General features: G+C 44.5%; 4 protein-coding genes, 4 long non-coding RNA genes and 1 other non-coding gene across 23 annotated transcripts in view; 4 read left to right on the forward strand and 5 right to left on the reverse strand.

Moving 5' to 3' along the window:
• Positions 1 to 2218: 2218 nt before the first annotated feature.
• Ccng2 (cyclin G2) lies at positions 2219 to 10715 on the reverse strand. The gene is given in 8 exon segments (NM_001105725.2): positions 2219 to 3596; positions 4943 to 5148; positions 6783 to 6881; positions 6971 to 7049; positions 7230 to 7480; positions 8969 to 9106; positions 9594 to 9731; positions 10533 to 10715. Coding segments are annotated over 7 exon segments (1035 nt in total). The 5' UTR covers positions 10533 to 10715; the 3' UTR covers positions 2219 to 3472.
• A 22569-nt stretch (positions 10716 to 33284) lies between these two features.
• On the reverse strand, positions 33285 to 188747 carry Septin11 (septin 11). 13 transcript variants are annotated; one of them, XR_005492931.2, is made up of 12 exons: positions 188566 to 188747; positions 141388 to 141502; positions 132145 to 132340; positions 125503 to 125689; positions 122491 to 122652; positions 119082 to 119178; positions 118054 to 118222; positions 114641 to 114773; positions 113664 to 113851; positions 108062 to 108129; positions 105898 to 106309; positions 105273 to 105665 (listed from the first exon to the last, which is right to left on the reverse strand). XR_005492931.2 is itself a non-coding variant. In NM_001107208.3 (11 exons), exons 1-10 carry the CDS (start codon positions 188590 to 188592, stop codon positions 108105 to 108107), a joined length of 1299 nt encoding a protein of 432 aa, NP_001100678.1. In that variant the 5' UTR covers positions 188593 to 188725; the 3' UTR covers positions 105250 to 106309; positions 108062 to 108104. The 13 variants fall into 13 exon arrangements, 10 of the variants coding, with proteins under 10 accessions (XP_038947777.1, NP_001100678.1, XP_038947774.1 ...); NM_001107208.3 differs by having other exon boundaries at positions 105250 to 106309; positions 188566 to 188725; XR_005492933.2 differs by lacking the exon at positions 105898 to 106309 and having other exon boundaries at positions 108062 to 110249.
• On the forward strand, positions 77572 to 100410 carry Ccni (cyclin I). 3 transcript variants are annotated; one of them, NM_001105998.1, is made up of 8 exons: positions 77620 to 77735; positions 77809 to 78131; positions 81479 to 81636; positions 92541 to 92669; positions 93014 to 93088; positions 94044 to 94184; positions 94426 to 94656; positions 98913 to 100410. In NM_001105998.1, the coding sequence occupies exons 3-8, from the start codon at positions 81523 to 81525 to the stop codon at positions 99354 to 99356; spliced, it is 1134 nt and encodes a 377-aa protein (NP_001099468.1). In that variant the 5' UTR covers positions 77620 to 77735; positions 77809 to 78131; positions 81479 to 81522; the 3' UTR covers positions 99357 to 100410. The 3 variants fall into 3 exon arrangements, with proteins under 3 accessions (XP_006250777.1, XP_063128970.1, NP_001099468.1); XM_006250715.5 differs by having other exon boundaries at positions 77572 to 78131; positions 98913 to 100409; XM_063272900.1 differs by lacking the exon at positions 81479 to 81636 and having other exon boundaries at positions 77572 to 78131; positions 98913 to 100409.
• Positions 122649 to 124638, forward strand: LOC134481828 (uncharacterized). Its single transcript, XR_010057674.1, has 2 exons — positions 122649 to 123319; positions 123653 to 124638. It is a non-coding gene; the product is annotated as an uncharacterized LOC134481828 (long non-coding RNA).
• Positions 188748 to 205330: 16583 nt separating the features above from the next.
• LOC134481721 (uncharacterized) lies at positions 205331 to 226390 on the reverse strand. Its single transcript, XR_010057471.1, has 3 exons — positions 225625 to 226390; positions 222852 to 224857; positions 205331 to 207013 (listed from the first exon to the last, which is right to left on the reverse strand). It is a non-coding gene; the product is annotated as an uncharacterized LOC134481721 (long non-coding RNA).
• LOC120096779 (small nucleolar RNA SNORA70) lies at positions 207462 to 207596 on the reverse strand. The gene has a single exon (XR_005493618.1). It is a non-coding gene; the product is annotated as a small nucleolar RNA SNORA70 (small nucleolar RNA).
• Positions 226391 to 227085: 695 nt separating the features above from the next.
• Positions 227086 to 230921, forward strand: Sowahb (sosondowah ankyrin repeat domain family member B). Its single transcript, NM_001398870.1, has one exon. The coding sequence runs from the start codon at positions 227278 to 227280 to the stop codon at positions 229579 to 229581; it is 2304 nt and encodes a 767-aa protein (NP_001385799.1). The 5' UTR covers positions 227086 to 227277; the 3' UTR covers positions 229582 to 230921.
• A 32783-nt stretch (positions 230922 to 263704) lies between these two features.
• LOC134481898 (uncharacterized) lies at positions 263705 to 265965 on the forward strand. The gene is made up of 2 exons (XR_010057777.1): positions 263705 to 263903; positions 264909 to 265965. It is a non-coding gene; the product is annotated as an uncharacterized LOC134481898 (long non-coding RNA).
• Positions 265966 to 287625: 21660 nt separating this feature from the next.
• The window catches only part of LOC134481829 (uncharacterized), a 4066-nt gene continuing 3333 nt past the window's right edge, over positions 287626 to 288358 (reverse strand). Inside the window, exon 2 of the long non-coding RNA XR_010057675.1 lies at positions 287626 to 288171. This is a non-coding gene — a long non-coding RNA (uncharacterized LOC134481829). The remainder of the gene's footprint in view (positions 288172 to 288358) is intronic.

The raw sequence follows: 288358 nt of genomic DNA on the forward strand, positions 1-288358 counted from the left end.
TGAATGTCTTAATCTATATATATATATAAGTGAAGTGGAATGCCTGCATCAAATGATAACTTGCCTGTGTGGTGGGAGATAGGATGTAGGGGAAGCATCATGCTGCAATCTGGCATTTAATGACAGGAGTTGAAGGAAAAAAGAACCAAGAAAATGGTTTAAGCTGCCATGAGAATTATGCAACCAACATCTGTGTAATGAACAATGCAAACTCTGTTAAGTCTAAGCGGGTTTATTAAAACATAATACATAATCTCACATCCTAGGGCAAGAGGTGGAAGTAGGGTCAGATGGGTGGAGACCCAGGACCAATCCAGCAGGACACCTCACAACAGCAAAACACACCCAGCCTACCCCGGAAACCACAACATCCAAACCGAAAGAGGCAAAATTTTTTGTCAACTCAAAGGGGTCGATCAAGAATGAGGTCAAAATGGAAGCCTCTCCTCACACCCTGGTCACACACCTGGTCACACCTGTGCAGATGCCTGGGTGTCAGTCTGACACCTCAATGCCTTTGAGAAAGGTGCCTGGCTGTGAATACTGAATAACAGTAAGCTTGTAAGTACCCTCATAATAACACACACACACACACACACACACCCTCACACATGTGCTCACTGACACTGGCACACACACATGCACATTCCAGCCCATCTTCCACATCTTGCCTGCTAGCTTAACATTTTTTTAGCCCCAGGAGATGACAAGTGAAAACAAGCCAGCAATAGGTTCAGAGTAGGAGACTTGGTTTCCCTCTTATTGCATGGGTCCTTTTGAACAAATTTTCAAGACCATTTAAAAAATGTCTTACTGGCATGTCTTTAAAGGTTGAATAGGCAGCAAGTAGAGACCAGATCCAAGCAAACCTGGAATAAGATATCAAGAATAACATAGTAGCCACTATTATAGAAGGGAGGGTGTGGGTGTGTGTGTGTTTTCCCCCGAGCGTGCACACACTCGTGCACGCAGATCATGCACACTTGCTTATGTGTAAACCAAACAAGTAGAAGAAAACAATTATCAGTAAAGTTATAAACAGTATAAGTGACATCCTCCAAGTGAAGCTAGTTACTCTCCAGGAAACAGCAGGAGGAGAAAATACTAGCCAGATTTTTAACCTTGAATGGGCAGAATTCTGATTCGGTGAGACGGATGGAGAAAACAGGTTTAGAAACCTCTCAATGGAGAGGTCTAAACTAAATACATCAAAAACTAGGAGTAGAAGGAGGCATGCACAGCAAGATCTACTGAGAAAAGCAGCACAATCCAAGGGACCGAAGAGGCCACAAATACTTCACAGTAAACCAAAATGAGAAGCAGAACATATTGTGGCTTGCCAAAGATATTTACTAAGGGTCACCATAAAACAGATGCCTGACTGAGAAAGTAGGAAGCTGTAGTGAACTGAGTAAGAATGGTCCCTGTAGACTCATAGACTCAAATGCTTGGACACCAGTGAGTGGCCACTCTGGGGTGTGGCTGTGTCGGAGGAACTGTCACTGTGGGTAGGATTTGAGGTTTCAGATGCACAAGCCAGGCCCAGTGTCACTCTCTTCCTGCCAATGAGTGTCAAACTCTCAGCTCCCTCTCCAGCATCAAGTCTGCCTGTGTGCTGCCATGCTTCCCTCATGACAGTAAAGGACTGAACCTCTGAAACTGTAAGCCAGCCCCAATTAAATGTTGTCCTTTGTAAGAGTTGCTGTAGTTATAAAACGATGACTAAGAGAAGTCATGCTGTATCTCCAGGGCAGAGAGAACAAATAAATTATACTCAGTATGCTGGATTTGCTACAAAACAAGTTTACAAAATCTCATAGAATGGGAAACCTATAGGAAAAAAAATTTTTAAAAAAATTTAACTTGAAGGAGAGGCCAGGTGTGGTGGTACATGTCTTTAATTCCAGCGATTGGGAGAGGCACGCAGATCTCTGAGTTCGAGGCCAGCCTGGTCCACACAGTGAGGACAGCCAAGGCTGTATAGAGACCTTACCTCAATCAATCAATCAATCAATCAATCAATCAATCAATCAACCTAAAAAACCTGAGATACGGAAAGCAAGGTGCTAGGAAACTAAGGGCCAAACTGAAGAGGAACTACAGCCAGCAGTTAGAAGGCTGTGTGGGGGCCTCCGGCCTCACTTCAACCCCTCACATTAAAATGTACCAAGTACTTTTAACAAAAAAAATCAATCAAACACTGAAATATGAATACATGTAGGGAGAATTCATTAAAATTTTTATTTTGAATTATGACCTATTCTGAATTCAAAAAAATCTACTTTGGAAAACACCTCATTGGGTGTTGACTTACTAATAAAAAGTAAGTCATCACTGTTTGAACATAATATAGAATACACAATAAATTATATTTACATGCACTGACCAGATTATCACACACAAGGTAAAAAAATACAGTATTTTATGTACATTCTTAAAGATTTACATTTTCACATAGGTTTATAAAGTTAAAAATTCTCTGTACAAAATCTTCCGTGTACAGAGTGTACACATCTTCGTCCTTATGGCTGTATCGCCACACAGAACTGCTTTAAACTAGCACTACAACACTGGAGGGCTCACTTCATATTCACATCTTGGCACCCATGTACAACACATCATGAAATGTGAATTATAAAACAATTAGAAAGTAATCATGCAGCTATCTTAATACAAGAAAGTGAGATGAGCTGATCAGCACTTATCACCTCCATTTCTGTTCGTATCTGTGCCACTTCCTGCTCTGTGTATGCCTATTCCACTTCCTGTTCCGCTTTCACACAGGTGCATGCAAAACTAGCAGATTATGAACTTTTTAGGCAACAATAAAGTAATACTACATCCTGACAATGCTTAGGTATGAAGAATGCAGCTAACAGTCCTAGCTTGGTGGCAATTTCTGCTTCAGCAGAATCTCAAGACATTTACAAACTAAAATTTGCAGACGTGTCAGTATCATTCTTAATGTATAGGATCTGTGTCAGACAATACATCGCCAATAGAAAAACAGAATCAGTGTTAGACACTCAAGAGTACTGCAGTCTCTGTTCTGAGAACTGGGGAGAAGGAAACAGGAAAGGACTGCCCTCTGCCCCTGCTAAGGAAGCCCTTGCAGTCTGTTAAATACAGACACCTGAAGGCTGTACAGTTTCAGATGGGCTACACTAGTCATCTCTAAAAGTCCTGAAAAGGAATGAAGGTGTCAGCACCTTCCCTCCTCCCCACGGACAAGTGTCAACAAGAAAATAAAGTGCCAATGTTTAAAGTACTATTAAGAGGCACTAACCCATTTGATGGCTTAGGATTAAATATGAAAATAGGCCAGATCTGATCTGAATAATAAACAGAAGGTAGGTATTCCAGTCTGTGAAATTCCTGTCTAGACGGGGGCCGGACTAGAAAACTACCCACTCCCCCAAGTATTGCTTTGAAACAGGTACACACACTTTAAACCCTGACAGACTTGTGAACTCTAAGGTGGAAAGCACAGTGTCTGAGCCACCTGGAAGTCAAAGAAGAAGGTGCATTCCTGATCACTCGGAGGGGAGCTGCTCAGACTCTCCTCTCCACAGCTCATGTCTTCACCAGAGTCCTCACTGAAAGGAAAAAGACAAGAGGGTGTCATTGCTTAAAACGCACATGACTATAGGCAAAACGAAACTGAGCCTGCTGCAGTTTACGTAAATATTATATTCTAATGTTAATCACCGTTTACACAGCTGAGTTGAGCTTAAAGTCAACTCTGTTCTCATTACAAGGTATTTTTCCTTAACAATAGTTTTCTTTCATTCACAGACAAAGTTTCTCTATGTAGCCCCGGCTGTCCAGGAACTCATGTAGATTAGGCTGGCCTTGAATTTACAGAAATCTGCTTGCTTCTGCTTCCCATGTGCTGGGATTAATGGCATGTACTACCATGTCCGGTTAACAACAGTTTTCTTAAGAGAGCGGCACAAACTGCCATCTACGCCGGTACCATTAGCTGTAGCAGAAGTAACCACAGAATTCTACATATCTGCACCCAGTGGTTAAGTGTGGTCTGTTTAAAGGTCTTCTTTGTATCAGTTTCTCCTTCTACTGGTTCCCTCCAATACCAAAGCAAGAACACACTATAAAACGGGAGTTTCTAGTCCTTATCTGATAGCACAGAACAATCAAATTTGGCAAAATTCACTTTACAGAAATAAGTGGTGGCACTGACAAAATGTGACGTCTGTCCAGAGTTGGCCCGACTACCCACGGCTCCTGTGCTCCACTGTCCTCCCACAGCTCTCTGACCATGAAAAGCCTGGACACTGTTTCCACTGTTTTTGTTGTAATAACTGTACTGTGTCCCCAAAGTAAGTAAAATGAAAAGATAAAAGTATCCTTTCAGGTGAGGTTTACAAAATGTCTATTTTTTAAAACTACTAGTAATGTTCTAGCTTGAAAACCCACTGCCCTTATGAGGGATTTTCTCTTACAACTCTCCACAGGGGATTTCATTCACTCTTTCTGAGACAGTGTCTCACAGGGAACGGTGGTCTGCTGCACAGCTAAGGATGACCTCCAATTCCTGGCCCTCCTGCCTTCAGCTCCCAGTGCTGGGGCTACAAGAATGTGTCCACACCAGACTTAACAGTGTTGGGGATCAAAATCAACACTTCACGCATTGAGCTACATCTCCACCCCGGTTCCTCTTCTAACTTTTAAGTTACATGTAGTTACTTATCTAGGATGGCAGGGAGGGGACAGAGAGGAAGAGGGAGGGGGACATGTGTAGAGTTGAGAAAAATGACTTGTGAGGTTGGTTCCCCTTCTACAGTGTGGGTTCTGGGACTCAAACTCCAGCTTGTCAGCAAGTGGCCTTACCTGCCGAGACACCCTGCTGGGCCTTACGGTTGTTCCTTTCTTTCAAACAAAACCCATCATTACATCTAGTGTGTGGAAGATGCCTGCTTACCTCTCACTCCCATCAAAGCAGCCCCCCTCCGGGATGGTGGGCAGCTCGGGAACACTGTAGTAGCTGTTGTGGAGGCTCTGCGCAGTGCGCCGAGAAACAATCCAAACCAGCTTCTTCAGGTCAGGCTTGCAGCAGTGGGGAGAAGAGTATTCAGCGAGGCATTTAGAAACCAGTTCCCTCCAGTAAAAGAATTCAGTGTCGCTGATCTGGGTATAAAGAGGAAGAGGTTACAACAATGCAGCCCACACTTCTGCTTCTCCCCCCCCCCCCCCACCGAAGTCACACGGTAACTGGTGCCGGGTATTCTGATTGGAACAGATGTGAATATGACTTGGGTGCGAAATGTCTCAAAAGTCCTACGGACCACTGAAATGTGCGGCCAAAACATGGAATCCACTGGTTGAAATAACGCTTCGGGTATGACTTACACAGAAATCAATCACAGAAAAAGTCTGCCTATTGCCTATTCTAAGAAAACACAGACCTAAAGCTCAGTACACTGTTTAGTAGTGCTGAACAAAAGAAATTTAACACCTGTTATAAGCATTATTCTCTTTCTATGGTAAATGTTTCTTAAACGAATCAGTTTCAATTGCTTATAATATACATTTTTATTATGAGAGAAAATACAAACTAAAATTAGCACTATCAAAGAAGAAATTCTCCAGAAGATCCTCCCCACATGGAGAACGCTGTTCCGACTGATTCCATCGAACATGAAGATGACTTTGTGTATCACTGCCATGCTCAAGTTTGGAGAGAGAGAAAGCTGTGACGGACAGAAGCTAATATCTCCTGCTAACACAAGGCTTTTGTTTTGTTTTGACAGGCTCACCTAGCCCAAGAAGTCATTGCACTCAATGTAGACCACACTGACTTCCAAGCTCACAATCCTCCCACCTCAGTCTTCTGGGTGCTAGGACTACAAGTGTATGCCATCATATGGGACTTAAGAGCTACCTTTTGACTTGGATAAACTTACCCTACTTGGGACTGCAGCCCAGATATTCAATCTACATGTCCGCCCTAAAATGACTTCCCCAACTTACTTAGCCTAAACATTTCCTAGCATAAGCCTTTGCAGTCCAAACTTTTGTTCTCACAGATGATGGCCCAGGCTCCCGGTCAGCACACTTATTCTGCATTGCCAACTCCTTTGATAATAGCCCCAAGTACTTCTCACACTCCCCATTATCTAACACTAAGTCACAATGTAAGAAGCATACCATTTCATGTTAAGTTTTGCACTTCCTTAACCAGACTATCAGTTTAAGTAAGGAAAAGCACTGTGCTTTTGTTTTGGTTTTCATGACTGCAGAAACTTACGGAAGTGGCCCACCTAAGGAGCTTTTTAAGAAACTGCTAGTGACCTTTGGTAGTACTACTGAGATGACTCAGTTCTCCAGACATAGATATGAGGGGATGCCCTCGATCACCTTAGTGTAGTTAGTGTATTTTCTAGTCCATGGCTGAGAACAGTCATTGGGAGTATGCACCGCTCTCCTGCCTTCGGGCATGCCTATCCCAGGAGTGTACTTATATGTTGCAGTGCATAGGTGAGGACAAGGACAGCTCTCCTGCACAGAACGAGCACCTGCATTCAGAAAGAAGCTGACTAAGTCAGGGTTTCTTATGGCTTAACACTGCCTAGGCCAAAAATGGTAACACCTGACATACAAGAGAAAAATGCACAAAGACACTGAGAATTTCACAAAGGATTGTATAAAGTAATTAAGATACCGCAAGAAGAAAAAAGGAAACACCAGAAAAAAAAAAAAAAACAACAAAAACAAAAACAAAAAAAAGCTTGCTTTAATAAGCAAGGCCTAAAGGTATTTACCTTCAAATGTTTTTTAACAAGCAGGAGAATTTCCAGCAGTTCAACGGATTTTATTGTTTCTATTTCCAAATTGAGAAGGCACAGAGCTAATACAGATGGCTACAAAAAAAAAAAAAAAAGTAAACAAACATTAGGGAGAAAATCAAACTAGGATCGATAAGACATAGTTAAACAAGAAACAGACTCACTTTTGCTTTTGAAAAGACAAGCCGGCAGTTGCAAGCTTTCAGCTGAGCTTCCAGTTTATCGAGGCTCAGAACTTCCTTCCTGTACAACGAGAGAGAGAAGATGTATTAGCCCTTCAGAAGGCTACCTCATCCCTAGGGGCTCACGTCCAAGTTGAAAGTTTGGACAGAGTGAACACAGCACTTTGTCTCGGCAATCTAATTTCCTTCCTCGGTGGCAGCCACACCGAAGGCCAGGGATGCCCCGCTGAGCCCCGCTCACCTCTCTGGACTATGACAAAATACAATTGCGTGGTACAAGTGCAAAAAGTTTAAGGCAGTGGTGGCTTCCAGCTCATAGTGCAGTTTCTCTGAGATGATTTTCTCCATTCGTTTGATGTCAGACGCTGTGCATTTACACTGACTGATCCGGATCACGTCGTGCGTCGGGGGGATGTCGCATTCTTCCTCCGCCAGTCTGGCTGCCAGCAAAAAGCAGCAGACTCCAATGCAGGACAGGTGTTTGGGCTTCACCTGGGAAGCAGAACACAAGGGTCAGTCAGCACTTGGACGCTCAGAAATCACGTCGTCACGTTGCTTCTCTTAGATGCACTCGCCTTTACCCACAGTTATTTTTACATTTTAGACCCCTGTAACCTCTCTTTAACTAGAAAAATGGCTATGGAAGCATTTGTTAAATTTAAATGCAGGTTAAACAAAATCCCAAAGCTGGTTCAAAAGCTTGCTTTCTGGCACCGAATTACAGTTTGTATTTCAGACTTAGGAAAACTGAGAACAGTACATCTACCCTCAAAATAACCCTCTGAACACACACACACTCATGAACACACTCATACACACTCTCCTGCTTGGATGAAGGAAAACTATGCTGCATCTTGTCTTTTTGTACAAAACTCTACCACTACATGATGTAATCTTGCCCAGCAGAAGCACCCCATTGACTGCTCAGGGCAGAGGACATATGGAGGTCTGCTGTGGACAGATGGCTGCCCTTTTCTTTTCAGGGCCCTAAAAAGTGACCCAGCAGCTAACAGTGATCCTATTGGCCAGAGAATTTCTTTTTTTTTTTTTTTTAACAGTTGCTGCTGACTATTAATAAGACCTCGGCTGCCTGCTGTGAAGGCCTTACAGAGAAGGGAGCAGGCCACCTTTAGCATAATTTTATACTTCATTTGTCTTGATTCAGTGTTAAAACCATGCAGGCTCCAAGGGGAACATGATAAAAAATGAAAACGTAACACATACACACACACGCCACATACACAGAGTAAAAAATGAAAATGTAACACACACACACACACCCTACAGTTTTATTGCTATAAAAGGTCTAGCTTCTTTTATGCCAGTTTGGGCACTTTTATAAATGAGCCTATAAAAGATATTATGGTATTTTTCACAAAGTGAATTTTAATTAATTCTTCTCACCTCCCTCCTCCCCGAGCCCCTGTAAACACCTATGCTGAGGGCTTAAGGTGTAGCGGTCTCCCTTTGTAACGTCTTCCAAGAGAACGTATTTAAGAGGTATGGAAAAACCTTATTTAAAATCCAGAAATACAATTTTTCAGTCTCCCTAGTATGAATGATCACAATTCTGATTACTTTCAGTTTATGAATAAGAGGGTTTTTTTTTTGTTTTGTTTTTTTTTTTTTTGGTTCTTTTTTCCGGGAGCTGGGGACCGAACCCAGGGCCTTGCGCTTCCTAGGTAAGCGCTCTACCACTGAGCTAAATCCCCAGCCCCGAATAAGAGGTTTTATTACATTCATTTGACAAATATTACTGAGCCCTGTATGTGTTAGAGACCGTGTTGGGCACTGGACATTGGAAACGTGTGGATCTGTCAGAAGTGGAAGCGCACACTGTTGACCTAGCACTTGGGGTAAGGGGGATGAGGTTTAAGATCAGAGCTACACAGAGAAAACATGTCTCAGGGAAAAAAAAAAAAACAAAATAAAATAAAGATATAAAATACAATGTAGATTTTATAAAAACCGATTAAATACCTTCATCAGGGCCAAGAATCTATCCAAAATATTGACAGCCAGAACAAAAGTTTCAGTGCCAGATCCAAAAAAGTTAGTTAAACTTCTTAAATCTTCAACTTTGGCATTTCTCAGTCTTGAACACAAAGTGTTATCATTCTGAAATTAAAAACCAAGAATCAAAGCTTATTTTCTTAGAATGGAATAGAGAAGTTTCAAAAACTACTCTCCCTTCAGTTTTCACCACTGCCGTGTATGCTGTGACCTCCTAAAGCTAAAGCTATCAGTATACGTTCAGATATAAAAGATACATCACTGCTTCTAAAATGTATCCACTACAGAAGAACTTTGGCAGTTCATTCCAGGCAGTTACAGTAGTTCTTTGATGAGGTTTCTGTTTTCTAAAATAATTTAAGATCCTATTATAAATATTCCCTAGGAACTTCCCACCACCAGAAGAAACGCCTCTAACAGTACATTTGGTATAACTTCCACATTCACTGAAAACAAAAGCATAACCCTGCCCAGTTTCAGGTTTTTCTTAGTCCGGGGAGGCCAATTTTGGATTTAACTTTGTGGCCTTTGGTACTGCTTTCAACCGAGGAAAAACAAAATATTCCCAAGTCCTATCACTTCTCAAATTTACCTCTGGGGTAGCCTCCATCAAGGTCAGCCCTTTTTCTCGAGGTTGGTATCTCTGTTCTTGTTCCAGGTAGAAGTTCAACAATCCGAAAAGCTGAACCCCTTCGCCACCTGCCAAGTGCTCGGCCCCCAAATCCTTCATCTGCAGCAAATACACCGCGGCCGGTTAAGAATATATTCAGGATATGAAGGGGGTGTGAGAAAAAAGACTTGGCCGCGATCCCTCAGCTAGGGGCGCCCCAGCTCACACAAGCCAGAACCGGGTGAGGGGATCCGTCACGTCGACCAGCCTCTGGGGAATCCTCCCCTAAAGACAAGGAGGCGTGGCATGGGGGAAGGATCTCGGTCACCTCCGCTGGCCAGGGCTAGTTCTGACCAGCCCTCTGGCCGATGGCGTTTGACAAACAGGAAAACTGTCCAAGGAGCGTAATGTCTCCTACTGTCCGTATCACCTGGATAGCACAGCAGGGACTTCTGCCTGCACTCTAGGCCCTAGAGAAAAGCGGGGGGACCGGAAGATTGAAGCCACCGAAGCGGGTTCTGGGGCGGGGCGTTGCACAATAGGAGAGAAGGGAGGGGGAGTCTCGAGACTGAACAAAGAACTGGAAGGAGGAGGCTTCGGAGCCCCGCCCCGGGACCCGTCCCGGAGCCCACCTCCAAGCTGTCCCCTACGCTTCTGCAGCTTAAAGGAGCCCCGCAAGTGGAGACAGAGCGGCCCACCAGCTTGGGAGGTGCTGGGAGGACAAGGGGAGTCCAGTCTGCCCGCGCCGAGCAGGAACCTAATACTTCGGTTCAGTAACGGTGCTGAGTCCCCGGGCTGTCAACCCCCGTGTGGCCTCACAACATCCCGGAGCCCCTGTCAGTCCCTCGGATGCGACTGGGGGACTCTACCGTCCTAGCAGACTGCAATCCAAACCCGGAGCCACCCGGGAGGCCCACTCACCGTGTCGGCCCCGGCGTCGCGGACCGGCGCGGCGGGGGCGTCCGGACCCTCCTCCGAGGTAGGGGACAGCCTGCTCAGCGGCGCCCCGACACCCGCATCCGACTTCCCCGCCGCCGCCGGGTCTCACAGCCCGGGCTTCATGCTGCTCCTCAGCCGGGCGCTGCGCCCGCCCTGCACCTCCACCTCCTCCCCGCTCCGCCGCAGACTCCCGAGCCGAGCAAACCCCTTGTTTTTGTTTTGAGTCTGCGACGCCCCCAAGGGGCGGGGCGCGTGACTCCGCGCGGAGGGATCCTCTCTCCCTCATTCAGTGGATCTGAAAAAAAAGAATCCCTGCTCCAAGCCTCATTACCCAGACTCTCCTAGTCCTTTCTCTTCCTCTTGGCTTTGCCGAGCCAGGATCTAGGGTGAGGAATGGAATCTAGATTTCAGCCTCATTTCAGGATGAAGCCGGAAGGGAGCAAAGATGAGAGAGCTGGTCGGAGAGCGGAAGGAGACCTTCTCTAGACGCCTCACACCGTTTAAAGGTCCCCGATTTGTTTTGTTTTCGCTGTTTTAAAAAGTCCGCCCAAAGTAGCCTGCTCCCTGATTGGATAGGGGTGGGGCAAGCCGACTGCTGAGGACTTGATTTAATCTCGAATCTGGATTGGCTGGCCGATTGGCTGTTGCGTCCTCTGATTGGCTCTCATTATATCCTGAGTCTCTTATCTTCTTCGGGGGCCTTAGCAACTCCGGGGTCTAGATTGCGCATGCTTGGGTGGGTGGCATTTGTGGAGCTTGGTTACGTGCCGGGGTCCACAGTTGCCTATCGGCTCTAGCTAAGTGTAGGCGAGGCCCAAGACTGTCGCTTCTGGTCACACCCCCGAAAATCTGGGGTCACATAACTCTGTAACAGCGTTTCCACGAGTGCAGAAGGGCGTCCTCAGCTTCTTAGTTGTACCACCGATGCAATAAGCAGTCAATCTACAACATTTCTTGAAATGCCTACCGAGATATTTGTTTTAAAAAAACAAAAAACTCTTGACTCAGGAAAGAAAAAAAAGAAGCTAGGCTCAACTACTTGGTTACACAGCTGAATTGTTGAAGTTAAGCCGTGGGTGGTAGAGACTGAGTTACAGAATTGTTAATGCATTTGTGGACCTTGACATTTTTTTCCATAAAAAAAGTTCAAAGGAGGGACTTTTCTATAAAAACTGCAGATTGACGAGGGTATATAAATATCTAGTAGGTATAATAGCGTGCTTCTAGAGATTATGGTTGTACTGTTTGCTTTCGGTTTTAATGAAGGCTCCCACAGCCGCTTGGTTCTTGATCGCCCATAAATTATCATTTATTGTCTATTATAATTAACGTTGTTATTAAGCTGACACCTCTCCTAAGGCAGAGCAAAAACCAAACCAACTAGATGCCTTAGGCAGAACTAACTTTCACACGGAGTGGAGTATCAGTAAGGAGGTAGGAAAAGTCCCTAGGTGGTTTTGGTTTTGGTTTGTTTGTTCGTTCGTTTGTTTGTTTTACTTTCTGTTTTCTCAGATCTCTACCTCCTACCAAACATGCAAATTGGTAACTTTGCACCTTCATGAATTCTAAACAGCTAGCCTCTTGGAAGTGAGTTTTCTACTCTTATGTGTGTTTTCCGTGAGGCACTTTGGAGCTTCTAAACTACTTAGAGGGCACATAGTACAACTTTAACAAGCTGAAGAATTAGTCAAATAGATGGCTTTGTGTATTATCTGGAATGAGACTCAGACATCTGTTTGGAGCACAGAGCAACAGGGGACAAGAATGCCAAAGGGCCTAGCTAGCACTCCTGTTTCAGAAGGGTGTGGCCTTCTTGGTTTTAGAACATAAAATAAAATTAGCATACCACTTATAAATGATTTACAGGTTACACAATTTTATTCAAGGTGTGGTTGATCTTTTAAGCATTATTTAAATTATTACTTTAGTGACGTACATCTGGGCCAAAGTCCATGCTAATAAACGCACACAGCAGCCGGCGACTCCTTTAGAGAATGGAGCTATGATTAAAGTTCAGACGTACATCTGCTTGCAACAGGGAACGAACTCAGCTAACAGGGTTCAGAGAGAGAAAGAAGCGACCACCAAATCAAATGAAAAGACACACAGAGAAGTTTAGGAGCTGAATGAACATGGAGACTGGGGAGAGCTTTGTTTTCCGATGGGCAAAGGTATAAAAGGAGCCTGGGCTAGAAAATATGTGATTCGAAAGAGGAAGTGTAAAAGATGTGGCGGGACGTTTTTATAAATAACATACAAAAGGGAAGAAAGCCAGCCAAGTGCAACGGCTTACATCTGCAAACCCAGCACTTGGAAGACTGAGGCAAGCAGGGGGATTGCGGTGAGTTCAAGCTTAGCCCAGGCTACAGAGTGAGACCTCGTCAGAAGGGGGAAAAGATCTAGAAATTATCCTTTTCTTAGCCCACTAGAAGTTATACAAAACATACGCTGATTTTTACATGATGTGAACAGTCCTGTAGAGTGAGCTGTTTTGTACTAGTGAATTCACTGCTCAGCACAAGGGAGACTAACTTTCCACCACTGTCCATTGAACTCTTTAATATTAAAAGACAGCAGTCCTTTTAACATACTGGCCCCAAATTACATTGTCTCCCCATGGGAACCTCTTCTTTTATACTTTTCCAGGAAGTGAGAAGAATTGCTTTTTGCTGAATATCTCTCTCTCTCTCTCTCTCTCTCTCTCTCTCTCTCCCCCCCAACCCCATGTGTGTCTCCCTCCCCCTCCCTCTCTGTCCCTTCCCTCTCTCCCTCCACCTCCCCCTTTCCCTTCCCTCTCCCTTAAATGAGCCTTTCTGCAGACTGGCCTTGGACCTTATCTCCTCCGCTAGCTGCACCAGATCTGTAGGCACTGTTTATTAAAAGAAGACATTCTTCCAGTGCTGATCAGACTACCCATTAGGTTCATCTTGGGCTTTCCTGAGCAATTCTTGAAGACCGCATTCCTAGACAATCACCCGTAATAAAAATAAGGAAATGAAAACTCTTTCAGCACCCAAAAAAGATAGAGGGAATTCCCTTTATTATGTGATACTGGGTCTTCTTCAGTGCAGTGACAGGGGTTGCGGTAGTGAGTAGGAGGAACTGGACGTAGGAAAACTGACACTATGAGGGATTTACTAATAAACTTGCTTGGGACCTATCAAGTTATAGAATGTAGAATCTATCAAATTCTATGGTGCTGCCTCCAATATGATGGAGAGATAGTAATGTAGAACCAGGCTCCTCAGAAATTGAAAGGAAGCTTTGTTCTGTAATTGAAGCTGAGGGTTGCTGCGAAAGTCTCTGCTAATGTTTGTTCACCAAGACTGGCCTCGAATGCAGCCGGCTCCATTTCCACAACTAAAGGAGCCAGTCCTGACTTTCAACTGTCTATTAGGATATCCCCACATCAAAGACCATGCCTCTAAGGGGCAGCTTGAGGGGGCAGAACAGGGTCACAACCACCACAAGTTCCCTGTGCTCTTATCAGAAGAAAGCATAGTTCTGACAGATGGGCAAGATGAACCTGAGTCACAGCTGCTTGAAAATAGCAACACTGGTGTGTTTAAATAATTCCGCCAATGTCTTTGCAGTGTAAATCTCCCGTCTGAACAAGTGGCCAGACTTGCAGTCTCCTGTCTCTGTTCAAATTTTTCAACGTATGACCTGGGACCTGGAAGAAATTTAAGGATGACAGCTTATGTGGAGTGCATATGTCTAAGGTATATATAGACTAGTTAAAATCTTTTATTATTGGCTGACTCCTCTTTGAGCAATAGCCAGAGACAGTCACTCACTACAGTAGAGGGCTTTTTATGATAGTTCTATAACACTAGGATTAGGTGGCACATTATCAGCAGTGGCCCTTCTGAAGGCATGACATAGAACGGAGAGACTGAAATCGGAAGATGGGAACTAGACAGGAAACGGCAGCAGCAGCAGCCACTCAACAACAAAGCCCACTCTTGATTCGGAGGGGTGTCCTCTAAACTGCTTGCAGCCAGCTTCCAACCAGAAGAAAACTGGGTGTCCCCGAAGGGCTGCTTCAAGGTCATCTAAGTGAGTCATAGCCTAGCATCTCTAGACTGAATAAGGGCATCTGAATCCTTATTGCTTTCCAAACAGCGTCTTTCTCCTTAGAAATAATGACTCGTGCCACTCGTGGTAGCACATGCCTGTAATCTGGGGCGGAGGCAGGAAGAGCAACGGTCCATGATCATCTATACTTATATAATGGCTCTGATGCCAGTCTACAGTTCACGAGACCTGCCAGCAAATCTCAGCCTTTCCTTCAGCGGACACACTGAAGGACTTTGCCAATGCTGCCAATCTAATCTAGGGAACACTTGCGTGTTTTGGACTAGGGTTCCAACATCAAGGCCCCGTCTCCAAACCCTGTACGACAAAGATTTAATGAATATACACTAAGAGTTCAGAAATACAAAAATAAGTAAAAGAAGGTCACAGGTTCTGTCCTAATGCAGCTACACTCAGGCAGAAATGCTACCCCAGGTACCACAATGGCTTTGGGTTCTAGCTTTCCTACACACTAGAGATACTCCTTCAATAGCTCACTTTGTTCTGAACGTCAGCTTTCTAATGTAAAAGGGGGGAAGGGGTGTTGGTTATGACTACTTTGTTCATGGAAACAATTTGCCCACACAATGAGCTATTAAGATTTTTCATGATGTTTACCGAAGGAATTGTGTTTAACCACAAAGAAATCTGATGGGAAGCAGCCCTGCAAGAGAACCTTAGGACCCAGGTTACCTGCTGAAGGTTCTATGCGTCTCCTCTCCATGTCCCTGTTCTTCCAGCTCCAGGACCAGCTCCTTTCTGCATTGAAAATGGTTGCAGCCCAAACTTCCTGTTTAGATTAGCTCTGGCTAGCAGAAGCCACAAAGGAGACAGGAATGTCTGACCCAGAAAGAGAGACAAACAGGGAACTTATAGCCCAAGCCAGGATGCCATCTTGAAGTGATTCTGCTTTTTTTTTTTTCAACCAAGAGCTCATGTTTTGATCTTAATCTGGAAAGACTGCGATAATCTGCATAATAGATCATCACCCGTGCCTCTCCTCTAACGATCGATCGGCAGAGTAAATCAAGGAGGCGCCTCATACCGTCTCCTTTCTGACTTCTTTACAGGCAAGAGTCTCAGATAGGCCATCAACTTATCATGTTGACATTCTGTTGTTTCTGTTAGTCATCATGCATGCTATCTCTTTTTCTGGGGAAGTCTTCACAGACCGATGGGAGGACTGGTGATAACCACAGCACAGCAGATTCCCAGATGTGGATGTACCCAGCCCCTAAATTATGGAAGTCATCCATACCTTGGGGACCAGCAGCAATAGGGCCAGTGATTGTAGACACCATTGACAGTTCCACTGGCTCACTCATTTGTTGAGGGTCAACAGGACCCTTTCTGTTAGGCTATAAGCCAACTGATATAAGCGAAGTAGCTTTGACATGACATGGGAAGCTGGCAAAGAAGAGTACAACAGGCAACAGATAATCCTGCTGGTTATCTCAGGATAGTGAATCTCCCCCCAAAGCAGATATTCTTTCCAAGAGACTATGCCTCAGAATGGTGCCAAGCCTTTCGATGACCTCCTGTCTTAGCCTACCATCAAGCTGGGACTAGACTCAAGACATCTGCTCCCAAAGTCACTCTTAAGGAGATGCAGTCTCTATTAAGGAATGCTGTGTATTATAGGATATATCTTTTTCCTTTGATCCTTCTTTTTCCTTTTAATTTGTTCCAGGAGCCATAGCATAAGTCAAATATCTCCGGTCTTATCTTGACATCACCACCCTATGTAAAGTAGCCACTTTCAAGAAAGAGCTATTTAGGAACCATCTGTTGAATCTATCTTCTTATTCCAAAAAGAAGTTTCACTGTCTATAAAAACAAGCTCCTCTCGTTTAGATCTCAAGTAGAAAGGCAGTTGACATTTAGAGTGATATGAATAAAGGATGCAAGCTTGAAATTTGCTTTTGTTAACATTTTAAAGTGTTTTCCAAATGAAGGGTTTCTTTTTTTCAAATTCCAACAAGAGAGATTGCCTTAAGGATTCACCAATCTGTTAAATCGCATATAGCAAGTTTTCAACCTTAATTACGAAGAAGAAATTGTGGCTACAGGTGGGAACAGAACCAGAGGAGGGGGAATTGGATAATTTGGAGAGGTTTTCCTTACAGAGAAAAAATAATTTACAAATATAAAAGTATATATGAAAGTCAGCACCTATTTAACAGGAGATGGATCTAGGTAAATTTATAGATTTTATAAATCTATAAAAGTTGTCGTATACTTACTGTTCCCACTATCTGTTGCTGAAGTGCATCGAATCCCAAACAAATGTTGTAAGTTAAAACACTCATAACTATCATAACTCTAGGGATTAGGTGAGTTCAGCTGGGCGGCCCTAATTCCTAATTCTTAGGAACTTGCAGTCAGCTGGTGACTGGGGCTGTGTAATGGTTGGGCAGAGAGACTCAACTAAGTGAGACCTGTGGCCAAAATACTTCCACATGTGGACCTGGCATGCTGTCTTTCCAGTTTCATGTGGCCTGGCGATGGCTCTAGCGGAATGCCAGATGAGTACTGAATGCAGCACTTCATTCTGTGATTGATTAGCTTCCCCTTCTGCCGTAACTAGTTACCATACACCACCATTACAAAAACCACACAGCCAAGAAATCCCTTGAAGCCAGATGGCTTCTCATCTTCATTAATTCCCACAGAATCCAGGACTTACCAGTAATTCCACTATGAATTTCCTCCTCCTCCAACTCCTCCTCCTCCAACTATTCCTCCTCCTTCTCTCTCTCTCTCTCTCTCTCTCTCTCTCTCTCTCTCTCTCTCTCCACCCCCTGTGTGTGTCTGTGTGTGTCTGTGTGTGTCCGTGTGTGTATTTCAGTGCCCTACTTACATCCAGCTTGCTTCTTTCCCTCTTAAAGGGAATAATACTGCTTTAAATGCTTTTAAAATTACCCTACATACCCCAGCATTGTGGCACATGCCTTTGATCCTACCACATGGGGGGCAGAGGCAGACAGATCTCTGAATTTGAGGCCAGCCTGGACTATAAACTGAGCTGCAGGATATCCAGGGCTACACAGAGAAGCCCTGTCTTGAAAACACCCTCCCTCCAAAATTTCTTCCACCTTTCCCAAATTAAAAAAAAAAAATCTGGCTCTTGATATCTGCGCACATACATTTTCATCACTTTTCTTTCATATTCCATTGCTGTGTGTTTGGTCTTTTAGTTCTTTAATTAAAGCACTCATAGATAATGGACAAGGATAGCTTAGGGTTGGGGTCATGATCACTCATAGAGTGCTTGTCTAGCATGTGTCCAATCAAACAGGAGTCCATAATGTTTCAAGTACGTTGTGGGGTAGTGTGGGGATGTACACATGCTCACCCATGCGTGCAATGTAGGGGGTATACACATGCTCACCCATGCAGTGTAGGGATGTACACATGCTCACCCATGCGTGCAGTATATGAGGTATATACATGCTCAACCATGCAGTGTAGGGGTGTACACATGCTCACCCATGCGTGCAGTATATGAGGTATATACATGCTCACCCATGCATTCAGTGTAGGAGGTATATACATGCTCACCCATGCATACAATGTAGGGGGTGTACACATGCTCACCCATACAGTGTAGGGGTGTACACATGCTCACCCATGCGTGCAATATATGAGGTATACCCGTGCTCATCAATGCATGCAGTGTGGAGGATGTACAAATGCTCACCCAGGCAAGCAGTGTGGGGGATGTACAAATGCTCACCCAGGCAAGCAGTGTAGGGGGTGTACACATGCTCACCCATGCATGCAGTGTGGAGGATGTACACATGCTTACCCATGCATGCAGTATAGGAGGTGCATACATGCTCAGCCATGCATGCAATGTGGGGGGGTGTACACATGCTCACCCATGCATGCAATGTGGGGGGTGTACACATGCTCACCCATGCATGCAATGCGGGGGGTCTACACATGCTTACCCATGCATGCAGTATATGGGGTGTACACATGCTCACCCATGCATGCATGAGGCCTGAGGTTGAGGCTGAGCGCCTTCCTCTATCACTCCACCTTATTACTCCAGTCTCTTGACCCTGAAGCTTACTGTTTCAGCTACACTGAGCTTTAAGAGCTATGTCCTCAACTCAACCTCTTCCTAGCTAGATTCAAGAAATGGTGAGGAATGCTCGACCTTCAAACAACCAAGTAAAATAAAAACTGATATGAGGTGAGACAGCAGCCTCAACCGAAGCCATTGAAACCTCTTCCCTTTATGTAACCCAGAGAAACAGAACCAACGTGCCATGTCTGAAGACAGACATTTGGAAGATTGATGAGGGAGACAGCGACGGAGTCTGTTTCCAAATCCAGACAGTCTAAGCACCCATGCTTTTTATTTATTTTACTAAGTTATTCTGATGTTCAAGGGCAAAAAAAAAAAAAAGGATGAAATCTGATTTGAATATAACCCTGATCCATTTGTCTATATTTTATATTAAATTCACTTAAAATGGGTACAACAGTCTAGATTACCCGGTCCCAGGATGTCACGTATCTAAATTAACTGTCCCTGCCCTAGAATGGCAGCTTAAGCCTGTGGACATTCCCCCTACTCAAAGCTCAATGAAGCTAGTAGGGAGAGGCCCTCTCATCTCTCTCTAAACTCTAAGGACTCGAAACATCTTGAGACTTGTAAGAGCATCGTATCAGTATTGTACAAAAGTTAGGAGACGTCGACCATCCTCCAAGTTGTCCTGTAAGGACTATCCTCCAGACATTTTGGATGCTTGATCTCTTACGACAAGGAAACGTTTGCCAGTTCTTCATCACAGAGGGTTTGGTTGTACTCAGCAAATCTCTGATCGCCCTACAGTGGCTTGTAAGCTTAGCTTTCCAAAACTTATTTTAATAAGGGTTCTAATCACTTTAACCTCCTTTCTAGCCCACCACCCACCAGAGGTAGTAGAAAGAAAAGATTAATAGGGCAAGGGGGGATGTGGACCTGCTTAGAAACAGTTCCTTGGGGTGGGGTGGGGGGATTTCAATCTTTGTTGTCAGGATATCAGCAGTGCAGCTCACAGAAATCAGCAACAGTAACTCCATCTACTTGCAAACACCATTCACAAGTCAGCCATGGCAGTTTGACCCAGAAGAAACTGCAAGGCTCCGCCGAATTGGCCTGGGGTCACAGAAGCTGCTGGACTATCACGAGAAAAATCTTTGGTGTGTTTTTCTCTGCAAAGTCACAACAAATGATGATTGGTGAAGAAGGCAGCCAAAACACTGACACACTGTCCTCACAACGACCAGTGTCAGCAAAGCCCAACGAAGACCACCAGGGAGTGGCAAGTCGAACCCATGCCACACCGTCGTCCACCGTCTGTTGGGTTATAATTAACCCAACATCATGTGTTCTCTCAAGCATCCGCTCTAGCAAAGCACCACACGCCTTTTTTTCCAGGCAGCTTCCAGGAAAACATCACATGACATAACTGAGTCTCCAAAGAAACCAGAAATTTCCACCGTCTTGGAGCCTGCATACTTGGCTCCACTGAGTCCAAGACTCTCTGGTAATTCATTGCTAAAAGTAGCAAGCTTGAGTTCTACGTCATGGATGAAGCACTGGGAGAGCAGAGAGGACTAAAATGGTGTGCACTGAGTAGGTAGAAGCCAGAGGTCACCAGGTCACAGCACTTGTTGTGTTGCTTATTATTTGTGAGTTGTTTTAATTTTGTAAAATTGTGTGTGTGTGTGTGTGTGTGTGTGTGTGTGTGTGTGTACACATGTGTGTGTAATCAGAATGTATGTGGAGGTCAAAGAAGATTGTGGAAGAGTTGGTTCTCTCCTTCAACCATGCCACGTACGTCCTGGGGATCAAATTCCATGCACCCTTACCCACTGAGCCATCTCACTGGCCCCTGCTTTTAAGTTTTAGGAGGACATAGGAATATATTCTCTTAATATTTTACATTAAATATGCTAGAAATGCATGGATTCATCATCCATGAAAATCACGCTTTTAAGGTATTCAGTTGTCCCCAGCAGTGTGCTTTACTGCATTTTAAAATCATTTTCTGTGTCTTTTGTTCCACTTAATATAAAAACATGTGAGTCTGTTCTAGGCACAGTGTGTCTCTGGTAGAAACAAAGATGCAAAATGACTTTCTCAGGGAGCTTAGAAGCCAGTGGCAGAGATATGAACCAATGAGCAACATTACTGTGGGATTTGTACAAAAAATACAATGTATACAAGGTTTGCTAGAAAGACCGAAAGAGAGGAAGATAAAAGTACAGAAACTGTTTCTTGGCTACTTCTGAAAAGCTGCTTCTGTTGTGTGACTTTGTCTTCTCTCCTCAACTGAGGAGAGAAATGTACATTCGATTTAGGAGTGAGCCACTTCCTCCCCAAGAACAAACTTGCACAGTCCAAGCCTCCCAAGAGTCCATGCTGACAGAATGTCCTCCTTCAGAATGTTCTTTTCTAGAGCTTACGCTTCCCACAGATTTATGTAATGCATGATTCTGGATGTAGGTAGGCTAAGTCAAAATACTGTTATTTCCTATAAATGAATTATGTATTTAAATTATTAAAGTACTAAAATTACATTACAAAACTATATGGAAAAAATCACCTAGAAACAATCTACACGGTTAATGTTGTTGTGCTAAATTTTTCTGGTATTTTTCTTGTGCGTGGATAATGTCTTTTATTATATTTTTGAGAATATCATACATGTTTTGATACACAATATTTTGATCAGATTTTCTTTCACTTGCCCCCATATCTAACACTCCCATCAAGTCTCCCTTCTAATTTCATGTCCTTTTCTTTTTAAAAAAGATTTATTTTTAAGAGAGAGAGAGAGAGTGTGTGTGTGTGTGTGTGTGTGTGTGTGTGTGCGCGCATGGGCCCCTGTTGAGGTGATAAAAGGATCTAGTGGAGTTACAGGTAGTTGGGGGTTACAGCCACTGGGTGTTGGGAACTGAACTTGGGTCATCTGGAAAAGCAGTACTCACTCTTAACCACTGGATCATCTCGCTAGCCACCCTCCCCCTCACATTGGGGGATGGGTAACCTATCTGAAAACCTAGTCAAAGGTCCCCAAAGAAAAATTAATCTTCCCCAGCAGCCATCAACTGCCATCAGCTCCTCAGCCTGGGGTAGGGTCTCATGAGCCCCTCTCATGAAGGGGCCCGCAGCTGCCGTGAGCTCAGGAGTGCAACAGTAAGTCATGTCCAGGAGACAGCGTGTCACAGCACTCCTTCCTGTCCTCTAGCTCAGTCTTTCTGGTCCTCTTCTGTCATGGGTCCCTGAGCTCAGAGAGAGGGGTGGTGATATTGATACCCCACCCAGGGCTGAGAACTCACAGGCCTTTGTTCAATCTGTTAGCATTCTCTGCATCAACTGCTGCCCCTGCAGAGAAAGCTCCTCTGACCAAGACTGAGAGCAGCATTGATCTATGGGTATAAACATAAATAAAAGGCAGTTTGACAACGCATCCATCTACTAAAACAACAATAGCAGGTTCCCCCCTAGAGCCTATGACCTCTCCAGCCATGGGCCTTTGACTAGGTTTTCAGTACCAGACGTCTCGAATCCAGTCAGGAAGCAATTGGTTGCTCCTAAAACAACTGAGCCACTATTGTGCCAGTGGGTACATCCTGTTGCAAGGTCCAGCTCAGTCTCATTTCTCCTGCAGCAGTCTTCATAGACCCATCCAGCACTATGAAAGCTAGCCAGTGGGGACGACATTAATAATACTTGGAAACAATGGTTAGAATGACAGATTCCTCTCTGTCCTGCTCATTATACACCTGCAGCTGGATGCAGAACAGATTTTCAAGAAACACGTTCCAGCTGCTTGCTGGATTTAAAGAAAAATATTGCATAAATTCGAAGACAACTATTTCTCCTTTTTCTTTTTTAAAAGACAAACTTTTGTATAGCCCAGGCTGGCCTAAATCTCACTGCATAGTCAGGTTGACCTTGAATTCCTGAACCTCTTACCTCCATCTCTGAAGTGCCGAGATTACAAGGCATGTGCTGTCACACACAGCTAATACAACTGTCCTTAAACATACATATTGTTATTTATGTAACAGGCCTGTCTTACTCAGGATTTCTATTCCCGTACAAACATCAGGACCAAGAAGCAAGTTGTGGGGGGTGGGGGGTGAAGGGTTTATTCAGCTTACACTTCCACATTGCTGTTCATGCCTTTGATGAAAGGAAGTCAGATCTGGAGCTCAAGCAGGTCAGGAAGCAGGAGCTGATGCAGTGGCCATGGAGGGATGTTACTTACCGGCTTGCTCCCACTGGCTTGCTCAACTTGCTCTCTTATAGAACCCAGGACTGACTACCAACGCAGGGATGGCACCACCCACAATGGGCTGGGCCCTCCCCCCTTGATCACTAGTTGAGAAAATTCCTTACAGCTGGGTCTCGCAGAGGCATTTCCTCAAGGGAGGCTCCTTTCTCTGTGATAACTCCAGCTGTGTCAAGTTGACACACAAAACCAATCAGTACAAAGCCCAAAGTTTGCTTCACTTTTAAGTTAAATTTTATAAATTAAAAAGAATATTTTATACATAACCATTTATAGGGAAACATCCTGAGGCATATTACTTATTAACAAAAAGTGGGAGCAAATAAATAGCACTTGCGGGTGCATGCATGTGTGTGTGTTTCTGTGTGTGGAATGTGTGTAAAATGCTTATGAGTGTGCAGATTCATCCACCCCTGTGTGTACACAAAAATGCTAGAACTCAGGAGTTCTCTTCTATTGCGCTCTACCTTATGGCCTATCACGGAACGAAGCTCTTAGGCTCCTCCTGTGTCTGTCTCCTAGTTCTGGAGCTGCAGGCCTGTGCAGGCAGGCACAGCTCCAATAGCACTTCTTCAGCCAAAAAGGCATTCTGAAACTTTATTACCTCATACACATGTCCATTGTGTGTGTGCACATGTGCACACATGTGCATCATGAATGTAGCACTCCTTACATCTTTCATGCGAATAGATAGACTATTACCATGTGAACGTAGGATTCCATTTTACACGGTTATCATTTGGGACCACTGACTAAAGGTTCTGAATTCTAAATTTCTACACAAGTCAATTTAAACACACTTAATTTAAAGTAAGCTTTAGATCTGCACCCAGCTGAGGCAAAATCATGCTTCGCTGAATCACTTAAAAGCCTAAATATATATTTTTCTTTATCTACCACAGATTGACATCCTCCTACTCTCCTGACCAATTTCAAACCAGCTTTGTTTTAAAATATAAAATGTCTATTTGTCTGCCAAGGCAACTTGAAACAGAACCAAAAGTTGGTTCTTTGAGAAAATCAACAAGATAGATAAACCCTTAGCCAGACTAACGAGAGGACACAGAGAGTGTGTCCAAATTAACAAAATCAGAAATGAAAAGGGAGACATAACTACAGATTCGGAGGAAATTCAAAAAATCATCAGATCTTACTATAAAAACCTATATTCAACAAAATTTGAAAATCTTCAGGAAATGGACAATTTCCTAGACAGATACCAGGTATCGAAGTTAAATCAGGAACAGATAAACCAGTTAAACAACCCCATAACTCCTAAGGAAATAGAAGCAGTCATTAAAGGTCTCCCAACCAAAAAGAGCCCAGGTCCAGACGGGTTTAGTGCAGAATTCTATCAAACCTTCATAGAAGACCTCATACCAATATTATCCAAACTATTCCACAAAATTGAAACAGATGGAGCCCTACCGAATTCCTTCTATGAAGCCACAATTACTCTTATACCTAAACCACACAAAGACACAACAAAGAAAGAGAACTTCAGACCAATTTCCCTTATGAATATCGACGCAAAAATACTCAATAAAATTCTGGCAAACCGAATTCAAGAGCACATCAAAACAATCATCCACCATGATCAAGTAGGCTTCATCCCAGGCATGCAGGGATGGTTTAATATACGGAAAACCATCAACGTGATCCATTATATAAACAAACTGAAAGAACAGAACCACATGATCATTTCATTAGATGCTGAGAAAGCATTTGACAAAATTCAACACCCCTTCATGATAAAAGTCCTGGAAAGAATAGGAATTCAAGGCCCATACCTAAACATAGTAAAAGCCATATACAGCAAACCAGTTGCTAACATTAAACTAAATGGAGAGAAACTTGAAGCAATCCCACTAAAATCAGGGACTAGACAAGGCTGCCCACTCTCTCCCTACTTATTCAATATAGTTCTTGAAGTTCTAGCCAGAGCAATCAGACAACAAAAGGAGATCAAAGGGATACAGATCGGAAAAGAAGAGGTCAAAATATCACTATTTGCAGATGACATGATAGTATATTTAAGTGATCCCAAAAGTTCCACCAGAGAACTACTAAAGCTGATAAACAACTTCAGCAAAGTGGCTGGGTATAAAATTAACTCAAATAAATCAGTTGCCTTCCTCTATACAAAAGAGAAACAAGCCGAGAAAGAAATTAGGGAAACGACACCCTTCATAATAGACCCAAATAATATAAAGTACCTCGGTGTGACTTTAACCAAGCAAGTAAAAGATCTGTACAATAAGAACTTCAAGACACTGAGGAAAGAAATTGAAGAAGACCTCAGAAGATGGAAAGATCTCCCATGCTCATGGATTGGCAGGATTAATATGGTAAAAATGGCCATTTTACCAAAAGCAATCTACAGATTCAATGCAATCCCCATCAAAATACCAATCCAATTCTTCAAAGAGTTAGACAGAACAATTTGCAAATTCATCTGGAATAACAAAAAACCCAGGATAGCTAAAGCTATCCTCAACAATAAAAGGACTTCAGGGGGAATCACTATCCCTGAACTCAAGCAGTATTACAGAGCAATAGTGATAAAAACTGCATGGTATTGGTACAGAGACAGACAGATAGACCAATGGAATAGAATTGAAGACCCAGAAATGAACCCACACACCTATGGTCACTTGATTTTTGACAAAGGAGCCAAAACCATCCAATGGAAAAAAGATAGCATTTTCAGCAAATGGTGCTGGTTCAACTGGAGGGCAACATGTAGAAGAATGCAGATCGATCCATCCTTATCACCCTGTACAAAGCTTAAGTCCAAGTGGATCAAGGACCTCCACATCAAACCAGACACACTCAAACTAATAGAAGAAAAACTAGGGAAGCATCTGGAACACATGGGCACTGGAAAAAATTTCCTGAACAAAACACCAATGGCTTATGCTCTAAGATCAAGAATCGACAAATGGGATCTCATAAAACTGCAAAGCTTCTGTAAGGCAAAGGACACTGTGGTTAGGACAAAACGGCAACCAACAGATTGGGAAAAGATCTTTACCAATCCTACAACAGATAGAGGCCTTATTTCCAAAATATACAAAGAACTCAAGAAGTTAGACCGCAGGGAAACAAATAACCCTATTAAAAAATGGGGTTCAGAGCTAAACAAAGAATTCACAGCTGAGGAATGCCGAATGGCTGAGAAACACCTAAAGAAATGTTCAACATCTTTAGTCATAAGGGAAATGCAAATCAAAACAACCCTGAGATTTCACCTCACACCAGTGCGATTGGCTAAGATCAAAAACTCAGGTGACAGCAGATGCTGGCGAGGATGTGGAGAAAGAGGAACACTCCTCCATTGTTGGTGGGATTGCAGACTGGTAAAACCATTCTGGAAATCAGTCTGGAGGTTCCTCAGAAAATTGGACATTGAACTGCCTGATGATCCAGCTATACCTCTCTTGGGCATATACCCAAAAGATGCCTCAACATATAAAAGAGACACGTGCTCCACTATGTTCATCGCAGCCTTATTTATAATAGCCAGAAGCTGGAAAGAACCCAGATGCCCTTCAACAGAGGAATGGATACAGAAAATGTGGTACATCTACACAATGGAATATTACTCAGCTATCAAAAACAACGAGTTTATGAAATTCGTAGGCAAATGGTTGGAACTGGAAAATATCATCCTGAGTGAGCTAACCCAATCACAGAAAGACATACATGGTATGCACTCATTGATAAGTGGCTATTAGCCCAAATGCTTGAATTACCCTAGATCCCTAGAACAAACGAAACTCAAGACGGATGATCAAAATGTGAATGCTTCACTCCTTCTTTAAATGAGGAAAAAGAATACCCTTGGCAGGGAAGGGAGAGGCAAAGATTAAAACAGAGACTGAAGGAACACCCATTCAGAGCCTGCCCCACATGTGGCCCATACATATACAGCCACCCAATTAGACAAGATGGATGAAGCAAAGAAGTGCAGACCGACAGGAGCCGGATGTAGATCGCTCCTGAGAGACACAGCCAGAATACAGCAAATATAGAGGCGAATGCCAGCAGCAAACCACTGAACTGAGAATAGGTCCCCTATTGAAGGAATCAGAGAAAGAACTGGAAGAGCTTGAAGGGGCTCGAGACCCCAAAAGTACAACAATGCCAAGCAACCAGAGCTTCCAGGGACTAAGCCACTACCTAAAGACTATACATGGACTGACCCTGGACTCTGACCCCATAGGTAGCAATGAATATCCTAGTAAGAGCACCAGTGGAAGGGGAAGCCCTGGGTCCTGCTAAGACTGAACCCACAGTGAACTAGTCTATGGGGGGAGGGCGGCAATGGGGGGAGGGTTGGGAGGGGAACACCCATAAGGAAGGGGAGGGGGGAGGGGGATGTTTGCCCGGAAACCGGGAAAGGGAATAACACTCGAAATGTATATAAGAAATACTCAAGTTAATAAAAAAAAAAAATATTTGTGCAATTTCAACAATCAGCGGAAGATAAATTTAATTTATAGCTTTATAAAAGGAGGGCACTTTCTTTCTAGTCAAATATGTAATTGTTTTCTTAAAGCTAAAATTGTTACTTCTATAATATGGTAAACAGAATATGACAAGTACATTTGTTTTCTCCTAATTTGGGGGTAGAAAAAAATACTTTTCAGTTGGTTTAGTTGCAGAGTTTTGCCTCACCCATTAGAAAATATGGAGGGCAGTCTACACGGCTCAGTGGGATGGCCACCAAGTCAATCCTCAGAATCCATATAATAGAAGGAGAGAACCAGCTTCTGCAAGTTGTCCTCTACATGTGTGCCGTAGCACACACACACACACAGAGTAGTGATTTGAATGATAGTTCCCCCCTCCACACACCGCCTCAGGCATTCCAAGCTATACACTGATCCCAGCGGTCTGCCCGTCCTTCACACTTGCTTTAAAATATGACCTCTCACACTTCTGCTTCCATGCCTTGACGGACTCACCCCTCTGGAACCACAAGTCAAATCAAACCTTCCTTCTGTAAGTGGCCTGCGTCTTGGTGTTTTATCTCAGCAGTTTAAATGCAGCCAGTATACACACCAAACAAATGGTTTAAAAATCACGGAATGATTGGCAGAGAGAGTCCTCTCTTTCTAAGATGAGCTTCCTGGAATCAGCCTTGCGATTTTTCCATCTACATCTAAGACTTAAGATGCTACGTTTGCACTGTTGAGAACATTTCATCTGTGGTCTTTTATTAAGCAAAAAGGAGGTGGCTAAGCTCTGTGGGGCCTGAATAGAGAGAGCTCTTATGGAACTACCATTTTATTTGTGCTCTACCGGCTTTGGGTTTACAAGAAATACACATACTCCTGACATTGGCTGCCTAATTCCTGAAACATCTTGAAACACGGCCTTTAGGGCTGGCCCTGACCCCTGCTGGCCTAGCGACCCCCAACCTCCCACTTTTGTAAACCCAGGATAACTCTGGTCTTGAAGGCAATCTGGGAGATGAAGGGCAAGTGTGTATGCAAGAGACCATAAAATGCTAAATATATTTGTATTCAAATTTCAGCTTTACTTCTAATATCTGTGTGACTTACAATGGTAAATTCCTTAACTCTTGTTCTCCTTTTAGACAGGGTCTCAAGTGTTCCCTATGTGTCCATGTAGATAAAGATGGCTTTGAACTTCTGGTCCTCTTGTGTCCCCTTGTTAAATGCTGGGATTGTAGATATGCACCACCACATCCAGTTTATGCACTACTGGGATGGAAACCAGGGTTCAAGGTTACATGCATGCTAGGCAAGCACTCGCCCAAGCAAGCTACATCCGTATCCCCTTAACTCACCTGAGAAAGTCTCACTCTGTGGGTCAGGCTAAATTCAAACTCATGATCCTCCAGCCTCAGCCTCCTAAGTACTAGGTTAAGGAAACATACCATCACATTTAGCACATTTTCTTATCTAAAAACATCAGATTCACGAGGATGAAGTAAGTCAAGTCACAGAAATTGCCAAGGCACAGTGAGTGCGGTTAGAAGGGTTTGGTAACTGTAACTCTAGCATTAGTCACGTGGTCAGTGGCCTATGCTTGGGAGAGGCTCACCCAGGATACCGGATAGCTTGGGATGGAGCTTTTCTCTGCCTAGAGCTCAGCAGCCAAGACGGAAACTGAACCTTGCCCTTCTTAGGTAACTGGATGAACCAACCCAGATGCAAACCATACATACGCATTTCACACGCTAACAGTATGGCTGCAAAACCCAAGGCTCAGCACCAGTGCGATCACGGGAGTAACACACTCGCCACGTGTTTGTTTGAGGAAGAATCGGCATTGCTTAGATAAGACGGCTGAAGCAAAGAAGTGCAGGCCGACAGGAACCGGATGTAGATCTCTCCTGAGAGACACAGTCAGAATACAGCAAATACAGAGGCGAATGCCAGCAGCAAACCACTGAACTGAGAACGGGACCCCCGTTGAAGGAATCAGAGAAAGGACTGGAAGAGCTTGAAGGGGCTCCAGATCCCATATGAACAACAATGCCAACCAACCAGAGCTTCCAGGGACTAAGCCACTACCCAAGGACTATACATGGACTGACCCTGGACTCTAACCTCATAGGTAGCAATGAATATCCTAGTAAGAGCACCAGTGGAAGGGGAGGCCCTTGGTCCTGCCAAGACTGAACCCCCAGTGAATGTGATTGTTTGGGGGGAGGGCGGCAATGGGGGAGGATGGGGAGGGAAACACCTATATAGGAGGGGTTAAGGGGGATGTTGGCCCAGAAACCGGGAAAGGGAATAACAATCGAAATGTAAATAAGAAATACCCAATTTAATAAAGTTGGAGAAAAAAAAAAAAGAATCGGCATTGCTCATTTCCCATAGGATGACCTGTTTCTTTCTTTTTGCTTTGCATATCTAACCGCCTTGTCCCTCCAAATTGGTGCCCTGTGTTTCCTCATCCACCATTTCTACGACCAAGTAATCTTAGCTATCACCATCCATCTGGTTTTTTTCCCCCGTTGTACTGAGAAGTAGTCAAAGAGGGTCACGAGGGAGAAGGCCAAATGTTACCTCACACACACACCAGATTCATTTGGCCTTACAGCCCTTGAGGTCAGACAACTCCGAGCTGTTTATGACCCAAATTCAGATCCACCATGTGCCAGGGAAACCAGACAGCTCTATTGAACAAGTCTGCCTCTGAATGAAATCACTCCTTTGTGTGAGCTCATTTTGAAAAAAAAAAAAAAAAATAGAGGTGACAATCAATTGAAACATACAGATTTTTTTTTTATGTTTTGAAATAGGCGGCACACAGAACCATAATAATGTACACCAAGTAGCTATTGCTTTATTTCTCTGCAAGTTCTCAGAAGCCACTGAATCATAAGTTCTGATCTTATCCCAACCAGTTACACAAGTACGTGTTTGTTAACACAACTGAGGGAATGCGATCCTTAACTCTTAATGGCTGCAAAATGCACAGCTTTGATATCTCAGGCCAAACAATTTGTTTCCTCCCATGCATAAGTTTGATGTTATAATCAATTTCATATTTGAAAATATATGCAATTCATATGTTTTGTGTCACTGTTAATAAATTATTGTTTATAAATACTCTGAATATTATCGGTCAATTTTTAAGCTTTGGGAGATGTACATGGTGTCAATAAGTTGCTTAGCACTCCATTGGGATGCAAGACAAACAATTAAATGCATTTATATCACATAGTATCTTAATATAAAATTATAGTATTAGCATATGCTTTATAAATTAATTATAGACTCTAACCCCTGCAATTTTCCCTCGGGAGAGTGGTTTTCCCACTGCCAAAGACAGCTTTATTGAGATTTATGAGGTGCAAGGACAGTGTCCAAATTGCAGTTAATATTCTCTTAGTCATATAGTAGATGCCACTGAGCCCTTTCTGGGAGATTTTTCTGCATGAGGACATTGGCGAACAGAAAAACATTCATTGCAACTTGATGAACTCCTGATGAATAACTGTAACAGGACACTGAAACAAAATGTAGCAAGTGCTATAACAGAGCTATGACAGAGCCAAAAGAGTGTAGAGATGGAACCCGAAGTGTCTATCCTGGGTTTTACACTCACTGATCCAACACCACTTTGAATAGCATTAACTTTTCAACATATTCAAAACCGAATTTAAACACTATCTCTTCCATGTAGCTATAGTCAATTATTTTCATGGTCCCCAGCCTCTGGAGTCTGTTCTGTGTCAGGCTGGGTGGAGACATAACCCAGCCCTACCCTCACTCAGGGGCCATAGCTCACAGGTGGGATAATTGACTTGTTCTCTGGCTGTTGTAATGAGTCTCCACCCACTCTAAGGACCGTGAAAGGGAGGCAAGCAGAAGTCTCTGGAAATGGCTGCATTACCAAGATTTTATAGACGAGCAGTGCCAGGTCCTGGATAGAAGCTCAGAGATTAGTTCTACTGATAAAGGTTGGACAGAAGGGATACTAACGATTGTCGCTATCAGTTTGACTCTTTGGCCTCTACAGAAGTCAGATGGACCTTGGAGAATATCACTGTGAAACTCAACAGCTGACTCCAGTTGCAGCCATTGTCTAGGTATTGTCTTACTTCCTGGACACACCAAAGGCTGCTGATAACTCTCTGTGATGCTCTTGGTGGACAGAAGTTTCCTTTTTCACGCCAGTTTGCAAGAACCACCAGTAACAGGCTGTTATGACCTGATGTCATTCAAGACTGTGACAATACTCCTGCTTTCTCCCAGAGTGTGTCTATAGATGAGATCTTGGCAGTCCTCATCAAACCACACTGGTCCACCCCAAAGGCCCTTGCTAGCATTGGATGTCTCTGCTCTGATCCAGCACGTAATTTCAGGCAAGTAACTAAGACATGTGAGAATCACAGAAGAAGATAAACCTGAAGAAAGCCCCTGGAGCCCATTGCCAGGGTGAAATTTCTGAGAGTCACATGATATGGACATCTCGAGATATCTCTTCCCAAGTAAGAGATAACTTGTGTGCCTTTGTTTACTACCACTTAAAGAAACTAAAGAAGAGGAGGCCCCAGGTGAGCCTTTGAGGTTTGGGGGTGGGGAATATTGGAGATGACGGAACATAGGGTTTCTCACATGCTGGTCAGTTACTCTGCCACTGGGCTATACCCCGATCCCCTTTTGGGGTTCTAGAGGCAATGTATGCTACATTTGTTTATGCTACTTAGATCCGATTTACAAGTAATTCGTAAGGTTGCCAGTTCTAGGGGAACTAGAGAAGGATAGCCAGAGTCTGAGCTGCTCTTCTTTGGCACGCAGCAGACCCAATGATACTCGGAGCATCTCTAGCCAATACAATGTTTAATGAAGTCTCTGGCATTCACCAAGTAGCAACAAGAATCGCAGCACTGCGTTCAGGGTTTTGGAGCAAATGTTTCTCCATTCTGCAGCCACTGTTCTTTCCCAAATTGGCTCTGCCTTGATTTTAATACCGAACATCCTACATATAACCTCAGATTGCCATTAATATTTCAAATGCATTGTGTGCCCCACAGACTCATGCATAGAAGTCTAGGTCCCCAGTTGGTGGTGCTATTTGGGGAATTACTAGACACTTTAAGGTGATTGCCTTGTTGGAGGAAGTAGATTGCTAGGAATGGGTCTTTGTGAGTGCCTGTCCCTGGCTCCTTCCCATGCCATTCTTTTCTTCCTGTCTGTGGTGAGATAGTGTCTTCCTTGTGCACACACCCCTCAATACCGTTCTGTGTCACCCCATTCTGTGCCAGAACCAGTGGAGAATGTTTAAGAATCTCTGAAGCAATAAGCCAAAATAAACTCTCTCTCAAGTTATTCTGTCAGGTATTTTGAAATAAAGCAACCTGTGACCAAGCAGAGATGGGGCTGGCGTAGGGCCTAGAAGGATGGCTCATTGGTAGAGTGCTTGTTGTCAAACATGAAGAACTGAGCTTGGACTCCTCGCACCCACCTTTACAAATCCAGTTGTAGTGGCATGCCCCTGTAATCTCAGAACTGGAGAGACAGAGACAGAAGGCTTCCTGGGGTTCACTGGCAAGCCAGTCTAGCCTATTCAACGAGCTCTCAGCTCTGTGAGAGACTCTGTCTCGAAAATAAGGTGGGAGTATTTGAGGAAGATACTGAGTATCAAACTCTGGCCTCCATATGCACAAATCATGCATGTGTACCTTCACACATGAGCAAATCCACAAAGGCACAAACACCTGCATACAGAGAGTAGTATGTGAGAATTTGATATCCAGTAGACCCAAAAGGCACAACTGAATTCCCTAAGTGCTCAACTTATGTTTCATTAATGCCAGTCTGGTTCTTCTACCCAGACCTATAACCTCTAAGTGAAGTTCTTCTTTTCCTTTTTACATGTTGTTTTAAGTTGAAGACAGAGTCTTGCAGTGTATCTGAGGACGGCCTTGAATTTTTATTCTACTCGTTACTATCGTGAATGTGACTGCACATGCCGTAGTGCACACATGGAGGACAAAACACAACTCTGGGGAGTGAGTTTTCACATTCCACCTTGATGTAAGTCCCAGGGATTGACTCAGACAGCCAGGCTTACATCACTGCAAGGACCGTCAGCCAGGGAGCCACTTTGCGCCCAGTCTTGACCTTCTAATCCTTACACTTCTGTCTGCTGAGTTCAGGGATTACAGATGTCGTGATGTGTGGGGTCTGTGATGATAGGGATCGAGCCCAGGGCTTCGTGCATACCATATGAGTGTTCTTTCACCTGAGCTACATCATGGTCATGAATTTCTTTTATCGCCAGTTGATGAAGATGTGGAAGAAGGTCCTGATTTATAGGTAGAAGGGTGGGTTCAATGAGAAACATCTCTCATAGGCTCTGGTATTTGAATATTGGGTCCCTAGTTGACCATGCTGTTTGGGGAGGTTTGAGAGGTGTAGCCTTGCTGGTGGAATTATGTGTTTAAATAAGAATGGTCCCACAGGCTCAATATTTGAATGCTTGGCCACCAAGGCGTGGCACTAGGAGGGGAGTATTTTTGGAGTAGATGTGGCTTTGTTGGAGGAAATATGACACGGGGGGGGGGGGCGCCTCGGGTTTTAAATGCTCAAGCCAGGTTGTGTCCTTCTCTTCTGGCTGCTTGATGATTCAGATGTAGAACTCCTAGCTACCTCTCAACACTGTGCCTTCCTGTATACTGCCATGTTACCCCACCCCACCCCCGCCACCGCCATGAGAATAGACCAAACCTCTGAAACTGCGAGCCAGCCCCAATTAAATGTTTTCCTTTATAGGAGTTGTCATGGTCATGGTGTCTGTTCACAGCAATAGAACATTGGCTAAGGCAAAAGTTGGTTCCGGGAACTGGGGTTATTACTGTGACAGATCTGACCAGGCTTTCGTTTCGAGGAATATGAAACACTTTGAGACTTTGTGAGACTTAATGACTCACACTTTAAGACTTAAGTGAGGCTTAATGGGGCCATCCTAGTAGAAGCATCTAAGACAATAGTGCTGGGGGTGATTTGAATTGTGGGGGACCTCGCTCAAGAAGTATCAGAGGGAAAGAATATTAGTATGTGGCCTAGAGACCATTCTTGTGATGTTTTGGTGAAGAATGTGGCTCCTTTTGGCCCCTGTCCAAAAAGTCTGCATGAGACTCAGCTGAAGAGTTTTGGATTAAAGGCATTGGCAGAGGGGATTTAAATGCTTTTCTTTTTAAGAGTTGCCATGGCCATGGTGTGTCTCTTCAGCAAAGGAACATTGACTGAGACAGAATGCCATTGGGAGTGGGCTTAGAGACCTTAAAGCCTCACCCGACTTCCATTTTGTTCTGCTGTCTGTTCCTTCTACCATGCCTGTCACTTGCTGCCGTGTTGTCGCGATGGATGTATCCGCCTGGCATTGAAGTAAACTCTTTCTTCCGTAAGTCATTTCTGGTCATGGTATTTTATCACAGCAACAGAAAAGTAATGAAGACGGATGATAATCCAGCCAGTGCACTGTTTAATTGGGCGAACAATTGCGATCATTTCACTTGCGTGTCTTTGAACGGTGATAAACTACGCACGGAAGGAGGCATTTAAACAGTGCATTGGGTTGCTCATCTTGCCTTTGCTGGGTGATGTCTAAAGGTTTTATTGCTGTGAATAAATAAGGCAACTCTTATAAAGGTTAACATTTAATTGGGGCCGGCTTACAGTTTGAGAGACTCGGTCTATTATTATCACGGTGGAAAACATGGCAGCGTCCAGCAGACCATGGTGCTGGAGGAGCTGAGAATTTTACATTTTGATCCAAAGAGAGCCAGAAGGAGACTTTCATCCACTTGAGATACGAGCTCGAGCATTGGCTCTCAAAGTCGCCCCCAGCCCCAAACAGTGATGAACTTCCTCCAACAAGGCCACACTTACTCTAACAAGGCCACACCCACTCCAACAAGGCCACACCCACTCCAACACGTCCACACCTACTAATAGTAGCACTTGCCACCCACCAAGCATATTCAAACCACCACCGTATCCACCAGTGTGAACTTACCCTATTTTGTTAATACTTGTTAACAGTTTGGGGGATATTGAAAACTTAGTGGGAAAGCAATTTTCAGAGCACTGGTTAATAAAAGGTCTTGGGGAGAAGCGTGTGGCTCGAGCTCTCGAAATGGGCATCAGAACATTTGCTATTCACATGAATACTTCAAAATGGCATGCGGTTCGTTTTCAATATGTTTCTTTCTCCAAGGTTTGCTTATGGTACTACATATAGAGTAGCAACAGTAGAGGTTATTATGGGCTGGTGTGTGCCTCAGGGGCCAGCAAAAGAGACTCGACACTAGCAACTTGTTCCAGAACACCAGCCACTGCATAGAGTGGAGCCTCACAAGATTGAGGAGACAGATACTTTACTACGTTTCGATAAGGACTGACGTGACTTCATTTACCTTCCTTGGGTCGGGTTTGCAAGTGTCACCATTTGTGGACGTTCGGGATGCCTTGCTCACCATCATGGCATTCTGACATTACCCCGGATCAAATACTGCATCTGACAGTGAGAGGAATGCAGCAGTGGGCTCATTTCTATGGAGTTTGTCTTGGCACATTTTTCTCCGGGCAGGTTTAATGCACTAGCGGAATTGCCTTCTGAATGCACTTACAATAACAGATGAGGGACGGAGTGTTAACACAACATGGACTAATAGTTCAATCAGCAGCCAGTAGCTAGTCCTTCCTTCTGTAACCAAAACACACAGAAGGAGATGTCAGGGTAGAAGTGGAAATGGGTCCCTTAATCTACCTGTGACCAGTCACAGCAGCTTTGCCTTCCTGCTTGGGAACAAGGGCAGAATGCTTACCCAGGAGACATGGCAATGGCTCAATAGAATTGGAAGTTGAGATGACATAATCTTTATTTTGGCTCTTCATATTATGGGCTGGGATGATTGTTCCAAATGACTGAGAACACATTGGATTGCAGTAACACAGTAGTGGCAGAGAACATTGTGTCTGAAGCCAAGGGATTCTTTAAGGATCCTTGAAGTAGTTTGGTGTACAATAATAACATTTAGAGCAAAACTGTAGCAATGAAAAACAAAGTCAATCCAAATAGATATGCAGATATTTTGGTACAAAAGCTTGGATCACACTTTCCAGACAGACTGTCTACTAGCACTCTGTGTCTCCTCATTTTGGAAGATGGTAAAAATTAGTCTTCATTCATACCAAGCATAATGGAATTTAAAAAACAAAATAGAATCTCACTATGTGGTCCTAACTGGCCTTGACTTCTGCAGTGCTGCGATTGACGACATGTGCCACCATGTCAAACTTGGATAATAGAATTTTGCTGGAGGTAATAGAGTTCTTCTAGTTGGTGGTGAGGCTGGATGAGTGTAGGCAGTCGGTTACTGAACTATTATCTCTCAGCTTCAAATGTGTCGCTGCGATTCCATGGGCTACCTGGTGATGCCGTTCAGGACTAACTACTGGTTGCTGATTCAAAGATTAGTCCATGTGGTGTTAACTCTCCGTCCCTCACCTGCTATTGTAAGTGAATTCAGAAGGCAATTCCACTAGTGCATTGAACCAATTCCAAACCACGTGCCTGCCTTGCCATCCCTGTTTATGGGGTGTGTGCTATTAGGATACTGCCGGAGGGAAGGAGATCGGAAGGAGTTTTGTCGTGTTTTACTTCGGCTTTTTGTGCTTTTGAGCATCACTCCCGGCATCGTTTCTTTAAAAATATATATATTTTATTGACACATTCATTATGCATAATCATTTCCATGATGACGCTTTCATACACGTACACAATTCATGTTGATCACATTCACCCACTGCCCTCCGTGTCCCATCCCACCCCTCCTGATTCCTTTCCTCATCCTGACTCATCCCCCCTCTACTTTCATGTCTTTTTCTCACAGTGAGCTTCGTCAGGGTTGTTCACAGGAGCACTGATAGGAGTCTATTGACCGGAACACCTGCAACCTTACGTTTCTCCACACTTCAGCGCTGCTTTTCTCCTTCCGTACAACAGCTTGATTCAGCTTGCAGTTCTTCCTTTGTTTTCAGAACCAACTTCGTTTTGCTCCACTTCAGAGACCAGGCTGAGCAGTGCTTCATCTGCTTGTCTGATTTCGGCTCCATGGGACTCTCTACTAAGCTTCTAAACTTTGGCGGTTGGTGTTGGTATTCGGTCTAAGCTCCACCCCCACAGTTGCCTGGCAACAGCCAGCTGTGCCTGACTAAAAAGGGGGCTACTTGCCCCCTCCTCTCCCTCTTGCTCTCTCTTTGCTCTTCTCTTCTCTGCTCTTTTCCCCTCTGTCCCTGTCCCTTCTCTCCCCACCCCATCCACTTCCCCCCCCCCCATGTGCCCATGGCCGGCCTTATCCTCACTTCTATTCTTCTCTCATTAAACTTCTCCACGTGGAACCATGTTGGTTTGGTGTCCCGGTGCGTGAGCCGAGATTTCTACCCCAACAGTTGGTTGCTTGAGACAAAGCTTTTCTGTGTAGCCCTGTCTGTCCCAGGAACTCACTCTGTAGACCAGATTGCCCCAGAACTCAGAGATCCACCCGCCTCTGCCTCCCAAGTATTGGGGTTAAAGGTGTGCACCATTACACCCAGCTTAAAGCTTCAAAACTTTAAGTATTGAAATCTTTCCAGCCCCGTCTCAAAGTGGTAACTGCTTCCTGCAATTAACAGACATTTCTGTAATAACCTCGTTTTGGCCCCTTTAGTCTTTTTTTGCAGTTCCCTGTAAATTCTCCTCTTGGTCTCAGGAGTTGCTCTGGATACAGACAGCTACATAGTCTTGTCTCCTCTGGCCCTGTTATAGTTGAGGTTGGTGTTCAAACAGATGGTGGGACTGCTCCACGGAATGGTTAAGGGGAAGGGTTTTATTATCGATGTGAGGGGCAGAGCAGCCAGAGGCATCTGGAGGACTGGAGGAGTCCAGTGCAGAGAGAAAGAAGTAGACTGAACATGGCCAGCAGACTGGACCTGGCCATGACAGAAGCAGAAGGGGGGAGAGAGAGAGAAAGAGAGAGAGAGAGAGAGAGAGAGAGAGAGAGAGAGAGAGAGAGAATATCTAAAATAGCAGGGTTGTAAGAGGAATGAGGAATGAGCAGCTGGGAGAGGGAAGCCCACAAGCTAGAGGGAGTTTAAGGTACAGGAGGTGGTGAGAAGGGCTAGACTTTGAAATGTGTAACAGGTCATTGTGTTACTGAGAAAGCCTGGAAGGGGGGCGGGCACCCACAGGGACACAGCTTCCAGAGGAATACTGCCTTGCCTTTTATCTAATCACCAGAAAACCCCCTGCAGTCCAGGACCAGCACATTTGTGGATATTTAGACTGCCTTTTGGAATTTGGGGAAATGGAGTTTCCTTTGGACCTGACAGTTGGAAGTCTCTCTACACTGAGATACCAATTAGCCACTCCTAACACAGCCATTACACGTCCCCTCCAAGTAGAGCACTTTGTTGTGGTGTGTATGGTATTCCTGCCTTGTGTCATACTGAAAACCCAGCAGTTTAAGCACCATTTCTTGATACCGCTAATGTCTTCATGTTTCTAGTGTTGTAATGAAACATCGTGACCAAGAACAACATGGGGAGGTGTGGTGGCTTGAATAGGAGTGGCCCCATAGATTCAGATGTGTGCTTGCTTGGCCCTAGGGAGTAGCACTATTAAGAGATGTGGCCTTGGTTGGAGCAGGTGTGGCCTTGTTGGAGGAAGTGTGTTACTGTCAGGGGTGGGTTCTGAGGTCTCCTATGCTCAAGCTATGTCCAGTGTGGCATACAGTCTTCTTCAGTCTGTAGATCAAGATGTAGATCTCTTAGCTACTTCTCCAGCATCAAGTCTGCCTGTGTGCCTCCTGCTCCCCGGCAGGAGAATAAATGGATGAAGCCTCTGAACCTGTAAGCCAGCAAAAGTAAATGTTTTCCTTCGTAAGCGTTTCCGTGGTCATGTGGCCTCATCACAGCCATAAAGCCCTAACTAAGACCGGAAGAAAGGGTTTATTTCACTTATGTTTCCATACCATAGTTCATCTTTGAAGGAAATCAGGGCAGGAACTCAAACAAGGCAGGAACCTAAAAGCAGGACCTCATGCTGAGGCCATGGGGAAGTGCTTCCTCCTTGCTTACTCTCCATGGCTTGCTTAGCCTGTTTTCTTATACACCACCTGCTTTCTTATCTGGGACCACCAGCCCAGGGGTGGCACCACCCACAATGGGACGAGCCCTCCCCCATCAATCACTAAATAAGAAATGCCCCACATCTGCCTCGAGCCAGATCTTAGGGAGGCATTTTCTCAACTGAGGGTCCCTTCTCTCAGATGAGTCTACTTGTCTCAAGTTGACATAATACTAGCCAGCACAGCTATTGAGAATATGTATCCAGCTAAGTAGGGTAAGATTATGCCTTATTAGTCTTATAATAAAAATAATTGGAACTCCATAAAAGAGGCTGGAGGGTTAGCAATTGTGGCAGAAGCATAAAAAGCACGAAGAGACCAGGTGTGGTGCCACCTGCCTGTAATCTCAGCACTTAAAAGGTAGAGGCAAGAGGATCAGGAGTTCAAGGCCAGCATGGGCTACATAGCAAGTCTGAGGCCATCCCGAGCTACATTAAACCCTGTCTTTAAAAAAAGCAAACAAACAAGCAAAAAAAAGGAGACAAAAAAGATGGCACAAAGGAGGGCTGGAGAGATGGCTCAGTGGTTAGGAGCACTGACTGCTCCTCCAGAGGTCCTGAGTTCAGTTCCCAGCAACCACATGGTGGCTCACAGCCATCTGTAATAGGATCTGATGTCCTCTTTTTGTGTGTCTGAAGACAGCTACAGTGTACTCACATACAATAAATAAATAAACCTTAAATTAAAAAAAAAAAAGAGATGCCACAAGTAGTCATAGTATAATAGAAGCTCAACTCTCTTCTGTTGCTGGAGGGGCAAATCCAAATCTTGGCATTTCCATGCAGACCTTGGTGCCTAAAAGTGTGGGGTTGGGCAGTGGTTGGCCTTATCAGCCTGGCATTAGGAGGCGCCTAATGTTGTAGAGGGAGTAATGTTAGGGATGAAACTTTATCTCTACTGCATTGGGCGAGACAACTCTTAACTAAATGAAAGCAATCAAGAAACAAAACACCCTCTCTGATCCTGGGCAGTTAGGCCAAAACATTTTGAAAAATCTCTTTTACAGCTCTCTTTCAGTGTTTTTCTCAGAGCCTGCCTTTTGTTACCCCAACTGAATTTGCTGTCCCCCATAATAATTCCCCATAGTCCAGCTCTTACCCCTTACTTACCTCTGAACCTTCCTCTCACTCTCCTCTCCCTTCCCTGTCTTCTCCTCCCTTCCCTGGAACAGTGCCCTGTGTTAGGGCTTACATAGTCTGGTACAGTGGAACACTCCAAATACAATAAATGCTCGCTAGACCTAATTTCTTGTTGTAGTTACTTCTTTATACATTCTTATGCGTCAGAGTCTTGAATGTTGATTTGTTGCAAACCCTTGGGCTCAAGCATACCTCCTGTTCCAGCCTCCCAAGGGTCAGGACTACGTTTGTCCGCCACCACACATTCTTAACTCTTGTTGGGACTCTAACAGGAACCTTGGGCCAGCTTAACAAGTGAAGAAAGGACACATGAAGGCACGCTCCACCTCAGCAAGTACTCTTGGCAATGGTCTCCTGACATGCACCACTCCGGCTTCTGCTCTCATTCCAGAGGGGCAGCCTTGTTTTCTAGACACACTGTAATGCCTGCCATCTTGGAGTTTTCCTCCTATAGTGAATATACTATGTTCTTTGCATAATAAACAACACTGTAAGCCAGTGACATGGTATGCAGAATCCTGGGAAGCCTGCATTTGTGTAGCATCTTCTAAATGATAAACAATTTCAAATTTTTAATAAGTTGTAAGGGGGATATTTTAAAATGAGTTTTCAGCACTTTGCAGTCTCTCTCCTCTTAAAATGCAAATAGACAAACATCTCGTAAAACCCAGCTGGGCTTTTTAATAAAAACATTGGTGTTCACATGTGTTTTAATAATCATCACCCACATTTCAACACCCTTGTCATTTAAGGGACCGCAGATCACCACAGAAACTGACCCCACCCGCTTAATCTAGAAGTTCGTTACTACAATGTGAGAATCAAGATGATGTCTTCCTAAATTGTTCTCTCAGATTCTTCAGTTCATTCTGTGTGCCGTAAAAATCTGTACCTGGAGAATCCTAAGCGTTAGCTCTCCTTAACAACCGCTACCCTCATCGAAAGGCAATGAGTCTTTAATGGTCAGATTATGAATTCTAGCCAGATTTCCTGACTCTAAATCCTTTAGTGAGGAGTGGGGAAAGTTGCTTACAGCTGTGTGCTTCAGTTTCCTCCTCTTTGAAGAGGATGACACCACCTGTTGGGCTATTGTTAACACACAACAGTGTTGCAAAGCTCCTAGAAGAGCAGCATGCCAACAATTGACTAGTGCTGGAATGTTGCTTTTTCATTTTTGCCTTGTTGGATCCATTGCTCTGAGACAAGTTCTCACTATGAATCCCACACCAGTCTCATTAGGCAGGTCCACAAAGACAGTCAAGTGTCGGAAGAAAGCCACTACAGTGTTATCTGTGGCAGTGAACAGTGGATGGATGACCTCCAGGCCTGTAAAAGGGATCAGGGCTGGGCAGCAACGTCTACCTCACTGCTTTTGATGATCAGTGGTGAATTTTTTAGACATAGAAACATTCCGTATATTCATTCTATGTATCCCTGGAACTTATCAAATACCAAGGGCATATTTTAAATATTGATTCATTTATTGTCATTTGTATGGTAGGGAGTTGAACCCATGGCACACAAGTTCATGTAGTAATCTCTCTCCTTTCACATTCACATCAATTCCAGGGATCCAACTAGGGCAATAGGGAACTGTGTGCCACTCACCTTTGCCAGCCAAGAAGGCCCTCTGATTAGTTTTTAATAAATTGCTTCATTCATGCACATTATAAATTAGGAGCTGCTCCTTAGTTCTGTAGATCAATTTCTTCCAAGAGCGATCTAAATTAAGATTTTATCTTGTACCTTTGCAAAGTAACGCCGTGTTTTCCTGACTAGCCTTCCTCCGGACCTCAGCGCTGCGTACATTTTGTATTCTCTCCGTATCTCGGTTGTGAGAGGAAGGAAGTGTGGTCCCGTGGTCGTGCGCTCAAACAGCCGTTTGAGAATCGTGAGATGTGAGGCTTCTCGTTGTTTCTGGGTGACTGGGAAGCCACAAGACCCTAGAGCCTGCAGTGTCGGAAGAATAATCAGTGCATGATACATTTTACTTCAGATTTACAAACTTTTGATAATCTTCTTTTTGGTAGGAGGCACAGAGGCCCTTGGGTTCCCAGATAAGCACCAGGGGAACGAGGAATGGTAAGCACACGGTGTTGTCTCTTCGACCTGCTTTCCACCCAGAAAGCGGATGTGGTGACTAGTCTGCTGGCCTTTGCGCTATCTCTGTGGCCCAGACCACACTGGGTCCTCCCCGAGACCCTTCTCCTGAGCTTGTTTGTGTCCCTGTTACTCTACAGAACCTACCTTTATGGAAGATGTCGCTTGTACTTTGCAAAGAGTTTTTTGATGTAGTCACATCCTGAACTTTGTTGTGCACACAGGATTGAATCGATAATCACCAGGAGTTTTTTTTTTTTTTTCACCGAACTGTGCTGTGCTTAAGTATGTGTAAAATAAACCACTGGGGTGTGGGGGGTGTCAGACTCTTGAAGTCTGAACCAACTCCAGCTACTGAGTCGTGTTGACCCAGCTGCCTTCTCGCCTCCTGAAGAGCAACACTCTACTGGCTGTGGTGGTTGCTGAGACCCGCCCCCCATTATTTTATTTACAATAAATAATTGAAATGATAGCAATAAATAAATAATACATTTAATAGTCTATTAAATAAATTTGAATAAGATATTTGATAATAATAAAATATTGAAGCAATACATGCTAGGCAACTATGTTACATCCTCCAACTCTATAACTTTCTCTTTTAAAAGGATACTCACCTATTTATTTTGTGTACACATGTGAACACATATATGCTATGATACATGCTTAGCAATCAGAGTAAATTCCTTCTCTTATTTTCCTCCTAGGCATCCTGGGACTCAAACTCAGGCCTTCAGTGTTGGAAGCAAGCACCTTTGCCAGATCTGTCTTGTTGGCCCTATTTTTTTTCCCCATAACTTTCTTTTTAATATTAAGCACTGTTGTGAAAGCTATGTAAGGCACCTGATAGAGATAAGAGCCCAGAAAATATTTCTAGGACCTTATAATCTAATGTTCTCATATGTTTCCACAAGTCCAGCTCCAGAGAGACTGACGGGTAGCTCTTGTCGCCCTGTTTGTGGTCTCCAAGCATGTTCACAGAACATAAGTCTAGAAGGCTATGCACAAGAAACTATTATATTGGAGGGGTAGAGACTGGTTGCTTAAACTATTATGGCATTAAACTGTATCTGAAGGGGTTAAATCATAATAAAACACAAAAAATATTTCTGCACAGGAAATATAAGTAACCTCTAATGGAACTAATTGCCTAATTAAAACATTGCTCGTAAGTTACAACTAGATTAAATAGTTAACTAATAAATGCTTTTATAACCACAAGTTATGGCAGGCATGTAACTTATGAATAATCTCCAGGCTCTACCAACAGGTTTCGCTTGAGGATAAGGAGGTGAAGCTTTGGAACTTCATTTAGAGAGAGAATTTCTGAAATTGATTGTGTGTGTGTGTGTGTGTGTGTGTGTGTGTGTGTGTGTGTGTGTGTATGTGTGTGTATGTGTTGGGAGGGAGGCAGAGCTGAGGGTGGGCAGTGAGTCAGGACAATAGTGGCGAAACAAGTAAAGAAAACTTCATAGACTTCTGAGGATAACTTTTGCTACTTCAAAACATTTCCTGGGGGCTGGAGAAGTGGCTCAGTAGTTAAGAGGACTTTTCCAGAGGTCCGGGGTTCAATTCCCAGCACCCACATGGCAGCTCACAACTGTCTATAACTTCAAGATCTGATGAGACATACATGCAGGCAAAACACCAATGCACCTAAAATAAAAATAATTAATTTTTTTCCCTGTATTGGTCCCTATTTTCTTGATGACTACGTAGAAGTCAGATTTCCCTCCTTAGAAACTGAAGCTCAGGGGTAGAGCTATAACCGAGTGCTAGAGTGTCTGTCTAAGACATGTGGGCCTAGCTTCAACCCCCCAGGAGAAAAAGCAGGGGAAAAGCATCCAAGATACAACAGAGAGCATGGTTAATAAGGATGTCCACAAGAAGCACGCCACTGTGGGAAAAGTAAATGCAGCATTATGGGAAATGTGTGGAGATGCCTCAGAAAAATAACAAAACTAGAAATAGCGTGTGGTCCATCGATACCACCTCTGTGTGCATCCAAAGGCAGTAAAGTAACTATCTTGCTTTGAATCACTTCGCTTACTCTTTGTGGATGTATGAGGGAACACACGTGCTATGATGTTCATGTGGTAGTTGGTGGACAACCTTTATAGGTCCCCAGGGATGGAAGTCAGGTTGCCAGTCTTGGTGACAGATGTCTTTACCCACTGAGCCACCTCACCAGCCCTGACACCCAGAAGTATATCTGTATTCACCCAGTCATTTCAGCACTGCTCACAATACCTAAGAATTGGCACAACCCAAATAGCCATTGACGGATAAATGGATAAAAGAAAATGTCACATGCATATATACAGGTAGGAAGATATTATTCATCCTTTAAAATGGAGAGAGTCTGGTGTGGTACCTTTCCCCTGCGATTTCAGATTTGGGGAGGTCGAAGGAGGATTATGTGCTTAAGGCTAGCCTGGGCTACATATCAAGTTCCGGGACGGCTCAAAATAAATAACAAGGAAAATCTGCCCTTTGCAGCAGCCTGAACAGCCCTAGGGGACGTTCTGTTCCATGAAATAAGTGAGTCACAAAACACAAATAGTGTGCGATGTCACCTGTGAAATCTGAAAAATCACCTTCACAGAAGTACCTCACTGGAAAACCTTTGTAGGTGGCTACAGAGGTTAGAGGGTGGGGAAACGGAGAGAGGAAGGTGTAGAGTTTTATTCATATGGGTGAGTGAATTATGGGCTCTAATGCACAGTGTGGTGACTATAATTGATAGCGACGTATACGTGAAGTTGCTAAGAGGGCACATGGTTAAGTGTTTCCAACACACACACACACGGTAGGCAGACATGCTGATCAGCTGTGGTCATCACTGCAACGTGCACATGTGTTACACCATCACACGATAGATAGACCTTCCGTATGCATGGTTTGTTAACCATACCTCCAAAGGTGAGAGAAATTGACACTCACTGAGGGGCACAGCACCATTGCCCTGGTTAGGCAGAGGCAGGGCCAGACGGAGACCTCTCCTGTGCCATCTGTCACATCCTGGCAGGGGCAGATGGCAAGTGGCTTTTGGGAAAGGACAGTGGATTTTTGTTGTCTTCTCTCTTGGCAGGAGATTTACCTAATTCCATTCCATCACTTCGACTACCCAACCCTCGTCTCTCTTGGTCTCTAACCTGCCTCGGACAGCTCATTGCCGGAATAGCCTTCAGAATTCAGCATAGACACCCACAAATAAATAAGCTGGAAGCTTGGGGTCATGGCTGTTGGGTGCCTGGGTGTGGGGAGGAAGGGAGATTGAAATATGGTGATTGTTTCTATCCTAATGGCTTTTTGCTCTTATTCTAGGACACAAATGAAGAGTCCCAAAGTCTCCTTTAAAGTTAAGCCAGCCATCTGATGAGCTCTAGCCAGGGTACTGGATATGTATCTTTCCTAATCTATGATAAGTGGGGGGATTATGTGAGTTTCTAACCCTTCTTCAGTGTCTCTACAAGCCTTAAATTTCACTTAAATGAGCACTTAAGATGAAGAAAGGAGAGAGGGGCGGTGGAGAGAGAAGGAAGGAGGAAAGGAAGGAAGGAAGGAAGGGAGGAGGGAGGGAGGGAGGGGGGAAGGGAAGAAGGAGGAAGGGAGAGAAGGAAGGAAAAAAAGAAGAGGAGGGAGAGAGAAGGGGAGAAAGGGAGGGAGGGAGAGAAGGAGAGAGGAAGGGAAGGAGGGAGGGCAGGAGGGAGGAAAAGAATAGCCTATCAGCCAGGTAGTAGTGTCCCACATCTTTAATCCTGCCTCTCAGGAGGCAGAAGCAGGTGGATCTCTTTGAGTTAGAAGTCAGTCTGTCCTGCATAGTGAGTTCTAGGACAACTAGGGCTACACAGAGAGACTTTGTCTCAAAAAATAGAACACACTTAAATGCCTCCCCCACATTGTTGTATCCCAAAAACATGGGGAAAAAAAGCAGTCCCAGTGGGCAAAAGAGCCAAGGCTTCTCCCTCCTGTTTCCTCAGTCTCCTGCCTCTAGATGCCTTCTTCCCAAATTGCTGACAGCTTCTTATCAGTATTTGATTCTATCTCTGAGAAATATCCACGCTTGGGTAAAGTGAGGGCCTCTCACTGATTTCCACTCCCAGGAATTTCCTCAGAAAGATTTGAACTCTAATCGTGGCATTGTGGGTAATCTGACCCATCAAATAGATGTTGTGGTAGATAGAGGACCTAGGAAACAAGGACTATTAGCAGCTTGGCCCACATTGTGAGGCAGAAGAACTGATCTTCACAGATAAAAAATAATGCTAGTAGGGGTCGGGGGTTGGGGTGTGAAGGCTAAAACTACAGCACTGCCTGTCTCTCTCCTCTTCAGACAGAGTCATGGCTCTCACACGTAATGCAAGCTGGTGGTGATTTGGGAAAACCCCAGGAGACCTCAGCAACAATCAAACTTTTCCCAAGGCCATCACAGAAAACTCTTCTTCTGTCTCCTGATCCCCTCACCCGCATCCCTTCTAGATGAGAATCTAGAAGTGAACAAGCTCCTCTTTCCTAGTTCCAGATTTTAATATTTGCCCTTCCCCTACTCTGATGAACTGCAGTTTTAACCAAGGCAGGGACTGACGCTTGTCCGTGGGATCAGCCCTCTCTTCGCACATGCGTCCTATTTTCCTTACAAAGACACCAGTCACGTTGGATCGAGTGCACCCGATAATTTCATTTTACCTTCATTACTACTTTCCAAACCTTGTCTCTAATTCAGTCACATTCTGAGACACTGGGAGTTAGAGCTTCAGCATATGAATTCAGGGGTGGGGGAAGGGGGGTAGGGCACAATTCTGTTCACATCAGAATCTATTTCCAACAAGATGGTGATTACATATCCTGCCCAAGCCACCTGCTGAAAGCCACCAAAATTCCACTTAGAATATGCAAAACATCTTTTTAAAATGCACCACAGAACTGAGAAAAATATATGCATATGCCCCAAACCAAACTGAAATGGAGACCTAGTTAAATAACAGGCACAATGAAACAGACGACATTCTGCAGGCTCCTAAGAATCAAGAGTTGGTTTCGTTTGGTTTGGGTTCAGCAAGATGTGATGCCTACGCCCTTAATCCCTGCAGAAGCAGGCAGATCTCTGTGGGTGTGAGGTCAGCCTGGTCTCCACAGTGAGTTCCAGGCCACACAGGGCTACACTGTGTGCTAGTGGAAGGAAGCTGGAATCTTTGAAAGCTGATGCACACTGATGCTAGTGACTCGTGTCTAGTGACTGATGCTGGCTGTTAGCTTGGACTTCAGCTGAGGCCACAGGTTCGAGTGCCAACACATGGCCTTTGGCTTCCTCTATGGGCTCTATGGGCTTCCACGGTGTCTTAGTTTGGGGTTTACTGCTGTGAACAGACGCCATGACCAAGGCAAGTCTTCTATAGGAAAACATAACAATTGGGACTGGCTTATAGGTTCAGAGGTTCAGTCCTCTAGACATGCATGGCAGCATCTTCTAGACAGGCATGGCGTAGGCAAAGCTGAGAGTTCCACATCCTCATCTGAAGGCTCCTAATGGAAGACTGACTTCCAGGAAGCTAGAGTGAGGGTCTTAAGCCCACACCCACAGTGACACACCTACTCCAACAAGGCCACACCTCCTAATAGTGCCACTCCCTGGCCCAAGCATATACAAACACACAGCATGGTGGTTTCTCACAAATGCAAAGCCTCCTGAGAACCCAGGGTAAGCTGGACTGTCATTTTTCATCTTCCAGCTTTGAAGATGACATACAACAAGGGTAGATTGTCAAAGCCACATCATGAAGAAAGATGTGAGTGGTAGATACTTTGGGGGACATGTTTGGGACAGCCAATGTACCATTGAGAAGCACGTTTAGGTTCTTTCTAGAAAAGTCATTTTCAACTCAAGTAAGTCTAAATTGCAACCCCACCCCCCAGTCCAGACAAAGTCTTCTAAAATATCAGCACACAATCATAAAATACATAAAATTCATAAAGCATTTTACATAAGAGGCAGCAGAAGTAACTAATAGAATAATCCTACCACAAAACTTCGAACTCTCTTAGGCAGAAAATTAAGTAAGTAGGCTGCTGCTCTGTCCCCGTAGGGGTGGCCGGGCTGTGGTTTGCACACTTGACTGGGCTGGAGGGAGGGAAGATTAGCCCAGGGGGAGGGGGGTTGGGTGCAGTGCAAGGCCTTGGTCCTCAGTGAGTGCATGGGTAAAGAACTTACACACGTGGGGAACTACTTCAGAGAACTGGTTTAGTTTGGGGGAGGTACTTATGACCCTGGGGAGGTGGCCAGGGTCTCTGGAACAAGGTTTGTGTGTGGCCGTGTACAATTGTCCCTAACAGAAGTGTTAGAAGATACTTCATCTGCATACTTAGGGGGTAGGGGATCTGAAGAGGAAAAGCCTTATAAGGTCAAACATGGAGTGAGGCCCCATAACTGTCAGGGTAGTGAATTCTTACTAGGGTTGATGGTGGGGCAGCTGACATTCTGGCTGCAGGTTGGGAGAGGGGAGGGAGCCTGCTGTCCTCATCTGAGGCTTCCAGGGTTGAAACTCTCCTTAATCCTTCCCTGAGGGCCGTTATGGTCATACAGTAGATTAATATGTTAATATTACATGATTGGGTTCTAGAAGGACCCTACTCTAGACCATAGACTGCAGACTCATTGTGTCCTAAAATGGTGGAAAGGCACTGAGAGAGCTCTAGGGTCTCCTAGAGCCTCACCTTCATGAGTTAATCACCAATGAAAGGCTCCTCTTTTTTGTTTATTTGGTTGTTTGGCTTTTTTATTTTTTAAGACAGATTCTATGCAGTTCCGGCTGCCCAGAAACTCACTATATAGACCAGGCTAGCCTCAAATCAGAGATCTTCCCAAGTACTCCATTAAGGGCATGCCACCACCACATCCAGCAAGGCTCCCTCTCTCCCTCTCTCCCTCCCTCCCCTCTTTTTTATTTTTTACCCCCTACCCCCTACCCCTATCCCCAAATACAGTTTTCCTCTATAGCCCTGGCTGTCCTGAACTCATTCTGTAGACCAGGCTGGCACAGAGATTTATCTGCCTCTGCCTAACAAGTGCTGAGATTAGAGGATTGTGCCAGCACTGCCCAGCAAGGCTCCACCCCTTAACTTGATAATATCAGGCATTAGGACTTTGAGACATGAATTGGGGAGGGGCACATATTTACCTATTCCATAGCAACATAAAGCAATAAAAGAAGAGTTTAAAAATACATTTATATGGCCTGGAGTGATGGCTCAGCAGTTAAAACATGTCTTCCTTGAGTAATATCACCCATAACTTGTGCTTATCTGTGGTAATATTATCAGCGGAGAAAGCTGAAGAGAAATGTAGACATTTTCCAGAGGAAACTAAATGGATTTTAAAAAAAAAAGATCTAATCTTTCTTATTTGTGGTAAATATGTTCTCTAAGTGTTTATATAAACAGTATAGCAACAATTTTAGAAATTTTCAAATGCAAACAAAAAAATAGTTACATTATCACCAATAAGCTAAGAATGGCCTTAAATAGAAAAACACCCAACTTCATAAGCAATCAAAATAGACAATTTATAAGTGAGAAGCTAAAACAGCTTGATAAAAAATAGAAAACTATTCAGTCTCACTAGCCATTATGGAAACAGGAAACCATATTCCATTTCCATTTAGAAATTTTGTAAATTCTCTTGGAATTAGATATCAGGCTCAAAGCGGCTCACCAGAAAAGAGATGCGTGCTATGCTTCAGAGAAGTGGGTTTGCAAAATGAGATCCAGGAATTCCATTCCATTCAGACGATTTGGCTACAAAAGAAGGGAATGTAGCTAAAGAAAACTTTTTAAATTTGAAATGGTTTTCTTGGGGTTGGGGATTTAGCTCAGTGGTAGAGTGTTTGCCTAGCAAACGCAAGGCCCTGGGTTCGGTCCCCAGCTCTAAAAAAAAGAAAAAAAAAGAAATGCTTTTCTTTCTCTTCTTCCCTCCATTCATGCTTCCTTCTATTCAATCATTCCCTACCTCAGCAATTCACCTATTAGACCAGGAATCAGAATAGTGGGTGTTCAGTGGGATGAGATGGAGGAGAAAGAAGAATGGTAACCCATCCAGGATGGCAGTCTCCACCTTGAGGTGGGAGGAGGGAATCTGGAGATGGTAGCCTGGTACCCGTGTAAGAGCCCTAGCAAGAGGAGAGGATTTATATGCACATCCTAAGAGCTCATCCAGAGCTCTGGGAGGAGGGATTTGCAAGGTGCAATGGTGGTGGCAGTGGCAATTAGAAGAGCTGGTTATGTGCAGGAGTGCTGATCAAATGACAGTGGTAGCACATACTCCACTGGCTTTCGGACTCAGTTATTAGTGGAGTGTCATGTGTTCCAAAGCCCCTCAAAAGACTCACTTACTCATTGGAATAGCATCTATGACATTCATAACATGTGGCTAAATCGACTCACTTTTATAATTTGATGGCATGATTTGCTGAGCCATGACTTTGAAAAATCTCTAGCTTGTTACCAAAGCCTTTGAGGAACTGTGTCCATTGTACAGACACTAGACACAGGGCTGTCTACCGCATGCCTGCGTGACTTTTCCATACCCGTTTCACTAGAAATTCTCCATTTCCTTTCTGAAAATGGTCTTCTTTGATTTTATGTGTATGAATGTCTTGCCTGCAAGCATGTATGTGTACTGTATGTATACCTGATACCAGTGTAGACGGAAAGAGGCATCAGGTCCCCTAGAATTGGGGTTACAAGCAGTTGTGAGTTGCCATATCGGTGTTGGGACTTGAACCCAAATCTTCTGCAACCACAGTAAGAGCTCTTAACCATTGAGCCATCTTTTCAGATCTCTATATTCTTTAAAATAAATAAATAAATAAAAAAACTTTTTCTTTTCGAAATTAGTTAATCTTATTTTTTTCTATTTTTTATTAATTATTCCATTCGTATACACCTCAAATGATATGTCACTTCCCAGTTACCTCCTCCACGACCCCTTTAGGCTGGGCATGGTGTCATATACCTTTGATCCCAGCACTTGGGATGCAGAGGCAGGTGGATTTCTATAAGTTCAAGAGCAGCTTGGTTTACACAGAGAATCTAAAGCCAGCGAAGGCTATCTAGTAAAACTCTGTTTCAAAAAACAAACAAACAAACGAAATCCCAAACGACAACAAAAACATCAAACAAAACAGAACCCAAGATCTGCTCTCACTTTTAACCATGCTATGCATCTGTGTCAGTGTGTGGTAAGTGTGCCTGAGGGTAGGTACTCAAGGGAGACCTTGGATTCTCTGGAGCTGAGCTATAGGCAGCCATGAGCCTCCCAACCTGAGTTCTGGAAACAGAACTGACCTGAAGGCTGCAAGAGCAGCATGGACTCTTAACCACCTTTCCAGCCCCTCTCCCTATGTCCTAACCACATCACAGCTACCTAACAAATTTCCTCTCACCCTTTAAATTTGTTCAAATCCAACCTTCCCCAAGGAATTCAAATTCAAAGTCTCCTGTTTTCACTGAATACCCCCACACACCTCACTCATTCTGTCCTCTTTACTCCACTAAGAATGCATAGCACGCGCTGAAGAATTCATAGGAAATATGTACATATACAAGTTCTTTTTAATGGGGAGGGATATACCTATATTGGTCTTAGCTCAAAGCGGAGAGGTGGTGGGACACTTATTTATGACACGAAAGGCACACTATAATGCAACAGTTCTCAACCTGAGGGTTGTGACCCCTTGGGGGTTGGATGGCCTTTGCATGGGGGTCACCTAAGACCATCCGAAAACACAGATACTGACATTATTACTCCTGACAGTAGCAAGATTACAGTTGTGAAATAGCAACAAAGTAATTTTTTGGTTGAGGGTCACCACAAAATGAAGGACTGTATTAAAGGGCCGCAGCATTAGGAAGGTTGAGAGCCACTGTTTTAGGGACTTTATACTTGTCTGATTTTGTTAAGAACCTGACTCAGAAGACAGGGTTAGTGTCTACATTGCAAATGAGGGAACAGAGTCTCAGGGAGGCCACTTTATCCTCAGTTCTTGAGGAAACAGGAGAAAACACTTAGATACCCGTGACTGCAAAACGTGAGCCACATCATTGTGCAATACAATTTCTTCAGTGTTGGCAATAATCACAGTGTACTGTAACAATTGAGTTCATTACTCTCAAGTTAAATTCTCAGTATAAAGAGGGAATGTTAGCTTCTTTTGTATTCTTGGCACCTATACAGTATCTGGTGAAAAAGGAGATTTCTGTAATTTTTCTTCTGGGATGCATATATGACAATTGTTCAATAAAACAGCTCAATAAAAATTCGAAGTACTTTGTGATAGAACAGGCAAGTGTGGTACAGACAGGGAGGAGTTTTCCGGAGACTTGAGGATTAGAGAGTCATGCTCACCGTAACATTTTTTGAACAGTTATTGTGGTCTGGAGCAACATCTTACCTCAGGATGAGAATCTGAGCTGATGCAAGGAGAAAACACAAGAATAAAGAAATGGAATGAACAGGGTGTGTTTATGGTCTGTGAGAGGGCTTAGCCCCAATATAATGCAGAGAGAAATAAAGCTTGGTTTTGATATGAAGGATAGAAGCAATTTGTGGAGCATTTTGGGAGTCATGCTGAGGAGTTTATAAAGCAAAGGAAAAATACTAAAATCATGACTTGTGGTTTCAAGAGAAGTTTTCATCCTAGTGTGACCAGTACTTCTTCCAACTATAGTTGTCTCTTATTGGCATTCATCTGCTTGAAGTGATCATGTGAAGAGAATGTAGCATGCCATTAGCATGTAGTAAATATGCAGTGAATTTTAGCTATTGGTATTGTAATTGTCATTAATTGGAGCTGGCCTCTAAAACTGCATTGTATTAGAAATGTTCTAGGAAGACATTGTCTCACACTTGAGAGGCCTAGAGCCTGAAGGCAAGCTAGTGTTGAAAGAACCCTGACCCACAGTCTTTAAAGGTCTTGAATAGAATCCTGTGAGTGGGAAGAAAGCACTCTGAGAAGTGAGTTGAAGGCAAAAATTCTAGAATTCAGGAAGGTACTTAGACCAGTGAGACCTAGGGAGCACAGACAGTGGCTTAGGGTTGATGATGAATTCTTGGCTCTGGGCAGTTCCGATGGCTCTGACCTCACTTTCTACCACTTGAAAACACTAAAAGCAATGTTCAGGGATTGTTTTTCCTACAGCTATTGGCTGCCATGTCTAGAACAGTATCGATCCCTGGGTTGCACTTAGCTGCAGTAACCACAAAGCACACACCTCCAAGGAGGGAAAGCCGTGGGTGAAAGGTCTTTAAAGCAATGAGCTCAGCTGGCATCTCTGGAGTAAGACTTTTGACCTGTTTGCAGATGAGCACCAGCTTGAACCTGTTGACCATCTCCAGGCTGACTCTGGGGGATGGAGAGGCAGAGCTGCACTGCAGGCATAGGTCAAACACAGCACCTGGGTTCCCCCTGCCATGACCACTGAGTAGAGTGTCACTTTCAGAGGTGACACTTGATTTGTTCCTACTGCCTTTCCTTGTTGCTGCGGGAAACACTTGAAACCACTGTGGTAAACTTTACAAAGTGATGTTTAACTCATATTCTGATGTTTTTAATGATTAGTTACAAAATCCTGAATCTCGAAAACAAAAACCAAACAAAACCCTTTTTTTGCCCGAGTTGGTAGCTATCGCAGACTGGGATAGCGTTTGTATTTAGATTTAGATTTTGAGAATGGCAGGGCCTTTCTTCACCTGGATGATGTGCTTGCCTCAGCAACTTAGGATGCTGGAGACTTGGTGGCCACCAAAGGTCAACCTGAGACCAAGACTCTTGAGTTGGTGTATCTAATGCTGGTGAAGACCAAACACTGAACATGTGTGAGAGTCAATGAAGGTAGGTGAAGCTTTATTGAGAGAAACTAAAGTGAGAGAAACTCCCTAGAGTGCATTGGTACCTGAGAGGAAAACCCATTGCAGTGGCTTGTTTCTGGAGTTTCGTAGGACTCATTACAGAAGCTGGGCAAAGACTGTTGGGTTGGTTAGCATCTGTGCTATCATGAACTGAGCCATGGGGACCCACAAGCTCTATACATGTTTCCCTGGCCCAACCACATGCTGCGTGTACATCATCTACCCAATCAGAGGTACTTGAAACCCTTCTTTGATCATCTCTGACTTATGCTTTGTCAATGGCTCACCTCCGCTGGCTACTAGCTAGCCCCGGCCATCATTGTTACCATTGATCTTGCAGGTATCTGGTAACTAAACTGGTGTTGTCTTTGTTCTCATGCTCATGTGGTCAGTCTTTTAACTCTACCTCGAAACTAACGCTATCACAGCTACCAAAATGCAGGTGCATTTGCTCTTGGTTATCTATCATTTAACTCTTTGGGGTAGTCTCCTTCCTGGGGATAGGGAGAAGGCCTCGACATTCAGAATTTAGTCTGTTATAACTAGCTATGTTAGAAGTAAGATTAAATAAAGGGCACCTGTTACCAAGAAAAGGCCTTGAGAGGAACCAGCTAACCTCTGTCACTGCTCAGAGCCCTGCCTTCTTGTCTAGTAGCTTAGTTATCTGCCCTCCAGCGGCAAGCTCTTTTCTCATCCTGAGTGTTCCTGAGTTCAGTGCTTTAACACTAACGTCCCATTTAACCAAGCATCTGTCTTCATTGTAGCATTTGTGATCAACATGTAGTTTTCACAACGGGCCATTTCCCGCCTTCTACCAACAATGGAGTAGTCCCTGCCTCCTGTTAATGTGGAAAATGGAGGCATTAAAAATAAGCCTAAGGAGTTAAAGGGATAGCATCGGGGGTAAGTGTAAATGTAACCTTTAATATAAGTTTAATCTGTGAATTAATATGGCGGCTGCTTTTCTTTACATTAGCTAGCTCCCCAGATAATGACACAGAATAACCGAGATTTATTCCAAAACTTCACCTCAGTATCTGGGCAATCAAATGTCCTATCTTAACCTCTAAACTAATCTGGCAACCTCCAAGCCTTGATCCTAAATAGTACTTTCAATTAGGGCTTTCACGGTCCAGCTGAACTCTTAGGAACTCTTTCTTTCTTCCTCCCCCTGCCTGAACTGAATCTCTCGCTCTCTTTCTCTCTACCCCGCCCCCGCCCCTATCTGTTCTCTCTTCTGCCCAGCCATTGGGTGATCAGCATTTATTGACAAGGAAAAGAATAAATGGTAAGAATTGTTTACAAAAACTTGAAACTTTCTTTCTTTCTTCCTTTCTTTCTTTCTTTCTCTCTTTCTTTCTTTCTCTCTTTCTTTCTTTCTCTCTCTCTCTTCCTTTCTCTCTTTCTTTCTCTCTCTCTTTCTTTCTTTCTTTCTTTCTTTCTTTCTTTCTTTCTTTCTTTCTTTCTTTCTTTCTTTCTTTCTTGGATAGGAGATTCTTGACCTAAGCAAATGCATGCCCATATTGAAACTATATATGAGGGCAGAGAAATCATCATTTGAGTAACACAAGGATAACCTAAGGATAACCTTTACACAATGCATAAAACAAAACAAAACAAAAACGTGCCTACAGGTAAAAGTCTTTGCTCTGCAAGCATTAGAATCAGTATTTTAATTCCTAGCACCCACATAAAAACCTAGAATGGCTATGCATACCTGTAACCCCAGCATTCTGAGTAGAGATGGGTGGACCTAAGAATCTGTTTGCCAGGCAGCCTAGCAGTAAAAAACGGCAAGCTTCCTGTTAGAGATAGATCCTGTCTCAAGGCAAAGAGGCACATCAGCCCACTCACAGGCATGTACCACACCACACCACACCACAATCACACCACATCACACCACACCCTCATACCAAGCAACAACAAGCCTAAAATCACCTTCAAAGCCAGTGGTAGTGGGTTAAGCCCACAAACAGAGACTGTGGCAGGCAGAGGCCAGATGATCTGGGGTTTAAGGGAATCGTTGGCTACAGGAGAATCTACCTTAAAAGGCAAAACAACAGCGTGAGTTTAAGAAAGTGTAGGGACTCACTGGACAAAAAGCACAGATAATTGCAGAAAAAATACAGCTGGAGAGAAAATGAGGTGACAACATGAGATTAAGGAGACAGTTGGAAATCTACATAGAGCATTGAATACTGGGTGAGAAAGCCCAGTGTTTAACGCATTAGGGCAAGCACATTTGAAATTATCTGAATAAGAAAGATAAAGTTGCAAGGACTGAAAAGTCTCCTTTAAAATGTTTTTACCACAGAGTTAAACACAAAGCTTGGGAACTCCAGAGCTGAGGAGTGGGACAAGTCAAGTTGCTGAGGAAGGAGAGAAAGAGCAAAGCAGGAAGGCTCATGCTGCTGCCTCAAGGGAGTTACATCATCTTTTCTTGAGAGATCATGAGCAGACCACTCTATGGACCACTGTCAGTCCCACAGTGATTCACAGCCAAGGGACAGCCTCGGCAAAGCTAGAGAGAGAGGAGAGAACATTTGAGGAGAGTGAATAGGAGATGGAGTTCAGTGTATATTGGCTTTGTTGGGATCCTGGCAGAGCAGACACGGAACACTGAGTTTGCACAGCATTTAGATGTTGTTACGGATACGGGTGCTACGCTAGCCCGAGGGGTAGCAATCTCGAGTAGCTATTATCATCTCTAGGCTTGATGGAGTAGAGAAGGAACTAATTACAGTGATGCGGAGAAAAAAGCGTGAGGTGAGAAAGGCAAGAGCTGTGGTAAAGAGAGAACGAATCAGTAGGAAACAGGTACGGAAGGGATAATGCATTTCGCTCTCCTCTGGCCCTCTGGATTTTTAGCTGTGGCTCTTGGCTGACTCCATTTAGAAGTCACAATGCCAGGGAGTTGTGGTTTGTAAGGTTAGACTGTTTAGTCAGAGCAAAATAGATAGACAATATCGAGCACGCACGAGTTCTTGTTTTTGTTTTTGGTTATTTTATTTACATTTCAAATGTTGTCCTCCCCTTCTGGTTTCCCCTCCACAAATCCCCTATCCCAACCCCTCCCCCTGCTTCTATGAGGGGCTCCCCCACCCACTTACCCCCTCCCTCCCCTGAAGGAAAGGCCATCGAGGAACTGCTCCACCTGGAGCTCCATCCCATCTGCCCTGGCATTCCCCTATCCTGGGACATCCGAGCCTTCACAGGACCAAGGGCCTCCCTCCCATTGATGCCAGTTAAGGCCATCCCCTCTACACATGCGGCCGGAGCCATGGGTCGCCCTAGTTTTCTTTGGTTGGTGGTTTAGTCCCTGGGAGTTCTGGGAGGTCTGGTTGGTTGATACTGTTGTTCTTCCTATGGGGTTGCAAACCCCTTCAGCTCCTTCAGTCCTTTCTCTAACTCCTCCATTGGGGTCCCGTGCTCAGTCCGATGGTTGTCTGTGAGCATCCATATCTGTATTGGTCAGGCTCTGGCAGAGCCTCTCAGGGGATAGCTATACCAGGCTCCTGTCAGCATGCACTTCTCAGCATCAGCAATAGTGTCTGAGTCTAGTGTTTGCAGACAGGATGGATCCCCAGGTGGGGCAGTCTCTGGATGGCCTTTCCTTCAGTCTCTGCTCCACTCTTCGTCCCTGCATTTCCTATTTTTTTTTTCCGGAGCTGGGGACCGAACCCAGGGCCTTGCGCTTGCTAGGCAAGCGCTCTACCGCTGAGCTAAATCCCCAGCCCCTGCATTTCCTTTAGACAGGATCAATTCTGGGTTAATATTTTTGAGATGGGTGGGTTTTGTTTTCAAGACGGGTTTTCTCTGTGTTAGTCCTGGCTGTCCTGGAACTGGCTCTGTAGACCAGGCTAGTCTCAAATCCACTGATAGCTGCCTGCCTCTGACTTCTGAGTACTGGGATTAAAGGCCTGCACCACCACTGCCAGGCCCAGCACAAGTCCTTAACAAGAATAAAAGAGGGTTGGAAAAGCCATTGTGAGAAAAGGGGTAGGGAGCCAAGAAACAACGGGTGATGTGTTTATAAAAAGATAAAGAGAGGATATGTCCCGGGTTTCAGAACCAACATTGTATTTATAAATGCTGAGGGGGGGGGTGTGGATTATGTTCTATGGGGTTTTGAGGAAAGAGGGTGTCTCAGCAGGCCCATGCTGAAACATCCCTTCCCCCTAAGGGACCAGCCACACAGTATAGTTCAGAATAGAGTTTATTCAGGGCATGGGGGTTAGGGGGAGTTAAGAGAGTAGTAGGGCAGAGAAAGAGAGAGAGAGTAGAGAAGGAGAGGAGTAGAGAAGGAGAGGAGGAGAGGAGGAGAGGAGGAGAGGCTGGCCATGAGGAGAGAGGTGGGGAGGGGAATGGGGAGAGAAGGGACTAAGGGGGAAGAGAGCAAGAACAAGAGAGTGAGGAGGGGGAAGCAGCCCCTTTTATAGTGTCAGGCATACGTGGCTATTGCCAGGTAACTGTGGGGGTGGAGTTTAGGCAGCATGCTAACAACAGGTAACTGTCACACTAAATTAGAAGAGCTGGTTGACACCAGTTAGTACTTTAAAATAAAGACACGTATTCTTATGTTACAAGAACAATGACTCTCAGATTTTAATTACCAATAACCCCCAGTCTTCAGTGGCAATCCCCTTCAATGAACTTTAAAAATACCTCCAGAAATTTTGTATGTACAAATACATTTTTATAAACATCCCACCATACAAATCTGAATCACACAATGTTCTTTGAATCCAACCAAATCACATTAAAAATTAATTTGGTGCATATTGAATACCTACAAAGTACAAGGAATTTTACACATTGAAGAGAGCAAGTTTGTCATTTCATAAGATTTACATTCAAGTGGAGAGTGACGAGAAAGGAACAAGCAAACAAGTAATATCTTAGGAGATATTTTAGGTGTTATCTCAGGAGATCACAGAAATTAAAAAAATATAAATCTGTATAGATGGGAATGACAGGAGAGGAAAGAACGAATTTTCCCGTTTGAGAAGTCATAGCTTCAGTCAGACGGGTAATGAGGGTGGCATGAGCTCTTGGGTGCAGTTCAAAGCCGGGCCGACGGGTGTGCATGAAGGTATTCTCTGAGGAGTTCTGAGGGGAACTCGCTGCAGGTTGCTTCCTCAAACTCTCCGCTCTGCTCCTGTACTGCCTGAAAGCCCCATCTTCACCAACTACAACACCTGAATCGCCCCTACCCCACCCCGCTGCTGTCTTTGGGTTGGGTTCAAGCAAAGAATTAGCCAGAAAGAGGACGACAGGGCAAGACTGGAAGACTCCTACGTCTCATTCAGACGAGCAGTGGCTTAGCAATGGCTGCTCTCCTTTGAGGACAGCTATGGTGGCTCGTCAGGCAGCAGCTGTGTGCTGTAGCCACAGTTCTTGCTGGTTTGACAGCTCTCCCTACCCTTGCTCTTTCTGGCCTCAGGGTGGAGCTGGTTTTTACTGGTTCTGGTTCTGCCTCTTGCTCATGTTACCCTTTCTTATTAGCTTCCCTTAACTTGACCAGACATTGGTAAGAGAGAGGGGGAGGGGGCAGTGAGGGAGGGAGGGAGGGAGGGAGGGAGGGAGGAAGGAAAGAAGGAAGGAAGGAAGGAAGGAAGGAAAAAAGGAAGAAAACCAATGAATTTTCCTCAGGTGCCTTCTAGTATGCTACTACTGTTTACATTGCTTGGACTCTAATTGACACAGGATGCCAGGACTCAAAGACGACTCCAAGGTTCCTGTTCTGGGCATCTGGAAGAATGGAGTTGCCATTTACAGAACTGGGAGAACACTTCAGTGAGAGAATAAATAGTTCGGAATAAGTTCACGGGGAGACAGGGTCATCCACGGGGTACAATGAAGAGCAGAAACATTTAAAGGGGGGCTTTGCTCCTGGCCTGCTGAGAGATTCTGATTTCAAAGATGGAAATGATCCTGCTCAATGCTCCCAAAGGGAAAATAGGACCGAAGCCTTCCAGTCCAGGGCTTGTGACAGATCAGCTCACCATCCCGAAGCAGAAATGAAACAGAGCCATTGTTAGTTGCTACCTGGGTCACAACTTAGTCACTGGGAAGCTTCCTGCTTAGAGGGGAGGAGCAAAGCTAAATCCCTTCTCTGCAATGGCAGCCCTGCCCTGTAGGACTCCTGTTGGGTGCTTCAGTTGCTGTGCTCCATGGGACAAATCACATTACTCTTTATCCGAGCGAGGCCTTAAAGCAACAGCAACACATGTGTAGGTACTGCCCGAAAGAGGCGCTGCAGGGGTTTACACATTTGGGAAACTTTAGTGAAGAGCCTAGAATTTTTTTCTTACAACACTGTGATAATACGAATGCACACATGAACACAACTCCAGTCAGAACAGCATGAGCGGCTTAAACAGCCCATCCGTATGGGCTTAGGCCTGCAACTGAGATTAATAAGGAGGTAAATCACACATTACAGCTTTAAAGCCCGAGCAGGAGCCTTTCCAGGAAGCAGAGTGCTATGATTTTGTCTAATGACAGGTCATGACGTAGGCCTATGACAGGGCTGCATTCATTCGTACAATGGGCTTTCTGTGTCCCAAGGAGTCTCTTGGGACACAGCCATTTACCTGGGGCAGGTGGACAGACTGGCTGCAGAATGCGGCCTGTAATGGAGCCTTGTGTTTGTCTTTAAGCTCAGATCAGAACTGAGAAATGCCTTGTTGGTATAGGGCCAGGAAGGCACTGACAGCATTCTGGAGAAAGTTGGCAAGCCGGCAGCAGGGCCTCGGGGCTTGGACTCAGTCGTTTCTCAACACTCAGGCAGAAAATGACCTTTCTTTATAAAGTAAAAAAGACTTTTCTTTTTCTGATTAGAGCTAGGAAGTTTTATGTCTAAAATAAATATAAAGTCCCAAGAATTCTCAGGTCTACCAAACTTGGCTAGCTTACATCATACAAACTGCTTGGAACATGACGCTCCGTTTGCAACCCTGTTCTTTATTTTCAAGGTCAAGGAGACCCAGACCCTAGAGGATGCTCAGGAGAGGCCAACGTCTATAATAAAAATAATGATGCTAATGTCCAAAAGAGTGTGAGGCTCCAATAACCAGTAAAATGCAATAATTCTTTGACTCTCCCATAGGATTTTGCTACTCTTGAGATCCCCTAGATTTTTATAATGGTATTTTCCTGAAGCTATAAAGTTAGATTCTGTTCCCTAACTCAGAAATATCTTCACCTACATATAAATCCACACAGATTTCGACTGACTATACTCTACTCCATGCTGTTAAGTTAGCTCAGTAGTTTAACTCAATGTCAAGCGTTTTATTCCAAAGCATTTTCTATATGTAAACACTTTGTATTTTAAAGTCTTATGCATTTGGTAATTAGTTAGTATGATAAGACCATTAATATGCTAAAACAAAACAAAAGCACTCTAATGTAAGGGGGGCCAGAGTTTATTTATTTATACTATTTGAAAATCCTGTGTTTGTGTGGGTCTATAGTGCACACACGTGCATGAGTGCGTGTGTGTGTGTGTGTGTGTTTATAAAATCATTAATAGATATATATGTGTAGTGAAAATTCTGAAGTTTTGGTTAAGAATGTAGTTTTGTTTTAATCCCAGGTGTAGGGATATGGGGCTGCTTCAGATTGTCCACAACAGCTGTGATTTGTCCTGTGGGGACGTGACTTTGCCAGCTGCAGATAGTTTCTGCTACTGTGTCTGGAATGGTGGAGACTTTTTCAGAGGGTCTGTAAATGCTAGAGCCCCAAGAGGCAGGGGGAGTTGCTGGTTGGTTACTGCTGGTTGTTGTTGGTCAGAGCTTGTTAACTAGTCATGCGCAAAGAAGAAATTAGATATCCTGACATTGAAGATCAAATTCGCCCCAAGGAATTCAATACCCCTAATCAGCAGGAAGTAGTCTAATGATAACTTTGCCCTGTTTCCTTTCTATCAGGTTTCCTCTCCTATCTAGTATTAGGGGGGTTGAAAGGGTGAGAAAAGGGTGAAAGAAAGAACTCACAAAGTAGCAAAAGACGGCTACATATATGTAATTCCAGGAGGCCACTGTTTTGAACTGGGTTTGTTTATTGGACTCTGATAGGCAAGACCCAATCAGAAGGAAGCCTCTCACTTTAGGAACTCTAAAACAACACACAAACGTATTGTCAGCAACCAAACAGGAGGGGCCATGTGTCTGTGTCTGATAAAGTGTGAAGAAGTCCCTCCGTTCTATTAGGAAAGCAATTCTGTAGTGACTAATCTGCTTCTTCTTCCTTCCTTCCTTTCTTTCTTTCTTTTTTCCTTTCTTTCTTTCTTTCTTTCTTTCGCTTTAAGACTTTTTCTGTCTCAAAAGCCACCTTCCTCTGCACATCTCACTGGATAACCTTTCTTTTTTGATGAGACGAGAATTACTGATTAAAAGCCAATTAGACAGTTAAAATTGATTTTTAAATTTTTCATTATATATCATACAATTATCAGAAGCCTTATAAAAAGAAATAGAATTATTATAAAATGTAATTCTTAAAAATTCATCTCATTATCCTTTTAACTTGCATTTAGCATTCATATTTCTTCCTTGACAACGGAGAAAAAACGGTACCTTGGTTTTTTTATCTGCCCAACAATGAGAGCATCCTGTGCGATACTGTTCCTGCTCTCCTCCTCTTTTCTGGCTTTTCTGTTTTTAAAACACCCAAATACAAACACAGTTTGATAGGCTTAGGGGTTAAGAGCGCTAACTGTTCTTGCAAAGGTCCCAAGCTCGGTTCCCAGCACCATGTATGGTGGCTCACAACTTCCGGTCACTCCGGTTCCAGGAGCAATCCAATGCCTCTGTACACTCACATGTACACACCCACATTCACACATAGACGAATGCATATAGTTTAAAATAAAAACAAATCTTTTTAAAGGGGGAAAAATGCAGCTTGATGTATATTCCATGGAAGTTTTGTATACACAATCGGGAACTTTTTTTGTTAGTGTGTGTGTGTGTGTGTGTGTGTGTGTGTGTGTCTTAAGAAAGTTTCATATTAATTTTTTTAAATATTAGTATGTGTATAGTTGCTTTGCCTGGATGTATATATGTGCGTCACATAGATCCCTACTGCCTAAGGAGATCTGAAGAAGGTATTAATTAGATTTCCTAGACCTGGGGTTACAGACAATTGTGAGCCATCATGTAGGTACTGTGGCCCAAACCCTGGCCCTCCACAAGCACCATAAATGCTCTTGGCCACTGAGCATGGCTCCATTCCCTTAATAATGTAGATTTTAAAAATGCTTTTTTTTTTTCAATTTCATACATGTGCACATGTATTTTGATAATTTCTAACCCAAATTCCCTCTTCCACTCTCTTCCCACCCACAGCCATCCCTAAGACTTCCCTGATCCACTTTCTGTATTTCTTTGTTCATAAAGTGATCATTGACATTCCTAGAAAATATATTCCTCAAACATCAAAATATCACCATGACCTTATTAGTTCATTATTAAGGTCATATTAAATTGTGGGGTTCAGATTGCAGTGGCCTAGAATGGAGGCTCCAAAGCTTTACCTCAAGGTCTTTTCCAGTAGGTCTGGAATAGAGCCACGATATGTATTTCAGTGACATTGACATGCTAGTTTTATTTCCTTGAAATGGAAGAACCATGTATTTAAATGAAAGGTATCCATTGTGTGTCTTTTCTCATGAGTCAGTTTCATAACTTTGTCTTGATAATGTTAAACTTTTAAGCCTCTAAAATTGTTTAAGCTTTAAGAGCTGAAAAACCTACTCCTGCTGTAGGTAAGTTTATACTCTGTTTCTGTGTTGCTAAATGATACTCATAGATCTTATAATTAAACAAACACAATCATTGGGAAACAAAATCATTGGAAAAGTCTAATCTAATAAGGAGGAATCCTGGGGTCTAGATGCCTGTCATTACCAGGAGCAGGGACATCTGCAGTGGGCAGTTCTTGAACATGAATAGATTAAGGGAGATGATGTCAGTCATCTGGCCATGCAAGCCACCAACTTGAAATGCATTTGGTCTGGTAAGAGCTGACATCTAACTCACATTTCAGGTCTGACTCCTCTCAGCCCAAATTTGTCCTTGAGTTAAAAACATGAGGAAGAGCTAGGCCTGGTGGCTGGTACCTGTAAAATATTAGCATGTTGGAGGCTGTGGGAGGAAGGTCACAAGTTCAAGGCCAGCCTGGGCTATATAGAAAGTACTGAGCCAGCCTAGGCCACATAGTGAAAACTTTTCTCAACAACAATAAACAAGAAGAAGGAAATGAGAGAGAGGAGGAAAGAAGAGAGGAGAAAAAAGGACTGTGGTCTCAAATATCAACACCGTCCTACCCACCATCGCCAAGCCCCTGCTTACAGAAGGAAAAGAAAACATTTGACTCGGGATGTCTTAGGGTTTCATTGCTGTGAAACAAACACCATGACTATGGCAATAAAGGACATTGAATTGGGGCTGGCTTACAGGTTCTGAAGTTCAGTCTATTATCAACAAGGTGGGAGCATGGCAGCATCCAGGCAGACATGATGTGGGAGGAACTGAGGGTTCTACATCTTCATCTGAAGGCCTCTAGGAGAAGACTGGCTTCCAGGCAGTTAGGAGGAAGCTCTTAAAGCCCACGCCCACAGTGACACTCTTCCTTCACCAAAGCCGCATCTATTCCAACAAGGTCACACCTCCTAATAGTGTCAGTCCCTGGGCCAAGCGTATTCAAACCACCATACAGGATGAGTCTGTCACATGTTCTCTTGGTAGCATTTGAAACAAGAGGCAGAAAGCTCAAGGCTGTTTCTATTGTGCAGTGCTCTGAGATACGGGTGCATTGAGACAAACATTGCTAGGGTAAATCAAAGTCACACGGGTGAGGGAATCCCCAAAGCCTTGGGAGGTCAAAAAGGACCAAATAAAGGGAAAAGAACAAGTGGACAAACCCACAAAACCAGAAATGCACACCATCTGACTCTCTAAAAGGGGAACTGCCATGTGCGTACACCCTGTGAGATAGCATTCTGTTTTTTTACATCACCATCCCTGGCATGCCCACCTATACCCAGAAGGTAAGGAAGGAAACACACTTCCCATATGTGGCCATGCTCAGTCTCCTGTGAATTCTGGTCCTGTTGAAGCTCAAGCCCATAGCGTTCAAAAAAGAGGTGTTTCAGTCTAAATCTTGAATTCAGGGTGTAGACATTCCAAAAAAAGAGAGCTGAGATATAGATCATTGTTAGAGTCCTTACCAGTGTATACAAGGCCCTGTGTTTGATGCCCTTGAGGTAGGGTGGAGGAGGTAACCCCAGATAGGACAACATCCTACTGACAGAATAAAGTATAAAATGAAAAGTATCCAAAACTACTGAAATTTTGGCTACCCAGGGAGGGATATATTTTTCTTGGTCTTCCTAGCAGTAACTACAGCTTTAATGTATTATACTGTTGATGTAAATTCACTCTCTGGCAATCAGATGATCAACATGGCTGAGGCTCTACTTTTCTCAGGGCCAGCAAAGGGATAACGCTATACAGTGGACTGAAATCAGATCAAAAATGTCTTACTGTCTCCATCTAGCTCCACTTTACAGTCTCCATCTTGATGTTCTCAACAAAGAAGGAATTTCACGGAAACTGGGATTGAAGCGCTGTGCCAGGCATAGAAGCGACTGCTGGCTGCGGCTTTAAAAGCTCCCTTCCAAGAGATTGGCATTATATCGGTAGGTGGTGGAATTTGCTAAAGTCCTCTCATATCTCTGCACTCTAATAAGGATGGATTCAGGTCTAGCTAGACTGCATAGCCAATGGAATGTGCACACAAGTGCGCTGCACACCACTTCTGAATCAAGTGTTTCTTCCTTCACTCCTCTAATGAGTTGGTGTGAGGATGAGCTGGAAGAGCTGTGCTGGGGCATAACCATGAAGCTAGCTCCCTCAGGATGGCAGAGCAGCAAGGTGAAGGAGGAGCTCCGTTCTCTGTTATCGAGCTACCCTCTGGAGTCCTTTGTATTCATGAGTCTTTTTTTGCTCTTAAGTTATTAAGTCTAACACCTAATTAACCAGGCCAGGACCATAGAGAAGGTTCTGTACATATATTTTGAATCTTACACAAATTTATAAGAAGAGCATAGAACAGAGAGTAGATAGATAGATAGATAGATAGATAGATAGATAGATAGACAGACAGACAGACAGATGATAGACACACACACTACACTGTACAGTGGACCTAGATCTAGATCATGGGTAAGAAAAAAGAGTCTCAAGGAATGAGGACCCACTAGCTTACTGCGTGATCTTCAAAAGGGAAGTGTGCTTAAGAAAACTTGGGGAAGTCGGAACTTGATGTGGAGAGAAGAATATTTATTAGTTCAGTGAAAGAGGAGATGCAAAATATAGTTGACAAGAAGCAGTTTCTTAGCAGTGATTGTATTTTGGTGTGTGTGTGTGTGTGTGTGTGTGTGTGTGTGTGTGTGTGTGTGTGTGTAAGAAATCATTGGGAAAGGGTTTCAGAAGCAAACTCTATTAAAACTGAAAAGCTGAAAATCTAGTTTGTGGGGATTGGGAAATCTGAGAGCCAGGTGCCAGAGTTATGGACTCAAAGCAGAGTTCTCCAAAGGCTGAGAGGTATCAACTTTTCCAAGGTCTCCTTAAAAGGTACTAATTTCATTCATGATATGTCCACTCTCTGACAAAATTACCCCTCAAAGACCACACTTCCAAATATCACTTTGAGGAATCTGGCTTTAGAATATGAATCTGGGAGAAACATATCCAGTCAATGCAAGGCTACTAGAAAACCAGGAGGAGTGCATGACTCTATTTCAGTCAGCGATATTCCATAGGAGACTGCTGGGTAATTGTCAGTTGGCCTGAGTTTAAGGGCATTTGCTCTCTTTACTGATCTGGTCAAATTCTGGAAAATATTAAGCACAAACCCAATTCAACATTGGGAATGATTTAAGTTAAAAATTCAACATTGGAAAAGATTAAGTCAAAAAGAATTAAGTGTTGTGACTTTGTCTCAGTCACTGTTCTATTGCTGTGAAGAGATACCATGACCAAGGCAAGTCCTGCAAGAGAAAGCTTTTAACTGGGGGCTGACAGGTTCAGAGGGTTAGCCCGTGGTCATCATGGTGAGGAGCTTGGTGGCATGCAGGTAGACAGACATATTGCTGGTCAAGTAGCTGAGAGCTACATCCTGATCTACAGGCAGCAGGCAGGGGCGAGCACACTTATGAAACCTCAAAGCTCACCCCTAGTGAGCTCCTCCAATATGACCACACTCCCTAACCCTTCACTGACAGCTCATCCATTGAGGACTAAGCCTGTAAATGAGCCAGTGAGAGATGATCTCATTCAAAACACCACAGACTCCATGGGTAACTTCATTCAAGACATAAAGATTTCTAACGTTGCTGCATAAAATATTTTCAGTAGTTCACAAGTTTCCCTTAAAAAACTCAATTGCTGGGAGATGGCTCAGTGGTTAAGAGCACTGGTTGTTCTTTTGGGGGAACCAGGTTCAATACCCAGAACCCACATGGCAGCTCACGACTGTAACTCATAGAGGCATACATGCAGTCAAGACACCAATGCACGTGAAATAAAAATTAACATGATTAAAAAATTATAATTACTGTGTATTTCCCAATAAGGACGGCCTGGCATTTCATTCATCACATGATCTTGCTCATGGCTGGTGTTCAATAAATATTTGGATATTTGTTCATTGAACCACGTAGGGTTAAATAGCACCAGTGTTTACTGGGAAATGTGACTTGGCGAAAACAACAAACGCTGGAAGGAATCTGAAGCCACTGTCCCTTACTGAAGAACTGGCTCGGGAGCTCTGGGTCTTGGAATTGAATGATACTTAAATTTCACTGTTAAAGAATGTCTAATCTTGGAAGACTCAGACATGGAGACTGTGCTGGAAAAAAAAAAGCACATAATTTCATTAACTCGTTGGCACACACAACATAAAATGATGTTCTGGCGAGGGTACTTCATTCTGGGAAATTATCCTCCCGGCAGTTTCTCTGCAAGTCCGATTCCGGAAGTAAATTTAGGCAGAAAAAGCAAATAGCAGGTTGTAAAAGTCCCCTGAGCTCTGAAAAGCTGGGAGTTGTGGAGGGCTTTCTGTTCCCTGACAGAAACACTGCACACTTTCGTAATGGGGCTACATGCATAACACCTGAGAGAGACACCGGAGAAAATCCAACATGGGTTTGGGGAGGAACTCTCAAAGCTCTCAGCACCCCAACTGAGGGTCAGTTAGCAACTGATGTCCCCTGGAGAAGGAACATCCCAGGCTGTGGAGGAAGTTTTTGGTGGTTGGGACCTGAGAGGATTAGAAGGGCAGGACTAGGTGTAGATGTGATTAAAATATGTATGAAACTCTCAAATTATATACATATGTATACCAAATAAATGGATGGATGGATAATATATCCTTTAAAAAAAAAACACTGCTACATCACTGGGGCTGGAGAAATGACTCAGTGCTTCTTACTCTTCCAAAGGACCCAAATTTGGTTCCTGGCACCCATATCAGGTGGCTCAGAACTGTGTCTAACTGCAACTCCAGGGATCCAGTGAGCTCTTGTGGCTGCTTTGATTACCCACAAGCATGGCGTGTTCACTCACCCACAAGAACACACACATACAAAATAATTATGAGTAAAATTACAATTTAAAAAAATTAAAAAATACTATTACTGCCATTGGTTTCATATTTTTTTTTCATATAGCTAAAATCCAGTTTCTGTAACCTTAATTAAAACCTTCTACTTTGGGGAATATGACATATAAGGAATGTGGGAGTAGCTGTCAAACACAGTCTGTTGTTCTAAACCCATTCAGTGGTGTTCTGGGAGGGAAAAAAATGAGTTGGCATCCAAATCAGTCTTTTAATATTCATTATCTATTATATTTATGTTGTAACTTCCTGTGTTATGGAGGCCAAGTTTCAGTGGGCCAATAAAAATCGATCAGGGGCCATCTCCAAGAGACACAGTAGAGAACAGCTGATATTTGGGGAGGTGAGTTCTTCTCACATAAAGATTGATTCCTCTCACCACATATCTCGGATGTTATTTTTTCACTCAATATCCAACATTATCTTCAAGTACTCAGAAAGCAGTTTAGATTCTGGAATAGATATCTTATACTTTAGAAATATGGATTTTGGATATAATGTGTGTGTGTGTGATTTTTTTCCTTCTTAATGCAAGTGATTATTAACATAATAAAGCTTTCTTCAATGCTGAGAATTGGATGTTGGCCTCCCATGTGCGAGGCAAGTGCTCTGCCTTGACCTACACTCCCAGTTGGATGCTTGTATTTACACTGAAATAGGGTTTCGCTGAGTTGTCGGGTAGACCTTGAACGTCCGATGACCCTGCCTCAGTTTCCTGTGTCTGTGAAGGCCAGAAGAGGGCATCAAACCTCCTGGAACTGGAATTGCAGTTGGTTGCGTCGAGAACAAAGAATCCCATAGGAAGCAACCCCATAGGAAGAACAACAATATCAACCAACCGGACATCCTAGAACTCCCAGGGACTAAACCACCAACCAAAGAGTACACATGGAGGGACCCATGGCTCCAGTACTATATATAGCAGAGGATGGACTTATTGGGCATCAGTGGGAGGAAAGGTTCTTGGTCCTGTGAAGGCCTGATGCACCAGTGGAGGGGAATGCCAGGGTGGGGAGGTAGGAGGAAGTGGGTAGAAGGGAGTGGGTGGATGGGTGGGGAGCATCCTCATGGAGGCAGGGGGTGGGGGATGGGAGAGGGGGGTTTCCGGAGGGGAAACCGAGAAAGGTGATAACACTTAAAATATAAAGAAAGAAAATATCCAATAAAAAAGAAAAAAAAAAGGTAGCCAAGTGCTCTTAACCTCTGATCCGTCTCTCCAGCACACCTTACAGCATTCTCATAAGTACTTCATTGGTTCACTCTCCATCTCGTCTCCAGCAGTATGGTTTTCACACGCTCCTTTGAACCCTTCTTCTCGTTCCATATGCATTAAGAATTCTTTATGTAGCCTAGTGGTGGTGGCTCACACCTTTATTCGAGACCATTCTTGGTCTACAGAGTGAGTTCTAGGGCAGCCAGAGCTACACAGAGAAACCCTGTCTAAAAAAACAGAGAGAGAGAGAGAGAGAGAGAGAGAGAGAGAGAGAGAGAGAGAGAGAGAGATTGGAGAGAGAGATTGGAGAGAAGAGAGGAGAGGAGAGGAGAGGAGAGGAGAGGAGAGGAGAGGAGAGGAGAGGAGAGGAGAGAGACAGATCTTTATGTTTTTAAATTGATGTCCCCTTCTTCCTGAGGTCATGGCAGTTGTTTGAGAAAGCTTCTCTTCCACTGTCTCTGGAGAGATGGGTGAGACAGCAGGTAGACCCTAGAGACAAGTGATTATAACGGTATACAGATTGCTACTGTTCTCACTCTCTTCACGAGACAGTGCTTTCATAAATTGTTGCATGAAAACTTTATCTGAAAAGCTCATGTAAGACAAAGGAGACAGGCAATTTCACTCAAGATTATTAGGCTAACACAATGGTATTAGCCTAATTGGTGTGTGGCAGTTCCTCAGGAAAATAGGAGTTGATCAATCTCAAGATCCAGCTATACCACTCTTGGGCACATACCCAAAGGACAGTTCATCCTACCACAACCATGATCAACCATGATCATTGCTGCCCTATTCATAATGGCCAGAAATTGGAAACAACTGAGATGCCTCTCAACAGATGAATGGACAAAGAAATGAAATCATGAAATTCATAGGTAAATGGAACCAGAAAAAAAAGTATTCCAGTGAAGTAATGCAGAAAGATAAATATGGTATATATCCACTTGTATGTGGATATTAGCTATTAAGTTGTGATTACCAAGCTATAAACCATAGAATCACAGAGAATAGGTATAGATTAAGGGCTAGGGGCTGGGGGGGAGCAGATGGATCTCCCCAGTAAAGGCAAATTGACAGATAGGGGAGGGGGAGAGAAGAGGTTGATGGAGGAGGGACTGTGGGGAGAGACAGCTAAAGTCAATGCCATTTGAGTAGTAACTTCCTACATATATGAAGCCAATCTAAATGGAACTGCCAAATAATGGGGGAGACGGGTCCCCAACCAGATATCTCTTGTCACCAAATGATGCTTCCAGTACTAGGGAAGGGTACATCTAATTGAGTTGTTGGTCAAAGGGGTATCATGAGAAACCACAAACCCAGGTGTTTGCCAAGAACAAGACTGTAGGTCGTTCTCCACAAAATGATAACAACGTCCTATTGCTGAAGACCACAGTCACACAATGGATTGGACATGGGAAGTTGCTGGTGCCTGCATAGAGACTTCACCCCTAAGGGCTAGCATCTTCGGTATAGTAAGGTGCTTTGCAAACTACCAAAGAAGAATAAACACCAACCCAGCTGCATACCCTTGGTCTACAATGGTATCCTGCCTGCAGGATATGCTAAGACAGTGGTAGCTCAAAGCCTGTGGGAGTAACCAATGTCTGATTTGACTTTCGACCCACTTCTTGAGATGGAACCCACACCTGATGCTACCTGAGTGACCAAGGACATGAGTCCAGATGGCCCCAGGCCTAATGGTAAAACCAAAATAGTACTGTTCTAAAAGAATATAGCAATAAAAAGCTTCCTAAGACTTTTTACTAAACTCACGGATCGATGCCTTGCTCAGTCATCATCAGAGAGGCTTCCTCTGGCAGTAGACGGGAACAAATACAGAGACCCACAGCAGTGTCCAGAGAGTGAGAGACCTTGAAACATTCAGCCCTAAACCAGATGTCTCCATCAAACCCCTCCCCTCAGGACTCAGGGAATCCTGCTGAAAAGGAGGTGGAAAGAGCGTAAGAACCAGAGGGGATAGCAGACACCAAGGAAACAAGGCCCTCTAAATCTTGATGGCATTTGACCTCCCAGAAACTGAGGCAGAATGCATCGGGCCTGCACCGGTTCTACACCAGTTGAGGTCCTAGAGCTGAAAGGAGAAATGGACACAAGCCCTTATCCCTCACCCAGAATAAATCTCCGACTGATAACCACTTACAAATGAAAATTTAGGTTTTTTTCCCCAAGAGCATCTCAGTGGGGAAACAAACTACTTTTAAGTGTAGGTCACATGTCCAGAAGTAGATGGCCAGAAGAAAATGAACTAAATGGTTTAGAGTGGTGGTTCCCAAACTATAGGCCATGGCCCCTTTGTGAGGAGGGGAGAATACCTTTATGGTTTGGGGATCACCTCAACATGAGCGACTGTATTAAGGGGTCACAGCGTTAGGAAGGTTGAGAACCACTGGCTTAGGGCTTAGAGGTTCCTTGTCTTGTGATGTTCTGTCAGGACTTTTTTCTTAAAGCTTTAATTTTTAAAAAAAATTTTATATTCATTCTCTCACTAGAGTATCCATGTGTGTGTGTGTGTGTGTGTGTGTGTGTGTGTGTGTGTGTGTGTGTATTATGGGATTCCTGAGTGTGCAAATGAGTTGGTTCCTGCATCTGTTTCTTGTGCCTTTCTTGGGCTCTTTTTCTTCTGTCTCATCCTATTTGAATATGACAGTTTTTGCTGTATCTTCTTTTATTATCCCTTAGAAGCTTGTTTTCTAATGAGAGACAGAAAGGAGATGGACTGAGAAAGGAGTGGGGGTGTAGAGAACTGGGAATAGAGGAAGAGGAGACTGTAATTAGGCTATATTATTTGAAAAAAATATATTTTCAATAAAAGAAAAAGATAATGTATCTAATATCAAAAAAGATTAATAGGCTTATCTTCTTTACACATAAAAATGCAAACACAGCATTTTTAATTATACTTCTTGAAAAAATTAAGGATAGAAACCCAGTTTGTATTAATTTAATTTGTGCTGCTTTACAAGTGTTTGATATGCATGTGTGTCTGTGTACTCTGTGTGTGTGTGTGTGTGTGTGTGTGTGTGTGTGTGTGTGTGTGTGATGCTCCCAGAAGCCAGAAGAGGGCCATGAATTTCCTAGATTTGGAGTTACCACTGGGTAGGTAATGAAAATTAAATGTAGGTCTCTGGAAAAGCACCCAGCACTCTCAACCGTTAAGCCTGGAACTCACTGTGTAGCCCAGGCTGGCCCAGAACTCACTATGTAGCCTAGGCTGGCCTCAAACTAACAGAGATTCACTTGCCTTTGCCCCTCAAGTGCTGAGACTAAAGGTGTGTGCCAACATGCCTAACTAGTCTAAGAATTTTAATTAACCCTTCTCCAAAACAAGGCAAAACACTTTGGAAACAAAAGTAAAAACTACTCACTAGAATGAAAGAAAAAAAAAGATTAAAGGCAAGTCAAAAAATAATTGTAATGTTTTAATTCTAAAATTTAACAAAGCCAGAAACATCCACAGGGACATCCAGAATTGGTGCTAGAAAGCACAAGCAAGCTTGGAGTAGGTCAAGCTGGGGTTGAGTCCTGACTGTGTCTTTCTGGGTGACCAATCTTAGACATCTACTGCCTTCCACTATAGTGGGGCAGCAAAAATACTTACTATATAGAGTGATTTCAGGATTAAAAAAAAGATAGAATGATGTGCTTAGGGTCGTACCTACTATATAGTGAGCCACTTTCTTAAATGCCATGAATGGCACTGTAAAAACTTAATGTTCGGGAGATGTTCCTAAAACAGACATTCCTAACCAACACATTTGTCTTTATCAGACTTGTTTTCTCAGGGGACTTTATAACTTTCTACTGTGTAACTGTGCTTCATGTAAAATACAGTTAACAAATGAGTGGTGGGGGGGTGTGGAGAGATGGTTCAGGGTTAAGAGCTCTAAATGCTCTTCCAGGGGACCTGGGTTCAATTCCCAGCACCTACGTGGCAGCTCACAACTGTCTGCAAATCCCAGAGGATCCAAACACATGCAGGATGTCCAGACGACACACTGTAGAACAGAACACCCATTCACATAAAAGAAAAGGTTAAAAAAGTTAAATAGTGAAAAATAGCCATATTTTTCTTCAGACAACTGACACTGGTTTCTAGAAGACACAGCATTGCAAAAGACCCATTTCAACAAATGTCCCAAATACATAAATCTAGAGAGGCAGAAACTCACATGGCTTTGGGCTAGGGTGGGCGGAGGACTGGCAGGTGATTCGGGAAGGATGTTGGGTTTATTTTCAAGGTGATGAAAATGTTCTAAAATGGATTGTGATGATGAGTGCTCGGTGAAGGGAACCATATGCTTTAAATGGATGGTTTATGCATCAATAAAGCTGTTACTCGAAGAGTGAAAAAGAAAATCATCTAGCCTCTCTATGCACAAGCTTCGTTGAGGTTTCCTGCATCCAACAGTATTTACATCTTTATGGCTTTTGGTGAATATTTTGCCGAGTTGTTTGACATAAGGATTAAGCCAATTAAAGTGTAACCAGGGGTATATAAGAGACCTCATTTAATTATAAACTGTTTTTTTGAAGATTATTATTGCCAGTTTCAGTTGCTTTACCTTTTACCTGTGATCACCATCTACGTCCAAGGAATTTGTTTAGGAGGGCTAAGGACAAGTAGGGCTGGGAAACACTGGGAGGCTCTAGGTTGGGTGCAGATGCTCACTCAGAGACCCTTTCCTGAGGCTAGCGCTCAGTGACACCTTTCTATCCACATAGAACCTCTTTAAATATATATTTAATTTTAAATTATGTGTACCTGTGTGCATGGGAGCTATGCACCTGTATAGTGCAGGTCCCAGTGGAGTCCAGAAGAGGGCGCCAGATCAGATTACTAGGAGCTGGAGGTGTGCATCACCATGAGCCACTCCAACTTGGGTTCTATACTTGCTCTTAACTACTGAGTCATCTCTCCACCTCCCACATATAAATATAAATATTCCTCTCCTCCCTCTCCCTCTCCTTCCCCCCCCCCCAGTACATTTTGTGGTGTTACAATGTTACAGGGATTGAATCCAAGCCCTTTCAGTTAGGCACACAGACTACTGCTGAGGTCTTACCCAGACTTCCTTAAGCAGAAATGCTTCCTTGGTGCCACCAGAGTTGTGCCACTTTAAGTTATGCAGAAAGTCCATATTCCTGATACTATTATCCAGAAAAATAGTACGTCGGTCATATTTAAAAAAAAAAAAAAAAAAGAACGTGTAACAAAACGGAAAAGGACTAGATAGGGTAGGGAATGCAGGCGTACATAGAACCTTCCTGAAAACCCTCTGGTGCTTCCTACTCCCTACTGTGTCCTATGGAATCTTCTCTGACCTCAGCTTTCTCCCCCTGAAGTCTGAGAGGCAGGGATGCTTCGTAGACTTTCTATATGCTGCTTCCTGTCCTTGCATTTTTCTTTGCCCAGAGATTTCAAGTTTCATTTAAATGTTACTTCTTCAGAGAAACGTTTACTGATAGCCCAGAGCGGGCTAAAGGTGTTTCCACAGCAGTCCTCAATTTCCCATCTTAATCCTTCTGCTACTAGCACTTGGTTATGGGGCCAGAAATCAAACACTGAGATTCACAAATAGAGATGCCATAAAACAAACTATACAAGATCTGTGCCATCCAGGACCTCATATTTTAGGGAGGGGATGGCTGTATATTAAAATAGTCTTTTAGGTAATTTTATACAGCGACTAGTAGCACTTGAGTAATTCTGTGCTTGACTTGCAAACTCCATGAAGGTAGGAGCCTTTTGTTTTTGTTTTCTTGTTTTAATATTCATTTTATTGTAAGTACACCGTTGCTGTTGGTTGTGAGCCATCATGTAGTTGCTAGGAATTGAACTCAGGACCTCTGAACGAGCAGTCGATGCTCTTAACTGCTGAGCCCTCTCTCCAGTCTTTTTTTTTTTTTTCTTTTTAATATTTATTAAGCAGGAGCCTTTTGTCTTCAAGCTAATTCCAGCTTTGTAAGAGCCTGATCTGTATTTTTTTTCCCCAATGATGTAAACTGATACTTGACTAGGTAAATGGTTAACTTCCAGGTTTCCCCTTCTTCCCGAAGTTATCTGCATTCTTTTCATGACTAGAGCCATTATAAGATAAGCAAAATTTACCATCTGGAGTAAAAAGAACTCCAAGTAAATAAAACACACTTAGTCGCATTCATTAAGGACCTAGTGATAAAACAAGACCCTGAAATACTAGACATACTGGCTGATGACTAGAATTCCATTGGCGCACAGCCAAGCCAAGTCAGTAGTCTAATCCACTGTTTTTAAAAGTGGCCTTAAGCACCCAGGATATGATCCCCTTAATTTTCTGATTTCCAAAGTGCTTTAGTCTCCCATCACCCACAGGATGGTAAAAAGACACAGGTCCATACTCATAATAGGAGCGGGAGGGACAACATCATTTTATGTAAGGTCAACAAAGAATGAGATATTTACACAAAAGATCACCATCTACGTCCAAGAAATTCGTTTAGGAGGGCTAAGGACAAGTAGGGTAGGGAAACACTAGGAGACTCTAGGTTGGGTGCAGGCGCTCACCCAGTAAGCCTTCCCTGAGGCTAGCGCTCAGCGGCGCCTTTCTTTCCAGAGGCGCATGCGCAGCACACTCTCCGGCCACTGCACGCCTCCTCGGCTAACCAAGCCTCTTACGTCACCGAGAGGACGGAGAGGGGTTCCTCCGCGCATCCGAGGAAAAGGAGTCCGCGCACCTTTCCTTCTCCCTGTCCACACAAAACGCACTTTCCCCATTCACCCAAGTTCCAGAGCCTTCCCCAGATCTTCTCCCAAAACTCGTCTTTGTTCAAACTCTCTTACGCGTCCACAGGACACCGAAGATTGCGGGAAGGAGAACACTGACGTTGTTTACAGACGCGCGCGGCTGAGATCAGTCCGCGAGGGCGGGGCTAGGAGGCCAGCGCTTTTCTTGCTCGCCCCTCCCTCCCCAGCCTTCCCCCGCGAGCGGACGCGCTAGCGCCTCTGTCTCGCTTTTTCTTATTTTCTCCCCCTTCCCCCTTCCTTTTCTTTTCTTTTTTCCCCTTCCCCCCTTTCACCATTTCCCCTCGGAGGCGCTTCCCTCGGGCAGGGGCAGAGCCGGCCTCACCCCGCGCCTCTCCCCGGCCCCCGCCGCCCTATGGCGAGAGGGCGCCCCCTCCTCACCCGGGCACCAGCGGCAGCGGTCGGAGGAGCGGGACCGGCGGCGGCGGCCTCCGGCCCAGGGTCATCATGGAATTAGTTCGCTGAGTGACCCTTCGGCCGCAGCCGTGCGTCCCGCCCGAGTGCCCGCGCCCGCCGGCCCGGTTTGCCCTCTTCTCCCTCCTCAGTCGGCCCGGCCCTAGTCCCGCGCGCCCCGCCGCCGCGCGCTGAGGATCATGAGGTGGTAACGGGCCCCCGGATGACCCCGCGTCACCACTGTGAGGCCTACAGCTCTGCCGGGGAGGAGGAGGAGGAGGAAGAGGAGGAGAAGGTGAGGGCGGGGGCGCGACGCGGTCGCCGTGCGCGCTGCCGGAGTGGGAGCTCGCGGGGGCGCGCGCCGTTCCCCCGAGGACGGGTCCCTTGGCGGTCCTTTCCTGGGCACCTCAGGGACGCCCCCCTTGCCGTCTCTGGCAATGCTGGGTGGGTTTCCTTTCCCCAAGTAACTTGTAGCCACAGCCAGTGACCGTCGGGGGTGCCAGTTCCAGGCTGTGGGAGCCAGTGCTAATAAAGAAGGGGACACACCCCCACTCAGAGGCCACGGATCCCGCGTGGCCACCAAAGATAATTTACCCGGCAAAGCATTGTGAATGTCAAGCCAATAGCCTCCCTCCCCCCCACACCGGGCGCGGTAATTGCGGGTGGGTAACGTTACCCAGGGCTTGGGCGGGTGGAGGAAACTAGAGAAGTGAAGGAACTGAATTGCCTTGTAAAGGACAGAAAAATGCCGAATTTTGCAAGAAGAGCTAAATGCTCCCTGCTGAGTTACCTGCTCTGCTGCAGATCATTTTGGCAGAAGTTGAACATTGTAGTAAACTAGTGGAAGGTGTGAGGTAAATAGTTCAACGAGGTGGATGGATCAACTGAAGATCTTAGAATAGCAAAGTAAAATACTTAGGTTTCACCCTGTCAGTGAAGAGCCATTGAACATGTGAACAGCGGCCTCGTATACCTAGAGACTTTAAGGACAGGTAGGGCTATATGGTAGGACCCTGTCTTAAAAGGGGTTGGGGGTCTAGGTTAAAAGCCAAGAGTATTTGTTTATTCTGGTCATGCAATTCTTAAAAATTAAGAGTATTCAACCTACCTGTATGTTTGTTCATCCTTTAAATGGCTTTAGTAATACCACTGTCATAGGGTTAAACGAGGATTGCCTAGGCTAATAGGAACAATAGCTAGCCAAATAGCAAAGCATTGAGGGCTATTAGTTGATAAGCACCTGATAAGTGTAAGCTGTGATTTGGGGGGGGCATAATGCTAAATTTTGGAAACTGTTGGTGGTAAAGATATGGTTAGTTAAGAAACAGATCTAGCAATGGTCATGACGGTAATGAAATGCAAAGGCAGGGTCGTGTCCCAAGTCTAGATGCAGGGTAGTGTGTACCTGCACAATTCCAAAAGGCGATGTTACTAGATCGATAGCAATTTCAGTGGGAGGAATTGGGCCTGCCAAGGGCACTGCAAGTTGGAACAGCGGATAGCATGGAGATTTTGGGATCACCTATGACCTGTATTGCTGGTGCATAAAGTCAAGGAGGGAATAGTAGATATGAGGACCTTAACTAATAATATTAATAGAGTTGGCATTGTGATTACCAAAATAGGATAACTATTAATGAAGTTTGCTATTAATGAGGTTGTTTACAGCATTGTTTTTCACTCAACTCAAAATAAGGGGGTCCTGGATGTATGTTGGTAGTACAGCTTGATGATGTAGGGTAAGCATTTTACAAGCTTGTTAATGCAGAGGAGGAAAATGTAAAACCACTTTAAACTGCTAAGAAAAATTTAAAAGTTTAAGGTATTGCTCATTTAAATGTGTGGAATATGCCAAGCAAAATTCAAACTGAGCGTCTCAAATCCAAATTTGGAGAAAAATTCTGTAAGTTCACAAGTGGAAAATTCTATACCTTGAACTTTTCACGTGCAAAATTATTTTTAAATTATATAAAATTATCTGGCTATATGTAAGGTGTATATATAGATTCCATATTTATATTGGGTTCCCTTCTAATTATGTATATGTAAATATTCTAAAATCACACACACTATCTGAAACACTTGGACCCATCATATAAGAGATTCCCAACCTCTATAGCCCTTTCGTTTTTAGAGACTAAAAAGATCATTCACATTTTGCATGTGACTAATAGTGGGTATAGATGAACAAGAAACAATAAAATTCTATCATTCAAAAAAGAATTATCCTGGGAAGCTGAGACAGACATTCAGGGCTGGCCTGGGCTACCTAGCAAGAAAGTTCGCCTCTCCAAAAAAGGTAAAGAGTGTAACAACACTTTTAAGTGTGTTAGCAAAAATTATTATTCATCTAGCTTAAATCTCTTAATATTAGAGGATAGACCTGTAAGTTTTTTGTAAAAGAAGCAAAAACTGCTGTCTACCTGTCTGTAACTGTCTTACAGGAGTGTAAAATTGTTTCTCCCACAATATTGGCAAATACACTTCGTACCCATTTTTTTTTTCTTTTTTTCGGAGCTGGGGACCGAACCCAGGGCCTTGCGCTTGCTACAAACCCCCAACCCCACTTATTACCCATTTTGATTGTCTTATGTATGTGGCATATACGCCTAGAAGTCAGTTTCTCCTATGAATAGAAATACATGGAATTACAGTACATTTTTAAATTTTTGTAAATGTAGTTTTGATGCATGTAGACTGTAACCTGCAGTTGATATTCCATTTATCTCTTCAATTAGGCAATGCCCCTTAAAATATGCCTTGTTTTTAGTACAGGATCCAGTTCAGTTAGAGCTGCATGTAAGCCAGAACCTCTTAATACTAATTCTCAGTTGATTTCACTGTTTTTCCTCATTGTTTCAGCAATGAATTATTTGAACAGCTCAAGCTAATATTTAATGTGCTTCGTAGCCAAGGATGACTTTGAACTTCTTATCCTCCTGTCCTCTGACTTTACAGCTGTGCACAAGGCCTGGTTCACAGTATTGTTGGTTGTTGTAGGTTTTGTTTGTTTTTTAAGTTTAAGGAAATGTTTATTTTAAAGACAAGGTCTACCTAAGTAGCATAAGTCCTCAGAAGTGAATGTTAGGCAGTGATTTGGGATGTTTTAATAATAGGCATTTTCAGGAATTAATTTTTCCATAGCCCCACTTTCTTTGCATCTAAGAAGTGTTTAATGTCTTCATTTTTCACTCACCTCAAAATACCTTTTTTTTTTTTTAATATCATCTGAAATTTGAAAATCTTACTAAGGACCTTAATTTTAGAGCAGAGACTCCCTTAAATCGGTCTTAACCCTCACTTGACTTCAAATGGTTTAATGTAATTATTGAATTAATGTATTTAAGTGATAAATAAAAGTAATGGCCTTTAGTGATTATTTTTATTTCACTTTTAGGGAGAAAGTTTGGTACAACTATTTCTAAGAATTTCTAATATAAAAAGTTAGTGGTCTTAGTTTTTTGCTAGTTTTACACAATACTGAATTACTTTAATGACATTCTTGCCAACTTTAATATGTGGCATTTTAAAGAGCTATAAAGACCTATACTGCCTCATAACATTCTTATTTTGTTTTATAAATTGCTTATAACCTTATTCTGTAATTATGTGATGCACATTATTTATATTTGATTTTAATAGGTAGCTACATCAAGCTGGGTGGCAGGCAGATCCAAAGGGATATCATGAAGTTTCCAGGACCTTTGGAAAACCAGAGACTGTCTTCCCTGTTGGAAAGGGCAATCTCCAGGGAAGCCCAGATGTGGAAGGTGAATGTACCAAAAATACCTACAAACCAGGTAATTTCTCACTCAGAACAGGATCTCTTTACTAGGCATAGACTATTGGGTAATGTATATCGTGATGTTGTGTTGGGAATATTTGTACTATGGAACATGTTCTCAGCTGGTGTGCTGATGCATACCTGTAATCCAAGAGCTAAGAAGAGTTCAAGGCCAGTATTAGTTGGAGGCTAGCCTGACCTACACAAGACTGTCTAGGAGAGCAAGCAAAAACCTCTTAGAAACATCATCTTTCTGAAACAAAGCAGATAAAACTTCTTTATCTGATTTACAGGTAATTACATCCATTCATTTTCCTTATAGACTAATACAGTAGTAGGTTTATTTCTAACTGAGTAGTTTGTCATGAAGAGGGAAACATCTTCATAGTATTAAATTTAGGAGACAACAACAGCAAAACTCTCTTGTCAATATCTCTAAGGAGTTCAAGTGAATTACTGAGGTAATGGCAGCGCTGAAAGTCTTGAGACATTAGCTGAACTCTTTGCTGTTGCCTACACTTTTTAAAAATTATTTTATGACTTAGTACTTTGCCTGCATGTATATCTATGTACCCTGTATATGCCTAGTGCCTTTGGTGATCAGAAAAGAGGCCCCGGCACTGGAGTTTCAGATGGTTGTGAGCCCGTCCTGTGGGAACTGGAACATGAACTCATGTCCTCGGCAACTAAAAATGTATCTTCTCCCAACAGTTTACTATGTAAGATTTATACATCTTTTTATCCCTCTTGTCTCATAGGTGCTTGGAGTGTAGAAGAGTAGCCAAGAATTTTTTAATATTACCAGTGATCAAATGACAAACGGTGCTGGTTTACATTAGTTTTAGATTTATAGGCTGTTGAAGTTTGCATTTTCTGACTACTCTTAACTCTTCCTACAAGCTGAAGAAGTCTGTTTCACATTTCCTGTCTGTCAGTTTGCACACTGACCACTAGTTGACTTTGCGTGAGTACTGCTGTCTGTGGTAGGAACACTTAGGCACTGTCATTTAGTGGACAGTTTGGCTCTCTTAAGTTAGGCACAGTCCCGCCGTGTTGTTGAAGGCATCACTAAAGAATAATAGTTATGATTTGAATCTTTACTTGAGACAGCCTCTTCTTGTTCTGCTTTCCCATTTATTTTTGTATGAATGTGTGGTTTAGATTTCTTTAAATGTTTATTAAATATTGCTATACTTCCAGGTACAATTCTACACATTGAAGATATGAATAGAGAGAACTCCAAATTTCTTGACTGTGTTAGGACTTAAAACCTTCTAGCAGAGTTCTAAAAAGAGCTGTCTTTCTTCCTCCTGCCATCTCCTTAAGTCAGTATGTAGCTAACCCAAACAGCTGCACAGCTGTGACTGCAGTAAATGGCTGAATTACTATGTCGCCTGGTCTGTTAGTATAGCCAGGTTAACAGGTATCAGTGAGGTAATACCAGAGCACCAAACTGGCTCAAAACTTAGAAGACAAACCTACTTCTCTCCCCCTCCCTTTCTGAAACAACCTTTAAAACAGCAGGGCAGCTACAACACAATTTAAAATATTTGTAATCTGGTCACAAAGAAAGATACAAAGTATTTATGGTATTGCTTACAGAGTCATTCAGCTAGGTCATTCACCAAATGCTACACTAATATATGTGTTCCAAATTGAATAATTGTGAGTTATATTAATGAATTTCTTTCCTTATAACATTTATATATTGTCTCTGATATTGATTCTCTTATCAAATAGAATCTACAAACTAAATTTTTAAATTTTGTTGAAGGATGAATAAAATTCATTAGCCAAATAGTTTAGTTTATATATGTATGTGGGTGCTGCAGTGTTTATATGGAGGTCAAAGGATGATGTATGGGAGTTAATGTTCTTCCCCTCCTCAGGGGTCAAACACAGCTTGCTGGGTCTGAGTTGCAGGGCCCTCCTCCTGCTGAGCCATCCTACTGACCCTGAGAACAATAAACTCATAAATTGTGCAAAAGTTGATCTGAATGCTACAAATAATTCTTGGGACCAAACTAGTTACTCTTTACATGAAGCTTGCTGCTGTGTGACTGACTTTTCCTGAGGAGGCACAGTAAATGTCTACTCCGTGGTAAATCAGTGAGTTTTATTGGAGTTATATTTATTTACAGGATCAAAAATGACTCAAAGACAGATATAGCAAAGTCCACCCCAGCATGGGCAGCAACTTAGAAAGGCTGAAAATAGGGCACACACTGCCCAGCCTTGAGCAGCACCATGGTGAAGGAAGAGTTCCTCTCTAGTGGCTCAGTTGGTCCCCAGCCTTCCCAGGCAGCTCTTCTAATACCCATGACTAGAATGCCTGCATTTATAGATACCAAATGGGTTATTTTGTACTAAAGAGTTAGTAGTAAATTTTCTTCATATGACAATTCAGTTCTCTAGAAAAATCTCAAAATAGAGGGTTTTGTTTTGAAAGCAGTAGCTCCAGAGAAAGGAAACCGACTTGCTGCTTTCTTTGCTTCATGTAGAAACACACTAGAGGTGGGCGGGCATGAGGTCCTGCATATATTGTCTTAAGAACTTGATGTTCTAATTTTAGCTTTTGATTTTTTTCCTTAATTGTATCTGTTCTTACAGAAAGATTTTCAGGTGTGTATTGGAATTCCAACATTGTCATGTTCTTTTTCCTTCTGTTCCACCTGATTTTCAGCATCAACTTGACATCAGCATTCATTATTTTTGGGTAATAAACTTTTGAAGCCTTGGATACAAAATCTTTGAATGGACTTCTGGTTAAGGCACCCATAGTGAGTCATCAGGTCAGGACACTGAGAAGCAGAGGATGCAGGCATTTCCACCCTTCCACACACTGAGAGCAGAGGACTTGTGAATGATCCACAGGACATAGTTCTTGACAGTCATGCTGTCAAGCAATTAAAAGTCATAGTCTTTATTGATGGCCAGACCGAGACAGCAGGCTTGTGCCTCTGGAAAGGCTCTTGATGCCCAAGCTCAGGGATACAGAGTTTTTAAAGGCAAACCCACGAAGACAATAATTTATATTACAGTTAGATGGGGGTCAGAGTAACCTTGAAATGTTCATTCCTGGCAGAGCATTGTGATTACTTTACATGTACCATGCCAATGATTTTTGACTTACATCTTTTCCAGTTAGTTTAGCTTAGTTACTTTGGACCATGGTCAAGGCCTTGGAAATCTCATGTGTGTTGCCAAGGCAGATGTGATTGTTAGGATGGGATGGTGTTAGGGCATTTCACCTGTTTAAGGGCTTGCTTTAGTAATGCCAAATAATTCTACCTAATACTGAAACTTTGAGTGAGCTTGGTCTGAAGGGAATAGGAGAAAATATGGGTTTAGGCTTAAAAGAGCAGTCCTAATTCTTGGTCATGGACTGGCCTTTCTCCTGTTACATATTTTTAAGAGCTCATAAAAATAAAAAAGTGTAGTTTTTAACAGCTTCCTTTTACGCTGCTTGCTTCTGTTTTCTTTTACTTCTCTTGTCCTCTGTAAGTGCAAGGTCATTCTCATAGCTTGTTTTTAATTTTAACCTCAACCCTCAGTGTCGAGCAAACTGTGGCCAGGCAGGAGAGTATCCGGGTTAGACCTGTGGCTCCTCCCCGACCTCTCTCATAGGACTCTGCATTTCCCTTGTGACAGCACAGTAGAATTTGACTGAGATTTCTGGGTGGTGGTCATCTGTCCTTGCTTTCTGAAACATTTGTTACTCTTTAATGATGTTTTGAGTCGGGGTCTCAAGTAGCCCAGGCTGACTCAGACTTAGTTAAACTCCTGATCCTTCTCTGTCTACTGGTGAGTATTGGGTTTGAGGTGTGTGTTAGCACACCAGTTAAACTTTTAAACAAATGGCTATGGCTTCTTTATAATTTATTCAATATTGTTCTGTCGTGTGTTCTTAGTACTTACAGCAAAGTTCTGTAGAATACTTGAAGTTTGTAATAGTTGCATTAAATGAACTTAGGGAAAACTTACAAATGGTGACACTTCCAGATAATCTACATTTATTTGGCCGAAGTCCTTTTGATTACAAAGCAGTCCTGTCACAAACTTTAAAGTGATTTTTGTCGGAATTTTGGAACACTAAGGAATCAAAGGCTATCTGGTTATATGGTTTTTAAAAAAAGATTTATGCTAAGGACAGCTGAAACACACAGAGTTGTACGTGAATCACTTGGCGACTGGACAGATGAGAATTATCTGAAAGTTTGTAAAAACTGGAGTTTTCCTCTGAGTGTGGTAGCGCATGCTTGTGATGCCAGCATTAAGAGGCCGGGGCAGTAGGGTTTCTGAAAGTTCCAGGCCAGCAGGCTAAGAATAGCACCCTATCTCCAAAGAGACAAGGGGTCGTTTTAGTCCTCACATCTAGACCCTTGGAATTATAGTGGCAACTGTTGGATTTTGTAACTTTACTGCTCTTGTGGGGGTAGGTACACTCTGCACGTGGGGATGAGAATGGACTCCATTTTCTGCTTTTACTTTCATTAGAGCTCCAGAGGTTAAACTTAGATCAGTCAAGCTTGAACTGCAGCTTCCCTTTCTTCGCCTCTTACTGTGCTGACCCTAGGATTTGTATTTTAAAACTGCTTCTTTCTTGTATTTGTTGTATATATTAAGTTTGGGAACAGGTATAATCTAACTTTACAGTAAAAAGGAGCATTTTATCTAACATCCACCTCTGGTAGTGCAGTAGTATTCATCTGCTTTTTGGTCCATTCTAACTAATTTCTAATTATAACAAGGCTTCCTAAATTGGACCTCAGAAATGCTTCTACTGGGCACCTCACAAGCATGAGAAACTGAGTTTGATTCCCCAGAACCCATGTAAACATTCTGGGTGTGGTAGTTCACACTTGTAGCCAAGCATTGGTGTGGTAGAGGCAAGAGAATCTCTAGAGTTCAAAGGCCAGCCTGCCAGCCTAGTTAGGTGCTTAAGGCCAATGAGGATCCTGTTTCACAGGTGGTGGATGGCATTCTTGATAACCATAGTTGTCCTCTGGCTTGCATATTCACATGTCTGAATGCACACCAGTGTATACACACACACACATATTGCCTCTGGTCACTTAGTGAGTTCTGGTTCCATGTGTAAGTAATGCAGAGTAAAGCTGTGTTTTACATGACTGCTCCTTACATATTCAATGCTAGATCTTACTTCCACAGAGTCATCACTGTGCACACCCTGTTCTTTAACCGTCTTTCATCTGATGAGACTTACCTTTCTCCATTGCAGTATCTTCGTTCACTGGGTGGATTCTTGTTAGTGTTTCTTACCTGGTGTTGCAGATGTCATTAACGTGTAGTAAAATTAGACTTGTGCCTTTGACTTACTTTGGCTTCATTTATTAGTTTAGCCCTAAACTTTGTTCTATTTAGGCAACAATACAGTGTTGGCTTATATCCTTTAGCTGAGTGGACTTTATGTATATTATGCATGTGTTTGCTTTTTGGCATGCAAGGCAGTGAACCCAGCGTCCGGCAAATACTGAGAGAGAGCCTAACTCTAAGCTTTATCACCACTACCAGCTGTTTCCTCGATCGTGAATACAGAGGTGTTAGCCTGCAACTTAGAGTACATTTGTTTCCAAAATATTGCCTTTTTTAAATCAGAATTTTATCTTTTTATTGATGGTTTACTTTTCAAAAATGTAACTTAATCTTCTTTAAGGAAGATGCTTAAGTTATTTTCTAGTATTTTTCCTTTTAACTGTAATGTGTTTAGTTCATAAATTTTCCTTCTTAGGCTTTAGGGTTTTTTTTTTTCGTTTATCTACTTAGTGTATGTGGATGTGCACACCCATGTGTGCATGGCATTTGTGTGGGATAAGAAGACAGCTTTGTGGGCGTTGGTTCTTTCCTTCTACCATGTGGGTTGTAGGGGTCAAACTCAAGTTCTAGGGTTACCAGCATAAACCTTTATTCTCTGGGCCATCTCTCTGGCTCCTAGACTTTAGACTACAAACAGAGCTGCCCAATCACACGCAGTTTCTGTTAGGTGGACACTTGAGTTCTAAATTTTCAGTCACTGCATTTTTCAGTTCTAGCTTTTGGGTAGGATTTATTTACCTAGTACAATTTCATCATTATCTTTTTAAATATTTATGGTGGGTGTGAGTGTACATACAGAAGGGGGCTTTGTATGCCTCCTCCTTGAAGTTAAAGGTGTTTGAGCCACCTAATATGGGTGCTGAAATCTGAATTCAAGTTCTCTAATAGAGCAGTTAGCCACTGAGGTATCACGCCCCTCTGCCCCGTGATTCCTTGTATAATAATAAATCCTATATTCTGATAAAGCTCTGCATTCCTGTTGTCTGGTTTCTTCCCTGGTCTTTAGTTTATTTACTTAGTTCTTTTTATGTTTCTGATAAATTTTTGATTTAACACTGAACATTCTTTTATTTTAAAAGTGATACAGACTTAGTTATTTTTTTGTCTTTGGTATTGGGAGGTCAAACCCAAGATGTTCTGTCTACCAAGCAAGCACTCTACCATTTAGCTACATTCTGAACCTATAGGGACTTAGCGGTATTTCCCTCTGTAGAGGGCTCAATCTTCTCTCTGGTGAGTAAACTGAATGGGGATTAAACACTTCTATCTAAGGAAGGACTGGGCTAACTGAGGGCTGGACCATAGTTGGATGTGACTTCTTCACCTGTTAATAGGAGTGAAGTTATGTGTGTGTGCACTTAGGTTCTTACATCTCTAACTATAGATCTTTAGTTTTCATCCAGGAAATGTTTTAAAAAGAAAATGAGTATTAAAGTTTGAATATAAATTATCTCCTGCAGACTCAGTACATAGAAGCTTAGGTCCCCAGCTGATGACACTGTGCTCAGAGGTGCTGGAAACTTTAGGAAATGGGGCCTAACTGGCCTCTTTCCCCCTCTTTTATTTGCCTGCCTCCTCTTTCCTACCATTTCCCCTTTTTTGTCACTTAGAATCCTATCCCATCTTATCCTTTTTATTTATTCGTCTACCTCCTTCCTTTTGTCTCCTTCCTCCTCCAGTGATCACACTGTAATTTCTCAAACGGGGCCAGTATACATCTTCCCTCCTTGTAAATTGTTCTGTTGGATACTGGGTTACAGCTATGAGAAAAACTAACTGGTACCATCAGCCCAGTGACTTTTTATTCTGACTTCCTATTTCTACTCTTCCTTGGTTTTCAAAGTCCCAGTCTTTCACTCTGACTTCCTAAGTGCTCTGCTGGATAACTCCTAGATGCTTGCTCTGATCTCACAGTGTTGATTGTAACTTCATTACTTCTCTCCAGAATCATAGTTTAGGACCTGGTTGTCACAGCAGTATTATAGCTTAAAAAAGCACACCCAGTGTTTTGAAATTGTGTGTGTGTGTGTGTGTGTGTGTGTGTGTGTGTGTGTGTGTGTGTGTGTGTTAAGTAAAATAGAGAAAGAAGAATTTGAGCTAGAAGGAATGATTAAGCAAGGAAGCGGGGTTATAAAATTGCATGGTAAGGAGGAATCCTAGTCTAGTACTATTGCAGTATGAGTTAATGCAGAAAGTAGTAAAAGGTATGCAGGAGTGGAAAGGTAGAGGGCTTTTGTCAAGCATGGGAACTATATACTACTGTTCTCAGTTGGTGAGCCTTTTAGACATTAAAACTGAGCCAGACGCATGGTTGAGTAAAGGAGACTAGTAACATGTTATTGTGTCTCACCGTGTGACTGCTCTACATTCTTAAGAAGTACTTGTTCAACTTTACTCAGCCCTCTTAGCCTCTTTAAGCATTGCCTATGAGAAGTGGTGTCTGGGACTTGTACTGTTCCCTTCTGTTCACTGATCCTTTCTTTTCTATATTAGAGAAACTTAAGTTTGGAACTTATTCTTCATAAAGCTGTCCAGATAGGTTTACTGGGGAGTGCTTTTGAGCTGATGAACAGTGGTCTAGAATCAGCATTACTGAAGTGCAAATGCATCTCAGCTATCACCTTCTGCAAGTTTTGTTAGTAACAGGGGCTTTTTTGGTCCAATTCATCTTTCTGTGACTACTATGTTTAAAAATGACTGATGTATAACATTTTATGAATTTCTGTTCTTAATCAGGTAGTGTAGAGGTAGGGAAGAAGAAAAGTAATATTCATTCCTCTTCCACATCATTTGTATGCTTATACAGTTTATATTACTTAGCTACTGTAACTATGAGAACCATCTATACAGGTGATTGTGTTCCTTCTGTTCCTCTTTTATAGTTCTCCTTAAATTTTCATTTTTGTATTTGTTTATAAAGTTAACTGTACTAGATAAGGATAGAGTCTGTTCTTTGGAAATGTTTTTCCTGCCTCTTGACTGTATGTCTGACGTGGCAGTGTAGTTAGTGTTGTTGTTGTGATCCCTAATCATTGTTCCTTTTCTCCCCCGAGAGGCCCCCACGTACCTCAGATGGTATCACTGCCTACTTCTCTTTTGTGAATTTGTTTCTTCATTGTTAGTTTATCAGGTTGGCTGAATTTTCCATAAGTGTTTAACTTATTTAGAAGAGACTACCTTCTCTGTCAGAGATCTTTAGGGGACAAAGCTAGGTTTTATTAGTAGCACCTTAGGGCTCTAAAAGTACAGGAAATTGTGTAATTAAGGACCTTGCAACGGATACATGCAGGGTTCTAGCTGTAAGGCTGTAGTGATATCCTCTTCCCTAAAGAAGCGATAGCGCTAGACAGTATTGTTTCATCAAAGGGTTGATTCGCCCTGTGTTATTGATGGCCTGACTCCAGGTATGTTACACACTTACAGGTGTGTAATGCTGTTGTTGGAGTGCTTGTCTAGTAAACATGAAGCCCTGAGTTTAGTACCCAGCACTGCGTACACCAGGTGTGGTGTGCACACCTGTTACCTGAGAGTAGCAGGAGAGTCAGAAGTTTAAGGTCATCCTTGGCTATAGCAAGTTTGAGGGGAGTCTGAGCTACATGAGATCCAGTCCTTTAAAGAAAGAAATATGACCACTGTTTTCCTGTCAAACAGGATATGAGTTTCCATGGTATTCATGCAGTTAGAACCTTCAGGCTGGCAGCTTTATTCTCAAAACTTCTTTAAGTCTTTTTTTTTTTTTTTTTTTTAATCATGAAATTTTAGAATTGATTCCCTGGGCAACAGTCTCTGGGGATCTCTGCCCGCCTTAGTCTTGTTTGCTCTTCTGAAGAGCTTAACTAGTTTATTGCCTTGGGTTTGAAATCATCTCTGTCCTCCATAGGAAAGTCCATGGGCTTAAACACCAAGACTTTTTGTCTTGCAGCACACATGATCCTCAACTTCTCTTTTTAGGATACTTCTTAGTTGCTGTTTCTTCTAAGATTTCATTATACTCCCACACCAGGTATTAAAAGCCTGGTTTAATACCTTTTGTGCTCTGTCTGAAGTATATACAACTTTACTTATTCATCAGCTTTGTAGTGAGTTGTTAGTAAAATAGATCGGAGGTCACCTTTATCTTACTAGTATTTCTGTTCACCTCTGGGAAGTCGTTCCAAAAGGGTTGAACAGAAGGTAAGCGTATGTTAATTCCCCACTAAAAATACCCGTTATAACCAAGTTTAGAGCTAGGTATAAGAATTATGTAAGCATAATTGGTGTGGCTAATGTAGAAGAATACTTTGTCATGTCACAGCTGACAAGCAAAATGACAGCAAGTAGAAGAGGGGGACTCACTTGCAATGAGAAGTCAGCAGCTGCAGTAGCAGGGACATAATGAGCAAAAGTCACTCCTGTAACTAGAACAAACCAAAACCAGTAACACAATTCTAGTTAGAATTCCTGTTTGAGGAGCTACACCCTAGATACAGTCATTGAACATTTATTTTAATAGCTGTTAGGTATTTTTGTAGGATAAAAGAATTAATTTAGGTTGGCATTAATCAGGAGAAGTGTCCTATGATCACTGCACTGTACTTCATAAAGATAAGTTAGTATCATTGAAGTAATTTTGTACTCCATTGTGTTACATGGCACAGTGTGGTGTAAGGGTCTAGGGCATGGGGCTCTGTTGGTAGTTTGTCTCCATGTGTGAAGCTCCAGAATCCCAAGCTCTGTGTAAGCTGGGCTAGTGCACCTCTGCATCACAGCCCCCGGGAAGAGGTGGAGGCAGCCTTAACTACATAGTGAGTTTGGGACAAGCCTGGGCTACATATGGCCCTGTTAGTAATCCTTAGAAGGATCTTTCATTTAGCATCACTAGTACACTAACAGTTCAGTCACGACTGAAATTAAAATAAAAGTAAAATAATTACTACTCTTTTAAAGTAGTATTTTAAAACTTAAGCTTTTACTCAAAAGTTCAAAATAGTATTTAGGTAAATTAAAAAAAATTCCTATTGTTTTTAGAGAACTAATCCTTCTATTTTATAGTCTATTTATATTCCCTAAGATAAGTTAACGGATATTTTCTGGCTCAGAAATTACTTCATTCCTAAAAAAGTTTGAAAAACTTAAATTAACGATGAATAGTAATTAAATTTTAAAGTGTTTTGTTCCCTAAATATCTGAATTTAATTCAAATTGTATATATTTGGTAAGATGAATAGTGACAATTTTGGTAAAGTATCAGATGATAGTAAATGTGATAAGATATATGGTAAATAAATTTTTCATCTAAGTGTGATTGTGAATGATCTTCAAACTTAAAATGTTTAGTGCATTTTTTGTTGTATTTCCTAACATGTAAAAGTATGTTGCATGTATTTCTTTTGCGTGTGTGGGCGTGCCACAGCACATGTTGGAGGTTAGGGAATCTTGGAGTTGATTCCTTCCTTTTACCATGTGAGTCTCAGGGAGTAACCTTAGGTCATCAAGCTTGGTAGCAAGTGCTGTTACCTGCTGGGCTGTCTGTCAGCCCTGTGTTTACAAGCTTTAAAGGATAACTGAAACTTTGCAATCTCTTCTTTAATTATTCCCTTCTAGAATGTTTCTCCATCCCAGAGAGACGAAGTAATTCAGTGGTTGGCCAAACTCAAATACCAGTTCAACCTTTATCCAGAAACATTTGCTCTGGCAAGCAGTCTTTTGGATAGGTTTTTAGCTACAGTAAAAGTAAGTATTATAAGATACATTCAAACACAGCTTCTTTTTCAGTGACTTTTGTGTAAACCAAGGTTTCTAGTAAACATTCTGGCATGATAGTAGATGTAGAGATTGCGTGAGGACATTATCTCTTGTTTTAAAACTTTGGGAGTGACTCTGTAAGTTCAGAGTTTTGCATAGCTTTTATTCAGTGACTGGTATGAAGGGAAGAAAAGAAACTTATTTTTGTGCCTAAGAAGATGTAAACTGGGGGAATTATAAGCTTAAATGCATGTTTAGGTTTTAAAAACAAAGAGCTCAATTCAAAATAATCATTAATGTTTTGTTTTTGTGTTTTCCTTTTAAAATTTTAGGCTCATCCAAAATATTTGAATTGTATTGCAATCAGCTGTTTTTTTCTGGCTGCTAAGACTGTTGAAGAAGATGAGGTAATGATTTCCTTCAAGGTTTATTCTTTATGTTTGGGTGGGTTTGCTTGGAGGGTTTTTTATTTGTTTTTAATGAAACCTCTATCACTAAATGGAAGTATTGCAGCTCTGAGAGGAAAGGATCCTGGCAGTCAAAGGCAAAGAAATGCCACAGAGTCACATACACAACAAGCCTCACATTAGAGATTTATTAGGCTGGCTGCCTCTTCTCAGGAGAGAAGCAGCAAAGAACTGAGCAGGTGGCAAATTTTATAGGGTTTCCTAGGACCATGGGGGTTGATTTCCTGGGATGGCTTGGAATGGTAGAATTCTGTGGCCTGTTCTGGTTTTGTTTGTTTGTTTGTTTGTTTGTTTCCTCTGTGGGGTGTAGTTTGGAAAGTGCCTGTATCTTGAAGGGCTGGAAACAATCATTAAAGAGTATTCAGGGGCAGGGCCAGGCCACTTGAGCCTTGTGAAACTTAAAAATGAATGCTATATTATAAACTCCAATTTTAGATAAATGTTTTAAATGCATTGTCCCTCTGATATACTTGCTTTAGAAGATTAGCTCTCTCTTTGAAAGAATTATTTATTTACTTGGCTTTTTTAAGACAAGATTTCTTTGTGTAGCCCTGGCTGACCTGGCACTTGCTTAGTAGAATAGGCTCTCCTCAAACTTAAGAGATCTGCCTATGTCTGCCGTCCAATTTTTAGTGTTTTGCCTCAGTGTATGTAAAGTACACTGTGTGCATGCATGCCTGGTGCACACAAATCAGAAAAGGGCACTGGTTTCCCTGGGACTGGAATAAAGACAGTTGCGAGTTGCCATGTAGCTGCCGAGAGTTGAACTTAGGCCTGGGAAGAGCAGCCCTGCCCTTAGCCACTGAGCCACCTCTGCAGTCCTTTTGGGTATGGAATATTTTTTTCTCTATTTACATTTCTGACCTTTGTTTCCTATTCTGTTTGCCTTGGATAGAAAATTCCAGTGCTAAAGGTATTGGCAAGAGACAGTTTCTGTGGATGTTCCTCATCTGAGATTTTGAGAATGGAGAGAATTATTCTGGATAAATTGAATTGGGATCTTCACACAGCCACACCATTGGATTTTCTTCACATTGTAAGAATATCTAAAATGTTTTAGTTCTTACTTGGTCCAGTCCTGGTCCAATAACTTGGACAGAGGTTGTCTCTTCATATGGATTCAGGGAAAACTATTAAAATTAAGTCTAGGAAAGAATTAGACTCTGGAAATGTATCAAATTACAAAGCTTAGTTACAAACTTGCATCTTATTTCAGGTACACTTTCTTAGATGTCTTCCTTAAATAACAATTTTGTGTTTTCTTTCCACACCCACAGTTCCATGCCATTGCAGTGTCAACTAGGCCTCAGTTACTTTTCAGTTTGCCCAGATTGAGCCCGTCTCAACACTTGGCAGTCCTGACTAAGCAGCTACTTCACTGTATGGCCTGCAACCAACTTCTGCAGTTCAAAGGATCCATGCTTGCTCTGGCCATGGTTAGTCTGGAAATGGAGAAACTCATTCCCGATTGGCTTCCTCTTACAATTGAACTGCTTCAGAAAGCACAGGTATCAAGTTAACTTTTGTTCATTACACTATTTTTTTCATTGGTTGAATTGAGAGGGTTAATGTATGGTAAACTCAGAGGAGTGTGAGATTTACTTCATGGTAGAAAAGGCCCTGACTTCAGTTTTTAGCTTTAAAAAAAAATCAGTTTGTAACTGGCATCTTCAAATGCCACCTCGGTATGATGAAAAGTTTAGATACTAGAAAAGTGAAAACGTAGTAGAGTAACAGTGCTGTGTGTTAGCAACTACTTTAAAAGCCTGTTTACCCATGCCACCTAAGAACTCAAGTTTAGATTTGTAAACTGGTATCGATAGAGACTGAATTTTCTTTCCCTTCTCTAGTGCACAGCTCTAGGAGTTGATATATATTCTGGTGCTCAGCGAAATTCCTTGTTTAATTTTATTTTTTCCGTAACTTTACAGAATCATTGAGTGTTCATTAGAGTGACATAGAACTCCTTGGTTGTGAAGACTAAAAGGAGCGGTGGTGGTTTGATTACTATGCTTATGTTGTGAGATACCTGATGTGGGTGCTGGGATTTGAACTCGAGTCCTCTGCAAGAGCAGTATGTGTTCTCACACCCAGAGCCATCTCCAACTATTCTCTTTTTGATAACACACAAACCTTACAGAGTGTGGGCTAGAGCAGGGCTGGAGAATTGGATTGGCGAGTGAAGTGTTGTATGTGAACATGGGGAGCAACCATTGGGACCCAAGGATGGTGGCTGCTAGTTCTTCTGGCATAGTTTCTGTCTTTGCTCACCTATGTTTACTTAGACCAGAACATAAGGTCTTGTTCTTTGTAAGTAAATCCATGGCAAGACCTAGACTTGGGGTTCTAGTCTCAGAAGCTTTGTATCAGATCATGCCAGCATTGCCCCTTCCCGTGCCCCTGGTGCTGGGGATCAAACCTAGGGCTTCACACATGGTAAGCAAGTATTACACCATTGACTTTTACCCCCATTCTTGATGCCTTTTGTTCTGTCTTAGCTCTGCCTGTGCCTCTTCTGAACTTGGTGCACATTCTCTGGTTTGAGAGCTTTCCTACTCAGCCTGTGCTAATGCCTCTCTCTGTGCTACTGTCGATCTCCACACTAGGATGGCTGCACCTTTCTCTCCACCTCTCCCTTCCTGTAGTTTATTTATGGCTATGTTCATGGCCTTTGTTTTCTGACCTACCCTGTATGACCCACCCTGATGGTCAGAGTTAGATTCCATTGTGGTCTTCCTAGCTGCCTGCTAGTCAGTGGTCAAAGTAGATCTTCTTAAGTAAAACTAAAATAGAGAATTAAAATGCATACAACACTACCATGGACTCTTGGTTACCCTTGAAAGGTGCCCACTAAGGTGCCTAATAATTCTAACAGGTATTTTCGGGGTTTTACACTGCTCACTGTATGTGGGTCCTCTGGGATCTGTCACATGTATGTGACACATGTATGTGATGGCCTTATTTTATTGCTGCTTGGCCCATTCTCCTGGTCAGCTAAATGGTTAGCAACTTTTTGTTGCTGTTTTTGACAAGATCATTTAGAAATGGTCACCATATTGAAATGTGGGCAATATAGTCATAAAGATGGCTAGTAAAGGTTCTCTTGATTCTCATAATAGATGAGAAGTAAATAAACAAAAAAAATGGTTCGTTTAAAATGCTTAAATTTTAAGATCGAGATCAAGGGTTCGTCTGCATGTGGAGTTGGTAATTGTTGTGTATGTACCTAAACAAGTGTACTTTACTACGAAAGCCGCAGGTTGGATTGGTTTGTTACTTTAAAAGAACAAGTTCATACTGTACTAGATTAGGACTTATTTTGGGCAGATTTTGTTTTGGAACCCCAATGGAAAATAGAGTTTAAATAGATGGTGGATTGTTTTTTTAAAACACTTTATAATAGGGGTTGGGGATTTAGCTCAGTGGTAGAGCACTTGCCCAGCAAGCACAAGGCCCTGGGTTCGGTCCCCAGCTCCTAAAAAAAGAAAAAAAAAAAAAAAACCAAACAAACAAACAAAAAAACACTTTATAATGCCTTAATATTTCTTGATGGTCCTCACCTCCAAATAACTAGTCTCATTTCTCTTTTCACCATGAGATAATAGTAAGTATTCCTTTTAAATGCATGTTCAGAACCATGGCCAGTGAACAAGGGGTGAAAACATTTGTGGCACTTCTCTGCTTGGATACCAAGTGTCTTCAAAGCCTATTCTCTGTCTGTTGGTTCTCTTTTGTATGCTGCTTGAAATATTGGAAACCCCATTTTTTACATGTTACAGTTTTTTAGTAGGGGTCTTCATCACGGCTGATAATTAGATCTAGTCCACATCACACCTAGCCACCTGAGTTCAATCCCTAGAACCCATGTAAGGTAGAAGGGGATGCCACAGAAGTGTCCTCTAACCTCCACGTGTGTGCCAAGGCACACGTGTCCACTTGTACATCATAAGTACACAAGAATGCATGCACACACAGAATTAGGGACTGTTAAAGTGGCTTTTTAAGGAAAATGAATTCTGATACGTGATGTTTTCCTGTCGTGTCTTCTGACCTATTTTAGAAAGGGGGAAATGGCAAACACCAAAGTCTCCAATTAAACATTCTGTAGTTTCTAACTTTACATTCATGTTCTTCCCATCGATCCTTTCCTGACTTACATAGGGAATACATTTAGAGATGAGCTAATTTTGTGACAAAAATATGTTCGTGTAGAGTATTACAAATAGTTTTGCTGTGTACTTCAGACCGCGGGGTGAGTTAAATTCGGGTAAGAAATATTCAAGGTGAGCTTGGTGCAATGGTGTACACCCCCTAATCCCAGCACCTGAGAGGCTGAGGTGGGAGGGACAAGAGTGAAAGCGAGTCCAAGCTAGAAACAGAAAAGAAAGGTGGGCAAAGGTAACATCAACATGCCAAAACAAAACCAGAAAAGAAAATGTACACAACAAGGAGAAGTGCTTCCCTTGTGCTTACGTGGCCAAGGTAAGCTTCCTGGAGGGAAAGGGCAACGTTTGAGCATGTAGAGGCGGGTGAGCAAGGGAAAGTGGCGGAGGGGCCAGTGCGTACTAAAGTGTAGGGGTACGCTGGGAAGTACAGTTGTGAGGTTTATAGAGAGACTGAGCATGTTACACTGGAGTGTTTGGCTTACTCTGAAGACACTGCCATGTTGCTGAAGAAATGTTGACTTGAGGAGAAGTGGATAGTGACAGAAGGTCTCTCGGTGCTACAAGTTAAAGTAAGGCAGCATTTGATAGGCAAGACTTGGAAGGCTGTTCACTGTAGTCATTAGTATTTGATATAAAGCAATGGTTATCAAATGCTTCATGATGCTACAACCCTTTAATAAAATTTCTCATGTTGTGGTGACCCAACCATAAAATTGTTTTCACTGCTACCTCATAGCTGTAATTTTGCTACTGTTATGAGCTGTAATGTAAACATCTATGTTTTCTAGTGGCTAGGCAACACTAATGGAAGGACCCACCCACCCAGGGGTTGTGACCCACAGAGAATGAAAGCAATGGCTAAGGTGTAATGCCTAAAACCTGAGTCCTGAAATCACCAGATGCAAGGCTAGATGTTAAATGGATGAGTGTGATTGTTTGCTTAACTGTGGGGGCATATTGAAGCAGAAACATATGACCATGGGGGTTGGGGGTATTCAAGATGTTGAGGAGGTCAAATGTGTGTTAATCCAGAACAGATTAATATCTGAACTAGTCCAGAGGATAAGGAAAAAAATACCAAGTCCCAAACTATGTAGTTTTGTTAACTGTTTCCTACAAAATACGCTTGCTTAACATTTGTAATTGTTTTGTAGTGTAATACTTAAAATAAGGGTGAGTTTAGCTAAGCAAGCTCTCCCGTCAGATCATCCCTAGTGTAGTGGTTTCCTGCTGTGTGCCTGCCTATCTTGACTTGGACTTCACTGAGGAAGTGAAGAGGCCAAGAGAGTGGGGTTTGGCCTTATAGACAGGAGGCAGAGACTGAGAAGAAGGCAGACATTGCTAATATAGCTGTGAACAAGACAGTTTCCCCCTTCATGTGAGTGCTCATACACAAATACAGATTTATATCTGAAGCACAAACGTGTGCGATATTTCAGAAGAATGCTCAATAGGTAGAATGATCAGTGAGTATAGAGGGTGTGGGGGCAGAAAAGAAAGCTGAAGGGAGAGGGCTCAGGATGAGGAACAGTGGCAGTAAAGGTAACAGTGGGCTGGTGTTACTGACCAGTGTGGTTTTCTTTCTTTCCTTGCTCTAGATGGACAGCTCCCAGTTGATCCACTGTCGGGAGCTGGTGGCATATCACCTTTCTGCTCTGCAGTCTTCCCTGCCTCTAAATTCCGTTTATGTCTACCGTCCCCTCAAGCACACCCTGGTGACCTGTGACAAAGGAGCGTTCAAATTACATCCCTCCTCTATCTCAGGCCCAGATTTCTCCAAGGACAACAGCAAGCCAGAAGTGCCAGTCAGAGGTCCAGCAGCCTTCCACCTCCATCTCCCTGCTGTCAGTGGGTGCAAGCATACCTCTGCTAAACGGAAAGTGGAGGAGATGGAGGTGGACGACTTGTATGACGGGATCAAGCGGCTCTATAACGAAGACAGTGGTTCCGAGAATGTGGGCTCTGTGTGTGGCACTGATTTATCCAGACAAGAGGGCCATGCTTCCCCCTGTCCACCTTTGCAGCCTGTTTCTGTCATGTAGTTTCAGGTGTCACCTTCCAGTGCACACTAAGGCTGACTACTTGGGGTGAGACTAGAAAACCAGGAAAGGCTATAGAGAAGGGCATGTGCTTTATCAGACTGAAGTGAGCCAGGAAAAAAGAAAAACACTTATTCTTTTGTGCAATTACTTACAATTCAACATAATTTAATATAAAGGCATATATTTATAAACTCAAGATCCAAAATATATTTAAAAGTAAAGCAAAAGTTCTTTGTACTATGTCAGTTCCACTTCTTTGTTAAAATAAGTTTGCCCATGTCCAAAAAAAATTTTTAAAAAGTAAATGTTTAGGGGAAAGTTGCAAACTCACAGCTAGGAACCTTGTTCATGTTGACCTCTTCCTCTTGCCTTTTCTTGCCTCGGTTGAATACTTCATAAGTTGTGTGCTTGTTGATTTGTGTATTCTGACTTCACTGAACAAGTAACACCCACCTTTTCTTTTAAAGTAATTCAGGAGGCAAATTATTTTTTGTGGCAGCCATGTTTAATCCACGGTTCAAGTGTGTTAGTCTGAAAAGGGCACTTTGAAGCTATCCCCATGAATCAGTGGCAGTAGGAAAAGTTCTCTTATTTTGTCAGTCTTATTTTAGTTTTTAGTTTAAAAAGATTACTATTGTCCTTTTTTGTTTATCTTGAAGCTTAAAAATGGCATGTAATTAGGACATCTTAAGCATTTTGACGTTTATATAAAAGAATTTCTGATAAAGTTAATATATCCAGGTGCTCACCAAAGAAACATGTATGTAACATATAAGTAGATTTTTGTAACTGATCTGTTTTCACTCATTTATAATCAGTAGAAGCAACTGTCTAGATATTGGGGCAGCCCTGATTGGAGTCTAACTTATAATTGAATTCAGTACCCTAGTTTTATATTGCGCTATTAGGATTTTCTTTATAAGGAATTTTTCCCTTGTTTTTCTCTGATTGGCTTCTGGACCCTGAGCTCCCTTTGCAGTCTGAAGATGGCACTGCAGTCAGAACCGTGTACTGCTGGGAAAGCCTCTGGTAGCAATAAAATGTTGTCCTTAACCTCTGTGTCTGTAGGAGTGTTTTTGTTGCTTTGTCTTGCTTATGAGAAGATACAGTTTCTGAATCTTAGGCACTTTGTTTTCAACTAAAGAAACAGAAGCTTAAACACGAACTTGTGTGACTGTACTATAAAAGATGAAAGGGGTTGACTGGAAGTTTCACATTTGTAGTATTTTCTTGCTTGTGGGCTAGAGGCCTTATAGTAAACTGGGATTGCTGATGAGGCAGGCTCAAGCTTACAGTTAGGTAGTTTCATTTTTAGCCCATTGATTTTAAGTTTAACAAAGCAAGACTGTCAGGTCAACATCTAACATTTAGAAAGTTGTGGAAGACTTTTAGCTGCTTTTCTATGACCTTGAAAATCCAGTTGTGGTAAGCACTAAGTATGCAAGGATGGGAGTTGGGAAAGACATGAAAAAAGAGTTTGTATGCAAAGGATTGGTCCCACAGATATGTAGTATAAAACCATACATTCTGATTATCTTTCTTGACTTTGATTTATGGGAGCTTTTTGTTCAGAGTTCAGTGTGTTCATAATGTGAATGAGGCTTCCCTCCACACACACACTTAGATGGGTCTGTCTTTAGTCTGCATATCTAATCTAGAATCCAGAAGCTGCAGACTGCAGACGTGGGAGACAATAGGACTTGAGCTGCTCCATCTTCAGGTTCCTTAATTCTGATGGTGAACTGGTGCTGGCACACATCTGTGGTCTTAGCTACTAAAGAGACTGCTAAAGAAGACTGCTTTAGCCCGGAAAGTCTAGGCAATAGTGAGACCTACAGTGAGGCTGGATGGCCCAGGTTCAAATCCCAACACCCACATGCTGCTTCACAACCAACTGTGATTTCAGTTCCAGAGCCCCCAGTGCCATCATCTGGCTTCCGTGGGTATTTACGGACATGGCAAGCCGGACACCTACATGCATCACAATAACAGACTTTAGTTAAGTTTGGGGTATTGTTTCCATGGGACAGACACTCAAGTGGATTCTTGGTTTGGGTTAGCGGCAATTAATACTTGAGAGCTACTCTCCTTTTAGCTAAACCTAGTAAATATCCAGAGCCCTCAGCATTCCTCAAAACCCGTCCTTAGAGACTTGAGCCTGAGACTGAAATAGCAAACACTGACTACTGTAGATCCTCGATGAAGATGGTCCCTACAGTTCACTTGGTTCCTTGGGGTGATTGTTGCCTCCCAGTGGTTGGGTTCTCCAAAGGATGGGCTTAGTAGCTAATGTACAAAAAAAAAAAAAAAGGAACCACACCAATGTATTTACAAGTGAAATGAGACGTTATTTGTCCTCTGAAAGCTGGGCAAGTTGGTTGTTGGTGAACGGAGTGCTTTCTCTACCAGAGGAAGGGGAACTGGGATGGAGTTGTCCATATCCCCCACTGAAAGGTAAGATGCAGGTTTTGTTAGAGGTCTCCTGATACCATGGTTGGCTCTGCGGGAAGCTGATGAGAACCTAGGCTACCAATTTACTGCTTGCCTGCCCAAGAGCCTCCCAGCCTCGAGAAGAAAATTGTGGTTAAGTAGTTGATGCGCCTCCAACATGCTTTCCAGGGGAAAGGGAAGAACATTGTGCCAAATGTTCTCACCAGCATCCTCTAGGGTAAATAACCTCAGATCATAGCCCATTTCAAGGTGGAAGGATGTTTTTTGAATGATGTTAATTACCTTCTGCGAGGAAGTTCTAACAAGAGTTCTACTTCTGAAAGCTCCCAAATTCTTGAACCTTTAAACTATATTAATGAAGGGGTTCGGGATTTAGCTCAGTGGTAGAGCACTTGCCTAGCATGCGCAAGGCCCTGAGTTCGGTCCCCAGCTCCGGAAAAAAAAAAACAAAACTATATTAATGAGGTCTTCTATACCCATTACTAAATAGTGCTTTGGTTTTCTGGCTACCAGATGTGGTGTTCTGAGGAAAAGAAAAAAAGCATTTTTTCAACCTCGTGCCCAAGGTGAAACCGAGCTGTCTGGGTTGTGCATCAAGCATCCTGTGGAGTGAGTTGTCTGTAGTCCCACAAAGGAGGCTAGAAATCAGTAGAACTGACAGGCGTGAAAGTGGCTTTATCCCAGAATGTTGCTGCTGTTGGTCTGAGTTGGATTAACCAGTCATTAGGGCACGAGAGACGTGTGCACACATGTAGCACAAAGTCATTAAGAAATTAGACTGGAAATTCTCTATTCTGGATAGACTTGGTTTTATGGCCTTTTGGATATACCGATGGAGGAGCAGGCCAGAGATTAAAAATTGCCTGGCCCAGATCTGTTACATTCATTGAAAAGGTAAGAGGTGACCAAGAATGTTGTATTGCTATAGAAGCTTTTGGGTTAAGGGTAAAAGGAACAACTACCTCTTTATTACCTTTAGTATAACCTTTATAGCCTATCATGTGCCAGACTGTTCAGCCTACTGTTACATGTAGCTAAGCAGAAGAAAAAAGCTATCTCCTCTCTGCACAGCAAACTTGCTGTGCATTGAGTGGAAACGGCTTAAGAGTAGGGCACTCCAGAATGAAAACCAGTAGCAAACAGCCTTGAAAGGAGCTTGTGGGAGGATGGAGCCCTAGTGGTTTTCAGACTAGGTTTGTCTTTGATGGTTGAGTAAGACATGGCACCACCTCCCTTTGCTCCACACTGGGTGTGATCAGGAGGAACAGAGGGGAAGTACGAGTAAGTGTGCCCCTACGTCCCTAATGCTCATGGCCACATGGCCCATAATAAATAAAGTACCGGGAAGGGGGAAAGTGGATGCAGACAGCTAGGAGAGCTGTCCCCACAGCTCTGCAGAGAATGTGCACAGCCCAGCTTCTTATGGAATGTTACTCAGTTTCCTCATACATTAAGTTGTGCTTTGTGAGAGGACAAGCTCAGGGTAACAGCCCCTGTTCCATTCATTTGGGAGCCACAATTGTAAGTTTCTGTGCTGGACTGGAAGGTTCCACCAACAATGATGCAGAAATGGACATGTTCTATGGACATCCAGATTGCATAGTTACCAGTGAGGCTGGAGAGGGAGGGAGTGGGCATTCAGGCTCACAATCTTGTCACATGACTGCACATGCATTCCTTTGACTGACCAGTCTGGGTATGACAGTTGCTTGCTAGCGACTGTCGTGAACAGATATAAGGACTAGGTATCACTATAAGCATTCAGCACAGGGATCTTTAAAGAGACAATGCCCTGTCAGTCTCCATGGCGAAAGAATGGCTATCTGCAAAGCAAGCAAAGGCTTTTTGTGTGGGTCATTAAATACTGTCACAATTGTGTATTTATTAGATGTCCAGAAAAGTTTATCCTGCAATCTTTTTCAGTGGTGAACAAAAAACAACTAAGAAAGTTTATGATAGGTACCATAAACTGAAATGTTTGGATGTTTGATCAAACATAATGACATGCAGGCTTTGGTTGGGGGGGTGGGAGTATTGTTTAACTTTCTTTTTAAATTTCCCAGCTCAACATACACTAATCCAGGATATATTTCTCTTTCATAATGGACTATGTTGGTTTCAAGTAGACAGCTAGACTATACTCGGATAAGCAAGTATTTGAAACTGAGTAATTTTTTTTTAAAGTTTGGGGGAAAAATAAAAAGGCTATTGCCCACAGAAACAGGTTCTATGGCCAAGTCTTTCCCACAGTGTGGATGAGGATAAGCCAGTGCATTTATTGTTGCTGGTGGTTGTCCTCAGCATAATGCCACAGCAGGCCCAGAGGACCCACAGTCATGTGAAACAAAATGCCAGGCCAGTGGCAGTCAGTCTTAGAAAACAGACCACAAGGTACTTGGCCAGTGATGTCCACAACTAGATTCTCTATGGTCACTGAATGCTTATCACCTTGGTCTCAGAACCAAGGGCAGAACAATGAAACTACACACTCTCCTTAGGCAAAATCCTGCCACCTGACCTGATTTCTAAACTTTGCTCAAACTATGACTGAAACAAAATGCTTTTTGAAAACAATGAATGATGGTTAATAAAATTGATATTAAGTGATTATAAGTTAAAGTGAATTTCAACATGATTAGTGGTTTCAACATGACCTCATGTCTAACATAGCACCAATATATGCTGGCATCAGAGTTTGTACCACACCTCATCCACTAGTCACAGCACTAAATTTTTGCCATTGCATATGGTAAAGGGGCATCTGGGCAGCTTATTAGCTCCAATGAAAACTGCCTTTACTTACATTTAGAAATACTTTGTAGTGTTAACAAGCCGCTTGCTAACAAACTCATGCAGTTGCTCTGAGGGACCTCTTCCTGAGAATAAGAGCAGCAAGGACTACTGTGTCTTCACCGGCCCACCGAAGCACTGCACCTTTCTCACAGAGGGCACCACTCAAAAGGATTCTGGCCAAATGCAACTGGCACCAGTGGCATGAACTACCTCCCACGGAGGTAAAAGTAGCTTAAGGTACAAACAAGCAACATTGTAGACAAGTAGTGAATGTGGAAGGTAACGTCATTGTTTACTGCTAGGAATCCGGAAGTTGTCTTCTGTCTGAGAGGTGAATATTATGTGTCCTAGTCCTGAGCCTGACTTGGCACAGGCTGCTCAGCATTGGAAACCTCAAGCTCACTCACCAGGCACAAGTGTTTTAAGATATGGGTGGATTCTAAGTTTTCTGATGCAAATGCTTTGATTCCTAGCAGGCCTTTTGCAGATACTGTGGAGAGAGCCACAGGAGTCCCTCTGAGAAGATAGGAACTGATCTTACCAAAGTGGTTACCTGGGAGGGGACATGTACATGTTTAGTGTTCATTTCATGGTTTGAGAAAAAATAAAAACACCAATGGACAAGAGTGAAGCAGAGCGTCACAACAAATTCAAAGGCAGGAATGGGCCAGATAGTATTTTAAGATCTCTTTAAATATAAATTGAGCCCCAGAGGCAGAAAAGTCATTTACCCAACACTGGCACAATTCAAACATAATTAAGACTTGTAGATCAAAACTCTAGTAACAAAAGGGGGCATTTTCAAATTGCATCTAAGATAAGAACATATTAAACATAATTCCCCCTTGAAGTGAGCTGAGGATTGCCATAATTTTTGATACCAAAAGTTTGAATAACAAATACAAAACGTAGGAGTGGCTAGTTGGAATCCCCCGTCCCCAAAATGAGCAGAACTTCCTCCCCAAAGAACTTATGTAAGGGATGCAGGTAACAGTCAAATAAAAAATGGTTCCTGAATTTAAAGGTAGGATGCCCACTTCTTTCTCTCAAGAGGCAGATGGTCAGCTGAAAAATAAAAACACCGTATCAATAGGACGTTCCAGAGGGAAAACTGCAGGCACCTCTGTGCATGCAATACCTTTCTTTTTTTTTTTTCCTTTTCTAAAATCCCACACCAGAACAACCCACAAAACCAATAGGAGGCAGCAAGGGTTGCCCCGCTCTGATGACCTGCTAAGAGCTTTAGATCCTGATGGGGTTGGTGAAATTTGCCCATAGGATAGAGACCAGGGGGTACCTTGTGCTATGTTTGCCCTGCAGGTGATGACAACCTCAAGTGAGGTACATGCTCTCTTCGGTCCATAAGGTCTTAGATCAGGAGGTTCAAGAAATGGCAGCTAATAAGCAAGAGGATTCCAGCCCAAGTCCCCAGGTTTGGGCCTACATTTTCTATTCCACTCTTAATATTATTGTTATTTTGTTTGGTAGTTGAAGTCACTTCGGTAGCCACTGAGGGTGGTGGTTTGTAAACAGACATTGACAATTACAAACAGCAGTGCAATGTTTGACCCAGACTTTAAAGAATGGGAGGCGATGGTGGAGATGAGGTAACTCTTCCCCAACTCGTGAACAGACAGCTCCCGCTCTTCTAATGCTGTCCATTAAGAGAGAGTAGGGCTTGGCAACATGATGGCTACATAAAGAAGAAGCTACAGAAGAGAAAAAAGAAAGGTTCAGATTCAAATTGATTCTTAAAGCCAAAAAAAAAAAAAAAAGCACTTCTCTACAACCAGCTGTGAAGGCAGTAGTCTGTCAGTTAAAAGGCCAGTGTCGTCAAGCATGGCTTGGGGAGGAGTGAGGGGGGTAGCAATGTGGTCACCCAGGGCAAGGGAGGGGAGGATGCCTCTGCTGGACACTGAAGGTCATCGACGACGTACTGGGCAGGCAGGGACAGGAGAACGAGTGTGGTGGTGAGAAATGTGAGCCACAGGATGGACACCACAGGGCAAGTGACTTGGAGAAGCTGGGCCAACCAGCAACACTGAAGTCCACCACACGAGGTAAGAAAGCAGGAGACAGCAGTCATCCCCATTTCTTTATGTGACGTAACAAGCACGTGTATGTACATAGGCATGTCAGGCAGGGACTGGAAAGAACTCACAAACGCGCACACAGAACAACGGTTGGGTAAAAATATATTTCCCCGCTTTAAGTCTTGGCACTAGTGATATATGCATAGGTCCCTGGCACCACACTACATTAACAGACACCAAGTTGCTCGGCAGGATGCTGAGCCCGCACTTCCATACTTGTCGGAACAGTATGCTTCACATCAATACAATTATTTTAGTTCATAAAAAAAAGACACGTGTCTAACATGCAGCTTACATACATGACAATCTGCATTAACACTGAAAGATTACACAACAGTTTAGAAAACATTGGTTATCTTCAAACAGCAAAAAAAAAATGACAATTCTACAACTACAGTTTAAGGCATTATCAGCATATTTTAAAATCAAGAAATAGACAAAAGTTCTAATGCTGTTCACAGCTTAATTTTCAATTTATTTTTAAAAATTCCCTTCATACCTACGTACAAACTAGACTCTGAAGGTCATGATTCAGCTAACGACTCCATAATAAATGTTCTGTCAATAGAACTAGGACTTTTTGGAACCGGACAACTCCAGACACTTGTGAATGGCAAAGGAGAGGGATTCAGATGGACAGTTCTGGTAGGACCACACAGAGACAGTACTATGTGGGTAGGGGACGCCCGAATACCAACTCTGCAGAACACTTAGGGGTGTCAGAAAAGTGAGAGGACAGGATGGAGAGGAAGCGAGAGCTGTTGCTGGTGAGTTGCAAAATAAAAGAGGAGGAAAACAAGAAACCCACACCCAACACCAGGTGGAAGACTGTCCCTGGCTGAGAGGGAGCCCTTTGGACTGATTCACACAGAGCCCAGACCATGCGGTCATACCCCACAGCGCGGATGACAATTACAGGGGACCACAGTCCATGGGCAAAAGATGCAGAGGCCAAAGAGTAAAAAGAAGTGGCCATTGTGCATCCAGCATAAAGGAGAAGCCAATAGACTGAGATCCAGAATGTCGGAGCAGAAAGTCTGCCTGGCAGAGACATCTTTTCCTGGATCTTTGTCCTGCGGGTGGTGGGAATCTTTCCCCAGCTTTATGCCCTCTACTTGACTTCTAGGATGCTATATTCAACAATGGCTGGAATCAGTAATCAATTCCCTACTTCCTCTGGAACCAAGAGAAAGCCTAAACTGTGGGGCAAAATATAAATGTGGCCGGTATAGATGTGTTTAGTATAAAAAAGGAAAAAGAATGACTACTCAGACTGTCAAGGACACCGTCCAAAAGAAAACCTCATCTGCCCCATTTGTTTTCCCTAATCTGAAACAGAAAGATCTGAGTTCTTACTCCTGTACTTACATGCAAAGGCGAAAGCACGTCCAGTTAGATTTGAGAGTATCGTTTATTCCGTGCAGAGCCAGGGACTACTGTGGAGAAAGGTATAGACACGGAAAGAAAAGAGCAGCAGTAACCAGCTACTGGAGGCTTGGGAGCAGTGGGAGGAAAAAGGTTCAGAGGCAATGCTTTTCTTTTGTAAGCTTTAGGATTCTCTTTCTTGACTTTTTATTCCCTGACTCTCCACAGGACTTACTTTAGTATGAAAAAAAAATTGATGCAAAAAAATTTTACAATCAATAATTTTGGCATCAAAAAAAATCAATTGTTTCTGAACGGATCTTAAAAGCTTTTAGGGATGCAAGAAATCGAATGCAAAGGGGTGTTTTCTATTACAAGGCACAGAAAAATAAAAAATAAAACCCCCAAACAAAACAAGCTCACACAAGCAGTGGCTGGAACAAGCAGACAACACCAATGCCCAAGCTCTTGTGTGGTGCCCGGTGAAAAAGCAAACGCAGCCACGGTTAGTCAGCATGCCGTTAGTACCTGCTGCTCCGCACAGCTAGAAAAATGGAAGCAAAGCCCGTGTCCCTGTAGGAGCTCCTCCCTCCACCAGTGAAGATGGTTTCAGCTGCTGCTGCTGCTGTCCAGTCTGGTCTACACCCAGTGAAGCCTAATTCAGTTTATGAAAGGCCACTCACTGCTTCTTCTGATGCAGAGATGAAGTAAAATATAAGAACTTGGCTGGGATCAGACGGGCTGGCTGGACAATGCTTTTATTAGTGTGTGCGACAGGGGAACGCAGCCTGCGTGATCCCGTTCACATGTAACTGGTGACGTGAGAGGTGCAGAGAGGGCCTGGGTTCATGAGAGACGACAGGGAAGAGCGGAGATCTGGTTAAAAGGGAGGCCAAGCAGGTGACAGGAGGAGTGGCAGAGAGAGGAGGACAGGACAGACAATTGTTCTCACACAAGCAGGCAGGCAGGACATGTCCTAGCTCCTGAGTTAATCCTCATCTGGGGTAAGTTGAGAGAAACTGATGGACCCAAGAGTCAGAGCAGGTCACAGTGAGGAGACAGTAAGGAAAACTCCTTAGCGGCAACTGAGTTTCAACATCAGCAAGGAGCTGGACTGGAGGCCGGTATCAGCCTAATTGATCTCTACTTTGAATAGTGGCGGCACTGTCCGATCACCCCCCTGCTACCGTCATCCTTTCTGTATTGCAAGTTTTCTCATGGTGATTCATGAAAACTTCTATTAGAAGTAGAATCAGCCTCCAGGTCTCCCGTCAGCCTTCTTAAAGCAAAGCACCCATGTGGCGCGCGCGCGTGTGTGTGTGTGTGTGTGTGTGTGTGTGTGTGTGTGTGTGTGTGTGTGTGTGTGTGTGTGTGTGTGCGCGCGCGCGCGCGTGTAGAAGGGGTGCTGAGTATATAATGTCCTTAATAGAAGATTCTTTAGCTAAGCAATACCTAATGAGGGGGTCTTTAAGATCTGGACTCATGAGGACACCAGGGACTCGCCGGTGAGGTGAACGGAATCCTGTTTCTTATGCCAGTCTGTAGCTTTGGGCCTGCTGGACAGTGGGCACTCAGAGGCAGACTCCATCCCTAAGACAGCCTGAGCAAATCATAGGCTTGGGCCAAGTAAGCAAGCGATTAAATGAAAAAGCCGGAAGAGGGGGAAAAGCTGTCTTGGACGCTCGCTCATGTTTCTGCTGACTTTCTTGCCCACCTCTGGTTTGTGGCAAGTCTAAAGAAGGGACGATGAATTCAGGGGTTGGGCAAGCATGAGACGCACAATTAAGAAAATGCAAGTTGTTGCCATGGCTACTCAGGGTTTTAGCTCAGCTGCTGAGGCAGTGAGTTTTCCCTCCAGACATACAGGTAGTTATTTTACCCCGCTTTCCTTGGTCCAAAGCGACATACAAGTGACAGACATGCTTCCTGCTGCCACTTGGAACAGGCATACAAGGCAAATCATCAACTTTCCAGAAACAAAGTCCAGCTGCGCGTGCGCTTGCTGACGTCCCCTGTGCTAGTTTCCCACCACCTGACATCGTTCAGTAAAATGAGCTAAGTTACTGGTATCTGGGGAAAGGCTGAAACAATGAATCAAACAGGACACAGATGACAGAGGTACGCTACTACTGCCAAAGCAGGTGAATGCGGGAGCGTCCTTGGCTTGCCAGGCCTTTATGCGAAGCTTGCACTGCAAGTTAAAAAAACAAAACAAAAAAAAGTTAGAAATGATAACAAATTAAATGAAAAGAAAACCAGGAGCGCCGGCACCAGCATTCAGTGGTGGCGAATGCTCATGCAATGATTATGGGACTGAGAGAAATTAAAAGAAAAAACCCCAAGTAGCCTACAGGAAAAGCAAAGAGAACCTTGAACCCTGAACAGAGAGCATGTGGCTCAGTTTCCTTATGCGTGGAATTTATATTCATGAGTGACCTTGAAACCGAGGCAAGGTCCAGTGGAAGGATCCACTGTCTCGTTTGTTTCTGCGAATAGCGTGACACTATCGTCTGTAAGGAGTGAGAGTGCGCTAGGACTGAACAGAAACGTCATCTTGCACTTCCAGGCTGTGGGAGGAGTCAGAGAATATACAGTGGGTATCTTGGTACGGACGACTTGGAGGAGAGAGCTAAAGTAGCTTGCAAATTGGAATATAGTGGATGGACGGCATGCTACTGGTCTAGCTGGGAAAGGCTGAAAAAGAACATGGTTAGAGCTACAACAGGTCAGGAACTTTCTCCCTCTTTAGCACCAAAGCAACGCCAAACCGGGGATCTGCACGGCTAGTTTTTGGCAACTCCAAAACATGCAACTTCATTGCTGAGCAAAACCAAACCAACAACAAAAAATTTGTTTAAAAGAAAAAGAAAACCAAAAGAGGTGAGCTGTGGCAAGTGCAGTCATCACAGGCCAGTTTAGGATGGTGGCGCTGACAGTCTTCTCTGGGGTCAGACATGCCCCAGCAAATGTCTCCTGGCGACCGTATAAATGGTTTTCAGGAGAGGGACAGTGTCCACTAGAAAACCTTTTCTCAGGGAGTCCTACCACAGCAGTGCAGCCCCAGACATGGGAAGTGGCTTGGTGGCCAGAGATGGCAGAAGGTGAGGTCCAGCTAACAGCAGTGGAAGGGTTAGTTCTACTCTGTAATCTTAGGAAATGTTATATACTCTCGTGCCACTCTCAGGTCAAGGGGAGGTATAAAGCCTTACCTATGTTAAAAAAAAAAAGGAGTGCACTGTTAGAATAGGAGAAAAAGGGTTTAAAACTATTTGAAAGTGGATTAAGACTGGCAGAGGGGTGCACAGCGGATGGAAGGCGTCCCTCGGAAGCTTTCTGCTCAGCACAGCCAGCTCCTAAGAGGCATGGGTTAAGACTTGCCCCTGCTGCAGCTATGGCCAGGAGAAAGAACCGGCCTCTTTCTTGGTTGCCTGGTTACTGTCCTTCTGTGGTCCTCTCTAGCCAAAACCTTCCACTGGTAATAAGAGGAATGACTTTTTTTTTCCTTTTTTGACTTTTTTTAAAAACAATTCAGGCCTCCAACAAGCCCTTGCTTTCATTATACAAGCAGAAGCATGGAAAAGGTAAGAACCAACCGACACAAGAAGCACGGTTAGTCACTGAGCCTGGTGATTACTGTGAACCAAGTCTAACACCATCGATAATAAATGAGAATACATAAATAAAGCTAAAATAGATTTTAACACAGATGTCATGTAAACTTTAAAAGCATTATACACTGGTAAAGCCTAGGACGAGGAGAAAATAGGGTCGCTTGTTCCACAGCAAAAGATGTCCATCAATAAACCAAGGTTTCTGATGGAGGGACAATAATGATCGGTTCTTGGAATTTTTATTGCTAAAAGGCACATCCAGTATACAAGAAATATTGTTTTTTTAAACATTGCTGGTCTTTTATCAACATTTTTAGTTTAAAACTTGTACCTCTACCCACTTTAGTGCTTCAGGGTGAGAAGACCTACCCTTTGGGCTTCCTAAGCAGCCTTTTATACACACACTCTCCATTCATTCATTCATTCATTCATTCATTCATATTCTCTCTCTCACACACACATATACACATACACACACACTTCTGTAGTTTTTTTTTTCCAGATAAGGAACTTCCATCAAGGTTCAATGCCAAACGGCTTTGACTCTGGCTTGCCTTGTGGAGACGCCATTCTCAGTGTTAGCTTTTCCAACACATGGAGAAACAAAGGATTGTATTGAACTAGATCACCGAGGCAGTTGTTTCTCCCAGAATTAGCCCACTAAATCTGGGCTGCTGGACTCCTTTGGTGACTTGGATCTACACCAACGCCAATTAAAGCCATACGTTATCTGTGTGGACCACTTCTGTTACTGCTTAGACCCTTTCCTGTTCCTTTGTCCTCTGGGCACATTTCCTACTGCCACAGAGCTTGCAAAAGCACTGTGTGTAGAGCATGCTTTACTAGTCTTTTAATGTCACCACCATGGTGCAAAGCCTACAGGTACACTGCAGTGGCCTAGAGTAAAGCCCAATGCATGAGCGCCAGGATTAAGTGACCACAGCACTGGGCTGGCTTGTCAGCCCTCAGTCTCAATCAGGATTGTGTAGAGACTGAACCCTAAGGGCTACATTTCTCAATGAAGGAAACTTCTTGCTTGCCCAAGTCCTACCACTTTTGTTGTTACATAGCTGCCAGCTTTTCTCCCAGCACCTTAGCCTCCAAGGACGAAAAAGAAGAACCCTAAAGAGGGCTCCAGGGTTGCCCTTACAGTTAGACTAGCTCAGTAGGTTCTAGAAAGGAAGGTGGCATCCCAGGGCATCCCATGGTTGTGGAGCCACGGAAGTTTTCCAAGGGCTTCCTTGGCACCATATTCATTAAACCCAGAGCTACACTGTCAAACACTACCTCCTCTGCTTAAGGTGACTCAATGAACAGCTCCAAACCACAGAAGTACAAGGAAGGGCACTTCTCAGCTAGTTCAGACAGCTGCTACTGGGGTGCCATAGGAGGTGACATCTGTGATGACCTGAGAGAGCACCTAGCCCTTTGATACTCAAAACCAAGGCTGTATGGCAACTGCTCTGTATGGAGTGCAGGGGTGGCATGAGGGTTGCCAGGGCTGTGCTAAATGGGTGGGCATTTTGGTTGACCTTCCCCATACGATAATCCTCCAGATAAACCAGCACCCACCAGTTGTTGTTTGGAATATAAAATTCAGTGGCTGGCTCGCTGTACTGCCTAACAGAACAGAGAACCCATGTGAACAACTGCAGTTTTTAAAACGCTTTTATCAAGAGTCCCGAGAAAGCCTCCAGAGGCACTAAGAGAGCCGGTCTGTCTTCTCTGAGTCTCCTAGTATTGCTGCAAAGCTGCTACGGAAGCTCACAGGCCACTGCTATCCTGATTGCTCGGTCACCATAGTGACGTTTATAAGTTAATCCTTTAAAAAAAATACCTCCAAAACCTCTGTCATCTTCCCTGCACTGTAGAGAAAAATACTTGCTTCTATTTTTCCTGGCGGCAGACCAGTTTCCAGTCTGTATGTAGGAAAGGTAAACATGCAAGAGGAAGAGATTGTTAGCGTCCCCAGGAGGCGGGCGACACCTGCTTACTTTTTCTTATCCTTGTCCTTCTTGGTCTGCTGGGCCCCAGACTGCTGGGCCTGCGACTGCAAGAGCTGAGCCGCCGCCTTCTTCTTCTGGAAGTTGCTCACCTCCTCCTCAAGCTCCTTCTTCTTGTCTTCCACCTTTTTCTTCTCCTCTTGGTGAGTCCGCTTCAGGAGGTCAAACTTCTCATGAAGCTGGGAGGAACAAAGGAAAATAGGTGTGACAAAAGGAATCAAACATCCGTGTGAGCCCGGTGCAGAATCAGGACATGCAGCCCATCAGTGCTCTTGCCTTGTGATGGTTTGCATAGCAATGGCCCCTACAGGCTCGTGGACTTGAATTCTTAGTCATCATGGAGTCATCATGGCATTGCGTGAAAGGGACTAGGGGGTGTGGCCTTGTGGAAGGAAGTGTGTCACTGGAGCCGGCTTCCAGGCCACGTCCCTGTCTTCCTGCAGATACATGCATGTGAAAGTCTCAGCTACTTCACCAGCACCAAGCCTGCCTGCCTGCCTGCTGCCATGCTCCCCTCATGGAAGAGTTGCCAAGGTCATGGTGTCTCTTCACAGGACAGTGACCAGGACAGGTCTGACGTATCTGGAGGAGGAAGGTGTGGATGCTGAGCCCTAAGCATTTCTGTCATGTGAGCTCATCAGGGTGTGGGTGAGACCATAATGCAAAGCCTCCACTGTGTAGCTCCTTTAGTTGTCTGACCCCCAAATCTCACTAAGAAACTGAGGAAACTCGGAGCTGGAAAGACCACGTGATCAGAGTTAGAGACCTAAGAACTGGTTCTAGCCCTGTCTACCGCAAAAATCACTCAGCTTTATGGCTCCTGGTTCACCATCTGCTAAATGGGGACAAGAATATTTGGCCAGCACTGCTTGCCTGGGGGGGAACCACTCTGTACCACGGAGAAGTCTCATTAACCGCAGCGTGCTCTTAATGTGCCAGCTTCAGCTCCTGGAGGCCAGACCGCTCACCTCTTTCTCCGCCTCCTTGAGCTCCGCCTCTTTCTCCTTCACTCTCATGACAAACATCTGTCTCATCTCCTCCTCCTTCTTCTGCAGCTCTCCCAGGAACTCATTCCTCTTTGCTTCATATGTCTCCTGGAGACTATTAAAAATCACAAAGCAAGACAGGGCATAAGACAGCATCATACATTTCAGTTCATGCCATTTCTCCCTCTCGGATTCCAAAAGAAAAACCTTGCCACCCTAAAGCTCACATCAAGAGTTTTATTATTTATGCCGAGATTGCAGAAACAAATACGTCGAAAGCATAATGCAATGCTGAAGGCCTGCGGCTAACCGGACAGGTCTGTCTGTCTGTCTTTCTTCCTTTCTTTCTTTTTTTGAAGATTTATTTATTTCATGTATATGAGTACACTGTAGCTGTCTTCAGACACACCAGAAGAGGGCATCAGATCTCACTACAGATGGTTGTGAGCCACCGTGTGGTTCCTGGGAATGGAACTCAGGACCTCTGGAAGAGCAGTCAGTGCTCTTAACCGCTGAGCCATCTCTCCAGCCCACCAGCCTGGTTTCTTACATGAACAGGCCAGCCTAGCATCATGGGTGAAATGAGTGGAACTGGAGTCCACCAGAGCTGTAATTATGGCCTCAGCAACTAACTGACCTTGGTAGGCACAGCTCTCTAGCTCCCTGCACAGGGCATCAAGCACAGTGACACCTTCACGGGATAAGATCGTGCACATGAGTCAGGCATTACTTGGGAAAAGCATCTGCCATTCGGCAGTGTTCACTCATCTCCCTCTACCCCCCAAAGGGCAAATGGACTTAGCAAGAAGGCCACCTTCCAGAGCCGGGGCAGAAAACCCAAGAGGCTCAAGCCATGTTACAGTTTTAAGTGGTGTAGGGAGGAGTCTTAGTTTCACTCTGAATCTTGTACTCTTCCCTTCTGCAGAACTCAGAGCCTGAGTTTCAGGATGAAACTGTATCTCTTAAGTCAGAACAAAGACATTCATAGAGAAAGCGCCTTTGGCAACACAAAGGACCCCACCCCTGCCCACACACATACCGGACTACAAAGAAGCAGTAGCTGGTGTCTGATAGGTACTCCCTTCTCTCTTCCCAGTTCATCTACAACAGCTCAATGGTAACAGCCTACAATGGTCTACTTTGAACTCAGGCCGAATTTACCCTAAGGGCCAACTATAGACTCATTGATAAGTGGCTATTAGCCCAAATGCTTGAATTACCCTAGATGCACAGAACACATGAAACTCAAGAAGATGACCAAAATGCGAATGCTTCACTCCTTCTTTAAAAGGGGAACAAGAATACACTTGGCAGGGAATAGGGAGGCAAAGTTTAGAACAGAGGCAGAAGGAACACGCATTCAGAGCCTGCCCCACATGTGCCCCATACATATACAGCCACCCAATTAGATAAGATGGATGAAGCAAAGAAGTGCAGACCGACAGGAGCCGGATGTAGATCGCTCCTGAGAGACACAGCCAGAATACAGCAAATACAGAGGCGAATGCCAGCAGCAAACCACTGAACTGAGAACAGGACCCCCGTTGAAGGAATCAGAGAAAGGACTGGAAGAGCTTGAAGGGGCTCGAGACCCCATATGAACAACAATGTCAACCAACCAGAGCTTCCAGGGACTAAGCCACTACCTAAAGACTATACATGGACTGACCCTGGACTCCAACCTCATAGGTAGCAATGAATATCCTAGTAAGAGCACCAGTGGAAGGGGAAGCCCTGGGTCCTGCTAAGACTGAACCCCCAGTGAACGTGATTGTTGTGGGGAGGTAATGGGGGCAGGATGGGGAGGGGAACACCCATAGAGAAGGGGAGGGAGGGGGATTAGGGGGAATGTTGGTCCGGAAACCAGGAAGAGGAATAACAATCGAAATGTAAATAAGAAATACTCAAGTTAATAAAGATTAAAAAAATAAAAAGAAACGTCTTGGGCTCAAACTGGGCAATCCCTTCCTCTACCAGTAGGTGGCAACCTGGCCTAGAGCCTCACCTTCCACCATGACTCAGAGTTATCCTTCCACTCATCCCAAACTTTCTCCACCATGGGAGGGGGTGTGTTGATCTGTTCAAAGGGGGGCAACTGCTAGGGTACTGAGCCTACCCTTTCTTCCACATTAATTCACTTATCTATTCATTTTACATTTACATCCTGATCACTGCCCCAACTCCCTGGTGCCCCACCCTGAGCCTACCTTCTTCTAAAGTGATTTTTTTTTTTTAAGATTTATTCTATGTATATTACTGTCACTGTCTTCAGACACGCCAGAAGAGGGCATCAGATCCCATTACAGATGCTTGTGAGCCACCATGTGGCTGCTGGGAATTAAACTCAAAACCTTGGAAGAGCAGACAGTGTTCTTAACTAATGAGCCCTCTCTCCAGCCCCACCACCCCCCTTTAAAGTTTTTTAAACTTTATTTTTATGTGTATGGGTGTTTTGCCTGAATGTATGTCTATGCACCTGGTGACCAAAGAGGCCAGAAGAGAATGCCATCCCATGGAACCGAAGCTGGAGATGGCCTTGAGCCGCCATGTGGGTACTGGGAATCAAACCCAGGTCCTCTGCAGGAACAGTCGTGAGTTAGCCATTAAGTGGTCTCTCCAGCCACCACTACCCTTCTCCCTTGCACATTTTGCATGTCTGTCCATCTGTGATATGGAAAATATCAGATTTCCTAAGTGTTTTCCTTCCCTACCCTCTGTCAGAGTTGTACACCAGTGTGAGATACAATGAGAACCTGAGGGCTGGAGAGACAGCTTGGTGGTTACACTGATGGTCACTCTTCCAGTCCCCAAGTCTGGTCCCCAGCACAGTCATCAGGTGGTTCACCTGTAATTCCAGCACCAGGGGATCTGACACCCTCTCCTGGCCTCTGTGGACAGATGCTTGCACACAGGTATGCGGGTACACATACAAACCCACGTGCTTTGTAAAGAAAAAGTACTTGAAAATTTTTCAGCTAAGAGTCTGAGGAAGTGAAATCTGTGTACAACAAATGAATGGAGGCAAATGTTAGCCAGCAGCTGCATCCTATGGGTCAGGCACTACATATGCCCCACAAACATAATTAGGATCTAAGGCTCAGAGGCCAAGGAGGCAAGGATTCAGAAAGACCTCCTTTCCTTAACCACTAGGACTTCAGGCCGGTTGCTTACACTTTCGGCTATCTGAATGCTAATCCTTGTAAATGTGGGTAGCAATACCAACATCCACAGCATCCCGAGCTGAGATGACAATGAAATATGGTTATCCCAACCCCTGATGATTAACCACCCTCTCGCCAAGCTACTGAGGTTCCAAAGCTTCAGTCCAGCCACTCTTGCCGTGGTGCACAGACACACCACTGCCTGAGACATCTGTCTGCTGTGCAGGCTCCTACCTGAAGGGCTTGCTGTCAGGGTCAGTGTCCTTGAAGCCCATCTCCTCGAGCTTACAGCGCCGATACAACTCGTAGTGGCGAGTGTGCGTCTGCTCTCGCAGGTCCTCCATGTTCACTCGGATCAGCATCTCCCTCAGCTTCACAAAATCACAGTGGTTTTCGTTCTCAACTACGAGAAAAATAAGCAATGGAGAGGAAGGCCATCAGTAGTGATGTCATTGAGAAGCAGGGGGAAGTTCCAGAGGGCGTGTTGCCACCCCTCTTGAGATCTAAGATCTTGAAGGCATACAGGACATCTTGCTGGCTCCTCTGTCATTCTCAGGAAGCCCTGCTGAGGGTGACAAAAAGATGGTGCCAAGGGAGGGACTTCACAATCTTTCCTTTACCCTTCAACCACTCTGCCTGCCAAATCATGACTCTTCCCCTGCAGAGGCAGAGGTCTGGGTTTGGGATACAGCTGACGGTCCAACAGGGGTAGTAACATCTGGCTCCAAGGTCAGACCCATGACTACCACTCCATGCTGTCCCAACCCAGCAGTGCTTAAATACCACCATTCTTCCTAATTACCAGATTTTTGCTGAAACAGCATTTCCTTGGAAAACAACTTTCCCAGAGACAAGAGAGAAACAGGTTCTTTCCAGCTATCTGACGCTTTGCTAGTGAGACAGTCTTTGTGAAGAACAGTTTCCTCTTACAGGAGCTTTTACTAATTTCCTAAAGAGCCTGACATCTTGAGGGGCTGCCTCTGGCTCAGGGCTGTCTACCTGCCCCATCGACGACCATTTCTTTCTTCCTCACATCCATGGTGGTTAAGCATGCGGGGTGGGGGTGGGGAGGGTTGCAGGAAGCAGGGGAGGGAACAGGGGTGTGGAATGGAGTTAGTGGAAGTGGGGCAGACAGCCCCTCCCATTCCCACATGACTCAGGTTGCCACCTCCTTCCACATCGTGGGGCGGGAAGAAAGATGGCTGTCATTTCTTCATCACAGGAGCTCACATAAGAGCCCCCTCCCCCATGACAGAACATACCCTGCACCACACCCCAAGGGTACTGCCTGGCCTTCGCCATCTTGTTGCCAATCTTCACCTCTTCGGTACTGCCAACCACTGCAAATGGGAGATGGACCTGTCGGGAGACAGAAGAGGTGAGCGGTTATCACACAGCACCATGCAGAGCTCCTGACCCCATCACTAGAGAGGGGTCCCTTTCCTTAGAGGCAAGAGAAAAGGCGGTAACAGGACAGCCAGGGGTGACTACAGTCTGGTGGATAACGTCTATGGATCATGCTCTCCATGATCTTGGATTCTAGCCGAACGCAAGCTAGATTTAAGGAGCGACTTGAGCTTGACCTCCATGTCATCTGTCACAACTGACATTCTGACACACTGTGTCTATCGAGTACTTAAAACATGGCTTGTTGAGGACGTCAGGAAAGATGGGTCAGTGGTTAAGCACACCGGCTGCTCTATGAGAGGAGGAACTCTGTGAAGGCAGACTGGGGGGCAGCATTGGGGATGTAAATTAATTAATTAATTAAGAATAAATCTATTAAATATAAATATATATATGGCTTGTGGTATCAGGAGGTTCACTTTTAAATTTCATTTACTTTTAACTGATTCACGTTTAAATTTTAAAACGATGAAAGCAATGGAAAATACCTTCCCATTAAATATTAAATTGATTGATGAGCAGGCCTTGGCAGCTCTGAGCTCAAATCAAATCTTAAGACAACAGTTTTATGTTGGTAATGCAAGTTTTAGGAAACATCATCATAGGTAACTGTCTACATATTAAAAAAACCTCTAAAGCATGTTAGGAATAATGGGACCCTTGGACCTGCCTCTTGACTGTAATCTGATGACATGTAAATGAAGATCATTTGTTTCTGATGAACCTGAAGTCTGACTTGAGGCGCAAGGGGGGGGGTGTCATTAAATGTAAACGTTGGATTCCAGAGACCTGCTCCGGAAGCATCACATTGGTGAGATCTAAACGGACTGTGCTGAACTTCATTTTATTTCTACCCAACACTGTTTTCCTTCCTGGCTTTGCAGTGGTTGGGTAGGGTGGGGTGGGGCCCAAAGCCTTGCACAGGTGAGAACATAGCCGAGGCCCAGCTGCAGAACCACTTCAGACAGGCTCATTGGGACACGAATTCCCAGTTAGAGACACAGTATTCCAAAGTATGGTGTCCAAGACAACGGCCTCTTCCGCACTGGGTTATCTGGTAGTTATGACTACATCCTGAGTGTGGGGGAGAAAGCTGACTGCTTTCTATCAGCACACAGGAGTAAGGAGACCTTGAGAGCGTCTTTGAGAAGTACTGTTTATGGTTTCCTGTCCACTGTTGAGAAGGGAGACAGCGTTTTCAAGATAATCAGGCCGAGTTCACAGCTCAGGCTGCAGGCATGGCATTCTGTGTGATGTTCACGATACCTGAATTTCCTAGTCCAGGGGACTCTGGAGCAGCAGCTGTGCAGCAGCTCCTACTGAGGCCCAGAGTTCTGCTCCCAGCACTCACGCTTCGGGACAACTCACAACTACTCCAGATCCAAAGCCTCTGGTCTCACAAGCACATATTCGCAGACATACCCATTCACGTGATTAAAGATAGACAGGGTAGGACTATGTAACCTTGGCTGGCCTGGAATTTGCTAGAGACCAGACTTGCTGCAAATGCACAGACCTATGCCCCCCAAGTGCTGGGATTAAAGGCGTGTGCCACTCCGTAGAAGTAAGGAGAAAGGGATCTTTCTAGGCAGCTTGACATATCAACCCAGGAAACAGTTCCCACGCAATGTGACAGGAGCAACCGGCAAGTCTAGATTTAATAATCAGTAAGTATATGAGATGTGAAATAGGGAGGGGTTCTGTCAGTGAGGAGAAATGGGTCAAAAGGGAGAGGAGTATGGAGCGGGATGATGGATAATGGAGGGTAAGAAACCACAGAGACCATGCTTCCTCATGTATGTGACTCTACATATAAATGTATGTGTGTGTGCGCACATGTGCATGTGTGCGACAGGAAACCAAAAGGGAAGGAAGAAAACTACCAAGTTGACACCATGTTCAACATGACTTGGCATCTTGTTCTAACTGGGGCAACAAGAGAATTAAAGGTCAGACACACAGACTTACTGCGGTGGTTTGAATATGCCTGTCCCAGGGAGTGGCACTTGTTGGAGTAGGTGTGGCCTTGTCGGGGGTGGGCTTTGAGACCCCCCTCCTCTCCAGGGGAAGACAGCCCTCTCCTGGCTGCAGGTGGACCAAGATGTAGAACTCTCAGCTCCTCCTGCACCAGGCCTGCCTGGATGCTGCCATGTTCCCGCCTTGATGATAATGGACTGAACCTCTGAACCTGTAAGCCAGCCCCAATCAAATGGTGTCCTTTGTAAGAGTTGCCTTGTCATGGTGTTTATTCACAGCAATGAAAACCCTAAGACAGTGTACGTGGAAACTCGAACACAGAGGAGTAGGGTCAGGTAGAAAGTGCACATTGTCAGTCACACCTACTACCATGCAAGGCCTGGAACCTCAGCACAGGAGAGGGGCGAGCTAGTAGGAAGTCTCTGTAGGTGAAGAGTGACCTCATGAAAGGGGGTAGCTGCTAGGTTTTGCACACACTAGTCAACTGTTGGTACACTCATACTTGTACACACTGTCAGCATTCACACCAAGACTAGAGAAAGGTTTTCCATTCTTCTGAGCCTCGTGGTAGAGAGAGGGAGAGAGGGAGAGAGAGAGAGAGAGAGAGAGAGAGAGAGAGAGAGAGAGAGAGAGAGAGAGAGAACTCGCAATGCTGTTCCTGTGGATCTGAGACATTGGCCTTTGGTAGTGCCATCCCCCACATCAAACAATACACATTCCCTCAGGATTTCAATAGCTCCTTACACACTCACTCAGGGCTTTCTCAGCTCCCCACAGGTTGGGGTTAATATGAGCAAAATACTATGATATATACTTTTGAACCATTATTATGTACCCAAAATTAATTTTTGAAAATACTTAAAACTCCCAATAGGTAGATAAATTATGGTTGGGAAAATAAGCAACTGATTCAGACATGGTGATTTATGCCCAAAATCTAGCACTCAGGAGGCTGAGGCAGGAGGATCAAGAGTTGAAAGCCAGCTTTGGCTAGCTTTGAGTTTGAGGGCCAGTCTGGGCTAGATGAGACCTGGTCACAAAGTCAATGAAAGGGGGGCGAGCATTTCATTTATCTCTTGACGGCTACCTCTCTGCCGTGGAGAGCATCTGCTCATTTTTTGGTTTACCTTCAGATTTAGGAAAATGCAGTGAAAAGGCACAGAGGGGGAGGCAGATCTAAGGCAAATGGAAGGCAGAGGCAGCCATATTTCTGCCCCTCTGCAGTGTTAACATCACACAAGCTTTTGGGAAGCCCTCCCTCCAGTCCGCATTGGGCTGAGGACTTACACTCATCGTTGCATTAATCTCGGCCACCGTTTCCTCATCGGTGGGGAACTGATATATCTGGACTCCGTTGCTCACGAGTTCACTCATGATCTTACTCTTGAACTTGTGCAATTCGTTCTTGGCGATGGTGTCGGCTTTCGCAATGATTGGGATGATGTTCACCTGCAAAGCAAACGTGAAAACATTCACACAACCCCACATCAAGAACAAGGAGCTGGACCTCGAAGTGTGCCACCAGGCAACACTGTAAGGTGCGGGCGACGCTCAGACTTCCTCCTGGATGAGACATTCAGACACAGAATCCTCTCAGCTCCCCTCTGACTTCCTCGCATCCCACACTGATACTCAGTTTGTAACTTCCTCTCCTGCACCACCTCCCACTTCAGAGTAAAAGGAAATGTTTTCACTCCGTGACAAACAGTGACAGCAAGGAAGTCAGTCCGCTCTTTGAATAAACAGCCACTCCTTTTACAGGCTTGATTTCTGAGTGCCCGTACAGTGCTGGTCAAAGCAGGGTACTATCAGGGCTACGCTGCACCACCCTTCCCCTCTTTTGAGGACCTAAAAATTCCTGGGAGAGATTCAAGTGTTAGGCCAAAAAATAAATAAAATAAAAATGAACTTAAATAACCCATTTTAAAAATTTTTCAATCTCAACCGTTAATTCTTTCGAAAAATCAGTTTTTATCAAATGACCCTTTTGTCTCATAAAAAGGTCCGGAGTTAAAAGCAAGGCTCATTGTGAGCATGATGGCACACATATACAATCCCAGCACTAAGGAGAGAGAGTCAGGAGGATGAAGAGTTCAAGGCCATGCTCAGCTACACGGTAAGTCTACACGGGCTCCATGGCTCAAAAACTGATAGCTCATTTTCAGAGTGTCGGTTATAAAAATAGGGGTGCATTCAGAATTTGACCTTAATGGTGGACATCCCAGAATAAGAGCTCAGGACACCTGGGAATGGGGGAATAAAGCCCCAAGGTAGGAAGGACACCACCACTGGCTTAGCCTTTCAAGAGGTCTCATGCGACTGGCCTCAAGCGCACTCTTTCCTGAGGTTGGTGAGAGCTCCCGGTTCCCTTGTCTCCTCCTGAGTGCTGGGACTACAGATACGACTTTAATTCGCAGTTTAAGATGAATTTTCTCCTCCTCCCTCACAGGCACAGAGGTTTTTGTGAAAGGCTCTGGACATCTGGTACCTGGACTACACTCTGCCCAGCTCGGGAGCTCACGGCCTTTCAGAGTTTTCAGTCACATTTGAATTTTTTGCTTTTCTTTTCCATGAGTCAAATTAGAACTCGAAGACAAACAAGAACAAGAGACAGTGCTGACAAACGTGTCTGTGTTCAACACATCTCTCAGACCCTCTGAAACCTCAGGGGCTAGGGCTTCCTCCAGTTAAGGAGAACATCCCCAACAACAGGCGACAACAGGCAAGGGCTTGACCAGCACCTCACAGGCAGAGCGCTTCCTGCTGTGTTTCATGACAACCTTGTGTGCATACTCGGGTCTGAGACAAAGACAACAGCCAGTTATGGATCCTTGGCCAAACTGATCAGGGTATAGACAGAGACATCAACCTGTCACACGGGCAGGTGCTTACACTCTTCTAAGACCATAGCTGCTTAACACTTCCCTTTATCGTTGCAAGTGAAACTGTCTACACAGTATCAAAAGATGCCACCTAGCTCTCCGACCGTATCTTAATCAAGTCGTCTAGAAGTTTAACCTGCTTTGCCTTTGGACCTTTTGGGCTGTTGGTGTTTGTCATTTTCTGTTGCATTTGTTCAGCTTCTAGTTTTCTCCATTTCCTTTCAAGCCTCAAACAGAAAGCCACAACCGCCACCTTTCTTTAGAATGCCTCTAACAAATGGATGCTTAGAGAGCAGAAGAGCTTGCCTGTTTCCAAGGACAAGGCAGAAGGGGAGCAGCACTCCCCACATGGGATCTGCCATCACCAGGGTAAAACCCCCGGGAATCGAAGTTCAGATAACTGAACAGGGTAAGGAAGAATGTCTATTGTCCTTGCAGAGTCCCCTGGCAGTAGGAGTAGTGGTGGCAGTAGGAGTAGTAGTAATGGTAATGGTAGTTGTTGTTATTATTATTATTATTATTATTATTATTATTATTAAATACTTTAAGGCCAGTTGTTGTTGTTGTTGTTTTTGTTGTTGTTATTAAATACTTTAAGGCCAGTAGAGTGTCTTTCTGCAAAGCACTTTGCCTGTGGATGCTAGAAGCCCAAAGGCCCTGGCTAATCCAGAAAGGGCCTGGCGGGGACAGGATGATTGTTGAACATTCTCTTTCTGTTTTACTTCTCTCAAGAGAAAGAAAATTTTAAACAGTATTTGGGGTGGCGATGTATGCACCCAGAAACGCACCCTAGGGCTCTGATCATCCAGTAAGACTGCACCGAGTGCTAAGGGAATTCATCCGGGGAAAGGACAGTGACAGTCGTTTACTTGCGGTTGGCTTCCCATATTTCTGAACATGTCTTCCGTTCATCTCACAACAGAAAACTGAATTAATTATAAAACTGGACATCAGATCTTTTATCACACTGAACAGCCCCTTCCTTCGAGAGCTGTAGAAACAGTGGCTACAAACATGACAGGCCAGAAATGAAACTTAAGACTCCCCTTTCTGTGGAGACACACGTTTTTTTTTTTAAATCTAAAAGGCCGTGTGTCCTCGGGCAGGCAGAAGGTTAGAACCTGATCCTTCTCTGAGCTTCAAATTAAAGCCAGCTCTTTGTACACCTCAGGGGGCAAATAACCAACACATTTATGTTTTACTCCACTTAAGAACTAAGTGTAGCCTCCTGTGTTGTCTTGGTCTCCTCGTACCTAACACCCAGAAGAGGTTTGTAGACACATACGTGGCCAAACGCCATGGCTCTGTAATCAAAAAGGAAGCAATAACAATAGCCCAGCTACATGCGTTCCAGCAAATAAGCTATGCCTTAGAGAAAGGAGGCATGAAGGAGAGTGGGTGGGGCCACGTCCCATACCTTGCTGTCCAGCTTCTTCATGGTGACCAGGTCCAGGGACTTCAGTGAATGTCCCGTGGGGGCGATAAAGTAAAGACAGGCGTGAATCCTCGTGTCGTGGTAGTTGAAGAGAGAACGCTTAATTTTCAATTCCTCTTGCAAGTAGGCCTCAAACTGGGCGTCAATGTACTCCACTATGGGCTTATAGCTGGAATGCAGAAGAACCTTTTTAAAACACATTTTCAATTTGTTTTGGCCTCAAAGCTCTTGCAGGCTGGTGCGGCCTTTCATTAAACACTGCAAGCGTGGGGCTGGGGATTTAGCTCAGTGGTAGAGCGCTTACCTAGGAAGCGCAAGGCCCTGGGTTCGGTCCCCAGCTCCGAAAAAAAGAACAACAAAAAAAAAAAAAAAAAAAAAAAACACTGCAAGCGATATGCTGCCCTAGCAGCTAGGACCCAAGTTCTTAACCTTTCCGGCCCTGACTCCCCTTCTCTGTACGAGCAGCAGAGAATCACTTATGCTGGCCCCGAGACTTCGGTCGTTCCTTGCTTGCTTCCAGCCTCTGCTTACAATGTCCTCTGGCTAGAACCTCTAAGAGATCACCGATCTGAGTGAAGTGATTCTGACAGCTACTAATGCCTACTTGGCAATGGTTCACTGAATGAAACCAGTTTGTGATTTCGGAATGGGGCATTGCTGCCCCCAGGAGCTCTCCCTAGTCCTTGGCCCATCCCCTCAGAGACAAGCAGGCTGAGCTCTCTGCGCTTCCCTAGGACATCAAGACACTGAAGATCCTGTGTATCTGTGACTTAAGAGTCTTCCTGATATTCTTCTTGTCCTTTAACCATAAACCGTGTGCCCTTTCTCCTCCTCCACCACCCACCTCCTCCTCCTCCTCCCCCCTCCTGTTCCTCTCCCTCCTCCCCCTCCTCCTCTTCCTCATCCCCCTCCTCCTCTTCCTCATCCCCCTCCTCCTCTTCCTCATCCCCCTCCTCCTCTTCCTCCTCCCCCTCCTCCTCTTCCTCCTCCCCCTCCTCCTCTTCTTCCTCCCCCCCTCCTCCTCCTCTTCCTCCTCTTCAACAAGTGATAGCCAGCTCTGTTTTGGGTAAGTATGTATGATTCTACAAACTGGCTATGAAAATCAGCAGCAGCTATCAGAAACACATCCTCCAGGAAGTAAGCAGCTCGGTGATTACTGTGGGAAAACGCATTATCCCTTTCGGTCTCCAAGCGAACTGATCGGAGGAACTCCGCTTTAGCAGCAAAGAAAAGGACAGATCCACCAGAAACACAAGGCACTACTTCTCCCCCGAAAGTACTCTCTGGTGAACAATCCAGCTGTATGAAAATAAAAGTCTTTGAAGACCCAGATCCCAGAGCCATAAATTAACTGAAAGCCCCAATGGGGTGTTACAAATCCTTACAGTAAGGATGGCAGTAGATGTCCTGAGGAGATAGGCAGAGAAGAGAGTTGTGATCAAGACTGAACCGAATCAGCAAGCTGGTTTTGTATTGTTTAGGATAGGAGGGGGAGGGGGAGCACGATGAAACAGGACAAGCATGACTGTGGGTTGGTGTCTCTGCTTATTTTGTGTGTGTGCCTGTCTGTACATGGAACACAGGTCAACCTCAGACATTAACCCTCCAGAGCCATTTCCTTTTTCTTCTTCTTCTTCTTTTTTTTTTTTTTTTTTTTGAGGTAGAATCTCCTACTGGTTGGGACTTGCCAGTAGGCCAGGTTAGCTGGCCACTGAGGCCCAGGATCCTCCAGCCTCTGCCTCCTCAGAGCTAAAAGAATTCCAGACTTGTAACACCACCCTTGGCTCTTTGTTGTATGTTTTAATGTAGGCTATGCTATCACCCTAGCCCCTTACTTGGGTGTTTTAAGGCAGGGTCCTGAGATGTAACTAGCCTTGAACTAGCTCTGTCGCCAGGCTCAAACGTGTGTCTTCCTGACTCAGCTCCCAAGTACTGGGCCCACAAGTGTGCACTCCTACGAGGAGCTACTAAACAACTAACTGCTCGATGGTCTGTCCTTCATGACTCGATCGTCATCCACTGGCTGGATGTAAACAGTCGCTCTACAGGTATTTAAAAAAAAAAAAAAAAAGGTAGAATATGTCTCAAAATTAAAATTAGAATTGCAAACTTCTAACGCAATAGATATTGATTGTTAAGAGTCTCTTTTGTTTCTCATTTTGAAACATAGGCACAAATTACATAGCAATACTCATGCTTGTTATTTTGAGAGAGCTGTGTAGGAGAATCATGGATTTAGGCCAAAGTGCCTGAGACCCAAGGTAAGCATTCTAGCCACTAAGTCACTAGGTCCATGGTCTTGGGCAGGTCACTAAAATCTTTCAGTCTCCCCATAAATAAGTCAGGTGCAAAAGCAATAGCTTGAATAGATCCTGGCACACACTTCTAATCCCAGTACTCGGAGGCAGGAAGGAGGATCAAGTGTACAAGGCCAGCCTCAGCTATACAAGTTCCAGACAGGCCTGGGCTAACGGACTAAATAAATACTTTAAAAAAAAAAAAAAATCAGGGGCTGGGGATTTAGCTCAGTGGTAGAGCGCTTACCTAGGAAGCGCAAGGCCCTGGGTTCGGTCCCCAGCTCCGAAAAAAAGAACCAAAAAAAAAAAAAAAAAAAATCAGAGCTACAGTGAGGGGTGAATAAACTAATTGATGGAAAGAATGTACTGCAAAGCTATTTCATAACACCATAAACACAGAACGCACTAAGTCCAAGGACTGCGGCTGGGGCTTTTAAAAAGAAGAGGGAGACAACCAAGATGGCCACACCCTTCTCAGTTCCTACTCGTCTAGTGCTGAGCCCCACCCTGTGGGGAAGTGGTTGGCCCAAGGAGGTCCACTGATCGTGTCTGGGGGTGAGCCTCCTGGTTTCCTGACACTGGGGCAGGCTGGGGGTTTAGGCTCGCCCCCGCAACTTCTTATTCCATGGGAAGGAAAAGCCACTCCCAGTGTGCCAGGCCTCCTTGTTTCTGAGTCAGGGCTGTCTCTGCCTCCTCTAAGGGGCAGCCCAAGTTTGTTTCTGTTCTCCTCGGATTTCCTCTCTTGCCTCTTGTCCTTGATGAACATCCATGCTCTGAGGAGGCAGGACACAGCAGGGACCCTTTCAGAGCTGTGTTTTGAGTCCTTTGTTTTCTTTGTGCCCTAGGCCTCCTTTGCTGCTCCTCCGAGGTCCTGTCAGACCTTCACCGGCTCTTCCTCCCCTGTGGTCTCCCCGGAAAACCACATCGATTCTGAGTTTCCTTTAGCATTTCTTCGATGACACGCTACTTTCTACCTCCAGTCCCTCCCACTTAACACTTTGTTAAATATTTCCAACCGCTCTTCTATAGAGCCCTATAGGTGCCCTTCCTTCTCCCCTAGTCATCCCCAGCTGTGGGTGTCAGAAGTCCCGAGTTCAACGTGAGGATCCCTTCCTTCTTATAGCCATACCCGAAATCTCTTCCATCTAGCATATGTGAAGGCCTCATGCATAGCAGATAGAACTACCCTACCAACATCACTAGCAAAATAAATAACCATCAAGAAAAGGAAAGTTTTGTTTTAAGATGAGAAGAAGAAAAAAAAAGGACCTAAGGGGGGAGGAAATTACATCATTATAAACAAACAAAAGGCTTGTTCTCTTGGAGACCTATTTCCTTAGGCTAAAGTTTCATTATGAGAAAGAAACAATGAAACAACTTCCCCGGGGGAAACCAGCAGCCAGAGCGCTCTTCTTCATCACTCTGCATCCTAGAAACAAGTTCCACAGATAAAGCTTGCGTGGTAACTAACTATGGCCTGTTACTTTCAGAGCTAAGAAAGGACCTCTGCTACTTTGTGTGTGGCCAACTCAAACTTCTCTGGGCTGTAGGAGATGGGGGAGAACAAAGAAGTTTTAACATAATATCCTTTTAAGGGCCATTCCTTAACACTGCTCATTTTATTCATATACTTCCAGGCATTAAAAAATACAGCAAAACCAGATACGTTCAGCTTAAAGTTACAGGGAAAAGGTATGCTAAGTCATTTCCTTCTCTGATCATTCATGCACGGTGGAATGGATTATCTACGACTCTCAGGCTGGTGACCTTAAAAGTTCATGGCACCTCCCAAAGGTGGAGTAAACTATCTATTCTGGTTTTAGTGAGGCAGCAAGATTCCACTGGTCCTTGCCCCTTGCCCTCATCCGTGAGTGCAGTCAGAGCAAGGAAGCCCTTCAACAAGACTTAAACATAACAGGAAATTCTCCCAGACCCCCTCTTCCGGTCTCTTTCTAGCTAGCCAGGTCAGAAGCAGATAACGTCTCCAGAATGCAATATGTTCCCAAATCTATAAACATACTGGGACATACTTGATGCACCAAATCTATGGCAGAGAAGCTTGCCCAATAGTTGGAAAAGAATTCTGGGTTTGAGAACAAGCACAACCCTCCCTATAAGGTTACATGCTGATACAAAAATGCATATCCCACTTCCAGTATCTTGACGAAAACAGAGACTGTCCAGGGACTGTTTTTAGATCAGTCATTTAAATTTACAGTCAACAATGAATGCCTTTTGAGGTATAGGTCTAGAGCTCCAAAAGCCATTCAAAGAGGTTACTCAAGAGTTGTCAAGAAATTAAAGAGGAAAAAAAATATTTGATATCTAGGTTAGGTTAATATCACACTTCCTCTCTTCTGAGTCTCCTTGGAAACTATTATTTGACCCAAATGAGTCAGATAATTTCTTAAAGAGGACTCCAGATGCAGATACGAGGATCCGCACTGTGCTCGCTCAGGTACTTCACAGCTTGTTGCTGGCCAGTGAAAACCCACCAGCCTGAGGAGAACTCTGTTAGGAGTGAGGCAAACAAACCAGGAGCAGGGCTGAGGCAATGACTGGAAGCCAGAAAGGCAATGGCGTTCCAGCAGGAAGATGTTAGAGGGCGCCTGATTCTCAATCCCGTGGGGAGCCAAGAATCCAGCCAGGGAATGCATAAACATGAAATTCCCCAACTCACAGAAGAAATCAATCCAGCAAAGAGCTGAGAGACAAGCTTTGCTCTGTACCTAGTCCTTGAAAGCGCAGGGAACAGAAGCTCCTGTCAGTCTCCAGCTCCCACAATGCACCTGTGCCCTTCTCCTGGTCCCTGGGGATTTCTCATTTGTTCCATGAGGCAATAAAAGGGCCTTCAGGTGAAACCTCCCCCCATCATACCATGGCATTGGGAGTCAGAGGACAATCAGAGCTTGGTTGTCCCCTCCCCAGCTCTGTACAGATGACCCCACTTTGATTATATGTAAATGAAGCCCTTTCCACTAAAGGTAACTATTGCCTGTTTATCACAGGACAACAATGGCCACTTAATTAAGAGTGTTTAAAATACTCCACAGATAAAACAGACCTCAGTGCTCAGCTAAGGAATGAATTATATATTTCCACCACGAACTGTGGGTTTAACGGCACTGTTAAAATGTATCTAAATGACAGACAGTCCTACATATAAAGGTTTCAAAGCCCTCTTACAGAACACAACTACAGAAGCACACACACCATATTGAGGAAAGGGTTTTTGAAAATGCTGGCACCAGCACTGCTGATAAGCAAAACATCCCACAACTTATGTCTACCTATTGATCACTCTAAGGGATGAGGCCATCTCATAATGCTGTCATTATCCAAAAAGGTCTCTAGAATCATCTTTGGGCTGAGACGGCTTTAACCTTCTTAAATCTCTTTGTAAGAGAGTAACTCCTGAAAGTCTAGCAGGCCTCCATACTGAGAATGCAGGCAGCCTGCTACTAAAGAAGACAGGGAGGTATCCAGGGGCTAAGTCTCCTTGTCTGCCTCCTGCCCCAGGAAGGACCATGAACTCCACATGATCCGGCCTTGGCCTTGTGGTTTTCTATAAATTATAAGGATACCATAGGCACTGTGGTAGAAGTTAGGTTTGCTCTCCATGGTTTGGCCACACTGTAAAGAGACCCATTTCCTTTAGACTATAGGGAAACTAAAGCAGGGACTTACGGACTAGTTTGAGAGCAAACAGACTATTTTCAACAATCAAGACATCCGAAGTTAAGATTGAAGAACGGGTTCACTGACCCTGAGAGCACATTACACTCTGGCAAGCTTTAAGAACTAGCAGCTTCCCTCGAGGAGAGGCAAACAGCCATTCACAGGGAAAAGCCACACTTACGCGGCTCTATAGATGGGCTATGTGTTTTACAAAATAAAAACTAACTGTAGTATTCTACAATATAAGCTTTCCGCTTATGCGATTGACTTGGGGCCAGATTTTATGATTACACAAGAATCCACTGGTATCGGACAACCTTGATCTGTATTGAAAAACCACTGTGCCAAAATGCTTTTAAGATATTTTACTTTCTAATTAAGAGTTATTTTCCCATATACACACACAGGATTTTATAGCATAAGTTACATAATTATGTAATCCTGCCTCTGTAGAGGAAATTTTAATCCATCCAATTGAGCTAAATTCATTAGTCTCAACTAACCCTCCTAGCTGCTAGGCACACACTCTTTGGTAATTCTGCACCCAAACTCTTCAAGGCTTCTGAATTTACCTGGGATGCAGCCTCCTTGAGATAGGGCTCCCTGCCTCCTAACCCATATCTATAGCTACCGAAATGGTAAAACATACCTGTCGTCTTTATTAATCTGGTCTCCAAATCCCACTGTGTCAACAATGGTTAGCTTCAGCCGTACGTTGCTTTCCTGCAGTTCGTAACTTCTGGCTTTTAACCGGACACCTGGTTCGTTGTGAGTAGCTGGGTCACTTTCAAATTTGGTGTTGAATAAAGTGTCCATCAATGTGGATTTGCCAATACCTGTCTCTCCTAAATAACCACAAAAGAAAAATCAAAACTGGGTTAAAAGGCGGGCAGGGCAACACGACTGGAAAGGCAATATGACTAGAAACTCCGCTGTAAATTTCATAGTTTGTTCTCTGGATGATCTAGAGAACGCCTCCTTAGAATGGCCTCTAAATTCATAAATTCCCAGTGGTATTTCAAGTCAAGATATGGGCTCCCCGTATGCACAAAGCCGAGGGAAGGACAACAAAACAAGGACATCAGTCAAACAGCAAGGCTCAAACATGAAGCCAGGATGGGTTGAAGAGTCTAAGCCTGCAGCTTAGGACCAAGCATAAGTCTCTCATAACCCCGGTTCACCTGCTGGGTCTCGGAGCTCCAGAGCAGAGGGCCAAACCTTGTCTTTGGCAGTGTGGTTGAGTGCAGACATGATTATCAAGAGGAGGAGGGAAAACTCAAGGGGCACTAGCTAGAAAATGCTCCTTTTTAAAGTAGTCAGCAAAATGTCCTCCTAGACTCAATTCAATGTGTCAACACCTATCAGCCCCCTTCAGCAAATCCTGGCCCCGACCTGACAGTGTTCTTGGACATCTTGAAGGAAAGAGGCAATCACGTTTCAGGCAGTGAAAGCCCCAGGGAAAAGGAAGGATTCTGGAACCTTCAGCCTTAAGGCAATGTTCTCACTAAGTGGACAAAAAGGAGTGATTAGAACTTTATATTACTGCAATCCTTGCTTCTCAACACAATGTCAAAGTAAAGCGGATGGAGGGCTTTCTGGGTCTGAGCTCATTCTGATGAAGTCTGATGAGGCTTGCCACTTAGCCAATGATTCATTTCTTCAACAAAACATTGTTCAAGTACGTTTTTCTGACCCTTTAACTTTTCCACTGTGTCCCTGATATATCTAAGACCATAGAGTTTATCCAGCCAGTATTTTTCCAGTGCCCATTCTGAACACGGCTCTGTGCCAAGTTCAGGGAATACAGCAATGAACCAGGTTGACATGGGGTTCTCTCATATCATAGAACCTGGTCTAGAAGAGAACCAAATACCTACCGGACTCTCGTTGAAGGGGGTGCTGTGGGAATCGCGCTCTAGGTGCCTGCCATTCTTATGAGCAAGACCACACACTTCTCCCCGTGACCTTGGGAGTCACCACAGAGATCTGGCTATGGTAATACTACACAGGAGAGCCATCCACGTAGAACTTCTCTGACTAAGAGACCATCAGCACACACTGTCTGTCACGGCATAAGGAACAGTGTACCGAGAGGAGTTAACGGGCTAAGATGATGACAGAGGGAAGGTTGAGAGCACATGGAAGCTGTGGACACCAAGCATGAGCTGGGAATACGAGAGAACAGGTCGGCGTGGAGAAGCAAAACATTAGACCCTCCATTACAAAGGTAGCATTTGAGTGTAGGGATTTCAGGGTGAATGCAAACAGCTGGTGACAGCTCAAACCTCAGATATTACCTGAGTGTCATTTCCAGATGGCTCTGCGTCTGGCTGGAGAGAATCTGAGACTGCATTTGAGCTTTCTTACTTCCCTGAATAAGTGCATGCCGCCCCCCCCCATCTCTCTCTCTCTCTCTCTCTCTCTCACACACACACACACACACACACACACACACACACGGGGGGGGGGGGGATAGCCACAGCAGGCAGACACACACAGAGATAGACAGACACACAGACAGTCAAAGACACACAGACAAGACAGACACAGAGACATGCACAGAGAGAGACAAACAAGACAGACACACATACACACACAGAGAGAGACAGACAGGCAGGCAGACACACACAGAGAAATACAAACAGACACACACACAGAAACAGACAGACAGACAGATACCACAGAAGGAGAGATAGAGACAGACATAGACACACAGAGAGAGACAGATTACACACACAGAAAGAGATAGAAACAGATAGACACAGACAGACACACACACAGAGACAGACAGACAGACAGACAGACAGACAGAGAGAGACACACACACACAGACACACAGACACACAGACACAGATACACACAGAAGGAGAGATAGACAGAGACACACAGAGACAGACAGACAGACAGACAGACAGACACACACACACACACACACACACACCAGTATAAAATTAATATAAGCCAGTATGCTTCCTCAAGAGCAGCCCTTCCCGAGCCAGCATCCATGATTCATATTCACACAGATTAGCTATGAGCAAAACGAAATTACCGTGTGATTGACACAGATAAGAAAGAGAAGTCTTGCCTAGGGTGACTAGGACTCTGGTAGGCAGCCTGCTGATGGCAGTGACTCTGGGCACGTGCTGCACAGGGACCGCCTGGTTCTCGGAAAACCGTACTTGCAGGACAGTGGCAAAAAGACAAGCAGTTTCCACTGTGCCAAAGGTTGTCAGCAGGGTGACCTACTTCTCTCTCATCTTCCCCCAAGGACAGCAATAAAACCTCCACTCACAAGGCAAGGATTCCAGGCTACCTGGGACTGTAATCCCGATCTCCTCTTACCGGCTGAGAATCACTGAGCGTGTGTGAAGAGAGAACACCATCCACCATCTTTCTAAAAGGACACGGTGTGGTTAATGATCGTATCTATATTAAGGTGGAAACTGGGAACAATTAGCATTCTGGACCCTACTCATAGTACAGAGTTAATCAACTGGTTGGAAAAAAAGAAAAAAAACACTTTCTTCTAAACTTCCCTGTGTTTTGCTTTCCACGTCTGTGCTTGTGAGAGCTGTGATCAGACCCAGCTGGCGGCTGGTGTGATTCACCAAAAGCGGTCAGTGGGAAACAGGGAAGCTGGGGGTAAACGGGGCCACAGAACCAAGGGGGTTTGGTTTGTCTTTTTTTTGCATGCCTGGAGTCCTGTTTAGGCTACCCAAGTGTTCGATCACTCAGCTGCAAGCCAACACCTTCGTTTGTTGTTCCTTAGCTGTCTTCTGTTGGTCTTTAGTTTTGAGACAGGGTCTCATTGTGCAGCCCTGGCTGTCCTTGAACTCAGACATCTGCTGACCTGGGCCTCCCAGAGTACTGGGACCGAAGCCATGTGCACCACACCTGGCTATCCCTTTTGTTTGTCTGCTTGCTTGCTTTGTAGCTTAGGCTGGTCTTAAACTCATAACATAAGCCCAGGTAAGCCTCAAACTGGAGCTCTTAGGCCTCGGCCTCTCAGGTATGAGGCTGAGAGGCCCACAGCACCATGCCTGGCTGGCACAGGGGAGATTTCAATGCACTGGATTTCGAATCTTCTGTCTAAACCAGTGGTTCTCAACCTTCCTAATGCTGCAACCCTTTAACCGGCATTTTATGGTTACCCCAACCATAAAATTATTTTTGTTGCCAATTTATAGCTGTAATTTTGCTATTATGAATTGTAATATAAATATATGATATGCAACCCACGAAAGGGGTTTCAACCAAGTTGAGAACCACTGGTAAACTTTGACTGCACAGCCTTGTCTATATCTTGATGTCCTCCCGAGTAAAAACATATCCCCCGCCCCCTTGATTTAAAAAAAGATTTATTTTTATTTAGTGTTTTGCTTGCATGCTGATTAATGAAAACCTACTAGGTACAGGTCCCAGCTCCCACCAAATCTATAAAGGCATCTTCAGAACATCAGCGACTGACACCAACTCTGTAACATTTCGAAGCCCGCAGCAAAGCACCAGGCACAGGGACAGCACTTGTTAATGCTAACAGAAAGTCAAAATGGCTGTGGAGCCGATCACATGACTGAGATTTGCCACTTGGGTGGGCTGTTCGTTAGGTTGACGTTCTGTTATTGATTCGTCTCCCTGGGTTCACAGCGGCGGCAGGAACTGAAGGCACTTGGTGGAGCGCTCTCTGCCGTTCCTGTTTCTGTGGCTTCTGCTAATGGTGGGACGTATCCCTACCCTTCTGTTTATTCTCGGGCTGACATTAAAAACAGCCAGAGCTTCAAATGGATCAGACAGAACCATTCACTGCCAAACCTGGCTACTTAGGTACACAGCTGTGCACCGGGGTCTGCTGGCCTCCCTTAAAGAGCAGAGAGTTTATTCTTGGACGGTGCCAGTAACCAGACAGCTGAAAACTATGTTATTACTCCTCACACACTGGCCTTGATGACACTTGGTTTGGCATCACAATGGCCAGCCGGTAAGGGGATTTAAAAGACCATGTGACACGTTGTGCTGTCATCTGACCACAATGTCCACCAGTGCCTCTTTTCTGAAAAAGCCATACGAAATTTTCTTGGGTGAGTTTGTCTGAAGCAGTTATTTCTGTTTTTTACTTAATAAAACCATCACACATTAAACTTTTAACTTGTGTTTGGCATATAATAACAAGTCTGGCAACAGGCCTTAAGTTCTGCTTCTAACCTGGGCTTCCCCTTTTGTTCCAGAATCAACTTGATTTTCACTCATTTTAACCTATGAGTTGTTTCCTGGCCTTTCCTGGGGAACAGTGGGACCGAGTTGTGTAAGACCCGATTGTACTCCGACACTGCGGACTTGGTTAAATCAGTTTTAATCTTGTCTGTGTTCTATTCCTACCTCTCATCCCCTCAAAACAATTGTTTGACTTTTTTTTTTTAATCCATTTTCAAAACACATCACTGATGGACTCTTCTTTCGGACCGGCTCCTCTTAAGGCAGGGATGTGGTGGCATCTCACTCAGCTTTGTACGTTCGTAAGAACTGACGCTCCGATGGATGAGCATAGACGGGACAACTCTGAGAGAGTCAGTGTCTTTTTGGAGAATGGAAGCCAGTTATAAAAATCTAAAGTTGTCACAAGAGGTTGAATGAGAACTGAAGATTCTTCGCTAAAATACCTCCTGTATAAAATGAAGGGCTGTATGTAAGGTGAAATGCCCTTTGTGGGGGTGACCACACAATTAATAACTTTTACTTTACAAATCATTGGCTGGCAACAGGCGTTTGTTCTTGCTGTTGTTATCAAATGCCTGTGGTTAGGAGATTTGATGTGTCTCACTTCTGATATGCTAGTATTTAATGCTGACATTCCTAGCTTCCAAAAGAATTTATGTTGCTTCTTAACAAACAGCCCCGTGTCAGTCAGGTTTCGTTACGATGACAGGCCTGAGGCAGGGTAATTTTATGGAGAGAAAAAGTGTGTTTAGGTCAAATCTGTGGAGGTTTGAAGGCACGGTGCCGGCCTTGACTTGGTGCTAGTGAGGAAGGAGTGGGTGGCATGATAACATGTACGAGGAACACATGAGAGAGCTCATGGTCAGACAAGAAGCCAGAGGCTGGGGGATGGCTAGAATAAGCCTCTATCACTGCCCTCTCGGCTCAGAATCAGAGACCCAGAAGAACCACTTTAATCCCTTCTGAAGCCAAAAACCTAAGCTCTTCTCGCAGACACCCCATTCTTAAAGGTCCCAAAATGTCTCAGGACTGCCACCAAAGATAGGTTCCCAGCACATGAACTCTTGGGGGACAGACTCAAACCACAGCCAAATTGTAGAAACTCCAAAGGAAATCTGGAGAATTATATATATATAATAATATATATATAATTATTATATATATAATATAATATATGGAGAATCTGGAGAATTATATAATATATATATTAATTATTATATATAATTATATATAATATATATATATATATATAATATATATATATCCTGTCTTGGAAGTATATCCGGGATTTATTATAGAGCAAAAAACATTAAAGCCCAGAAACAGCATGGTCTTCTATGTAAATCAGAACCTATGCACCTGTGAGGGGTCTGTATCTGTCCAGTGTGTGGGGCCCCACGCAAGCTCCCTTCTGATAAAGCTTCTTTCCTATAGGGAGCCGCTTGTGTTTTGGAGTACACTGACCTCCACTCCCAGTCAGGATGGGAACCACACTCAGAAAAAAATCTGTGGTATTCAGTGATCTGTGACAGGGAATGGCTTGTTCTCTCCCTGCTGGTAATTGCCGGAGCCAGACTGCTGGAGTGAAAATGTCCAAACACAAACAAACCAGCAGAAGCAAGCAACATCAAGAAGTGGACAGTGTTCTGAACACATGCTTCCATCCCAGGAGCCAGTAGTATGAGAGAGAGAGGGAGGGGGAGGGGGAGGGAATGAGGGAGAGGAGGAGAGGGAGAGGGGGAGAGGGAGATGGAGAGGGAGAGGGAGAGAGGAGGAGAGGGGGAGAGAGGGGAGAGAGGGGGAGAGGGAGATGTTAGAGGGGAGGGATAGGGAGAGGGAGAAGGGGAGAGAGGGAGAGGGAGAGAGGGAGAGGGGAGGGGGAGAGGGAGAAGGGGAGAGAGGGGGAAAGATGGGGAGAGGGAGAAAGGGAGAGAGGGAGGAGAGAGGGAGAGAACAATGTTATGTGTATACATACATACATGTACACACACCAGGTGAGAGCACCTGGGTGGGAAAGCCTTGGTCCTTCCACTTCACTGAGACAGGGTCTCTTGTTTTCTGACTATGTATGTCAGACCAGCTGGCCCCCAAGGTCCTGCCTCCAACTCCATCTCAGTGAGGTGCACCAGGGTTACAGAAGCCTGCCCGATACACCAAGCTTATACAGAGATCCTGGAGATTTGAACTCAGGTCCTCACACTTGTACAGCAAGTGTGCTCGCTCACTGAGCCATGTCCCCAGCCCTGCAGTCAGTTGTTCTTAATTCTGTTATTTAATGTGTCATTTCCTGAGTCTATGCTAGAAGTCAATACTAGCTACATTTAAATTGGATTTCTGCAATTCTCAATGAAAAAGAAGTTCCCACTGTAAGAATGATAATCAAAGAAAGGCTTTGGTTGATTGTAGATGAAGGAAAGGGTCCAGGAGCTAAGGGTGCGGGCATCCTCTGCAATTATAAAAAGTAAGGGAATCATTCTCCCTAAGGTTCCTGTGAATGATGCCACCTACAGACCCATGCAGAGTTCTGCCTACACGACTGGAAGGTAATACGCTGGTTGTGTTACAAGCCACCAGACTTAATAGAGAAAGAGGTGGAAAGCATCCTAGGAGCCTCCCGTGTTATCTGTGAATAACGAATTCAGGTGGGAGGTTTGTAACATTTCGATAATAAGTACATGTTATGTTATTAATTACTTTGAAATGCGCACTTACGGGTGGATTCGAACTGTCTATGTGTGAATCAAGGTACTACTACTTATCCAGGAGAGGGGGCATGGTAGATGTTTTTTCTAAATCTAACAGGAGACCATTAATATAAAAAATCCAACCTGTGCTGTTTACCATGAGGGCTCAGTCACCAAGCCATGCGTGCCACGTACCCAGGTAGAGCCTTCCCATTAGCAAGCCCTGTCCCATGGGATAGCTCTCCACTATGGTGCAGGAGACAAACACAATTCTCAAATCAATTCATGAAGCTGATTTTGGAAAGGGACCCATAGAAGCTTGGAAGAGAAGTCAGAATAGTAATTGGCCCAGAGTTAAAATTTAGTACACTTTTCAATACAAAATCAGCCAAATGCTACACTAAGGAAAAACTGCCTTGCCTTTCAATGAAAATATATCAAAGTACAGCTCCGTAGAACCAGCTGTAATTCAGGAGGGCCCTGTTCCATATCAAAAAGGCTTGCACACAGGGAGACCGGGAGGCCTGAGGTGGCTACGTTGGCCAGGTCTTTCCTGCCATTCTCCTTTCCAAGGCTTAAAACACTGTGCCAGAGAACAAGCTGGCCCAGACTGCCAGCAGACTTTCACATTCTACACTATTGACTTTCATACATCCTGCACATCAGCTACAAGCAACTGGCTCCTGAGGAAAAAAGACTTGTGCTCCCCAACTGCTCCTCCTCCAGGTGAGCTTCTCCCGCTGAGGGTAAACCATTTCACTTAGGCAAGAGAAATCAGTCTAACACACTCTGTCAGGTTTAGACTGGGAGTGGGGGGTTGGGAGTAGGGAAGGGTAGGAGCAGTCGGGAGGTGTCGCTTGGCCACATGGAGAAATGCTTCAGTCTGTCTCAAAGTGATACCAACAAGCCTGGGGCAAGAAAACACTACCAGACCATCCAGCCCACTGCTCTGCAATGCGATGGGTGTTACAGGAATATTTTTTAATCAAGATAACTGATTTATTATTTTGATTTTCTTGTTTGTCAGCCTTTTCCTACCCTTTCCCTTCTTAAATTAAGAAGACTTTATCTAGAAGGAAGCCCCCCAGGCCAGAGGTGACCTGGGTTACGGCAGGACACTGGAAGGAGGGCTGCGGGAATCAGATCATGGAGGTTGTAAATCCAATCTCTTTAAATTTTACCTTTGTCTACAAGGAATAGAACAAAGGTAAATTTAGATCCCAATTTAAGAACAGTAGGCCAGAGAGAGATAGAACCCTAGATTTTTTTTTTTCCTGTCCTGAGAGCCAAGGCTTTCTGAAGTGTCAAAAGCCATTTTAACTCTTACTGACTTGATGAGTGTTTGGGAGGCTACCAGGGGAGGTTACATTTACAGTAAGAGACCAGAGACTCTAGGAACACACTGCTTAAAGCAGTGGTTCTCAACCTTCCTAAGGCTGGGACCATTTAACACAGTTCCTCATGATGTGGCGACCCTCCCAACCATAAAACTATTATTGTTGCTACTTCATAAATTATAATTTTGCTACTGTTAGGAATCATAACAAATATCTGGTATTTCTAATGTGCTTAGGCGGCTACGGTAAAAGGGTCAAATGACGCCCCACCCCCCAAGGGGTCAGGACCCACAGGTTAAGAACCACTGGCTTTGGTTTTGGTTGCTTTTACAGTATCTACCTGAGTTCCTTCAATTTCCTATACTCTAGTGAGGGTCCAGCACTCCTTCTCCATGAAAAATTAAGATAAATGTTTTCATGACAATATAAGCCTGGCCAGTTGCATGCGTGACCATGTAACAGACATGAAGACAGTTTGATTAGTACTGCAAAACTACAAAGCTTTTATCAAATATAACCAGACTTCACAATGGTGCCACACAGGGACGGCCACTATCATCAGCTTGCTCCACAGGAGGCCAAGGTTATGAACCATCACCCCTCCTTTCTCAGAACCATCCCTGCCCCTTCTGTGCAACAGGTGCCACCGTCACTTACCCACACACAGGATGTTGAAACAGAATCCTTGAGAAGTGGATTTGTTGACCAGCTGGTCAGGGAGACTGTCAAATCCAACATGGCCAGAAAGTGATAAGTTTCGCAGTTCTTCATTCTGGAATTTAAGAGGAAAAATGCTTGAGGAGTCATGAACTACATCACTAGTCATTATTTCCAAGGTCCTGTGACACACAGAGATGTCCTGATGTCTAAGCCTTCCCTGGCTTCTTCACTACCAACCCCAGAACCACTCCTCCTCCTCTTCCTCCTCTTCCTCCTCTTCTTCCTCCTCCTCCTCCTCTTCCTCCAGTTCCCCTCCAAAAGCAGACTACCTCCACAGAGACCTCATTCCTTGCATCAAGTGTACAGTTCCAGGAAATAGGAGCTTAGCAGCAACTGGTTCAAATATGCATTAGGTGACGTATAAAAAAATTAATAAATTAAAAATGTAATAGCCTCCATCATTCAAGAAAAACATTCCAATATTTTCTAGACATGCAAACAAACATTGTTTTAAAAAAATTAATAAACTAAAAATGTAATAGCTTCCATCATTCAAGAAAAACATTCCACTTATTTTCTAGACATGCAAACAAACATTCTTGCAGAAACACAACCAGGGCTGTGAGGTGCTCACAGTACAGGACACAGAAGGCTACAATTAAGGAACATTGTTATAACCAACGCAAGGCAACGTATTTAAAACTTCTCAATGCCCAAAGCAGGTCCATCCCTTCATTTACTGTCCAGCCTTAGTGGCACTTCTTCACCAAGGCTCTGCACACACAGGACCTCCTCAGGGTAAACTGGTGGAGACTGGGGGTGGGGGGTAGGGGCATTGGAGTTGAGAGACCCATCTGTCTTAGATGACAGTGCTGACCATTAACACAACTTTGAGCACATCTCATAAGCAATAGAGATCAACAGTGAAGCTTTTCCTTCCTGAGAGACAGAAGTCACCTGTGGTCAATCAATTACAGTATCTAGTTATGCATTTACAGGTCAGGAAGTCAAACATGCAAAGCCTTCTGGGAGACAAGATTGCTGATACTCCGGCTCTGGCTGTCACCAGCAGACCTGGTATTCTAATATTGAATGTGGACGAAGAAACAAACCTTGTTGTCTCTGTGCGTGTGTGCATGCATGCATGTGCATGTTCATATGCATGCGTGTGTGGGTGTGTGTAATGTTTGTTTCAAGGATGTACATTCATGTGTATTCGAATGTGTGTGGAAGGCCTGGGGTCTGTTTTGATTGGCTTCCTCAATTATTCTTCCACATCACTTTTCGAGATGGGGTTCCTCACTAAATCTGGAGCGATAATTGGCTGGGCTGTCTGGCAATTGAACCTCAGGGATCCAGCTGTCTCTGTCCCCAACGCTACTGTTAACCAGCCCTCAGCACCACAGCTGGATTTTTTACATCAGTGCTGAGGGCTGAACTCAGGCCCTCATGTTTGTGCAGCAGGCCCTTTACCAAGTAAGCCATTCCCCAGCCTCATAGCCTTCTGGCTTGTTTGCTTGTAGTTTTTAAGTAAGAAAAATGAAAAGGCTGTGCACAATAACTTAGCCAATGGTTTTAAAAGGGTTTTTTTTTTAATTCTCCTATTTTTGTATTGTGGGGTTATGAGTATGACTTAATAACCAAAGCTGGCTCCATTCTCAAATTCCTAGGGTTACTACATGGGCACAGACATGTGGCTCCGCAAACACCCGGATTGACAGATTTTACTGGGTTTGTGAATGCTAGGCTACATACCAGCTCTAAAATTCTGATTTTATGAAATAAAGCAAAGACTCAACCCCTTGCCTGTGTGGTGGCAGCTGCAGGTTTGAAGTCAATGGGACAGAGAACAGATGTCCATTCTATGAATAGTTTCCTTGAAACCTGCCAACAGTAAATACAAGACTAGAGAGCGAGCACTTAGCCTTGAGTGGAACAACATGGGCCACAGCTTCCCTCACACACAGGCCTCACACACAGGCCCAGTGGGCAGCTGTCCTGGAGGATGAGGGAGCCTTCCATTCCAATAGTGCCGGACTTCCAGCCCCAGAACCACGCCTGCCCCTTCCCTTTCGGATACCTCAAAAGTTCAGACCATAGGTATTTTTAGGGTGTTTACCACATCCGCCGAGTCGTGGGGGAGGAGCATGTGAAGCCAGCCCAGGAGTATATTTAGAAATGTTTCCATAGCAGCTGTGTGGTGGCTATTGGGCACTAGGCTTACGCTTAGAGCAGCCGTCATGCCAGCCTTCACTTCTGTCACTCACGTGAATGGTCACACAGCAGAGAAAAGGCTGGGAAAGACCCAAGCCTATGCTCCTCCTATTACCAATCACGATTTTAGCTTTCAGGGAAGAGGCAGGGACTAATGCTATAGATTCTGGCTTGCTGGATTTCCAAATACCCAACATCCACCCATAAACCAGTCCCAGGAAGGCATCGGTTAGTAATTATAGCTCTCATCCCAGAGCCCAAAGCTCGGCATCTCATATTCTCACCGTTACTCAAAACACAAGAAGCCACCCACACACCCACCGGGTATTTTTAAACCCATTGAAAGCCACACACAAAATGTCAGGCCATAAAACATTTTGGTCTTACATTTTTGAAGTTTAATGCTGTGTTCTTTGTCCTTAGATTATCTTACGGAATATCTAAGATTTTTAAATGTACCTTTGAATTTTATAATTTAAGCCAAATTCTTCCCGGTGTTACGAAAGAACAGCAGCTATCACTGTATGGTGGTCAAAGAGGAAACAGGAAGTTCTTCACCCAGCTTAAGAACTGGAAGGAGGGGGGTTGGGGATTTAGCTCAGTGGTAGAGTGCTTGCCTAGCAAGTGCAAGGCCCTGGGTTCTGTTCCCAGCTCCGGGGGGAAAAAAAAAAAAAGAACTGGAAGGAGGGGCTGGAGAGATGGCTCAGCGGTTAAGAGCACTGACTGCTCTTCCAGAGGTCCTGAGTTCAATTCCCAGCAACCACATGGTGGCTCACAACCATCTGTAATGGGATCCGATGCCCTCTTCTGGTGTGTCTGAAGATAGCAAGACAGCTGCAGTGTACTTGTATACATAAAATAAATAAATTAATTAATTAAAAAAAACTGGAAGGAGCAGAGGGACTAAAGGACTAGCTGAGAAGCTCACCTGGTGACTTCTACAACAACGGAAATAAACTCCCTCTCCTCACCCTTCCCGACACTGGCCTTTTAATCCACTCTCTAAGAAATGCATGGCCTAGAGGGCCACATTTCAAAGAGCCTCCTTTCTTCCCATCATCAACACAACCACTCATCTGGAAATGGCTTCCAATTTCATCCACATTACTCAGTCGGTAGCCTGACTTCTGGTACTTCTCTTCCATTTCCCTATCTGTACTGCAAAGTGATATGACTCTGACATCCTGCCATCTCGTTCCTAACTTATACTTCCCAGAGTTTCCTGTTTCTATTAGTGGGATTTCCCTGCCATGGAGACCTCTACTCCCACTCTCAATTCTCAAGTCTTACTGATGTGATTCACTTCCTAACTCACGGCCCCACCTCCTGGGCCTTGATTCTACCTGTTCTTCTCTACCCTGATGCTAGAGGAGTCTCAGGACCCAGTGGTTCCCTCCAAAGTCCCTACTATCTCAAGGCTGTCCGAATCCCCATTCTTCCTGGATCTTCTACTTCTCACCCAGAAGCACTTGACACCTTCAGAGCCTGAGACAAGCCTAGGAACTGTCCTGCTAGATAACAGTGATTCCCATTTCCTGTGATCTGCAAGGGCCTTGTATCCAATGGCTATAGCTTGTATCCAATGCCTCCACTGTATCCAATGTCTATACCTTAGGGACTCCACTGTATCCAATGGCTATACCTTAGGGACTCCACTGTATCCAATGGCTATAGCTTGTATCCAATGCCTCCACTGTATCCAATGGCTATACCTTAGGGACTCCACTGAAACATTACTATCAATTTTATCTTTATTATGAAATCTCGGGGAATGCGGAATAAACATCCCCCTTTCCAATAAAAAGAAATTGCTGACACTCTCTGACCATCATGACTAATAGATCATGGCATCTAAAGTTCTGGAAGTGCCCTCAACAGAAGCAAGCTGATGCTATTTTCTTAACAACTGCATAAAGTAGCTGTCTGTGATCACCCAAGTTCAACTTATAAACGAGGAAACGGAGGCACAGAAAAGTTAGTCATTTACCTAGGGTTGCATAGCTACTGCAGCTGAGAGGGCAGAGATTTGAAGACAAGGAGTCAGCATCTAGAGCCAGAGACCATGTACTTAGCCTAGGCTAATGTGGGATGATCTATGCTGCTTCCAGGTCCTGGACACAGTAACACTTCAGCTACTAGAGACTTCCAGTATGCTGAAAGAAAGAAAGAAAGAAAGAAAGAAAGAAAGAAAGAAAGAAAGAAAGAAAGAAAGAGGGAGGGAGGGAGAGAAGGAAGGAAGGAAGGAAGGAAGAAAGGAAGGAAGAAAGAAAGGAAGACAGACAGACAGACAGCCTCCCTCAAGGGCAGAAACTGAGGCTCAGAATGGGCAATGTGCTCCTGGTATATCTTCACTGCCCTGGCAATGCCAACACACTCTTATTTCTGCAGTCATGGCACATGAAGGGTATAATAGAAGACTTGGTTTTAACCATTTTGGAAACAAAAGTAGCAACACGAAGCTACTAAGTAAGTGACCAGAAGACCTTAATTGTGTAATGTTCCCCCTTTTTAATCTGTCTGCTGAAGGCTTCTTACTGAACCAATCCCACAGCCCACTGCATCTCGACTGGACCTGTGACTGAACTTGAACTGTACAAAACAGCCAGTTTTAATTGGACTGTTTCATTTTTCTCTTCTCAGAACATGTCTTCTTGGGGATAATTGCTTGTTCCCCTAAAAAGGCTACTAAAATCACTAAAGTAGAAGTGTGTTGATTCTGTTATTCATTGGTAAACATTGTTTTCTACCCTAAGAAGTTTTACAACATAGTCGTGAAGACAGGTCCTACTAACTGTACTATTGAGGATATAAGTGATAAACACCATCTTAACAGAGGGACATGGGAAAGGGGAAGTAGCTTTTGACTGTTGAAATTCAGGGTACCACTGGAGTTCCCCGAGATATATTAGTGAAGCAAGGGTACAGATTGCAGGGGTATTTCTAGTTAAAAGGTACCCGTGTCTAAGAGGTCTCTTGGCAATGAATGTATACCCTGAAGTTCATAATCTGAAAGGATTTAAAAGAAGCCAAGCTGACTTCATTATTGAGACCATTATAAGACAGCTTATATAAGAATGCGTGTCAACACCTAGTTCTAAATGCCCCTCTAAACTGTGCTCCACAGGTCAACGTCGTACTTAAGCAGAGTAGGAGAACAGAAAACCCAGAGCAGACAGACCTGGGTTTGAATCCCCACTTTGTTTCCTACTTGCTTTCGGTCTTTGTTCCATCACCAATAAAAAACTCGGCATTTGGCAGGGTTGCAGTTAATGGTCCTTAGGAAACATGAGTTTCCTTTCCCCCAGTGAGGCGAGAGGAAGGGACAGCTCCGATTCTAAAATCTGAAATGAATTAGTTCCGTGACTGCAGCGAGACACGGAAGGCAGGGGAAACTGATCCGTAACACTCTCGGACAAAACAATAAATTAAAACCGCCCTGAGAAGGGCAGAGTAAGCGAACGGAAGGTAGGAGAACGCCTGAGGGCTCCGGCATGGAAAACAATCCACCTTCATACAGCAGGCTCAGTTACAGAGCTGAAAGAACACAGAGAATGCATTCCTGTTTGCAGAATCAACTTTTCACAGCATCAGCAGCCTCCAAGGCTGGAAACCATTCTGCATTCCCCACCCTCACTCTGGCTTCTATTTTAATCCATGCCAGACTCTCGAAATTAACGAGCTTGATGCACCCAGATGGGCTCTATTCTCCACAGTCCAAGTGATACCCACTTATTTTGCTTTAAAAACCAAACTGTTCAGCATCAGGTGTGGTTAGTAAAATAGCCTATACCCTCTGATCCTTATCAGGGGGGGCGGAAGCAAGAGAGCACATCGCCATGGCAACGTTTCGTTATCATGAAAACAGATTAAAACTGTGAAAGCAAGATAATTTTTACCTTTAAGGTCAAGAAGGGCTTCCTCATCTCACATATATATTTTTTTTAATTTGACATATGATTTATGTGTGCAGATAAGTGTTGGAGATTTTGTGTTCAAGATGCAGTTACTACATTCGTGTCATAGCCTCGGCATGTGCACAGTAAATCATAGTGATCCAAGATACTTAATCCGGAGGCTTAATCTTTTTCATCTGTAAAGTGATGTGATTTAGCCAAAGACCCCTCTAAGTAAAGTCTCTGGTCCATTCGCCAATTCTAAGTTTTCTTTTGTCTGGAAATCAGAGATGCCTAAGTCCACAGCTGTCACTTGCTTAAGGAATGGCAACATGGGAGATACTCCAGTTAAACAGCTCTGATTGCCGATCAAGACAACTTCTTTACAAGATGTGTCAGTTGGAGAGTTTGAGTCAGCCTCAGAACTACGGCCAGTAGTGATTGTGTTTGTGTGTGAGCATGCACATGCGCACAAGCTTAACTTTTCATTTCTACTTATCCCACAATAATCACTTAGTCAGAATTAGACCTCAGGCATGATGGAGGGAGAGGGAAGAAGGATAAGAAGAGAGAGAAAGGGGAAGGAGGAGGAGGAAGAGGAGGAAGAAGATGAAGGAGAAGGGAGGGAGAAGCAGGGACGAAGGGGAAAGAATGTTCCCACCTCCTTCACAATTGTCCTGCTGCAATTGTCCCTTCTTCTTTTTTTTTTTTTTTTTTTTTTTTTTGGTTCTTTTTTTTCCGGAGCTGGGGACCGAACCCAGGGCCTTGCGCTTCCTAGGTAAGCGCTCTACCACTGAGCTAAATCCCCAGCCCCGCAATTGTCCCTTCTAACGTTTCCTGTGTCTTCGGTCTTTCACAAAAGTTTTGAAAAGGACCCCAGTTGCTCTTGTGTGAGTCAGTTATTTGTTGTCAGGGGTCAAAGTGAACCTTTACTAAGGTTTTTATTCACCCTGTGGAATGACATGTGCTAGCCACCATGCTAAACACTAAGCGAAGAGTCCAAAGCGCTCCCATCCCATGGAATGTGTCAGGCAAGAGAAGCCGGCTGAACAGCCACAAAGGTACAACACACTAAGTCCTACTGTGTGTGCACAGCCCTTGCTAAGAGCCACCGTCCTGCTGGTGAGAAAACAGCACCTGGAACTGTGGAGCAGTGGTGGGGAACCCTGAGTCAGTCAAAAAGCTGAAAATAACCGATGCTTTGCAACTTTGTAACTCATGTAATTAGACTTCAAGTAAACTCGCCATATGCAGAACCATGCACAAGTACCCAAGTATTTCTGAATACTCATCAAGCCGTTAACTCTATGGTGGTATGATGGATGAGGCACAGAGGGAGCCACAGGACAGCATGAATGGAAAGACACACCCCTTTGCTGTCTCTCCTTACCCCCACCCCCACCCCGGGAAGCCACTCCTGTTGGGAAGAGGAGGGGCGCTTTTCATTTTAGGGAGTTTCTGTTGGGACTCCCTGTTACAGGAGGACCCAGACCACCCCGCTGAAGAGAAAATGCAGATTCTCATGCAAAATCTGACAAAGCCACCGCTCAATACCTGAAGAAATCCTGACCTCACAAACTATCCCCCAAGAGCTGAGTTTCCCCCAAGTTTTCTAATTGATCATTTCTGTAAACACAAACCCTTCCCAACTATAATCTAGAGAGAAGTGAATTGGTCTCCCACTCTCTTTAAAAGGTAAGATGGGTGTGAAGATGGGAACTGCCCTCAGTTCCCAAAAGAAAGGGAAAGCAAAAGAATGCAAATTATGGACCCAAACCACAACTATGAAGCCCACAAGGAATCCTTTCAGGATGAGGCATTACTGGGGCGACTTTCAAACTATGAAATGTCTCAAGCATTTCATTACCAGTGAGGGTCACATTCTTTAAGGATGATCTGGACAACATTTGCAAGTCTGCTTGTCATCTATACCATGAAATCCAAAGGCCGGAGCCAAGAAAATCCTCAGGGGAAACTGTTCCTCACACACAGCAGAAGGGAGCCAGAGAGAAGAGGGGAATTTGGGAAGAAAATTATGTTGGGTTCTCTTCCTAGCCAGCTAGAGCTGGGACTGAGAAAGGGGGTGTCCAGGGCCAGCTCCCCGGTCACAGAGCAGGTGGATCAGCAGTAAATAGCTTCAGGGGCACCCTAGAAAGCTCCGACCAATAGCCCCAATTCCAAGTGCTGCTTCTAAACAACTTTTTCCTTTAAAGGAGTTCCAGGAAAGGAACTAATTATGTTTTTCTAGATCTTAGGGGTAAGAGGGAATGCATCTGATAAAATCTGCACAGAGCTATAGGTCTTTGGACCCATTTAAATTTTCTCCTATGCTATAGGTCTTGTAGAGAAAAACAGAGTCCACATCCGGACCCTTTCAAAACTCCCCCTATGACCCTTTCAAAACTCCCCCTATGCTCTGAATTGGTCAGTGGGGGCTTCTTGAGTGCTCTCTCTGTTAGCATTTCCCCTCTGTGGCCAGCTGTAACAGCTCCAGCATTACTGCCTCACCTTACCTTGCTTTTTGCCACACTCTTCCTATCTCGCTTGCTCTCCCGCCCATATCAATGCCCATCTACCATCTAGCTCCTATTTCTATGCCTGGAAAACAAAGCATTTGCAGGCGTCGCCTTTCCCAAACCCTCTCCAACTAGAGCACACCGCAGCCTGCCTCTAGTGCAGCAGCTCTCAGGTAAGAACATGGGTACAACTGGTTTCCTTCCACAGCGTGGGGCCAGGAAAACCGGAGGCAGCGCTTTGGGAGAACCAACGCCCTGGGCTGTGGCTCACCCTTCCCCACCACACACAGACTAGTTAGGAGGTCAGACTAGATGCTGGTTAATATGAGGGCCCGAGAACACCACACTTGCCTTCAGCTCGTTCTGTCTTCTGTACAGCCTACCTTCAGACAAAAAGGTGAATGTTGTCACTTTTCCTTCCTAAGGCACAGCTGCTTTGGCTGAGACTAGATAGCATTCTGTCTTCTTCATTTCATCCAAAGCTAGATTTTTCCGATGCCAATTAGAACAGACGCTGAACTGTACTGAACCCCACCTGTGGCTCCCCCACCCCCCAGATGCGAGATGGGGAAGCATTAATAAAATAGCCCGTGGGTGATTGACCGCCAAGTGTGATGACCCCCCAAAAAAAACGGACAAATGGGAGCACAATTTTCCTTACAAACATCATGCTTTTCAAAAAGTCTGTTTAAACTCGAGAGGCCCAAGCTAAACTGGAAGCCAAGAATTAACAACAACAAAAAGGCCATTTCTCACATTTCAGAGACCACAGCCTTTCCGCTGGAGTCTGGGTGACTAACGCCCGCAGAAGCCTCACAAATCCTCAAAGTGCTGACCAGAGCAAAGTCCCGTGTTCAGGATGACAGGGTCCATGTGTGCATTCCAGGAACGCTTACACATTTTACAGCGCTGGGAGGAAGAACGGTCTGAGGGAAGCGGTGAGACAAACAGGCTCGAAGTGTCACAATGGGCTTAGGAGCAGATGCTACAGCTGTCCCAACCCCCATCAGTCACCTGGGAAAGCTAATACCCAAAACACAGACGCATGACATCATTTCAGACCCCTCAGGCTTTCCGGTGGGATCCCAAACTACCCAGCTCTATTTAAGACTTACCAGGTCTCCACCACACAATCGCTATATAACCTCTCACAGGGATCACGTTGTACCTTCCTTATGACAGACTTAGAAAGAGTTTTCTAAAAACGTGGGTGAGTTCACCATCAAGAGAGCTGAGAGTCTTCCCCTCAAATGTTTATACACATTCTATTCTCCACGTTCATGAATCCATTCCCCAGCACTTCCTGTTTCAAAACACTGTGGCGTAGTTCATATATTTTTATTCACTGAATTTCTTAATCAGCAAATAATAAAGCATGGATGGGCTACTTCCTTCCCTGTGCCACCATTTCTATCACCGGATGTAAATTAGCACTTCCTTTTTCAAAGATAACATTTATTTCTGTCCCTTTCTGAAAAGGCACAGAGGGGTTGTGGAGGAGGGCTATGGCTACAGTAATGAACATAGACTGTCAGGCTCTCCGAGACAGGAGAAAGCAAGGGAAGCCAACTCTAAAACAGTTTCAGGGTGAGCTGGGGAGGTACCAGGGTTGGTCTTCAGTCACAACCTAGCCACTTTCCCCTCCCAAGCAATTCAGTTCCTTAAGCGAAGCTGACCTAGTTAGTCATCTCTGATATACTCATAATACCTGAAAACCAAAGGACTATACCCAAAATACCTCAGGGTATAACAACTATGCTCTTAAGAAATAAACACACTGATGTGTGGTGGACAAGAGTGATAAAATAAAGCTTACAAAGAAAAAAAAAGAAATAAACACACAAATGAACATCTGATCTTATTCTACAAAGAGCGCACAATGGTTACCGTCCCACTTCACACGCTCTTGGTAAGAGTTCCCACGGTGTCTGAGCCTCCTCAGCTCTGGGTGGGACACTACCAGGATAGAACAGAGGCTGCCCACATAAATTTTGGGATGTGTATTCGTTCTTATAACCACATAACACATTATCAGAAACCTAGAAGCTTGGAACACACTCACTCAGTTTCATAGGTCATGACTCGAGGGTCACGCAGCTGGAGTCTCTGCTCAGGAGAATGCAGGTTGGCACCACACACTGACTGAGCTAAGGTGAGCCCAGAGGTTCATGACTGAGCTAAGGTGAGCCCAGAGGTTCATGACTGAACTAAGGTGAGCCCAGAGGTTCATGACTGAGCTAAGGTGAGCCCAGAGGTTCCAGGGCAAAGTCGGTTGCTGAAAGATTCAGTTCCTTGAGGCTGTGAGACTAAAGACTGTCTCTCCTTGCTGACTCCCAGAGGATAACCTTAGCTCCAAAGGTCATGACAGTTCCAGCCATGAATTTACCCACCCATTTCAGAGCCAGCAATGGAGAGTCTCCTGGAGTGCCTGTCTCATTTGAGGCACCCCTTCATCCGGAAAAGTCCAGTCCCTTAGAAAGAACAGCCTGACCGCATCAAGTCCATCCAGGATAATTCTCGTTTACTGAACTGCTTCACAACTTAACCTGCTCCCGGGAATCAAAGACCCACAGTGGTGTCCTGGGAGATAAATCAGGAGTGTGTATACCAGGCAGCTGGGGTTGTGGGCCACCACAGGGTTCTGTCAACCTGAGAATGCACCGGGATTGGGTATAATCAAGAATATTATTCCCTCAACTCAGAAAAGAATACAACTAGGTTTCTGAGGAGAGGGACAGAAATTAGTAATGGTGCAGCAAACGAGATCGATTGCCCCAGGTCAGCATGGTGTCCCCCTCTTCTTTATACTGAATGTGGCAGTCCCACATGGCCAGTGACTGCCTATCTGGAGTTTGTCTGCTTGTGGAAGAATCCAGTACAAGAGAACTTTGCAAATATATAGGGGCTGGTTATATGACAGGAACCCCAGTGACTGAATGAATACTCAGAAGACAAGTCAGTGAGATAAAAGGATGACTTCCAAGGGTTTCATGATGAAACATAGTACCAAGGTTAGGTGACAAGCTCACACAGCCACGGCCTCCCTTAAAGGAGTAATCAGAGTCACAAAGAAAAAGAACAGTTGCAGAAAATGCCTGGCAATTAGAGGAGAGGCAGGTGCTGAATCTAACCAGGAAGGCAGCAAGAAAAGAAGGAACTCTAAAGGCACAGGAAGGATGAACAGGAAAAGGAGAACCATTGTAAGTTGAATCCTGTGACAAGAGAGCAGCTTCACAGCTAAGCCTGCTAAACGCTTCTTGGAACAAAGCATCATGAAGACACACCTGGGCAATGGACCTTTATACACCCCGCCTGGGCCGCATGCTCCAGAGTTTGTTTCATAGAGGGATCCAGTGAGCAGGCCTATTGGGAGCTTCTTCTGTCTTCTCCTAACCAGTGAGCTGTGAACTTATCTTCCCATCCCTCCAGCAGAACAAGGACTCCTGGGTATAGAATTGTCTTCTGTCCAAGGCTCTAGCCCACATTACCAGGCTGGGCAGCCATCCAAATGGTTTGCTGTTCGATGCAAACTTTCTGGGGAAGCACAGCTTGCAGAGAGCCTGACAGTTATAGCTTCAACCCTGTCCTTCTAGACCTGCTGAAGGGTTCCATTTCTTCCCCAGTCTGCTTTTCAAAAAAAAGACACTACGGACTCAATGTTCTCAGTCGCAGAAGGGGCCACTTTCTACCTTGCCACACTAACTGCACATCTCACAAGCATCCGCCTAGCTGGGAAAGCAAGCTGCCTATAGGGTTTTTCTCACCTATATGTCTCAGGGAGGGCAGATCTAAGTCGCTGCATTGCATTTCCAAACCATTTCCAAAGCGTCCTTTCGCCGCCGGCTGATCTGAAATGCTGGCTTTCTTGTCCTGATTAGCTAAGGGAAAATGAGCCTTCTTTTCCCAGGCTGCCTGCTTGCATCGAAAGAATGTTCCCACAGTCCCCTCCACCCCCTATTGTTGCCTAGACTTAAAGAGGCATTTTATTTATTTATTTTTAATTATTATCAGGTTCGCGTGCCTGAATAACACACAGAGGATCCAAACAGAACACTGGGAAAATTCTACAGACAATAACTCTATAAAAACGCCCATCGGCTCTTGACATCAAGGGTTCCAACTTCAAGCAGGTTAGTACACAAAGCACTAAGCCTTGGGCCAGCAACCCAAGAGCTCACTCACCAGAAGGCATCCAGTTTCCCTGTGACTCTCAGATTAATTGATTACAAGTTAGGGGAATCTACCACTCCGACTACTTCTGGCGGACTCTGATAACACGATTACAGGGAAGGATCACACTGAAATCAAAACCCAAAAGATAGAGCTCAGCAGGTGGCCGTTGCTGTACTTTATACATTCTGATGGACAGAAACTAAAAGTTAGCCAAGACCCAAGGTGAACAAAAGACCAGAATTAGCATAAGGCTTGGGCGCCAGTCCAAGTAGCTGCCATTAAACACTCCCAATGCCAAGTGGCTTATCAGAATAACTATTATCCAAGTAGAAAAGATGAAAGGCAATTAACACTGGTAAAAGTAACTCCCGTGGCCATCTGACTTTTGAGAAAAGCCCAAGCCTCAAATCCCTGTCTACAGGGACGGGGTCAAACTGCCTATCTTCCTGAAATCGGGGCCCCACAGTTAAAAAACCCCTCTGCCACAATTATACCTAAGGCACACACATTTACGACCAGGAACAGGGTTAGCACCACAAGGCAGCTGCAACCACAAGGTAAGGAAATGAGGCTTGGCGGCTCCTTCCAGCCTCCTCCTCCCTCCAGCTTCCTACCCGCTCGAACCATATACTAATTCATGAGTCACCGCTAAGACATAGTCACGGACACCTGAAGATTACAGTAAAACCAGATGTATTCAGACAGAGAACCTGGTGACTCCCCAGTCACCATGAAGGGTAGGGCATGTTGCCCTGTGTTCATCCACCAGTCTGGTACCAGCGTGGAGAAACACAGGGGATCCGTTCAGAGCTGAAAGAACTGCATGGTGGACACCAGAACACTCAGAAAAGAACACAGGCGTTCCTCCATTCCTTAAAAAGAATTCTTCTTTTCACTATCATGAGCGTTTGCCCGTGTACATATGTGTTTGCATCTTGTGTGTGTCTGGTTCTCGTTGGCTCCCCTGGAAATGGAGTTACAAATCATCGTGAGCTGCCATGTGGGTGGTGGGAACCGAACCCAAGTTTTCTCTAAGAGCAACCAGTGCTCTTAACAGTTGAGCCATCTTTCTGGCCCCGAGTACTACCACCTTTTTTTTTTTTTAAACCACCCAAAAGAAACAAAAAGAGAAGGTCCAACACTTCCCTTGAACAAGCCACAGAAAGCCATAGACCGTTGTCCACTGAACCGAAACTTACACTCGCTAGCAGAGGCAAACAGGATCCCCGAGGCTGCATACCATCCACCCCTCAGGGTGTCCGCAGATCCTCCTACCAAGGACAAGGGCCAAGGAATAGTAACAGCTATGGGCAGATCCACGCTTAAGAAACTCCCACTCCATTCCCCATGAAGAGGATGGTTTGAGCCCCTTTTCACAGATGGGGAAACCAAACTCACTTAAATGGCAAAGCCAGAGCTTAAACCAGTTTTGCCAGATTCCAGACCTATCTCCACTCACGCCTTACACTGAACAATTAAAATCAGATCTTCTCAAAGGATACCCGCTTCTGCGCCACCCCCCATGACACCTCCTGTGCATCCTAAGCCATACACCAGAGTCTTCAGTGAGCGTCTCCCACTTCCTTCTATTTTACAGATGCCCGCCATATCTGACCATTCATCACATCTTACAACTACGTTTCCATACTTGTCGGGGTCCCAGAAGAGTGTTTCTTGGTTTTTATTGGTTTGTTTCGAAACAGAGTTTCTCTGTGGAGCCCTGCCTGTCCTGAAACTCAACTCTGTAGACCATGCTGGCTTTGAACTCACAGAGAACCACCTGCCTCTGCCTCCAGAGTGCTGGGATTAAAGAAGGAGTGTGCCCGGATATAGATCTCTCCTGAGAGACACATCCAGAGCATGTCCAATACAGAGGTCAATGCTAGCAGCAAACCACCGAACTGAGAACAGGACCCCCTTGAGGGGAATTAGAGGAAGGATTAAAAGAGCTGAAGGAGCTTGCAACCCCATAAGAACAACCATGCCAACCAACCAGAGCTTCCAGGGACTAAACCACTGCTGAAAGACTATACACAGACTGACCCAGGGCTCCAACTGCATATGAAGCAGAGAATAGTCTTGTTGGGGCACCAGTGGAAGGGGAAGCCCTTGGTCCTGCCAAGGTTGGACCTCCAGTGCAGGGGAATGTTGAGGGGGTGCAGTAAGGGGGGTGGATGGGGGAACACCCATATGGGGAGGGGGAGAGGATGGGGGCTTATGGACAGGAAACTAGGAAAGGGAACAACATTTGAAATGTAAGAAAAGAAATATATCTAATAAAAAAAAGAAAGGGGGAAAAAATAAAAACAAGAATGTTTCCTAAAATTCAGGAATCCGGTGTTTCTTATTCATCTTACTTTGAATTTTACCTATATAATACAAACCACCTGTACAAGGGCTGTATGTTTACAGACAGTGAATGGCAGAGTGTAAGTTGTCATAAAATCTATACGACCTGCCTCGCCCCACAAAATACAGCGTGAGACTGAGTAGCGTTGCAGGGAGAGAGGACCCACCACGTTCGATATGGGCGGAGTTGCCTCAGGAACATGATGGAGGTCAAGTGTAAATGAGGCTTAGAAAAGTGGGGGAAAAACAGTGTGTGACTGCTCTAGACACAGGCTTTAGAACCGACTCTCCCAGTGCTTCGCCCCCAACAACTGTGTGAGGATTCAGTAACAAGCAGTCTACAGCGAAATTCTGGTCACCATGGGATTAGCAGTCCTAGGGAGTCTGTAAAGCCAGTTCTCATAGCCTTTTATAAACAAGAGCTACGTGGATACATGCTGACCATAGTAGAGCATCCAAAGCCCCACCGGGAGTATCACACTCTCTTCTGAGATGGAGAATTGCAAAGGTTCTCTGTCATGATCCACAGACCCCAGGCCACCCTGGGAAAGCTTAGAGAGAGAGAGAGCAGTGCAAGCTAAGGGGCAGGGTCCCATCGGGCAGAAGGAGAGAGGAGAATCTGAGGAGGGTCCACAGCTGTTGCTGGGATGGATTCCTTACTGTTCCCACACACAAGAGCAGAAAGCTGAGGGCTGGGATGATAGCGCATACAAATAATCCCAGGCCTCCAGAGGCTGAGGCAAGAAGAATGTAAGTTCAAGACTAACCTGAGCTGCACATGGCCCCAACCCCGAAAGATGAGCAAAGGCAAAAGGGAAGTAAAAATTATAATCTAAAAATGCTAGATCTTGGGGTGAGCAGCCTGCAGCAACCACGCTGACTCTCACGTAAGCTCACCAAGGCTCCTCTCTTCACTCTAGTGAAGCAGAGCGAGCAGTGGCAGAGAGGGGCAGAGGCAGGCGGGATCCGAGCAGTGGCAGAGAGGGGCAGAGGCAGGCGGGATCCGTAAGCAGCCCAACTGATGCAAACCACATGTCTAAACACGGAAATTCCTATCACTTCCTCCGCTTCTACCAGACCCCTCACGGAGGAACAAGCACAGAGGTGTGGCTAAGCCCCTCTGGGCAGCAAGGAGAACAACTAACCAGACTCCTACCTCCCACATGGAGGAAACCATCCACCTCATCAAGTGAATGAGAAACAGAAATGCAGAATGAAAGGAAGAAGGGAGGTCCAGATTCATTCCCACATTGTGTTAGAGGAGGAGTGAAGGTATTTAACATACAAGCACACACACACACACACACACACACACACACACACACACACACACACAGAGATTTGCTGATGGGACATTATTATACGATTCTGAGCTTATGTAAAAAACAAACCTATAGGGTTGGCAAGATGGCTCAGTGGATAAAGTCACTTGCCACAAAAGCCTGGTGACCTGGGTTCAATCCCCAAGGACCCATGTAAAGATAGAAGGAAAGAACCTCCATGACTTACACTTGTGTTTTCCCATCAAGTACACACATATGCATAATAATACATTTAAAACTAAAAAAACAAAAACAAAAAACTTTAGTAGTTAGTAAGATTTTACCCCTGTGGACACTTCTGTTCCTGCAGCCTGGGCTAGCCTGGGCCAGCCTGAGCTTAGTGGCATTTCATTTAAGTTGCCTCAGTTGATAATTTATTTACTCAGACTCCCATTTGTGAAGCCATTTTAATTCGCTCACATTCTTTTACATGCCCTTTTCTTCAGCTCACAACTGGGAACACAGTTCAAGTGAACACCACTATGGCACCAAGACAGAATTCGCAGTGCATTCATCTGCCTGCGATCTCCAGAAACCTAACAAGAGCCTGCCCCGGCCTTCGGAACTGCATCCAGGTGTCACCTACTTAGGTGCTAATATTTTTCCATAAGTGCAGTGCAACAAACAGAAACATATTTTAAAACCAACTTTAAATAAACTTCAAATCGCACATTACATAACATCATATAGGCTTGCCAGTGAAAATCTGGAGCCTTTTCCTACACTTTCCATTCCTCTCCCATCAAACACACTTCCTTTAGAATACTGTACTCTTCTCTCTACCCCAACTCCACACAATGCTGCATAACAGGGCCTACCTCAACACAAACAGGGACAAAAATGAAGCTAGGTCCACCTCTGTGCTCCACAGCTAAAAATCCCACAAAGCCTTTCCAGTGCTATTCCTGTGGAATCAGCTTCACCACTATCATCACCATCCCCACCATCATCACATCCCACCATCATCACCATCTCACTATCACCATCTTCACAATCATCACCATCCCCACCATCATCACATCCCACCATCATCACCATCATCATGTTGGAAATACTACAGATCATGGTAGTAGTTCCTCATGGTAGTAGTCAAGTACCACCCCACCCCACCCCACCCCCCGAGGTACAGACTACTCAAAACATTGAGTACCATCCCTCTGGCCTTTAGTCTCATCATCCATAAGAGACGGGAGAAAGAAAGAAAACTGTATTCTATACTTAAGTTACTTCTCATGATCTTCTATAGAAGATGTAGTCTCCAAAGCCTATATACAAAGTCAGTACATAAAACCAGGCTTTGTTTTTCTCTACAATGTTACTTCCCATGGGCTACAAGGAGACCTTGCCCCTAAAGAGTCAAAAAAAAAAAAAATGGAGCTGGAGGGATGGCTGAGAGTTAGAGCACTTGCTGCTCTTGCAGAAGACCAGGTTTGGCTCCCAGCATCCAAATGGCCTCTCGAACTCTAGTTCCAGGAGATCTGACGAGCTCCTCTGGCCTTTGTGGGTTCTTCTACTTATGTGGTACACATAAACTCCCTCAAGCTATACATACATACATACATACATACATACATACATACATACATACAAACAAGATGATTCATGCCAGGTGTGGTGATGCATGTCTTTAATCCCAGAATCTGGGAGGCAGGAGCAGGTGGAACTCTGTGAGTTGAAGGCCAGCTAAGACAATATAACAAATTTCAGGACAGCCAGAGCTACTTAGTAAAACCTTATCTCTCTCAATCAGTCAATCAATAAAGTTTCTAAGAGACCGGAGGTGAGGGGAAAGGGGACCCATACTTTGTTTATCATTATAGTGTTATTTTACACGTCACTCTCAGCATGTGGTCATCAGAAGTCCTAACTTTGAAATCACAGAATGCATACCTCCCCTCCAAGTCATCTCTGGGGAACTGTAGGGTCTTTCCCACACTGAGCAGACTAATCAGGAACACAGAAGCTAGGTGTTACCTCGTGAGTGTCCCTCCAAATGTGGTCAGGAATATTTAAGAGGTGTACGAGTTTATTTGTTTCCAACCCCATGGCCTAGCAGGCAAGGCTGAGCTCTTGCCTACCATGTGTGAGGCCCTGGGCTTGATCTCTTACACCACCAAAACCCGAGCCAGCTGGAATCATCTGGCCTCACATACACTGGGAATTATATCTTCATGTACTTCAGCCAAAACCAATATATTGCATTAGAGCCAATGGCAAGTTGACCCAGAAACCAGCTGTCTTCCTTCAAACAGGCCACTGAAAAGATTTGCAACAATGTGACATTATGAATCAACTCTACATTCTTAGCTTGAAAAACGGTTCTTTTTTTTTCATCAAAAAAAATGTTATTTATGTCAGCATATAATAAGTTTATTATTGTTACTTCAAGTGAATTTACCAAATGCCTTTAAATTTAGTAACAGTAGACTGAAGTTGCAACAAGAAAACCCTGGGAATGCCTAAAAGGCTTTTTGTGTTAGCATGAAGTATACCAACTAATCAAAAGTGTTCAAGCCAACACTCCCGCAGCACAGGCTCTGGATGGCAGAGTGCTCCCAAGTGAGCCTTGTCTTGCCTGTAAGGCATTCGGTGTCCTTTACTGCCTATGCTGAGGGGCCACACGAGCAACCTGCTTCACCCAGGTTGTGCCACCCGGCCCTTACAGGGGCTTGCACTGCTTATCAACAGTGGCTCCCCATGAACATTCAACTGCACCGAGAACCTGAGTTAAGCCTGACCATCTGCAGCCAGCTCCATAATGCTGACATCGAGCAGGGTCTGTGCTAGTGAGAAGAATTTGCCTCCGGACTATCTGGAACGCCTTACTTCTACTGTCCCTGAATTTCTAGTAAGCAAGTCAGGGGATTTGGCTCAGTTCTGGGTCTGTGGGCCTTAAGCAGGTCGTTTATTCTCCTGGGTCTTGGCTTCCTTCTCTGTACAAGAAAAGAACTGGAGGACTGGATCCTTTAAAAGCCCTCCCTGCACTAGCAGGCTATAAAACCCTGAACAACAGAAACAGAAACCCAAGGGCATTCTCTCGCCTCCACAGCAGCTCACACAGGCATTGGCAGTGTCCCTGAACAGCACCAGGGCTGACTGGAAGTATTAGAAAGTAGGCAACTGAAAGAAACAGGAAGGGAGCCAATGCAGGATGTCCTGGATATTTTCATTCTAACTTAGCCCCTGGATAGAAAACTTGCAAACACCGTCATACCAGACAGAGAGGGAAGAGGTCCTGATGGGTCACATGTGAGAGGGAAACATCTGAGTGAGTGAGAATAATGAAAACGGGAAACTGTCAAGACTCAGAAATACCCACATTTCTCACAAAGAATCTGGAACTTGCACACGCGCACACACACACGCACATGCATGCATGCACGCACACAGAATAAACCATAAAAGGAGGAGGAAGTGGTTGGAAGGGAAAGTGGAAGAAGACAGAGTCAGAACAGATGTGATAGAAAGGCAGGGGAGAGAGGCCAACGATACAAATAATACAATCATTTATCATATAAGGATGTAAGTATGCGAGAAAACGCCAGGCTGAATTCATTACTACGTAATCCTAACCAAAACAGTTAAAGGAAGGAATGAATCACAGCAGTCCAAGCCTGTCATCCCAGCCCTGAGGAAAAGGAGGCAGGACGGTCGGCAGTTCAAAGCTACCCTCAGCTCGGCAGTTCAAAGCTACCCTCAGTTACTCAGTGGGCTACAGGAGACTCTGTCTCCAAAACGAATAAAACATAAATGTCAAACATCACAATAGAAATTCAAAAATAGTAGGTTCAATGTCTTGAAATTACTGATAAAACCGGTAAGTATCCATCAAGCTTTGCGGCAAAAAAAAAAAAAAAAAAAAAAAAAAAAAAAAAAAAAGGTGAGGATACAAAATAACCAATTAAAAACAAGCAACAAGCAAAAAAACTGAAAAGAAAAAAAAAGGGGCAGGTGTGAAGCCAGGGCCATCGCCTAGGGCTCAAACAAACAATGCTTTTGTTGAAACCACGAAGATGTCTTGATCCACAAGTAGAAACCTTAGTCCACCAAAGACCACAGCTTAAGCCCAGCCTAAGGCTCTATCTCAAACAAACCAACACTGGGGCTGGGCAGAAGCTATAAGTAAATACCCCGCCATTTTGCAAAGGGACTTAAGCAATTACAGGTTTGGGTATCTTCCCCTCTGAGAAGACGGGCTATAATTTTTATTTTAAAGACAGTCAACCACCAGTCAGGCATGGTGGCATGCACCTTTGATCCCGGCACTCGAAAGGCAGAGCTAGTGAGCTTGTGAGTTCTCTCTGTAGTAAGTTCCAGGCCAGCCTGGGCTACATAGTGAATCAGTGTCTCAAACAGAAACAAACAAACAAACATAATAAAAACCAAACCGAATTCTGTAGATTGATTTCTTTGTCTTTGTTTTATTTTTAACATTCAAAGCCTGGAAACATTTGTTTGCCAAACAGGCAAGTTGTTGACCCTTTGTGTTTCTCCCCAGGGCTCTGCACAAGGGCCTGAGTAAATTCGATGGTAATCTCTGGTTCTCAACCCTCCTAATGCTGTGACCTTTTAATAAGTTCCTCATATTTTGGTAACCCACAACCATAAAATTATTTCCGCTATTTATTTTTTCTTAAGATTTATTTACTTACCTATTTATATAATGTACATGAGTACACTGTCACTGTCCTCAGACACACCAGAAGAGGGCATCAGATCCCATTACAGATGGTTGTGAGCCACCATGTGGGTGCTGGGAATTGAACTCAGGGCCTCTGGAAGAGCAGTCAGTGCTCTTAACCACTGAGCCATCTCCCCAGCCCTCGTTATTTCACAACTGTGATTTCGATACTGTTATGAATTGTAATGTAAATATCTGTGCTTTCCCATGGTCTTAGGCCAGCCCTGTGGAAGGGTCTGTAGACACCCAGAGGGGTTTCTACCCACAGCCTGAGAACCACTGGTACAGATGCTGTGCTCAGCCGGCATGCTCACCAGCTTTAGTGCTCAGCGTTAGTTGCTGCTGCTGATGGTGATGGTGATGATGATGATGGTGGTGGTGGTGGTGGTGATGATAATGGTGGTGATGGTGGTGGTGATGGTGGTGGTGGTGGTGGTGGTGGTGGTGGTGGTGGTGGTGATGATGATGGTGATGATGGTGGTGGTGATGATGATGGTGATCATGGTGATGATGATGGTGGTGGTGATTTTTCTCTAAAAGCCACTGAAAGGTGCTAGACCCTCTCACTACCTTCTCTGCTCTCTTCCATTCAGCTCAGCCTCTATCCAACAGCTAATTATGAGCTACACACTAATTATCCAGTAAAAGTTTCTTCAAATTACAGAGCTTAAATGCCTGCCCCTGTAGAAGGCTGGGTTCTCAAGCCTCTTCCTTTCATGTCCTGAGATCCAGGTTCTTTAATTTCTGGACTCTCTGACTTGTTTCTAATTTGTTAGTCCAGGGCATCCCCCACATGAACGAACACTTGGTTCTTAACAGTGGCTATGACAGTTAAATGTAATTAAATAAACCAGTTAAAAAGTCAACCAGACTTCAAAAGACACTGAATATACAAGCCAAGGAGGGAAAGACTGCATGCTTTAGGCTGCTACATAAGATACCAGAAACGAAGGTAAAGAGACATGGGTAAAAAAGGAGATATTTAGACAAAGAATGGATGGTAACAAACAAAGAGAAAGCCTAACACTGGGGCTTTGCGATGGTATGGATAGAAACAGGTTATTCACAAAAAAAATACATATAATTGCCTAGTCTAGCCACTGATGCACAGGAATCAGGGATCACAGTCCCTAGAGAAAAAGGCATGGGCTACATCTTGTTTAGCTCAAAGACTGTACGAAATGGTAGGACCAAAGCACTCGTGCCAACCACACATAGCTTGGCCTTCCATTCGACACAGTCCACTCAGGAATTTCCAACTTCCGTTTTTAAGCTCCGTGTACCGTGGATGGTATATGTACATGTTCCCATCAGTGCGTGTACATGTGCATACAGGTACACAGGCACTCGAGTCTACCTACCTACATGGGGCCCGAGGCCAACGCTGGTGTTTTCCTCCATCCCTCTCCACCATACTTCCAGAGATAAGATCTTCCATTAAAGCTGGAGCTCCTCTATTCAGCTAAGTCGGCTGGCCGAGGAGCTCAGGATATCCTCCCAACTTGGCCTCCTGGGCAGTGGGCTTGGCCCTTTGACTGCATGGTACCGGGGATCTGTGTTCAATGTCTCGTGCTTGGTTCATCAGTCAGGTAGGTGGATCACACAGGCACTCTCAGCTTAAGATAACTCGGGCTTAGAGGGGAGCTGCCGCAAAGGGGAGGAGTATCCCTGGTACCTCACAACAGGACCGTCTTTCTTGCTTGGTCTTCTTTAAATACACAGTGTATCTATCGCTGATTATCTCAAAAGAGTTCATTTTACAGTGGCCTCTCTTCCCCACTTTCCCAAGTGAGTACCACCATATTGTGAAGCTCGTAAAAAGCCCTGGTGTATTCCTAACAATGGTGCTACGCCCTCACGAGTTCAAAGATCCTAATTAGGAAACGCTTCACTAAACCATGTCAACACTCTGTTCCAGAAAAACATAAAAAGTGATAGACATTTTTAAAATAGTCAGTTTCCTTTTACCAGTAGACACCCAACCTGGTCTTCATGAAACATGAAACCTAGTATCGCAACTTAATATACTAAATGACACACCGGCTTCAAAAACTATACATAACTCATTAAAAAAAAAAAAAAGAGGCAGGGTGGACAACATTGTAGCATTGGCTGGAAGTGACCCTCCATCTCTGCTACTCTTTAGTTGAATGGCTTTGTGGCACTCTGTGTAAGTCTCTTCATCTTTAATTGTTAAATGGGAATAATAACTGCATGCTGTGAGTCTGTTAACTGAAATAATACATGGCACCACGTACCTAGGGTAAGCAATTCAAGAGTAAACAATGTTCTCTACCAAATCGGCATCACTACCAACAGGCACTGATGTTTGTGTAAGATAACCATGATACCTATGGAGTCTGTGTCCCCGGTCCTGGAGATCACAGACATCTGTTAATAACCACCTCTGACTCTGTTATTTCTCCAACTTTTACTATTTGTGTTGGCAGTTCTGTGGAAGGTCATTAAGCAAAGGAAATGAAAATACCAAAAGCAACCTGCTAATTTCCATACAAAATAGCGTCGGGGTTCGTTGCAATACATATAATTTCAATGATTAGGAAAAATGAGCCCAGGGGAAGGCCCAGAGCACAGTGTCAAAGAGAACTAACAAGTCACACCATTTGCAGTGGCTGCCTCACCCAGGCAAGCAGTGTTTCTGAACCCCAGGAGTAAACTACATCAACATGTCAACCAGTTGGTATAGACTGGGCAACCCAGCGCTGACAAAAGTCAGGCTGAGACCACAAAGAGTCGGATTAAAAGGTAAAGTCTGAGGCCTGTAACTTGGGCACACATCTTGGCCCTCAACGCTCCCTGCTGAGACATCCTCAGCCCTTACTTAGCACTGATGCTGTGAGGATTCCTGGGGGAATTGTCCAAGTCTTAGTTCCAGAACGTTCTCCAAGCATGTTATGTATGCCACAGTAGTTCCCCCAAAACAGACTCCTCTTCACAGGAAGGGGTGTGAGCTTGGAACGGCAGTTAACTGTGAAGCATTTACCAAGTGACTCCTTTGTGCCTGCTATCCCGTACTGAACTGAAAAGGCAGAAATGAATAAGGCCTGCAAACCTCCATGGTCTAATGAGATGTCTGCTAGTTACAGAATTCAGAATACAGAATACAGAATTCACCCTGCCTCTGCCTGGGTGAGGGAGAGCTCTGAAGCCTGCAGGTCCAGAAGGATGGGGACCCATGAGGGCCACGGAAGAAGGAAAGAGGCAGACAGTGATGTGCAGAGACAGCATAGCGGGAGGAAGCAGGGCGAGGGTGGGGCCTGCAGGGCACAGAAGGGCAAGAGTGCCACCCCGGGGAGACGAGCCCTGTGTATCCTGAAGGGAACAAAATATGAAAGGGCAATTTGGCAGAAATAATTTGAGATGGTTAAAAATAGATACTGTCCCTCTGATAACTGAAATTCCTTTGGGAAGCGTTTTATCCTAACAAAAAGGCGATACAGTCCATGTGAAAATATTACAGGCTGGATGGTGTTTTAAGAGCCAGAGTGAAAGCCGGGTACGGTGGGCTGCGCCTGGAATCTGCCGCGGAAGCTTAGGCAGGAAGATTCCAAGGTCAAGAGAAGTCTGGGCCACAATAGTCTAATCAGTTTCCTGGCCTTTCTTAAAGCCACCGCCACAGTCACTACACACATGAATGCGCGCACACACACACACACACACACACACCAACAACCATCACCACCACCACCACCAACAACAATAACCACAAATATTACCACCGCCACCGCCACCCTCGCCAAGTGTGGTGACTCACACCGGTCATACCAACACTTGCGAGGCGAAGGCAGAATCTCAAGGATGTAAGGACAGCCTGGGCTACAGAGTTAAGTGTTGGCAGTTCTGTGGAAGGTAATTAAACAACGAAAATGAAAATACCAAAAGCAACCTGCTAATTTCCATACAAAATAGTGTGAGTTCTTCTCATTAAAAAAAAAAAAAAAACAAACTGAAAATTTTGAAATCTAAACCAATCATCACAGGGCCTGGGAATGTCGGGGGGGTGGTTTTTTTAAATAACCCCTTGGCTAAACGCAATAAAAGAAAACTCCACGTCCAAGTTGCTGACCATGGAGCCCCCGCTGTGTTTATCCAGCTGTGCTGTATGCAGACATACGAGCCATGGGCTTAATAGAACTCGGCTCGTTATCTGTCAATTGAGTTTGGGTGGGTTTCTCTAATTTCTTGAGAAAAAAAATAAATATGCAGGCATTTATTAGTTCCCTTGATGCCTGAAGTCAAAGATTTGTTTTGTTTGGTCAGGGGCCTGGAATATGACTCGAGGGTCACAACACTTCCACATTCTCCGTAAGTTTCAATGTTAAGCACTCAAAATGTCTCCTAATTGCAAATATTCAACGGAGTCCATTTAGAAAACCAGCATACGAAGGTCTGAAGTCCTCTCAGAGCTGCTCTCTCTGGGCCAACTCATTCCCATATCCAGACTGAAAGGATCCAGTTACAATAACAAGCAACAGGCCCAGGAGTTCCGGACCTCAGTGCGAGTCGTAGAGCTGGTAACTCCACACTAAGCCACCGCTGCGCTCCTGACCGACACTGAGCACCGCCCCTTCCAGCTCGTTCCTGTTGGCCTGAAAAATGAGACAAAAACCCAGCACCTGACTCTAACGGCAGCCTTGGGAGCTGCTCCAAGCCAAGCCTAACATGTGAACAGCAGACGGCTCAACAACATATTTTGTGGTATAGTTGTTCCATGGAAATGTTTTAGAGGAGGTACCAAAGCATAGGGGCGCCCAAAGCCACATGGAATACCCCAAACGTCTTCACAAGTATGCCCCGATACTGAGTATGCCTTTCCACTCAGGCTGACATCTGGAGCCTCAGAAAACTACCATTTTTGTGGTTATGGGATGGCTGAATATCAACTCCATGAAACTCAAATCGTCTACTAGGATATTTCGCCAGTTCTTTTTAAAGTCCATATTATGCAAAGCCTATTGGCCTCGATCTTGTGATTCCCCTGCTTCAGACTGTTGAAAAACAGAATGACAGGTAGGCAGCCCCATGACAAGTTAGTGTCCATATCATTAGCATTGATGATCTAACTGCCTTATTTGTTTGTTTGTTTGTTTGTTTCGCATTATAGAAATGTTAGAAAGTAGGCTGTGGGAAGAGAGTGTCAAGACCGGCATAAAGACAGCAGAAATGTGTTAAGCAAAATCGACCTTCTAGGAAGGCATTTTCAAATAACTTACTAAACAACCCCCTCTCCCATTCATCCCAGACTCTGCTGCTATCATCAACAGTACATGGACATTTTTTTCTACAGACAAAAAAAAACAAGAAAAACAGAAAATGCTGGCCTATGGGAAGGAAAGGGAGGGCGAGCAATTTACAACCCAGCTGATCTCCCAGCCTTCAGCATCCTTGTCAAAGGGACAGCCCTGGATGAGGTGGCCTCTCGCCTCTCTTCTGACTCCAGCACTAACAAGTTATTGGAATTTGGCGACAGACTTTCTTCTACCTATATCCTCTTAAATTTTATATCGTCATCTTGCCAGTTTCATAAATAATTTATAGTCTGTAGGAACAGCCATTAACTGTCATTGGACCTCACTGGAAAAGAAGAGGTCCAACTGCTCACTATATATAGCACATGCTTTGTAGAATGCACATTTGCTGGCCTCCCACACACCCTAGAATCACTCTCTGGCTCTCTTCTGACTGCCACAATACCCAGCCATGCCTGAACTCCATTCCTCTTCTCCAACTGGATGTCTGATTACAGGTCAAGCATTTGTTTCACTTAAAACAAACACACATCGAACGCACATACACACACCGCAACGCATGCTTTAGTTCTTCAAATTTTATTGTATTCTCTCTGTTCTTGGTTTGGTTTGGTTTGGTTTGGTTTGGTTTGGTTTGGTTTGGTTTGGTTTGGAGACAGGGTTTCTCCCTGGCTGTCTTGGAAATCACTCTGTAGACCCGGCTGGCCTCAAACTCACAGAGATCCTCTTGCCTCTGCCTCCCGAGTGCTGGGTTTAATGATGTACATCACTAACGCCCAAATTTTATTGAATTCTAAAAGGCATCTCAGAGCCGGGATGTAACTCAGTTGGTCAGATCCTGCGTAGCATAGAAGGAGCCCTGGGCTGTGTCTCCAGCATAAGAGCAGATATGTTAGCGCAGAAAGCCCATGTGGGAGCATGGCAGGCATCAGCAATTCCTTATCCTTGACTAAATGGAGCTCATAACGAGCCTGGGCTACAGGAGACCTTGCCTATATAAACAGATGCATAGGTGCGCCAGTTTTTAATGGTCTCTTTATTGAAATACAAGAAAAACAGATTAATTTCTTCCAACCGAAATCAGATTTCAAATTACCAGAGTCAGATTACAAATGTGTTTATGTGTCCCACACAATACTTTCCAAATACGTGGGCTTAAACGCTGCCAAAATTTTCCAAAGGGAAAATTTCGCTTCGAATCTAGATGTCTGTTTTCTTTTCCAACACTGAATCGAACCTTCAGTAGCCCTCACTTCTCTCTTCGTTGCCAGGGTGGTGTGTGCTTGTGTGGTGACCGCAGCAGAAGGATCTAAGGATCGCTTTCTGCTACTCTTTCCACCTCTGATATCTGCACATGCCTCAGTTTAATATGGGTGCTATACCAGACCCCTCATGAACTCCTTTACCATTCTGAGTGTGGTGTTAGGGCAGGGGGTGTCTGTGCACCGTGTGTGCAGGGCCTTAGGAAGCCAGAAGAGGGAGTCTGTTGGATCCCCCGGGGACTGGAGTTCCAAATAGTTGTGAGACACCATGGGTGCTGGCGATCAAACCTGGGCTCTCTGCAAGATCGGCCAGTGCTCTCAACCATGAGCCCAGCCCCTCCTTTACAACCTTAACACTGACGAGTGACGCCATTCAAACCTTACATAAATCAACCAAAACCGCCTGACAAATCATTAAGATGAGCTATTATTTTTTTAAAAAGTAACTATTTCTTAATAATGTTATGGCAATATTAAGTTAAACATTTTACTAACTGTGATAGTGGATTAAGCATGAGATTTGGATCATCTGTATTTTTCTCAAGACATGCTGCTGCTGGTTTAGATCTAGACAATTGTAAAAGTGCTTGGAATTAGAAAATTGACGTTAAAACATTACTGATCTTGTGCCCTCTCTGCTGAAATAGTTAAAGATTTGCCTCGTTAGGGTCCTTTCAAAAGCCTTGATGGCTTCCTTCATGGAAAGGACATCATAGCTAATTAGATGAAGCTCTGTCCTAAATCCTGGGGCTTAGCTCTACCATGGACTCAAAGGCCTCTTGTCAGGTAAGGATAAGGTTTACTTTGTGGAGTATTACATGAAATAGAGATCTTGATTAAGGAGGCAGCATCAAAATACAGAATAACCAGGTGTGATGGTGCATGCCTTTAACCCCACTTTTTTGAAAGGCAGAGGCAGGTGGATCTCTAAGAGTTTGATGAAAGCCTGGTCTCAAGTGAGTTCCATGACAGTCAGGGTTGTTACACAGAGAAACCCTGTCTCAAAAAATAAAAACAACAAGAGGGAGCTATCCTTTGGGCTTTGAATTGCCCACCCCCCAAATGATCAGTGTTAAAGGTTTAGGCAGCGTTCTGACGCTATCGTGACGTGGTAGAAACTTTAAGAGATGGACCCTCCGGTGGGGTTGGGGTGTCACTGGGGACCTGGGGGCTTGCACTTGAAGGGAACAGTGAGATCCAAGCCCCATCTCTTCTGCATCCTGGACAGATCACAACTTGGTCCCACGGTGCATCCCCTCCCTACAGACGCCATCAATCCATCACGGACAAGGACCTCCCGAGCTGAAAACTAAATCTGCTCATTTCTGTGGGCTGCTTGTCTCAGCTATCTGTCACAGCAGTGAAGAGGGAGGACCATAGGGTACCATCCGAGCGTCCCCTATGCTCATGAACCATGGAGTCAAAAATGACAAGCTCAGACACAGACCCATCCCTATCATCCCATTCCCATGCCCAGGAACAGTTTCCGAGGCAAGACAACCCAACGGGTGGACTCTGCAGGAGGTAAGGACGTGGAGATAAGGAAGAAAGCCACATCCTGCTGCAGCTGAAGGCTCGCAGACATCCAGAAAGAGCTGACAGTACCAACAGCCCTTCCTCCAGCATAGTGTCGTCTATCAATAGAACCACTTAGCCAAGGCCTGGGATGGGAGAGTTTCTGATGACACAAGTTTTCCCAGCCACTGCAAATCCATCTCCCCTAAATCCTGAGATCCAGGTATAGGCTTCCAAATTTAGAACATCCATATTCTGCATTCTATCACAAAAAGAGAATCATTATCAACTCTTCAGTTCAACATCAACAGCTCAGCTACAAGCCTTGCTCTATGCTGTAGGGGGAAATGCACTCCCAATATCCTCAAAGCAGGCACTGCTTCTCTCGCTTGTCCTCAGGACTCTAAGGTCCTTGCTACCAGAGTTTCTTTTATAACTAGCATTTCCCACAATGGTCTGCTAGTCCTAGGCATAAATGCTCAACCTCCCAGAAACGATTTCACAAATGACTCCGTTACAGTACGTCAGTGATGTAGAAACATTTCTCCCCCCAAAAGTGTCTGCAACAGTACAAGTAGATGGGGGCATCATGTCTCTGCCCTCCAGAGGTCAGCACCCTATGGAAGAGCGCTGTGAGCTTTAGCCCAGCGAGTCACAGAGCATGGGACACTCCGTGTGACCCCAAGTCAGGCTGTTTATCTCTGGAGCTAATGCTTCTGAGGAGTCTTGTCTAAAAGTTACCCTGGGCCTTTTCACTCTTTTTTTAAAGTCTCCAATACTTCAGCACTGCTGCTATTCAATAAATATCGCATCCAAATAGCATTTCGGTGCTTTCAATTATGCATAAGCTCAACGTTCAATATAAGGACAGGCCAGAGAAGCCTGGCCCAAGTGACTATTCCACTGGGGTTAAATTTGCTTTTGATATGATGGTGGTGGTGGTGGTGGTGGTGGTGGTGGTGGTGGTGGTGGTGGTGGTGGTAGTGATGGTGGTGATGCTGGTGATAGTGGTGGTGATAGTGGTGGCAGTGATAGTGGTGGTGATGATGGTGGTGGCGGTGATGGTGGTGGTGGTGGTGGTTGTGGTGGTGATGGTGGTGGTGGTGGTGGTGATAGTGGTGCTGGTGGTGGTGGTGATGGTGGTGGTGGTGGTGTGGTGTGGTGGTGATGGTGGTGGTGGTAGTGACAATGGCAGTGATGGTGGTGGCAGTGCTGATCGTGGTTATAGAGAAATAGTTCAAGTGCAAAGACAGTCAAATACCTTTGGACTCATTACGCCTTAACACATCATAATTTTACCATCCATATACTCTGTATTGTTAAATCACAAAATCCTCTGAAGGTTACTAAATATTTCTCTTTGCTGCCACGTGTTCCCCTCTCTCTTCCGGACCACTAGTTTGGCTTTTTTTTTTTTTTTTAATTTATTTATGTGAGTACACTGTAGCTGTCTTCAGACACACCAGAAGAGGGCATCACATCCCATTACAGATGGTTTTGAGCCACCATGTGGTTGCTGGGAATTCAACTCAGGACCTCTGGAGGCGCAGTCAGTGCTCTTAACCACTGAGCCATCTCTCCAGCCCCTAGTTTGGCTCTGTAAAAAAGACTATTCTGTGCTTCCAATTGACTCAAACCCTTCTGAGGAGGGAGGGAGGTGAGAAACAGATGACCCAAGACTGATCATGAACTAGTAACCACTCTTAAGTAACCGGATAGAAGGCTTTATCACACCATCAACTTTAATAAAAAAAGTCTTTGCTGTCATGGTAACTCATGCTTGCATTTCTAACACTTGGGTGATAGATACAGGAAGTGGGCTCTGTCTGCCAGTGGCCAGCCTCCATAGAGCAAGCTCAAACCAACATGGACTAAATAGTGAAACTCTGCTTCAGGGGTTTTTCTATTACAAAAGAAAGATCAGATGATAATTATTTCCAGCCTTTATTCATAAAGTTATGTTATGCGATCTAGGAGCAACTAGCCTCACATGCCGCTGTTTCAATGTAAGTTAGTCAAAATTAAGCTAAATCACGGAGGAAGAGATAACTCAGCAACAAGAGTCCTTGTTGTTCTGGCAGAGGACCTGAACCGCTCCCAGCATCCACATGGTGGTTCAGCACCATCTGTAACTCCAGCCTCAGAGGACCCAACACCTCTACTAGTACCATGCATACAAGTGGTGCACATATGTGCATGCAGGTAAACCATTCAGGTGTGAATTTTATTATAAGCATCTAATAAAAAGTAAATAATTTTAACACTAAGTTAAATTTTCAGTTCTGCCACTGTACTAGACCTATTTTAAGAGTTCAATAGCCATCTACACATGGCTGGTGATTGACATATTGGACGATACGGTAGAAGAATACTTACATCATCACTAAAAACCCTGTCTGCCGGAGACACGCCCTAGTTGAGGCTGATATCCCCATTATGTTAAGAGGGTTTAAGCAGTACTGAGAGGTTGGCCTTGAGATCACTGCCGGTTACAGTGAGCATGTCTCCATCCTGATCCATCACAGAGCAGCTGAAGGGACTGGGTTGAAAACAGCAGCTAAGAAACCCACTCATGAAGCCGTTGTGAAAGTAAACATTTACCTATGAACTCTAACCAGAGGAAAACTATATGGAGTTACACAACTTCAATTAGGAAATCATTGTGATGGTTACGTTGAGGATAGCAGCAAGGCCCACACACAAGGTAATATAAACACTGTAGAGGCAAAAGAAATCTCAAAATGGCTCCAGCCACAGCTGGAAATGAAGACAGCACACAGTTCGCTTCCAGCTTTCTCCGTCTGTCCTCTTTACTTAGACTGTGAAAATAACATCCTACTTGCTTTTCTTGCTGCTGTTGTTGCTTTTAAGATAAGGTTGTAGCTCAGGCTGGCCTCGAACTTGTAACGTAGCTGAGGAAAACCTTGAACTCCTGATGTTCCTGCCCTCCATTTCCCAAGTGCCTGGAGCCTGTCACTAACTACAGCAGGCTCCTACTTGCAATCGATGATGTCCGTGTGATTTCACTGTGTATTATATGCACGTTGTACACGGAACTATGTTACGGAAGGAAATTTCCATGCAGGTGTATACTTTATTCTGAGTGACCTGCTTTTTTAACACCTAATTTTCTCATGGTTAAGATTAAGAATTAAGGGACTGGAGGGATTGCTCAGCAAAACTACTCACGCAGAGGGAAAGAGTTCAATTCCCAGCACCTACATAGGATGTCTCACAACCAACCCTCACTCCAACTCCAAAGGATCTGAGGTCTTCTTCTAGCCTCTTAGAGAACCTGCACATATTTACACACACACACACACACACACACACACACACACACACACACACACACACACACAAACACCTCTACACATATCTTCTCCCGCTCTCTTTTCCCTCTCTCTTCCCCTCCCCCCCCCTCCGTCTCCCTCTCTCTTAGTAATTTTTTTTTTTTTAATTCTAACAGGATTAACTAATAGAAGGCCTGGCTGACACATGGGGAAATCAAAGTATTTGATTAAATGCAAAACCTCTAGAAGGCTACCCTAACAGCTCACACTGTGGCCCTAGCTTTCATCTCCATGTAATTCAGCTTCCCCTTCCCATACAAAGCAGACTACAGAGAATCTCAAAGACAGAACTGACTAGACTTAGCCAGGCGTGGCACTGGAAGCCTGGGAGTCAGTGAAGCACATGAAGACAGACGAGTCAGAAGTTCAAGACCAGCCTGGTCTACATGACGCTCTACCTCAAAAACAAGACAAAACAAAAACAGAAATAAAAATAAAGCCCTCTAATGTCGCCTTTACAGGATGGGGTTACTTTTCTTTGTATCTGGAATCCCAGGTCCCTCTATTCTGGGCTAACCTAAGAAAAGTCAAATAGGATCCTTTTATCTTTAAATCTTGAATCAAAAATTTAAAAAAATACAATAACAATAAAACAAAAGGCTTGTTAATCATTTGCATTAGGACATAATAATCTAAGCACATCTGAACTCAGGGCAAACCACGCATCTCAAATGTTTCCCCTATTCAGTCATGTAGAGAAGCCATGCACAATGCAGGCTTAACACAGGGGATGGGAGCAGAAGCTGAAAGGGACAGTTGTGCTAAGTCCAAATTTCTTTATCCAAAGGAACAGGGCTTAGGGTAATTTAGTTTAAAAGGTATTTAAAGGTTGAGATATTACAAAAATAGTCATAGCCTAAATATTTGATTTCACCTCAAACCATCTAAACAGGCATTCATTTGTGAGGTTTTGTTTGTTTTGCTTTGTTTAGATAAAGGGCCAAGGCTTTTTTTTAATCAGAGGAATTTGAACAAGTCTGCCCAGGTTACACTTTCAATACAGATATCTTTTGTGATTTCACTTATTTTGCTTTTTTTAAAATGTTATTTTATTTAGCTGTACATGCCTTTCTTTTAATCCCAGCATTAGGGAGGCAGATGCAAGTACCTTGAACTCTGTGAGTTCAAGGCCAACCTGGTCTATATCGTGAGTTCCAGGACAGCTAGGGCTATGTAGAGGTCCAGGCTCCAAACACATATATAAAGAAATATGTATAAAAAGAAACAATGAGAGAGAAACAAATGCCATTAATCACTGAGCATCTCCCTAGCTCCCAGACTCTGTATAAACTCAATCTTTTCCTCCATCTTTTTATAAATACTTTGCTTATATTAAACTCTCGAGTTTTATTTTAGAAAATTCTTAACCTTACCAAATCTTTCCAACACATCTAATTTAGAAGCAAGTCAATTTTCACACATATATTTCATAGATTTACTGAATATGAAATTAAACCATGCACATATGATAACTTCTACAACTAGTATAAGCAGGTTTAAAACAGACAACTGGTCTACCCATAATACAACTGTGAGTATAGGGATGCACCTGTTGTCCTCAGTTAAACAACTGTTACCAGTGTGCTGGTCAAAAGCCAGTTTGTTGTGGGCTGCCAGAGTGTTCTGTGAAGAGGATGGGCAGTATAAAACAGCCAGAAGAATCCAAAAACATTCCCTCCAGATTCTGATACATTCCTCATCCTGGTGTAGGCTACTTCTGTCCCTGCCTTAAAGCCACAGAATAGTCACATAGAAGGACAGCCCAAGAGGAAAGAAAGCTAGTGGTTAGCTTTCAAGTTCTATTCAAATCCCATAGTTAAAGAAGTGAAATAAAATAGGTGCCCTCCCCTTTCTGATTATAAGAGCCAAATTCCACATTTACCCAAGAGAAAGGCAAGAACTGACTTCTGGTGACTATAGCGCGAGACCCCCTAGTCATGGAAGCTGGGCATCATTGTTGATTCTAAGCCTTTTCTTGTCAGATACATTTTAAATTTGTCCCAACGATATAGCCTCACAGAAGGGTCTTGGGTGCCATACTGGTAGAAGAAGCCTGTTAGAATGAGTTAAAACGGGAGGGAGAAATTACGAGTCTGGATAACTCAGCCAGACCTGAAGACAAAGATAGACCTTGGGTCTATTATAGTTGCAGTTGGAAAGTGAAAAGAAATATGATCTGGACTTCTCTCTCTCTCTCTCTCTCTCTCTTTGCCTGGTGTCAGCTGGGCTACAATGCTTGCTGACTAAAAGAACAGGAAACAGGAAAAGCCAGTGAAGAACAAAAACCGCTCTTTGAGGAGAAGGATTTCCATTGGGGATAAGGAAAAGACTCATGAGACCCATCACTGGCTGAGGAGCTGTGGCAGTTAAGGGCTGCTGAAGGACAGCCATTTTTCTTCAGTAACAGCCTCACACCCATGTTCATATGAGCAACCTTAATTAAACTCAGTGGGCTGTTTTAAAAAAAAAAAAAAACATGCAAGTAGGAGGGGGACTTAGTAAAGAGTAGAGGAGTCCCCAGGGAGTAGGAGGGAATAAGACAGTAATGAGAAGGGGGTGCATAAATGTGATCAAAACATATTACATCAATGTATGAAATTATCATTATTTTAAAGAGAGATATCTGACACCATTTAGCAGCACTGCCAACTTCCCTGATGAATCCCACTGCAGAACGCCAAAAGGACACCACCACCCACCTCTTGGGTTAGGATATAAAACCCAGCTTACGGCTATTGCTCAGACACTACACGAACCACTGCAAGGCTCAGTATACATGGTGGAAAGGGGAGTATTATGACTATAAGAACCACAGGAAGGCAGGAAGTCGTAGACTGCAGTCCTCCAAGCATGACATGGCCGCTACATGTATGAAGTCACAGCAGCCATGACCACCTCCACAAGAGCTGCATACAATGGGGTCTTGGAGATCCTGTCATGCAGGGTAAGGGGTTCAGAAGGTGTCACCTCCAAGGATTTATAGCCAGTTAATTGTTGATTAACTGGGGTAGGGGTTCTTCAATAACATAGACGGGTAAGGCTGTGTAACTAACTCTTCATTTCTGTCTCTATGAGCAACGCTAATGAAACCCATTGGGCTATCAAACACACCACACGCACATACAAAATAGTTTGTTGTCTAACACAAAGTGGCCAGTCCTAAAACCATATACATAGAAACAACAAAAACAGACCCAGCAGGTCATATTTCTATCCTTGTGTACACATAAATACATACGTGTAGTAATAACAACCAGGAAAGAGGAAGCGATCAATTGTGGGGCGGCATTTGGAAGAAGACAAAGGAAGGGGAAAGTGATGTCATCATTTTCATGAGCAATGACATAAAAATGGAATTTTTAAAAAAACTAAAATAGTACGTTTGAAAAAGTTAAAGAAAAAAACACAGATGACAGAAGAAGAGAATGGGAAATTGGCGGGAAGAGAGATGGGCTTGGGAGGAACTATAAGAGGGCACGAAGGGTGGGTCTGATCAAAATACACTATAGACATGCGTGAAAATGTCATAATTCAACACGTCGCCATGTATAACTAACGTATGCTAAATAAACCTCTTTTCCAAACCCAGCTCAGCTGCAGCTCTTCAATCACCCAGCTTAAAAACCAGCTTTAAACTGCAGCTTCCAGAGAGCAAACCGATTAATCATTCCAACGGCTGCAACCTTTCCTGTCTGCCTTAAAAACCATAGAAAATACCTGAGATTTTAAATTTCTCAATGAGGCAAACCCGACTAGCAACAATCACAAAACTCTCTCAGAGGGTTCAAAGATGAATGTGTGCTTCAGCTACAAACTCTGCGGCCAACATTCCCTCAGGAAGACTAAGATGCGGTTTTGCGGTGGGAAGAGACTGAAAACAGAGGTACAGAACCAGCAGATACAGAAGTGAGGCCAAGGTACTAGTCTCAGGCTGCTGGAGCACACCCAGGTCAAAGCACACATCACAGAGATAGGGAGGAGATGTTAATTACCGTTGGGGAGAAAAGGATGATGCCAAGTTGAATCTGCCTGCTTCGTGACCTTTCTAAGAATCTCTCCAGGATTTCAGAAACAGCCTCTGGCCGAGTACAGAGACCATTTGAGGAGTTATCCTAAAAACTCTTGAGCAAAGAAACTAAACAGAGCCTCAATATCGCTCAATACTAAGACCTGCCCCACAGCCCGGAATTCACGGCTGGTACTGTACACCTGGCTTAAAAGATCATGACGAGTGAGGTCACCGCCTTAGGGGGGGAGCCCACGACTGTCGTTTCGCTCAATGGACAGTGTCAAACTGCCTTCCAAATGTTTGTTCCTACCCCACAGATGAGTGCTGCTCTCAGCCTAGGTCAGGTCTGCGCGCAGTGAGCAAAGGTTAATACAGAGACTCAGGGTTCTTCAAAGTGCTAAGAATAAGTATTTACTGAGAGCTCAGCCCAGAACAAGACATCTCTAGAGCCCACTCCAAATCCTGGAGAAGCTCAAAGATGGGGTGGAAAGAACATACGTGTTGGAAGATGAAGAGAAATTCTGAAAAGCGTCTTCTAAACATGACACGGCTGCTGCATTCATGAGCTCACACACCACAGAGAGAAAACCCATGATCGGATCCTTAGGTTGTATTTTACTCAAAGAGCTGCCAACCTGGTTGTCTTTGGTCTCATCGCTAGCCAGCAAATTAGAGAGAGAGGAAAACAAAGGCTCTCGATCATTCTAAACTGCACCAACTAAAAAAATGTGATTTGGGGCTGGAGAGATGACTCACTGACAGCTCTTCCAGGGGCCCTGAGTTCAATTCCTAGCAACCACATGGTGGCTCACAACCATCTGTAATGGGAGTTGACACCCTCTTCTGGAAGAAAGTGACAATGTACTCATATACATTAAATACATACATACATACATACATATATAACATACATAACATACATACATGTGATTTCCCTGTAAATATGTAAATCCAGTTCTCAATGAACATTATCCATTCAGGAGCAAGCAAGTTCCATTCCAAAGATCTACACATAAAAATTACAGAGAAGTTCTGGTATGCACTCATTTCTTTTCAGAATCTCATTCTTACAAGTTTGATGTCTGTCCTTCATGAAATAATGTTAAAAATCTAGTAAACGGTTAATTGCCTGAGCATCAATTTAACAACCCAAGTAGCTCGATGGTATAAAATATTCAGATTCCTGTACTGTATGGGGTTGAAAAGCACCCGAAGCAGGAAATAATGTGATTTTACCCAGGTTTCCTTAAAAGATAAGGACTTGAGGCAAAGTTCTACATGATGCAGCTTTGTGTGACAGGGTGAGACTGGAGGGAGAAGCTGGCACAGTGCCTGGGAAGCCAATGGCCCCTACAGCCTGAGATCATTATGGGACCCTCAGGAGACAGGTATCCTGTATCTCAGAATTGCCCAACTTACTGACCCAAGGGAAAGTCTCGAACCAAGCACCTTCCATGCCCTCAGTCATGGATTCCCTTTGGAATGGCAATTCCTTGCACATCAGACATGCACACAGGTCAGAAAAGCTAAGCCTGGGGTCATCGGCACAACTGTGAGTCCACACCTACCTGAGGTTCACAGAGCAGCAGACAAAGGTAAGCTGTACGGAAGCAGGGTCCCCACGTGTTCAATGCAAGTCTCAGACCACACACTTGGAGCAGGGGGTTTCACTTCTTCAGCCAATGTTTATTGGAAAGGCAGGTACACAACAGAGGCCCTTTCCTTAAGGTTGGCAGACAAAGAATGCATGACCATGCCAAAGACTTGGTCCATCACACAGCCCTTGTAATATGGGTTTGCTTTATACTGGTCCTATCAATATTTGATAAACCATTGTTACTTATTTACAGATTTATTTATTGATTTGTGTGTGTGATTTTGGGGGGAGACAGTCTCATTCTGTAGCTCAGGCTAGCCTCTAACTCCCAATTATTCCCCTGCCTCATTCTATAGGTGCATACTATAGGTACACCATCATGCCCAACTATTAACCAGTATCTCCAAAGAGATAAAGGAATCTAAGAGTATGTACAAACATTATGACATATATAAGTCGGAACATATATAAATGTTGCAGTTCTATACATTTATATATATTTGCATATATGTGTGGTATGTGTGCGTGACATATATAAATGTTGCGGTCAGCCACTATTGTGGGAATTCAAAGAAAGAAATTGCCCAAAGCCCCTAAACAACCTGAGGTTTACAATGAAGGTTCACAGTAAACAGAATTGACAGAACAGAAATCGAAGGTGTGTTAAGTAAAAGATGAGGGGCCAAACACTTCTAGGGCTCAGTTCCCACTACAGTGATGGGTGACCCTCTACACTTGAACCCAGCCTTCAGCCCAAATCTGTTACTAGTTTAGCAGTCACTTGCCCCTCCCCCCACCAACTACGTTTCACTGTAGACCTCCAGGTTATCATTGGTAGGCATGGCTGAGTGAGCAAAACCATTTAATCTGTAACTCTTTGGGCGAAGACTGTTACTAATCTACAAAGGAAATAAGTAACCCCCTAAGGTCAAGAGCTCGGCAAATTCAGCAGGAGCATCCTGGTTTCTTCCCCAAACTACTAAGAGAGGCTAGCTCTTGGCAGGGGGCAGAGGGAAGGGAAGGAAGCGACATCTGCATTTAGGACAGACTGGCTGGGAAATGTCTGCTTTGGAAACTTCCCAAGGGAAATAATTCCGTCAAGCAGCTGGAAATCCTAATGGCCTCCCAGACATTTCCCATAAAGTCCTAAGCTGGGGCTGCCAGCAAGGAGTACAGAAGGTCGTGCAGAAGGTCACCACATCACTTGGCTATGGTGCGGCTGGAAGCTCACCCTGACAGAGCAACGGGCATGCTCAAACTCCACTTTCAGTTCACTCAGGCAGCTCCTCTTCCCTTAGCTCTCCTTACTACTTTGTCTTCACCCCACCATGACCAGCCGCAATCAGAACAGGCCTAAGAGAGCGAGGAAAATCACTACTGACCAATCATTTTTTAAAAAAGGCCCTGAATTTCAATTCAAGATTCTTGAATGAAAAGTGAACTTTTGCTGAGTAAATCAATCTCTTCTCCCTCTGGTCTTCCCTCTTTCCCCTCCCCCTCCCTCTCCCTTCCCCCTCTCCCTTTACACACCTAATAACAAGGACCCTTGGCTTCATAGAAGATTTAGAAGATTCAGTGTGTAGGACAGAATGGTCAAATGTCATTTGTCATTCAAAATAGTAGCTGCCTCCCCCTGGAGGATGGCTCTCAAGCTGGGCCAAGTGACTCACAGGGCTACTCTTTCCCTGAAGATTATCCATTCTTATTCTGATGAGTTTTTGGAAGATTCGCTAGCCAGTGAAATTCATGGGAAAGAGATCATCAGAACAGCTCAGGATCCTGCGTGTCTTTCTCCTCTGCCACCAGAGAAAAAAGCCTGGGCTGGGTGCTGGAACCAATGTAAAACAGACCAGTCCTCGAAGACAGAGTGGATAAACCCGTGAAGGAGAAGTAATTCCTTGCCGTGTAAGCCATCATACCTGAGTTGGTAGGCCTGTGTGCATGTTGATCTTGAAAGCTTCGGTTCCTCTTGGGACTTAAATGTTAAAATATGACCCCTAGGTTCACACATTTGAACACCTGGTCTCAGGGTTAGAGAAATGGCCGCAACAGGGTGGTATATAACGCCTCAAACCTTGAGCAAACAGAAATCCCCCTGCCTCAAATAACTAACTGCCTGTCCACAGCAAAAGCAACAGCCAATACCACCACTCTAAAGCTTTGCCCACCGATGGGCTGACTCAAGCTAGGTAGGTGATAGCTCGACCTACCTTCTGGTGCTCATTGCTTCTCCCTTGGATATCATACACACACAGAGGCATGGTTGTCAGAACAGAGATTCCAATAGAAAACCTAAAAATCAAGATGCCCCCTAGCACAGTAATGCATGCGTGTAATGCCAGCGTGCAGGCAAACGCATAAGGATCATGAATTTTGAGAACACACTTGGCCACTTAGCAGGTACATTGCTAGTTCAAGGCCAGTGTGACACATATGGTAGGAGCCATTTCGGGGAAAAAAAAAAAAAAAATCAAGATCCTAAACAAGTTCCTCATTGCACAAAGATCCCCACCCCACCCCACCCCCGCCCCCATGGCTCCTTTTTTTCCTGAGTTTTAAAACCAGGTCAGAATAAACTCAGTGGACACTCTTAATGAGATTCACATGTGTATATGACAAAAAAAATTACACACACAAATGAGACAAATGAACGGGTCCTAAAACTTAGGGAGAGTCAGGTGTTTGGTACATAGTCCTATTCTCATAGGACCCAATGGGCTCTGCAGTCCTTCTTCTGACAATCCTAATTGCTAGCTAAAGCTCCCAGTCCTCGTGTGTCTCCTCCAAGGACTTTGTGAAAGGGGTCTCCTCTCCTATCTCTCCGCAGAAATTAACCCTGGAGAATTAACAGTCTGCAGATTTTCAGCATCTTCCCTCAGCCAAGACTCAGAAATAGGTTGGGAGCAAGGCATGAAGAGGAGATACAGTATTTAGAGAGTAGCAGCAGTGAAGACATGTCTACATAAAATGTCTGCAGGAGAGAGGCAGAGGAAGAGGAGAGAGGAGGAAGCGGAGTGAGCGGAGGTGGCCGGTGAGCACCTGGCCAGGAGAAACACAGCTGGCCAGTTACAATGTTGCTATCTACAGGATCCTCCCAGGAAAACGCAAACCACTCTAGACCTTCCCGGGAAAGTGAATCCAACAGAGACACAATGCATTTCAAAGCATGTTTTCTAGAAGCTTGAAGAACTGCAATAGAGAATCCAAATGGAGGACCTCTGATGATATTATTGGCCAACTGAAGAAAGCAGTGAGTCTTCAGCCTCAACGGGCGGGGGCGGGAGGGGGGAAGTGGGGAGGAAGAGGGAGAGGGAGAATACTTCATTTGAGTCCTATGCTGGGGGCTACTACTTGGTCAGTCACGTTTCTTTTAACCTTGCTTTCACAGTTTACTATGCTGTTGACTACACAATAGTCATTTTTCCTCATTTTGAAGTAATGTCCCCTTAGGATGGTCACATATAGCATAACAATAATTATAACTGATACAACAATGCAAAAAAAAAATCTGCACGATTTGTACATCCTGCCTCACGTTTTCCTGCCTCACGTCAGTCCACTCTCTCCACAAACCCTGAAGGCTAACAGCTGCACGACACTGGATTTCTTCAAGAGGACCTCTCACTCCCAAAGCTTTTTGCACACACTGTTCCTCCGGCTTAGAACACTTGTGCACGGCCACCTTGTACTTTCTTTCCTCTGTCAGTCAGACTCTCAGGAAAGCAATGCCACTGGCTCCAGCAACCCTAACAGGCTCGATTCAACCGCCTGGACCAATACCTCAACTAAAGAGCCAAATCATGGTGAGAAGCAGGGACTACACGTGAGGACTCACAGTCACAGACTTGCACACGGAGAGCAAGTGAGTCACACGTGGTAAAATAACGTTTTACAGAGAGGAAGGGCTGTTTCCCATTTCCAAGAAAATTACAAATTCTTCCCCAAGTGATGCTACTTATCAAAGGAAATAAAGTAAATTTCATAGTAGTTTATTTCCGGTTCACAGCAGAAAAAAAAAAAAACAATTTTTGTTTGGTTGTCGTTTGTTTTGAACAGAAGTCCTACTGGTAGGGTCCAAAGTTACCCTCTTGGAGGATGACTCCTTCCTGTATCTCCAGCCTGTTCCCTCTCTGGACACATCACAGCCCATCCCACAGGGGTCCCGGTTCCTCGGGTGGACGGTGTCTGCACCGCTAACTTCCTGTGTGAGCGGACTTGAGCACCGTGCTCTCGGTCACTGACACTGACACTAAAAACAAGCCTGGGTTTGCCTTTAGGCACATCGGGGAACACACTCCTGGTTTCTGACTCAGTGGATGCAGATTGTATTTCTGGTCACCCAGCAAATTCTTTTTGGAATCCTGCCTGTGTCACCTCCACCCTTGTATGGTTTTTTTATGTTCAACAGAAGCTGCACTGATGGGCTGCCAGCAGGGTCAGGCGAGGTGTTGTTTAGTTGGAAGAGAGTCTTCTGTCGATCTACATTTAAAAGAGGTGGGGGAGGGTACCAGTTATATTATAAAGGAGGTCCCCTTGGGGAAAAAGAAGAGAAGCTTTAGATTCACTGAGTCTTAAATAGCGGTTCAACTTTACTGATCCCAACGTCCACAGGGGTAGCCGAGGCCACAAAAGACAAGTCCCAGCAAAAGGTTAAAACCCGAAACCAGCCTCCTCCTTCTCAACCAAATCAAGATCACATAAAAAAAAAAAGAACAAAACTGAAGCTCCCTCCAGAGTGGCATCTTTAATGGGTGGAATCCCTTAGTGCTCTAGCAACCAATCAAAGCCAGCCCTCCAAACTGTGACAGCGTGGAATGCCACCATCGCAACAGAGACACGCAGTGGCCCAGGCCCAACGCTAGGCCAGAGTCAAGGCGTTCCCATGGTCAGGTGGGGCCAGCCAGGCAGTTTGGTTTCTAATTAGCAGTTAAAGCAAAAAGGGTCATGCTTGCCGAAGTAAACCTCTAGAGGCTGACGGAGGTAGTGACCTGACCACCAGCACCTGTCACCTGACAGTGGCGGGGTGTGTTCCGTTCCCTAACGGATTTCTTGAGTCTGACTTCCACAACAGTACAGGCGCGTTAGTAAAGGCCATTTAAAATCCTTTTAGAGGAAATTATCTGGTTTTCAAACAGTTTTTAAAGACGCGTCACTGCGCTTTACCCTGTTCTACTGGTTCTTAACCAAGACTCTGCTCCTCAACGTGTATATAGTTCATAGCACTAACAAAATAGTTATTTTTTTTTTATAGAATGCACCCCAGCCACAGAGTTCAAACACTGCTGTGATGGCTCAGCCCTGAGCTTTTTCAGCTCCGTTAACCTTTCACCAGACATACCAATCCAGATTCCTCCGTCTACTCAAATCACAGAAATGTCAATTTAGGACAGAAGAAAACGGTATTTGGTGTCACTAACTCCTTACACACAACCCCCATCCCTCCAAGACTTTAGTAAAAAACTGTTGAAGTGATTCAGGAAAAAAAAAAAAAAAAAGCTGAGTCCCAACCACAGGCTTCCTTTCTCCCTAGTTTAAAAATCCCATAGGAGTCTGTTCACCATAATACATGAGGATTTTGAACCTTTTAAAAAATGAATGAATACGTAAGTAAACGGCGACTGCAGGTCAGAAGGGAGTTTATTGTCCACAGCTGATCGGGACTGAAACAGGCACACAGTAGGTCCTCCACACAAGTACTGATAAGTAGGCAGACGATCGATAGTGGTGCTAAGTGGACAGAAGAGTAACTTGGGTTCCCATTTCTTTTAGTTCACTAGATGAAAGGGCAATGAAATAAACCTCTTGAAGGACATCACAGGCCATTGACACCACTGGAAAAGTTGAAACAGACCCCTCGTTAGGGAAAAAAAAATGTAAGAAATGCTTCCGCACTGAGGAAGTAACGAAACTGTAACATTCCGAAAGTTCTAGAACATAAATACCATGCCCTAGAAGAGAGTGTGCATCTCACCTGTAAAGCCTGATTCCCAAGTAATTACCACACATTGCTAGGAATAAACAGCTGCTTGCGATATGGATGCAAAAATACTAACCCATCCAATATGGAGGAGACATGTCCATAGGAGGGCACTCTTGCTAAACTAGGTCCAGGCTGGAAACAGCACCTATGCTCTGGGGCCTTCTCAGAGACAAGGCAGTGGGGACATGGGACAAGCTAGGGATGCAGATTAAATATGGAACAAACGGCACCACATTAAACCGCACCCTTTGCCTGCTCACTAACAATATATCCCTCTACCTAAGAGAGATGTGAATTTAGTCATGAAATTTAAGCATTTGTAACTAAATATATGCATTCCATAATCTAGAAAACACAGCATCTGATAAGCTGGATGTAACTCAGTGGTCTGCTGAGCAAGAAACACATAGCCCTCCCTGGATTCAACCCTCAACACGGTAAAACCACCACAAAAACCCAGACATTTATATACAAGTACTTCTGTTTGTTAAATTTGAATTTTTACTCACTGCAAACATCACCCTACAATGTCTAAAACTGAGAGCATCTTCCTCAGATTACATTCTTTTTTTTTTTCTGGACAGGAACAGTGGTTTGTACAGACAGAAGATTTATGTCTTCTTCCTCAACAACTCTTGTTGTTGTTGTTGTTGTTGTTGTTGTTGTTGTTGTTGTTTCTTAATGACTTCGAAAGAACTAAAGGGAACTCCATTCATGAATAAGTCCACTTTGCAGTGCCTCTTTTCCTTCCCCATCCCCTTTTGGTCTTGTGTCCCAACCACAGAGCATGTAACGGGATTGGAGAGGTAGAAAATGTCAACATTACAGATGCAACACAGACCTCTAGGAGCTGGGCTTGGGAGAATTTTCTGCACTCACTGGAGTTGAACCCACCAAGTTACGAATTCCAGAGAATAGACCGAAACAGTCTGACCATTCTCTGCAGTCTCCTAAAAGCCTTAATTCGACTCTGTAGTCCATTCCTGACCACTCCTACAACTGGGGAACAGGCGTCTTGTTTTCAAGTTTTAAGTAATTCCATCTTAACTCCAGTGACAACAGACTATGCATAAAGAAGCAATCTTCTCTGTATACGCATACTTTCAAAATCTCCCCTATTATCTGAATGAAAGGTCTTGCACAAGAACTGTAGTTTTAAGCTCACATATGGCTGGCAGACACAGAGTTGGAAATGATTACAGCCACACAACTAAATCTCAACCCCACATATTGTTCCTATTTAACTGACATATATGAACTTACTAATTTATTGGAAATGTGGAGCAAATTATTCCTACCACCCCCACCCCAGCCCTTAAGAATGCACTGGCCAATAGGTGTTTCTGAAAACGATACCCCCTACACAGGATACGTGCATTCCCAGACGCTTGCCAATGCTTCTAAAACATACATTGTTATTTTAGTTCTTTGAATCTGTGCCCTGAAAAATAAGGCCAAGAGTTAACCTTGGTTTCCTTACCCTAGTAATAAAGAGATCATCAGCCCAGAGACTATGCAAATTCCCTCAGTAATGACAGCCTCCGACCAATTAACAAGGGCATAATTTGTGTGGTGAAGAGGAAGACAAAATTCTTAAGGATGTATCATTTAACAGAGTTTGGAAGGCCTAAAAAGACTCACAGTAACACTTGATAATGCCCAGTGAACATGTTCTGATTGTAGGGTAAAGTCTTTCAAAGCGCCTCAAACTGCAGCAGAAAAGGCAACTACAGATGTTGCAAAGAGTGACCCCATGAACTTCCTGCTGGGCTAAGACTCCTCAGGGGTGCAGAAGGTGGTGGTGTGTGAAGAGGTGTAAGGGGGTGGGGGAGCCAAGAAACTCAGCATCTGGGGTTTGGCAACTTTCAATATCTAAGATTTTCTCTATAGCTGCAAAATATTAGGCCACCACCTGAAGCTAGCTGTAAAGTTTGAAAAGGAAAATTAAAAAAAAAAAAAAGAAGATGATGAGGTACTAGCCAGGAAAGACCTCCACCGAAGTCGCCCCAAGGGCAGACCAGGCAAAGTGGGCTATGAACGTTGACAAAGAAAACCAGAGAGAAGAGGACTCCGCCTTTCCCACTGGGCTTGGCTCCTTTCAGTAAAAAGGAAAGGCGGGTGCCGCCGCCACCGCCCCTTCCCTCCTTTTCACCCGAGGTTGGGGAGCAGACCCTAAACTACATCCTCAAAGTCCCACTCGCTCTGGCTGGCTCCGGAGTTGGAAACCCGGAGTCTATACCCGCAGATGCACAGCCCGTGGCGCGTACCCCCGCCCAGAGTCCGGAGAGGAGCATCCCCTCCCTGACTTCGGGTGCTGGGGCACTCCTCCAGGCACCCACCCTCCCTTCCTCTTCCCGGAGCCCCGCATTCAGCACTGCCGCCCCCGGCCTGCCAGTCGCAGAGTATTTCAGGACTTCCACCCACCCCCAAAGGGAGCCCTTTGAAAACTTTGTGTGTGTGCCTAGGGCTTTGTCCACATCCTGGGCAGGGCCCGGTCACCCGGGTGGGCGCCTGAGGGTGTCCGGAATTTCACAATGCACCGGGGGGTAAGCCACCACGGAAATCCCACCCCTTTGACCCGCTTCTACAGCCCTGTGACACAGCGCTTCAGCTCCCAATTCTCATGCCCCGATCGCCCCCAGGGCGCGGGAGAACCGCGAGGAAACCCTCCTCAGTCAGCGCCTTCCTCCACTGTCACCAGCTAAGCGTTGTGCGCCGGGAAGAGAGGTTAGCTGGGGAAAGCAGCAGCTCAGGCAAACCCCTTCTAAGGGCGCCTCACGGAAGGGTCCTTTTCCTCCCACATCCCTGAAACAGGGGCGCGCCAAGGCAATCTAATGTTGCATCAGGTAGGCTCTCAGCCTGTGGGCTCCCCAAGCTCCCCTCCGCCCCAGACGCGCGCCCAAATTCATGCACACACCCACAGCCCCATCAGCCACCACCCAGAGCCCCCCTCCTGGTCCCCGCAAGTCTCCACCAGCACGCGCCCCGAAACAGAGCCCACCCGACGCCCTGGGATCAGCGTGCGAGGGCCCACGACTTACACTCGGTCTCCCCACCGCCACGGCCATCGCGACTGTGGCTCTGGCTGCGCCCGGCTGCTCTTCACCGACACTGGCTGCTGCTGGTGCTCCGGCTCCCGCTGGCCTCCCCCGCGCCTCCCTCGCGGCTGCGCCCTGCTCGCGCCCGGCTCCCGCGCGCCTCCAGCCGCATCTGCTCGCCCGCGCCGCCCCGCCCGCTTTATTCCAGCAACATGGCCTCCCGCCTGGACTCAACCATTACCTGCCCCGGAACGGGGGTGCAGAGAGAGACCTGACCCCAGCGGAGCGGAGGAACGCGGCGGGTGAACCATGATCCTGGTGAGCTGATAGGTTGATAATCTGTGAAGTCAGACACTTTCCCTCCTGTGGCTTTCTTCCGCCCCACTAAAGTGTCCTGTGCCCAGACGCTGCCCGACTCTCCCCCTCCTGCAACACGTGCTGGAGTCCGCGTAAAAGCCTAGGCGCGGAGGTCCCAACCCCGAGCTGCCACGCGCTGCGCGGAGCCGGCACCTGGAGCTGCTATGGGGTGGGGCAGGCAGGCTAGGGGACCACAGGGTGCAGAGTCTGCACCTCTGGAAAGTTATCCTGGTGACACTCCCCATCCAGAGGAGTCCGCTTAGAAGGTTCGGTGGGTAACCTACTAGGGCAGAGCGCACCCCACGAGGAAAGAATTGCCGGTCTGCTGGGCCTTCCATCAGAAAGGAGACTAAACAAGCTGCTGGAAACCGTCGCTGTGGTGTGCGACCGGACTGGGAATCGCTTTCTGAGAGAAAGAGGACTGAGGACGTAGTCGTGAACCCACCACCGGCTACTGGAGGCGGGGGCGGCGGGGGGTTAATTAAAAAAGAAAAAAATCCAGTACCCGCTGGAGAATTTAGGCCGTTTGTGAGCTTTCTCCAGAGCTTTTCCCCACCGTGTTACTGGAGAGGTTACTGGTACGGAGAGGTTAGTAGACGTGTCATTGGATCCCCGAGACAGACCGGATGACCCAGGGACCAGAGGCGTGCAAGCTCAACCCTGGCTGAGGGGTGTGGTGCACAGCGAAGGCGCAAAGCGGGTGACAAGTGGGTGCGATTCACGGCACAGGAAACCTGGAGGACTCCTCCACCATCAAGGATTTTTTTTTCCAGCAAATGTTGGAATATTACTGTATCTGAGTGGCAGGTGAAATGGCGGGTCCTTGTGCATGCATCTGACATAGGCTGAACAGTGAGGGATGTCGTGCGCTGTGGGTGTCTACGCATGGTAGGCCCACGATTACATGAGGATAGCTACTTGATTGAGTTGAGGAAACCAGGTGGGTTGAAGCACAGGGAAAGAGGCAAGGGGAGGGCTGTAATATGAACGTGCCCTGGGAGGAACTGGGGCACATGAGAGTCTGACCTGAGACTTCAAACATCCAAGTTTCTGGAGTCCCACTTTTGGCCACGGGATTCAGACGCTCTGCCCAGCCTTTGGCTGAGGGTAAGTGGCTCTGTAGCATTGGTTCACCCATAACTGATCCTGATGCTGGACTGCTCTGATATGGTGAGTGAGGAGCTAGAAGCCACCTAGAGTGAATCCCACCCTTGGCCGTGAAGCTAGAGAGGAGTGTTGAAAGAGGAGGGGCTCTGACGTCAAGCCTGCTCAGACCTGAACAGCACTACCTTATTCCGGTCACTTTCTGTTCTGTAGATAACTTGTCTTTTGAGAATGGGGACTTCATTTACACCATTACACAGTGAGCAAAAACCCTGTTCAGTTTGTAAGATGTCACTCGAATGAGTGCTATGCAGGAGCGCAAGAATTCCTTTCCTCTGTGACTCTAATTCAGTGCTTTCTGGCTCTTTGGTTGGGGGATGGGTATCAGGGCAGGTGCATATGAATGAGGGTTGTGAATAATTTCTTATTCAAGCTTAAAAACTTTCAAGATTAAAAGGGGAGGCTGGCGATATATATAACTTCAGATGACAACAGGCAGGAACTGTGACTTACTTTCACCCCAGCCATTGTTGCAGATGAACTAGGCTGTTAAGAGGTTGTCATAGTAATAATCGATAGACTATGAACTCAAGAGTGCTTCTTTGCCTTTTGGCGTCTAGCCCACACTGTACATGTTGTACAGAACTATCCTCCAGGCCAAACAACGGCCATCTTGGTGCAAATGAGCTGTGGCTGCTGACTCCTTACCTTGCTCAGAGTGTGGAGTGAGGCTCAGGAGCCCCTCACTGGGTATCCAGCCACCTACTACCACATTTCCTGTATACCTCTGCCTTAGCTGCACTTTGTCCCCAGGAAGGGCTACAGTGTAAAAGCTGAGGAGACTAGGAAAGGGGGGAATCCATCTATATGACTATTGGAAAGCCTCCATCCCTGCTGGGTGATGTCAGTTTTAGTGTGGCCTCTAAGAAGAGAGTACTTCCCCTCACTAAGTAACTTCTCATCTGTGATCTAAGAAGCCCAATGAACTCATTGGTTTCCAGAGTGAACATTGGTTGCATGGTGCCTCCGTTTGTTTGTGGACCCTAGGAGGAAGGGTAGATGCTGCTAATGCGTCTCCCAGGGAAAGAATTTGGGCAACATTGCGATACTCAATAAAGTTGAATGATGAATTCATGTTTACATATTCTATAAATGTTGAGTGGAACTAGAGACTAAGGCTATGAACAATCAACTATTGCCATAGGAAGAATTTAGTACCTGATCCTGAGGGCAGTGAAAAAAGCCCAAGGGGTTAGCAAGCATAGAAGTGACTTCAATTTTTCATTTTAGAAAAGATATATAATAAATGTGTAACATTGTTCCTCATGTAAGATCAATGCCCCTTTTTAGTGGGACCCCTGATTATTTGGAGAGATTTTCAAGTGAATGTTGTACCTTGGTAGAAAGTAACTCTCTTATTAAAGGTTCCTGAAGACACAACATCCATCAGACCCTCATTTTATTCCCTTAGTGCCCTCAAGAATACATGAAGTAAAGACAAAACCTTTGCATTCTAGGTTTATTCTTAGTTTTTAGGTAAGTTGTCTAGGTTGTTTCTCTATCTTTCCCCTTTCCTTTAAAAAAAAATCTAATGTAAGAGTGCTTTAACCACACTACAAGAAAGAGATACATTAAAAAAGCACAAAACATAGGATAAGAACAATTATCAAACAGATACAGTGAGAAAAAGATACAGTAAGAAACAGATACAATGAGAAAGATACAAAACAGATACAATGAGAAAGACACAAAACAGATACAAGAAGATAAAGTATGAAACAGGGAGGCTGGGCATGGTGACAGACCTTTAATCCCAGCCTCGTCTATATAGCCAGTTCTAAGACACCCAGGGTTACATAGATCCTGTCCAAAAAAAAAAAAAAAATAGTAAAGAAAAGGGGGAGAGAGGGGACAGGAAAAGTTAGAAACCGTGATGACATTCCATTTAGAGAGCAAAGCCATAGATCCTGGACTCTGCAAAATTATGTGAAGATGTTCAAAAAATACATTTTTAAATGCATGCAAATTAGAGAAGAAAACTATTCCTATTCAAAAGTGGCATGAACTTTATAAGGAAAATCTTAAGGATATTAAAACTAATAAATGTGCCCAGCAAGATTGTATAGGATACAAGATCCATACTCTTAAAAAAACAATTGTTTTTATACACATTTGCAATGGATAATACAAAAATAAAATTCAGAAGGCAATTTCATTTCTGTTCACAGCAAAATGAATAATGAACTTAGAGAAATGGTTTTAAAGACATGTAAAAATATTTCCAAAAACAAATTCTAATGAAATACTGGGGATTGAACCCAAGGTCTTGCCTATGATTTATCAAGCAAACATCTATAATGAGCTAAATCCTCAGCCCTACCCCACCCCAATTTATGAAAAAATTCATGTGTGTGAATTGAAAAACATAGCAGCATTAAGGTGACAGACTCCTCAAACTGATTGACAGATTCCACACAGTCCCTTTAAGCAACTCAGCCAACCTGTTGCTAAAAGCTGATGATTGGGGTCCACCATTCCTGTGGATGTTCAGAGGCCCTAAACAGCCACAAGGTCTAAGACTTAACAGTACAGGCTGCAAACTTGACCACAAAGCAGGAGCCAGAGTAGCGCAGATACAAGAGAGACCTGTTAATAGTGGGATAGAGCTAAGATCCAAAACCAGATCCCTGTCTGCTGTAGCTGACCTTCAACAAAGGACCATTCAATGGGGAGAAAAAGAACATCCAAGGAAATAAAAACACAAGGAGTAACAGCAACGAGGTGACAGTTCACATCCATTAGGACAGCTATAATAAAAAGACCACTAGGCTTGGTGACAAACTCCTTAAATCCCAGCGCCGAGGAGACAAAGCAAGGGGATCTCTATGAGTTCAAGGCTAGCCTAGTCTACATAGTTCTAAGACAGCTAGGTCTGTATAGAGAGTCCCCGTCTCAAAAACAAACAATAAAAACCTCGAAGGCTCAAACAATAGTGTGTTGGTGAAGGTTGAGAGAACCTCAAAGCTTCCTACACTGCTGATGGGATTGCCATTGCAGTCCTGACATTACAGACACTGACGGTCCTCCGTTTAAGCTCAGCTATACTGTGAACTAGAAATGTCACTCCTCGGTAGATACCCAAGAGAAATGAAAACACAAGCCTTTGTGTACAATGCCACTCACAGGGTTCAACACTATGGCCAAACAGTGGCAATAACCCTGCCAACTGATGAACGGATAATATACGATATATCCATACAGTGGAGTATTTATTTTGCCATAAATGGGGAAAGTACTGTAACATAGTACATATGAATGGATCTTTCAAACATTATGCTATGTGAAAGGGGAAAGTCTCAAAAGAGCACTCATCCTATGACTCCACTTATATGTCTGAGTCTAGACACAGGCAGCTCATTGTTAGTGTTCGCAAGAGGCGAAGGGAGACAGCTAAGAGCATAGCTTTGCTTCTGAGATGGTATGCCCTGTTCCCTTGGGAGGCTTTAATATTCATTTCCTGCATCCCTGGTGATGTTCAGCATCCACTCGCCAAACAAACAATTTCTTAGATAATGTGCCTCTTGTCAGTTTGGGGGTTTTAGTTGATTAGTTTTGTTTGGTTGGTTGTTTGGTTGGGTTTTTGTTTTGTTTTGTTTTGGGGGGGGGTTTGTTGTCGTTTTGTTTTGTTTAGTTTTGTTTTTGAGGCAAGGTTTTGCTATGTAGCTGTGAGTGGCCTAATCACACAGACTGGCCTTGAAATTGTGAAAATCTTCCTCTCTCTGACTGGAGTGCTGAAATTGCAATCGTGTGCTATCATGACTGGCTTTCCCTCAGGCTTTTAAATTGGGTTTTCCCGTTAGCGCTGAGAATTATCACAGACACCCTCTGACAGGTGTGTTCTTTACAAACACTTACTCTGTTCAAGACTCCACATTTCCTTTTCCTAACAGTCCGAAGCAGAGATTTTTATGTTATTTTTCCTCTGTGGAGTGTGCCTTGGTTGTGTCTTTGTCACACTCTCTGCTGTTGTCCAGACCTCGCATAGTTTTCAGGAGTTCTGTGTTGTGTGGTGGTTGTTATTGTTTGGTTGCTGAGGGCTGGCTTGGAACTCGAAAACCTCCTTCCTGCCTCCACCTCCCGTCTGCCATGGTTATCGGTGTGTATCACCAAGCCTGGCTGTATTTGCTGCTCCGTTTTAAGTCTAGGGTTGGGGGGATGGCTCTACAGATAAAGGCTCTTGCTGTGGATCCTGTCGACTGGAGTGTCCTCCTTAGGACTCATGTGGAAGAAGAGAGCCAACTCCAGTAGGTTCTATGTGTGCGCTGTGACACACACACACACACACACACACACACACACACACACACTAAATAGATTGATTAATTAAATGTAAAAACTAAGTCTGTAATTTTTATAGTTATTTTGTGTTGACTATGAGGTAAGAATGGAGTTTGGCATTTGCATTTCTTTCCTCAACAAATGTAGGAAAGTCGCTACCTCCCTGGCCCCTGTCCTCCTTCTCCCACCACTGAATTCCTTTTGTACCTGTGTCAAAAATTCATTCATCTGAGGCAAAAACAAAAAATAAATACATACATACATACATACATACATACATACATACATACATACATACAAATACAAACAAAAAAACCCAAGAAAATAGCTTAGTGGTTAACCTTACATGTTAAACAAAAGACAAAATGGATTCTCCACCTCTATAATGTCCTCCCTAGTTCCCTTATCTTTCCAAGTACATCCTATAGCAGGCTTCTGAAATTCTACCCCAAAATGTTGAGGTTCTCATTGGGATTGTATGACATCTACAGCATACAGAGAATTGACTTTTAGTAGTATCAAATATTCCAGTCATAATACACACTCTCTGTTACTTAAAAAAATGTTGGGCTAGAGAGATGGCTCAGCAGTTAAGAGCACTGTCTGCTCTTCCAGAGGTCCTGAGTTCAATTCCCAGCAACCACATGGTGGCTCACAACCATCTGTAATCAGATCTGGTGCCCTCTTCTGGCCTGGAGGCACACATGCAGGCAGAAAGCTGTATGATGTATACATAATAAGTAAATTTTTTTTTTTAAGTGTTGAAAGTCTGTGGAGCTGACCCGATAGGTAACTAACTACTTTCCATGCAAGTGTGAGTGCCTGAGCTCATATCCCCAACAACCTGTAAAAGCTGACCGTGACAGCACACACCTCTAATAGGGATGCTTCCAAGTATAGACAGGCAGACTCTGAGGCCTCACTGTCCAGCCAGTCTAGGTAGTCAGTGTGCTTGAGGTTCAATAAGAGACCATGTCTTCTCGTAAAAATTAATGGGGGTTTCTACCCCACTTTAGATCATTCAGTTCCCAAATAAAAGACACAAAACCTTTATATTTATAATAAACATTAACAGCACTGGAACTGGGCAGATAATAACCCTCTATGCATTTTGTCTTCTTTGCTGTCAATAACCCCATTTCATCTGGGATGCTCAGACTCTGACTCACAATGTTCTCATGATCCACCTACCCCATGGGGTCTTCTCCTCTCCTTTTACCTCGTGGTCTTTCCCTCAGACCCCAAGCCTGGGAACTGAAGCTCCACCCACCTCTCTTCTGCCCAGCTACAGGCTGTAGGTATCTTTATTCAACCAATAGTTTTAAATCAAGGAGTAAGGTTACATAGCATCCCTTGGTATACATGAAGATCTCCTCATCCCTGAGGCAAGCAGATCTTGGGGGTCAGTGTGTTGGTTTGCATATGCTCGTCCCAGGGAGTGGCACTATTAGAAGTTATGGCCTTGTTGGAGGAAGTGTGTCACTGTGGGGTGGGCTTGGAGACCCTCCTCCTAGCTGCCTGAGGATACTCAGTCTGTTCCTGGCTTCCTTCGGGTGAAGATGTAGAACTCTCAGCTCCTCCTGCACCATGCCTGCCTGGATGCTGTCATGCTCTCGCCTTGAGGATAATGGACTGAACCTCTGAACCTGTAAGCCAGCCCCAGTTAAATGTTGTCCTTTATAAAACTTACATTGGTCATGGTGTCTGTTCACAGCAATAAGACTCTAAGACAACCAGCATTTAGCATTACAATACATAGCAACAGACCAAACCTTAACAATGTCACAAAGAAGTATGGTAGACAACATATAGAGGAGCACACTTGCTATCAACCCCTGGCCTCCACAAGTGCACACACTCACACACACACAAGCATACACCATTACACCATATGCACATGCATACAAAATTGTTTAGCTGCAGATATAGCTCAGTGGTAGAGCACTTGTCATGTGAGGCCCAGGGTTCAATCCACAGCACTGCAAATTAATAATGATAATGAAAATAATAATAATAACAATAATAATAATGATAATAATAGACAAATACAATTTAAATTATTTAAAACTCACTGCCAAGATAGGCTAGCCTGTGTTAAATTTACCATTAATTCTCAGACTGCTCCCACGGCTTTTATTCTCTATGAAAACCAGGACTGGATGTGTCCTCTTCAATCTTCTCAATGTCTTAGTTTTCCCAACACTGATTAATATTGATCCTCCAGTCACTCAGGTGGAGTCTTCCACGGATAACTCACTTAGGTCTGGACATTTTACCTCATTTAAAACAATCAGCTGCTTGCTTACATATTGGACTTCAGTGGCCTCTTAGCCAGGTCTCTCAATGTGGCATTCGTTTTCTCAGAGGTATTTTTTTTTCCTGTGCCTTACTACTGGCATGACATCATCAGCATCTAGCTTGACTTTTATCCTTAGTCACCCTCTTGTGGCCAGTATGGCTTGAAAAAGAAAAAGCGGCCTTTTAAAGCTTCTTCACAGTCTTTTTAAAGATGAGGATTTTCTAACCCTATAAGGAAGTGTCTTTTTAGTGGGTCTGTACTACTCTTTAGTGCCTCTGCTTTAAAAATCTACTCTCAAAAAGAATTGCCCCATGATGCAGCAGCGAACACCCTGGGGTTTGATGACAGTCACTGTCCTTGGCAGCCAGCCCTGGAGCTGGGTCAGTGACCCTGAGCTCTGACATCACTGCTAGATAATTCCTTTCTTACTGGGACCAGTAATCATACGATTCTTGTTGTTTTTATGGGCCTAGAAACTTCACACAGCCTCCGTGAATGCTAAATGTTGCTCCTAAATGAAGAGAGTCATATGTATGGGTACATTTTGACAGCAATCGCTACAGTCTTACCTCGGTCTCGTATTCATTACCATAAATCCACTATTCCACTCACATCAGTCTCACCAGCTGGTGAGCTCTGATGCACGGGGCACTCCGTAATCTTATCTTTCTTGTTGACGGTCTGTTCCTCTGATTGAGTGGTGTAAAAATTCTGCTATTAGTTCATTCATAACGTCCTTCATCTATCAATACCTGTGGATTATGTCCAGATTGTGTTCATTTTTCCAAATTCTTTTTTTCCCCATTAATTCTACCCTGCCTCCCAATGTTAGGTTCTTGTGGGCATCAACATTTCAAGTCTCCTCTGTCCATTCCATTAGTCTTACCTGAATCAGCAGTAGCAGATATTAGCTGGTTGGTGTGAGGAATTTTGACAGATTGCGCCACATATCTTATTACTATACTCTGAAATCTCAGCACTTGGGAGATAGAGACAGAATTATCAGGAGTTCAAGGCCAGCATAGCTACATGAAATAGGAGGGAAGAGGGCCTGATGTATACCTGTAGTCCCAGCACTCAGGTTGAGTAAGGGGGCCTTATTGTGAGTTCAAAACCAACCTACGTGGTAAAGTCCTACTCAAAACGATAGCAACAACAGTCATGGTTTTCTTGAAATCTACATGCTACAGGCTGTATTCACTGAAAGCTGAATGAGGAAAGACTATCTAGACAGGTTGACCTGTGGGCATGTCTGTGGAGGATTTGTCTTGATTATTAATTGATGTAAATGATTACATCAGCCCATTGTGGGCAGCACCATTCCCTAGGCAGGAGGTCCTGAACTGTATAAGACAAGAGAAAGCAAATGAATCACACATTTCTCAGTGCTCTTAGTTGTGTTCATGATGTGACAGTTGTTTGAGATCCTGCCTTTGACTTCCCCTTCATAAGGGACTGAAACCTTGAATTGTAACCCAAATAAATCTTTTCTCTCCTAAGATGATTTTGGTCAGAGTGTTTGCCACAGCAATAAAAATGTCCCTAGGACAATGGGAGAACTACACAGTCCCAGGGGAACAATACCTGAACCCTTATAAAAACAAAATTAATGGGAAAATATGTGACCATACACATCATAAAGATGATGCATATTCAGTCAAATGCACATGAAATGAAGGTCAATATCATTAGCGTTGGTAGGAATGTAAAATTAGAAATACTGACCATGTCAGTCCTTCCTGAGAACGCAATGCAGCACTGATGTGTTATTGGTGGAAATATAAAGTGTGCCAGGCTCTGGAGCACAGATTGGCAACTTCTTATAAAGTTAAAAATATATTTCCATATGATTCAACAATTATGCTCAAAGGTAATTATATAAGAGAAAGCAAGCCTGTTTTTACAAAGAAAGAAGTCTATCAAATTGAATGCTTTGTTCATTGAGTACTCATAATGACCAAACAGTGGAAACAGCTGGGGTTCCTCAAAAGATAACAGATAAACAAGTTCTGTGGCCCTACCCAGCGCCACCTTGGCAACGCAACCCACTATGGGTTATTTCTGCAAAATGCAAATGAATGTCAAAATATAGAGTATGAATCCTGCTTACATGGAATTGTAAAAACCACAAAAATAATCTGTAGTTGCAGAAAGTAAACAGTGATGATCCTGGGTCTTGGGTTAGAAACTGACTTGGAAAGAGCCCCTAAGGACCCCCTGAGATGAGAATGTGCTGAGTCAAATGTGAATATGTGCTGAATGAACCCGACACAAACACGTTCGTCTTAAAAATGTGTATGGAATATTGTATACAAATTATATAAAATAAGAAATCGAGGGTAACTTTTTAAAATTGCTTTACTGGTGTTTGCTTGGGGTGGGGAAAGTTTCATATACACCAGGCTGGCCTAAAATTTCCTATGAACTAAGAGACAACTTGAGGAAGCATCTTTCTTTAGAAACACAGGACATCAAACTTTGTTTACATTTCTTGTGAGTACATTGTGGCTGTCTTCAGACACACCAGAAGAGGGCATCGGATCCCATTACAGATGGTTGTGAGCCACCATGTGGTTGCTGGGAATTGAACTAAGGACCTCTGGAAGAGCAGTCAGTGCTCTTAACCTCTGAGCCATCTCTCTAGCCCAGGGAAGAGGGGAGCAATATTTCCAAAAATCTAAGACTCAAAGGCAGCTGTGTTAGATCCATCATCCAGTGGCCATCAGTGAAGTCCTTTGGGATTTCACTCAGCAACTCCAAGAGAATCATATGTGCCACTAAAACACTAAGAAACATTAGGAGTATGTAAGCATAATGTTACTATGCACTGTATAAAGATTATCCTTTTATTATTCAAATGCTGATTTCTGTGTCCCCATATCTGGTTGTAATTCTTTTTTTTTTTTTTTGGTTCTTTTTTTCAGAGCTGGGGACTGAACCCAGGGCCTTGCGCTTCCTAGGTAAGCGCTCTACCACTGAGCTAAATCCCCAGCCCCGTAATTCTTATTCTAAGAATCTCCTGTCTGAATGTTGTATAACCATTGCTCCCCAGTTATTTCCTGATTGCTCAATAAAACTAGCCAATGACTGATAAGGGAGAAAATAGGGCTGAACTTCCTCCTAGCTGGGGGAGGAAGCAAGGAAAGAGGAGGGGAAGAAGAAGGAGAGGACAAGAGGGGGGGGGCGAGAGAGAGAGAGAGAGAGAGAGAGAGAGAGAGAGAGAGAGAGAGAGAGATGCAGTGGAGATTAGCCACAGGGAGAGTCCAGGAGACACCATGGAGAAAACACTTGGAGCAAATAAATAGTGATATGCAAATATCTTCAGGATTTTAAACGGTAGGTAACCAGATTAGCATAGAAGACTTAAATAGAATAATAACTGCTCACTTATTGTGCCCTTAATGCTTGTTAAATAAATATAATAGTCCATTATTTGGGAGCCAGCCAGCTACAGAGCAATGTAGAGAAAATATCTTGTATCTTTATGGATGTGGCACCTGCCAATAGTAAATTTGATGGCCTGTGACTTGGAAGGAAATGGTAGGTGGGACTTCCTGTAGACAGAAAAGATCCTGGGATACTGCCAGACAGGAGATTTGCCTGGGACCGATGCATGGTACCTGAGCACAGGTAACCAGCCACATGGCAAAATGTAGATTAGAATAAATGGGTTATTTTATGTTATGATCTTGTCAGAGAAGAGCCTAGCTACATGGCCAAGGTATTTGTAAATATATTTTGAGTGTGAGTTTTATTTCTGGGAGCATGGGTCCAGGAGGAAGAATGACTTAACTTCTCCAGAGAAAAAAAGAAACACTGTATAAAAAGCCGTTAGCAGAGTATGTTGGGGACAGAAGGGCTGCCTCTCACAACGTAAGGTAGGTTGCCTTCAAACTCAAAACTCCTGCTTCAGTCTCCCAAGTGCTGAATTACAGATGTGTGCCCCACACCTGGCCCACCTTGGACACACAGCCAGCAATGTTGTAAATATGTGTGTATATGTACAAAATAAACATGTATAAAATGAGTATATTATAAAATGCACATAGTGACACCCATTGTTTTTGCTGTTGTTTATAAGGCTTGGTCTTGGTCTTCTCTTTCCTTTTGCTGCCACTGCCAAGGGCCAGCCATGGCTGCTCCACTTTCAAGCCCTCATCCCATTCTAAACCAAAACCCTGCCCAGTTCCCCTTAGCCCAATAAAAAAATTGCTGGAGCTAAAATACAAAACTAGTGGGGCACGTAAGACAAGTAGACAAGGTGCATAATTAAATCATAAACCTAGTCTGACTTACAAAACACATGCTTCTGGTCATACCATTTATTAAGAGCTTAACAATAATGTCTTATTAGAAGCAATGTAAGACAAGTGTACTCTATGCCACCATTCCTGTACAAAGGGGAGGAATCTGTAGAACACTGCCCATAAACTACACAAGAAGCTGGGAATTTCGCTTGCCCTAGTCAAGGGGGCACAGGCAGGTATGAGGCAACATAACAGACACTCAGTGCCTTGGCCATCTCTTTTCACCCAAAGGCACTTGGAAAACAGACCATTTTCTCCAGGAATGTCTCTGATGGGCTAAGTACGATTCCATTCTCTTGATAGTGACTTGTTCAAGAGTGGCTGTGTGACCTAGCCCTGTGGGACGGTAAAACCATGCCAGGAAGTTTGTTACGGTAGAGCAGGTTGAGACTCGGTGGGCACACACCTGAGACTTAGGTGAGTCCCTGCTCCCTGCCAGATTCCTGGCCTGGAACACACAGTGCCGCACTCCCCACATAAGGAGATGTGACCTGTGGTCACCTAGGCACAGAGCAGAGTTCTCTATGCTAATGAGGTACTTAGAGGCCCTGAGGGCTTAGCCAATAAGCTTCCCTTCCCAGTCATCCCTCCTTGCAAAGGTTATTTAATCTCAGGTCCACCCTGAGAAGTGGGTACAGTTAGGTATTCATCCATTTTCTGCCATGAACAGTCAATAAACAGTTTAGAACCATGGACTGGTTCTTTCATCAAGATCCGCCGTGGAGAGCCACGGAGAACCATGGAGAAAGCATTTACCTGCAGAGCCGCAATTTAATTCTCCCGTAGAAGGCTTCTCTGCGTTCCCAGCCACAAATGCCACCAAGCTATTTGTTCTTGGCTCTTCTGTGACTCAAGGCGGCTTATGGATGTACAAGAGTCAGTCCAGGCCTCGTCCCAGGACTGGGGACCCCCAAACCAGCTCTGGCTTTCCCACATCTCAGACTGGGCTTTCTCATTCCCGGAGCAGCATCTCGGGGCTTCATCGCTTCCCGATAGCCATCGTGGGATAAGCGCAGTCAAACTTGCCAGTTTCCGCTCCCGAACAGCGGTGCCCTGTGGCGGGCAGAACAGCACCCACATAGCTCTGTCCAGTAAAATGAGAGGTTTGCTGTAAGCCCTGGGGTATGCTTTCACACCACGACAGATTCCAGAGAAGTCACATTCTCCATCTTCTGCGGAATCCAACGAGGATGCATGAAGCCCAGTGTTTCCATTTTACAAAACAAAACAAAACAGCCTTAGACTGGAGCCATACACTAGAAAGCAGAGGAGAGTGGTGGCCTCTAGGTGATATCATCAGCCTCCCAGTCTGCACCTCCCCTACCCTTAATAACTGAGTACACTTCCCTGTCACTCAAGGCAGGGCTAGGCCTCGGTCAGAGGACAAGGTCTAGGAATGAGCTCTTCCCCTTTTACACTGCAAAGGTCTCTGCATTTTGAAGTACATTCCACCTTAGCTGGCCCTTGAGCTTGGGATGATTTTCTTGTTTCCATGTCTCTCTTCCGGAGTTCTGAGCTTACAGATGTGCCCGTTGCATCCAGCTTTTCCTGAGAGTTCTGTGCTTTAAGCTCAGGTTGTCAGGATTGCACTTGCAAATGCTTTTATCCAGTGAACCACCTCCCCAGCCCTACTTCTCTTTTTATAATCCCGTGAATGTGTGCCAATGGCTGAGTAGCCCGGGGCAGATGATAGATAGATAGATAGATAGATAGATAGATAGATAGATAGATAGATAGACAGACAAATAGATAGACAGACAGACAGATAGATAGACAAATAGACAGACAGACAGACACATACATACATACATACATACATAAATAGATAGATAGACAGACAGATAGATAGACAAATAGATAGATAGACAGACAGATAGACAAATAGACAGATAGACAGATAGATAGATATAGATAGATAGACAAATAGACAGACAGACAGATACATACATAGATAGATAGATAGATAGATAGATAGATAGATAGATAGACAGACAGACAAATAGATAGACAGACAGACAGACAGATAGATAGATAGACAAATAGACAGACAGACAGACACATACATACATACATACATACATACATACATAAATAGATAGATAGACAGATAGATAGACAAATAGATAGATAGACAGACAGATAGACAAATAGACAGACAGATAGATAGATAGATATAGATAGATAGACAAATAGACAGACAGACAGATACATACATAGATAGATAGATAGATAGATAGACAAACAGATAGACAAATAGACAGATAGACAGATAGATAGATATAGATAGATAGACAAATAGACAGACAGACAGATACATAGATAGATAGATAGATAGATAGACAAATAGATAGACAGACAGATAGACAAATAGACAGACAGATAGACAGATATAGATAGATAGACAAATAGACAGACAGATACATAGATAGATAGATAGATAGATAGATAGATAGATAGATAGATAGACAGAGAAATAGATTAATTGATTTAGAAGTGTGTGGTGTGCTTTAGACACTGAAAAACAAAGACTTTTCAGAGGTAAATTGCCTCTTCAAAAAGAATCTCAGAAGACGTGATTTCTGAAGACTTGCTTTTTCTTCAGACAGACTCAGCCACCCTCCCCTCCAGTTTGATTTAACCATACAGAGTTAACATAGGTTGGACTAAGAGAAGCTGGCTTTTATGTGGGTCAAAGAGATTAAATATCAGCAAACTCGCAGCACAAAGAATTAAGCAGGAGCCCCTGCTGGAAGTGGAGGAAGCCCTGAATGTGTGAGGTCCTGATTTAATGTGTTGTTGACTTGCAACTAGAGGGAACTGGAGAAGCCTTTCCTCCTTGGCTCAGATTCAGGAGATAGCAAATCCTTTCTCAGGGTCCAAATGTGGAGTATTGACAGTGTGTGCAGAAAACGTCCACTTTCTCCCTCCAGATATTAACAGCCTGCTGACTGTTCCCCCTACAGAGATTGCTCCTCCTGAGATTAGCTAGACCTGTGCCTTTGATCCAGCTGTATAAATTAACCCTGCTCCTCATTTATCTGTAGGCGGTAACCTGCCTTCTTACTCAGCTATGTACGGTAGCCCTGCCTCCATCTTTATCTCTATGTGATAACCCCTCCTCCGTGTTCAGCTTCAGGAAAGCCTCTCCTCTCTGCTCACCTCTATAAGATAAGCACTCTGTGTTTGCAGGGTGCTGTGCCATCTCCATCAGAGGGCCCAGTGCACCTGAATCCAGCTGCATCTGTGTTTCTGTGTGTTTATCTTTGTCTTTTCTTCATTCTCTTTTGTCCCGAGTCAGGCCAAGTCCCTGGAGCGATGCCAGGACTCAGTAGCCTACATAACCTCGTCTTCCCTCCCGGTGCCCTGAATAGTCAGGCCACTGATGAACTTTTCCCTTGGGCTTTCTCCAAATACTATTTTATCACTTCTGCCCCCGGGTCACAGAGGATTAACAAACACCGGAGTCCAGTGTTCACATTGCTATACCACACCATTCATCTGTAGTGGTGTGTGTGTGTGTGTGTGTGTGTGTGTGTGTGTGTGTGTGTTTTGATATGGAGCACCAGTTAGCTATTGCTGCATAAAATGTAGTGGCGTGGATCAGAAGTGGCTCACCTGAATGGCTTGGCTCTGGAAGTCTATGGGGCAACAGCTCAATTGTCCCAGACAGTGTTGTGGATCCAGTTCAAGGCCATCTACCTTTCACCTCGAGTTCTAATGGTATGGCCATTGACTTTCTTAAAACAAGTGACCCAAGACGAAGCAAAGAACAAGGTGGGAGGAATCCAGGGGTCTTTTATGGACTCACTTTAAAAATCACCTCCTTCCTTCTTACAGTGTCCTATGGCTTATCGCGCCAGCTCTAGTCTGTATAGAAGGTGATTTCAAAAATGTACGGATGCCAGGAGGAAAGCTCACTAGACACCATCTTGGAAGTTGACTAGCACAGAGAGCTACACTCCCCTCCATTTCACAGACAGGAAATATCGTGCTATCAATAAGAAAGTGGTAGAGAGTGAAGGAAACAGTGTACTGTGGATATAACAACAGTGATGTAACCAGCTGTTTTATGTAGAGAGACTCTCTCATAAGCATCACCTGTCAATAAAAGAGCTAATGGCCAATGAGCTGAGGCAGGAGGTGGGACACAGGAAGGAGGAGAGAATTCTGGGAAATAGTCAGAGGTGCTGGAGATACCCGGGAATGCTGAGAACACAGATGTAAGCCAGAGGGTAGATGAACTCAGGATAGAATAAAGAAGAGATTTGCCCCTTGGATGAGTGGAGCTGCAGAGAGGTAACCATGTGGAGGACACAGACTAGTTTGAATGGTTAAATAAGTTACGAGATAGTCAAGGACTGAGCCAAAGTTTGTGGCCTAGGCATTTATTGACAAATTATTAGTCTCAGAGTTGTTATTGTTTGGAAATAATTGGCCAAGAGGGAAAATGGATTTATTTGTTACACTTTTAGATTCCTGATGTCTTGATTTCCCTGCTGTGATTGACTACAACCTGGAATTATGCGCTAAAATAAATCCTTTTTCCCATAAATTACTTTTATCACAGTGACAGAAATGGAACTAGAACATTGTGTTTTATGTATTTCCATTTTTATTACTATATTGCTACATAAAGTTGGGTTCTGAGTGCCCTCCACAGACTCCCTGCTAAAGTCTTGGCTCCCACTTAACCACCCCTTGGAGGCAGGAGAATCTTCAAAAGATGGAGCCTGGTGGGAAGTCATAAGGGAATAAGAGAATGTAGGATCCCAGTCTCTTCCTTCTGATCCTTCTTTTGTTATCTGGCACTGTGACAAGTAGTTCTGCTCCAGTCCTAGTCATGATGGCTGCTTAACCTCAGGTCCAGAGGCAATGGAGCCTAAGACCTCCAAAACTCTGAGCCAACATAAGAATCTGTTATGAGTCTGTGATGTCAGGTCTTGGTTACAGCACCTAGCATAAGCACTGTCCGGATATTAGACATTTATTAAACAGTGACACTGAGGGCCACAGACAGCACCAATTTGCAAAGGGCACTCACAGTGGGAAGATGCAGCTTTTTGGTCAGTAGGAAGCCTGGCTGCTGAGGGCTAAAAAGGCATGCACTTCTATGATCAATTATGCACATTTAATATTATAGTTTCAGCAAAGGAAAATCGGGCAAATGATAATTAAAGGTACTAAAGAAGAATGACTGACTGAATCAAAATGGGCCCTCAAAGAATCGGGTAGGGAGACGAACTGAGGTTTGACTCACCAATCCTTTTAAGATTGACGAGATTCCACACGAGATTCCAGAAATCTAACCTGCTCCTCCATCTCTCCCCTCCCTCCCAGCTCCCTCCCTCCCTCCTCCCTTCTCCCTCTGGTATTTCTTTCATTATTTTTTCTAATCAGATCAGATACCATAATCAGAAAGGGACTAAATTTAAGCATGTAGAGAACTCTGTCTCTGCGTATAACAGCGGGGTTTATATTACACCTGGGTTTAAATTTGGTTTTGTTTAAATAAATTGCATGTACATAAATATTTACCCATGCATACTTATTAATTTACAAACCTCTGAGAATATAAACTAAAAGCACATATAAATATGGGTCTGTTTCCTTTCCAAAGAGTGAATATTTTTATAGAATTATGGTGATACTAAAAATAGCACTTACTTCTATTACTTTTGTGTTGTTGAAAATCCTTCAAGAACACTGCTTTTAATTTTTAAATTTTTCAGTCAAGATGGAAGACGGATTCATCAATATGATAGGCTAGAGGAGGACGCAGGATTAGGCATAAGTGGAAGACTTCAGAAGTGTAGAGTCCACCATTGGAGAAGACTATGTTTTAGGAATATGTTTGATCCAGTTTCATTCAGGATGAGCCATTTCTTGGTGTCTTAGTCAGGGTTCTACCAAGGCAACTCTTATAGAAGGAACCATTTAATTAGGTACTGGCTACATTTTCAGAGATTTAGTCTATTATCATCATGGCAGCAGGCATAGCAGGCATGGTACTGGAGAAGGAGTTGAGAGCTTCATCCTGAGCCATAGGCTGAAAGAAAAAACAACAACAACAAAACCCTGGGTCAAGTGTTGAACTTTGAGAACCTCAAAGGTCACTCCCAGTGACATATTTCCTCCAAAAAGGCCTTCTAATCCTTCTAATGCTATGAAAGAGTTCTACTTACTAGTGACTAAATGTTTGAATAATCGAACTGATGGGGGCCATTTTGATTAAACCACCATACTTGGCTACCACTTCTTCAAAATAATGAGCACTACATTAGGTGAAGCCCACTCCTTTGCAATGGGATTCAGTCAACCAGGGAATTTAATTGGACCAGGGCAGGACCCCAGTCATACATTCTTTGTTGTGACTGGACCTGATAACCTGGCCAATATAAACCACTGTGCCTTGGGACTTCCAAAGGTATCCCACCTACTTGTCTGGAGCTTAGAATGGAGGAAAATGTGAGATCAGAGACACAAGCATCCACCAGAAATGTTCTTCAGGGTTATTGAGGGGAACTCATACAAGCAACAGGCTGCATGCATTCCCAAGGGTCTGCTGCCTGCAGCCATTGAACACCAGGCCCCCCTGAGAAAAAGAACCTGATTAGCTTAACTGGCTGCAGAGAAACACTCCTTTGTATTAGTTAATTGATTATCTGATTCTAGATTACAATGGAACTTTCGCACTAAAATAAATTCCCTTGCATTACACTCACCAATCTTCCATAAATACCCTAGAGCCACCAACTCTACAAACCCTGTAGTTCTTCCTTCTCCAGGATGTTATGGAAATGGTCTTTCCTTATATAGTCTTTCAGACTAAGGGTATATATGGCACTTTTTAAAAAATCTTTCATATTTAACTAAGGTAAGACAGAGAGAAGGTCAACCAGATGGGTAAGAGGGTATAGACACTTGTGCAGCTAAACCCAATGATCTGAGTTTAATCCTTATGACCCAAAGGGAAGAAGGAGAGAGCAAATTCATCTAAGCTGTCTTCTGATCTCCACATGCTTGCCATGATGCACACATTCACATGCAGAAAAAGAAAGAGAGAGAGAGAGAGAGAGAGAGGAAAGAAAAGGAAAAAAGAAGGAAAGAAAAAAGAAAGAAAGAAAGAAAGGAAGGAAGGAAGAAAGAAAGAAAGAATTAAGAATCCTTTATTAGAGGGGTTGGGGATTTAGCTCAGTGGTAGAGTGCTTGCCTAGGAAGCACAAGGCCCTGGGTTCGGTCCCCAGCTCTGAAAAAAAAGAACCAAAAAAAAAAAAATCCTTTATTAGGGGTTGCTCAGCAGTTAAGAGCACTGACTGCTCTTCCAGAGGTCCTGAGTTCAAATCCCAGCAACCACATGGTGGCTCACAACCATCTGTAATAAGATCTGATGCCCTCTTCTGGTGTGTCTGAAGACAATGACATTGTACTCATATAGAATAAATAAATCTAAAAAAAACCAAACCAAACCAAGCAAAACAAACAAACAAACAAACAAACAAAACCCCAGATCCTTAATCATCAACTGACAAAGGTTGGCTTAGGCTTTGTGACTGGTTGCATTGAGTTTAATTTTTTTTTTTTTGGCTCCAATTTTTAAAGTTTGAGATGGGGCTAGAGAGATGGCTCGGTCATGAAAAGCTAGGCTCCCAACTGTAAGTTATTTTTAGTACTGATGTATGTGGTAATGTAATAAGGCAGCTGTATTTCTTTATTCTTGCTAGCTAGTTCCCAATAACAACACAGAGAGATTAAGATTTATTTTCAAGCCTCACCTCAATACCTGGGCAGTCTATCTTAATCCTTAATCTCCTGAACTAATCTGGTTACCTCCCAGCCAAGATCCCAGTAATACTTTCATTTATGGCCTCCCACTCTCGAACTGAAATCTATGAACCCCTCCCTCCTTCCTCTTTACAGAAGATTTTAATGTCCCTCTCCCACCCTAGCCATTGGGTGGTCAGCATTTATTGACAAGGGAAAGAATAAATGGTAAGAATCATTTATACAAACTTGACATAAGCATTACAATGCCATGTCTGCATTGAAATAAGATATAAGGGCCAACATCAGCATTTGAAGAACACAAGGATAACCTTTTCACAATGCACAAAAACATTATGTCTATACCCAACAAACAAACAAGGTTTAAGGGTGTTTTGCTTGTTTGTTTGTTCGGTTGGTTAGTTTTTCTGAGACAGAGTCTCATGTAGCCAGAAGCTAGCTCTCAACTCATGATCTTTTTCTTTCTACTCCCTAGTGTTAGAGTTATAGGCATATGCCACAGTGCCCAGCTAAGTTATAGTTTTTAAAATTCAACTTTAATTGACAATTATCAATGTTTAAAATATCTTCTGGAATCTCTCTCTCTCTCTCTCTCTCTCTCTCTCTCTCTCTGTGTGTGTGTGTGTGTGTGTGTGTGTGTGTGTGTGTGTGTGTGTCTGAGAGAAGGGTGGGGTGCATCTATATGTGTATTTATGGGTGAAGTCCTGAAGTTGACATCGAGCTTCTTCTGTAAGGGTCCAAAAATCACTGAAGGAAGACCTCAGACTCAGATAGTAGGCAAAATCAAACAGCATTTATTCTGCAGAAACAACCAGCATGCTAGGGTCACCATCGTTTCAGAATGGCGATGAAGACAAAACCATTCAAGCCCCTTTTATAACAGAAATGCTTAATTGCTTCTAAGATAACAACAGAGTTCTCAAACCTAGAGCGTATTCCAAGGGTTTATAAAAACCATTAACCAGGGCTAGAGAGATGGCTTAGTGGTTAAAGCCACTGACTTCTCTTCTAGAAATCCTGAGTTTAATTCCCAGCAACCACATGGTGGCTTACAATCATCTGTAATGGGAATCTGATGCCCTCTTCTGGTGTGTCTGAAGACAACAACAGTGTACCCACATACATGAAATAAATAAATCTTTCAAATAAATAAATAAAAACAAGCATTAAAAAAACCCATTAACCGAAGGTCATAAAGAAAGAGCTAAGGATATACACCACAGGTGCAAAGACAAGAAATAAAAATATTTATCAAAGACAGCTTTTAACTTTCCATGAACCTGTAAGCAAGTAACAAATGATGAATGTTTAGCCAGATAATTACTCTTAATGAATATGCATGTAGATACTCTCTATTATAAGAGTATTCGATTTATGACCTTAATTTATGTACAAACTTGTAGTGAACCCTTTACCATGTGACCAAGCACTCTGAAAGTTGTACAAGTACTGAGAGCAGACACAGGCCTCCCTCCCATTTTCTTTCTGAGATTTTAACTTAAAGTCATGCAACTCCTACAGAGATAGAACAAAAGTCTTCTTTACCTAACCTCCCACTGTTTTTACTATAAGGCACTAAACAGGAGGCTGTAGCTTCTAGCCTCAGAGCAACTCAGACAGGCAGATCAGCTGCAGAAGCAAAGTACCTTACACTTAAGATGGACAGCAAGTGTTTTATGGTCTAGTTTCTGAGTGGAGACAAAATGGAATAAAAAGAACTCTGCCTTGACTACTCTCTACTTTATTTGTGGAAGAGGCTCTCTCACTGAATCCAGAGCTTGACAGTTCTAGCTAGTCTAACTAGCTAGTCTAACTAGCTAGTCTAACCAGCCCTTGAGACTCCCTGCCTCTGACTCTCAAGTACCAGAACTTCAGTGGCCACCATACATTCTTACTTTTAAATGGGCTCTGAGGATTTATACCCTGGTTCTCACACTTGTGCAGCACTTGCTTTATCCACTAAGCCATCTCCCCGGTCCCATTTTCATTTATAAATTCCATGTTTATATCATTGACCTATCTCTAAGACAGTATTTAATTCTTTCTTGAGCAATAGAAATGTCTGTGCACACAGGATATCAACCATTCCTCTTGTTTTGTGGAGGAAAAATATCCATAGCATGAGAACACTGAAATGTGCTCATCATTGTATGGCTGTTAAATATTACACTGATCCCAGTTTCTTTCCTCATTTTTTCTCTCTCCCTCCTCTTTTCCTTCCACCCCTCCTGTTATTACATACAACCTAATAAATACTATACAGGAGCTGTGTCCCACAGCTGAGGGACCATGGAGCAGAGTGCCATCTACTATCTCCTCATTAACCCTGAATTAAAGAACCTGGAATTCAGAAAGGTTACCTGGTTGGTATTCAGTAGACCTGGGCATCACTGTACATGACCCTAGTCCATGTTCATCATCACTATCAGGACACTCAAATGTCCTAGACACCCTGGAGAATATACAAGTCATCATGGAAATTCGGAGCTGAGCCTACCCCACTACACAAGCTAAGTTTATTCTTTTTTTTTTTTTTCCTGGAGCTGAGGACTGAACTCAGGGCCTTGCGCTTGCTAGGCAAGCGCTCTACCACTGAGCTAAATCCCCAACCCCGCTAAGTTTATTCTTGAGACAAGAACTGCACCCCCCCCCAAATTTTTTTGTTTTTTTGTTTTTTACGTGCATGGGCATTTTGTGTACATGGATTTGTGTATCCAGTGTATGAACCTGATGTCCAAGAAATCCAAGGGAGGATGGATCCTTGAGGACTGGGTTTACAAACAGTTGCAAGCCACCATTCCTGGAATTTGAACCCAGGTCTTCTTGTCTGCTGAGCCATCTCTCCAGCCCCTACCTCATGGAATCCTAAAGATTACTAGACAGTTATTTTTTTTTCTTCTTGCTGCCTATTGCTTTCTCCTGTAAAATAATTTCCTAAGTAAAATTGTTATTGCTGAAATTAAAATGGCAATTAGAAATAAACGAACTAATTATATAGTAAAGAAACATTTTAGATGAGCTAAAGTGTTATTCAGTTGGTAGGCTTAAAAAAAAAATAGTCTTGGGGTTGGGGATTTAGCTCAGTGGTAGAGCGCTTGCCTAGCAAGTGCAAGGCCCTGGGTTCGGTTCTCAGCTCTGAAGAAAAAAAGAAAAGAAAAAAAAATAGTCTGTAATTTTAACGGTCACAATTTTCTGAAGGTGTTATAAACAGTTTTGTGTAGGTAATACATGGTATCGCCTCTTCCCAAAAGGAAATCTACGAAGACCCATCATGATAAGACCGATTGCAAGCTTTCAATACGAGATAAAATGTCATTACGTTCTCTCAACTGTGATTTGGTTAAACAAACCAGTGAAACGATTAATAGTCTCATGTGAAACAGCCATAAAGCTATTGCTTGAATCCAATGATAAAGCAAGTCTTCTATTAGTTTAGGGCTGGGAACGTGGCTCAGAGGGAGAGTATTAGCAATGTGTACAAGATCCACCAAGCAAATATAACCAAAAACACCTTAACTCGTGAGGTGTTTTTAACTCATTTAGTGAAATCAAATTCCACTGTAATAAGGATATTGTGCTTCAAAAAGATGACTCCATTCTCTCCCACCTGCCTGACCTCCTACACCATAGCTACCCCACCCCCAGTCCCCACTCTTGTAGCCCTGGCTGGTCTGAAACTCAGTATATACCAGAATGGTCTTGAACTCACAGATATCTGCCCACCTCTGCCTCCTGAGTGCTGGGATTAATCACACCTGCTTCGACTTCTTAACACCAGTCTTGGGAATGGAGCATCCATTAAGAGCAGTGGCCCCGGGGCTGGGGATTTAGCTCAGTGGTAGAGCGCTTGCCTAGGAAGCGCAAGGCCCTGGGTTCGGTCCCCAGCTCCGAAAAAAAGAACAAAAAAAAAAAAAAAAAAAAAAAGAGCAGTGGCCCCTCTTTCAGACATCTGGGTTCTAATTCCAAGCCTGGGATTCCAACTGTTAACCACCTGCCACCTCAGTTCCAGAGGTTCTAACACCCAGTTCTGGCTTCCTCAGGTACCAGGCATGCATATGATACACAGACATATGTGTACACAGAACACCCATACACAGAGAAAAAAAAAGTACTTTTTTTTTTTTTTTGGTTCTTTTTTTTTGGAGCTGGGGACTGAACCCAGGGCCTTGCGCTTCCTAGGCAAGCGCTCTACCACTGAGCTAAATCCCCAACCCCAAAAAAGTACTTTTAATGCCTAATTTAAAATGGTCACTTTGTAAATAGTCTGTGTTGTGCCTTGTGAATTGGTTTGATGTTTTGTACTTCTCCAACTCTAAGGGTTGTCCTTCCTCTGCCTGTTCACACCCTAAGGGTACAGAGGTAATAGCCATGTTCCTATTTTCTTGGAGAGATGCAATTTCCTCACAATAAACTATTTATTGTCTTTTTAGAGTCTTGAGTATCTCTGCCATCATAGTCTGACTTTCAAATGTCCTTCCTATGTGAGGGTAAACGATATCTTAAAAGAAAAAAATTAAACACTTTGGCCTACAGATCCTAAATGGCTTTATTTTTAAGTGATTCTAGAATCTGGTAGTACTTTCGATCCATAAAGTAGGCCATATGTTTCAGTACAGGGAGCTAAGCGAGAGGTTTAACGTTTCTAAAGATAGGGTCTCGTATCTGGTCATCCTGCGCCTCCATGTGTAGGATGTTTCAGCTGAGACTGGACGGTAGTTTCTGATCCTCCTGCCTCCACCCTTTGAGTGTTGGGGTTACAGGAGTTTGCCAACAGACAGGTTTTATGTGGTGCTGGTGGTTGAACTAGGGACTGCTTATTTTCAAGTTACTTTCCTTTTAACCAGCAACAAGGAAACAAAGTAAAAGAAAAACCACCACCACCACCACGAAGGGATGGCTTCTGTGTCAGCTTACTTCTGCTCCTTACTAAGGGAAGGAGTGGAATGAAAGCAGAGGAAACATTGTATGCCAACTAGAATTGGTCTTTTGGAAAACAGGCTATTTATGGTATCTGTCCTGGCATCTGAAAAGTTCTAAGGACAATCTAGTTTCAGTTTTGTGGCACAGAACTTTAATAAGAATGCCTCCACTTTGATTTTTAGTTCAGTTGGGTGGGGTCCTGGAGCCTGGTTAAAACAAAGATCATATGAAACTTGTATTTAACCAGTTGAATAACAAGCAGTAATGTTAAGGGAGGGTGGAAGCAAGCGTGGAAACAATCAATTCCTCCAAAAGAATCAATGGAAACAAATTTCTATTGAAGGAAACATAATTTGTTATCCTCAGAGAGGCTCTGCCTTGTCACTCCTCCACAGTGGTTATTTTGTTTCAAGATCCCTGCAGGCTTAGTGCAGATGGAAGAAAACAGTATCAAATGGCTAACAAAGCCTCCAGTTATGTCTACACCTCAAAACAATTTTGTGTCACCAGATTCAATATCTTTGATGGGGTCAGTAGAACAATAAGAAGAGAAAGATTGTGTTTGTTTGTTTGTTTGTTATTGTATACCTTGTAGTATTTGTGTGATTAAGAATGACTTAACTCTAAGTCATTTTCAAGGGCAGGAGAGATGGCTTAGTAGGACAAAATGCCATTGCCAAGCCAGGGGCCCTGAGTTCGATCCCCAGGACCTACATGGAGGAAGGAGAGAATGGACTCCCCTCATACCACTCCTGCACATAAAATAAATTATTTTTAATGTCAATACTGGAGCTGGAGAGATGGCTCAGAGGTTAAGAGCACTTACTGCTCTTACAGAGAATGTGGACTCAGTTCCCAGCCATCCGCGAGTGGTTCAACCCCATCTGTAAGTCCAGTTTCAGGGGATCTGACACCCTCTTACGACTGCAGGCAGGAGGTCTGCATGTGGTACTCTGACAAAAGCACAGGCAAGACGCTCATACATACAAACTAAGTAAACCTTAGAAGAGTCAGTCCTTTACTCTGACATGAAGAAGTGTCTGTAGTAACACAACAACTTCTATTTGGTATGCAGGATTTAAGTGCTTGCTGGTAACATTCACTACATTTACACAAAATGTTCAAGTGTTCCCTGCCCCCCCCCACCCCCGTTTGCTTCAACACTTGCTCTACACTAGCTGGGTGCCCAGTAGTTACACTCAGTTCTCACAATATCTGTGGTTTGCATGGGCCTCACAGGTCAGGAGCTCACCCCACAGGGTATTCACCAGCATAGCTAATCCTAGGGGTGATCCATGGTGCTTAGTAACCAGGATGGCTATTAACTCGGGGTTTCAGAGGCTTTGCCTCAGGATTGAGGACTGACTAATTCACTGGATCCTTCATGTGCAGAGCACCACCCTACTGTAAATGATACAAGAAAAAAAAAAAAACAGCCACATATTTGCTTTGTGCTGTTGTTGTTGCGTTGGTTTTTGTTGTTGTTGTTGTTGTTGTTGTTGTTGTTGTTGTTGTTGTTGTTGTTATTTTGAGACAGGGAATCTTGTAGCCCAGGCTGGACTTAAATATGTTATGTAGAGGAGGTTGGGCAGGAACCTTTGCTCCCCTACCTCTGCTGGGATAAAAGGTATGTGCACCATGCCCACCCTTGGAAGCAGTCTCACATTAAAGATGGTTTGGGTGACATCTGAAGGAGAGGTGGGAGCTCTGTCCTCAGTGTGTGACTTGTCCCCTCCCCTCATCACATGTCATCAACTGGGACGTTTAATTGAGATAACTACTAATCATGTGATTCGGCTGATTCTCTGGCCCAGCTTTCTTCCCTAGAGTGTTATAGTGTCACTGTGAAATGTCACCACAGGCTCATGTTTTGGGACATTTGGTCTCTGGCTTGCTGGTTTGGGAAGTTATGGAACCTTTGGGGCTAGGGACTTAGTTTTGGACTTAGACTGCTTGGGATGGATCTTGGGTTTGGTTCTGCTTCTGGTCCATTTCTACGCTTACTAATCCACTAAAATGTGAAGAGGAATGAAGTAGAAACTTCTGATTTCTTTGGAAAGTCAGTTGTGTCAGATGGTGTTTTGCTGGGGCAAACACATGAAGGAGTGTTTTCCTGAAGCAAACACAGGTGAAAGGATGTGTGATGAAGAATTCTTCTCTAGTGACATGAATGTATTGGTTCGCCTTACACTGCATTGTTGGGCTCTGTTTGTCGTGACTTCATAGCGAGAAACACACCAAAAAAAAAAAAAAAACTTTTGGTGGTGTTCTGGCGTCTTCTTGCGACTTCTGTGGGCTTGAGTCAGTTGGCAGAGTGATGTTAGCTGATACAGTGATGTTAGCTGTCCCTGGAGGACACCTGCTGTTTGGGGGGAATATAAATAGGACTTGATGGACAATGACAAGGCTTACATATCTAGCTTTGCAACACTTCTTAGTCTTGAGTCTTCACTGATCTTCACTTCGTTGAGAGAGGCACAGCAGAGAACTTCTGGTGGAATCACTCCTGCTGACTCATGCTGATTCAGCTGAGGCCTGGCTGTTTCTGCTGGGTTGAGCCACTGCTGCTGATTTGTTTCCTATCTCAGCGCTACTGAACTGGACCTCTGGAATATTTGTGAAGTGTTTGTGAGTGGATCGAGCCACTGCTACTGAATCCTGTGGATTGAACTGCTGATTTCCTGACAATACAGATGGAATTTGTGCCAAAGAACAATTTCTAAGCAGGTCCACGTCCCCTGTATCCTGATAACCTTTCTCTTCTATTACCTCTGGTGGGGGGTGGGCCAGAAGAGGTTAAAACATTTAAGAACCCTTATTAAAAGTCGTTTTGAAATAAATCTAAGCTTACAGAGGAGATTCCACCTAGGGCTCCCACAAGTATTGACAGATACACTCCATTGGCCCAGATGAACTGTCTCTCCTGAAACCATCAGGAGTTTTGTCACAGTGACAAGAAAAGGAGCTCATTAATGAGGGTTGACAGCCCCAACCCTCTAGTCACGTTCCCGTCTTCCTGATGTGACTAGCTCCTTGTTGAGCCCATCTAAAGGCCCATTTTAAGTCACTGAATTAGAACAAGTTCAGAAAGACATTAGGAATGACCAAAGACACATCTGTTACTCCAGAGTTTGCCGGGTTTTTAGGAGGAACCGGAGAACAAGACCAAATAGAGATAGATGGTTTTGTTATATCATAACAATTAAGCTTACTGTCAGGTAGGAAGGACATGATAACAATAACAGTGAAGACCCCCTAAGCATGCAATTGGCAATGGGCACTCACATACCTGTGCTTGTATTAAAAAGTCAATACGTGGCCTGGTGGTGATGGTGTATGCCTTAATCACAGCACTCAGCAGGCTGAGAGAAGTGAATCTCTGAGGTTGAGGTCACCCTGGTCTTCCCTGGCTTCCACATGCACACAAGCTGAGTAACCTTTACTAGCAGACTAACCCTAATTAGCTGACTAACCCTTACCAACAGACTAACCCTGACTAGCTGACTAACAATTAGTAGCAGATTAATCCTAACTAGCTGACTAACCCTGACTAGCTGACTGACCCTTACTAGCAAACTAACCCTGACTAGCTGACTAACAATTACTAGCAGATTAACCCTAACTAGCTGGCTAACCCTGACTAGCTGGCTAACCTTACTAACAGACTAACCCTGACTAGCTAACTAAGCTTAACTAGCAGACTAACCCTGACTAACTGACTAACCCTGACTAGCTGGCTAACCCTTACTAGCAGATTAAACCTAACTAGCAGACTAACCCTAACTAGCTGACTAACCCTGACTAGCTAGCTAACCCTGACTAGCTGACTAACCCTGACTAGTTGGCTAACCCTAACTAGCAGACTAACCCTGAGTAGCTGATTAACCCTGACTAGCAGACTAACCCTGACTAACTGGCTAACCCTTACTAACTGGCTAACCCTTACTAGCAGATTAACCCTAACTAGCTGACTAACTCTAACTAGCAGACCAACCCTGCCTAGCTGACTAACCCTTACTAGCAGACCAACCCTGCCTAGCTGACTAACCCTTACTAGCAGACTAACCCTGCCTAGCTGACTAACCCTTACTAGCAGACTAACCCTTACTAGCAGACTAACCCTTACTAGCAGACTAACTCTGACTAGCAGACTAACCCTGACTAGCTCACTAACCCTGACTAGCTGACTAACCCTGACTAGCTGACTAACCTTATTTTCTGACTGGTAGTGGCTTACCCTAGACTCAGGAGTGCAGCTGCTATGCCACCTGGTGTCTCTGAAGAGAGGCCCGACTCTGGTTTTCCAAAGGATCTTCCCCTCTAGCAATACACCAATGGCGCTGAGGTCTTTTATCTCACAGAGGAATCAAAATTTCTCTCCTTGCTTTAGATTTTTAAAACCCAGGAAAAGTTTTTATTTGGCTTAGTCTGCTAGTTAAAGTTAGTTAGCTATTCAAGGTTAGTCAGCAGGGTTAGTCAGCTAGTTAGGGTTAATCTGCTAGAAACTAGACACTGACCTAGTTTCTCATCTGTGTAACTAAAGGGGAGGGTTCACCCAGGAAGTCTAACTTAGTGCATGACTGTAGAGAGTCACCCTGAAAAAGTGACACACTGGGCACGTGATGACACATGCCTTCCACAGAAACCCAAAGTTTAAGAATAATGCCTCTCCCGATGGGTAGTGTGAACGTGCAGGAGTCGATACTGTGACTGAGAGGGTGTGATCGGTATTTAGGTATCTGGGCCCTCGAGGGATAAAAGACCTGGAATATTCAAGATGATGTCATTCAACAAAGACTTGGCCTGCTCAAAGGGCCTATAGTGCTTCCCGTGACAAAGCCGGTTTTGTCATCACGAGCTTCTGTTTTTAACTGAGAGCATGGCTATCCAGAACAAAGGGAGTGTTTCTTCTCGACCTTTCTTCCCACCTACATGTGGCCGTGAGATTGCATTCTGGACACGGGAGTGTACCCAGCCGTCTTGTATGCCACTATTATGTTTTCATTTTTTAACTTACTTTTTAAAACACCTTTCAGGACTGGCAAGATGGCTCTGTGACTTGTCACACAAGCCTGACAACCCGAGTTCAATCCCCCGGGACTGAGTTTGATCCCTGAAACACAGGTAAAGGTGGAAGGAGGGAACCATGCATAAAGTTGATCTCTGATCAGCATGTGTGCATACTGTAGCACACGCATTCGTGTACACGCATGCATGTATATACCCATACATCTCTTTTACACACAGAAATAATAAAAATTAAAACAAATTTATATTATCAAATATATTACATATCATATGTCATATAGATCATAAGATATATAATATATATACATATGTGTGTGTATATATATATACATACATATATATATATTAAATAGTGTATTTGAGACACTGTATTCCAGGCTATGCTAGAGCTTGGTGTGAGGTCAAGGCTAGCCTAAAATCATGATCTTCCTGTCTCTGCTGCGTACGTGTCAAGGTTATAGGTGCATACCACTACGCCTGGCGATGTGCAAATTCTTCCAGACAACAATTTTATCCTCTTCTCTGCCTTCCTTCCCTCCTACAGCTGGAATGTGGATGTGATGACCCGTGCTACCACAGAGAGTTAGACTTTGGCATGCAAGCCTACCTTGAGAGCGTGTGGAACATCAGATGGCAGGAGTCTGGGCAAATGGCAACAGCGGCTACTGCAGTAACTCTGGGCTGCCCGTGGTGTGTGGGAATGAGATTTCTATTTTAATGTCACCATTAGTTCCTGTCATTCTTTGCTGTGCCAGGTCCTAGCAGATGTATGCACTGTGTGCCAGGCAGGTTCCCAACTTTCTTGCCTGTATCCCTGTGCCTTGCCCATACGTTCCCCGTGACCCCACTATAAAGCACAGTGCGCCACAATCGATGGCCTGCTTTACCTCGAGGGTCTCGGGAATTGAACCCAGGTCAGCGGGTGGTAGTAAGTGGCTTTACCTATCTCCCATTGCCTACCCCTTAGTTTTGAAAAACTAACTTACATTTTTAATTATATAGCAAGAAGAACTGTACTTAATACCTCAACTGTATCATATAATAGTTGGTAAGTGGTAAGAGATTAGCTTTTGAGGAAAATAATTATAAAGAGGGGCAGAGAGGCAGGAATGGGGAAGGGGCGTGAGTCTGGGAGAAATTAGAGGGAGGAGAAAGGTAGGGGGTTGAATATGCTCCAGATACATTGTATTAAATTCTCAAACACTTAATAAAAATACTAGATATATATAAAAAAAGAAATTAGCCTTTGAAATTTGGGGGAAATCCAATTATCTGCCTAAGTGTGTTTGCCAAGGATTTTTTGGGCTGCCAGACTTATTAATAGCGTGCTAAATTAGTATCCTTAGCTCTCCTCAGATACGTGCCAACTGTAGCATATAAATACCAATTTTTAATAACATGTTTAGTTGGTGACTCATGAGTACCACCCATGGCATCATCTGAAAAGGCCAGCCTGTGGCATTCGTGTCCTTGCCATGTAATCAATAAGCACAAGTTGTTAAAATTAAAGTTTTAATTTGTCAGAACCCTATTTGCTCCACAGTGTGCTTTCTACCATGACATTCAGCCTTGTCTCAGGCCCAAAGCCAGAAGCCTCAGCAGCCATGCACCACACGCTCTGAAACCACAAGCCAAATATGAATCTGTCCTCTCTTTAGTTATTTTCTTAGGTGTTTTGTCACAGCAAAGAAAAGCCGCTCAATACGTGAATTATTTTTATGTGAATTAAACAAACAGGAGTATACATTATAAAAGGAATTAGACGAAACCAAACAATTCTTAAGTCATTGCTAACCACAATTAGTTCTTACACTATAATCAGCCAATACCACAGCCAATTCCCTAACACTAAAGATAGGGAATGTCAAATTCTATTTCAAATGTTCTTTCCCATAATTTCAGTTTTGGAAGTTGCTCAAGGCTCATGCTAGGTACTGGTGTCTGCCCCTTGGGCTTGTCTCTTGGATTGGAAGTTTGGTGGACCTTTAAGCTTTCTTTTATGAGAACTGGCCTATTTTAAAACTGGTTGGTGAAGATCAATATAATTAAAACATGATAAAAAGAATCTTCAAATTAGATCAACAGGCTGAACAACATACTTTGCAGTATACACTGAAAGCAAACAGGAGAGTATGCAGTCATCTGCCTTGATAATGCTGTATGTTGTAGGATGCAGTTGTGACTTCTAAAGAGAAGATACCTTTGAAATCAAGGCCTATACTAAAATTCTGTTGACCTCCTGTGACTTAACATGCAAAGTCCAGGGGCTGGAGAGATGGCCCAATGATTAAGAGCACTGACTGCTCTTTCAGAGGTCCTGAGTTCAAGTCCCAGCACCCACATGGCAGTTCACAACTATTAACCATCTGTAACTCCAGTTTCAGGGGCGGCAATGCCCTCTTCTGGCCTCTTAAGGCATCAGGCATGCAAGTGGTGCACAGACATATGCAGGCAAAACACTCAAGTACAGGAAATAGATAAATAAATCATCTAAATGTTTTAATTCCTTACTCAAACCCTCCACCATTCACTGTCAATCCGGGATCGTTTTACTGTCTATTCAATTCAGCGGATTTTGTAGAGAGCCTAGCGTGCCACCACTTAGAAGTGTCAATAGAGAAAACAAAACAGACCATGTAAACCATAGCAATGGGGGCTGGTTCAGAGAGCTGTAGCAAGAAATGAGTCCATACAGAAAAGTCAAGAAACAACTAATGAATATGCACTAGTTACTAGAGGGGCGTATGTCTCCGGGACAGAGGATGCGGGTAGATCCCTTAACCAGTGATAGCTGACTCAAACTGTGAAGGAAATTCAAGGTTGCTAGAGCAAAGAAAGAAGAGAAGGCAACGAAAGACATTTCTTTATTACTCTGTTACTTCATTTAATGGTTTGGATGACACCTTCCAAAAGGCATGTCGTGTGTAAGATTCCTAGGACCTACAGGTCAAGCTAGTAGTGTAATCAAAGCATCCTAGATTATGGACTCTGCCACAGTTCCAATGACAAATGTCCTTATAAGTGACAGAAGACACACGGAGGAGGGACTGTGAAGAAATAGCAATAGCAACAGAGCCAGAGACTGGGGTGGGACAAGCACACGCTATAGAGACTAAGGCAATCTGGCCATTCCCAAGGTTAGGAGAGGAAAAGAAGGCTGCCCCCAAGGCTGCCAGGGAGAGGGACTCTGTCAGTATTGCTGCTTCCAGTGTCTACCCCCAGTGTTGTAAGAGAGTAAGTTCCTGTGCGTATATATGAGTTAGGAGGACAGAGAGAGATGGGCAGAGACAGATAGGGACACAGGAAGGGATCTCAACAGGGATCGCTCTTCCCAGGTCCTCTTCCCCTCACAGCTGCCCCCATCTCACCGTGACCTCTGCCTGTTTCTGGTTTCTGACAGGCTTTCCCTGTCCACCCTTGCGTGTCACTTTATCGATCAGTTGGCCTTTGTATCCGAGTGCCTACCAAGAGTGATCTTTTCTGTTTATTTTACGTCTTTTGCCACTCTCTTTCCTCCTGAGTCTAAAGATTCTGCCTGTCTGATTCACTACTGTACTCTCAGCCTCCCACTACACACTCCTGGCAGATCCTTCATAAATATCTGACAAGTAGACAAAGGTTGAGACTAGGACAGGAGAAGAGATATCGATGGAAGGAACCCCTTCTCATTAATGTCTGTTATGTAGCCCAGGCTAGCCTCAAACTATTTATGTAGCCAAGAATTACTTTGAACTTCTTTTTTCTTTTCTTTTTTTCAGAGCTGGGGACCGAACCCAGGGTCTACCACTGAGCTAAATCCCCAACCCCTACTTTGACCTTCTGATTCTTCTTTCTCCATCTTCACAGTGCCGAGGTTACAGGCATGTGCCATGCCAAGTTTGTGCCTGGATCTTAGAGTGCTAGGTGTCAACCCCCACGGGCATGCTATGCTTCTGCCAACCAAGCTTAATTTCCAGCCCCCAAATGCAATCCCTACTTTCCTTCTGTTTCTCTTTTCTTTCTCCCCAGTGCTGCGGATGGAGTCAAAGGTTCCGTGCACACAATGGCAAGGGCTCCGCCATTGAGCCACATCCCTTGTCTTCCTTGGGGAGCTCTCTCCTCTCCCTGAACTCTGGGCTCCCAGGCCACTCCTCCCACATCCATTTGTCACTCACTGTGCTCTGGAACCTTCTGGAAGCCTTCTTTGGCTTGTTTCCCTCAGCACACATGCCAGGTCATACCCTGCCTTCAAAGAAGAAAACTTGGTTTCATGGTCTGATGATGTTCTCTGTATCTAAATCCACCATCTTTCCTTATATCTAGGGGCGGCTGGGTGAGTCTTTTCCTTACACTCTCTCCCTCACCTGCCCCTCAGGTTTCTGTGTGACTGGCTCCGGTCCCTGCCACTGTTCTGACATTGTTCCAGATCAGCCTAAGTGACCTGCCAGCTCTGGGTCTGTTTTCCTTCTTATCGGCTTTGGCAGTGTCTCTAGAAAGCTGTCCCCCCCGGATCCTGCTCTTCTGAGACACAGGTGTTCCTCTTGGGGTCCCTTCCAAGTCCCCACAGGAGGCCTTTCCTCTTTCTCTGGGAATTGCCAGTTTGGCCTCTTGTACCTGACCTCCTGCCTGCATGTTGTTTTTTGAGCAATTTCCTCTCCTGTGGTGTAGACGGCCATTTGTAGATGTGAATGGCATGGCTCTGGTGACCCAAATTTATATTGCTAACTATCTTCTAGATATCTCTTTTAATAGCCCTTTAAATGTAATATGCCCCAAGTTGAATTTCCCATCTTTATGTATTTCCACAAACTACCTTTTCTTTCTTCTCTCGAATAGAGGGAGAGATGATGCCAAACCTCTCTCAGCTACTCATGAGCTTGCCAAGCTGGTTCCTCATCCCCTGGCTGACTCTGGTGCCAGGTCCTATTGAATTCACCTCCTAAATATCTCTCGAATCCATCTGTTCATCTCCCTTTCTCGGCTTCTGCTGAACTCAAACCTTTTATTTATTTATTTATTTTAACCTCTTTCCTGCATCGTCTCAGCAGCATCTGGACTCTTCCTCTGGTTGAAACTTCACCTCCCTCCCCCTCCTATTCTTTTTCCTTTTGGAGATGTGGTCTCACTGTTTAACTCAGGATGGTCTCCACTCACAATTCTCCTGCTCCTGCCCCCTGGGTGAATGAGGTATACTACCATCAACAGACTTGTTACTTTGTTTTTAAGTGTCTTTTTAAATGAAGGAGTAACATAGTCTCACATAGTCCAATAGTTAGAAGGCTAGTCCGCTAGTGGAAGTGCTCAAGTTGCATTACACTCAGGCAGTCCTCAAATCTGAGCCCCCAAGACACAGACACATAATATCCAGCAATTGCTTTTTTTTCCTAATAGAGTCTCCTATGTAGCCCTGGCATGTCTGAAATTCTGCTATGTATTCCAGGCTGGCCTGGAATTAATTCACAGAGATGCAACTGCCTCTTCCTACTGAGTGCAGGGATTAAAGGCATGCACCACCACTCCCAGTGTTATTTATTTATTTATTTATTTATTTGTTTGTTTGTTTATTTATTTATTTATTGTTTTGCAACTCCCATATATTTTAAGAGGTATCTCTTTTTACACTTTAACATCTCTGAAATAGAAGTGCAGTCCTAGACGTCCTTAGATACATACAACACTGCTGTGTTTACATTTTTTTCTACTCACTGGGATACATATCCTTTTTACCCACAATCCTGAATCAGCATTTATCCCCAGATGTTCCTTCAAGTGCAGTTCTGATCTGGCTGAGACTCTATGGGAAATGCTTAAAAGGCTCTGGCTTGGGGGCAGGGACTCTCTAGTCCCTCCTCCCTAACCCTTCCTCCTCTGCAACCCCTCCTACACAGCTGCACCCCTTAAAGCCAAGCAGCTATATCTGCAGTTAGCTCCCCCAAATACTTAAGCAAACCCAGAGCCCTCTGCACAGAAGTCTTCTGCCCTAATGACCCCACTTTTTTAAAAAATGCAAAGTCCTCCTCACTCTGAGTTGAGCCTGAGTTCTTCTTTCATGTATCCAGGGGCTCCAGCTTGTAGCGCTTGCCATCCTTAAACCAAGTCACATGCCAATCCGTGCCATTTCTCTGGTCTTTTGTTACCAACAGGGTTCGCTTCTTTGTATATACCCATTTCTAACAATGCCCTGCAATGTAGCAAACAAACAAACAAACAATAACAATAAAAAACCTTGAAAAGAATACAAGAAGGTTCCCCTTATCTAAGACATAGAATTGTCCATCTAACCATCCCCTTACCCTAGGACAACCAAGAGGACACCAAACCACTTGGGTATCCAGATACCCAAACAACTGTAGACCTAGTAATTCAACCCTCAATTGAAGGTGGATGGGGTCAAAACCTTTGGCATCTGTCCCTCTCCTTTCTCTCCTCTTAAAGTACAGCAAGTCATGGTCCCATATGCAACTCAACATATGTACTTGTGCAAGGCACCAAAGATGGATTCTCCTGACTTGCCCACCAGAGGTTTCCATTTGGAACCCCTCCCACACCTGTGAATCTCACTGAGCCTCAACACCAGCAAATAAATACAAGAGCGAGCTGAGGTTTCCTATAAAAACATTTGCTTTAATAACTACTTTGAAGCCTCAAAGTTATATGGAGTGGGAACAGTTTCTCCATGTCAACCCACTACTAGATTTCAATTCTAGAAACTGCCCCAAATAGACAAACAGTCCTTCTTTCTGACCTAGATAATTTAAAGCCAAGGATTCCAAGTCATTCATGGAAAAGTACCAGGGTTCTGTTGGGATTTTAAATAAAGCACTGCTGATGTGGCCTGACAGGCAGTCAGACTGGTCAATGGTAGTGACAGAGGGCTTGCCTAGCAGCACATCCGAGTACCCGGGTTCAATCCCCAGTGCTGGGGTGGGGGATGGAGGTTGACCATACCAAAACATGTTGACAATTGCGGGACCAACATACTTGAGATATTCTTAGTGAAAAATCTGGACCTGTAAAGCAAGTAAAAAACAGGAAAGAAGAAAGGGTTTCAAATGCCAGGAGAGGAGAAAATAGAGAATTTATCTGTAGAAACGTGGCAGTCATGAGAGGGTGCAGAAACACAGGCATTTGCAATGGGGGTTAGGGAAAGGTTAGGGAGGGAAAGCTGTCTGAGGATGGAGGGGCTTGAGGCTACAATAGATAGATACTGTTGACAGCAGCAAATGGACTCAAGATAAAGAAGAAAGAGAGTCACCCAGACCAGACCGAAATGTAGGGCTGTTACTGATGAAGTATGCAGCTGTGGGTTAACTCTTCCCTCTTCAAAGGAGGCTAAAGAAATACTTGAATCAGCGTGGACTCAATAGCCCCTCAACGGACCAAGAGAGTCTAGCATCCTCCTTCCTGGGGTGGAACCAAACCCTTGTCACATGTTCAGCATTTTAAATGTGTGGAGGAAAACTTCCATTCTCAAAACAAAAGACTTCACTAAGAAGTCAACATGAGACAGATGGAGTGACTCTCTTCTGTTCACAAATCTTAGACTAAATAAGAGAAAAATAGCTCTGGGTATCAAATACCTCAGCTGAGGAGATAATTCCTATGGATTTTGGCTTCCTAGGAAATGAACTTTCTGACAAGGAATCCTCCCCCAACCCCTCCGGCACTGAGCATTGTAAACGTAAGACAATGAAGTAGGAAAATGAAAGGCAAAAACCCCACCTTGGTCTGTAGCTTTCAGAGTGATTTCGCTCTCAGCACAGACTTAGGCAGGTGTGTTTGAACTCCTCGAAGCGAGTGCCCTGGGGGCCGTCTTCTCAGTATCTCGGTATCTCCAAACTAAAAGAGATTTGGTTTGGATCTCGGTGGGTTTTTCCGGATCCTACCGGATTCTGCAATTGGGAACCCCAAGCCCCTACTCAGACCGAGCTGATAAAGAGAAACGGTGGAGAGCCTGTCTATTGGACCCCCACCTGTGTGGAGGGAGCTGATCTTCCTCTGCTTTTGTTTCTAGAGTGGCGGGCACTCTGAGGGACAACCGGTCGCCTACCTGCCTGACACCTCCCAGGCCCCGGGGTGGCTGCGCGCTCAGCAGAGCCGTTCGCCTCCGGCTCAGTTCGCCCCCGGCCTCACCTCCCCACGCAGTCCGCGACTGTGACCAGCCTGACTCACCCGGGACGGGTGGCGGGGGTTGGGGGGATACTTAAGAGGGAGGAGGTATAGTAGGCGGGTTGAGCCCTTCCCCCAGAGCTCAGGAGGAGGCGTAGCCAGTGCGCAGGTGAAACCGACTCCGACCTATCCCGGGAACTTTCGCTGCGGGGACTCGCTGCGACAGGCCAGCGTCGTTCAGGGGCGGCCCGGGAGCCGCCCTCTGCCACCAGGGTTGCGCGCGGGGAATCAGCCTGGGCGCCGGCCCCTAGGGACCCTCGGCCCTCCCGGAGCGCCCTAGGGATGCGGGCGGCGCCGGCCTCCCCGGCTGATGGAGGCGGGTGGCGCCACCCGGAGCGCAGGTGACACTCGCCAGGCCTGGGTTTCGGTCGGAGGGGAAGTGCGCTGGGAGCTTGAGACGCAGCCGCCCCAGACACTAGGGACCGGGCAGCGATGGCCGGAGAGCTGAGCCAGGAGGCACTGCTGGACTTTCTGTGCCAGGCCGGGGGCCGCGTGCGTAACGCAGAGCTGCTGAGCCACTTCAAGAGCTTCCTGCGCGACCCTCACGTGCCTTCAGGCCAGCTGCAGGAGCGTCGCGAGCTCTTCAAGGGCTTCGTGAACTCGGTGGCCGCAGTGCGCCAGGACCCCGACGGCACCAAGTACGTGGTGCTCAAAAGGAGGTACAGGGACCTGCTGGGGGAGGAGGGCCTGCAGCGACCCGCCCCCACAGACCAACAGCCACGAAGCCACCGCCGCCTTGACCCGGAGCCGCAGAAGCCGCCGGCAGGTGCGGGGACCCGGGTGGACGTAGGTGACGATGAGTTAGTGGGCAGCAGCGCACGGAAGGCGGCCGGGCCAGATCCTGGCCCGGGGGACAGCCCGAGCCAGAGGACACTGGGACCAGAGGCTGCTCAAGCCAGAGGCAGGTGTGCGGCGGTGGGGACGCGGGGACGCTGCTGCTGGGAGTGCCAGCAGAACGGCTGGGGCCAGCCCACGGAACAGCCGCTGCCGGAAGATCTCGGAGACCCTGCAGCCGCCTGCGAGAAGCCAGAGCGCGCTGCGCCTGCCCGGGATGACCTCGGAGCTCCGGGGTGGCTGCGGGAAGGAGCGGCGGCAGAACGCTCGCCTGAGTCTGTAACGCCTGTCTGGGCTCCGGCAGCCGTCGAGGCTGCTGGCAGCCCGACGTCCCCACCGGCTCTCCCGCCCCACCCGGCTCCCTCCAGAGAGCCGCTGGAGCTGTTTACCGCCGGCTTCCCGAACCATTCAACCCAGCAGCTGCAGCAGCAGCAGCAGCGCACTCGAGAGTGGGTAGCCAGATACCCGCTGGCGCCTGAGGCCGGGATCCAGGGGCCCATTCGCGCCTGGTCGGTGTTGCCAGACAACTTCCTCCAGCTACCTTCAGAAACCGCCTTTGGGGTCTCGGAGACCAACTCGGCGCTGCCTGAACCTGCTCTGTCTTTTCATTCTCTCCTTCCTGGGGTCCCTGACGAGTCCTCAGAATCCTGGCCGGGGAACCCTCCACTCACTGTCTTTCGAAGCATTCGTTGTCAGCTATCTCTCCAGGATCTGGATGACTTTGTGGATCAAGAGAGCCATGGCAGTGAGGAGAGCAGCAGTGGACCCAAAGAATCTCCTGGAACCCCGGAAGAGGGGCTGCAAACTGTCCTGAGAACTTCCTCTTGGGGAGAGCTCAGGGATCCAGTTGAGGATCAGTTTGTATCACCAAACGAAGGCAGCCCCTGTCTGATCCCGCGGGGCCTCAGGAATAGAGGGAATGTGCCCAGTTTTCGGAAGGCCCCAACGGTTGCTAAAAGCCTTGGGGACCACCCTCAGGAGACTTTCCCTGCCCCCAAGTTCCGGAGGTCTGTCAGGAGGAGCTCTAGAACAGGGAGAACCAAATCTCCCTCTTCCTCAGACGAGGAGCATCTTGATGAGGACTTGTTGAAAAGGAGCCGGCGCCCACCTCGGTCCAGGAAACCTTCCAAGGCAGGAGCCCTGCCCAGCCCAAGGGTGGATGTTGTTTTGATACAGAAATTAGCAAATGCTAACGCTGTGACGGGCCAGCCACACTCCTCATGGGTCCCTGGCAGGGATGGATCTGCAGCCTTGATACCCCACAGACCTTCGGAGCACAGGTCACCCCTTGTCCCCTTAGATGCCAGGGAGCATGAGTGGATTGTGAGACTTGCCAGTGGCTCCTGGTTTCACGTGCAGATGTTGTTCTGGGAGGACCCCCAGCTTGCTTTGTACAGAGACTTCCTAACGGGGTACACGGCCTTGCACTGGATAGCAAAGCACGGCGACCTGAACGCCCTTCAGGACTTGGTCTCTGGAGCCCGGAAGGCAGGGGTTGCACTAGATGTAAACGTGAGGTCCAGTTGTGGCTATACCCCACTGCACCTTGCAGCTATGCACGGGCACCAGGGAGTCATCAAATTGCTAGTGCAAAGATTGGCTTCCCGGGTGAACATTCGGGACTGCAGTGGCAAGAAGCCGTGGCAGTATTTGAACAGTAATGTCTCTGGGGAAACGTGGCAGCTCCTGGGTGCACCCCGGGGCAAACCCATCTTCCCTGTCTATTCCTTAGTCCAAAGCTCTTCCCCAGCCAGGAAGGTCAAGAGCCGGGAAGTGTCTAGAACTGTCACCCGGAAGACTTCCTTGGCTGCTTTGCTCAAAACTCAGCACAACAAATGGAAATTGGCCAGCCAATATGAGAAATTCCACACCCCAAAGGACAGAGAAGAGTATAGTGACTAAGGTGGATTCTTCTAAGGGAGTGGATTCTTCTAAGGGAGTGCGTGCATACACACACACACACACACACACACACACACACACACACACACACACACTCCCTCCCCAAACTAAGTAGACGAAGAGAACCCAAGAGAAACAGAAACTGTTAGAAGTTGATCAAGATTGAGGATAGGTGAAATGGTCTCCTCAAGGGGCATCTCAATTTCTTGAAAGCTCTTATGTCTGAACTGTGAAATGTGGACCGAAGCTGATCCAGGCACTCAAGCTTTCAGAGGGTCCCTCTCTCTCCCGAGCCAGCCAGGGGTCAGGGCACAGGAAGGCACAGTATTTTCTGAGGCAGTGCCAGCCAGGCCTTACTAGAAAGGGAACAGATACGTCAAAGGGAGGCAATTCGTGGAACTGCCGCAGCTCACACTCCTCCCTAGGCTGGAGGTTCTTTGGCTTCTATTCATCTCTAGAATAAATCTTGGCTGAGTGGAAAGCACCAGGTTTGAAGTCAGATGGCTTCCCTTCATTTCCTTTATGTGCCTTTTGGCAATTCCATCCAGTGAAATAAAATTGCGACTGGAGAAGGTAGGATTTGATTGAAGAGATTTCCTCAGTCCTGAGCCTTCCTGTGTCCAGTGTCTGGAGTGCTTGGTGTAAACGGATGACTGTCTTCTCTGGGTGTCATTGCCATTGGACCAGAGAAGCAGATGAATAACATTCAGGAATGATGGTGACTCCACTCTCTGGAAGAGAGTCTCTCCACATTCAGACTCTGTTTTGTTTTCTGTTTGTCTTTGCTGTTGTTTGTTTTTGTACCAACTTGTGAGATTCCCAAGAGTGAAAGCATTTGGGTTCATTTGTATAATGACTGAAGCTCTTCGTCAAACTCCATGTGTAGCGAACAGGGTCATCCCTGACAGCTTTCAGCATGTCTGAAGGTCAAAGTTGGTACTCAGGGGAAAGAGCTGGATCCACTGTGGGGAAGCAGTAACGGTTAAAAGCGTCAGAATTTTGTTGAGCTGCTAAGTATAACTTTATTTGCACTAAACTTTTTGCCAATCTAGATTAAATATTAGCCTTGAAGTACTGAATGTCTAACAGGAAGTGTCCTGTTCAGTTCTCAGGAAGAGGCTGATCATTGCTGGTCCCTGGCTGAAGATGACTCAGCAGCCCCAGGAGAATGTGTAAAGTTTGATGTAAATCCAAAGAGGGCTGAGAAGTTCAATGTTCAAACAGAGATTATTTTTATGGAAATATTTTCATGTGTGATACTGTATTTTTTTTTAAAGTATCCTGGTGTTTCTTCTGGATAGTCTCCTGCATTAAAAGACCTGCAGATTGTTGTGTTACTATATTGTATCAGATTGTTGTTATATTGTATTAGATTGTTATTACATTGTATTAGATTGTTATTATATTGTATCAAGCTGATTATTGCTAATGTTCTTACATGATGGGCTCCCTGATTGTCAAATCTTTTTTGTTTCTTTGTAGTCTATAACTTCGCTGAAATCAATCTCTTTCTCTTGTTTATCTCTCTCCATTTCTCTGGGGGCCTCACGTGTATTAATCAAGTGCCCAAGCTCCTTTTAAAAAAAAAAAACCAAAAACCAAAAACCAAAAACAAAAACAAAAAAGACAGAAGAATTAGTTCCATGAGCTTTTCCAATTACATGGCCTTGTCATCCCCTACCTAAAGGGCGAAACTGGAAAATCAAATTAGAAAACATGAGAAAATGATTCTCTCTCTCTCTCTCTCTCTCTCTCTCTCTCTCTCTCTGTGTGTGTGTGTGTGTGTGTGTGTGTGTGTGTGTGTGTGAGAGAGAGAGAGAGTTTAAGTTTACAAAACAGACATTTATGTAAATAATCTAGTAAACAAAACAGCTTCTTTTAAGAGTCAGAGGACTTAACATATTGTCACGATGTCACGACTGGATCACATTATTCAACAAATATTTAGCACAGCTCTGTGGGGTTTATAAAGGTGAGTGGGACAGGTTGACAGGATGTCTCTCCACTAGGAGCTAAAACTCTCCCAACTATTTGCTCTTGGCGGCTTTCTACTTTGACTTGTTCCCAGGTTGTCTTTCAAAGCCTCATTAAGACACAGGGAATTTTTGTACTAATAGGCAAGAGGAAGAAACCAGTATGTGCCAGGAATGAGGACCAACCATGTAAAAGCTAAATAGTGGGGGGGGGGGGGAGAGGAAGACAGGCAGAGGGGGGAGGGAAGGAAGAGGGAGAGTCCCTTTAGGCAGGGAAAAGAAGCTGGGCTTGGTTCTGTCCAGGAGTGATGATACTGGCCTTCCCAAGAAACCAGCTTTGTTGGTTCCTCCACATTCTTGTCGTCTGCTTCAGTGTGGCTCCACACAGCCGAGCAGTGTTGGCTGGCTGCTCAGTGGTCAGAACACAATCCCAGGCTGGCCGTCACATGGACTTGTTCTTCATGTCCCTCTGGTCTTTGTTCATGTGTCTGCTGTCGGTGATCAGGTGAGCGGTCTTACACAGTCACAGTGCTGGTGGGGGCAGGGCAGGTGAAAGAGCTCAGCCTCTTGCTCCTGTTGCAAAGTCCAGGTGGAGAGGACTTGGGCAGGAATGCTCTTCCAGCCTACCGCTGGCTTCTCCCGGCTGTGAACCCTGCATGAGATAGGGCCACACCCGTGGGAGGAGGGGAGGTCAAGGCCCTACCCACTCACTGTCTTGTCCTAGATTGCTTCCTCTGGGAAACCCCACATTTCATATCTTCTCAGTAAGGTTGCTTATGTTCCTCAGAGAATAGCTCAAACACAACCTGTAGAGAAGTTTCAAGGTGAAAGCCCTGATGTAGGCATGGCTGTTTCACTAGAATTCCCAGAATGCTGTGTGCCAGCCTCACAATTACTCACTTATCACAATTGCTTGCTTATGTTTTGGTTTTGTTTTCTGCTTTTTTGACACAATGTCTCATGTAGCCGAGGCTGACTTTGGTCGTTGTTTTTCTTTCTCTTTTTAAAGGTTGGGGATAGAGGGAGTCTCGCTGTGTTGTCCAGGTTAGTCCCAAGCTCCTCAGCGCAAGCGTTCCACTTGCCTCAGTCTCCTAAGTAATTGCCACCACAGCCATGCCCCCAGGTGTGGACACATTTTCTGGGAATTTATTGAGCAGTTTCCCATAAGGTTGTCATTCCAGCCTTCCTGTCTACTAGGTAGGGCTCTTTGGTTGCCGGAGATGGGAGCTGTGAGAACGGAGAGAAAGAATTCTAGCATTAGAACAGTGGACAGACACAGGCATCCAGCCTGGAGCAGTGGGACGAGGTGACGACCTGGTTAAGCACCCAGATCTCTACCCCTCACCTCCACCTACTCATGGAGGCAGACGTGCCCACCCACCCCACTACCCACACAGGATAAAGTAAATAAAAGTGTAAGAGAGGAGTGGGGCAGTGGGTGACACGGGCCTTTAAGCCCAGCACTCAAGGGGCAGAAGCAGGCAGATCTCCATGTTCAAGACCAGCTTGGTCTACAGAGTGAGTTTCAGGACAGCTAGGCCTACACAGAGAAACCCTGTCTCAAACTAACACAACTCCCCCCACGTCCCCCCCAAAACCGCGAAAGGTCTGAAATGTGCAGTTACTGCAGGAATTAATGCATTGCAGCAAATAGAGAAAAACCCAGAGGGTGGCTGCTTTCTCCTGAGGCAAGCTACTTACCTAACAATCTTTTAAACACTGACCTTAAGGGATCCCTGTGCCACGCCGAATCTTAGCAGTATCTGATGAACCATCTTTCTGCGCCTTTATCAGAAAATAACAACCTGGTTCCCCAGGGGTGACTGCTGAGACCGGCCACGAGCCTTGGAAAGCCAGGCCCTAGAACAGATTTTCCAATAGGGGTGTACAGTTCTTTCAAGAGTAATGTATCCAGTGGTTTCTGCCATAGAATACATGCGCCTGAGAGTTCCAGGACTTGAGTTATGTAGAGCAAACTCTGGAATAAGTGGTTTCTACTTTATAGGATTCACAGTGGAGAGGGCTAGGAGGATACTGGACCTGGTCTAGGACAATTCTCAGCAGTGTGACACTCAAGTCCTGGTCCCTTGGAGAGAAAGGAAGCTGTGTTCAAGAAGTAATCTCGGGCTGGAGAGATGGCTCAGGGGTTAAGAGCACTGACTGCTCTTCCAGAGGTCCTGAGTTCAAATCCCAGCAACCACATGGTGGCTCACAACCATCTGTAATGGGATCTGATGCCCTCTTCTGAAGTCAGCGACAGTGTACCCACATACATGAAATAAATAAATAAATCTTTAAAAAAAAAAAAAAAGAAGTAATCTCATCGGGCTGGAAAGATAGCTCAGAGGTTGAGAGCACTGACTGCTCTTCCAGAGGTCCTGAGTTCAAATCCCAGCAACCACATAGTGGCTCACAACCATCTACAGGGGGATCTGGTGCCCTCTTCTGGTGTGTCTGAAGAAAGCTAGTGTACTCACATACAATAAAAACTTTTAAAAAAAAGTAATCTCATCAAAATGGAGTCAAGGAGAACTTATGTACAGAAGACCAGAGGTCTCGGATTCTCTGAGGGAAAGGAGAAGCAGTAGATGAGATGCTGAGATCCGACAATCGCTGCAATTCGTCCCTTATCAGAACTGAAATATGCCCTGTGTTAGAACCAACTTCGTCCTAATCCACAACTCCCCTTACTTTCCAGACATCTCCTAGTGCTACTGTGAGACATTTTTGTGTCCCCAGCCCAATGTATCACTCCCAAATCAAATACAGGTGAATCACAATTAAAAAAACAGTGTAATATCTGTCATGGGTTTTGAGATATAAGATGAAAAAAATTATTTGTATGGCATTCCCATTTGTTTTGGTCCAAATACTCATTCTCAATATTATAAAGTAATAATGTTGTTTTCACAGCTGTTTTTTTTTAGTTATGCAAAAAGAAAGTGATGTGTTCAACCGGGACAATTTCTCATTAGCATTTCCTCTTCTGGTCTTTGTATTCCTATCTGCTAATTGTAGAATTAGGAATCCGCAGAAGGAAACTTGAAAGTCAAGACAACTCGCTACTCCTTCAAAGGCTTCGACGGATTTGAAGTAGGAGTTGTCAGCAACGAGGTACCTTTCGCATGCGTATCCTATAGCGTGGATAATGAGAGAGCGATGCGTCTCTGTTCTTGGGCCAGAAGATTTACTGCGTTGACTTGCGAAAGTCTCTTGGCTTCCCGTAGAAAGGAAGGCGCGAGGCAGCTGGCTCCGGAACCACAGAAGTTCCTCCCTGGAACCGAATCCTTTGAGAAGGAAAAAGGGGGTGATTACCTAGGTACCGGACAAAGACATCTGCAGCCTTATGGCCTTGGGTGCCACCTGCTACACCTTCCCTGAGTGTCACCTTACACCTCCAGCCGCTTCCCGGTCCAGGTGCTTGTTTCGTTCTCTAAGCTTCTTCAAGACCACCTGGAAGATCAGAGGCAGCGCGGGAGGCTTCACTTGCCTCTTGGCAACCTGGGTACAGGCCTGTGCCGGGTCTTCTCTGTTACTGTGTGTGCTGTTGACTTAAAGTCGGTGTGTGTGGGGGGGCGTGAGGGATGTCTTTGTGTGACATTCCTCGGACTCTAAACTCCAAGTGTCTTTATTTACATTTCGGGGTTGAGAAAATATAATCTGATCTCTCCAAACGGAAATGACTGTGAAGCCATAAACAATTTTGGAATTCCTGAAAGTGGAAATTTTATAGACGAGGCTGGAAGGTGATGGGGGAACTATTGCACAGGATTATTCTCCCAGACAAAGCTCCACGTCTTCCTGAGTTCAGCTGTGCCCACTTGCATGCCTAGGTTTATTGACTGTTGATCTTCCCTGATTGAAAGGGAGTCTGAAAGGGTCCTAAGACCTCCACCCTGAGTATCCAGCCTCTCCTCCCAGCCAGTTGTACTCAGGTCTGCCCAAACTGCACAAGGCCTTAGGGAAGTTTATAAGTCGGGGAGGACTAGGAATGGGCCTACATCATCACAGTCACCCATACTGGGTGCAGACCTTCCGTTGTGGCTACTTTCAGACCTCCAGTGTTCAGAACTGGGAGGCAGAGAGGGTGACTCCCTGATGCTCACTGGACAGCTAGTCTACAAGATAGGTGTTTATGAAAAAAAAAATCAAAGGTGTCCTTTGGCCTCCACATGCACTCCAGATGCGCTCACACATGGATCTGTGCTCACACAGGCACATACACGAAGTATACCAAGTATTTAAACAAAACAGACCAGTTCACTTATTTCAAAACAGAGGATAGGATCTTGAAACACATGTTTTTACTCACTTTCTGAGGAAAAAAAAAGAAATCTTTGAAATCGCATGGTCAATAAGAGGTTTTATGTATTGTAGGTTGGGTTTTATTATTTGTCTGTGTGTTTTGTACCGGGCATCCAGCCCAGGACCTTTGCATGCTGGGCAAGCATTTTACCGTCGAGCTACATCTCGCTCCCTGTTGTTGTTGCTTATGACACGGGATCGCACTGTGTTACTCTTGAACTGGTGAGTGCCCGTGATTCTCTGGCCTACGTCTCAGTTTAGACTACAGGTATGTGCCGTCAGGATTGGATTTACAGGTGCTTTTATATTTAAAAAATTAAAAATGATCGAAATAACAATCGTTTATTGTACAGAAAAACTCACAACAACGAAAAGCACACATACCTTCTAACCTCACCAGCATGAGCCAATCACTGATCAGTCACATTTTGGTGTGTCCAAGTCTGGTATCAATAACAAAGGTGACACCCACCCTATGTGCTAAATGCCAGTTTCATTTGGTCAATTCATCGCTATTATCTTCCATTGGAACTGGACGTTGCCCAAGGAGCCAGACGGAGAATGTTTGTGTGTTTATGTTTGTGTGGATAGTGGGCAGCTGAGGGGTTTGTAGAGCACCCTGGATTTCAGTACCACTTTCTTTCTTTATACAACAAGAGCTGTGCTCTAAAGTGCTAAGCTTTAAGTTGGTGTGTGTGTGTGTGTGTGTGTGTGTGTGTGTGTGTGTGTGTGTATGTGTGTGTGTGTTTGGTTCTGCCGACCAATTCCAGGCCTCACACTTACCAGACTTGCTGCACCACTAATCATTCTTTGAATTCCTATGATGTGAACAATAGCTTTCTTTGGTTTTTAACCAGCTTCTTTGCCAGCGTTCTGGGTCTGGGACTTATCAGGTAGAAGGCTCCTCCTTCAGGAAACCGGTTGCTTGCTACAGCCAGCAGGAAGCAAGAAAGGGAACTCTGGCCCTGAGCAGTTATCTGACACTTGAGTCATTTTGTTTGCTTTTAGGGCAGTGGAGAATAAGGAGACAGATAGGAGGGAAGGACTTCGCTTGATAAATTTTTAAAATGGGCCAGGCCTACCAGCACTACCGGATGGGTTTTATCTTCTTTCTTTTCCCCTAATAATTAGAGAGACTATTTTATGAACACTTTATCATATAACATATGGGTAGAGAAAGAGATCTATCTATCTATCTATCCATCCATCCATCCACCCATCTATCTATCATCTATCAATCATGTATTTATATCTATCACCTATCTATCTTTTCTAGCATTTCTATTTATTAATCATCTACCTTTTCTATCCCTACCTATACATATGATCGTATAGTTCTGGTTTTGTTTTGTTCTGTTCCTGAGACAGGGCCCTGGTGTGCAAACTAGATTGGCTTGAACTTTTGGTGATTCTCCATCTCTGACTCCAGGTACCGGGATTATAGGTGTGAGCCATCACTCCCAGCTCTTAAAGAATTGTCTGGGTCACGTGAGATGGCTCAGTTAGAAAAGTCACTTGTCACCAAGACTAGTGACCCAAGTGCAATCCCTGGGACCCGCATGGAAAGAGGAGACAACTAACTCCAGAAAGTTGTTCTCTGACCTCCACACATGCCATGGAATGTGCATGCTGACACACACACATGCACGCACATGTGCACACACATGTAAATGAATACATGTGTTTTCTGTTTCTATATTATTCATTCCTTATTTATAGCAGCGCTGGGGACTAAACCCAGGTCACTTCAATAATTAACAGCGAGAAAACGTGCTATATTCATAGTGCTTAGCAGTTTCATTTCTTTTGGGTTTCTGGGTCTTTTCTCGTTAGTGCAAACAACACTGATGGGAGAACAGCCTTTCGAGGTCACCAGGAGGCCCTTTTATTTCTGGCTCTTGCCCCAGGGATAGCTCGAGAGCATCTATTGCATCTGTCAACTTTCAGAGGCATTGGATTATGTGAAGCCAAGTACCACTCAGGAGCTTATCTCCCAGAAGCCCTACTAACAGTGGATTGTACAATTTCAATTTATTTATGCACTTTAGTGAATAGGAAAGCTTTCAGCATGGCCTGCATACTCTTCTCTTTCTAGTAAAGCTGTCTTGTTGATCCTTTTAAGGGCCTCATTGCTAGGTCCCATAAATGTAATATCATAATTTATTACTTATATGTTGCCATATTAACAAGTTTCCCCAAGACTCGGCAGTTGAAAGAAACGTGGAACTATGTAGCAGGAACGGTGAGGCTGTCTCTATGTAAATGGGGGGGGGGGGGACCTCCCAGCCGCAAAAGCATCTCCTGCAGAAGGACCTTACTGAGGACTGCCTGAGAAACCAAGGATTGCTGGTGCAGAAAATGCCAGCCAATCAGGAACTGCTGTTTAGAAGAGATGCTTTCTTGGGACCAATGGGACTCGAGTGGAGGGAATCAAAGGAGCTTGCATCAGTGTTCAGAGATTCTGCCTGCTCCCAGAGTCTGTGTCGTTGACCCGGCACCACCTCACCTTCAACCTCCAAGGGCAGGTAGGATCAGCAGTGAGTAGTCCAGGGTACAGGCAACAGGGCAAGTACTAGCTCACATTTCAGTGCCTCAGGGACACACTGGCTGGGTAGTTTAAGGCTCAGGGAGGCTCCTGAGAGCCTAGTCAAGACACCAGTCAGGGTCAAAGGCTTGATCAGGATGGTGGGAAGAGGATTCATCCACATGGCAAAGACCTCAGACCCTGCTGGCTGTTGTTCTCTCCCTGTGGAGTAGCCTGGGGATCCTCATGAGTGCATGTATAAGCTGCTAGTTTCCTTCAGAACAAGTGATTCACGGCAGACATAAAGAAGGCCATGGGGTCTTCCAATGAAGTCTTCAAAGCCGCACATCAGCCCCTCTGTTACGTATTGTTTGGGAAAAAAACTCATTCATCTCTATAACCACAGGTGAGGGGAGGACATACTAGCCCTTAAAGTCAGGACCGTCATAGACTTGTGAACACCTTTCAAAACCATCACACACATTACATGCATGTGTGTGTGTGTGTGTGTGTGGTACATATGTAGAGGTCATACGGTAATTAGTGGGAGTCAGTTTTCCCTTTTACCACATAGGTTCTGGGGTCACCAGGCTTAACATCGGCAAGTGCATTCCTCAGCCAAGAGGCTTCTGAACACCTCCTCCCATTTTGAATCCTGAATCTTCAAGCTAGTTTTAAATTTTTACTTTAATGTAAAAAAATGCTATATAATCACAGATAGCTCTTTAACTAGTGTCTACAAGGGGAAGTGTTTCTAGTTATTACATCTCAGGTTTTCAGACTAAATTCCACGGGTTAACAACTATGTTAAATCAATGGGCAGAACAAGGAAAACTAAGTCGAAAGGATTATGAGTCAAGGCACAAAGTAGTCGTAAAGTGGGAGCGAGGAGACAGATCGAGTGTAGAATTTCAAGCTGGTCATTCTAACAGTGAAGGACAGGCTCCCTCCTTCAGTGTGAGCTGACCGCAGTGACTTCCTTGTAGAAAGCAGGGAAAGAGTAGGCTACACCGGGGAGATTTGGACAACACTTCCTACTGGTAGTGATGAGTCACTTTGGTTGTGTGTACCTTGGATGATGTAAAGAAAGTAGTACTTGACCTCTGCAGTCTTCCTGCCTGGTATGCATAGCCCAAGTCTACACATGATGAAAGTATTCAACACATGTTAGGAGAGGATTATCACATGTCTACCCAACACTCCTCAGAATGGTCAGAGTTATCAAGGCAACTGGCTGGTGGTGGCCCTACGCCTTTAATCCAAGCACTTAGGAGGCAAAGGTAGGCAGATCTCTGAATTTGAGGCTAGCCCGATCTACAGAGTAAGCTTAAGAACAGCCAAGGCAACACAGAGAAACCCTGTCTTGAAACAACAACAACAACAAAAATACAAAGTTGGAGAAACTGTCACACTAAGAGGACTCTAAAGAGAAATATCAAGAACACATAACACACCCTGGGATCCTGAAAGAGAAAAGAACATTAGGTAAAAAGCGAGGTGGTCTGAGTAAATTAAGGACTTTAGATAATAACAGTGTGTTCATATGGGTTGATTAATTATAGCACAATGTATGTTGTCAGATGGGCCCCTATGCGGCTGGGTTGGAAAGTATCTGAACTCTATATAATAACACTGCTGCTCAATTTTCCAGTTAACCTCATGCATCATTAAAATGTCTATTAATAAGACCTTGGGTGTAGCTCAGTGGTAGAAAGCTTACCCACCAGGTCTACCAGGTGCAAAGGCCCTGGGTTTCACCATTGGCATATGTGTGTCTGTGCTCTGTTAGTAAATGAAAGAGATAGGAAACTCGGAGGAGAGATGATAAAATACTAATATTTGAGAAGTAGAAATAGAGGCTAAACAGGAGTGAGTTGTAAAGTACTTAAAACTTTAAAGCTATTTCAAAGTAGGAAGTGCTTTGTTTATTTATTTTTGGTTTGTTTTTTGTTTTAAGTAATGGATTATCCATTTCTTGGACGACACCTAATCTGAATGTCTACCAAGATTTGCTCCTTTGCTATACTGAGGCAACACTATTAAATATGTTTGGTCTCAGCCAATGGGCACCCAAATGGCCTGTTCCTAGGCAAAGCACAGGTTTTTGGTTACTAGGAATGGGACAGCTGGTCAACGGTGGCCTTGAGCTGACTGTTTGATAACCTAGTACATCAAGGGGCAAGTACCATCCATGGTGTCTGTCCCAGCAGGCAGTGTGGCTTTCACAGGCTGTGTGCTGCCCTTGTGTTCCCCACTGGTGTTATTCTGAGCGCCCTGCTTTCCCCATAGGCTGACACTTATGGTGTCTTGCCATAACGACAACCCTCCTCCTCTAACTATAGGGTGGTACCCTGTGGGGCAAGGAAAGGTGGATGCCTTAGAGGCTTCAATACTTTAGAGGAAAGGAAGTAGTGGGAAGGGAGAGGGAGGAACAGGAATGAGGATCGGAAGAAAAGGAAGGAGTTCCTATGGCCTGTAACAGCAGCAGCATAGCCAAGGACGAACTTCTTGAGAAGTTTTCTTCTGACTAAGCTCCCTTTTGGGGTTTAGGAATTGGTAAAGACTGCTGCTCCTAGGTAACTGCTGGAGAAATCTAGCTCAGCATTGGTCACAATGGATTGACAATTCCCTTTAGGAGAAGACACAGTCTTCCAGCCTGGATTTCCTGTCCTTCCAGACTAGACTCCACAAGCAACTATTGATGTGTTTGGCATGCGCTAGGCCTGGGACGTGTGGGCGTCCTACTTTCTCACCCCTAGGCATTCATGGGTGACAACTCCCTGCCAGACAGGGAAGCTCTGTTGGAAATCTACAAGTGTTTAATTGGTAAAATTACACTGAAGTGCTTATGAGACTTTACTGTTATTTATCCAAAGCCTAGGTCTAAATGGGGACAGAATCACATGGCTCTTGGAATTAGGAAGCAGTTGTTTTTTAGCTTGTGTTTTTGACAGGCAGAACTACCAAAGGAGTCACTTTCAAAGGAACAGGTGATATTCCTCGTCCCTTGCATGGTGTCCTAAGGTCACAAGACAAAGGGCTGGAGAAATGGCTCAGTAGTTCAGCTCACTGGCAGCTCTTTTGAAGGTCAGGGTTCACTTCCCAGCACCTGAATGGTGGCTCATAACCATCTATAACCCCAGTTCCAGGAAATCGCGTGTTTTCTTCTGGCCTCCAAGGGCACCAGGTATGCATGTGATACACAGATACACATACAGGCAAAACATACACTCACACACACATACATAGACACACACACACATAGACACACACACAGACATACACACATAGACACACACACAGACATACACACATAAACACATACATAGATACACAGACACATAGACACACACACAGACACACACACATAGACACATACACATACATACATATATACATAGACACACACATACATACACATAGACACACACACAGACACACACATACATACACATAGACACACACATAGACACACACAGACACACACACATATACATAGATACACACATAGACATGCATACACACATAGACACACATACACATAGACACACACATAGACATGCACACACACATAGACATGCACACACACATAGACACACATACACATAGACACACACACATAGACACACACATAGGTAGGCACACACATACACACATATACACACACACATAGACATACACACAGACACACACACACATAGACACACACATAGACACAAACACACACACAGACATACACACACACAGACACATACACACACTCACACTTTTTGAAAATATTAATATAAAGCACAGTCACTTTGTCTCTATTTTATTTTTGGTTTTCTACTTTTCCTTAAGGACAATTGAACTATTGTACTCTACCAAACTCCCACCTTGGCTGCTGAGGATGTAAGATGGCGAAGTTTGCAGAAAGTATCTTGCATAACCATCACTCACTACAGCGGCCACTTGTGACTTAGACGTGGTTTGACCTTGGAAGACAAGGACTTCAGCCGTTAAAAACCATTTCATGTTATCGGCTTCAGTGTTCTGTATGCTTTTAGAAATTAAAAGTTAACATAATTACACTTAAAATTGAGGAAATGAGCTGGACATGTAATCCAAAGCACAAGATGAAGCAGGAGGGAGGGTCTCAAGAGGAGCCTCAGCTACTGTGTGTATGAATGCAGTTTCCATTTTGACAAAGTGGGTGGTCCCCAGATTCACCGATGAACACAAAGAGAAAATCATGCATGTGTGTGCGTGTGTGTGTGTGTGTGTGTGTGTGTGTGTGTGTGTGTGTATCAGACAGGGTCACTGTTTGATAATCAAGATATGGGATCAGCTTAGATGCCTGTGTCAACAGTGGATCTTTATTTAGCTATAATGAAGGGTGAAATGACATTTGCAGAAGGTGGGTGGAACAGGAATTGTGTCATGTTATGTTATGTTATGTTATGTTATGTTATGTTATGTTATGTGACGTTAACCAGATGCAGGAAGGAAAGTGGAATATGTTCTGCTCATATATGGAGGGAGTCAGGAGATGGCTTGAGAAGAAGGCAGACTTCCAGGGAAGGAGAGGGGTTGCAGGAAGTTGGAAAGAGACTGAGCAGCAGAAAGGATGGACACGATTAATCGTGGCACCTGCCTGTGTGGTGGACCAAGTCTGAAATGTCCCCCAGGGGCTTGGATGCTAAACACTTGGTCCCCAGTCAGTAGCATTGTTTTGGGATATCTGAAAACTTTAGAGGAGGCCTAACTGAAGCAAGTAGGTCATGGGGCGGGAGATGTGTCTGAGGGTTATACTTGGCTAGTTTCCTTCCTTATCACAGAAGCCTCTGAAACCATGAATAAAGCATATTATTCCTCACTTGTGTGTGTGTGTGTCATATATAAAGGTTAATACATTTTGTAATCTTCATACAAATATTGAGTCAATAGAAAAATTATACTAAACTCAAAATTACAAATTGGAATTCAGTTCATTTCTAGTAATAAAAATGATTAATAGATCAAAGGAGCCATGCGTGCACACACACACACATACACACACATGCACATACACACACACACATACACATACACACATACACACATACACATACACACACATACACATACACACACATACACATACACACATATACACATACACACATATACATACACACACATACACATACACACACATACACACACATACACATACACACACATACACATACACACATACACACACATGCACACACACACACACACACACACACACACACACACACACAGGAGATTGTGTGCACAATTTTATTCCCAGTATCCCAGCACAGAATCATCCAGGTCTCTATGAATCTAAAGCCAACCTAGTCTGTATAGAATTCCAGGAGTTAAAAACGTATATTTATATATGTATAAATATTTATATTTATTTCTGCTAGGTATATATTTTTTCACTAAAATGATCAGCAAGAATAATTGTGCTGATATATGTATGATAATAATAGATATATGTATGTACATATATACTACATGCCACCCTTCGGTGACTCCAATAAATCAATTTACAAAGACTGTCTGAAGCAGTGGGATCTTTTGCTGTTTGAATGGGATGCACGCTGGCAACCATTCCGTGTCATTTTCTCACCAGTGCCTTGCAGATGTTTCTCACTGAGCTAGAGAATAAGGCACACACTCCCCTCTCCACAGAGCCCTCTGAGCAAGCACCTAGAGAGTAGGGTGGTGGGTGTCACATGGTTCTGTCTGCTCCACAGCCTAGGTACATCTGGTTTAGAATAGAAGGTCAGGGAAGATTTCTTTACAGGGGCCAAGAGAGTGGCCAAATTCAGAGTAAGAAATGGTCCATTTGAACTATCTCAGGGGCCAATAATATCATCCATGAGAAAAAACAGTTGGGAGCTTCCTCATAAAAAACATGGTTACCATACGATCCGGCAACCCTGCCGGGTACAAAACCTGTTATGGTATGGGGATAAAGTGGCTGAGAAAATGAATGCCCTACAAAAATTCAGGTGTTGAGGCATGGTCTCGTTAGCCCAGGATGTACCAAACTTGCTACGTAGCTCAAGATGACCTGAGTTTCTGATCCTCCTGTCCCCACCTCCCAAGTGTCCAGACCATGGACAGATGTCACTGTATCCAACTTCCTAATTTTTTAAAGTTAGAGCTTGGGGCTGAGTCCAGTGAGGGACTAGAGACTGTCAGAAGCTCTGAGGTACAAGAAAACCCAAGACATGTGAGTGAATGGAGGAGGGGGACAGTGGGGAGCTCCCACGTGGATACCAGGAACCCAACCCAGCTCCTCTGTAAGATCTATTTCTCCAGCCCAATTTGAGGAGTTTTACTTTTTGAGAGAGGTTCTCATGTAGCCCAGGGTGGCTTCAAACTCCTAGCTACCCAAGGATGACCTTGAATTCCTAATCCTCCCCTACGGCCTGTGATCTTGGGTTATGGGCATAAACCACCATGCTCAAGCAACACACTGGAAGAGGCCATTTTCTTTTTGCCCACTGAGTTGTATCAGCACCCCGTTGAAATCAGTAAACACAGATGCAGCAGTTCTTTTCTGGACTCGGATTCCACTGACCTGCCCGATCTAAGGTTGGTATCTCACTGAACTGATTACTGTAGGTGACTGTATTTAAAAACTGAGAAATGTACGCCAAGTTTTCCTTTCCCTTTTCAAAAATGCTTTGGATCTTCAGGGTCTACGACACGTCTATCTGGATCATAAGATGAACTTACGCACAAAGGAGAGGGGTTTGGGTAGGGGTTGCCCTGAGCCTGACAACAGCTTGGGAAACATGTCTTAATACTAAACCTTGTAGCCCGTGCATGCAGGATGCCTTTCTACTTATTTAAGACTTGCCTGGGCATGTACAAAGGCCTATCAACTCCCAACCCACAGATATCCAGAAACACGTTAGAGTGCCGTAAAGCCCCCTCGTCTGGCATTCTCTTTTCCAGCTCCTCCTTCCCAGTTTCTGGTCAGCTTCTGGCTGTAGCTGCTCCCTCAGTCAGCTATGCTATGGATTGTTTTTGACAACATTCCTGGGACAGGCTGCTTTGAGTCAACTCAAAGAAAGACAAGGGCTTAGAGCACAGTTCTCCAGGGAACTTCATAATTCAGCAAATGACGATTCTCTGAGAGGTGTTCTTTCTGGGGTTCCAATCTTACTTTGTGCCTTCCATTGACTGCTTGCCTGCTGGATTTCCCCAGGATTGCCCTCCAGGCTACTGAGTTGGAGAGATGGGACAGGAAGAGGGTGAGTGAAAGTGTCCTGACACTTGGCTGTGACACTTTAGCCAAGGTTTTTGGTGCTCTTAACTCCCACATCATCCTTCTCTCTCACTTTGTATGAGCAAATTAATGTCTCTGGGTGTCTCTCACTCCGTTTGGGGAAAAGAGCAGATTATAAGCATTCCTTTGACGGGAGACGGCTCAGTGGCTAAGGGTACTGCCTGCTCTTCCAGAGGACCTGAGTTCAATTCCCAGCAACCACATGGACGGCTCACAACCATCTGTCATGGGATCTGATGCCCTCTTCCCGACTGTCTGAAAACATCTACAGTGTACTCACATACATGAAATGAATGAATTAATAAAATAAGCACTCCGAGGAGAACTGTACATTCCATGTCACATACATACAGAGCCACTATTCTGTGCAGCTGTTGTGGCTCTGCCCATCTGTGCAGAGGCTGAGCTCCTTCAGCTTTCCCAAGTCTGCCCCGGTTCTTTGGCCTATCCTATGATGTCACTCTATCTTGTGTTTTGTGAAAGCACACGCGGTCGGTCTACACTTCAGAAACCAGCGTCACGCTACACACACAGTACACATGGTCTACACTTCAGAAGCAGATTCCTGAGTGCCCCTCCTCTCACCGAGATAAAGCGAGAGAGAGCTAGAATAAATAGCTCCCCTTTCTCCCTTTCCTGAGGAATGCAGATAAACCAAGGATCTGAGCAAAGGGCAGGAAGGTCACTTGACTAGGATTCACGGACTCGGAGCTGACTCCTGGCTTAGTATTTGCCTTCTGTCCTCTGGGGTCTGAGGGCCAGGGAGTGGGACCGGAAGAGTTGAAGTGATGTGTCTTCATTATGTGTGTCGTTCTTACACAGTGGGGAAAGGCACCTAATCTGTAATTAAAGCATTATTAATTCCCACTTAATAAACACAAACAAGGGGCCGGCCTGACTTCAAGAAACATCCTGTTTACATTTCTGGTCCTGGTTTGCTTTTCTGTTGCTATGGTAAGTAAGACGCTGACCAAACCAGCTTATGGCTTTCAGGTTAGAGTCCATAGTGGAGGGGCCCAGAGGTGGAACTCCAGGCAGGAACCAAAGCAGAGGCCATGGAGGAACGCTTCTTGCTGGCCTGTATGGCTTGCTCAGTTTGTTTTCTTTCACGACCCAGGACCACCTTCCCAGGGATGGTATGCCTCCATTGGGCCAAGACCTTGAACATCAACCATTAACCCCCAAAATGTGCTACAGGTCAATTTGATGGGACTGATTCCTAGATTACGGGTCATTCTTCCCAGGGAGGTTCTAATTTGTGTCAAGTTGACAGTGACTAACGAGTGTTAGTGGCTTACTGTGGACTGCAGATGAGACTAAAGTTCTTTTTCAGATTGACTAGGACATTTCCTGCAGAATCCTATTCCACCGTCTCCAGCTAGCGTGTGTGACCTTTCAACCAATCAAGAACAGCGGTACACAGAGCAGATAATCCGGGCATAGTTACTAGGAGAACTAGTGGGATTGGGAGGTTGGCTTTATTTGTTCATTTCAGTGTTGACCTTGATGTCTATACAGCTGAGTTGATTTCTGTTTCTGAGTGTCCCTTGGGGTAAGTTAGATTATCACTCACCCACTCATTCATTCACAGTTTGAGAGAGCAAACCCAGGGTCGTGTGCTTACTAAGTGTGCACTCTGCCATGGAGCTGTCCCTCCCAACTCTGGAATGAGTCCTTCAGCAGCCGCTCCAAGCTGGTAGAGTTTTTCTGGGCTCTTGGGCAACTTCATTTCTGCTGCTTTCCCACGTGGAACAACTCTGGTACGCACAGACCCAAAACAGCTTTCTCTTTTAAGGTGTAGAGCACTTCCTCGTGTTCACAGAAGCTTTAGGGAACGGCTCTGCATCCATGACAAGAGGGGCTTCACAGAGAGTGGCAGACCCTGGCTTGGGAGTGTGAGGTGCTCCTGAGCGCACACACAGATCAAATCTGCTGAGAGACAGTAACTCCCAACAGAGAAGCTGCAGGAAGGGTCCGTGTCTGTGGCAACATGAATAAAGCCTTTGAGTAAATCACCCTCCCTTTGCTGCAATTTTAGGTTCAAAGGTCTCCAAAGATCTGAGGCCTAGTCTCCTGCCAGTAAAGCAAAGGCACGCAGGCTGGCGCCCCAGTCAGACTCAGGGGAAAGCTAAGTGCAAAGTTCATTAACCCTTAGGTATCCAAGACCCATAAAAACAGCTCAAGTTATAGTCCACATGTCCTCAAAAAAAATGTAACCAATGCACATGACCTCCTCAGTAATTGTTACACTGTAGTAACAGAAAGAAGGCTGGCATCTCCAGGTTGTCACAAGTCCCTTAGGAAGTAGGCACTCCTATAAGCACTCTTCTGTTGTTTTTGTTTGCTTGCTTTTTTAAGGCAGGGTCCCTCTACATAGCCCTAGCTGTCCCAGAACTCACTATGTAAATCAGGCTCCCTCTGCTTCCACCTCCCAAGTGCTAGGATTAAAGATGTATACCAGCACACCGGCTTGCTTGCTTTCTTCCTTTCTTTCTTTCTTTCTTCCTTTCTTTCTCTGTCTGTCTCTCTTTCTTTCTTTCTCTCTCTGTCTGTCTGTCTCTCTTTCTTTCTTTCTCTGTCTGTCTGTCTCTCTTTCTTTCTCTCTCTTTCTTTCTCTCTTTCTTTCTTTCTTTCTTTCTTTCTTTCTTTCTTTCTTTCTTTCTTTCTTTCTTTCTTTCTTTCTCTCAAGACAGGTTTCCTGCTCCAGGCTGCGCTCACATTCACTGTGTAGCTGAGCCTGACCTCCCGGGAACTGCTACCTTCTTGCCCCACTTCCCAAATGCAGCTGTGCACTGCCATATTGGCCCCCTAAGGCAAAGAAAGGACAACTCAGGGACTAAATGCACCTCATGGGTAGAAGTAGAAATGTAAAGGGCCTGAGGTTCAATCCTGCAAAGAAGGAATGATTCAAAGAAAGAATGAGTCAAAGGATTCAAGAAAAAAAATCAAAGAAAGAAAGAAATGAACAAACTAAAAACCCCAAAGAACAAACAAAAGGGCAAACCACTAGTTTCTACTCTTAGCAGGGGCTGAGGTTGGTAAGAAAACCCACTGAGGCTGATACCAAAGGGTATGTTTCTTCCCACCAAGGTGTGCAGGTCTAACATTGAAAAGATTTCGTTAAAGCCTGTAAGAAAAAGACCGACTGGGAGTGCTGCTCAACAATAGAGCTTGGCTTAAAAGTATGAGGCTTTTAAAGAGATACTCAGTAACACATACACATGTACCCTCACACACACATACTCACACACACACACACACACACACTCATACTCACATACATATACACACACACTTATACTCACATACATGCACACACACACACTCATACTCACATACATATACACACACTCATACTCACATACATGTACACACACTCACATACGTACACATACTCTGTCACATATATGCTCACATTCTCTCACATACTCACACACACATATATACACTCTCACGCACATACACACTTATGTGCAAACACACATTAACACACACTCATACTCACATACATACACACTCCGTCACATGCATACACACATCCTCCCTCACGCATACATGCTCATGTGCAAGCACACACACGTTCATACAGATTCACACTCACAAACACATATACACACTCCTCTCGTCGCACTCACTACTCTTTCATGGACCCACAGTTTGAACGACTGACCTTTGAAGGTACTGTAGGAAGCATTCTTTACTGGGCACATGGATGGACACCCGTTTAGACTATTCGGTGGGGGAGAACTGGAGCGAATTTGCCCACTTTCCCCCAGGCCACTCCTGTCCTTTTCCTAGCTCCCTCTGTTATGTGTGAACACAGTTCTTTAAATTACATGTGTGTGAGGGAGGTTAGATGAGATCATCTCTCAGATTTCTTGCAGCTCTGCAATTCTATGATCCTGTGAGAATTGTTTTAAGAGAGGTGTCATGTCTATTAAAAACCGCCCAAATAAATGATAAAAATATAATGCATTGCTAAGGGGAAAAGGAAGACTCGTGTTTTCTTTCTTTTTGATTTTGTCTTGGTGTCTGTGCGGGCATACCTGTACACAGCACTTCTGTACTTAGAGGGTTAGGCCAGAAAAGTTTCTGGCCAGTTAACAGGAAACCCAACTTCAGAGGCTTAGATGAATAGAAGTTGGTGTTTCCTACCTTCCAGGGAGTTGCGGGGAGGTCTGGAGCTGCTGGATGGAACTTTGCAGCCCTTCTTTAATTCACGTGTGCCATTTACATGCAGAGCCTAAGGAGGCCAGATGAGGGCATTGGGTTCTTCAGTGCTGGAGTTACAGCCAGTTGTGAGCTCCCCTGTGGGTTCTGGGTCCTCTGTAAGAAGGGCATGTGCCCTTAACCACTGAACCTCTCCCCAGCCCCCTGCAAACGTATGACAACCATGGACATGCTTCAGTTCCATCTCTTGCTGCATGATTGACAGCCCCAGCTGTGTGACCCACCACAGCAGTCACACCATGTCCTCCCAGCCAATGGCTGCACCTCTGGGGTTTGGAGCTCTGACCTGCCTACTCCAGAATGCTCCAGAGGACACTGGTGGGATAAGGACTAATGAGGGAGAGCTGTAGATTAGCATATGCCAGTCTGCTCTTGCTTGACCCTTGATTTTGATAATTCTCCCTTGGTTTTATGAGAGTAAAGTCCCGGCTGTGGTGCATCATGCATGGTATGCGTACGGTGATCACACACTGTATGTATAAAGTACATTCAAGCACTCTGGGGAAAGCATACTGGGAGAAAGGTGACAAGCCTTGAGGTAGCATGTGGAAATGCTAATGTAGAGGCAGATCTGCCACTTTTCTGTAAGTCTGGATATTTCCAAGCAGAAATGAAACGTGTAAAAGTCCCGTGAGACTCAAAGGAGGCTCCACAGTGGCTGCAAGTCTGTCCAGTTCTGTGTATAAAAATCAAGGTGCACAGGTCCATTGCTAGCAGTTTGCTCTGTCTTGAGTTTCATCCCCTTAGGATCACCTACAAGTTTCCATGCGAAGTTACCAAATGTCAATAATTCCTCACTGCTCCTTAACATTCATTAAACAAGCAGCGCATTTATTATAAGGTTTCCCTTTTTCCTTTCCCTTTTGAGGTAGGGTCTCCCTCTACAGCCCAGGCTGATCTGGAATTTACTCTGTACTGTAGCCCAGGCTGACCTGGAATTTACTCTGTACTGTAGCTCAGGCTGGACTTGCACTCCAGATAATCTTTCCTGCCTCAGCACCCTGAGATGCTGGAATTAGAGAGATGAACTTCCACCACAGTCCAATTTCATACCAAATTACCGGGGGGCTGTGGGGGGAGCAACAGGAAGCAGAACTTGGCACCCTTCCCCTCAATCTCTGACCTCTAGCCCAGGCTCTAGACTCTAGGTTCTACCCTTTTTCTTGTCCCTTGGCCTCTTCGTACTGTTGTGTGTCTTGCTTAGGGGCAGGGACCTAAAGCCCTTCTGTATTAGATTTTAAGATTGCCTGATTTGTGGGACTGGAGAGATGGTACTGGCTGCTCTTCCAAAGGTCCTGAGTTCAATTCCCAGTAACCACTTGGTGGCTTGCAACCATCTGTAATAGGATCTGATGCTCTCATTTGGTGTGTGTGAAGACAACTACAGTGTACTCATATGCATAAAATAAATAAAAAAATTAAAAAAAAAAGATTGTCCCCTTGCCTTTGGTACCAATAACATTCCTCTTCTAACCCTGCACCTTAGCATCTGCTGCTTACCTGCCGAAGCCACGCTACCCTACTGCAACTGGCCAGAAACAAGTGAACTTATCAACAGCCACAAATGGAGTGAGATAGACTATGTAGCCCAGGTTAGCTTCCAACCTTGGATCCTCCTGTCACAGGCTCCGAAGTGCTGATGTCTTGCTCCTACTGAATTCTGAAAATTCTGAAAGGGCATTCTCCCACGGGAAAGAGGAATCCTTCTTCTCTTGAGGAAGCTGACACAGATAACCAGGGTTTTGTCAGAAAGGAAAGGGGCTAACTACCCCGGGGCATTCTGGGAAAACAGGTGGCTGAACGAAGCGGGAGTCCTGATCTCAAGCTGGTGTAAGGCTAAGAAGGAGATCCCAGCGACTCCACACCTTTAGCTGCGGTTAGTTATCTTCGCCAAGATGGCGGCCGCGCTGTAGGTTATAGGCACTCACAGTTGCAGGGTTGTGACAGCTGCTGCATCCGGTCCTTCAGTAACCCAGTCAGTGGCAGAGTCAGTCTGGCAGGGATCCCTAGAAAGAGTTTGGATCCACCTTGAGAGTTAGCCCTCCTGTCTCAGACCTGTCCCCCGAGTGCCCTACAGTGATGTGTCTCCTGTCTACAGTGACTCATATTTTCTAGAAATGCCCTCACACACTGCTCACTTCTCATAAAAAGCAACCCATTCTTTGAGGGGAGGGCATTGAAACACGCATCTTCCTCAAACTGAGCAATGGTCTAGAGGGGTGAAATGGTGATACTGGGCTACCCCGGGGCATTCTGTGGTCGGCAGTGATCCCAGCGACTGATATCTGAGAATCACTGCTTCTTTCAGACCTGGGGTCTCCCATGGCTGCTTGCCTGGCTTCCTGGCACACCTAAGGCCGAGATACAGTTTGTGGTGATTAATATTGTCAACCTGACAGGATCTAGAATCACCTAGAGGAGACAAGCCTCTGGGCATGCCTGTGAAAGATCTTCTAGATTAGACTAACAGAGGTGGGAGGAACCACCTTAACTGTGGTGGTTACTTTCCCTGGACTGCAGTCTTGGACAGAATAAGAAGTAGAAAATGAGTCGTGTGATGGTTTCTGTATGCTCCGGCCAGGGAGTGGTCCCATTAGAGGGTGTGGCTATGTTGAAGTGGGTGTGTCACTGTGGGCGTGGGCTTTAAAACCCTCATCCTAGCTGCCTGCAAGCCAGTATTCTGCTAGCAGCCTTCAGATGAAGATGTGGAACTCTCAGCTCTGCCTGCACCATGCCTCCCTGGATGCTGCCGTGTTCCCACCTTGAAGATAATGGACTGAACCTCTGAACCTGTAAGCCAGCCCCTGTTGGGGTAAAAATTTAAAAAAGCACAACTGGGGCTGGGGATTTAGCTCAGTGGTAGAGCGCTTACCTAGGAAGCACAAGGCCCTGGGTTCCGTCCCCAGCTCCGAAAAAAAGAACCAAAAAAAAAAAAAAAAAAAAAAAAAAAAAAAAAAAAAAAAAAAAAAAAGCACAACCAGTTCCCAAGCGTACCCTCTGGGTAGTTCTGGCTCCAATGGGCATTGGAACTAGCGTTAATTTATCTTGGCGGCTCCATACTGCCCCCAAGTACTCTCTGACCGAGGCGGGTTTCTGGCATATAAGTTTCATATGGAGACAGCCTATCTCGCAGCTCTCTTACTGTGGACTCTGTTCATATTTCCAACGTCCACCCCCTAGTCTCAGCAGCAGCTACTCTCTCATATCTCTCTGCCGCTGCTCTGTTTACATTCCCAACATCCGCCCTCTACTAGTTATGGTATAAACTCCCAACAGCACATTGAAATCAAGACTCAACAAACTGTAACCCAACAATCAGATTTATATGTTAAATTCTCAATCCACAATATATCCACACAATAAACTCACAACCAATTAATAAGGATATAAACTGCCCACCTAGATAAGATAAATTTGCCTACAGAAATCCATCCCAACTGCTTTGTCCATACAAGACCACCCGGATCTGGGTCATCTTTCTCCATCTCCAACTTGATTCTCCTTCCTTCTCCTTCTCTCCTGTCTTACAAAAATTTTGTCCCCTTGTTATTTTTTTTTTATTGTCCATCATGCCCTTGCCCTAACTGGTGCCAGCCCTCACCTGCATATTGACATCAACCTACAAGCCCCAATTAAATGTTGTCCTTTATAATACTTGTCTTGGTCACGGTGTCTTTCACAGCAGTAAAACCCTAACTCAGACATGCTCGGTACCTGCAGGCATCACCTCTGCCTTCTGACTGATGAATCACGTAACCAGTCTCTTCAAGTTTCTGCTTCCACATCCTTCCCACCACATGAGACCTGGGCTTTCCCTTAAAGTTGCTTTTGTCATCCTATTTAAGCACAAGAAAAGTAGGCAAGGTGTACCCGATTCCCAAAACCAACGGGTGTACAGGTCTACCCAACTCCTCAATCAATATTCTGTGTGCTGAGTCAAGGGCCCTGACCAGAAGCCAATGGATCGATTCTTTAATCAGCCTTTAAGTGTCTTCCGTCATCTGAAAACTCTGAGCCTACTGCTCTGGTAGCCTACTTATCAGAGTGGCTTTTAAAATTAGGCCAGGAAAGCTATTTTTCAAGCCAACAGAAAGTACATGTCATAGGTCACTCACTCATGGCCTGGCCACCCTTGGATTGAGTGCCATGTTCTAGGTAGATCTTCTGTAGCCAGTTAGGACAGACCAGGCAGTATAACCCATGGCAGCAGGACAGTGGAAAGTGAAGCCGGGACGGGCTAAGGCTTGAGCAGTTTCTGGTTTACTGCAGATGAAATTGGAAGTCCGCTATGAGTGAAGCCAGAACAGGAGAACAGAGGCGTCAAAACCAGACATTGCAGACCGAGATTTTGTGGAAGTCTTTGAGCTCTTTGAGCTCTCTTCAGTAGCTACTTGAGTTCTACCACCAGTAGACTTTTGCCCTTGGGAAGGGGCTGAAAAACAGTGACTCAGTCCACTTGGGCTGCTGTACCGTGCACGAAAGATGAGGTGTCTTGGCTCACAAACACAGTTCCAGAGGCGTCAGCCATCAGGAAGCAGAGTGACAAATGCTGGTGCTCAGCTCATTTTATCTTTTTTTATTCAGTCTGAGGCCCGAATCCACAGAATGGTGCCACCCAAAGTTAGGGTAGTTCTTCCCACCTCAACTGAATCTAGAAAAAACCCCACGGGCGCACCCAGAGGCTGTGGTGTCTCCTAGGCCATTCTCAAGCCTCTCCAGGTGACTGTCGTTATTAACCAACATATGCTGAGTCTTGGCTTTGGGTGTGTGCTAGGAAGCTCAGCAGGCGGCTGACTCTTTTATAAGATCTGTCACTTGATGAGGACCCACTGTCTAGTTTGCAGGCGGCGTCATCTGAGTCCTCATATGGCTGAAGGGTGAGGGAGTTCAGTTCCCTTGGACATATTTTATAGGGACACTAATGCCCCTTAGTAGGGCAAAGACCCCATGGTTTAATCGCATCCACAAAGATCCCAGCTCTTCACACTGAGGATTCCAATTTCAACACACAATTACTGGAGGGGCATAAACATTCAAATCATTGTGAAGAAATAGAGAGACTATGAAAATTTGATTCTGCTTTTTCTTTTTCACAAAATTCTTTTTATTCATGGGTGTTGAAGGGATTGCTCAGTGGTTAAGAGTGGTTCCTGGTCTTGCAGAGGTTTCCATGGTCATTGCAGACATCACATAGCTCACAACTGCCTGGATTTAGTTCCAAAGGATCTGACACCCTTCTCTGGACTCTAAGGATAACAGTATTTATCTCTGGCTTTAAGCCTACCATCTCCTGCTTTAGTGAATTTGCCTAATGAATATTTACTAAGCACATATTCTATAATATGTCATGTTTTGTCTCCTTACTTTGGGATACGTACACATACACAAAAGGTCCAAAATGGAAACTGTTTTAATTTTATGTGTATGACTATTTTGCCTTCATTTATTTATGTGTGCCACTTGTGTGCCTGATGCCCAAAGAGGCTGGAAGAGGACATCGGGTCCTTCAGAACTGGCGTTACAGACACTTTGCAAGCACCACGTTGATGCAGGGAAACAAAACCTATGTCTTTTTTCAAGAGCAGCAGGTGCTCTGAACCACTGACCCATCCCCCCAGTCCCACAAACGATAGAAAGTTTGTCCTTGTGAGGTTCACCTTCAGGAGGCTGTAAGCTTGTGTACCAGGACCAGCAGTCATGCTTTGAACTCCGTCCCTGCAGCCAGTCCTTGCCCGTCATTGTCCTGATGCCTCTGTCCAGTGGTGGACTGAGTTGCGGTCCTTACAATCTTCTTGACTCCAGCTGGGAGAACCGGAAGTGAAACTTCAGTGGGGTTTTAGTTCTGTCAGAAGCCTTCCTGTGTCCTGACTCTCCTTACTCAGCTAAACGTGGATACTGTGTTGCCAACTGTTTTCAAAAGTCTGAACACTAATGAAGAAAACAGAAAGGTGCCTTAGCTCAGCACTCTCTAGGATCCAGTTCTTCGGTCTCATTCCAGACAGGAACTAATGCCGCATCTTCCAGGTCTGTAGGTCACTAGCTGCTTCTATTGCTGTCAGATAAAACAGTCTTGCTTTTTAAAGTGGGAACAAATGCTAGGTACCCTATCACGTGAGTGGGGATAGGTAGGGTGTGGTTTTGTTAAGATAGGAGAAGTGTGTGAGATGAGACACGTGTTCTCTGGTTGCATTTTGATTTTCAGCTCCCAGTAAAGCTCTCTGGCATGGTGGGCGGTCTCTCTTCTTGGATGGAACTGGAGTGGCAGGGGGCGATGGCAGAGCAAGAGTGCTAGTGTATGCTTGACCCATCTAACAGGCAAGGGTGTGTTTAAGGAGTAACTGCTGGGGCTGGGGATTTAGCTCAGTGGTAGAGCGCTTGCCTAGGAAGCGCAAGGCCCTGGGTTCGGTCCCCAGCTCCGAAAAGAAAGAACCAAAAAAAAAAAAAAAAAAAAAAAAAAAAGAAGTAACTGCTGTTGGACAGGGTAGTATAATGGTCAGATATGATACATGCATGCAAGCTTTCCAGCAAATAGCAAACACTCACCCTCTTCAGTCAAGTAACTGTACTTGTAAGAACTTACCCTGATGCAATCTTATAGTTACACAAAGAACAATGCAGACAGAGCTTATCTTCTTGTCGTTTATGGTAACGAAAAGCAATGCAAATTTCCCTTACCACAAAATTGGTTAATGCACAAAGTGAGACCTGTGCGTTAGAATGTGAGCCATTAAAATTACATGTAAAGGGCTGGAGAGATGGCTCAGCGGTTAAGAGCATTGACAGCTCTTCCAGGAGTCCTGAGTTCAATTCCCAGCAAACACATGGTAACTCACAACCATCTGAAATGGGATCGGATAACTTTTTCTGGTGTGTCTAGAGACAGCTACAGTGTATTCATATAAATAAGATAAATCTTAAAAATTATATTTAAAGATTAATAATTTTAACCTAAGTGATGACTTCATGGGTTTTGCTATGATATTATTTATATTTTGGGATACAGTTGACATTTTCCGCAGTGAAAAATAATTAAAAGCATGTTGATCTTAAGAATGTTTACATTGAAAGCTGGGCAGTGGTAGCGCATGCCTTTAATCCCACCACTCGGGAGGCAAAGGCAGAAGAATCTGTGAGTTCGAGGCCAGTCTGGTCTACAGAGTGAGTTCCAGGATAGCTGTGGCTATGTAGAGAAACCTGTTGTGAAAATAAGCATTCATAAAGCATCACTAAGGAAAATCAGGTTACCAGACTGTAGAAGTCAGGTAGCTTCCACAGAATTCCAAATGGGGGAGACAGACAAACATATCTGATATAGAAGACACACATACCTACATATGTATATACATACATACATACATACATACATACATACATACACATACATACATGCACACATACATTCCCTTAAAATGTGATTCATATAGTGGTGACTTGAGTGAGAATGGTCTCCATAGTCTTGCTCACATGTTTGATGCTTGGCCCTCTGTTTTTGGAACTGTGTGGGAAGGATTAGGAGGTGTGGCCTCATTTGACAAGGTGTATGACTGGGGTGGGCTTTGGGGTTTAAAAAGCCTATGTCTTTCCCAATCAGTTTATGCTTCCCTGCATCCTTGCCTTGTGCTCATGGTCAAATGTAAGTTTTCAGCTGCTCCTTGAGCACTGTGCCTGCCATGTTCCCTGTCATCATGGTCATGAACTCCACTACCCTCTGGAACCATAAGCCCCAAATTAAATGGTTTCTTATATGTTGCCCTGGTCATGATGTCTTATCACAGTAGTAGAAAAGGAACTAGGACACATGTATAAAGCATATTAATTTTATGTATATATATATTTCCTATCTGTTAATTTTTTTTCTTTCGGAGCTGAGGACCGAACCCAGGGCCTTGTGCTTGCCATCCTGTTGATTTTATGTACAAGGTATCTTAAGTCAGAATATTTATAATGATATTTCTCCTTTTTCTTTATTAATTAATTTATTCACTTTACATTCTGATCACGGCCCCCTCTCTGTCCTCCTATCCCAAACCCACCTTTGCAAGTCTCTCCCCATATTATCTCCTCCCCTTTTTCTCAAAGAAGGGGAAGCCCCCCTTGGGTACCACTCTCTCGTGGGACATCCAGTTGCAACAGGACCAAGTATATCCTCTCCCACAGAGGCCTAAGCAGTCAAGGGGAAGGGAATCCAAAGACAGGCAACAGAGTCAGCAACAGCCCCCCTCCACCCCCATCTCCACTTCTTGTTAGGGGATCCACATGACGATTGTCTTAGAGTTTTACTGCTGTGAACAGACACCATGACCATGGCAACTCTTATAAGGACAATATAAGGCTGGCTTACAGGTTCAAAGGTTCAGTCCATTATCATCAAGGTGGGAGCATGGCAGCGTCCAGGCAGGCCTGGTGCAGGAGGAGCTGAGAGTTCTACATCTTCATCTGAAGGCAGCTAGGAGAAGACTGGCTTCCAGGCAGCTAGGATGAGGATCTTAAAACCTACACCCACAGTGACACTTGTACTCTAACAAGGCCACACCTCCTAATAGTGCTACTCCCTGGACCAAGCGTATACAAACCATCACAAAGACCAAGCTGAAGATTTGCTGCGAATGGGCTCTTAGATCCAGCCCATGCATGTTCTTTGGTTTGTGGTTCAGTCTCTGTGAGCCCCACAGGTTGACTCTATAGATCACCTTGTGTTGTCCTTGATCTCTCCAGCTCCCTCCATCCTACCTATCCATTCGCTTTTCCTCAAGACTCCCCAAGCTCCCCCTGATGTTGGGCTGTAGTCTCTGCATCTGTTTCCATCAGCTACCAGATGAACCTCTCAGGAGACAGGTATGCTAGCTTCCTGTCTGCAAGCATAGCAGAGTATCATTAGTAGTGTCAGGGGTTGGCCCTCTCTCATGGGGTGGGTCTCAAATTGGGTCAGTCATTGGCTGGCTGTTCCCTCAGTCCCTGCTCCTGCTTTTCCTGAGTTCTCTCAGTCCTCCTTTACCCCTGCACATCTTGTAGGTAGGATACATTTTGAGTGGAAGGTCTTGTGGGTAGAGCCAGAGGACGGATGTGCTAACAGAAGCCATTATAGATGTTCTTTTCTTCACATTTTAAAAGATTCTTTTAATATTATTTATGTCATACCCATCAACAATTAAAATCCAATATTAAATTCTTTAAAATGAAGAGGAAGAACCAGAGCCTAGATGTAATCCTAGCGGTTGGAGGTAGACAGGAGTCCAAGGTCATCCTTGGATACAGATTAAGTTTGAGGCAAACTGGGTTACGTGTGAGACACTCTCTTGACTTTTTTAAATTAAAAAACAAAAGAAGTTAAAGGAAAAGAAAAACAAGGCAGTGACAAATGAGACAGGGCTGAGGATTAACCCCTGCTTTGCCAAGTACATGGAGCAGGTCAAGCCTCCTAGGCCCTAGTCTGTGAGTCCACAGTAAGGAAACACATACCGTAAGATTTAAATAACACCAGCATCAGCATAGGCCCTGAGCACGGATACCCTGCAAATTCGTGAATCATTCCTTTTTTTTTTTTTAAAGATATGTACCAGTTCTACCTGTTAGCTCTCTCTATGTTTCTTGTCCTTAAATTGAGAATTGCAATTAATTCTGATGGCTCAAATGAAAATGTTGACACTTTTATGTAATACTTGGGGAGGCGGAGGCAGGTGGATCTCTGACTTCAAGGCCAGCCTGGTCTATAGAGTGAGTTCCGAGACAGCCAAGGCTACACGAAGAAAACCTGTCTCAAAACAAAATCAAAATAAATAAATAATAAGTAAAGGCCATTGCAGCATAAAGAGCTCACAGTGTGAACTTGGCATTGGCTGGATAGATCTGACCTATCTGATTCTATCCTTACACCCCAAGGAGAAAAGCTCAAACTAGTCCAAACTATGACCTGGTGTATAAAATCAGAGAAGAAAAATATTTGTTTACAATGAGAATGAAAGGACAGCTCCGGCTGGCTGAGCGGTGGTAGAGATCTGCTGGAAATAGATGTCTCGGAACTCTGAGAACTTATTTCTGCCTGAGCTCAGGTGGACGGCACCAAATCCTGACCTTTTGACCCTCATGCTTTGTTGACCTTTCTGTCCACATTATCAGGACCATCATACAGGGACACTGCATATAATTTGTGACATTTTTCTTTTAAGATTTATTTACTCATGTAAGTATATGAATAAGTTGCTGTCTTCAGACACACCAGAAGAGGGCATCAGATCCCATTACAGATGGTTGTGAGCCACAATGTGGGTGCTGGGAATTGAACTCAGCACCTCTGGGAGAGCAGTCAGCGCTGGTAACCGCTGAGTCATCTCTCCGGCCCAATTTGCAACATTTTTATTAAAGTTCTGTGATGTTCTAGTCCTGACTTAAAAATAGCCCCTCGTCCACCATGCAAGTTTGTAACATTGTCTAACTGTTTCATGGCGCATTGAAATGAAATGGCCCATCCCATTCACTTCTACCACAGCTAGTGAAATGTCAGGGGGTTCAGGCAGTGTTCTTTTGACTCTATGGCAGGGGCAACATGACCTCGAATGGGTGACTTTTCTAGATCTAATGGGTCCATGTCACTGGCTCCATGGGCTTGGTAATCTTCATTTTTAAATATCTCCTGCCATGTGGTGGCTGTTGCTCTCTCTGAGTGCCCAGCCTCCCACTTCCAAGTTCAGTTAAAAAGAGGTCTTGTTATCAGTACTCCAAGAAAATCTTCCATAGTGAAGAAACATTGGCACAGCTTGGTCTATGCCCTTCCTGGATGACTCATGAGGCAGAGGGAGACCACATACACCCTCTGATTAGAATACTGCTGCTTCTGAGATCTGGCTTTTGTGTGTGAGTTGAGAGTGACTGGAAGGTAATGGTGGCTGTCAGAAGAAGTTGTGCAAAGTCCATGCAGATTAAACCTCTGGAAATTACTGGAGAGGCAACCTTAGTTCCCTCATCTCCATGGCTGTGGGAGAATGTAGTGGGCAAGGTCCGGTTATAACACATAGGGTCAAAGCTGGTGGTGTGGATGCTATGATGTGTAACCGCTGCCCCCCAGGAGCACAGTCTAAGAGAACACAGCTAACTTTAGCATGGGGAATGTTAAGTATGACAGGATAAGGTAGAGATGGGATGTATCTTGTGTTCAGAGGACAGAGCCTCTGTTATCTGAAAAAGAGGGAATCCAGCTTCAGGTCACACATGGCCTTGAAGACTGGTAGGGTTTCGATGGGCGGGGATGTAGAACCCGGGCAGCCAATACCGTGTGACTTTTAAAAAGAGCTGGGGGCTGGTGGTAGTGGCACTTACCTGTAACCCTGGGCACACAGGAGCCGAGTCAGGAGGATTACAAGCTGAGATGGGAGAAAAATTGCCTTGGCTTATGCAGGAAGGAGGGGACGGTACTGCCATGCCAGTTCGAACAGTAGGCATGTGGTAGCTTTGGACAGCATACACAGTAGAGGTGTGTGTGTGTGTGTGTGTGTGTGTGTGTGTGTGCATGTTTATGTGTGTATGTGTACATATATGTACATGTATGTGTATATATATGTGTGTGTGTTTATGTGTGTATGTGTGTATATATGTGTGTGTATGATGTGTATGATGTATATGTGTGTATATATGTGTGTGTATGTGTGCATGTTTGTATATGTATATGTGTGTGTATATATGTATATATGTGTGTGTTTATATGTGTATGTGTGTATATATGTATGTGTGTATGTATGATGTGTACGTGTATGTTTATGTGTGTACATGTATATATGTGTGTGTGTTTGTGTGTATGTGTGTGTTTGTGTATATGTATGTATGTGTGTGCATGTGTGTTTATGTGTATGTATGTGTTTGTGTATGTGTGTATGTATATGTATGTTTATATGTATATATATGTGTGTGCATGTGTGTGTTTGTGTGTATGTGTGTGTGTGTATGTGTGCATGTGTGTTCATGTGTGTGGCCCTCTGTGGTAGGGAGGGTGACTGAGTTTCTGTGGCTGTAACAGTCTCTCAGAGTTTTTACTCAGCCTTTTAAAGAGTGGCCCAGGATGCTTTCCAACACCCAGGAACTGGCCCTGCAGATTTGGGACCTTGAAAAATAAATCATTGTACTTCCTATCTCAGGCTAAGCCAGGCCTATGGTCAGCTCCATTTGCATTTTCAGATTACTTTAAAAGCCACATCTCCTCTAGACTAAGACTCTTTGCACTATGATGCCTTATGGCCTGGGCTGGAATCAGAGCCCAGAGGTCCCTGCCCCTAGGCTGAGAAGAGCAGGCTGAGAATACAGAGGAAAGCAGGAGTCTCCAACACCACCATCACTCCTGGATGGCTCCGTATGAAAGAGATAAGTAGCAACCAGGACAGGATTTCTAGCTTTGTTTGGAAGAAGCCAGACTGCATGACACTTGGCAGCAAGTCATCTCCCACTAGCAGGCACAGAGAGAGACTGGGGGCCCACCAAGTCTTCGTAGCACTGAGTGGGTTCACAGTCCAGGTGAAGAAACACTTCAATTTGATGTTTTTGCCCCGAGACTTGGTTTCTAAGCATAGCAGCCTTGGCTGTCCTGGAACTTACCCTGTAGACCAGGCTGGCTTCAAACTCATAGAGATCTGCCTGCCTCTGCCTCCCAAAGACTGGAGTTAAAGGTGTACATCACCACCACCTGGCAGATTTTACCCACAATGCTCCCGGCTTATTTCTTTATTTACTCCTTGGCAACAGGATCTGTGTTGTGTGGGACAGCACACTGTTGTGCTAAAATGAAACTCATTCCTGAAAATGAGGGTTCAGGCCTGGGCACAGGTGTTTATAGTTCTCTGTCCGTTTTTTACTCAAAATAAGTAAATGATCAACTCAGTTAAAACTTCTGCAGCTCTGTGGGAAATTGAAAGGGCAGAGCAGCCTGGGGCAGCAACCCAGAGGACTGGGTTGGAGAGGGGCGGGGACACAGGGTGGGGTGGGGGTGGTAGTATCAGCAGTTTTCTTCTCAGCTTATCAGTGTAGATGGCTCTTGCCTGAAGACAGGCTAGGCTGCAGCATCTGGTTGGGGTGCATTTTGCAGTCCTCCCATAGCTCCCTACCGGCTCCCTCCTCAGCTGAGGTATCTGGAATCCTCTTTTTTGACTAGAAATCCCTGGCAGGTCTGCACTACCTAGAGACCAGGTCTCCGGGGCTGGGCGTTGCCTCGAAGATAGGTTTGTGAAATCTGAACTGGGCTCCACACTAACCCCACCACCCCACGCGCGAGCCCAACCCCAACCCCCTTCCCTCCTCCCCTATTTTTCATGGTCCAACATGGAGCTGCTTGCTTCGAGACGGGAAGACTCAATCTTCAGCTAACAAGCCCTAGGATTTTATTTATTTAATCACGTGGTCTAGACTAGCTTAACCAGATCGCTCTTCAGCCCAGGTCAGCTTTGAACTCCTGACCCTCCTGCCTCAGTCTCCCAAGAGCGGAGGATTGCAGGAGTGCACTATGACAGCAAGCTATGAATTTACAAGACTCTGTGCTGCTGTTTGGTTTGTCGGGCTCCTCACCTGGGACTTTAACCTTCCCTGGCACATTTCCAGCCCCTTCCAGGCAGGCAGTTTTCCCTCCTTGTGGCTGTCAGTTTTCAATTCCCAGGTAGTCAGCAGAGTGACTGACTCTTCCAGCATGGCTTGGTGCTGAGTTCCTTCTGCTTCCTGGCTCTACAGATGCGGCTTCTGGAATTTCTTGGCTTTCTGTCAGAAACGCCAGCTCTTCCCCGCCTCTGGTTAAACACACTGTTTCCCGGGGCAGTGCCCTTTGCTTTTGTAACCTTTTAGTCATCTGGCTTCAAGTTCCACCGGGGATTTTGCTGGCTGTGAGGACGGCAGCGGAGCCCTGAAGCTACAAGGTGCCTTAGTCATGTTTGCATTGTGGACTGCAGTGAACAAAGTATTTTTAAATGGGCATTTGGAGAAACTTGCAAGGTTTCTCATTGCATGTTCAGAGAACCACATTCCGGTAGGTAGCCTGTCTCCGTGCGCCAGAGCCCACCTTTTAACACCTTTCTCCTGTCTAACGGCTTTCTTTAGCTTTCACTCAGCTTCACTCCGCCCTGCCACCGCCTGGCCTTTGCCTAAGACGTTGCCTCCACAGACAGCCTCCCCCTCCCCCCACCCTCTCCCCCATCCCCACCTGTGTATGGCTGACACCATTTCAGCCTGTATCCATAGCATTCATGTGTATTCCCAAAGCATTCTAGAACTTTCTCTAACAGACCCCATCTCACTTTTAAACTCCCGCACTGCCATTGTTCTTGTCTTACATTTTCTGCATTTTAAGAGCCATCATTTTTTTTATTACAATTACATTGAGAGATAGACAACCCCCCATTTTAAGTGAACCATTCAATGGTTTTTAATATTAACACAGAGTTGTAAAATCGCTCCCACAATCAATTCTAGAATATTTGTATTGCCCTACAAGGCAGCCTCTTACTGATTAGCTCCCATACACTGATCTCAGACCTTCCCAGGTGAGTAACCACCAAACCACTGTCTGTAGATGTATATATTTAGGATACTTCCGGTAAATGGAATCATGGGGGGTTGGAGAGATGGCTCAGTGGTTAAGAGCACTGGCTGCTCTTCCAGAGGTGTTGAATTCAATCCCCAGCAACCGCATGGTGGCTCACAACCATCTGTAATGGGATCTGGTTTCCTCCTTTGGTGTGCATGAAAACAGAGCACTTCTATAACATAATAAATAAGCAAATCTTTTCAAAATAATGGTAAAATTCATGGAGTCGTGTATGTATGACCAGTAGAGGCTGAGTTCTTTCACTTAGCACAGTTGTTTTCAAGGTACTGCACACCTATGTTGTAACATGTATTAGGCGGAGTCCATTCAAAAGCACCATTAAAAACATTTTAGCATCTGGGATGTAAAGATGTATCTTCAAGGCAGTGGTATGCATAATTTAATTAACAGCTCTTTTTCTCTGTTACTTAACGCTTTACATTCCAGTTGTTGGTGTCAGAAGCTGAAACTGTATGGCAGTAACTGGCCATTCTTTCCTTCAGTTGGCCCCTCGTGGCCTTTGAGCTTGAGCACGGGCATTAAGACTTAGAAGACTGGAGCCTGACTGACTGTGGAGCCCTGCATCCGACCTTTCCTTTAACAGGACCTTAATCACAGCTTTGGAAGCTTATCGAAAAGCCAAACCTCATGAGGGTCTGGAGTCCCTTCCTTCCCCTTATCTCAACCCTTATGGAATCCTCTCCACTGAGCTACTGATAGTTATCCAACAAATATTTACATCAAGATTCACTCTGCCTCGTAAGAGCTCACAGTGTGGCCAGGAGAGATGGCTCAGTGGTTAAGAGGTCCTGAGTTCAATTCCCAGCAACCGCATGGTGGCTCACGGCCATCTGTAATGGGATCCGATGCCCTCTTCTGGCGTGCCATCGAGAGTTCACAGTGTAGCTATAAAGACAAGACGTTGAAGGGTAATTGTTCCTGATGACTCAGCTGTATCACCTGTGAGGATATTACCTCCAAAGAACAGAAGGATGGACATGCGTATTTGTAAACTGATGTTCAGAACAAAATTGTTCATAGTAGCAAAAGGTGGAAATGACCCTAATGCTTGAAGAAAGATGATTAGGCAAATCATATTATGCACATGCAATAGAATATTATTCAGCCTCCAGAAGAAGCGACATTCTGACTCTTGCTACAATACAGAAGCTTCGTTGTATAGACTATCCTCTGGCATCATCAGAATTTGCTCTGTTCCCAAAAGATCACCCCAGCTAGGCTTGATGCCTGGGGAGAATCATGGGATTCTCACATGAGTATCCATTCATCTCTTGCAATCAGTCATATGTAAGTCTGCCCTAATTGCACATGGCCTTGAGGTCTCAGGAAGTGGGTAGAGTATATAGGTGAGGAAGGAGTAGGGGAAGGTACTTCAGCCTTGGGGATGTTTCATCCATGCTGGGTGGGTCACCCACACTCCTGTCCACAACCCCTCACCCATGCTCTGTAAATAACCCTAATAAACTCATTGCTTCCTCAAGGTGATGTTGGGTGGAATTGAACTTTTTTTATCCTTGGGAGGATAAAAATGAGGAAGAGGGTAGATAGATAGATATCGCCTAAGTCTCCCCCTCCCCCAAAAGGGTGAAAATTCTCACATCAAACTTGAAGACCATTTATAAGGTGGTTCAAGTGGTCAAACACACAGAGGCAGAGAATGGAATGCTGCCTTCGAGAGGCTGACTAAGGGTAACTAGATGGAGTTAGTGTTTAAGAGGTACACAGTTTCAGCCTGCAAAGTGAGAAGATTCTAGAGATAAGAAATGCTAATACTGGGAGCTGGAGAGATGGCTCAGTGGTTAAGAGCACTGGCTGTTCTTCCAGAGGTCCTGAGTTCAATCCCCAGCAACCACATGGTGGCTCACAACTATCTGTAATGGGGATCTGGTCTATCTGAAGACAGGGACAGTGTACCTACATACATTAAATAAATATCTAGATAGATAGATAGATAAATCTTTTTTAAAAAGAGAAATGTTAATACCGTTGTGTAACAATATGAATGTGTCTGATGTGTCTGATGCCACCAAACTCTTTGTATAAGGTCTTGGGGCTGAGAAATATGTCTCAAATGGTAGAGTACCTGCTTAGCATGCTCAAAGCTCTAGATTTGATCCCCAGCACCAACTAAAACTAGACATGGCGTTCACACCTCTAATCCTAGCACTTGGTAGGTACAGACAGAAGGATCAGAGAGGTTCAAGGTAAATTCAAGGCTAGCCTGGGCTACATGAAACCCTGACTTTAAAGAAAAAAATTAATATTTTCCTATAATATTTAGACTAGCCCTACACGCCTAGACTTACACTATCCTCCTGCCTCAGCCTCCTGAGTAACTGGGACTGGACCAGAGGAACTCTCAACTTGCCAAGATATATAGTACAATTAAAACTGGTTAACATGACAAATTAGAGATAAAGATCTCTCTCTCTTTCTCTCTCTCTCTCTCTCTCTCTCTCTCTCTCTCCCACACACACACACACACACACACACACACACACACACACACACGGCACACACACACACACACACACACACACACACACACACACACACACACGAGTGTAGTGGCAAAGGTAGCCAAGAGGCTATTAGAATAGAGGCGCACTCTTGAGAAAATTCTGTCTGCTCCTATTCGGTGGCTGGTATAACCTTTGCATCCAACCTGGTCCTTATCAGCCCTCCCTTTGGGATCCTGAGCTCAGCACCGGGCTGTGTAAGATCCTAAAGGCCCGAGGAATGTGGTGTGGCAGCTTATTGCTGAGCGCTGTAAGCTATGCAGGCTGCTGAGGTCTGGGCAGGACAAAGTGCAGGCAGTCTAGGGCTCTGGAATGGGGGCCTGGAGGATCCATAGCTGTCTAGGTGACAGAGATGAAGAGAGATGGAGAGACTTGAGAACACTTTAGGCAGCAAACAACCGAACCCAGTGACCCCTGGGAAAAGCGACATGAATTTGCTGCACCCGAGGAGGCCCCAGGGTTCAGGATTGGGGGGTTAGTGGCATGGGAAGAGATGTGGGCTGGAGGAGGATGAGTGTGCTTGCAAGGAGATGATGAATTCAACTTCCTATTTTCAGATCTGCTGAGTTGAAGGGGATTGCTAAGCAGCCAGCTACGCTAAGGAAAATATCAGCTTCAATCTTACTCAAAGTCTCAGAAGGAGTCACCAGGAAAGAAGACTGAGACTCTTTCTTTCCCTCAAAAGACTTGTTCTTCAGCCTTCTGAAGAGTGTATAGGACCAGATGTGCCGCTCCTGGCTGCCCTGGGCGCGGCCCACTTCCTGTTTATTTTCATCAATGGACCCACACTCGGCTCCTTCCTCTCGGTTCTTATGTGGGAATTCACTGGGACCCAGAACCGGTTACTTGGTCTCCCTAGTCGGAAGCCAAGCTGTCTCTGAGGCTTGAAGGGAAGAGTGAGATGCTTTACCTATAGCAGAGGTTCTCAGCCTGTGGGTTGCAACCGCTTCCGGGGTGGAAGGACCCTTTCGCAGTGGCCGCGTATTCTGCAAATCGGATATTTACACTATGATTCACAACAGTAGCAAAATTACAGTTATGAAGTAGTAACTAAAATAATTTTATGATCGGGGGTCACCACAGCACGAGGAACTGTATCAAGGGTCTCAACACTAAAAGGGATGAGAACCACTGCCAGAGAGAGTTATAAAACACACCCCAGCCTTCCTGTGGTTGAGGCGGCCTCCTGTGGTTTGGCTTGCCTTCAGAAGGACTGTCACGGAAGAGACACACCATTGATTTGCCCTGTTTTAAGAAGGTCTGTTTCTCTCCCATTGTAAATCTGTTATCTTTGCTGCTGCGTTTTTAAGACGTTACTTGGCCGGGTCTGGCTTAGCTTTATCAGTTAGTTGGTCTGCCTGTCTCTCCCAGCTCCCTGAGGCTGGAGGATATACCCCATAAATCACCAGGCCCACACCTAAGGCCTTCCTCCTCCTGTCTAAACTGGGACAGTCTCTCCACAGACCACTGTTGTTTCCTTCCTCTTGGGAAATGCAGTGGACAGGACTCTGAAGGGTTAGGACTTTGGGGTTTGGTGGCAACCCATTGCTTCTCAGGTCTGTGACAACAAAGCCCCAGAAGTCGTTTGCTTGTTGTGTGCTGTTGCAATAGATCAAGTTCTTCTGCATTTGTTCTCATCTCCTCCCGGGACTTAGTTTCTTCGTCTGTGAAATGGGGAGAGTGCAATCAATGTGTCTTTCCCACACACACTCCTAAAGATCCTAACTGACACACAGACAACTCCTGGGAAGCTGGTAAATTTGACTTTTTAAGATGGGTGGTATTAAATCCGATATTCCTATTTTTGATGAATCTCTTTCCTAACCATGGCTTTTCTTGGAAAGTACTTACCAGTCCCTATTTTGACAACCTGGGAGAATAGTAATTATAATGACACTCTCCTTTATCAAGACTTACTAGGGCACATAAGGAGTGCATTTGCAGTCTCATTTGGACAAGGCACGGTGGCCCATGCCTGTAACACCAGCCAGCACTCTGAAGGTTGAAGAGAGGTGGGGAGCTCTGAATTGAGGGGCAACTTGAGTTCTATAACCTACTCTAAGACTCCGTTATAAATAATGACAGAGTGTTTGCTAATCATGCACAAAGCCCCTGGCTGGCTCCCAACAAGTCCCTCGAAAGGGGACAAAAAGGTCCCCACTTGAGAAGTGGAAATCAATATGCCATTTTTCAGATGAGTTACTAGCCCGTGGAGGGTGGAAACGGGCAACTTTAATCCACAGGTTGCAGAAGGGAAGAGGCGGAAAGAGGGTCGAGGTATGGTTCACCATTTCCTAGCATCCCTTTCTTTCCTGATCGCCTGCCTCTGCCTCCCAAATACTAGGATTAAAGATGTGGACCTCCAGCCAACACTGTCATCTCTGTCTGGATGCTCCCAGCACCCTCTCTTTCCCCTCCGCACCCCCTCTGCAGAAGGGCCTTTATCTGTAAGCTTTCAAAGTGTCAGAAAACTACCAAGTAAATGAAGGAAAAGTCTCCTGCGGGAAGAGGAAGTGAGGGACACAGGAGGCAGCAGGATTGACTGTCAGAGGAATTCTGGAGTGTGTGCTTTACCCCAGGCACCCCAGATGAGGTGACACATCCTGTAGTCTGCTTCCTGCAGAGGAGTAACTCTCCAGTGTGCAGAGAGCTGCAGGGGAAGGGGACCCGACAGGAAACGGGAGGGGAGAGGAGGAGGACTCTGGAAGAAAAGCATCTGGAATTCATCTCCTGGCGATAGGCCGAGGAGGCCCAGGCTCTGGGAACTCTGCTGGCCTCTACTGCACAGCCTTCTAGTCTTGCTTCTTAGTGTGTAGCCACATGAGACAGCCTGCACAGCAGGCACTGAAGATAGCCCAGCTAGATGGGGAGCCTTCCCCTGGGAGAGGAGGGCTGCTTCCAAGACTTAACAAGCTGTGGTATGCAAGATGGAAAAACAAAAAAACAAAATCGCCCCTGGGTGTGTGGGGCCTCACTGGAGGGCAGTGTGGCCTGCACATGTGTGGGATGGTGTGAACGCGGGAGCTGACCGAAGGAGGCTTTTCCAACTCCGTTTACACTGGGCTCTGCTCTCCAGAGGAGCCCTGGGGAGGAGCCTGAGGTAGAGTGAGAGCATCATCTCAAGAAGGTCTTCAAAGTACTCCAGGCTTGTTTTAGATTTGGAAAAAAAAAAATTAGGTCTGGAGTCATCTTGGGTTGTCCATAAAGTCATGGGAAGCTGTTTTGGAAATATGATCAGGTCATGTCATTTCCCTGCTTGGAAAACACCAGAAACTCCTGCTGAAAGAGTTGTTCTCACCGGCCTTCCTGACGGGCCCCTGCCTGGGCTCTCCCAGCCAAAGGCTCCAGCCGTGTTAGCCATTCTGTCCTCCAGACTTCAGGTTCAGGCTCTTCGAAGCTACTACTTACTGTTTTCCCATAGAAGAGTGGTGCTCCCAGTGCATGGATGAGGCGTGGGAGCCACCTACGTACAACAGGATAAGCCTTGACCATAAAATTAATGGGATCTTGTCATTTCCATCAGCATGGGTTGAACTCGGAGGAAGTTATAAGGGAAATCAGCCAGACACAGACAGTGATGACAGTCATCTGTAGAATATAAAAAAAATCTGACCCTGTGGCGGTACAGAACAGTGTAGTGGTACCCAGAGGCTAGCATCAAATCGGGGAGGGTGTCAATCGGTGTAGACTTAAAGCAGATAGAAGAATCAGTTCTGTGTCAAGATATCACATCCGTGCCCTACAAATAGGTACACATCAATTAGGAACAAAATTAAGGGTTGGACGGGTTGCTGAGTGGGAGAGCATGCTTAGCACGGACAGCCTGTGGGTTCAACGTCCAGTGTCTCATTAACAAACCAACTAACGTCAGCAAACAGAACTTTCTGGCCTCAGAGGGTGTTTGTGCTCTTAAACTCCAGTTTGTGACTTGCTTTTAGGTGCTGAGGTAATTCAGTGGGACTTGGCTGTAGCTGGGATTTTGAATGGGCCCTCGGACACTTGTGTGTTAAAGGTCTTGTTCCTGGGATGGGGTTGTCATGCAATGACGGACTCTTTCGGAGTCGAGGTCTCATGGGAAGACATGGAGGTGTGTCCCACCACCTCCTGCCTCTTTCTTTGCTTCCTGGCTGCCGTGAGGTGAACTGTGTCCCCCACAGGCCTACACCAAGTCTGTCTTACAACAGGCCACAGGTAACAGGCCAACTATTTATTAGAATTCCAAAATTGTAACATGAATGAGCTTTTCTTTTCTGCTGTTTCCCTTGTGTTTTTAGGGATTGAGCCTGATTTTTTTTTTCTTTTAAACCCAATTGGCCTGGGCTATTTTGCCACAGTGAAAGGAAACTGTCAAACACAACTCCTCTTAAAAATTGTATCTCAGGGGGCTGGAGAGATGGCTCAGAGGTTAAGAGCACTGACTGCTCTTCCAGAGGACATGAGTTGAGCGCCCAGCAACCACATGGAGGCTTGCAAGCATCTGTAATGGGATCCAGTGACTTCTTCTAGTGTGTCTGAAGACAGGGACACTGTACTCGTATACATTAAATAAATAAATAAATCTTTTTAAAAAAATGTATCTCAGACATAATAGAACACGGTGAATTATGTAGTGAGGATAGGTATCGCTTTATGTGTAAGATTAATTTCTTCAGTTTTGACAGCCTCTAGGGTTGATGACAGATAGTCAGCCCATTGCCCCATCGCCACTCCTTCCTAATGAGAAGCTGCTCTTGACCGAAGCACAGAGGTGCAATTAAGGGTGTTTGATAAAAGCGGATTGCACCTGGCCTCAGGGAGATAGTTAGCCAGCTCAGCAAATGTTAAGGGTGCCAATACCAGGAAGCAGAAGAGTAGGAGGTTGGGAATTTGTGAAATGACCACAAACTCTTAGACTCCCATTCTCTCACCTGCCCTTCCTGCATGACTTGCTGCCTTTTCCTGTGGTAGGGTGGAATCGTCTGTCTTTCCATCCCAGAATCTAAACCAGTTTTGTGATTTGCTTTGGTGTTTTTCTTTTAGAGCCTTTTTATTTTTTTATTTTTTTTATAAATATTATTACATTTATTATATATAAGTACACTGTAGCTGTCTTCAGATACACCAGAAGAGGGCACCAGATCCCATTACAGATGGTTGTGAGCCACCATGTGGTTGCCGGGAATTGAACTCATGACCTCTGGAAGAGCAGTCGGGTGCTCTTAACCGCTGAGCCATCTCTCCAGCCCTAGAGCCTTTTTAAACGTGTGTGTGTGCGTGTGTGCGTGTGTGCGTGTGTGCGTGTGTGCGTGTGTGTGTGTATGTTTGGTCTTTGTTTTATCATTTCGTTTTTAGACAGAGTCTTATTATTTGGGCCAGGCTGGTCTTGAACCAACTTTGCAGCAAGCAGATTTCCAGTCCTCTTGCCTTAGCCTCAGGGCTGGGACTATGAGTGTGTGTGACCCTATTCAACACAATGTAACACAGACTTTGGAAGCGTCACATACCCAGGCTAGCCTGCACACCAGGAAGTGTGATTCATTAGGGCCGTTAATGTGACAATCTACATTTCTTCTTCAAGTTACGTCATTTCCATCATCTGAAACTGAATATAGTCTCATAAGAATAAGTTGTTGGCCATCTGATGAAAGAATTCTAGTGAGTACACAAGCCTATGATGTCTGACACATGAATGGTACCTTCTCAGATATGTTACTGTGTAGGATGATGTCATTATACAGGTGAAGGCAGGTACAAGATAGAACAAGGCCTGTCATTGGACGAGAAGGAAGGATGGGCGGGAGAAAAGTTTTAGAGAGGGGAGGAGACTGGAACAAGAAGGAGAAGCAACAGAGAGAACATGAAGGCGGATGTTAAGATTCCTCTCTGCACATTTACAGGTTGTTATGAATATTCTTAAGGGATGGATGTGTACAGGCCTTTGTATGTCTAGGTGGGCAATCATATCTTATCAATTGGATCAGAGGTTATTGTGTTGTGTGTTCTTTCATGTGGCGATTTAAGTTTAAGAGAGTGCGTGGTGTCTGGAGACACTAGGCCACCACAGAATTGGGATGTGTATGTTTGACAGGGTGGCAACCTGCCTTGGGAACTGGATGGATAGAGAGATTGTTGCCAGGCTCAGAGAGTAGCCATCAGCAGTGTGATATGGGATGGAGCAAAGCGGGTGAGAAGCTTTACTGACTGAGATGAAGATATCCACCAGATGTCTTGGGGCACTGCGGTGCCGGATGTAGTGCAGGATAATAGACAGCATTTTTAATAATTTTACAGCAGCAATACTGTAGCTCAGCGCATGGTCTGCACAACTGTATGAGGATTAGTCTTTGTAGCTCACATCTGTTGCACGTTGAGGTGGGTTCATTTTTTTCCATGTGTCGGCCACACTTCACGTCTCATACCATACCTGGAATTCTATAAAAACACGCCTTGTGGCACTTTATCTAAATCTCACGTAAGGGAACTAAGGCCTATCATGTGACCTGCCCAAAGTTACTCACTTAGTACAAATCGGAGTTGAGTCAGGAACTCAGGTCTGTTTTCTTCTTACATGCCGAGTGCAATGACAGAGAGATTTCTGAATTGTCTGCATGGCAATCATAAAGAACCCACTGAACACAGATGCCTGGTACCAGCCCAGCCTCATTTCCCCAAAGGTGAAGCGTTAGCCCTTAGCATGCTATCTCTGATGGCTCATGCTCCTATACAAGGTGCCCTGGACTGGGGCACTTTCTAACCACAGACATTGACTGCTTTCGGTTCTGGGGAGACTGGGAAGTCCAGGGTCAAAATGCCAACTGATTTGGTATCTGATGGGGTTCACGCTGCCTCACAGACGCCATCTTGGGTTGGTAGGAGTACCATACTCCCTTGAGTCTCCCATTACAGCATTATAATCCCATTCAGAAGGGTGGAGCCTCACTTGCCAAAAGGCCTCACCTCTTTTTTTTTTTTTTTTTTTTTTTTTTTTTGAGCTGGGGACCGAACCCAGGGCCTTGCGCTTGCAAGGCAAGCGCTCTACAACTGAGCTAAATCCCCAACCCCAAGGCCTCACCTCTTGACCATTCAGACCATAGCACTCAGCTTACAAGATCCTTTCTTACAATTGTTCCTTCGCCTCTTCCCAGTGTCCCCGTCCCCAGAGGTGTACATGCCACATACATACCTGGACACACGGCTTTACACACAGGGATCTGAGATCACGAGTTCCTTCTTGATATCTCTACCTCCTCCCAGCCTACACCCTAGTGAAATTCCTCTTATTTTTCTGGGATCCTCAGGAGCTGCACCCTCTGAGAGCCTGCCTTGCTGCCTCTCCCCCAGGGCAGGATGCTGCTTTTCTGAGCCTTTCTTGGTTCTGTCAGTGTTAGGGCTAACTCTAAACTCAACAGGAAGTCCACAGCTCATTCTCACATCTTGTTTTCTACGGCGTCAGTGAGGCATTGATAGTCTCAATTACAAACGGTCTCTTTTTCCCGGTGATGCCAACGGGTTCAAAGCAATATTTTCAGTGCAAACCCAATAATTTTAGTGGTCATATTGGTCTCATTTGACTAAAAAAAAAACAAAAAAACAAACAAAAAAACCAACAGTCGAACATGCACACAAAGTGAGAGTTTTTCTAGAAGACAGGAAATAGAAGAGGGTAAATGGTTGTTTTCTTAACCTCTAAAGAAGAATTTAGAACATTTTATTCTCCATCCTACTATTGAAAGTAAATATAGATCCAAGAACAGTTCATTTGTGTTTCGTTTTCTAATTATAGAAGTGCAAACAAATCCAGCAGTAGAAAGATTGGCAGAGTGATTCTGGATTACCCATAGTCCCTCCCCCATAGTCACCAATGGTCTACTCATTGTTTTCAAAGGATACAAACATTACAGCATTTTTATTAACTTAAAAATTTGTCGAACATTGTTGTGGAGGTTGGAAAACCAGTCATGGGTGTAAGAGTGAAACAAGCCCATGTCCTCATCAGGGACCCGGCAAAGGCTGTGGTCCAGGTCCTCTTTGAGAACTTGGGGGTCTCAGGTAGGGATGGAAGCACTTACTTGAGGTCCCAGCTCCTACAGGACAGGAAGACTGTGGTTCACTACCAACCTGGGTTATGTAGTGAGACCTCTCAGAACAGGGAATGGGGTTGTGTAGGATGTCACACAGGTGAAGGCAGGTACAGGATAGAACGAGGCCTGTCATTGGACGAGAAGGAAGGATGGGCGGGAGAAAAGTCTGAGGGAAGAGGAGGAGACGGGAATGGAAGGGGACTGGAGGTGAAGCCGCTGAGAGAACATGGAGGCGGATGTTAAGATTCCTCTCTGCACATTTACAGGTTGTTATGAATATTCTTAAGGGATGGATGTGTATAGGGATTTGTATGTTTAGGTGGGCAATTGTATCTTATCAATTGGATCAGAGGTTACTGTGTTGTGTGTTCTTTCACGTGACGATTTAAGTTTAAGAGAGTGTGTGGCAGCTGGAGACACTAAGCCACCATGGAATTGGGATGTATATGTCTGGCATGGTGGCAACCTGCCTTGGGAACTAGATAGGTAGAGAGATTGCTGCCAGGCTCAGAGAGAAGCCATCGGCAGTGTGATATGGGATGGAGCAGAGTGGGTGAGATGCTTTGCTGACTGAGATGAAGATATCTACCAGATATCTTGGGGCACTGCAGTTCTGGATCTAGTGTGGGGTAAAAGAAAGCCATTTTTTATAATTTTACAGCAACAGGTGTGAACCCATTTTTTGAGCATAGGAAGGGGCTGACACCAGCTGATCCATCATTCTATCTCACTGCTCAGTTTTGCAAGCATCTGGTTGAGGGCCAGGTAAGAAACAAGATGTTCTTTAAGATGTGAGGTTCTTCAAGGGGCAGTAGACAGACAAGGATCGCAGTTAGACTTTGGACAGCGTCTCTGGCCAACAGTCCGCTTCCATTGCTAATGTGTGTTGAGAAAGAATAGGCCCGGGTTGGGGATTTAGCTCACTGGTAGAGCGCTTGCCTACAAGCACAAGGCCCTGGGTTCGGTCCCCAGCTCCAAAAAAAAAGAAAGAATAGGCCTGGTGTAAACTTTTCACTGTTCTACAATCTGTGTGATTTGGGGGGGGGGGGGCATGCTGTTTTTCTTATCTCTGTAACAAAACACCATACAGAAACAACTTAAAGGAGGGAGACTTGGGTTCACAGTTTGAAAGGGTGTAGCCATGGTAGTAGGGAAAGTCATGCATGGAGGAGCCGATGACTGTGTAGTCCAGGAAGCAAGAAGTTCTGGACATAGCACGGGCATAGAACCACGAGGGCCCGCCCCTCGTAATCCACTTCCTGTAGCTAAGCCCCACCTCCTAAAGGTTCCACAACCTCCCAACCGAGCGCCATGAGCCGGAAACCAAGCATTCAAACACACGGCCCTGTGGAGGCCTTTTGCCTTTCAATCATAACAGAGCATTTTTCAACTTTTAAGAATTATTAATATTTATCTGCGTGTTGTGTATTTGTGGGCGGGGTTTCATGCATACATGCATTGTGTTCAGGAGTCCTCCTCACGAATACCATCCATGTCCTTTGAGACACGGTGCCTCTTTAGCATGGAGCTCATCAATTAGGCTGGGCTGGATGACCAGAGAGCCCTGGGGATGCTCCTGCTTCTGTCTCCCCAGCATCTGGACTACACGGGCTTTTAAAATGTAGGCTCGGAGGCTTTAACTAGGGTCCTTATGTTTGCGAGGCAAGCACTTTACTGACTGAGATATCCACATTTTTCAACTTTAAAAAAAAAATCATTTCAGAAGCTTCAGTAAAGGGCAGTGACTTGAATGACTTAGCCTTGGAAAGCCTCTGGTGGGGGTGGGCTCCACACAGGCTTCTCTCCCAACTTTCCTCAGTAAGGCACTTACAGGGGCAGCTCCGTATGGAGCCCAGGGAAGCAGTGTCAGATGGGAACACATGGGGTCAGATGGTTGGAGAGGCAGCCAGATGGTTGGAGGAACTGAGCCAGAAAAATATTAAAGCAGACACGGGTGGACACCCCTGAAGCCCGGCACACGAGAAAAGGAGGAGGCACATTCTCTTAGGGCCACAGAAGGAAATCAGGACTTTGATTTAAATAACTCACTTTGGGAGCTGGGGGTCAGAAAATCAAGGCAGAGAAAGCCAGGTTCTTGATGGTTAAAAATTTAAATCTGAAGAGCTGATTCCAAGATGCCTTCTGCGTCTTAGAAGCACAGCAGGACCAGTGAGAGATTGGTAACAGATGTCTGTCTCTTCAGGGAAATACGGAAACCCACGATGTGTATCTGCCCCATTCCTTCCCCCAGCCCCTGTAGGCAGCTCCCATCCGGAAACCCTCGTAAAGCCCGAAGCCGCCTTCCCACTACGTAGCTTGCTCTGTCATTACAAGGGGACAAGGAAGAATCCAGCGTTTCCCACTAGGTTCACTGACCCAAGAAGCAAGGCCAGGAAGAACTGCTGACTGAATTCCTCCTCCCTCCCAAGGAGCCCAGGGCACTGCAGAGTTGCAGGATCCTCGAGAGAGAGCGAGCGGCCTTTGTGCAAAGTGCAGGTTCAGCTGAATGCTTGAAATGGCTCTCCAGACCGCCTGGCCTTGGGTCTTCTCCAGGACCAACTGTAAGACAGTGAGAGGATGCCTAAGCCCAGAGGCTGTTGAGTAACAGCCCTGTGAAGTCACCCGCTGGGAGGCTGGCTAGCCGGATGAGCCCATCCCTTTGGGCAGGTTAAATGACCAGCATCACTGTGACCCAAGAGGGGCTTCACAGCTGAGGACTGGAGAGCTACACAATATGCAATCACGGTGATTTCCTCTGAATGTGAAGTATCCCAGAGGGTAGGCGGGAGATGAGGGGGCTGGAGGGGGAGGGGCTTTTGTAGCCGAATCAGCATGAGCAACCACAGTACCTCAGAAATGCATTTCACAGAAATCCAAAAAGAAAGTGATTTTTGTCACAGATTGTAGATCTAATTATCGATGGCCTTTCTAAACTATTTTTTGACTTGCGCTACCTAATTGCTTTGCTTGAATTTGTTTTCCTAGACATCTTTCTAACACCTAAACGTGTTCCTCGTAAAGGAGAGAGCAGAGCGCTGGGCCACAGTTTGAGTTTATGTAACAAGCTGAATTCTTTTGCTGTTTTAGGCCTGAAGGAATCCACATGTAAATGTAGATGCAGTGTGGACTTCTAAGGTTTTACTAAGTACCAAAGACAGGAAACAATGAAGTTTAGTGGCTCGGGATGGACTCTATTCTTACCCAACCAACTTTTTTATTTTTTATTTTTTATTTTTAGGGTTTCTCTACGTAGCCCTGCCTAGCCTCGAACTCAGAAACATGCCTGGCTTTGCCTCCTGGGTTTAAAGTCGTGCATCACCACATCTGGCCTACTTTTGATTTTTAAAAATGTTTTTCCAAGGCAGGTCCTCCTTGCTATATAGCCCTGGCTGGTCTCGTTCTCACTTTGTAGCCCAGGCTGGCCACAACCCTCTGGCAATCCTTTTACCTCACCCCCCCCCCGTCCCCCAAAACTTGAGATTACAGCCACCTATCACCACACCCAGCTCTTGCCAATTTTAAAATTATTCCTTATTATTTATTTATTTATTTATTTATTTATTTATTTACATGTATGTGTATATGCCACAGCTCATGTGTGGAGGTCAAACAACAGACGACCTTTCAGGGTCAGTTCCCACCCTCCCCTGTGGGTCTTGGGATCGAACTCAAGTTGAAAGGCTTGGTCAGCAAGTGCCTTTACCACTGAGCCTTCTCACCAGCCCCTTGCCAACTGTTGTTAACGTGTTTTGATCCCAGCCATGGTAGTGAGGTGGGAAGCAGAGACACGAAGGGAGAAGGAGGGGGATGTAAGAAACATCTTAGGGCTTAGTTAGTCATCCCTCTTGCTTCCTGGACCCATGGCTGCCCCCTTGCCAGGGCTATTTTTGTCTCCTCCCTATGTCTTCTTTCAGCTTTGCTCAGATTGTAGGCAGGCAGTGAGGCGTGAGGGCGGAGTCTCCAAACCGGGGCTCCGAAAACACCGGAATCTCCTGTAGTTTTCCGTAAACCTTGCTCTCTGTGGTATAAGTAGACTTGATTCTCTCAGCTGCCAGTCCAGTTCCCCTCCTTTCCTCTCACATTTATAGGACTGGGCTTGAGAAATAAAAAAAAAAAAAAGAGGGAAGGCTCAAGAGAGCAACAATGTTGAAAGCTTCGAGGTCCATTTGCTCTTTCAGCTCTCGACTCCTGGGCGTGGGCAAACAGGTTGGAAGGGTTCAAAACCTTCGAGGATTGGCTGTAGGCTGTGGGAGGGGACCTGCTGTCAAATGGCTTGGGGTAGGCGTTGAGACTAGAGCACCACCGTAGTTTGCCAATGCTACATCGGTCACTTCGGTTGGCTTCGAGGATTTAGTCAGAGGGCGCAGGTCCAGGCCATCCACAGACAGGAATCAAGAGGTAAGTGTGCCGGTTAGTTTTTGTCAACTTGACGCAAACTAGAGTCACCTTGTGGTGGTTTGAATAAGAATGGCCCCCACATGGCAGCTGGCAACTGTTCCTAACTCCAGAGGATCTGGCGCCCTCTTCTGGCCTTTGTGGGAATCAGGTATGCACAGAGTGCACAAGCACACATGCAGGCAAACCATTTATACACATAAAATAAACCTTAAAAAAAATATGGAATTCAACTAAGAAGGAAGAAGGGAGAGAAAATAGACTCCATTGCCAAGTTGACATCATCCTCTGAGGTTGGCCGTTAATTGGTCCCAGTATTTGTTTTTCCACTTTCTGTATAGAAGTGGAGGCCGTTCACCGTTACTGAGGTCCCCACAACATACTAGGCAACATATAACATGCCACAAACACGACAATAGTAACCAAGTGTTCTATAAAAACATATATACTCAGTACCTAGATTCTCCAGCATCTCGTTGTCTTTGTTGCATTAATAAAGGATAGAGACCCTTCTACTTGTTTTAATTTATGGATGTATTTCAAAGTAACACAGTTACCTAATTCCTCAGTAGCCTGCTGTTAGCACAAAAGAGTTTGGTGTTTGTTTAGGGTTTGGTTTTTGTTTTGCTTTCACGTGGCATTTAAATGCAGTAAAAAGCACACCTCCAGAGTGTATGTACTAAATTTTCCCAAAAAACGTTTCTAGTGGAAAAAGTTTCAAGAAGTTGGAAGGAGTTTTACAACAGCTGTGTCAATCATTGTATAGATATCACTCTGCATATTTTATTATATTTGCTATGATACCCGTCCATTCTTCTGTCTACTTAGCTTTTGGGGACAGTTTAAATACTTTATCTCTGTGAAATACTTCAGCGTGGAGGGCGTTCCAGACATTTCTTGTGTTTTTCTTTCACATGATTTGAAATTTTCACGTATAGTAAAATGCATACTGTGTGTCTCTTGAGATATTTGCTGTTGGAGGTTGAGCTCGGAGCTCCACTGTGCTAACAAGTTGTTCTCCCATGGCTACACCCCAGCCCTTCAGTGAGTTCTGATGAGCCCCTACCAAGGTGCAGAACAATCAATCTCCTTTCCCCCTCCCCCAACACGATCAACCCTACAGGGCCCCCACCCATTGCCTGCCCAGTTGCCCCCGAGACAACCCTGCTTCTTTTTCTACCATACATTTGATTTACAAATGGCATCATACCGTCTCATTACTCTTGTGTTATTTTTGAAGCATTCTGTGCATGCTTGATTCCTTCAAAGGCCAGAAGAGGGTGCCAGATCCTCTGGAGTTAGGAACCGTTGCCAGGGGTCATGTGGGTGCTGTAGTTGAACCCAGGTCCTCTGTAAGAATGGCAAGTGCTCTTTACTGCTAAGCCATCTCTCTAGCCTCAGATTCTATCTATATCTATGTCTATATCTATCATCTGTATCTATCTATATATCTACATCTCTATATCTCTATATCTATATATTTATATCTATCATCTATATACCATCTGTCTTTCTATCTATCATCTATCAATCCTCTGTCTCAATTTTATTTGCTGTGTGTTTACTCACACATATAGGCTGTTTATATCAGCAGTCTATGTCTTTTTCTCTTTTGTCCTTGTAGTCCTGGGAACTTCAGCCAGGGGCTCACACATGTCAGGCACGTTCTCTGCCACTGGCTTATAGCCCCAGCCCGTATGTCTTGTCCTTATTGAGCCATACTTCGTTATAGGATGGATTAAGCAATTCCCCCTAGCCTCTTGGTGGATCCCTGGGCTGTTTTCCACTTTGGGGCTTCTGTTACTCTTCTATCCTCATGGCCAAATAGCTGACCAAAGTAAGAGAGACGATGGTTATTTTGACTCCTGGTTCCTAAGAGTTCAGACCATGGTCTCTCAGCAATGTGATTCTGTGAAGCAGGGCACCATGGTGGAGGAGTTCTTCGTGGTGGGCAGGAAGCAGAGAAAAGAAAAACGCAGGAAGATGCCAGGGATGTTCTGACCCCCTGTTTCCTTCAATTGGGTCCCACCGCCTATTTTTTCATACTGCTAAATAATGCCGTTATCTTTAGAGTCCGTCAAAGGAGTGATGTGTTTGTTAGTTCGGAGCCCTCAAGGTTTGCCTGTGTGTGGAGATGTCTTTCCAGATAGACCCAGAGGAACACAGCAGTGATTTCCCAGGGATTCTACCAAGTGGATGGTAGATACTGTGTGTCCCAACACAGACTCTCTAAATGGCCTTAGGCAAGTCTTTGGTGGATATGTGCTTTTATTTCTCATAGGTAAATACCTTGTGTGTGTGTGTGTGTGTGTGTGTGTGTGTGTGATATGAATGTGCAATGTGAACATGGAACGTGCACTTTGTAAGTCTTTTATACACCCATTAGCCCAGCATTGAGTTCTGGTTGTCCTTTTAGGATCGTCTGTTGTAGGCTGTGGAGGAATCCCTGACTGAGTGAAGTCCTCAGTCAATGCACATGCACACTTGTTGACAGGAGCGAAGCCATGTTAAGGACTCCAAGGCTTTGGAACCATGGGAAATTGGCAAAGCCATTACCCATATGGCCCAGGGTCAAGAGAAAGACCAAAGATTTCCTTGGGAGTCTGCCTGTTCAGGAAGGATTAGTCAGTGTCAGTACAGGCTAGCAACTGCAGCTTCCCACTCCCAGCTGCTTACAGCCTGAGACTGCTCGCCTACAGAGGCCTCCTCCGACAGACTAGCTGCCCTCCCTCTGACTTACACAATAAACTCACGGTATTTCAGGTTGTGGTGGGTGAGAGAACTCCCACCAGAATCCCTTTACTATACGTGTCTGTCCTTGCCTCCCCATCCTAGTCAGGGTTCCGTGAGTCGACCTTGACCTTGGCAGCCAACGTATTTAATTTTAGCCATTTCTGTGGGGTTGTAGTAATGACTCAGTTGTACTTTAGATTCCCATTTCTTTGATGATTAACCACAGTGAGCACTAGTTTGGTTTTGATGACTCCTTATTTGTGTTTCTGCCTTTATGAAGTGTTTACCCAAAGGCCAATTTGAAAGACTCCTTGTCTCAGTTGTCAGAGTTATTCTTATCAGTGTTATATGTAACTTGTGAATATTTTCTCCAATTGGTAGCCTGCCTTGTTATTTTAGTGATAGCTGGTGATGAACAAACGTTTTGAATTTTGGTGAAACATAACAATCATTTCTGTAACCAGTTTATGAAGCCCTTTTCTCCCTGAGTCACAAGCATATTTGCTCATGTTTCTCACTAAAGCACCATATGACTACAGCGTTTGCACCAATGATTCATTCAAAATTACTGTTGGTGAATGGTATTAAGGACCAGATTACTTTTCTTCCATACGGACATTGTTTCTACCGCTTTATTCATTAAATCAAACCTTTCTGTTTAGTTGCTTTCGATGCCCTTTTGGAAAAGCAAATGAGAATTTAAGTACCAGCCTATCTCTGAGTTCTTGTCTGTTTCAGAAATCTGTATAAACAACCTTGGGGGGAAGCAGAATGTTTACTGTGTGAGTAATCGGTGCTCTCAGCATGGGCTAGAGACAGCAAAGCTGCTCTCCTGGGGCCAGGCGCTGTTCCCTTCACAGGACGAACGTGGTGTTCCAGCTGTCCTGGTAGCCAATTGCCTGGACATTCCTCATGTCCCTTCTCTTGTGATTGGCAGGAAAGCCACGGATGGACTTCTGAAGGTGGTGCAATGTGTGCATCTCAGTCCAATGCATCCCAGGTGGTGACAGTCCCTCCACATCCCCCTTCTGCAGTGAGACCAAAGAGATGCCAAACCTATTTGTTGGTCTTTAAATCAGTAGTAAACTATGTTGGTGCCCTAGGAGGTACTTGTTAGGGAAGTAACTTTTTGCTAACATATTAACTGAATTAATTAATTCATTCAAGTGTGTGTGTTTTTTACATTTATTTATGTTTGTTCATTTATTTATTTATTGAGAGAGAGAATATACAGGCATGTGTGAGTAATGCCGTGTGTATGCAATGGCATGTGTGTGCAATTGGCATGTGTGCAATTGGTATGTATATACAATGGCATGAATGTGCAATGGGTATGTATGTGCAATGGCATGTGTGTGCAATGGCACATGTGTACAATGGCATGTGTGTGCAATGGCATGTGTGTGCAATGGGTATGTGTGTGCAATGGCATGTGTGTGCATTGGGCATGTGTGTACAATGGCATGCATGTGTAATGGCATGTGTGTGCATTGGGCATATGTGTACAATGGCATGTGTGTGTAATAGCACATGTGTGCCGTGGACATGCATGTGCAATGATGTATATGTAGAGGTCAGAGGACACCTTGCAGAAGCTGGTTCTCTCCGTTCTCTCCTCCTACCTTCTGTAGTCTGAGGATTGAACCCAGGTGGTCAGGCTTGGCAGTTCACTTTTACTCATGGAGCAATCTTGCTACCTCTGTTCAGTTCTATTGAGATAGAGGTTTTCTAAGTTGCTCGGGCTGGCCTTGAACTGGCAGTCCTCCAGCCTCACACTCCGAGGTGCTATAGTCACATGCCAGCAGGAGAGTTGTTAGCACAGTAACACGCATCAATTAGGCAGAGGTCTTATTCAAGCCCAGTGTGTCCATGCTGAGATTTGGGTTATTTGGTTCTTGTCTAATTTTTCTGTTAATCAGTGAAGGAGAAAGATTAATAAGATCATAGAATTTTGGGCTGGAGAGATGGCTCAGTGGTTAAGATCACTGACTGCTCTTCCCAAGGTCCTGAGTTCAATTCCCAGCAACCACATGGTAATAGGCATCTGTTGCCCTCATCTGGTGCTGTCTGAAGACAGACAGTGTACTCACATACATAAAATAAATAAATCTTTTTTAAAAAAATCATAGAATTTTGTTGCTCTTTAAAAAACTGTGTATTTTCTTTTAGTATTTAAGCTGGTACCTACATATGATTTTTCTGGTGAGTCAATTCGTTTATCATTATGAAATATCTTTATGGTAATGTTTTTAATCTAGAAGGCTATATTCTCTAATATTACCATAGTCCCTCCAGTCTTTTCTTTTTCCTCAGATAGGGTTTCTCTGTGCAGCCCTGGCTGTCCTGGAGCTCGTTCTGTAAACCAGATTGGCCTCAAACTCACAGAGATCCACTTGCCTCTGGCTCTTGAGCACTGGGATTAAAGGTGTATGCCCCACACCACCTGGCTCTCCAATGTTATCTTAAAACAGCACACTTTCTCTTTGCTCATTTAATTACTTTCAATCTGCTAGTTATATATGCATATTTGAACACATCATGGAAAAGCTAGAGTTAGGTCTTGCCTCTTAATTTATTCAGAAAAACCGTCATTAAAATGTAGTGCAATGGGATCGGGACTATGGGTCAGAGGTAGGGTGCTGGCTTAGCAAACATGACGCTTGTGTGAAGCCCAGTTCATACGTACGGACGGTGCTGGTGACTCAGACTTGTAATCCCAACACCCAGAAGGCTGAGAGGGAGAATCCTAAATCTGAAGATATTAAGGGTAATGTTTGACAACCGGCCTGTCATACACAAGACCCTGACTTAATTCTTTTAAGGCTAGAAACATGACTCGGTAGTTTTAGAAGCACTCACAGCTCTTCCAGAGGACCCAGGTTCAATTCCCAGCACCCGCATGGTAGTTCAGGCATCCCTAGTTCTAGGGGATCCGGCACCCTCTTCTGGCCTCCCAAAGAAGTGCACTTCCATACATGTGGGCGAGAGACTGAGACAAATATGGGTTTTTTTTTCCTAGCATAGAGTAATTATTCATTTACAAGGTTGGACTTCAGACTGTTGTATAGTTTCTGTCCGTCCCCTCAGCTATTCTCCATTTTCACTGTTTTCTTTGGGGTTGTTGAATGTCTTATCAAATTCCCGCCTAAGTTCTAAACTGGTGTTGACCTTGAAACACTCCATTTCTAACTTGGTGGAGATTGCAGCATCAGACCCTCGACCGTGTACCATATCTTAAAGCCGTCATCCCGTTGTTTCCTGTCTGTCCGACTGGGTAATTCTGGTTGGTTTGTCTCAGGTGTGTTTGGTTTTTCTTCCCCTCATTTACTTTTACACAACCTTTCTGCTGTGATTTTTTTTCCTTTTAGATATTATATTTTTTGCTTTTATAAATTGTCATACTTTGCACAGCTCTATCTTTGAAGTTTTCCTAGCTTTTCACTCACTTTTTCGTTCTCATTCTGAACATTTATTTGTTTATTTTTATTTAATTTTATTTCATTTTTACCTTATGGAGCACAGCTGCTTTGAAATCTCCCATTGCTAATTCTGAGCTACCTCTGGGTCGGTCTTTGCTAACTGCTTTTCTGTTGACACTGGTCTTTCTATTCCTGCTGCTTCCAGTGTTGGGCGAGTTTATAATCTGGTGTCTATGTATTTATGAGAATACTACCTCCTGGAGATTTTGAGCGCTGGTATATATTTCCTCGGAGCTATTTCAGAAGAAACCGCAGGGTGCTTTTGCTCCGAGTGGTGTAAATACTGTACAAGTCCGTTAAGAGTGTGAGTGCCGGCTACGCCATACCTCACCAGTCACTTCTGAGGCAGCAGCTCACAGCTCAGTCCGGTTACAATACGTTTATAAATATTTTCTAGAAGTTTTATTGTTGTGTGTACACATGATGTGTGTGAGAACCCTGTGTCATGGTTTGTGTGTATAAGACTGAAGATAACCTTTATGGAGTCCGTTTCTCTTCCACTTGGTGCTAAGTTTGGGGAACTGACCTTTGGTTACCATGTCTGTGAGGCACACACCCTGACTGGCCGAGCCCCATCTCATCAGCCCAGACAATGGCATTTTGAGATGGTCTTCCATATTGACCGCCCTGAAAATGCAGTTTTGGCTGAGTCAGAAATGTGGGCCGAGTTAAAGCCCAGGGTTATGATTCCCCTCTCTAGCTGTCTGTGATGCTGTCTTTGACTTTAGGCTGTCACGGTGTCTCTTACGTGTCCTCGGCTCCTTCAGGCCAGGAGAATGGTGGGTTTTCTGGCCAATCCGTTAGCTGTCTTCCAAGATGGTGACTATAACCTGCCCTTGGGACACAAGTTTATTTTTGGTTTCCTTTTTAAATTTTCTCATTTTTTTTTTTGATGTGCCTGGTATTTTGCTTGCATGCATTGCTGTGCACCGTGTGTATGCAGTGAAGCCAGAAGAGGGTATTAGATTCCCTGGGACTGAAGTACACATGTGGTGAGCTGCTCTGTGGGTGCTAGGAACCAAAGCCAGGTCGGCTGAAAGAGCAGCCAGTGCTCTTAACTCTTAACTTAGTCTCCCATGGGAGGACTCACCTATGCTACCATGGGAGGACTCACCTATGCCACCATGGGAGGACTCACCTATGCCACCATGGGAGGACTCACCTATGCCACCATGGGAGGACTCCCCTATGCTATTACTTTGACTTATTTGGCATGGGACTTCCCACATAATTTTAACACGTTCATCTGCCCAAGTTTGGCCATATGTCTGAGCCAATGAAAAGTAGTGTGTCTAACTTGGGATGCGTGTTGTCCTCCCTTCCTCCCTTCCTCCCTTCCTCCCTTCCTTCCTTCCTCCCTCCCTCCCCCCCTGTCTTTCTCCATGTTGCCCATGTTAGCTTCTAGTCTTGTATGAAGCTGAGGATGAAACTCTTGTCTCCAACTCCCACGTGCTGGACAACAGACATGTGCTGTAACACTTTATTTGTGTGGTACTGAGGGACGGGGACCTCAGCTTGCTAAACAAGCATTCTAACCAGCTCAACTACACCTCTCCTCTCCAGAGTTCCTGTCCTTTCTTCAAAAGTTCTTTTGGGGTTTTTATTTTTTGTGTATTAGTTTCTTTTAATTGCATGTGTATATATGTCTGTGTACCCCATGTATGTGTGTGAAATGCCCTCAGAAGCCAGAAAGGGGCGTCAGATCCTCTGAGACTGGAGTTGTATAGATGGTTTGTATCTGCCATGGGGAGGCTGGGAATTGAACCTGAGACATCCAGAAGAGCAGCAAGTGCTCTTAACCACAGAGCCATCTTTCCAGCTCTTGGGGTTCATATGTTTTAAAGGCAGAGTGATAGAAGGAACCACAAACCCCCACAGTATTCTGAAACAGAGCCATCCACCTCTCCTGGATGCCCACATACCCCTTGGTGGTCATGAGAGACAAATTCCTGTATTATTTAAGTCAATATAATTTTTATTTCTTAAAGCAGCATAATAAACTCCAATAAAGTAATGTGAAGGTCAACTCCAGGTTCTCCAGTAATATTTGTGGGATCAAACTCCACCACCTTCCTTAAACCAATGTGGAAAGGAAGAAAGGTTGCTGCCTGATTTAGGTTTGTGGGTAAGTCTGCGATTACGAATAACAAACAGAGGAAAAGCTCCGTATTTATTTAATGTGTGTTTTCTGTAACAAGGGAGCAGACAAATGAGCATTTCTTGCCAGGCCAGATGAAGAGAGAAGAGGAAGATGATTGAGTGGGAAGCCTAAGGCAGCTACAATGGTTTGAAGTCACCAAGGTGTGCTTGTCCAGCTCTCCTCGGAGTCCCTGAGTCTTCTGAGGTGGACTCCTTTCCTTTGTGTCTGAGGACAGCAGCTTTCGCATCAGAGGCAGGAAGGGAGGAAACCCTTCTGAGGTTTTGTGGTCTTCAGAGGAGGGCAGGGGAAGCAAGGGAAAACCCCTTGCACATGCTGTTTGCCAAGAAGCCAAGTTTTGGGTAACTGTTTTGAACACATTAAGTGGAATGACTACCTCCCAAAGATGTAGAATATCTCTTTATCATTCCAGAAATTTCCCTTTTGCTGAATGCAATAGTTAGCTTTCCCTCCCCCAACCACTGTCTCATTTCTTTTTTTTTTTTTTTTTTTTTTTTTTTTTTTTTTTCGGAGCTGGGGACCGAACCCAGGG

This window comes from Rattus norvegicus, chromosome 14, assembly GCF_036323735.1.
Source record: "Rattus norvegicus strain BN/NHsdMcwi chromosome 14, GRCr8, whole genome shotgun sequence".
Classification (NCBI taxonomy): Eukaryota; Metazoa; Chordata; class Mammalia; order Rodentia; family Muridae; genus Rattus; species Rattus norvegicus.

What these genes read in the sequence shown, in the direction of transcription:
- Septin11 (NM_001107208.3), bottom strand. Translation starts at nt 188,592, where the DNA reads ATGGCCGTGGCGGTGGGGAGACCGAGT. An exon ending in TCAAGGAGGCGGAGAAAGAG is followed by an intron (nt 113,852 to 114,640) that starts GTGAGCGGTCTG and finishes TGTTCCTCCCAG; the next exon opens with CTTCATGAGAAGTTTGACCT. An exon ending in AAGGACAAGGATAAGAAAAA is followed by an intron (nt 108,130 to 113,663) that starts GTAAGCAGGTGT and finishes CTTTCTCCACAG; the next exon opens with TAGTCCCTGGCTCTGCACGG.
- Ccni (XM_006250715.5), top strand. Translation starts at nt 81,523, where the DNA reads ATGAAGTTTCCAGGACCTTTGGAAAACCAGAGACTGTCTTCCCTGTTG. An exon ending in AGACTGTTGAAGAAGATGAG is followed by an intron (nt 93,089 to 94,043) that starts GTAATGATTTCC and finishes TGCCTTGGATAG; the next exon opens with AAAATTCCAGTGCTAAAGGT. An exon ending in AACTGCTTCAGAAAGCACAG is followed by an intron (nt 94,657 to 98,912) that starts GTATCAAGTTAA and finishes TCCTTGCTCTAG; the next exon opens with ATGGACAGCTCCCAGTTGAT.
- Sowahb (NM_001398870.1), top strand. Translation starts at nt 227,278, where the DNA reads ATGGCCGGAGAGCTGAGCCAGGAGGCACTGCTGGACTTTCTGTGCCAG.